At 44.6% G+C, this 273,633-nt stretch overlaps 6 protein-coding genes across 12 annotated transcripts; 2 read left to right on the top strand and 4 right to left on the bottom strand.

Annotated features, from left to right (window-relative positions):
• Nucleotides 1-13,781: 13,781 nt before the first annotated feature.
• SLC22A4 (solute carrier family 22 member 4) lies at nt 13,782-57,171 on the bottom strand (the record flags this gene model as incomplete). Of its 3 annotated transcripts, none has more annotated exons than XM_084251896.1 (10): nt 13,782-13,875; nt 16,072-16,207; nt 18,540-18,722; nt 19,799-20,013; nt 21,996-22,096; nt 25,284-25,410; nt 30,309-30,480; nt 39,229-39,383; nt 40,729-40,832; nt 56,776-57,171. In XM_084251896.1, 10 exons carry the CDS (start codon nt 57,169-57,171, stop codon nt 13,782-13,784), a joined length of 1,683 nt encoding a protein of 560 aa, XP_084108022.1. The 3 variants fall into 3 exon arrangements, with proteins under 3 accessions (XP_084108022.1, XP_084108023.1, XP_084108024.1); XM_084251897.1 differs by having other exon boundaries at nt 13,782-13,857; XM_084251898.1 differs by having other exon boundaries at nt 13,782-13,857; nt 21,996-22,090.
• A 12,169-nt stretch (nt 57,172-69,340) lies between these two features.
• On the bottom strand, nt 69,341-83,527 carry PDLIM4 (PDZ and LIM domain 4; the record flags this gene model as incomplete). 3 transcript variants are annotated; one of them, XM_084252013.1, is made up of 7 exons in its annotated part: nt 69,341-69,583; nt 69,712-69,829; nt 70,130-70,293; nt 70,477-70,658; nt 74,944-75,025; nt 78,609-78,760; nt 83,435-83,527. In XM_084252013.1, the coding sequence occupies 7 exons, from the start codon at nt 83,525-83,527 to the stop codon at nt 69,379-69,381; spliced, it is 996 nt and encodes a 331-aa protein (XP_084108139.1). In that variant the 3' UTR covers nt 69,341-69,378. The 3 variants fall into 3 exon arrangements, with proteins under 3 accessions (XP_084108139.1, XP_084108140.1, XP_084108141.1); XM_084252015.1 differs by lacking the exon at nt 69,712-69,829 and having other exon boundaries at nt 69,439-69,583; XM_084252014.1 differs by lacking the exons at nt 74,944-75,025; nt 78,609-78,760.
• A 39,563-nt stretch (nt 83,528-123,090) lies between these two features.
• On the top strand, nt 123,091-144,103 carry P4HA2 (prolyl 4-hydroxylase subunit alpha 2; the record flags this gene model as incomplete). 3 transcript variants are annotated; one of them, XM_084251729.1, is made up of 14 exons in its annotated part: nt 123,091-123,172; nt 123,867-123,963; nt 124,302-124,453; nt 127,167-127,304; nt 129,019-129,258; nt 130,465-130,658; nt 131,392-131,568; nt 134,511-134,581; nt 134,829-134,928; nt 139,044-139,097; nt 139,612-139,677; nt 141,383-141,451; nt 141,820-141,916; nt 144,033-144,103. In XM_084251729.1, 14 exons carry the CDS (start codon nt 123,091-123,093, stop codon nt 144,101-144,103), a joined length of 1,608 nt encoding a protein of 535 aa, XP_084107855.1. The 3 variants fall into 3 exon arrangements, with proteins under 3 accessions (XP_084107855.1, XP_084107856.1, XP_084107857.1); XM_084251730.1 differs by lacking the exon at nt 139,612-139,677 and adding an exon at nt 139,503-139,562; XM_084251731.1 differs by lacking the exons at nt 131,392-131,568; nt 139,612-139,677 and adding an exon at nt 139,503-139,562.
• Nucleotides 144,104-162,081: 17,978 nt separating this feature from the next.
• On the top strand, nt 162,082-249,207 carry LOC311183251 (prolyl 4-hydroxylase subunit alpha-2-like; the record flags this gene model as incomplete). Its single annotated transcript, XM_084252608.1, has 6 exons — nt 162,082-162,163; nt 169,485-169,622; nt 170,748-170,987; nt 177,132-177,319; nt 179,477-179,653; nt 249,061-249,207. 6 exons carry the CDS (start codon nt 162,082-162,084, stop codon nt 249,205-249,207), a joined length of 972 nt encoding a protein of 323 aa, XP_084108734.1.
• CSF2 (colony stimulating factor 2) lies at nt 249,189-250,542 on the bottom strand (the record flags this gene model as incomplete). The annotated part of the gene is made up of 3 exons (XM_084252607.1): nt 249,189-249,535; nt 250,249-250,290; nt 250,384-250,542. The coding sequence occupies 3 exons, from the start codon at nt 250,540-250,542 to the stop codon at nt 249,287-249,289; spliced, it is 450 nt and encodes a 149-aa protein (XP_084108733.1). The 3' UTR covers nt 249,189-249,286.
• Nucleotides 250,543-260,530: 9,988 nt separating this feature from the next.
• On the bottom strand, nt 260,531-262,555 carry IL3 (interleukin 3; the record flags this gene model as incomplete). The annotated part of the gene is made up of 5 exons (XM_084252606.1): nt 260,531-260,644; nt 260,748-260,783; nt 260,906-260,998; nt 262,257-262,301; nt 262,418-262,555. The coding sequence occupies 5 exons, from the start codon at nt 262,553-262,555 to the stop codon at nt 260,531-260,533; spliced, it is 426 nt and encodes a 141-aa protein (XP_084108732.1).
• Between the last annotated feature and the right edge of the window lie 11,078 nt (nt 262,556-273,633).

Genomic DNA, 273,633 nt, shown 5'->3' with positions numbered 1-273,633 from the left:
ACAAATAAGAGAAAATAAAACTTGTGCATAGTTGAATGCAGATTCAGGTTAGAACCCTAGATTAAATATATTCAAGAGCTGGCAGATGTGGTAGCTGGTTGATCTCAAGAATAGCAACCTAAGGGCCTCCCTGGTGGCACAGCGGGTTGAGCGCGGCGCTATGAAGCTGTCCGCAGCCTCCGCAGTGCAGGTTCGATCCTGGCCAGCAGACCTCTCCGCCGTGCCCGCTGCTCCCCTCACCAGTGTCTTTGGTCCATCTGCCTGTTCTGCTCCCTGCTCTGTCTCTGTTGAATTCTCTCACCCTCCCGCACCTCTGACTGTACCCCAGTTCTTGTATAAATAAATCTTTAAAAAGAAAACTGTTAAAAAAAAAAAAAGAATAGCAACCCGAGTAAGACCTTTGTCTCCTATTATTCATACCTTTGTGTAGGACCCTCCCACATTGTACCAGAAATGCTCTATGTGATGTGATCAGTACACTATACTTGTTAAGAGTGTAACTTCTGGATTTAGTAGAAAGATCAGTATTCAATTACTGAATCTTTCAAATCCTAGTATGTGAACTTGCGCAAGTTTTTAAAACTTTTCACCCTCATTTTCCAGGTTGATATTACTCAATTCATACCCTAGTATATATAAATTGCAAATTAAATATCAGCTACAATTATTAGCTTTATTTTTCTTAAGGACCCTAAAGAAGCACCTTAAGAACGTGTTCTCCACAGATTTGGAATATGTGTAGGTCATGTGGGCTAGAACAGACAGCACTTAATTGCCTGAGAAAGTGGAGGTTCCAAAGAAGACTTTCTCCTTTGGGAAATGAGAGCATAGTCCAGCATGCTTAGTCCAGCATATAAATTCAGCATCGGAATAGAGGATGAGTTACAGGGTCTGTCCAGCTTCTGCTATTGAACCCACCAATCGTGTAGAATTTTATGAAAAGGGGACCTTGAGTAAAATCTGAAAAAGCTGCTTTTGCCAAGTTTTCTATGAGACATTATTTGTCCTGGCCTCAGAACTTCAGAGTGTAACCTAAGAGTGAAGTAAGAGGAGACTCTCTGTTAGAGAACAATCCACACCCTGACATTTGTACAGAATACCCACATTTCCATGCAGAAGAGATCTCAGGCGTAAAAATTACAACTCCTCGTATGCCATGATCCTAACTCCCTGAGTGGGGGGCTGCTGGGACCTAGGGGCAGTTAATTGGCCATGCTCGACTTGTAATTGAAAGGGAGCGTGCTCAGGTTTCTCTTGTTTTTTGGCTCTGACTTACATGGAAGGAGATACATGTAAGAGAGACATGGAGATACATGTAAGAGAGACATGTAGAGACACTTGAAAGAAACTCATAGGTGAGAGATACATGGGAACTGTACCTGTTCTTGGCAGGACAATGGCAGCCATTATCTTGGGTTTGTGTTGGATTATGTGGTATATGTGAAAATTTGAGTCTCTCCTCTGTCCTAGCTCTCTGGGACCTGCCTAGCACCTTCCTTGTGATTCCCTGCCAGAAGGAAACTTAGACTTGTGGCAAGCTGAGGCCCAAAAGCTTGCCACAAGTCTAAGGTTCCTTCTGGCAGGGATTAACCTTCTGGCAGGGCAAAGCATTGGGGAGCAGCTGCAGGGAGTTTGGCACAGCAGTACCTCAGTTGTCAGTGGATCTACAGCACTTTTGTACTGTTCTCCAGGTGTCCATGGCAGATACTTGGCCAATATAAATAGAGACAAGAAGTCTATTTGCATGGAACCCAGCTGTGGCTATAGGTGTGACGTGGGAGGAGACTGGCATTGCACTAATAGAAAGACCAGGGAAATCATATTTGTATTCTTATATGAGCCTGCATTTTAGCCTCAGTTTATTCTGGCCTGAACAGAAAGGTGATTAACCATGAAGAATGGGCCTTAAAACATTCTGCAAACTAGAAAAATCATAGAAACAAATGTTTTGATTTCTTTTTAAGGACTTACATGTCTAGACATTTTCATTGAATGAGTATGATTTCCAATGTGAAAACCCACGATTTGGTTTTATTTATTTATTTATTTTTAAATAATAAATTTTATTTTTATATTCCCCATACAATTGTAACCCCCCCCCATTCTGACCCCAATCTCTCCACTCCCGCCCCCACCCCCCCCCAAAAGTGTCTCTGGTTCATAGTTTTTTATTGATTTTGATTTTCACTTTCTTATAGTTATTCATTTTCCTGGTCCCTTATTTAAGTTTTCTAGATTCCTGCTATGAGTGAGACCATCCAGTATTTTTCTTTTTCTTTCTGGCTTATTTCGCTGAGCATAATCCCTTCCAGCGCCATCCATGTTGCTGCAAATTGCATGTGTTTATCTTTTTTGAATGCTGAGTAATATTCCATGGTGTATATGTACCACATCTTCTTGATCCAGTCATCTATTTTTGGGCATTTGGGCTGTTTCCAAAGCTGATTTGGTTTTAAATGAGATAGTCAGCTTTTAAATTCCATATACATATTTATGCATTGCCACAAACTTGCATGGTTGTAGGAGCCTAAACTTATTTCCTTCAGGGTATACTTACATAAAATGAGGTGTGAAATATGCTTGCATTTTAAAGACTGCTTATCACATTCTAGAATAGATGGAAAAGACATTGGTGGTGACCAATGTTAGAAATACAAGTTTTCCCAAAAGACTTTTATGTATAAATGTGACATAGAAAGAAAACTGGGCTACTAATGTTAATAAGTTTACATTCATTCAGAAAATATTTGAATAGGCTGCTATGTGCCCAGTGCTGTTCTAGGTTCTGGGACTTGAGGATAGAAACACTGTGTCTGTCTATTCTCATGGCACTCACATTTTACTTGGGGGATGGTGATACTGACAATAAACTTATAAAAAATAAATACAACTTCCAAATAGTGCTAAGTTCCAAGAAGAGAGAAAAAAAGGATGGTGTGAAGGGAGACAGTAAGTGGGTGGCTACTTTTGCTCCAGTAAATGAGTGAAGACTTCAGAAACTGTGATAGCTAAGCTGAGATAAAGGGGAAGAGAAGGAACCTATCTCTGAAGATCTGGGAAGAGTGTGTACCAAGTTGAGGAGCAACAAGTGCAAGGGCTATGAGTAAAGCCATAGGGTGGCTTTATACCCCACATGGGGTGTTTGAGCAACAGAGGGAAGACTAGCGTGACTGGAACATAGAGATCAAAGCAAACAGTGACGGCATATGAGGTCAGAGATGTTGGCAGGAGGCCAGTATAGAGAATCCAGATCATTAGTGCCTTCTAGACAGTGACAAGGAGTTTGATTTTATTCTAGGTGCAATGAGAAATGGAGTATTTTTAAGCAGAGATGGGATAAGGTGTGATTTCTATCATGGAAGGAAAACTCTGGTTGCTAGGTGGAGAATTCAGTGTAGAGGACAAGAATGACAACTAGTCAACTGGCTAGCTATTTTAGTGGCATGGGCAAGGACATATGATGGCCTCAACTAGAAAAGTATGCATAGAAGAGAGAAATGGATGAATTCAGAATACATTTTGGAAGCAAAAGGTAACTTGATATGGGAATGGGGGAAGGAAATTAAGGATGACTCCCTGGATAGTTTGGTCTATGCCATGTGGTGGCTTTTGGAGCCAGTTTTCAAAATGAGGAAATTGGGTGGCTTGGGAGTTTAGGAAATTAAGAATTTTATTTTAAAGTTTTGCTTTTTTTATTGTGGTAAAATAAACATGACATAAAATATATCATATTAAGTATTTTAAGTGTGTGTTCCAGTTGCAGTAAGTACATTTACTTCAGGCAACCATCACTACCACCCATTTCTAGAATTTAGAACTCTTCATTCTGCAAAAGTGAAATTCTATACCCATTGAACAAAAACCCCCACAAATCCTCTAGCTCCTAGTAACCCATCTACTTTCTCTATGAATTTGATCCCTCTAGGTACCTCATATAAATTCAATACTATAATATTTGTCCTTTTGTCACTGGCTTATTTCATTTAGCATAAGTCCTCAAGGTTCATCTGTACTTAGTTTTATGTGTCAGAATTTTCTTCCTTTTGGAGGCTGAATAATATTCTACTACATGTTTATACCATTGTTTGTGTTTCCATTTATCTGTTGATGGACACTTGGGTTGCTTCCTCCTTATGGTTGTGAAAATGTTGCTTAATGAACACAGGTCTGTAAATATCTCTGTAAGTCTCTGCCTTCAGCCTATTCGGGTATATACCCAGAAGTAGACTTTTTTGATCATATGGTAATTCTATTTTTTTTTTTGAGGAACTGCAACACCTTCTACAGTGATTTCTATAGTGATGAAGACATTTTACATTCTTACCAACAGTGCAGAAAGTTTCCAACTTTTTCACATTCTCACCAACACTAGTTATTTTCTATTATCTTAAAAATAATATTACTAATGGATGTGAGATAATACCTCATTGTGATTTTGATTTGTATTTTTCTGATCACTAGTGATATTGAGCATCATTTCATGTGGTTATTGGCCAGTTGTGTGTGTGTGTGTGTGTGTGTGTGTATATATTTTTTTTTTTTTTGATAAGTGTCTACACAAGTCCTTTGCTCATTTTTAGATCAGGTAGATTTTTGTTGTTGAAATGTAGGAGTTTTTTATATATTCTGGATGTTAACCCTTTATCAGATAGATGACATGCAAATATTTTCTCTCATTCTGTAAGGTTACCTTTTCAACTCAGTTGATCATGCGCTTGTATATGCAGAAGTTTATATTTTGATAGTTAAACTCACCTATTTTCTTTTTTTGCCTTGCAAAGTTCTATTTCAAATATAAAATGTATTCATATTTTATACTAATATTTCATTCTAGGTTTGGAGACAGATATATAAGTCTTAAGGTCATATGAGAGGTCAGAATGAGATATAAATTAGAGAATACCACATATGGATGGTATTTAAAGCCATGGGTTTGAACGAGATCAACCAAGAAAGAAAATAAAGGAACACACACATCTCCTTGTGGGACACAGTCATCTTAGAGGAAGATCCATAGCACAATATCAGGAGGCTTTAACTGAATTAAATTTGAGTAATATAAGTTATTAATGATCTTAATGTGCTCTTCTGAGCCAGATGCCATGTGAGGGTGGAAATTAGGAAGTCCTGGGCAAATATCAATCCTCTCTGTTATTATATTACCATAATATTATTTAGTCTTCACACAACAGTTCTATGAGATAGATATTCTTAATGTCCTCATTTTACAAAGAAACTGAAGAGACGTAATTTGCCCACTTGCTATACTTAGTGCATGGCAGGTTCAAATTAGAACTCTGGTCACCCTGTCTTTACACATACACTCTTAATTATTAATGTTATATCTCATTATCATGAAAAATGAATTATAGCCCTCAACCCTTACCAACAGGCTATATTCAGTCTTCTTAGGTTTCATGTCATAACAGTCACATCTGTGTGGTAGAGAATTGTTCAGGAAAGAGGGTGCTGCCACTCTCTTCTCTTAAGCACTCTGGAACCTAACACCATGCCAGGTTCTCATAATCCCAAATAAAGAAATAGAAGGTAGATGGGGAGAGCATAACAAGACCAACAGAAGTTGTCATGTTTTTACTCCTTTCCCCCTTCAGTCTAGATGCTGCCATCTTTTGATTGCTTTAGTCGGTCTCAGTTTTCCAGTGCCTTGTCATTCTGCTCACCTGTACTGCAAAGCCCCCAATTCAATCATTTATGCAGGTATCTTCTACCCTGGTGAAAATCACACCTGTGAATTGGTGTCTCTACAAAGTGACACTTCCAGTCATTACTGGACCCTCAACCCATCTGTCACTTTGCCAGCCACATGTTCTTCCATCCCACTGACGGCCCCCCCTTCTCTCTTGTTTGTTAATTCAGCAGCTTGAATTAAGAGTAGAGAGTAAAATGGTTTGACTTATTTTGGGCTCAGATTATCCAAGATGAGTAAACAAAAGACCAGGGTAATGACATGGGTGAGTTGGGCCCAGGTGGGGGGTGGGGTGGGTGGGGGTGGAGCATGGGGTATAAACAGGAAGGGAAAGGAAAGGAGGCCAAGATTAGAACTGAAGGTGTCACTGGGCGGTCCCCAGGAAAAGGGGAGTTTCCAGCTTCCCTGCCCCACCCCAGGGAGGGTGGAGCTGAGCAGGGAGGAGAAGAAACTGGAGACAAGACTGGAGTAGGAAAGAAGCAGGATGGAGAGCAAGAAGGAGACCTGAAGGAGGCACATGGAGCAGAGAGACATGTGAAGAAACTGTGCTTGCTTCTTGGCTCTAGCCTGTTTGAAAGAGATGTGGGTGAGAGAACTGTGGGGAGGTTAACAATGTAGCTTTTCTCTTGGCTTTGATTTTGCTCTTTTCCTCCCAGACTTGCTTGACTGCTTCTGAACCTTCTCTATCAGTCCCCACTGGAAGGTATTTAAGACTTGCGGCAGGCTTTCAGGCCTTGATTTGGGCCAATCCTGTTTGGCTGGACATTTACCCACGAGGGGATGGGTAACTTTTAAAAAACTGTATTTTCTGTCTTTTCTGTATTGCACATTATTTTTATTAAAGTTCCTTTCCATTAAAGGTCTATTTGATTGCTGAGTAATATTCCATGGTGTATATGTACCACATCTTCTTGATCTAGTCATCTATTTTTGGACATTTGGGTTGTTTCCATAGCTTAGCTATTGTAACTAGTGCTACTATAAACATAGGGGTGCAGGTGCCCTTTTGAATTAATGTTTCTGTGTCCTTTGGGTAAATACCTGGGAGTGAAATTGCTGGATCATATGGAAGCTCTATCTTTAGTAGGTTGAGGAATCTCCACACAGCTCTCCATAGTGGCTGGACCATTGTGCACTTCCACCAACAGTGCAGGAGAATTCCTTTTCTCCACATCCTCGCCAACATTTGTTGTTGCTGGTTTTTTTTAATATGTGCCATTCTCACTGGTGTAAGATGGTATCTCATGGTAGTTTTGGTTTGCATTTCCCTGATGCAACTTGGATGGAGCTAGAAGGGATCATGTTCAGTGAAATAAGCCAGAAAGAAAAAGAAAAATATCAGATGGTCTCACTCATAGCAGGAATTTAGAAAACCTAAATAAAGGACCAGGAAAAAGACTAGTTATAATAAAGAAAAAATCAAAATCAACAAGCAACTATAAACCAGAGACACACTATGGGGCGAGGGGAAGAAGAGGAGGGATTAGTGTCAAAATAAGAAGGGTGGGAATTGCATGGGGAATGTAACCAAAATGAAAATGCACACATTGTGCAAAAATGAAATATGATGTAAGAATTATATAAAATAAATTAAAAATATAAATTTAAAAATTTAAAAAAGATCTATTTATTTTGTCTTGATGCAGCAGATGGCAGAACCTATTTAGAGCAGGCAGGTTTGGGGGTTCTGGGGTGCGCCTCTCCCTGCCCTGTAACAAAGGGTTAAGAGGAAAAGAAAAGGTCCAGATATGAGATAGTATTGTGACTGATGAGAGTCTCCAGGGTGTGTCCTTGGCAGGGAGGGATTGAGATACAGGTAAAGGTCAAGTACTGTTGGCTGAAGTATTCGATTACTCATCTCCTGCACACAAAAGTCATCAACACCTGGGCTGGATTCCAGAGAGCTCTCACCACTGGGATAAGCAACTGGATTGATTGTTGATAATAACATAGCAAGAACTTCAAAGCAGACATTTTATATATGTGAAAGTGAAGGAGCTGTGGTTGGAAAGGCAATGGGGAATGAGGAAAATACTGAGACTTTACCTGGCTGTGAAGTTTAGAGATTGTGGAAAAGGATCTGCCTCCCTTGAGAGACAGCACCAGGAGGGAAGTAGAGTATTCTGGAAGAAGTCAGGTCATGGACACAGAATGAGAGTCTTAGGCAATAAGGATTAAATTTGCAGCGTTGAAGAAAGATGGTCTAAAGGTTCTCAAAATCACATTTTAGGTTTCTCTGTGCCAACACAGAGACATTGGGTGATAGTTCAAAGCCTCATATTTTTTTTTATAATCCATTTGGCGGTCTGTTAAATATAATCTTGGTCTAAGGTAATTTGCCTCCGCAGATCAAGCTTGGCTTGGTCTAAATCAGGGTAGAGGTGACTACTGCTCAAGCGGAGTGAGAGGAGATAGAAAAACGCCAAGGTCTGGTTGGAAGAAAATGACTTTGACCTCAAGTTTCAACTCCACAGAGCTTAGCACTAGGTGGGGCACTGAATTAGTTGCTGAGATTACAAAGGTAGAAGATTATGTCTGGCTAGACTAAGTCCACTGAGGGCAAGAATTCTGTTTTCTTCATCTTTGCTTCCCAATATCCTGAACTTAGTGGACACTCAGTGGGAAAAATTTGTGTTTTTAGTTTTTGTTATGATTATGAAAGTAATATGTTGCTTGTGAAACATTTCTAAAGTATGGAAAACTACAGAAAAGACACTAAAACAGAAGCCAGCTGTAATTACATATTCACACACACCTATGGTTAACACCTTGACAATGAAGGTGTTCAAATCAGAAAACCTCATGGCTCTCAGAGTTGGTCTTGTTGGGATGCCCCCACTCTGAAATGCAGACTATTTTGAAATGAAGACGATGGAGTCCCTAGAGGTTAAGGACAAACTCTTACTTTTCTTCTAATCCCTTTGCCCTACACCTAAGCAACATTATGATCACTACTCCCCCTCAAAGCCTAGAAGAATTAAGTTTGGTGGGTATTCCAGAAGTAGACATATCAGTAAACATGTCTTCTCTGAGAAACACTTCTTTCCCTTTACAGTAAAGATGAGGGCATTCCCTCCATGGTGTGTAATTCCCCCTCATCTCTCTTTGGTGTCCCAGCTCCCTTATCTCATTTCCTCATTTAGGATTTAAACCCTTTAATCCCTGACTGAAAGCTGGACCTGCCTAACTCTTGTAGTCTGCCTCCTCCACACCCTTCCATGTATTAATTAAATGGACTTTTCCTTTGCTAATCTATCTGATGCTGTTTTGATTAGCCAACCAGCCCTAGAAGAATCTAGAGGAGAAGTGAATTCCCCCCCCCCCCGCATTTCAAAAACTTATTTCCCTTTAAAATTTTCATGCTTTTTAATGCCTTTCATGGTTTATTTATGCACTCATTCATCATTTGCTTAATAATGTGGCATACTAGCTGACCCTAGACCTGAGGCATACAGCGGGGGAGGGGGAAGGAGAGGGCACAAAACAGGGGTGGGAAGAGCACAGGGGACTGTGGTGATGGATCATATGGGTGCTATGGTGGTGGGAGAACTAATGGACCACACCAGAGGGGAGAAGTCAAATACTATCCAAAAATTAACAAAGATGTAAGAAAAGAAATAAATAAAACTTTAAATCTAAAGAATAATAATATTGCATACTATTTTTCAATACTTGCATTATAAGCATCTTATGTTATTAAAAATAATTCCTAGACACTGTTTTTAAAGGCTGTATTAACATTCTTTCATAAGGACACACCATCATTTATTTAACTGTTTCCATACTTATTTTTTTAAATGTGGCTAAAAAAAAAAAAACCACCGGACCTTAAAATTGACCATCTTAACCATTTTTAATTGGATAGTTCTAGAGTGTTTGCTGGTTATTTTAAGTTGCCTGTTTCATGGGTGAGAAAAGCTTTGTTGTACAAGGAGTGTAGATAATCCTACTCAAATTCCTAGAGAGGAGATGTGTGGACGTTGCATGCAGCTGAAAATAGAACAGGTGCCACCTTGAGGTTAGAGTTAACCTGAGTTTGAATATTTTTACTGTCTTTTTCATTTAAGAACTCCACAAATCAAGAACACTCATTCTTAACTAATCAATGAGGTAAGATGAACCTCCTTTCCACAACAACACCCTGACTCCCATCCTCCTTCGAATTTGAGTGCCTCGCACCCTCTTTTGTAGTGTCTGGGGTGCCAGGTAGACTGCCACGCTGGGACTCTTTCCACTTTCAGCTGGGCTCCAATATCCTGATTTGCTGATGGAGTCATGAGTTCTACTGTAGTTTCAATAGTTAAAACATTACTTCATGATTTCCTCTAGATTTAATAAGAGTGGTATCCAGTGTATTGTTGGAATTTGGATATTAGAAAATCTGTCGCGGGCAGGACCAGGGGCCCAGGCAGAAGGTTGACTCCACGTAAGGGCAGGGCCTGGAGACCACCTTCCACAGCAAGAGAAAATCGGGCTTTTCATCTCTGGCCATAGACGCACTGCAGGTCTCAAACCTGGACTAGTTTTGCCTCCGATGTCACTTCTAATTTCTTCTTTCACTTTCTGGCCTAAAATCCTTCCTCATCACTGCAGCCAGAGAACTTCCCAGGCAATTTGCTTTAACTTGAGAATTAGTATTTTTCAAATTGATGAATACATAAAAATGATGTTAACTTTGTCCAATATGATCTTATCAATATTTTTCCAATTTGCTTTAATGTTAAGATTTTTGATATGCAGGAGTTTTTAAAAATTTATGTAGCAAAATCTATTTTATTTTATCTTCAATTCTCTATCCATTAAGTAAACGCCTGTATTTTTTCCAGATTTTCATTCATTTAATTTTTTTACACTTGATTCTTTAATCTATTAAGGATCAATATGGTAGATAAATGATGCCTATGTTATATTCATGACATCAAATGCTTCAGAAAGAATCACTTAATACTAATAATTTGCCATGTATTTCATCAAATTAATGGAGTCAGAGTAAGTTTTAGAAGTTCATTGTATTGAATTTGAAATATCTGACGTTATAGTGAATGTCACCACAAATAGAGCTCAAAAGTTTAACGTTTAAGATAAAATTATTTGTTTGTGTAATAGTGGTACAAATACAAATTTTGGTAAGGCACGGTAACATAGCAACAACAATATTAAATTAGGAAACTATGGAACAGAAATGTATTTGGAATTTGTTATGTGCATGCATAATTCATAATTGTGGGTTCAAACAAGCTGCAGTACTCTATGGATAAAAATAGAAGTTGAAGGTTTTTTTTTTTTAAGGAATTTGGTATATTTTATTTTTTTCCATTTTTACCAGTTTTCTAGCTTGTCAGTTGTCTTTGTACTAGTTTTGAATAATTTATTCCTTTCTTGATAATTTGTAATGCACCTTTATCATATGGCACAATTTTATAAACATTTGGTTTTTTTTCTGGGCAATCTGTTTTATTTCCTTGATATATATTTCCTTGCGTTTTTGTATTTGGGAGGTAATATTTCCCCTGAGCACTCTTCCAAAAATTTCTCAGATGGTCATGTGTATTTGTTCTTTCAGACACCCTTTAGGATTATTTTTGAAGTTCCTAAAATATCTCACTGAAATATTAATTTTAATTGTATTAAGGTAGTACATTAATTTGGTAAGAATGGCAAGTTCATTCTACAGATTCACGAACACAGCATGTCTCCATTCAAGTCTCAATAAAATAAAATAATTTTCTTACTTGGACTTTATACTTTTCTAATTAAAAAAGAAAAAGATGAATGTGTATCACCATATAGTTTTTATATTTTCCTACTTTAAGTGGTATAAAAGATAAAATATCATGATACTGTTGAAAAAAAAATATTTCTAGGTATTTTTATGCCTATTAGGAATCGCTTTTTGTTCCCCCCAGTATATTTTCTAGCTGCTTATTTCTAATATAGGATAAAGCTTCTTGATTTAAGGACACTTCTTATGGGCCTCCACAATAATGGAGCCTCTTAAGTATAAGAATTTTCAGTTATTTCTCTTTGATTTGAAAATGGAGCATTATTTATGTGCTCATCGTAATACTGATAATTTTGTCAGCTTTCTAACAGTTTTACTTCTCATCTATATTTTATGACTATATTTACTACAACTTTCCCCCTAAAGTTGGAAAGTTGCTAAAACATATCCATAAAATTTCTGGATACTTCCGATGTTTCACTCTAACTTGCAATATAACACTGTCTGTAAGTCTGAGATTAATATTCATAAGCAAGTTCAGGAAGGTCACCAAACCTTGAAAGTAGTTTTTAAAATTCAACTATCTTCAATTTAATCTTTGATTTAATCTTCAATTTTATTGACCTACCTGGTATTGAACTTACTGAAAAGATAATCATTTGTTTACTTCTTGCCTGTTTACAAAGATTTTAAAAAACCACCTCTTACTATTACAAAATATAAAGCACCCACACAGACAGTAAGAGAAGTTGAGAGCACATCCTTACTTTTTATATTTAGTAAAAACTTTAAAATCATGTTATATTTAGGAGTTGATTAACTCCAGTGTTTATGTATCAAACATAACATTTTCACCGTTCAAGGAATTACAAGGTATTTTAACTTCAATGAGTGGTTATCAAAAGCCTGTTACATGCAAGAAAGCACTTGACTGAGCAGCACTACAATTAAAAATATAAGCAAGGTGAGCCTCCCAGAGGCTTGAAGTTTTATAGCAGGAGGATCTTGAAATAATGAGTTTGTCAAGGTGTTAGATCAAAGGTTATTTTGAAAAATATTTAGTAGTGAAAGTTTGCACTTTGTGATAATTATTTTTAGGAGGTGAGGCCATCAAGCAGCACATCAAAAAAAAAAAAAAAAAAACTAGTTGCTGCCTGTTTCTGTGAGTCCTGGTTCCCTCTGGGTGTGGGAAAGGGTCAGTAGCTTATTACTGTGCTGCTCTCAGAGAAGTGACTTTCCATGAAAACATGCTGTGTCCAGGGGTAACTTCTTGCTATGTTATTATCTCAGCATGTTAAAACACAAGACACACAGCTGACATTTATTTTCGGAACTTATTGTAATATTAACATATTAACCACGAGTGCCTTTTCTGTGCTTCTCATTCAAGGGACTGATATTCTGCAATTGCTGTCCATAAGCTGCCTACCGCATTAGAAAGGAATATATTGTTGGAAAACTGTTGGAAAAGTCTCTCCAGATTGTTGACTTGGACAGTCTTCTTATTGAGTGTTAATCCCTTTTGGCTATGAGGCTCACAAACCATCTTTACCAATATAACTGGTTTGCACAGTTTTTCTCATTCTTTGTTTACCTGAAACTATCTCTTAAGACAGTCTTAGGAAACAGAGCCTTTATCATGTGCTAAAAAGAGCATTGCAAATGTGGAACACTCAGTATGCTGTGAGGTCTGCCCCTGGACCTTAGTTTCCTTCTTAAATGCTAAGAAATACCTTAGCTTCCTTCTTAAATGCTGACAGGTCATATGAGCCAGGCTACTTGATCACTGACTGTATTTCACTTCAAAAAACTGTTAATAAATATCTGCTCATTCCTCTCAAAGGAGTGTATAAAAATTCCTGGATAGGAATACTGCATATAATTATTTCTTTACAGCTATATATGAATTTACTTCAAAAACAACTACAATTTTGAATGTGCTGGTTCACGTATACACACACACACACACACACACACACACAAACATGCACGCACTGCTGTCACCTGATAGTTGTGCTAACACAATGATATTCTTTTATCTGGATAGCAGTTGTATGTTTGGAAATGAGTGTTAATCTATATCTGGATTTACCAGTCCTTGACCAATACATTTTCAAAAAAATCTTACAAACTAATTTGTAAGGAGGACTCTCTAGAAAAGGTTTGTTTTTAAAAATGAGATTATTTGGAAGAGTTATCTGGAGTTTGTTGCATTTTAAGCATTTCTCAATAGCAAGGTCCATAATAGTGTTAATTGTTAGAGTAAGTCCATTTCATCAGGAAAGAGTTTGGTTTCTTCACAGAGTCTTACATGTCTATTTTTGCAGGTGACCAAATGGGATGGAAATTTTATCAGAATGGAGTTACTATGACTTTGGGATTTTCATCTTTCTCCATTGACTCTCTTGTTTTTTTCTCAGATCTGAACCTGAAAATAAGACAGTTGCTAAAGAAGATGACATACTCCAGAATCTCCTCCTCAAAATGGCATACTGATACTGAGAAACATTTCTCCAGTCAATGAACAAATACTTTTAACTCCCATTAGGACCCTCTGCGTCTAGATCTAGTATTTTGATTTTGACTATTTTGAGCCATTTTCTCCATTAAACATACACAAAACCCAGAACTGAAACTCTTTTGCTGTGTCACTGAAGAAAGGATAGAGTGGTAAACGTGAAGTTCTTGGCATGTTAAAGTTGATATTGAAGTGGTTATATCATTAGAAAAATCAAACTACCTACTGAGTTGTTTTTTCCTACTGACTGCTGAAAAGTTTGCCACACATATCCTGCGAGGTAGCCAAATCCATTCACAGAGAGACTTACCTTTACCATGCCCAGGCACTGAATCTTATGTAACTACCCAATAGCCATATACACTATTCCCATAGAACAGATGGAAATATTGTGACTTAGTGACAATTCAGTAACTTGCCCCAAGTTATACAGAAGATTTGGGGTTTGAAGCCAAGTAGTTTCATTCTACAAGCTAAATTTCCCCTAGCATGCCGTTTATCTTTTAAATGTTTGGCAATCTGATATCATTGAAAGACACTGGTTTTTCCTCCCTGGTTCATGATATACATTGCTAATTTCATAAATTATTGCTAATTTCATGACACAAATTGCTAATTTCCTTGCAATTTCCTAAGTTGTGGAGGTAGTAGGAGGGTCTTGTCTTTTCTTCTAATGAGGTGCCTCTTAGTGGGCCCCTAGAAAGCTTCAGATTGGGGATGGTCACCAGGAAGACCAAACCTAGGTTGGAACTTTCAGCCCCACTTCCCAGCCTCCAGAGAGGGGAGAAGATTGGAGGTGAAATTAATAATTGATCATGCTTCTTTGGTGAAGGCTTCATTAAAAAAGAAAAGAAAAGAAAAGAAAACCTAAACAACTGGGTGTGGAGAGCTTCCAAATTGGCAAACACATTCAAGTGTGGGTATGGTAGTGCTCCCCAGGTCCACAGGGACAGAGCCTTTGCACTCTGGACCTTTCTGGATCTCACCTCTTCACTAAGCGTTCATGTGTATCCTTTACAATAAATCAGTAATAGTAAGAAGGTTCTCCTGAGTTCTGTGAGTCACTCTAGCAAATCACTGAACTTTATTTGAGGAAGGGGGTTGTGAAAACAGTGAACTGTATAGCTAAGTTGGACAGAAATATGGACAACTTGGGGACCTGGTACTTGTGACTGGCATCTGAAGTGAGCACAGTCTTGACAGACTGAGCCCTGAAATCTATGGAGCCCAGTGCATTCCAGCAGTTAGTGCGACAACTGAAGTAAAATACAGGATACCTAGATGGTATCAGAATTGATTGGTGTCAGGAAGAAAAATCCTCATACAATCTCACAGCATCCCCCCAAAAAATATTGTTTTACACTGTATTTCTTTATTAATAATGCAAAACAGATTTTTTTTTCTGTGTAGCTGAAATTTCCTTACCTGTAAACTGCTGTTCATGCCCTTCACTAGTTTACCTACTGAGCTCTTGTTTTTTGCTACTGATTGCTGAAGAGTTTTTTGTGTATTAAGTGTACTAATCCTTTACCTGCATTGTATCACAACAATTTCCCCCCTGGCTTGTTGACCTTTGTCTTTATTTATAGTTTCTTTTTTTGCTGTGCCAACAATATCTAAAATTATATAACCAGAAATACCAATCTTTTCCTTTATGCCTTTTGTTTTTGAAATTGTGCTCAGAAAGACCTTATCTGAGGTTATAAAAATATTTATTTTTTCTCTGCTACATTTGTGATTTTATATCTTTAAACCTAGCTTTTTAATATTTCTGGAAAGTATATCTTGATATACTTTAAAATAGAATTCAAGTTTTTTTTCAAATTTATTTATCCAAAATGGCTGGTTAAATGTTCTAGTACCTTTTTTTTTCTGAATAACCCACCTTTCCCCCACAGTATCATATACTGAGTTATCAGTTTTCTTGGGTTTAATTCTAAGCTCTGTTTCATTGGTTTCTATTCCTATGTCATACATCACACTGTTTTCACTACCATTACTTAATAATATGCATTATTGTCTGATAGAGCAATTTTCTATTTCTTTTTCAGAACAATGCTAGCTACTCTTGAATGTTTATTCTTTCTGAGGAATTCTGGTATCATTTTTAAAAGTTCCACTTACCCTTTCACATTCTGCATCTGCTCCAAGTTTTCTGGCAGAGTCACTCCAAAACTTTCAGGGAAAAATAGAGTGATGATGCCAATCAGGACAGTGAGACTGCCCATGAGGATGTAGGGTAGGATTTTGTTGTAAGCACCTGTAAGGCATGGGGCATAAGAGCGTCAATTAGATATAGAGGTTCTACAGATGCTTTTGAGAATCACTTTTGTAAAGGTGGTAAATGATATTTGACAGCGGCTGTAAATCTGAAACATTTTTCTGAAGAAAAAAGTATACAAAATCTTGTCATTTCTTTTTTGGCAGATGTCACTGACTCTGCAGTTCCATAACCATTACCTACTTGATTTTGTATCAGCATGAGGTCTTTTGTGTCCATCAGTATTCTCCAAACTACTACTTAGTGTTGTATGACAGTTGGTCCTTTGATAGAAATATTTGCCTACCAAAGTTCTCCTCTTAAGGTGTAGGTAGTTGGAGATGGGAGCTGGGAGGACAAAGGAAAAGAGGTTGACCAGGATGTCACAGAGGCAGGTTCTGGCCATTGTGACTGGTGTGACATTTCCTTTTGTCCAAACCAGCAGGCCATCATGGGAAGCTAGGTCCGCAAAACCATGAGAATAAAAATTCTAAGTAATATGTTCAACCCAATTTAAATCAATAAATGTCAGTCATGGTGAAAGTACTATCAAACTTTGTTTTCTTTATGAAGAATTTATATGTCTGGGTTTTACAGATAACTTGAATAACCACTGCCCTCTTTTTTATCTAGGATTACTCATCTTGTCCCCCTTCTACATGCAGAGATCACAGAAGAATAATATGTCCAAGAATTTTATTTGACACAAATCACTCATCTTGAAGCTTCTGTGAGACTTCTGTTTCTATTATGGCATAGAAAGTTCTGTCTTATACACCTGTTTCTTATGTACCAGTGGTCCACCACTGGACCACATGAGCATAATATCAAAGTGCGGGGGGAACAAAGGGCAATGACACCATTCTATATCATCATTGCTTTCTTAGGTGGTGTCCAGGTCAGACATGCAGAGTGTATTTAAGGTAAGAAAACATTTCTCCTCTGTAAGGATTTAGAGTATACCTTTTCTGAGAATTCATTTATGTCTTTGTGTTTATGTGTGTGTGTAAGACAGAGAGAAAGAAGAATGAGAAGTATTTTTATATTTATGTTTGTATCTCTCACATGTAGAGTCCATAAAGAGAATTAGCTTGGAATGCCAGACCCTGTATCTATTAAACATTGAAGCTCTCCTGTGATATTATACAAGAGAGATAAATAGAAATATCAATATAAAAAATATTGCAAAACCAAAGTGAAAAGGTAAGCTAGGAAAAAAATCTACAAATGGATACAAAGGCCTAATTTCTTTCAGTTATGATGGTTTCACAAATAAGCAAAAGTTGATAAACCACTAGCAGGATGAGAACAGACATGAGCAGCCTAGTCATGGAACAATACACTAAATACAGAATGTCAATAAATATATTTAAAAAAATGTTCAACCTCATTCATAATTAAATAAAAATGAAAGCAATAAGATCCATTTTTCACACAACAAATTATCAATGATAAAATAATTGGATAATCCCCTTTGTTGGTGAGGATATAGGTAAACAGGCTGTCTAATATACATTGATAGTTACGTTATAAGTTATTGCAATGACCAAAGGTCAATTTAGCAATATCTATGAAATATTTTAATTGCTGCAGTAATTTTACTTTTGTGACTCTAACCATGAATCATAACATACATAAAAAACAAACACAAGGTAGAGAGGCAGAGGGGAATGTTCATTATAGTGTTCTTTGTAATAACAAAAGCCTGGAAATGGCCTACATGTTCATCCACTAAAATAAACTATGTATGTACAAATATCAGAACACTATGTACTAACTAAAAAGAAGATAAAAGGAGCCTTGTATAATACTGTGTAAAGATATGCTGATACGTTGCTTTTAAAAAGTTGTGTAGCAAGGGCCTCCCCTGGTGGCGCAGTGATTGAGCACTGGGTTACGAGGCTGCCCGCAGCCTCTGCAGCGCCAGTTCGATCCCCGGCCACTGGCAAGGGTCCCACAAAAAAAAAAAAAAAAAAAAAACAGTTGTGGAACGATATCTATAATTCTGTTTATGTATTTAAGAGATATATACATAAATATACACACATATATAACCTGTTATATGTATATACAGTATTATATGTGTGTATACTATGTATGTGTATATACCATATATTAAATACACACACACATATATATCAAAGCAAAATGTCTGAAGGACTATTCACCAAAATTTAGTATCAGATATTTCTAGGGTTGTGATTTCAGGAGCTGAGAGAGAAGAGGCAAACTTGTCCATTTTCTAGTACTTTCTATGCTATTTGAATTTTTCAAAATGTAAATCTATTACTTTTATATCAAATAGAGAACAAACTGATAAGATGTATCTCACCCAGGTAAACAAAGTAGGGAGCAATGATGCTGCCCACTCTGGAGGCCATGGAGGTGACCCCCACAGCCATGTTCCTGACCAGGGTTGGGTAGAGCTCTGCGGTGAAAACGTACAGCATGGAGAATGCAGAAGTGATCCCGAATTTTCCTAACATCACCAGACCAATGGACAAGAAGTTGTAATCTGGAAAAGAGATACAGTGTAAACTGAGGTGCTTTTAGAAATGATGCTTGTTGTATGGGAATATTTTATAATAGAAAGTATTTCCCAAGGAACATGTTCTCTTCAAACGTTCAATATTTGGGCCTCCCCTGGTGGTGCAGGTTGTTGAGCTCAGCATTGTGAAGCTGTCCGCAGCCTTTGCAGCACCAGTTTGATTCCGGCTGGCCAGCGAGGATCCCACATGGCACGGCAGAACTCTCCTGTCATGCCCGCTGCTCCCCTCAGCAGTGTGTTTCGTCAGTCTGCCTGTTCTGTTCCCCGCTCTGGCTCTGGTGAATTCTCTCACCCTCCCGCGCTTCTGACTATACCCAGTGTGTCCAATATTTGGACACACCAATGGAGACTGAGAGGTTCTTTTGTGCTTCATTCACTCTACTGTTACTTTAATCCAGTTACGCATTCAGTGACCTTTGTTCACTTTTACTTGTTACAATAGTTTTACAGTAAGTTGTCAGCCTGTTAATATAGTTAAGTTTAATCTTCAAAGAAAAGGACTAAGCCTATCTATCCTGTTTATTATTATAAGAAACATAAATTTCTATATATAACACTGTGGCAACATTTAAATAATAAGAGATCTTTTGACATAAGGGGGAAGTGGAAGCATAGTTCTCTGTGTGCTCTTTAATTACTTGAAGATTACAAATTCTGAGTCACTGAATTTACACTGGAACTAGCATGTGCCTGCAATGCTTGCATGTATGTACACCTCAGAGAAAAGGTTTCAAAGTACCCAGACATTGGAAATCAGGGTTGTGACTCAGAGGCAGAGGTTTAGGTTCAGGGTGAATGTTTCTACAAAGGTGGTGTCTGGGACAGTTATTCTTCCTCTTCTAGTGATTTCTGATTGTCAGAAGTTGACTGCTCTGTTTGAAGGGAGTTGTTTCAAACAGGAAATTACCTGGTAATCACTTGTGTACTGATTCATGAATGGTTTGTGATGTAAAGGATGCAGAAACAGGAAACAGTGACTGATAACTAGCCTCAGCAAGTATGGATTTTTTCTGGCAAGCTGTTAATATTGGCTAATGCCTTACCTGCAGGCACCAGTTGAATTAAGAGCAGCACCCCCCCTCCCAAGAACAGCACACCAGCTATGGTGTAACGTCTGGGCAGAGTTCGCAGGAGCAGCCAGGCAGTGAAGTAAGCTGGAACTTCAATCAAGGCGGAGAGGAAACAGTTCAAATAGGCATCTCCATGTAAATTAGGAGAGTTCAGGGAGAGCGCAAAATAACCCACTGAGGTCAGCATCCTGAAAGACAAAGGAAAAAAGACAAAAATGACAAAATGATGACCTGAATCACTCTGAAATTTCATGATAGTCAAGAAATTATTTAGATCTTGATGTCCAGCAAGTAGCCACCTTGGGCTATTTAAATATAAATAAGTTACAATTAGATAAAATTTTAAAAATTCAGTCTGTCAGTCACACTAGCCATCAATAATTGCTCAACAGCCACATGTGACCAGTGCCTACTGTGTTGGGGAACACAGATGTAGGACACTTCCATTGTTGCTGAAAGTTCCACTGGATGGCACTAGTCTAGATAAATACTCAGCAATACCTATCCTAGTCTAGTTATTTTCAAATTTCAGTATCTCCTTGAACAGTTTGCAACATCATCATTCCCTTAGAGCTATTACAGGAATGAAGAACATCACTCACATCAGTGAATGTAAAATTCAGATTTCATTCTTACCAAAACAAAGATCTAGTAGATAGTACTGTAGGATCCACTTAGAGTAAATTCCAACTGATTTAATAAAACTCACATTAGGGAAAAGAGTGAATGTCCTATGATATTTCAAAATATCACAGTGTATTGCCTATACTGTCATTCCAGTTAACTTCCACATAGTAACTTCCCTGTAAAAAAATAATTGCACTGTGTAGACTTCCCTCTGCAGAAATATGCTTATTATTAACATGCCTGAAAAGCAAAGGATATCTGAAAAATGTCCCAGGAACATTCTTGATCTTTTTATATATACTCTACCAGATTGGGCAGCACAAGGGCTAATCTGAAATTAAACAATAAATTAAACCTAATTATTCAGTTAGTGGTTTCACATTTAGTCATAAGAGCAGTATAAATATAATCAGTGACTGGCTTGGTGCCGCAGCTCAGGATGCATTCGCAGCAATAATATATACTGACATATAAGAAGTCAGGAGGTCCACAGTGAGGGAAGTCATGTGCCTAGGACACACTTGCGTAAATCAGAGGCATAAACCCTGTCATTGATTTCTTCCAATTGCAAAAAGCACAGCTCTAAAAATAGACCAGCTGCAGCCTGAACCTGCTAGTTCTGATCATCATCTTTCTTTTTGTGCTGCATTTATGAGGTAAGCATGTCCTTTCACTCACTCCATCCTCATTTTGTAGCAGATACATTATTAAATCTAGTCTACAACATCAACTCATTACCTCTAGTCCTAAATCATGTGTTGGTTTGTTGTGAGCAAATAAAAAACCTTGTAATTTTACAGCTTGTTCTATAGTCACTGTCCCATTGCTGGTACAGCTTCTGAAAGTAGAGGCCAAATTAGCATCTTAGCTGTAGGCACTAGGGACATCATAAACTTCAAGCCCTTTCCCTGTGGGCCTTTGGGAATAGCTAATTATTAAATAACTTAAAATATTAAAAAATACTAATTATTGAATAATAATACTTAATATTACAGATACTACAGACTTAAATATTATTCCCTCCGACTTATTTTTCCCAGTTTCCAGTCATTGGAGGCATTTCTAGTGCCTAACGTGCTTCTAATAAAGAAATGCCTGAAAGTTAATGGAGGTATTTCCAAATGACTTAAAATTCTATAATTTTTATTTTGCCTTGGGAAAATCCAGGCCTTGTCCTGATGTTCCCTTGAATTAAAGACAATCAGTTTTGGGCCTCCCTAGTGGCACAGGCAGTTGAGCACAGCGCTGTGAAGCTGTCCGCAGTCCCTGCAGCGTGGGTTCAATCCTGGCCAGCCGGGGAGATACCCACATGGCACGGCAGACCTCTCCTGTCTCTCCTGCTGCTCCCCTCAGCAGTGTATTTCAGTCAGTCTACCTCTTCTTTTCCCTGCTCTGTCTCTGGTGAATCCTCTCACCCTCCCGCACATCTGGCCTGTACCCCAGTTCTTGTATGCATGAATAAACAAACCTTTAAAAAAAAAAAGACAATCAGTTGTAATCCTTATGTGCTGTATGTCACATTTCCAGACCCCTTTTTACTTACCATAGCAGCACAGACATAATGGTTATTGTGGCAATATTCCGAGTCCTGAACAGGTCCAGAATGAAAACTTTCTGTTGCTTCATGGGTGTTAGCTGCTGCAGCTAAAATAATGCAAATAACCAAGAGATTAAGAGGTAGTGAGGATGTATCTTCAACCATGACAGCCTGGGAAAAACTTATACAACTACCCCTTCACCTTGAATATGCTTAGAAGTCTGGAATTTGTGGAGAATAAGGACATCTACAAAGATGATGCTTATTCTAACACTTTAAAATGTTTGTGACCCATTTTAGACAGGAGCCTTTGAAATGTATAACATTGGCTTCACTGTCTATGCAACAGCAACTACCACAGTATTTCCTTAACTCTGCTAAGGTGGCCTTAATCACACTGAGCTGTGATCCTAGAACCTGTTGAGTGGGTAGAGCCACATAGCCCCAAATTGCCTTGAGGTCTATGACTGCTTTTTATACTTTACTTATTGTTGTCTCAGCATCAGAACAGACTTATGTTAACTGAGGGCCTCAGTAAAATTACTATTTAGCCTCTGAGCCTCAGTTTACTTCTCTGTAAAATGGGTATAATAATTAGGAGCTGAGAAAATTAAATGAAATTGTTGTGTGTGTGTATACATATATATTATTAACACAGTATTTGACTCATGATAAATGCCTAATACATTTTAAGTTATTAGTATATTATTGTGCCATCGAGGAAAAGATGCTAGCTGTCAGTGGTTAGTGGCAATTTCTCACTGCTGTCAATGGGTTTCCTTTACTTTTCATTTACTGAAGTAACCCTGGCATGTGTTAGGAATCTAGGTAACCAAGCTTATCAAGATTGAAACTAGAAGATACAAGGAGCAGAGGTGGGAATTGCTTGGGATAAGGTACAAGGACTTTGTGACCGTATAGACACAAAGCATGCAAACAATGAGAGGCTGAAGAAGGGTCTGCCATGAAGGATATAAGAATGCTGGACCTCCTGCTGGGGCAGATGCTCCTTCTTTCCAACAATAATCAGACATTGCTTCACACAATGCACAGCCATCTTGCATTTTTCTCCTGTACCATTTGGAGAGTACCATTCTAGAACAAGCCCCAGCAATATACCCCTGTTAGTGCTACAAAGCAAAGCCCCTGTATAAACTAGTGGGAGCTAGAAGTTCTCCTGGAGGGCTCTGGGAGAGGTGCCATGCACAGATAGGACTGTGGGTTAGATCTATGCTATACTTGGTCCTTCCTCTGGGCCCTATGAAAGTATAGGTTGCTAGGCCATTCCAGGCCTGCCTAATCTGGATGTTTGCAGGCCCAGACACCTGGGAATCTGTATGTCTAAAGCTCCTCAGCGACTGTGATAAGGACCCAGGTTTGGAAACCTCAAGACAAGAGTGGTGTAGTTTCTGGTGGTTGTCCCTGGCCTGTGTGGGCCACCAAAATACCTTTGGACCAGGCACCATGAGTAGGTTGAGGTGCTGCATAAGGGAAGCCAGAGAAGGCCAAGATCATTTCCTAAGATGATAATCTATTTCTTTCAAGTTAATGCCACTCTCCCTAACATGAGGGGGGAGATTGCAGTTGGTAAGAGCATACACTTTGGCACTGGCAAGGCCTCGGTGAGACTTCTAGCTGTGTGGCACTGGGAAATTATTAAACTTCTCTATACCATCTCTTCCCTCTCCTGAAAAGAAAGAGGGGTGAGGAGCCTCTAGTAGTAGCTACTAGCTATGGTCAGTATGAGCTGCAAATGAGTCTATCATCTGTGCCTGGCATCTGGTGGCCTCCCATTGGCACTCAGAGCAGGCTGCATTCGGAGACACAGGGCCCTTCAAACCTCCTAAAGAGATGCTTGGGAGGAGAGCAAGGGCAGGGGAGGGTCTTGGAAAAGCACAAGCTCCCTTCTCCTCACTGGGCTTGTCCAGTTCAGGCTAATCTGTTTCATGGAGCCTGAACTTCTTTACAGAAGGAAGAAACAAAGCGTGTCGGAAGCATGTGATTCGACATTGGACTTCACTGATCTATCAGTGTATCTCTTGTATATTTTATGACGGCTTTCATCCATGTAGGTCTGACCTCTGTGAGTTCCTCTCAGACAGGCATCAGACCACGAATCCAATTAATATTGGCAAAACATGCAGCACAGCCCTGAGGCAGAAGTGTTTGACACTCCCACTGTTATTTTTGCATCCAGTTAAATTGACTAAGACTGGGAATGGAATTCTCAGTCGAAAGAACAAGGGATTAAGAGATGTTTGTCCTGGCAGACCTCTGAGAGCTTGGGTTCATGGCCACTGTGATTAAGTTGCCAGCCCTGCTGGAGAATCTGTTCCCAACAAAGATCCTTTAGGGCAGGAATGGAGAAGTCCTGGGTGAGGCCCTGGCATGCCCACACACTCCACAGGGTCCTGCTTTCTTGGGTAGCCAGGAGTGCAGACTTAAGATGGGCCACTGCAGCCACCCTTGTTTTCCTGGGGTATCCCGAGCAGTTGCAGTTCCGTATCTTTCTCCTCATCTGTATGTCCCCATCCCATCTCAGTGTCCTCTCCAGTTTGGACCTGCCTCTGCCACTCTGCTCTCCTCTGGCACAGAATGTGCCCTCCTTGGTCATTAGTATTTCCTCCTGGCTCATCTCATTTCTCTTTCATTTTATGCCCCTTTACACTCTCAGTTACATTATTACTTTCTATGCTCCTTAACTACAGGGACTGTGTCTAATCTTTCCAGTCTTTTCTGCACAGGGCATGGCTGAGGGGACTGCAAGTCCTCACTGTCAGCTGCTTCCACAGAATATTGGCTTTTCCCTGACACCACCTGTAAGTCTGCCGGTCTGTGCTCTTAGCCCTTCAGGTTCTAGACATGACATAGCAAGAATAAGGGCCTGCAGAGTTTCCTCAGCAGACTTCAGGGGGATTCAGGGTGCAGTGGGAACCCATGAGTAGAATAGTCCTCAAAAACTTTTTTCCCCACTTAATCCTGACATTCAAACATCACCAGTATGTAACTGCACCAATGGTATGTTGCAATACCAATAAAATGTTGGAGATAAACTTGCAGAAAAGGAAGGCAACTAATATTTCATCAGCATTTGCCATATGCTAAGCAATTTACACATGTTATTGCACTTCATTCTTACCCCACCCTTTAAGGCAGATTTTATCTCAGAACTTAATCATGTTCTTAAGGTTTCCTACAGTGCCTGGTATAGTAGGCACTCAAAACAGGTTGAATTAAGTTCCATAAAATCAATAATGTGTAGCTGATCTCAAGAGGAAATTCCCAAATGCTTACCTCCACAGGATCAAAAATCACCACTGGGGCAACTATGTTATTCATTTTTGCAGCTTTTTGAATAATATCTTCAGCTTCTTGAAACCTTCGCTGGGATATCAGCCATCGGGGAGATTCAGGAATAAACCTAGAATTTATGTTTAATAGTTTATAATTTTTCACAATAATAGGGTTTGATAGCATTAAGCTGCTCCCCAGTAATTTTGATTTTGTGAAATTCTAGTTTGTCTTTTAAAAGCAAGTTGGGAAGGAGACCTAAGATTTTCATTGAAATAAGAATAAATTACTTGTAGGAATGACCAAAGCCACCTCAAGTCTCCAAATTTGGATCAAATCACAAGATCAATCATCAGTTGTACTTGGGGTAACATTAACTGTGGGTGTGCTTAAGTCAAGGCAACAGGAGAAGGCCATCCAAAACTTAACAGTCACTGTGGCTCAAGGAAGAGACAGCCCACTAGACAGTAAGTCTAGTCTTTTCAGCGTGTCCATCTCTATGAGAACCCCTGGTGCCCTGGCTGGTGATGGTCACAAGCTTTTCAGGTAAAGGATGGCCAGGTATCTCTGCTCCTGGGAATCTCTGCTTCTGTAGCTGGAGGAGTCAGGGACCACACTGGCACCTTCCAGGGAGCTGTCCCATGCCTCAGCAGATTCGCAAAACAGTACCCAGCCCAGTTTTTGTTTTGTAATATCTGGAAACTTAATTTTTTAAAGTTACACAGTCTATCCACATTTATAACTGATACTCAGACATAGTTGACTTCTTTTCTAATTTTTCTTCTTTGTACTTATATTTATTTTTATTACATTCATATTTATTTATATTTCCCTGTTCTTTCCAAATTTCTTGGACTCTTTTTACCTATTCATCAGTACTTAGTTGTCCTAGAAAATAAATTACAAGAAGACACAGAGGTTTCCAATAATTAATGGGCTCCTCCAAAGACTCACTAGGAGGGACCTCAGAGCAAAACACAAACTTAACTAATGGCCAACCCCCAACTCCCTTCTCCAGCTAGTGCATATGGGTTAACAAGTGAATGCTGGATATATTTTTCAGAATATGTCCTTAGGTAGTCCCTGAAGCAATTGTGATGTTGCTTCAATGGGCCTTCAATAATTACAACTCTGCTGTCTAAGAGAACTTTCTGCAGTGTTCTGTATCTGCACTTTTCACTGCAGTAACCACTAACCACATATGGCTGGTTATTGGACTAGTGAGACCTGTGTGCCTGAGGAAATGAATTTTTAAGTTTATTCTGTTTTAATCTTAATAACTGCATGGGGCTATGGCTGCTGTATTTGTGTGGAATTAGAGGTCTTAATGCATAGACGCAGTGTACTTCATGGGCTGCTCTACTTCTGAGCAAAAAGCTTTCTCTAACCAGGTTGTGCTTAGAAATTTCCTACCTTTCTCACCACAAGCTCTTGCTATAGGGTAGTCAATGGTCTCAAGTTCCAAACATTTAGTCGGCTAGAAATTGTAAAGCTTTCTCCAAATGGCCCCTGTGGGCTCCTTCCCCACTCTCTACATACACACTCCTTTCATACCTTGGTTACAGTAAGTAAAGTGGTCATTTAATGCCAAGCCTTTCCATTTATTTATTTATTTATTTATTTATTTATTTATTTATTTATTTATTTATTTATTTATATTTTTGTGTAGAAGAACTGGAGTGTAGGCCAGAGGTTATCAGGGGTGAGAGGATTCACCAGAGACAGAGTGGGGAGCAGAACAAGCGCATTTACTGAAATGCACTGCCAAGGGGAGCAGTGGGCAAGACAGGAGAGGTCTGCTGTGCCATATGTGGGTTAGCTCCTTGCCTGGGGATCAAATTCTGGCCGTAGCCTGATCATGTGCTGAGACTCAACCCCTAGTTCACCAGGGAGGCCCTACTTTTTTTTTTTTTTAAGATTTCTTTATTTATACAAGAACTGGAGTACAGGCCAGAGGTGTGTGAGGGTGAGAGGATTCACCAGAGACAGAGTGGGGAGCAGAACAGGCAGACTGACTGAAATACACTGCTGAGGGGAGCAGCGGGCGAGATAGGGGAGTTCTGCCACACCATGTGGGTATCTCCCTGGCCAGCTGGGGATCGAACCTGCATTGCAGAGGCTGTGGACAGCTTCACAGCACTGAGCTCAACCTGTTGCATCACCGGGGAGGCCCTGGGATCTCTACTTTGCACACCCAAAAGTCGTACTAATTCAAAAGTCTCAAGTCTAGCTGATCATTTTAAAAGTTAGTGGAGTGCCACATGAGATACCCTTTAATCTCTCTGTGGATTTAATTCAAATTGAACAGAGAAGGCTGTTCAGTGCTGGGACTTGTATGTGGCAAATTGATTGAGGAGGCAACAGGCAGCACTGAGCCCCAAGCATTTCCCATGTCCTCCCAGCCCACCTGGACAGATAAGGACCCCTTCAGAAGTCTCGTCTTCAAGAACAAGATGGTCAGAGTAATGATTTTATTTTTATGGGAAAATATTTTTATGGGAACTCCAAAAAAAAGAGGGTGTGGCTGGGACCTTGTTCCATTACTCTTATTCTCTTCTCCTACGTGAAATCTTCTGGGTAATCATATTGGGTAAAGCTGCGGCCACTATTCCAAACTTTGTTATTCCCACACTAATAACTATTGTTATTAAAATTTCAGAACTAGCACGCAGCTGGTTAGTTCTGGCCTGGGGCCAGAGCCACCCTCTGGCTGAGGCAATCCTGTCCCTGGTACAGTATGCAGCAGCCAAGACATTCCTGGTCTGGTGTGTAAGCAACAGGAAAAGTAATTCTTTTTTAGTAAAGAGTGAGGCTGCTCCTGCTGGGATGGACCTTCTTTGCTGAACACTCAGGATGCTGACATATCACAGCTGTCCCTTCCTGTGTTATTGGTTCTATGGCAAAAATCCTTACTAATCTCTTCTGGTTAATCATGGCCCTTTTATTTTTATGTTTATTCTCTCTCTCAACATAAGTTTTATTATAGTATATATTTAAAGTGCTGGGGTTTTAGACCAAAATCACAACTGGAGCCAGGGAAATAGATGATCCAAATCCTTTCTCAGAAGAGACAGAAAATAATCTTTGAAAAATGTGTCTTTTTTTTTTTTGCTGACTTTGAAATGTTTATTCTTTAAAAAATTAGTTGCTTTTTATACAGCTATACAAAGTTCTTAATATTTCTTTGGCAATGGAATATAATGGAATTTTACAACTATGTAAAAAAGTTACCTTTGCCTAAGAAACAGTATTTACTGTGTGTACATAGTTAACTGACAAAGTTCTCTACCACCCAGCACCCTAATTAATTGATCAAATAAGCTACCTCAAAGGGATATTACAGGATTTCCAAAAAGAAAGAGAAAGATATAGAAACACATACATACAGACATGCACACAACCTTCCCTGGCTCAAAACAGTATCATGGCCCTATCTGTAGGCAACTTGCAATAATTGCCAAATACAATTTAGTGATAAGAAAAATCCTTTCAGTGATAAAAAATACTTACAAATCCCATTGAAGTACTGCTTCAGTTTAATTGTACATAAGAAATTACTTAACCTTCTGCTGTTCCAAATATATTTAATGCTTATTTTTAAAAATGAGCTTTCTCCACCCCCCTCCAAAAAAACCCTCTGATCATCATCCTCTTTTACAATAAATTCAGTTGGCAAGGGGATTGTGGAGAGAGGGACAGAGGGTATGATGATGGTGATGATGATGATGACGATGGTGGTGATTCTTGTTTTATAACATTGCTTTCTTCTTGTGAATTAGGAGTGTTTTTCTTGGAGGCAGGGCTGTGTAGATAATGGCCTGCGCTTATTTACTATAAACTTTCCTGACTCACATACTGGGTTCCAAAGGAAATCTCTAAGTCAAAATCATATATAACTTTTAACATACAATCTCTCAAATGCCAGGGAAGTATGAAAAAAAAAGTGCTCTCTCCCTTCATTCACATCCCACACCAAGAATTTACATTGGTAAACCAGAGCAGTCTTAGAGGTCATAGAAAGACAGTAGCTTGGCATGGTCCAACCATAGCCACCTGGTCCAGCAAGACCAAGACTTGTGGCCTGTCAGCCTATATGGGTGTTAACACTTGCAGGCAAAGGACCTCAAGGGTGTTTCCTAGACAGAGGGGCCAAAGGACAGGGCACCGTGAGGGCTAGCCTAAACTGTGAGTTCCAAAAACTGGAAGATGCTTTCATTATGGGTAAGCAGGTGGAGGTTAGGCAGTTCACTGAAACCAGTCAGGGCTGGGAGATTTGATTGTGATATCATGAAACCAAACCAAGAAAAATGAATAAAGTCTGCTATAGAGTGTGCCAGACCCCCATATGGAAGGAATTTCCTTTTCTCACACTTAAGTATGAAAAACCAAAGAAATGAGAACTCCAAAAAAAAGAGGGCGTGGCTGGGACCTTATTTCATTACTCTTATTCTCTTCTCCTAGGTGAAATATTCTGGGTAATCGTATTGGGTAAAGCTGCAGCCACTATTCCAAACTTTGTTATTCCCACACTAATGTGTCAGAATGGACCGGAGGGTTGTGGCAGGAGAGAAGAGGGTATTTCTCTAACAACTCATTAAGCAAAAGTAGTCTCTCTTCCAGCCAAAGCAGAGAAATAAGACCACCTGAGATACTAATCCACAGGTGCTAGGGAAGTTTGAAGAAATTACATTGGTGGAATCCATAAGAAGAAAGATGATTTCTAGGAGAGAAAGATGTCAAAAGGGGAGGGAGCAGAGTTAAAAATAACAAAACCCAAAGCATCATTTCCACAACAACAACCAACAACAACAGAGAAAAGCGGGGACTAGATTTCCTGAGACAAGTGGGCCAGTGGAGAATCAAATCCCTGCACACAGGCCCACCCACAAGGAGGGGGACACTGTCTGCGCCTCGAGGCCTCTGCTCCAGTGACATCACACAAGCCCACAGTAGGGTCAGCACCAGGCTCTGGGCTCCAGGCGTGCTGGCCCTGCAGCAGGGGGCTGTCTGGGACCAAGCCACACTCACCACCACAGCGGGACGCACAGCACCCCCGGCACCGTCAGCGCCAGCAGCAGCATCCGCCAGTCTCTGATGAAGTAAGCAAACAGTGGCAGCAGCATGTAGCCAACTGCAAAAAATGTGCACACTCCTAACGTGGAGAATATAATACGAACTGACTTGCCAAGAATTTCTGTTCCTGTTCAAAACAAGGGAGGAGTGTTAGCATTTTAACTCACTTTAATATTTGCTATTTATATCATTACCCGGTAGTCAGAGTTCAAACTCAACCATTTAGAAAAGGGAGAAGGCGTTGGATTCATGGCCCACAGCAGGAGAGGTCAGGGTGGAGGAAGGTGGGAAGTGATCCCAGACATACCACCTTATAGAGGGTTGCGGTTTCCTAAGGTTTTTTTTTTAATATATTTTTTAAGATTTTATTTATTTATACAAGAACTGGGTCAGAGGTGCGGGAGAGTGAGAGAATTCACCAGACACAGAGTGGGGAGCAGAACAGGCACAGGACTGAAGACACCGCTGAGGGGAGCAGCGGGGGAGACAGGAGAGGTCTGCCACCACGTGGGTTTCTCCCTGGCTGGCCAGGAATCAAATCCGCGCTGCAGAGACTGCGGACAGCTTCACAGTGTGGCACTCAACCCGCTGTGCCATTGGGGAGGCCCAGTTTTCATAAGGTTTTTTTATTTTTTTAAGATTTATTTTATTTTAGACAAGAACTGGGGCACAGGCCAGATGCGTGGGAGGGAGAGAGGATTCACCAGAGACAGAGCGGGGAACAGAACAGGCAGACTGACGAAACACACTGCTGAGGGGAGCAGCAGGAGAGACAGGAGAGGTTTGCTCGCCATGGAGGTTGCTTCCGAGGCCGGCGGAGATCTAACCAGCACTGCAGAGGCTGTGAACAGCTTCACAGCGCTGTGCTCAACCACCCTGCGCCACCAGGGAGGCCCTTTCATAAGGTTTTAAGGAAGCCATTTGGGTAAGGTCCATAAAGGAGCCATTTAAATATTTAATGTTTAAAATATTCATTAAAAGAACAAACATTTTAAAGTCCATCTCATGTCACAGAAATAACATGCCCAGCTCCAGGCAGTAATCCTTTATGAGAAAAATCACGATTCCAAAATGAGAGTCCCAGGATGAGGAGCAGAGAAGACACTTCAGGGGACAAGTCAGGGTTCTTCTGAGGGGCTATGTGGGGTCACGGTGCATGTAGCCTTTTCCACATCCTGCACTGCAAATAAACAGTGCTGGCCCATGGGGAAACAGCAGAGAGGCTGCAGATACTGAGACATATTAGGATACCCTTAGCAACCCTTGAGCCTTCAGAAATGTTAAATAGAATCCAGCTGGCTCCAGAGGTGCAATGAGCAACCCCCAGCGCCCAGGACTGACTTCACCCATAGTCACATTGTGCCCAGAGATTAGCCCCAGACAGACACAGTCCATTTAGAGCAAGAAAGCAAAAAAGGACCCATTCTGCCCTGACAGGTGGCAACCCTGGAGCTGGCCACATACCCTGGGAACACCCCAGTTTTCCCAGAACACCATAAAGGCCCAGGACTGCTCAGTGTTGAGCCTGTTATGAGAGAGGACCGGCAGGTGGCTTTTGGATCCTGCCATGCTCAGAGCCGCAGCAGATCAACAGCATCAGTTCTTCCTGAGACACGGCCTGTCCCTTGGAACTCTTGGTTTGAGATGGGCGAGTCCAAGAACAATCTCCTTCTGTAGTCACAGAGCTCCAGGCCCTTCACAGAGTCCACTCTTGGCACTCTGCTGTGGGGTGGAGATCTGGCTAATGGTAATAGCCTACCTTTGGTCTCAGTTCTGCCCACTAAGAAGTAGCCCAGAAAATACAGAGCAGCTCATTCAAGGTTATCCAGGCTTGGCATTCAAGGGAGACTTTCTCAATAGTGTTTTATATACCCTGAGCACAGATTAAGGAGTTAAGGGCTAATTCCATAGAAGCAGTAAAATTACTACCACAATCGACTTCCCTTTCACATTGCCTTTCTCACATCACTTCTTCACTCAGCATAAATGAGTGCCTCTGTGGTGCCCTCTTGAACAGCCATTTCTGAAAGCTAGGCTGATAATAGTCAGTACTGTGTGCTTCTCATATCACAGGCTGCAGACAGTAGCCCTAAACACTGGGGACATTTCTCAATCTCTAAACTCATTTCTAAAGATGAAGCCTAACTGCTCTGGGGATCATGAGTGTTATTTCCAAATCTTTTCTTACCTCATCATTGACCTTCCTACCACTCCTTGGGAAGACTCACCATGCCATGGTTTCTAAACACTGTGATTATCATGATATGGGAGAGAATAGCGGTGCTTTATTCTTAAGCAGAGATTCGGAAGTGAAGCAGCAGAGGATTTGATTATGGAAAAGAGAAAGTGCACAGGAACAAGTGAGAATCTTGTAGGATTGTGAGGCCACGAGAGGCGCCCTCATACTTCCATGGCCCTGATAAGAGAAGAGAGAGACGTTATACCACTGAATTGCTGGATAATCTCCCTCTTTAAGCTTGGGTCTCATAGCAGAACAGACTTATTCTAACCATGCAGAGCTTCCACAGGGGACAGAGTGAAGCTTGGTCAAGCTACTTCTGGGCCTTTCTGTGGACTAATATGATGGCATGAACCTGAAGCGTTGTTTGTTAGCCTGACCTCCTGCTCAGTGACTTTTAGATAATCACCTTTCCTTCAACACCATCATCAAGATCATCATCGTCATCATCATCACAGCCAGCATTATGAGTGGGCACTTTGGACCAGGCTCGAGGCTAGGTGTTCATATATTATTTCTCTGAATCTCTACGACATTTAAATAAGAACTGATATGACTATTTTACACATAATCAGACATGATGTAAAGAGTTGAAACAAACCACACATATGTAATAAGTGGGGGATTTAAGACTATTTGACTGATGGATATCTTCTAGAAAAAAAATAATCACCTAGGGACAAAACCTGGACTCTCCAGGAGACATGTGTAGGAGTTGGGGGAGGCCATACTCTCCTTTCAGAAGTGAGGCTTTTTCCCTTCCCGAGAAGTTTTTTGAATCAATTGAGGGCCAGCCAGCCTCCTCTGATAACACTAGGAGACAGACCTGATGCCTGCAGCTGCCACGAACATCCTAGCTGTCAGCGAGACAGCAACAGTGGTGACTTCTGGTTCTATTCTACCTATGGGGATGCCCATCCTGGTCTCCTCTAGCCCCAGGTTTTTTTTCTTAGGGCAAAACCCAGTTGGTCTTGGTATAGCTGAGCCTAAATTTGGAAGTGAAACTGACATTTCAATCAAAGGGGCATGTCCTTGCCAGGAGCACTTGCCTACATCCTGTCCTCTCTACCTGAATTTGAGCACTTTCCAAGAGGTAGTGACTCAGAGAGGACCAGGCTCACTTCCACATCCATCAGGGTCCTTCTGTAGTAGTCAGCCCAGGAACCACTGAATCACTGCAGATGGAGGCAGAATCTGCCCTCCTCTGACCAACAGAGGACTGCAGCAGACCCCAGCTCATAAAAACAAGACTGAGCTAAAACAAAACAAGACTGTGGTACAATTGCCAGGACATGGGGTGGAACCCAGTGCCCCTGGACTGGGAGTGCCCTCCATTAGGCATGTGCAGAGAGTGTGGGCTCCTTCACACTCATTTGCTACAACAATGGCTTTGCTAAGCCTTGCTTCATGGAGTTACTATTATGAAGACTGTGATCACGTTCCTAAAGTGCCAACATGAGACAAGTCCGAGATATGTAGGTGTTCAGGGATAGAGCATTCTTTTATCCTGCTCAGAGAGTTGAGCTATACTAGACATCAAGGGAATGGTGGGAAAGTCCAATGTCTTTCACCAAGAGACCCGATGTCATTGCTTCCCAAAAAATACACAGAATTCACTTCAAATGAACCAGATATTCTTCTGCTCAGAGCTTCCTCTCTCCCCTTTATTAACCTTCACAGATAATTCTAGTCAAAAGCAAACTTTCCTATCTCTGCATGTGCCCAAAGAAGCTAACCTTCTCTCCAGCCTCTGCCCATAATCATGTCCTCAATAACAAGTACGTTGGAGGCTGCAGCCTCACCAGACGTGAGCTCCTTAAGAACACACAGAAACAAGTGCTTACTCTTTCCTGAGTCTCCAGTTCCCCCCAACACGTTGTAGTGCCAATAAGGGGTGCCAACAAATTTTTGCATTATATATATAGATGTGTGTGTGTGTGTATTTTTTTTTACACCCTATCTCATCTCTTGAAGATTTTGAGGTATCTTTTAAGTTGAATACAAGAAAATATTGGTAACATTAGACTACCAAGAAAAGTAAAGTTATGACTTAGAGAAAAGAACTAAATCCATAGCTGATCATTTTGGAAAACAACCTGGCAGTTCCTCAAATGGTTGAGCATAAAATGACCATATAAACCAGCAATTCAAATCCTAGGTACATACCCAAGAGAACTGAAAATACAGATCCACAAAAACTTGTAGTCAAATGTTCATACTAGCATTATTCATAATTTCCCAAAGTGGAAACAACCCAGATGTCCACTGACTCATAAACAGATGAACAAAATGTGGAGGAGCCACACAACAGAAAGCTGATTCTTGCTGGAACATGGATCAACCTCAAAAACATTAAGGAAAATAGTCACAGAGACCATATATTGTCTCTGTAAATGAATCCATTTATAGGACTTGTTCAGACTAGACAGATCCATAGAGACGGAGAGTAGATGAGTGGTTTCCGGGGATTAGAGAAAGAGAGGAACAGGGGTTGTGGTGGGGATTGCTAATGGGCTGATTTCTTTTGGGAATGATGGAAATGTTTTGATGTTAGAGTTGATGGTTGTACAATTTTTTGAAAATACTAATCATCAATGAGTTAGATACTTTCAAAGAGTGAGTACGACAACATGGAAAATTATATCTCAATTTACAAGTATTTAAAAATGGTTGATAAAGGCAGCATGATAAATACAGTTAAACTTCAAATTTACCCAAGTCTCCTGATAGCCAAAGTTATAAAGGAAGATGACATCAGTTACAAACTTATCAAGATGAAGGACAAGTCAGACATCAGAAGCAGCAGAGTCTTAAATAATTAAACATGTTGTAACAAATATTGCATAGGGGGAGGATGTTAGGAGTACTGGGTAAATACTGAGTTATGGATTGGTCAAGATAAGAGGAAGCTAACTGTGTAGAAAAACTAGCTCTTGAGGGATAAAGAAGGATACTTACCGACATGTTGGCTCTGGAAGATGGAAAGGGTTTATTTCTGGGAATAGTAGATTCTGAGGGAGTACTAGCGTGTGGGTAGTGTCAGTGTCCTTGGTCCTGATGGTCACTTCCTCCTGAAGCAGCATCACTGTCTGAGCCCTCCTCTCCACCTGTATCCACTTTATGTTCCTGTGGGTTTCACTGTTCCTTCCTCACCTAGTCTTATCTCCTACAACTCTGGTGGGCTTTATACTTTTTACAAAGCAGAGCAAGAGAATCCATTTCTGCATTACTTTGAGAGTAGCTGTAATTCAGCTTCCTGAATAATGTTACAACTCTTTTTTTTTTGTATTTTTTTAAAAGATCTATTTATTCATACAAGAACTGGGGTACAGGCCAGAAGCACAAGAGGGTGGGAGGATTCACCAGAGACAGAGTAGGGAGCAGAACAGGCAGATAGACAGAAGTACACTGCTGAGGGGAGCAGCGGGCAGGACAGGAGAGGTCTGCCACGCCATGTGGGTATCTCCCTGGCCAGCCGGGAATTGAACCTGTGTTGAAGAGCTATGGACAGCTTCGCTGCGCTCAACCCGCTGCGCCACTGGAGAGGCCCTAATGTTATGACTCTTAAATCTTTATAAATGTACACCCTGATGGGGAATGTTGTTAATGGGGGAGAGTATGGCTGTATATGGGAAGTGTCTATACCTTCCTCACAATTTTGCAGTGAACAAAAGCTGCACTAAGGGGAAAAAAAGAGAAAATAGAACAAAACAAACATCTCTGGGTCTTACCAACCCTTCCCAGAAGCCAAGGGCAAAAGCGGAGGCACTGAGAGAATGCCACACCTAGATCTCAAACTTAAGTTGTTTTTTTTTTTCCCCATCAAAAACCCCTAAGTTCTACTGTTTCAGCCCTGAAACACCAGAGAGCGCTGCTGAGCTTCAGTCAAGCCAGCCTCTGTATGGTGCCCCTAGCCCCACCCCATCCCAGGAGCTGAAGAGGAAGTGGCTGCTCCACGGAGCAGGTTGGTTTTCAGTGGCACTCTTAAATGTTCAGACCAATAAAGACTGTCATACCAGGACAGAAAAGTCAGCAGTTTCCTGCAGAGCACAGTGGAGTAAAACTAGAGTCAGGGAGGCCCCCAGTTGCACCCTACAACAGGCCCAGACACAGGCTGATTAGGGAGCCAGGTGCACCCAGAGCCTTGACCACACCCACCAATCACTGGCTTGACACATCCAAGCTCTGAATGATCTTACTGACCTTCCCCTTTGTCCTCTCACTCTTCTCAGCACCGGGAGCAGGGAAGGGAGTTAAGTCCTAGTGTTAGATCAAAGTGAGCAGATCTTTCCTGCAGGAGGCCTGCAGAGGGTTCTCCCAGCCTCATCCACTTACACGGGAGAGTTTCAGTGGCTCCAGAAGCACCCGGTGCTCCTGGAAAGGCAGAGCCCAAACAGAACCTAGGGGAAGCCATGCTAGGCAAAAAGCCCACCTGACTCCCAATCCCCATGATTTTACACCTTCTTGTTTCACCATGAGTCTCTATCCTTTCATTCCAGTCCTTTTGGTTCTCCTAAAAGGGTCTGCTGGTGTCTGGCCCAAGTAGAGCCACACAATGGGTTTTCCAGGGAGAGCTGCATGTTGATGGACAGGAGGAAGATGAGTTCTGGAAGATTCAGAATCTGAGGACAGTAGGCTTTGCTGTACCCAGGAGTCTGTGTCTTTGGGACCACCAGGCATTAGGAGATCACAGATTCTGTCCTATATTCCTTCAACCTCCAGTTTCCAACACCACTGGCTTGAAGTTCTGTGTCCTCTACATGACTGACCTTCTTAAAGGAAGTCTTGTTCCAATTACAATAAAGTAAAAATCAAAATCAAGAAGCAACTATAGGGCCTCCCCGGTGGCGCAGCGGTTGAGCGCTGGGTTGCGAAGCTGCCCGCGGCCTCTGCGGCGCCGGTTCGATCCCCGGCTGCTTCCCGGCCACCGGAGGAGGGTCCCACATGGTGTGCAGACCTCTCCTGCCGCCCGCTGCTCCCGCAGTGTACTTCGGTCCTTCTGCCTGCTCTGCTCCCCGCTCTGGCTCTGGTGGATTCTCTCACCCTCCCGCGCTTCTGACTGTACCCAGTGCATGTATAAACAAAACAAACAAAGAAAGAAAGAAAGAAAGAAAGAAAACATGCCTTTATAAAAAAATAAATAAATAAATAAAAAGAAGCAACTATAAATCAGAGACACACTACACGGGGGGTGAGGAGGGAGCAGGATCAAAACAAGGGGAGTGGGAATTGTATGGAGACTATAACCAAGATGAAAATGCATACACTGTGCAAAAATGAAAAATTATGTAAAATATATATAAAATAAAAATAAAATAAAAATGCTCAAAAAAAAAAAAAGTCTTGTTCCTCTCCTTCTACTGCAGGGAGGAGAGAGGCCCCCCCTCCCCTTGGAGCTATAGAGGAGGGTGCCATCTGCTGCCACTAGGGGGCTGCAGTATGTTCTCCCCTCCTCTGTAGACATTGAGCCTGGGCCTGTGGCAAGGGGTTTTTCACAAATGATTAAAGGTATGGAATTTGAATAATTCCATCTTGGTAACCTGACAGAGTATAAACATTCTCAACAAAAAGAACAAAACATCTCCAAAACCAGTGAGTAATTTAGACTCTTAGAACTGATCAGAATGATCTTACTAGATTCAGGATTTTGAGACAAGAATCATTAGACCTATATTAAAAGGATGCTATTAATCATACGGTGACAACAGAGACAGACTGGGACCTCACTGAGCTAGCAAGAATATGTTATCACACTAGAGATTATGGGGATCTGTGTCCACTGTCCCAGAGGCGCTCATCATTTTCCCTTCTCTCACTGGTGCAGAGGGCACATTGGGGATTGTCACTCCAGGCGGAAGACCCTGATCCACCTGTGTGAATCTTGTCTCATTTCCTCCCAGGAAAAACTGGTGAGGGCTCTGGGGGTCTCTTCATAGCCTTTTGCTATACGGGTCTCACATACAGCCTCGTATTCCAGAAGCAAGATTGCAGCTAGGAGACAGGACTACTATCAGTGCAGTGAGGCTTGTCCTGCATGTAGCTGATATGCAATGGGGGTGCACTGTGACTCAGGGTGAGACTAGATGTGTCCAACGCCAGTGGACTGGCATTGAATTTCTGCCTGGCATGTGCCTCCTCCACTTGTGGACCAGCCACCCTAAACTACCTAACTACCCTAAGTCCCCCTTCACAGGTCATGCACACCTTCCAGGAACACCCTTTGCACTAGCCCAGGCAGAAATCTTGAGCTTTCATAGCTCCGATCAAAAACACCCCTAGGCAGTCTCTCACTCTAAGATCTCCCATTCTGTGCCTCTCCCAGTAGGCCTAGTGCTCCCCAAAATGTGTGTCAGTTACCTTGTGGCTGATTCCTACCAGCTCCAGTTCTTATTCACCACCACACTTCAGGGCCCAGCACAGAGATGGCTCTCTGCAAGAGCCTACTTTGTCCATGATTGACTATAGCCCCCCTCCCCAATACACATATAACCAAGTCTGATCACCTTTTAGAAGCACAGCCCATGGGTAGAGGTACTTCCTTCTCTGCTGTGTAGGAGCACTACTGTGCCTTCTCCAGTGGCCCCTTTTTTCCTGGGGTCAGAAAGAGGAGCTCTGTGAGTCAGAAGCCATTCCTACCTAGTATGAAGGCCACCACGTAGTTGGAGATCTGGCCCATGCCAACGATGACAAATAGCACGGTGAACATCTCCCAGTTGATGGAGAAAATCTGTATGAAGCTGAAGCCAGTCTGCACAGCCATGGTTGCAAAGAGGATGTTCTTTCTGCCAAACCTGTAGAGTACAGCACAGCACAAAACATGGCCCGCGCAGGTAACAGTCTCTGATACTCAGAGCATGTGGCCAGCCCTGAGTCAGGCCTCACTGCAGAGTGCATTTTTCAGGGCTGTGATACTTTTTCCCTATCACATCCTCCCCAGTTTCTCCTTGGTGAGGTCTCAGACATCCACATACCTTTTGAGATTCTAAGCTTCCTGTGGAGCCACCATATCTCAAAAGTACAGAGTATCTTATCCAAGGACTATGTGGAAATCTGCTCTTTAGGATGGGCCACAGGTAGAAGCTGCCACTGCATTTTTGGAAAGTGGTCACAGTGCAGACTGCAGATACAGCTAATAGTAGCAACGTGGGGATTCTATCAATTCAAATTCTAGTACGACAGTGGTTTTCTATCTTGACTACGCATGGAATCACCTGGAGAGCTTCCAAAATACTGAGGCCAGAACCCTGCCTCCTAAAATTCTGATTGTCTGGGATGCCACTTGGAAATTGAGATTTAAAAAAAATTCCCAGGTAAGACTAATGCACAATCAAAATGGTGAACCACTGCTCTGTGGGAAGTATATCTGCTAGCAATGTCCGTTAGTGACATTGTAGTTGACTTAAGACTTAATTTCACATTCTGATAGTGATCAATGGGTGTGAGCAGAATAGTCTCTCATGCCATTTTTCAAAATCAGGCATTTGGGTTTTGAGTCCCATCAGTCCCCCACTATAAGGGAGGGAGGGACTTACTGCTAAGAGAGAGCTCAGTCAAGGCACTGGGAAGCTCTCCCCAGTGCAACCATTTTGCACTTCCATCTTCCTGCTCTGGCCCCCACTGAACACTAAGGGGCCTATGGAGCATTCTTTCTGGAACTGTCATACGTCTCCCCCAAAATATGAGCTCTGTAGCTCCAATGCCCAACCAGGGACCTGACCCATGGCAGAGGCAGGTGCACAGTTGCAGTTGGCATGCAGGTGTCTGCTGCCCAGCCCTGCCTCTCATTGATGACTGTGGACATATCACATGTTATCTAAGAGTTCTAGAGGGGTTGTGCATGTCTTATTTTGAAGGGTTTGGAGATATAAGGGCTCTACTTTTCACTGGAGCCTCTGCTCCTCCGCACTGTTGGTGAAAACCCTAGAAGTGCTAAGCTGGGAGGACTGAAAAATGATAAGTTCAGGCAAGGGGCTGAGAGCAGGGAGACCAGAGATAGCATGGCTCCTCCTATCGCCTGACTCAGTGGCCTGAAGGGTCTCCCTTTCTCTGGAAGGAATACCCGAAGCCAGTCCAGCTCCAAGGCAGGTAGTGATTGACAAGGGGCCCTATCCCACCCCCTCCCTCTAGCATCCTTACCTGTCTGACAGCTGCCCAGACACGAAAGAGCCGAGGAGCACGCCTACGAAGAACAAGGAGGTGGTGAGGGGCGTCTTCCAATTATCCTCACACACCAGATTCCACTGCCAGGGAAGACAACATGAAACGTGAGCCCCACTTTCCAGCAGGCCAGCCCCAGCCCAGCTCCGAGGGGGTATTAGCGTGGCAGGCAGGTTCATTGCTCCTCTGTGCTAGGCGTTGTCTGTGCAAAGGACATGGACCATGCAGCCCTAGAGTTGGCTCCCGACTCTGTCATTTGCTGGGACAAGTTATCTGCATCTTCCGAAAGGGAGGGAGTTGCCTCCTGTTCTACTTCCATCACAGGGTGATATGTGGACTGAGGTGTGGCTGTGACTGGTGACCCCTCAGCTGGAACAGTATGAAGCAAAGGTGGCATTTCTACTTCGGAAGGCATCCCAACACGGAAGGAAGTTGGAGTCGCCAGGGAGAAGGGAGAAGGGCTGGGTAGGGCTGAGGTGTAAAAGGTCCAGGTATAAAAGTTTTCTCCGCCTTGTTGAAAAGAGCACGTGGTCCCATGAGATCTTGAATTTATTTTCTCAAGAATAGACAAGCCTGTGCTTCACACCCTGGACCAGGCATTGGGTCTGATCCAGGGCCTCAGGGTGCTGGGGCCCAGACTGGGGCCCAGCCACCCCTCTCCAATGCTCCTTATCTCTCCTCTACACTCCTCCAACCTCCTTCCTACCAAGTGTGGTCCCTCTCATTCCCCAGGGCCAAGGGCTCTTTTAGTCCTAACAAGTTCCTGCAGGAGGATCCATAAAATACGAATTTTAGCGAGAGTTTCAGTTCCCAGCTTTCCTCTCAAATCAGTTCAGCAAAATCTCAAGGGAAGTTGCAAAACCTTTAAAGTGTGTTAATGAGCTTTCATTTCTTTAAGAAATAAGCAGGTGCCAATAAGTGTTTTAGGGTGGTGGGTCAGAGGGTTGCTATGAGCAGCCAAGATGATCCAGCCTGGGTAAAAGACCCCCAGCTCTGGTTCATGGTGCTGCTGTTTCTCTGACAAAGCCATTCAGTCCTTAATTCTCACAACTTCCCTGAAATAGGTTTAAAATTGCATTCACGTGTTTATATCACATCTCATTCTGCAGCAGAGAGAGGTACTTAAATACATAAAGAGAAAAAGTCTAATGCTAAAAGCTAAGGGAATGGGGCAAAGAGAAAAACGAGGGCAAGAGGAGATACAAAATAATCAAGCCAGGGGAAAGACTGGCCACTGACTCTCCTGCCCTAGGACCTGTGTGCTTCCCAGGGAGGCCCTGGAGTCTGGCCCTGAGTATGTTCGAGCAATTCAGCTCCCGGAAAAATCACAATAAGCAAAATGATCAATTCATCCTACACGAGCTCAGTTTCTCTGCATCTCAAGACTGGAGAAAAATTTCTCCCGTGTCTCTCCACAAGGGGGTCACTCCGTGATGTTGAGGGTAACGTCCTTGAGAACACCCCCACCCCAGACACAATAGCAAGATTCATGAGCCTGCCTGTCACAGTGCCCATAATGCTGGCCAGAGGCTGGAGGCCCAAGCACAGCTCTGCAGAATACAAACAACGTGGGCCTGGAACTCAGTTCTCTACCCCCAGGCATAATCCAGGAATAAACCAATCTGATACCATACACAGAGTAGGGGCACTACAGTGGGGTCCCTGAAGGGTCTCAGGACAAAGGGCACAGACCCTTTAAAATTATAATCACAGATTAGTGTCCTATAGCCCATGGGCCAGAGGGGTGGACAGGACATGCCCTGGAATTAATGGCCGCCCACTTCCAAAAGCCACTGACAAAAGTGTCAGAAAAGATCTTGGGATCTTTTTCTCCAACACAGAAATAAACAATTGAGGCTTAAAACCTTATGATGTGAGCACATTTTGCAAGAGTAAATTGGGACTGTTTTGCCTGAAGTAAGTGGGCATGCTAGGTACAAATTAAGCCTCAAAGTTCAACTTTGTACCCATGGCCTGCTTTGCACATGAACTGCAAAGACCAGAAAAAATGAGCTCATTAAATACCACCCTTACATTTCATCAAGGAATGTGCCACCAGAATTGGGGGTAGAAGGCTTCCACTGCAGCCTTTAGTCAGGGGCACAGCTGAGAAAACTCACTGTGGATAGGGGTTATTAATGTGTCCATTATCAACCCTCGCCACTCCCTCTGTAATGGAGCAGAAACACTCTGCCAAAAATAATGTACCCTCCTATATGATTTTTTGATTAATTTTCCATTAAGACTTTGCCCTCGGAGAGGATACATAGGACTCAAGACAGACAGGAAAGACCAAGGAGTCAGAGGAGGAGTCAGGCATCAAAAGAGTGAAGGGAGTGGGCAGGACTGGCTACCTAATTTGTAGGCCTGGTGCAAACTGACAATGCACCACCCCTTGTTCAAAAATTATTAAAAATTTTAAGACATCAATAGCAGAGCATTCAAATCAAGTATGAGGCCCTGCGTGACTGCACAGTTTGCATGCATGAAGCCAACCCTGATAGAGGGTTGAGCCTGGGCTCATCAGGAATGCAACAGGGGAAGGTGTCCTGAGTAGGGGTGCTGAAAAGAGTAGCTCCCCATCACTCTCGTATTGGGCTCTGCAGCCATGGTCTAGGTCCCTTTTCCCTCCTGAAGTGGGGTCTAAGAACCCTGCCAGCATTGTGGAGCTGTCCCTGGCCCATCTGCCTTTAGAGACCCTGTTCATACCCAGCAAAGGAAGCAGCTGGACCTCAAGGCTGCCTATGGTTGGTTCCAGGGTGGTGGGGGGCCTCTCCTGGGAAGTCACTGTGCCTAAGGAATCTTTTTGGAAAGCTATTATAGGACAAGGATCAGCGGACAAAGATGCAACTGTGGTTTATGGGACTTGAGTCCAATAAATCAGCTGCCAAGCCAAAGAGATGCCCTTTTCTCCACAGGGCTATTTTGGGGGAGTCTAGACCCTGACTGCCTGAAGCCCCTTGCAATTTGAGGGGTTTGTCTTGGGGGCCCGAATAGCCAGGGAACTCCCTGAGGTTAACAGTGACATGGAGGGCCCAGTGGGAGGCAGTGTTTTCCTTGGGGGTAAGGACTGTCCCGTGCTCTCAGCACATGTGTGTGCACAAGTGAACACACAAACACATATTTACCTGGCTAGCTCAGAGGTGAGCAGTGAATGGCCTGGTGAGGCCACTCACTGGCCTGGCACTGCTCTGGCCAAATACGAAGCATTGTCAAAACATAACCCAACCCTTCACCCCCGGACAGGGAGTGGAATATGGAAACCAGCTGACCCAAGCCTCTGGAAGCACTGGATGTGCCCTCCCAGGTCACTGTGTCTGCTGTCTCTTCCTCAGGTTTTTAGACCGATGTTCCCTAACAGGGCAGAGTGACCTCCAAATAGCTGGGTCATCCAGCTTTCAGCTCTGCTTCAAAAAACAAAAACCCAGACGACAAGGAAATCAGGCATGGAAGGCCCCTCTCCACACAGAGGGATGTACCTCCCAGGCACAGATCAACAACAATAATAATATGAACAACTACAGTGTTTTGAGTACTCATCGTATGCCTTGTATTATCTCATAGGATCTCCAAGTTACCATATGAAATGGGTGCTCTCTTTATCCTCATTTTGCAAATGAGGAAATGACACAGAACAGCCAAGCACCAGTCCAAATTATAGTGGATTGCTAAAAGGAATTGCTTAATCATTGATTCAACTGTCCTTGAGCACTTGCTCTGGGTCAAACTCTATGTGGGACACAAAGCTGACATGGTTGCTATTTCCAGAAAGCTCAAGGTCAAGCATACTTTATGGGACAGGTCAGATGTGCACATGTGCATGCATGAGCCTAGTTGTGGGTGGGACAGGCTCTGTTCTGGCCACTGTGCCCTTGCTCTCTGGCTAGAGAGGAAAAAAGGCACCCCCCCTTCCAGATCCTCCAGATGGACAGAGTTCTAAAACCGAATCCATTTGTATCTTCCTTTTAGATAATTAACTCTTGCACAAGGCTAGGCACATGGTGGATGCTTAACAAATTATCAATGAGTAAATGCTGAACTTTCAGGAATAATGGAAATGTATGGTATCACACACTGTCCTTTGAAATCACCCTCCACCTTGAAAGCTCCAAATAGCCAAAGTTGAGCAGTTTTCGCCTTTACCAAGGCCATAAAGGGCCATAAAGATAAATGCATCCCTCAGCCCTGTGTTGAACTGAGAACTGTGGAAGGTAGTCTGAGGTTAAGCAAAGAGCACAGGCTCTCTCTTTTGTCACTTCTGGTTGTGTGACTTTGAGTCTCTCATTTACGTCCATCAGCCTGCTTTTTGATCTTCAAAGAGATGATAATATTACTCCTTCCTAAGGTCATTGTGACCACTGGACAGAAAATGTAAGTAGAATGTCTGACATGGTGTCTGACAGTTTACAGTCTTGATTAAGTGGTAATTCCCTTCCCACTAACATTTTTTTTTTTCTATTAGCCTTTGTCCTAAGTGAAACCATGACTTAGAACAAACAGTATGCATGAACAAGCAAAGCAGTTACACTTAAACCCAACTAGGCAAAAGAGATTCTTAGAAACAAGAACTTTCTATTCAATGACTAAAGACTAGAAAAGCTTTTATCCAAGGTGTAAAATCCTTTTATATATGCACTTGAATCTCAGAGATGACTGTAAGTGAAAAAATAGCAAATAGTCCATTTAAGAATGAAAAATGGATTTTTATCATGCCCTTTTAGAACTACTTTTCATCCCAAGGGGGAAAATAGGAAATGGCACTTAGTTAATAGTAAAATATGCATCCACCCCAATTTCCTCTTTACAACTTAGTTGTGACATAACTTTGGAAATTTCCTGACCATTGGTGGGGAGAAAAAGCTGGCTATTTCTTTTTGGATTCAGTGGTCTTCATCATATTCAGAGTTGTACAATCATCAGCACTATCTAATTTTAGGACATTTCATTACCCCAGAAAGAAACTCCATACCCGTTAGTAGTAGTCACTTACCATTCTCTTCTGCCAGCCCTTGACAACCACTAATATATTTTCTGCCTCTGTGGATTGACCTATTTAAACATTTAACACAAGTGCAATCATATAATATGTAGTCTTTCATGACTGAATTCTTTCACACAGCATATTTTCAAGGTGCATTCATGTGGTTATAGCAAGTAACAGTGAACTCTTCCTTTTTACAGTTGAATAATATGCCATTGTATGGATATTCCACATTTTATTTAGTTTATCAGTTGGTAGGCTTCGGGTTACTTCCACTTTTTAGCTTTTACGAAGAATGCTATATAAGATTTTGCATGGGGCCTCCCCGGTGGCGCAGCGGTTGAGCGCTGGTCTGTGAAGCTGCCCGCAGCCTCTGCAGCGCCGGTTCAATCCCTGGCCGCCAGAGGAGGGTCCCATGTGGCACGCAGACCTTTCCTGCTGCCCGCTGCTTCCCTCAGCAGTGTACTTCGTCAGTCTGCCTGATCTGCTCTCAGCTCTGGCTCTGGTGATTTCTCTCACCCTCCCATGCTTTTGACTGTACCCAGTGCTTGTATAAATAAATAAATAAATAAATAAATAAATAAATAAATAAATAAATAAATAAATAAATAAATCTTTAAAAAAAAAAAGATTTTGCATGGATGTATGTTTTCATTTCTGTTGAGTATGTATGTTGGAGTGAAACTGCTGAATCATATGATAAATCTATGTTTGACCTTTTGAGGATCTCCCAAACTGTTTTCTCAAGTGGCTCCACCATTTTACAATACCTACCACAATGAACAATTTCTCTTTATTCTTACCAACACTTGTTATTGCATATCTTTAATTTTAAGCATCCCACAGAGGATTAAAACGTATTTTGTGGTTTTGATTTGCATTTCCCTAGTGACTAATGATGCTGAAAATTCATTTTAAGTTGAAACCGTAGCTCAATTTGGGAGTGTTGCCATTTTATAGATATTAATTCTTCTGCTTCAAGAATAGGAAATGAGATATCTTTTCATTTATTTAGGTCTTCTGAAATTTCTTTGAAAGCATCTTCTGAAAGATGCTTTGTAGTTTCAGAACAGAAGTTGTGCATTAAATATATATATTTCCTCTCTTTCTGGTATTCTCATTATGAACATGTTGGTGTGTTTAATGGTGTTGCACATTTCTCTAAGGTCACATTCATTTTTCTTCATTTCTATTCTCTCTGCTTTTTAAATTGTGTAATATCTATTGCTCTATTAAGTTTGCCGATTCTTTCTTCTGCCTATTCAAATCTACTCTTAATGTCCTCTAGTGATTTTTCAAAATTTCAGATATTGCATATTTCAAGCCCAGAACTTCAGTTTGATTTTCATATACTACTTTTTAAAAAAATTCTGTTATGTTTTTATTGATGTAACATTGATTTATAATACGAGATATGATTTAGAAGTAAAGGTTCACACCTCTTCAGAGGTATGTTACCTCACCACACCCACCACCAAAATACCCATACTCCCCCACCATAGCCATAGTCCTTTACTCCACTCCCCTCTTTACTTCCTTACCCTCTGGTAGGGATAACTTCCATTCTACAATCGGATTTCTAGGGTTTGTTTTGATTTAGTTTTGCCAGCTCCTTTGTTTCTCTATATTCCACATATGAGTGAACTCATCTGGTATTTGTCTTTCTCCTCTGACTTATTTAACTTGACATGATGCCCCATTTAACTTTAATTTTTATCCCTTGACTGGTATTCTGCATTTGAGAAACCATTGTCATTATGTATTCTTTTACTTTTTGAGCATGACCTCCTTTAGTTCTTTTTTTTTTTTAATTATTTTGTTTTGCTTTCTTTTCTTTCTTTCTTTCTTTCTTTCTTTTTTTTTTTTTAAAGATTTATTTATTTATTTATTTATACAAGCACTGGGTACAGTCAGAGGCACGGGAGGGTGAGAGAATTCACCAGAGCCAGAGCGGAGAGTAGAACAGGCAGAGTGAGGAAGTACACTGCTGAGGGGAGCAGCTGGCGGCAGGAGAGGTCTGTGTGCCACGTGGGACCCTCTCCCGGCAGCCGGGGATCGAACCTGCGCTGCAGAGGCTGCGGGCAGCAACCCAGTGTTCAACCGCTGTGCCACCGGGGGAGGCCCTCCTTTAGTTCTTTGAATATGTTCATAATGACTGCTTTGAAGTCTTTGTCAAATCTGACATCTGGGCCCTTCAGGCAGTTTCTGTTCCCTGCTTTAGGATCATAGTTTTCTGTTTCCTTGCATGTCTTGCAATTTTTTGTTAAAAACTGGACATTTTAGGTAATATATTGTAAAACTCTGAGTTCTTGGGTGGGAGTTTTGTTTTGTTTGTTTGTTTAGTAACTTGGCTGACTCTCTAGTGAAGTCTGTATTTCCCCTGCAGTGTGAAGGTTCTGATATTGCTCCTCAGAAGGTACAGTCTTGGCAAGTGTTCAGTCACCCTGAACTAAATGGTTCTAGCAGGACCCCTAATTTTTTCTATTAAGTCTTCTGCCCCCCGGAGTTATCACATTCAGTTGTTAGGCTCTGCTAATTGTTGGTGGGTTGCTTTATCGTTTTCAAGAATGCTCTGGGGTGTAAATCACCCCATAGTCTTGTTCAATTAAATTCAAGTCCCTTGCAAGAGTGGGTTTTGAGGCAAATCTTGGAAATCTGTTCTGATTCCAGGAGGGCTGCTCTGAGCTGTCTTTTTTCTGGTTCTTTCTGTTAAACTAGCTACCCTGTGGGTTAGTTACTATAATGGAATCGCTAATCTCTTAATTGTTTACCACCACAATCACCATTGTTTTCAAGAGTATTCTTAGGCTTCAACTTTTGCACACTGTTTCAAATGAAGTTATTTCCTGGGGACAGCTTGAGTACTCTGTTCTTAAGGACTACCTCTCTCTTTCTGGGCAAAATCTCTGAGTTCTGCTCTAGAGCTAGAGGCAAGGAAAGCAGCCCTCAGAGAGACACTCCTACTAATGAGTTGGCTGCTTAGATGTTAGTGATAGCTTGTGTCTTTTAGCTTGCCTCTGCTGGCATAGATACTCTCCAACCTATAAGCTGGGACAAGGGCAAACAGGGACCCAATATTCTCTGTCTGTGGAACGTCGGATGAACAGCTACCTTATGAATGGAGTCTGAATGGATAATAAAATCTCTCAAACTCCTGACTTTGATCACTAGTAATTAAATCGCTGCAACTTCAAGCTCAGGGGATGAAGGGAAATAAATTTTATAATGTTCTCAGTATCTTTATTAGAAAAAGCAGCTTGTATACCACCTCTCAATAAAAAGAATATTATGACCTTACTAACTTCACCTTTTTTTTTTGGTCTAGAGTTGCCAGGTATTCCTGCAAGAGCAACATGAGGGTCAGTCTCATGCAGGGTCAACTTTGGCATCAATACCCCAAGATGCTTTAGTTACTATTTCCTTACAGGCTACCACAAGCCCTGAAGCAATCCCAACTAGCTGTCAGAGTCTACACAAAGGCTACAGAGCCATGTACATAGAAAGTCCACCCCCACCTTTATTATAATGCTTAAACCTCCACCCCCAAATGAATATTGGACTTAATGATGACTAATGAGGCATAGATGCCTGTCCCTACTTAGAAATACCTAAATTTTCCTGAAATTCAATGCTATAGCTAACCTCCTTATGAATGTTCCTATGAATATGTATAACCTCCCTGTAAAAATTAAAGCCCATTACTAGTTGGGAAGCCTGCATTTGGTCCCAAAGACCCTTTTGCTTCTGGCTCGCACAACCTAATAAACTCCTTTCTGCTTACTGTTCAGACCCGTTTTTTGTGTTTCCACTAGCATACACAAAAGATAAGGATCCTCAGGTATTTTGCATGGTTATTTAACCATAGGTGAAAAGGCCTCCGTGAAGAGTCCTGTAGTCATCAGAAGTTTGCATATGATGATGGGATTGGAGTAGAGGGTCTGAGAGAGGGAGAAAGGCCACTCAGGGATCTGATTCTTGCCCTTTCACCCCAGTATTGCATGTCCTACAGTCCTACCAGCCTCTATTCTGGGAATACGAACAAATGAAATGGGGTTTGTGCCAGCCACTGGGAGAGGGAGAGAGGGAGAGCTCTGGAAGACGCCATTGTGAATCTGCTCTCCATTGTGAACTGCTGTTCCTGGGCTGCTGATGCCCACTCTCTGTACCCTATCTGTGCCAAATGGGGATACTTGCCTATTGAGGGGGCCTTAGAGAGATGCTTAAAACTACACCAGGATTTCAGATAACTAGGCAGGCCTGTATTAGTCTTTAATATAAATCAAATTTAGCCTTCCATAAGGTAGAAATTGCTCCTTTCTGAAGCCCGAGACACTTGCAACTCCTCTGGCCAACCCTGCCAAAGCCTTGTTTTTGTCAACACACTACCCTGCCTCTTGGACTCTGTGGAAAGGTTCTGCTGCCCATCAGGAGGGACTGACCAAATTTGTTTATCCAGAAACTTGGCAGGAGTTGAGAATGAAGCAGTCTCTGGACAAAGGCACATTCTAGGATCCTGGTGGCTTTTGTCAGAGGAATATAGCTGAAGGGCAACAGATAGCTATTTGGGATAAGGCAGCTGATGGATAAACAGGGAGTCAGAGTTAAGGAAAACCCCCGGTTCTCTTTATTTGTTCTCTGTCAATATCTCTTGGAGATTTTCACTGGAAATAAAAATTTCAACGTTGCTGGCAGGACCCGGAGGTTCCCACACTTTCCCCTGTTGGAATATGCCAGGAGGTAGATCTGAGAGTGGCGTTGGTTAATATTCAGACTGTTCTGACAGCCACGTTGCCAGTTCCTACACTAGCCAGCAGTATCCCAGAGCAGCCTGCAGGCCTGCTGGAACGAAAACAATCTCCACCTGCCTGTTGTTCAGTCTTCACCTTTGTCAGAGTCCCCAGGTCCCCAAGGAGGCACATTCTGGGCAGCTGCTGTGAAGAGCCCCATGTATTGGCCAGCCAGATGTGAGGCTTAGTCTGTTTCATTGTCCCTCCCTTTGCTGCTTTCAATGCCTCTCACAAATGTCCTGTTAGCAGAGGGTAAGGCATCCATGTTCCTACCTCATCCCTTTGGGCTGTGGGTGGGTAGTCAGTGTGTTCTTCTCTGTCCATGCTCTGACCCCTGGTGTCAAGAAAGAAAGTGCAAGGCTAGGACCTCTGGAAGTTCAGGTCCTGTGTGGAGGCTCTATCATACATAAGGGCAAAGCCACCAGCAGCTTCACCTATGGACTCTTAGAGGGTGTAGCCAGCTGCAGAAGAGAAGTAGTAGCCCTGCCTCAGGCCACCGGGTGGACTGCCACAGAAAGCTGGCCCAACCAAACAAGACTCTCTGAGGGCTTCTGGGGGATGGGGCCTGGGCGAAACAGGGCCTAGTGACTGCTTAGTTTCCCAGTCCATCGATGAAAGGGTCAAGTCCACCTAATGATATTCCATGGGAAAAGACAATAGTTTTGAGGCAAAGGCTAGTCCATGTTTAGACCCTGGCCAGGAGACAGACTCACCCCTACTGTTTGCCTGATGAATTTAGGGCTCCTTAAGGGGGCCTTATGTGGCAGAAATGTAGCAGGAATGTATGAGATACAGAATCATCACTGGGCAAACATCACAGTGAGTTATTTCAGTAATGGTCCTGTGATGGATGTTAAGGTCAGTGGGTAAAAGTTTAAGGAGAGCAGGGCATGTGCTACCTCTCCCTGCACCTTCAACCCCTGGGCAGAGGCCTCTGTGCTTCCTCACACATGGGGTCTTAGCTCGCTTGGGGTCCCTAGAACTGAAGTCTACAGGGAGGTTGATGCTCATGAAGACCACTCTCACCACTGCAATAGGACTCATTCACAAGGATTCCATTATCAGAGAGCCAGACTAGGATGTTTGGGGTCCCTTCCTTCTCCAACAGAAACTTTAATGCAACCCATTGGGTCAGATCCCACCAATCCTTGCTCCTTTCCTATGCTGCTGTCCTACAGATAACTTAGCTAAGAGGTGACTTGGACTCCTCCCTACAGGAGCAGACACAAGTTTCTCCACTCCGACTCCAGAGACAGATGAAGAACCTTACCCTGGATTTTTATACTATTTATTCTTAGAGTAAAAAATGACTTGGTTTGAGCTCTCCAGCCCTCCTGAGACTATGCAAGTGCTTGCTTCTCTTTTCCTTTCTTCTTTTCTAATAAACCTGTCCTTTTAAAATGTAAAAAAAAAAAAAAAAAAAAAAAGGCACAGCAAACCTCTCCTATCTCACCCAGTGTTCTCCTCAGCAGTGTATTTCAGTAGAACCACCTGTTCTGCTCCCCACGTTGTCTCTGGTGAATTGTCTCACCCCCCACACCTCTGGCCTACACCCCAGCTCTTGTATGCATAAATATAAAAAAAAAAGGCTTGCTTCAACTAAAGCAACAAAAGAAATAAAGACAGTGTTAGATTACAACTCAAGGGATAAAATAAATATGTATGAATCTGTATTTACATAAAGCAATTATTGCATAACTACATAATTGGGAATGAAAGGGATTCCATTTGATTCATTGGAAGGAATGTAGCAGGAATGTATGAGATGCAGAATTATCACAAGGCAAACATCACAGTACTAGTGAGTTATTTCAACTATGGTCCTGTGATGGATGCTAAGGTCAGTGGGTAAAAGCTTAAGGAGAAACAGGATATTTTTACATCATTTAAGTATCTCTCCCAAGAGAGATACTAAGTACAAAGGGAAAAAATTAGTCATTTTACAATAGAGAAACTCAGCACACATTTAGTCAGCCAAGTGATCAAGAATAACATCGCCAGTTATAAGCCATATTAACATTATGTACCCTCTGGTAAGATGCCCAAGGACACAATGCTTCTGTGGTATTCCTACTAAAAAGTGCACAAACTCAATCTTATGAGAGAAATCACAGAAGCCCAAGTTGAGGGACCGTGATCAAAATCACTGATATAGACTCATAAAAAGTGTTAGGGTCTTGAAAGGTAAGGAAAGACTGAAGAATAGTTACAGCTTGGAGGAGAACTGACAATTAAATACACTGTGAAGATCTGGATTGGATCTGAAAACAGAAAAAGGATAATTAGTGCAAAGATTCGTGAATTCTAATGAGGTCTGTAGTTTAGTACAGACTCACACGTACTTATTGGGTTAATGGTATTGTAACCAATACCACTTTCCTGGCTTGGATAAATGAATCATAGTTATATAAATTGCTAACATTAGGGGAAACAAGGTAAAGAGTACTTTGAAGTACATTGAATTCTCTGTACTATTTTCACAACTTTTCTCTAAGCCAAAACTTATTTCAAAATGGTTTTACAAAAATGACTGCATTGGACAAATGAATTGAGCTTCACAAACAGCTCCCCAGGAAGGAAACTAACTTATGCATGTACAACTCAGATGTAGTCATCCAAGTCCCAATTCTGGCACCTCATTCCTGCCCCTGGCATTCTCTATAAGGCATTTCTACAGCAGAACATGCCATCCTTGGGCTTCTGACTGACTTTGGGGTCAGAGGGTTGGTTCAGGTGTCCCAGAGGGTATAGCCAGTGGGAGATCCTGCACAGAGGTGTAAGACTGTCTGAGGAAAGTCCCTGTATCTATATCATGCCAGCTGGGATTCAACATCTCTGGGTCTATGCGGGAGCCCGGACCATTCTCCCATTGACTGGTCAAGTCAGCATGGGTCCGGACCTATGACCTATTTTCTGGGTCCTCATACCTCTACCATGGCAAAAGGGACTTAGTCTCCAGCAAGTCTCATCACCCATTAAAATAACTGCATTCTGGACCTTAGGGAAACTTCCACAATGCACTGTGCTCAGCCAGAGGTGACAAGGTCCTGCTTTTACCTCTCCTTACCACCCACCTATGATGCCCATTTGCTGGTACTAAGGGATCATGGCACATGATCTCACAGAGTCCTCTTAACAACTCAGAGAAACTGGACACTCTCATGATACTTATTGTTAAAAATTGTCGTAAAATACACATAACATAAAAATCACTATCTTGTAACTTCCACGTGTATAGTTCAGTAGAGTTAAATATACTCACATTATTGTACAACCAGTCTCTTGAACTCTTCCCATCTTTCAAAATTAAACTCCGTACCCACTTCACTAACTTCCTTCTCCCCCACTTCCTGGCAACTATTATTCTACTATCCATTTCTATAAGGATGACTCCTCTTCGTATATCATATAAATGAAGCATACGGTTTTAACATTTTGTGACTATTTCACTTAGCATAATGTACTCTGTAGGGTAGAGTGTATCAGAATTCCTTCCTTTTCAAGGCTGAATAATATTTCGCCATATGTTTATACCACATTATCTTTATCCATTCATCTATTGATGGACCTTTGGCTTGCTTTCACCTTTTGGCTATTGTAAATAATGATGCTGTGAACATGGGTACAAATAATTGAGATCCTGCTTTCAATTCTTTTGGGATGTATACCCAGAATTGACATTGCTGAATCATATGGCAATTTTATTTTTGATTTTTTGATGAAACCCCATACTGTTTTTCACAGTGGATACACCCTCGTCACAGAGCACAATGATTCACTTTTCTACATCTTTGCAAATGCTTGATATTTTCTGCCTTTTAAAATATTGTATTATGCTTGTTCCACTTTATAGATAAGGAAACTAAGGCTTTGAGCAGTGAGACAACCCACTGAAGCCAGTCAGGGAGTTACGGGTGGGGTCAGAACTGACCCTCCAGCCTCCTGATTCCAGAATTCCTCCTTTGAGGAGAGCCATCCACCTTACTCATCCTGGTACTTCTCCCCTTTCCCCTCCCAATCTAATGCCTGTTTGCCATTTATTTTATTTTCATCACCCCAAAAAGGAAGCAAGGAAGGGAAAGGTTATCGAAAAAAGAAAGTCCTGGTATGTGGTGATGTATGTAGTCTGAACAAACAGGACAAAACAGAACTTGGATGCCATTAATTACCTAACCTTCATGCCCAGAAGCAAACAAAGCCAGCAAGGAACAGAAAAGACACCAATTTATCTAGCTCTCAGGGAGAGCGGCAGCCAATGGACCAGCCCCAATCTCAGGTGCTGGTGACACTTTCAGGAATCAAAGTGGGAGTGAGTTAACCCTCCCCCTAGTCCTTGATTTTTGAGGTCCAGGCTGTGGGCAGAGGGTAGGCAAAGACAAGGAGCTTTTGCCAGGTGATCAAACCTAGGGAAGCACAGCCACTTCAGCCCCAAGGTAGACATGGCACCAATGCTGGGGAATCCAGAGGTGATCTATATGCTGAGTCCACTTTTCACTGATCCTATGGATTCTATATCCATTACTCTCACCCAGCCACTACTTTTGCCAAGCTAATGACCACAGCTTCCTCATTGGTCTTCTTGCTTTTCATAGCATCCAGAGTGAGTTTTCTAAAAACACAAATCTGATCACATTAGCTGTTGCTTAAAACACTTACTATTTCCTCATTATCCTGAAAAAGTCAATACGTATAAGGCCTATTGTGTACTGAGCCTGTGGACATTTATAGCCTCACCCGTCATCCCCTGAGGTCCAGTAACTCTGATATATGGGAATTCCATCCCCAGACTCTGCCACATTCGTTGCCTGGGCAAATCCTGCTCATATTTCCCAATCAGCTCAAAATTTATCATTCCTTCTTAGAGTATTTACTAACGTTGTTATCCCTACAGAGAGGGTAATATATTTGCCCAGGTCACACAGCAAGCCAGCCAAGATTTGAATTCAGACTTCAGAACCTTATTGTGAACGAGGGTTGATGTTAACCTTCTCTGTAACAGGACCAGTGCACCCCTCTGGGCATCTAAGCTTTGAGGACAGACCCCACACCCCAGATGGCTACCTCTTAGTGCCCAGGACAAGGCCAGATATGTGTCTGATAATTGCTACACTGTGCTAAGGAAAGGAGACTAAAGACTAGCAGAGGCCATTGTCAAGTTTTTCTTGGGAAAAACATAGAGCAGAGGAGGGGCCAGGAGTTGATCCTACCTACTAGACCAAAACAGTAAAGTAGTCTGTGAGGATATTCTCCTGAGAAGACTATATGCCTAACCCAGTATCTCCTGGCCCTTAGCAGATGCAAAACAGGAAATGGAAGTGGTAAAGGATGTGCGTAGCATGACTCTGGAACCACTGAAAACCTGTCACCAAACCACTTAGGATGCTAAGGGGCTAATGACACAAGCTGGAGCCCTGGCCCACCCCAGGAACCTGTGGCCAGAAGGGTCTCAGTGAGTCTCTATGAGTATGTTGGGGTCAAGGCTATGCCACCTGTGGTTTGCTGCACCCAAGTTCTGTCCGGAAACCCTCTATTCCTTTCCTGAGAACTTGGAGCCTCAGGACAGGAGGCCAAGCCTCACTATAAGGTGAATGGCAGAGCAATTCTCCCGCTGATGCTCCCAGAAGTTTATGACCGGGCCTCCCCAGTGGCGCAGTGGTTGAGCGCTGGGTTGCGAAGCTGCCTGCAGCCTCTGTAGCGCCGGTTCGATTCCCCGACTGCTCCCCGGCCACCAGAGGAGGGTCCCACATGGTGAGCAGACCTCTCTGGCTCTGGTGAATTCTCTCACCCTCCCGCGCTTCTGACTGTACCCAGTGCTTGTATAAACAAACAAACAAACAAACAAACAAGTTTATGACCAGGGAACAGGCCAGACTGACAGACACCCTGTCCAGCAGAGGTCTGTGTCTGCATTTGGGTTCAGCAACATCTCCCACAGCCCTCCTCCTGCCCATGGCAGACGCTTAACCCAATCTACACATCTGGGCAGCATTAGGCTCTTGGGAAAGAGCTCCATCTGTTGTGAAACTCGGAAAGAAAAAGACAGTTGGTGACCACAGACCTTTCTCCATCCCCTCCCTGCTGGACAGAAATGATCAGGAATGGGCCTCTCCTGAGTCCTGCTCTCTCGGCCCTCAGACCCCTGTAAGAAGAATAACCCAGCCGGGTTTAATCGGGACCAGGGATCACGGACCCAAGGACATTCAGCGCTTGGGCCTGAGGGGCGGCCTGACACAGATGGAGGGACGCGCACACACCCACCTCGGTCACGATGGTGGTCTGATAGACGTCCTGGCTGAACTCCCAGCCATCCAGGCACCTCTCCTGCTCCAGCTGCTGCAGGTCCACGTCGCGGCCGGGTTCCAGCCCCAGCGCCGAGAAGTTGGCGACGGCCGCGAGCCGGTAGCGGCGGCAGCTGTGGGGCACCTCGCGGCCGTCCTGCAGCCGCTGCAGCGGGGCGCTGTGGTTGCGCCAGGCGCCGCTCAGGTTCGCGGACTCGGGCACCCGGCAGCGGTGCTCGGGGACCCCCGCCAGGAACACGACGGACATGCCGTTGAAGCCGTTGGGGATGATGCTGGCGCTGAGCAGGAAGAAGATGAGGCGCTGAAAGGGCCCCCACTGGCCCAGGAAGGCGGTCACCTCGTCGTAGTCCCTCATGCCTGCGCGTCCTCTCCGCAGCTGGCCACCGGGCGCGGCAGGAGCGTCCCCCCGACTGCGCGGCGCGGGCCCTGGCGCTCCCCGAGGGTGCCGCACCCTTCTCGTGGGCTCGGCGGGCCGAGCGAAATTGAGGTGCGCGTTCTGGGACTCTTCCCGGCAAACAGGTTGCTGGCCTTGGACGTTCCCTGGAGCTGAGCTGGAGGCTGCAAGGCGCGGTACAAACTCGGGACCACACCCCCATCCCGACGGGGGCGGGCAGGGAGCGCGGCCGGGCCGCTGGGGTGGGGCTCCCGGGTCGGCTCCGCCTCTTGCTCCGCCCTCCTGCCCCCAGTGACCCCGAGGTCGACCCCATGGCCCCTGGAGTTGAGGGGAGTCCTCCAGCGAGGTGAGGAAGCTCGGCTTCCGCGCCCTGGCGTCCCCGCGCCCCTGGGCCACCACGTTGGGCCCCCCGGGGAGAGCGGGCTGCAGGGAGGAGCCGAGGCTGAAGAGCGAGGCCTTGGAGCTGCTGCCCCCCGCCCTGCCCTGGGGTCTCTTTCCGCTTCCCTTCCTATCCCGAGCGTGAGCTCAGGTGGCCCGAGGCGGGGTGCGGTGTCTGCGCCCGCGAAACCCCCGCGGGCGCAGGGCTGACAGGAGGGCGCGCGCCTGCTGCCTGATCCCGCGCTCTCCCCGCCAGTCCTAGGAGGCTGGAGAGAGTCGCCGGTCAGCGGCACCCCGAGAAGCGTCTTCGCGGCAGCTAGAAGTCTCACCTTGAAAAAGGGCAGACTGGCCCAGAGCCGCGGCAAGGATGAGCAAGGTCACGCTGCGTCAGGATTAGGCTCGGACCCGGGCACGTGGGCTGGAGCTGCGGGCGGTCCCTGGGTCCGCTGGGCCCCCCAGAGAAGCCTTCTACACCGAGCCGGTGAGAGCGCGGTCGCGGAGGCGCTGCTGTCACCACTGATTTTGATCTTGTCGCTCTCCCCACGCCCCCAGGGCTCTTTATTGGGGCTGGCAGCCCGGACCTTCTTGGACTGGAAGGCCTCCAGTTTGCAGAAGGGACCGCCCTCAGTCCAGGAATAGAGGGAGGGAGGAAGAGTTGGAGGGGGCAGGAGAAAGTCAGTCTGGTGCCCAGATCTGGCAGCATACGCACATCAGGGACTGCAGTCAGCTCCAGGGCCAGGTCTAGCGTCTCTCAGCTGCTGTGTGAGCTGGTCTGGAGCTGTGGTCTGAGTCCTGGGGTTCACCAGGAAGCTGAAGGGGACACACCTTAGGGCCCATCTCTTTGCAGATTTTGTACAAGTGTTTTTGCTTCTCTGGGTCCTGGTTAAAAGGCTGAGGGACTTTCCTGCCTCCTTTTTGTAGCAGTTTTGTTGTTTCATTCTGATGTATGTCTAGTAATCCAGTGGAATTGTTAATAACACATCCCTTTATTTTAAAAAATATTGTTCTTTGCACAGTATATCTGGTACCACTATCTTCACTTGGATTTCATGCTTCCCTTCTCTCACAATAAGAAAGCAAAAGCTGTGGAGGTAATTTATTTTGAATAGTAATCTCTAGGAAAGGAGTAAAGGACTGCGGAGCATGAACAGGGAAAGAGATAATACAGGACTATGTCATTAGCTTGGTCATTGGCAATGACCAGGGTCAGTGACAGTGCTGTGCTGAGACATTTTGGAATCTGAGGCCAAAGAAAAAAATTCGTGATACCATCCTGTCTCTACTTAAGATTTTGATGTTGTGTTCATCGTGGATTTTATGTTGATTTTAATTGATACTTATAATCTAAAAATACTGTGTGGAAATATTGTTATCTTGATTATTGAATTTCTTGGCACTCCCTTAAATTTTGCACCTGGTGAGTCTATCCCAATTATGCACAGTGTGCACACAACCTGGATCTTTGGGCTCATCAGATCTGTTTGCATGAGAACTCCTGTTATCACTTGGCTTTTGTAAGCCCCCAATCTAACCCACCTTCAGTCATCAATGCCAGCTCATCCTCTATTCAACAGCTCTGGAAGATCCAGGTCTTTCCCAGGGCCAGAGTTACACTGATGAAAGGACCCTGCTATAGACTGGATTGTGTGCTCCTCTATCTCCCCACCCCCCACACAATGGATTTGTGGGGATATGTGGTTGGAAATGGGACCTTTGGGAAGCAGGTTTAGATGAGATCATCAGGGTGGGGTCTTCAGTGGGGTTAGCACCCTTATAAAAAGAATCACCAGAGAACTCATAAGAAGGTGGCCATCTGTAAGCCAGGAAGAAGACCCTCACCAGTGACTGAATCTATCAGCACCTGATTTTGGGCTTTCCACCATCCAGAATTGTGAGAAATAAATTTTCATTGTATAAGCTGCTCAGTCTATAATACTTTGTTATAGCAGCCTGAGCAACCTAAAATAGCACAGGTCCCTTGTGGGGAAAGATTGGGGAAATAATTATATGTACTTTTGGCAGTATGGGAGGTTTTTCCTTGAGGCAATTTGGACTCCTTTTCAATCAATAGGCTCCAAGCCTGTAAACTGGCCTGGATCTGGGAAGTGTTTGAGGAAATACTGTTATTCTATTGTGGCAGCTGTCATCAACCTGCTCACTAGCTCTTGATTTGAGGGGTAAGGTGGTTATTGAAGTCAAGTTACACAGGCTCATCTGCCCATTCATTTGACTCCCAGGAACACCATGGTCAAATAGCTATCACCTCTGCTGTCACCTGGGTTGAAGCACTGCGGTTGCCACTATGGCGTTAAAACTACCACTACTCTGCCTCAGCTGATTAATGTCTCCACCTGACCTCTCCTATTCTAGAATCCTACCATCCCCACTGACAGACAGGATCCTCATCTGTGAATTTTGTATTGCCTTTGTGAAGGGAGTGGCCAGTGGATTTGCCTTGAGAATGTAATCTGGTGATAGGTTCTCTGGTCTGGGGTGATAATTACAATCTAACATTCTCACCCTTCTGAACCTCCTGACTCCTCTGATACTCTGTGATGAAAGTTCTGCCAGCTCTGCCTCATTTCTCTAGGTCTAATTGTATCTAACTTTCAAAGATGGGTTTGTGTGTTCTTGCTTGGTTGTTAAGCCCCAAATGAGAAAGTGTTCCAGGTTAATAAATTCCCACATATGTTACTATACGTTACTGCAGTTTCTACCAGAACACAGGTCCTGTTTTGTTTTGTTTTTTTCCAACAGTTTTGCTATTTCCTGGTGGATCAGGGACTACAATTCCCCTCTTAGGCTGTGTTGAGACCTAACCTTGATTATTGACCTGGAGGCAGTGAGGGAAGGATAAGCATCATCTCTGGAGCCACTTGCCTCAGGAGGAGACTTGGTCTGGGTTCCAGGCAAGGAAAGGCTGCTCTCTTATAACAAGGGGGAGAGACCTGCTGCTGGCCTGGAAGATTTAGAGGAATCTAGGAATTCAAAACTCTCACTTTAATCTATCTAAATGTCCCTCATGTTCCAGCATTTGGAGACCCATCAAAACTGCATGAAGCATTTTCTGGTTGCTTTCCTAGCCTCACAATAAAATCACTTATATTCTGGGCTTGATTTCTGGCACCATCTGTTTTGTAGCGCAAGAGATGAAGTTCAATTTAAAAACTTCCATGAGGGTTTTAAGCCAGGACTCCTGGCTTTTAGGAGTGCCTCGAGTTCATAGTTGGCTGACCTGGACCAGTCACTTCCTTTTTCAAGGTCTCTACAACACTTAACAAAATCCAGCCAACTCCACAATTCTTATAATCACCATTGACTTCGTATATTCCAATCTCCATAACCAGGGATTCTCAATCTTGGCAACACTGAGAATGATTCTTTGTTGCGGAGGACTGTCCTGTATACTTTAGGATGTTCAGCCACATTTCCAGCCTCATCCCTTAATTGTGATAGAAAGTGTCACTAGACATGATACATGTCTTCTGGGGGCAGGGTGGGGGGCTGGGGTAAAATCACCTTTAGTTAAAAAACACTGACACAGGGCCTCCCCTGGTGGCACAGGCGGTTGAGCACTGCACTGTGAAGCTGTCCACAGCACTCTGCAGTGTTAGTTCGATCCCGGCAGGCCGGCGAGGGTCGGCCACATGGCGTGGCAGACCTCTCCTGTCATGCCCGCTGTTCCCCTTAGCAGTGTCTTCAGTCCATCTGCCTGTTCTGCTCCCTGCTTTCTCTTCTTCTCACCCTCCCGGGCATCTGAACTGTACCCCGATTCTTGTATAAATAAATAAATAAATATTAAAAAAAAAACACTGACACAAGCCAATGTTACCTTTCCATTTGCATTTCATTATAATCTACCATGGATAAGAGTTTTGCTAAGTGTGGCTGCTGCATGCCGGGCATTATTGTCACCCTGTCGATTAAAGGGTACACACCATAGGCTTGTTTGCAGCTGTGGAACATTGGGGGAAGATCAAAAATGTCTGTCTAGGGCTCAGAAGTAGGCAACATTAATCCACTGGTTTCTACCCCACTTTGGTTGGGTATGCCCCATTGGGTGTTAACATCCCTCCACTTCCAGATAGCACATGGCCCAGTACTGAGCAGGTCTCTATAGGTGTTTTGTGTCTCAGCATCAGAGAAGCAGCTGAGGTTGTGGCATGTTGGAGAAGCTGGTTGCCATATCAGTGGCTGGAGTAAACCATACTCCAGGACCTGAAGCCGTGAACACAAGTGTTGTATATAGTCATCCCAGTCATGTATAATGGAATACATATCTGCTCCTAGATTCCTCAGCAAGAACATGAAGGAGGCAGGACCCTGGAAACTGCATACATGAGGTTCATCTCCGGCCTCTGGAGTTAACAATGTAGGCAAGTCCATGGGCTACTGCCTCAAGCCCAGATGTTTGCTCATGCGAGCACTAAACCAATGGTAGTGGAGACCAGAAGGACAAGGCTGGAAAGGTTGGCAGAAGCTAAGTCACCCTTGATCTTAAACATTTAATTTAATCGTTAAGTAGCTGTAGGTTAAATTTTGAGGCAATAGGAGAATATTCTGATGAGAATTGTGTTTTAGAAAGATCCCTCTGGTGGCCAAGTTGAGAATGCAAGGGAGGGATCCAGGGTAGAAGCAGAGATACCAGAAGGAGACTGCTCTAGGTGTCCAAGAGGGTGGTGCTGATGGCTAAGAAACAGATGGATTCTAGAGCTGTGTCAAAGGCAGGTCTTGGAAAACTGGATATGGAGGTGAGGAAGGGGAAGGAGGCAGGGAACATAACTAATTTGGGGGATTGTGTGCATGGGTGGATGATGATGTCATTGTCTGAGATAGAAGGAAGCACAAGAGTAAAGTTGGGTTGGAGAGAAAATAATGAAGTGGGCTTAAGATGTTTTTAAGTTTGGGGCAACCCCAGGCACTTGCGTTCTCCTCTTCACCCTCTATGTCTATTTCTATATCTCTTGACAGCTCCAGAAACAGTGAGGAACTACTCAGCAGTCAAGACAGCCTACTTAGCAGAAACAAGTCAAACAGGTATGCACAGAAGAGTTTATGATCAGGTGTTGTGGGTTCGAGCCTTACCTAACCCAAAGCTTCAAGGGGCATCTTGACCCAACCCATCTTCCACCATCTCACGCCCCTTGGAAGGTGCTAAGTCTGTGTAAGAAGTTGTTGAATCTGAGCCCATTCTCTGGATTGTTCTGGGGACCATGCCAAGCAGAGACAGGTCAGCACCCATAAGTTACCTGGTCAGAATCACAAGACCATTGGTAAGGCTGGCAATATTCTCTAGTGAAGATGAATACTGCACTTGCCCTGGGTGCTCTTGCCATTGAGATTAGATAATCATCACATGACACTGGCAAACTTCTTAACCTTTGTGACTCATCCATAAAATGAGGAAATGACCTGTGTCTTTTCAGGTTTGATGTGAGGACTAAAAAAGAATAATATTGGTTCACTAAGGACTCAGAGACGAAGGCCTGGGGTACATTAGATCCTGTGCAGTTCTTAACCATCTTGTGTCACTTCCCCTGAGTCTGTGACTGTGCTCTGGCTTCCCATGAAAATGTGACTCTAAGAGTGGTCCAGAGAGCAGCTAGGTGACCTTCCATTGCTGCCTTTGTCAGTAAGAAGTCTGTACATGGTGAGATACGTTAGTGTCTGAATTAATTAGGTCTGACTGATCACTTGGGTTTCTGAACCCACATTGGTTAGGTTGACTCCAGATCCTATGGGAACAGGTGAGACCTCTGACCTCTCCTGGGATTTCTAGCATCTACCTTCAGCCAAAAATGATCCTTATAAGATAGGAGCAAAGACAAAATTTGATTTCTGGGACTCCCTGGTGGCGTAAGGGTTAAGTCTCAGTGCTATCATCATGATGGCCTGAGTTCGAGCCCCAGCCACAGAGCTAACCCACATGGCACAGCAAACCTCTCTTGTCTCAGCTGCTGTTCCCCTCAACATTGTATTTCAGTAGATCCACCTGTTCTGCTCCCCACTCTGTCTCTGATGAATCCTCTCAACCCCCACATCTTTGGCCTACACACCAGTTCTTGCATGCAAAAATAAATAAAAATAAATCTTAAAAAAAATTTGATTTCTGTGGGGATCCAAATAGAGTTTCTCACTTGAGGTAAAGGGGGCACTGCAGGACAGTCCTGGACTGTTAGCAAGATCCCTTTCTAACCCTCAATCCTTTTTTAGACATCAACTTCATTCAGAGGAGCTAAGGAATATTGTGTGGGAATGTATTGAATATAGAGTGGAAAAATGATAAACCAGGAAATTACCCAGATGCATGAAGAACAAGTCAGGTGATGACTTGGGGTTCAAGGACAAGAAGCTGTTACTTGTTGCCACAGGTAAGAATAAGCTGTCCAGGATGGAATTGTAGTTCAGATGGAGTTAATTCATCAGGTCAGGGAACAATATCCAGAGGTGGAGGAAAGGGCAGGATAACCACCCCCCACAGGGGTAGAGGGACTCTTGGGACCCATAACCCAATCTTCTAGGCATCATAGCGCAGGTGGCAACACCCCTCAACTCAGCAGTTCATTGTCTATGAACCCAGCCTCTGCTTCTTAGAGAGGCTGTGTCTTTGGTCAGGGATGGAAGGCTGGCAGGAAGCAGCATCTGGCTTTCTCTTACCCCCACCCTTTCCCTGGTTCTCAAGGAAGAATGTAGGAAAATAGGGCATTCCTCGTGGCCTATGGGTTAAGTCTCAGCGCTATCAAGTTATCACCTGCCAGTGTGGCATGAGTTCAATCCCCAGCCAGGGAACTAACCTACATGGCACAGCAGACCTCTCCTGTCTCACCCACTGCTCCCCTTAGCAGTACATTTTAGTAAATCTACTTGTTCTGCTCCCCACTCTGTCTCTGGTGAATCTTCTCACCCCCCCCCCGACACCTCTCACCTAAACCTCAGTTCTTCTAAGCAAAAAAAAAAAAAAGAAAAAAAGTAGGAAAATAAAGCATGTCACAAAGAGGACCACAGATGGACTCAGTTTTTATTTTAAGCTCCTTGGAGCTTTAAGCTCAAGGAAGGCTGCAAGAGTATGCAGGAGAGCTTAATGAAGTTGAGCTTAAGACCAGCATGTATGGACTTGGAACATGAATCAGGGCTGCAGCAGAGGTCAGCAGGGAGTGTCCTCATGGGCTTTGTGAGCTGGGGTTGGAGTTTAGACTTTGACAGCAATGGGGAGTCATGGAAGTTTTAACAGGTAGTAGTGATATAGTAGGAATTGTATTTTTAAATGCAGTACTGTTGTGTAGAGAAAGAAGTGAGGAGCCAGATAGGAGACAAGAAGGCCAGGCAGGAGAATGTGGGGCCTAGACAGGAACTGGAGCTATGAAGACAGAGGGAAGTGGGTTAGTTAGGGGTTAGTTAGCAATGAATGCAATCATGCCTATGAAATGATTTGCCTGTTTCCACCTTTGATCCTCATAGTCTCTTCTCCAGACAGCAGCCAAAGTGATCCTGGTTAAAACGTAAAAGTTCAGGTTATGTCAGTCCTCTGGCTTCTGATCTCAGAACAAAAGCCAAAGTCCTTACTGTGATTTTTAAGGTCAACATGGTCAACCTTCCCACCCCCATATCTCTCTGACCTTATCTACTACAACTCACTTACACTGCTCCAGCGCTTCTGCACTGTTCTTAGAACATGGCAGGTACATGTCTGCTCCCCCACCCCCACCCTATTCAGAGCATTTGTATTTCCTGCTCCCTCTGTCTGGAAGGCAATGACACCAGATATTCACAGAGATCTCACCAACTCAGGTCTCTGCTCATGTTGCCTTATTGTGAGGCCTTTCCAAATTCCTTACATGAAGGAATCACTTGTTTTCTACTGTGATATCCTGCTTACCTCTTTTATGACATGGCTAATAAGCTGCACTTGTTTTATATGTTTTTTTTAAATTGTTTTTCTAATGTGTAGCACAATGCCTGGAACATAGTATATTCTTATAAATAGTTGAATGAATGAATGAGTTGAGGTTGAGGATGAAGGAGAGAAGTGTTTGCCTTTGAGACTTTACCTCCCCTTAAGGACTTAGGGAATATGCCTATAGAAATCAGGGGACCTAGGTGAGGAGAAAGGTGGTGGAAAGTAGGGAGCCCCAGGGAGTGTGTGTGTGTGCATGTGTGTGTGTGTTTGTATGCACACACTTGTCCTAGGGCTCCTGTGCCTCTCCATGCCTGGCCTGGACTCTGGGCCAGGCTTTGACCAAGGAAATGACAGTTTGTGCCTGTGGCACTGGGCAGAAAGGGGTAGGGTGGAGGGCATGGGAGGTCAAGGCTTTGCTCTAGGGGAGGGGACAATTGGAGTTGGGCCTTGAGGAGTGAATAGGAGGTTGCTGCATGGAGATAGAAAAAGAAGGAATTGTGAGCTTGAGAGAACCTCTGAAGGATATGAAAAAGTAGGTTGGCACAGAGAATGATCAATTGTCTGGTGTGGCAGAGGTAGTGAGACCACTCAGTGAGCAAACTGTTGTCAGAGAAGTTTTAAATGCCAGGCTTATAACTGGTCCAACAGGTACTCCATCTCATGGGCTCTAAGCATAGGAGTAAAGCTCAGCTGCCCTGAAAAGGGCCTTGGAAATACTTTGCGGGCAGAAACTGAAGCACAGTGATCAATAGGATGGGATGCTTGGGGTGAGGGTATAGAGATGATGTTTAAGACTCTGATATAAGGGACTCTGAGGTGAAAACCCGGAAAAGAACCGGTTTGGTGACAATGATGGAAGTCCTGGACTGGGGTACTAGGAGTTGCGGACTATCAGGGTGCAGGGGGAAATTCCCCCACCCCTCTGGAGTCTTCTTGGGCTGGAAGAGCAAATGAATTAACATCAGGCCGATTAGTAGAGAAAAAGGCCAAATTTAATAACATGCAGAAGGAGAACTTACATGACTATAAACTCAAAAGTAAATGGAACAAACCAGGGGTTTATATTCTGTGCCAAGGAATGGGAGAGCAGCCTGGAGCTCGAGGAGAGAGGACAGGTTCTCACATGAAAAGGAGAGCATGACTTCCTATGAGAAAATCCTGCGACCTGTAGGTGTATCTTGCCCTGCCTTATGAGAGGTTTCTTTGACAAAAAGGTTATTTCTGGAGATGACTCTAAGTCTCAGTAAGCTTTATCCATTAAAGTTATGGTAACAGCTCCTCCAGAGGCCACCTGGCCTTGATTGACCTTAGTTCCACATAGCAAAGTGACACATATTGGAAAAAGCCTATTCTGGACATCTTGGAAAAAACCTGTCTGTTTTCAAAGAGGTGGTTCTGACAGGATCCTGGATCGGGTACCTCCTTCTTGAGAGACTCAACTGTCCCCCAACTCAAGACTGACACCCTGGGTCACAGAGACTTTGCCCCTATGTATGAATGTCTCAAGTTTTTCATGGCCCACCACATTTGGGCCCAGGCAGAGCCTCTGGGCAGAGAGTGGGCTTTGAAGCAGGGAGAAGACAGATCAGCCTGGCAGCTCTTGGCACCGCTCCTCTCAGCTCCTGTTTCACCCACCCCCTACCATGATGCCTACCTAGGCAGGGGCTTTTTTGGTTGGGACTGTCCCCCCACCAGGGTGGAGCTATTGGTTATGGGGAAGCCTGTGGTACCACGGTGGCTCAAGGAACCTCAGTTTGGGTGGGTAGTCCCCTGAGGGGGGATCATAGAGTGATTGTGCTTCCTGGGATTCAGGCCAGCACGGGAAGCTGCTGGATCTGCAGGGCGGGTGGCTCTGCTGGTGTCAGTTTGGGAGAAGAGTGTGGGCCTGTGCCAGTGGCTCTGGTACTTTTCCACACGTTTCTGTGTCTGATGGCTACCCTGGATGCTCCTCATTCCCTCTGCTCCCCGCCTTTGACCCGGTGGGACCCGGACCTGTCTGCCAGCCCAGCAGGACAGATGGGGGAGGGAAGGGCAGACTCTGCACTGCCCTGCTCTGCTAGGGTGCAGCCTTGGGGTGTGAGTTTGGTGAGTGAGTGTGGTGTGTGTGAGAGAGGCAGAGACAGACAGAGTTAGACAGACTCAGAGACAGACAGACAGGGGCAAGAGAGAAGAGAGTGTGTTTGTCCATGTGTGCTGTGGGACGGGGTCAACCAAAGGACCAGAGCCCAGAACTCCAGTACCCCTCTTCCCACCTCACATCTACGGGGTGGGGGGTCACCTACTCACTGCCCTGGCCTGTGCTTTTTGGGGAAGTAGGTGGGGGAAACAGCGGGCGGAGTCTTTGGAAAGAATTCCTAGGAACAAATTAAAGTAGGAACACAAGATCTCAAGAAGAAAGTGTGTGCGTGTGTGTGTGTGGGGGGGGGGGGAGTTTGTACAACGATAGGTACACAACAACTGAGTAAATGCAGAGTAAGCATTTACTCCCCCAAGTGAGTGTCTAGATTCAAGGCAACACCTTTCATGGTTCCAAGAGGTTTGTTTGTATTCCCAGAGCCTGCCATATTAAGTGAAAACCTCTGATAATTGGAAATGTATAAGAATAGCTTTGACATGTTTTTGAAGGCAGAACAAGGAGGACATATTGGAATATTAACGCTAAAATGGTGGTAATTAAATCAGCGTGATGCCACAGGAATAGGAAAATAGATCAGTTGAAATAGAGTCTGGTAAGAAAGATCCTCACAAAATATGAAAAGTGCCAACCTATCATGAAAGAGTTAAATAAACCGTAGAAAAATGTGTGAAGGACTTTGGGCAAGTCACACAGGAAGAATTCTTGGAGGGAGAAGACTCTGTTCCCTTAGCTGAGCTCCCACAAGCAAACAATAGATGTTTGTTGAGTGAATGCTCCTCACTGGCAACCAGAGAAATGCAAATTAAAGTAAGTACATATGGTGGTTTACTTATTACATTTGCAAAAATGAAAAAAAAATAGATAATACCCCATGTTAGCAAGAGCTTGAGTAATTAGCACTGTCATGCACGGATGGTGAAGTGTGAATTGATAGTCTTTTGTGGTTTGTGATAGCATAAAATTGAAAATAGAACAAACGTTTCACACACACACACACACACACACACACACACACACACACACTCCCTCCACGCCTCTCCTCCTCAGCTCTCCAGTTTAGCGCGCCCCCTGGTGAGAAGACCGGGAATGGGCGCTGCCAAGAATGAAAGCGCTGCAAGAGAGGCTGGGTGGAAAGCAGGGTGGAAGGCAGGCTGGAAGAAACTCAGAAGTGAAAATGTACCCAGGAGGCAATCGCCACCCACTGTGGTCTCCGTGGCTTCCACCCCATCATCGTCCCCTGCCAGTAGGTCAATCCCTCCCATGACTGCTAGGGACTCCCCTGCTGGCTTCTGCTGGAGACCGGAAGGGGTTTTCCGGTCTACACACACTCCTTCACTCCGTAGTGCTCTTCCCTCCTTATCACACAGTTCTCAGCTGACACCTTCCCTATCTACCCAGGTAAGACCCCTTGGCGAGATGTCCCCTTACAGCACCCCAGAGCTCCATTCTGTATTAATGGAATGGCCCCTTGTGATTCATGCCCACCATGCCCCAGGCTGGGGCCTCCTTCAGGACAGCTAGCACCTGTCCCCATCACCAGGGCACCCAGTGCCCAGGACATGTTGGGCAACTGAGATGTAGCACTCAGATGTAGCACTCATGGCCTGTGCTGCAGGGAGGCTGAGGAGGGCACTGACATGTCGGTGGTCCAGCAGAGGGCATTTATTAGAGACGCAGGGGGTGAACACATATTTACACGGGATACACAGGGGCATTAAACGAAGCAGAGGCAAAGACCAGACGTTAGAGGAGTGGCTCAGACGAGTTCCACCTTGGCATTGGGGTACACCGCCACCACATCGTAGCCCTCTGGCGGCTTCACCCGCGCCTTGGCATGGTTCTCACAGTAGAGCCGCTCGTCCAGAAAGAAGTAACCTCGCTGCTTGAGGTTCAGGCCGCAGTCGCTGCACATGAAGCACTCTGGGTGGTAGAGCTTGTCCCGAGCCTTGACAATGGTGCCCCTGAGGAGTGGGGGTGGGAAAGGGCAGTGTCAAGGCATGGAGAGATTCACAGCCCACCTCCTTCCAGGGCCTCCAAGAGGCTCAGGGAGACCTGGGGTTGGTTGGGGAAGGCAGGGGCTGATACTTACACGATGCCGTGACCGCAGCGTGTGCACTCAGGCAGCCCCTGGAGCCCACTCAGCGGAGCACCCAGCTTGCTGGCTGTAGGCTTGAGGTTCCTGGGGCTGCTAGGCCCAGGTCGCTCCCCTGAAAGGCAGAGCATGACTAGTCACAAAAGGGAATCACTGCACTTCTGTGGCATGTGAGTCTGGGTCCTAATTCTGGGATAACCAGGAGATGCCAGGTGGCTTGCAGCTTGCAAGGCAAGGGGGCAGGCAGAGGAGGCCAAAATCACAAGGCGCAGGTGCAATTAGGGATGTGGGGAGGCAAAGAAGAGTCAGAGGGCTGTGGATGGCTGGGAGGTAGGTAGGACTTGGCGTGGCTGGGGGTGGTTCCGGGCACTTTAGGGAGTGGGAAGGCAAGTGGGGCAAGGTGCAGGAGTCTTACCCCCCTCGCCGGCTTCTAGCATGCCTTGTAAGTAGCGGAAGGAGCCTGATTGCTTGGGCTCTGCAGCTGTGGGCTCTGCTGGCTCTCGTAGCATCCTGTACACCTCTGAGCCCAGGTCAATTCCGCAGTCTCGGCTCCGCGGGAGGCCCCTAGCTGGGTCAGCGCTGGGCAAAAGAGATGCAGGAGAGATAGGATTGCAGTACCAGCCTTCACTAAGCCAGCTCAGGGGTCCGGTGAGGTTTCATGGGTCAGAATGCAAATAGCTAAGATCCAATGTTTGAGTGTCAGGGGGAACTGAGAGGACTGAGATGGGATCTGGGTATGAATTCCAAGCATGTCTGCAATACCTGTGGGGTGGAGACACGTGCAGTCTGTTCATCTGCGCCAGCAAGGTAGCTTCACTGCTGCTGCCATTGTGCGGGACTGAGAGACGAGGTGGCTGCCCATAAGGAGAGCCCAGGCCTAGCCTGCAATCTTCAGATGCAATCCCGGTGGCTGATGACCGCCTGCTGCTTGCTGGACTACCATCCTAGGAGAGAGAGGGGGGCCTAAGACACTGGGAGCCCCTCCTTATATACCCACCCCACTATGCCGGGCCTTCTTGGATGTTGGCTGGTTACCCTTGTTCTGACACCTCTGGGCTACGGCACCCAGCCAGGGAAGGGCTGAGCCTTGGGTCTGGTTTACCCCTGCAGAAATGAGAAATGCTCACAGAAAGTCTAGACACAAAAAAACTGAGTGCTGACACTTCCCCTTGGCTCATGAGCCTCATAGTGTTTATGAGAGATGGTGTAAGGACAGGACCATGCCCAGAAGCCTTTCAAGGCCAGCAGACCATGTGACTTCTTCGCAGAGGTGCTCCTCATGCTGCCGAACCTTCCCACCTGCCAGAGCTGTGCTGTGTACTGGGTGGAAATGCAAAAAATGGAACTCCTGTCCTGCATCTAGGAAAGGTCGCTAATCATTGTGTTCCCAAGGCCCTGTGGTGGGGCAGCCTAAGGTTCAGGGTCCCATTGTGAGTTTGGCCCATTCCAGGTCTGCACTTTGTTCCTGTTTCCTTCTTCCCAGACTAAAATGGATAGCCTTCAGCATGGACAGCAAAAACAGGGTCGAGGCTGGGCCAAGGCTCCCTACCCTACTACATGAGCTAGCCTGGTACCCCTGGGTTGACAGATTTGGGAGAGGAGTGCCCTGAACATGCCTCCTCAGCCCACGAGGAGGGCAGTACCTCTGGGAGTGTGTCTCTAACTGGGCAATCGGGATACTTGTCCTTACAGAACCCAGGGCCATATTGCCCCTAGCTGGCAGCACACACAGGCATATCCACAATAATGTTAACACAGGCATGCACATTCTCACAAGTATGTTTATAGACATGAACATGCATGAAGATAGCATGCAGGCACCAGCAGTTTACCTATGTACACCTAACCACACATAGATGGTTACATGTACTGGAGCCAGTACAGATCCGGCCACCCTGGGGGTGGCCATGATGGCTTCCATGTTAAGATAAGGATGAGACAAAGTGGTCTGAGCAGCCAGGCTTCAGGGTGCTCAAGGTCCAGCCATAAAGGTGAGTCTCAGCCTCAGGCTGGGAGGTGATTATAAATGTCCCCTCTGTTGTACAGAGTGGACAGGAGTACAAGGTTCGAAGGAAAAGACTCCTTCCCTAGGGGAAAAGAACCTGACTTGGACTCAGGCAGCCTTGGGCTCAGTTGAAACTGAGGGGCTTTGCCCTGACCACCCCTGCTTTCTGCAAGCTCCGAGGCTGGGTGGGGGCTTGGGGAATGGGAAGACCAGTAAATGGGTAGGGGTCGTGGGGGTGTTCACTTCTTGAATCTCAACAAAGGAGAGGGTCTTTCACTGCCCAGGTGGGCCTCCCCTAAGAAGCAACAGTGGCGGCAGCGGCAGCAGCAGCAGCAACAGCAGCAGCAGGAAAGACCTCATCCCCACTGGGCCCAACAAAACCCCCGAGAAACCCGAGCACTCTCACACATGTGTCTGTGGGGCAGGCAGGCTAGGCTGGCCTGGCCTCTAATGGGGACCAGATGGGCTGTGAGCTGTGGGGGCAGGGCTGGGTTCTTTGCAGAGGAGGCTTCAATAGAAAGGGGAGTCGGAAGGATCTGGAGGAAGGAGCTTTGCACTTACCCCCACCCAGCAGGGCGCAGGAGTCTACTGCAGAGTCATCACAGCCACTGCCCCACCCACAGCCACCACACAGTGGCCTCTCCAGGTCTGAATTCACGGTTTAGGACACACGTGGTGACCTCAGTCTTGGTTTGAGTCCCAGCTCTATCACTCACTAACTGGGCAAGTCACCTCTATCTGAACCTTAGTCTTTTCATCTGTGTAATGGGGAACCTGATGGTCTCTGTAAGATCTTCATGGGGATGAAATGGGACAATTGCATACAAAGCACTTAGCATATTGCCTGGCACACAGAAAATGCTCATTGGGTGAATGGCTTGGGTGGGATTCTGGCTTCCCCCGTTCCCCTATTCCGGAACTTCCCTGCTCTGTGGTGGCGTATCATCTATCATGGGCTCTGCCTCTCAGAGAGCCCGCCAGCTGCTAATGTGGTTGTTGAAGCCTCAGTACGTTAGTCAGCAGAATGGTCATAACATCTGCTTGCTCATCAGCCCCTGTGTGATTTGGTCAGAATCTGAACACAGAACTTGGATTGGAGGTGAGCAGATGGCAGATGAACAGATGGCACCTCCCAGAGGCCAAACTCCAGCTGTCTGTTGGTCTGGAGAACACAGGCTGAGGGGTGCTGACCTGGATCTCAGCCCAAGGAAACCTTTCCGTATCACCATCCTTCCTCCACTCTGGGCTGGGCCAAGCACCTCCCGTGTTCCCAAGTCAGGCCTGGGAGGAAGGTCCCCTATAACTCAGCTGGCCCTGAAGCCCCACTTGGCTCTGTCCCCTGCCACTTGGATTGCCTTCCAGGGTACCCTGTGCTGATCAGGGCCAACTGTGGTTTTCTCCTCCTCTGATGACTTCAGCTGGGTCCACTCCCTCCCGCACCCCCCTGCAGGCAGAGGCTGGGAGCAGTGTAGGGACAATGGGTCCTGTGTCTGTGTTACCCAGGACACGCCATGGCCCTGCGGGGGCTGGGTAGGGGTATTTCTGTCACCACTCATGGAGCTCATGACCTTTTAAGTACAAAAGGGGGACAGCAGCTGAGGGGCTGCCCTGTTCTTTGTGGAAAATGCCTTCACCTCCAGCCCCAGCCATTGGCAGCCTAATCTTTGAGGAGGTTAGAGAGGGAAAGTGTGGCAGTAGGGAGAGCTGCTCTCATTCCCAGTCTCCCAGGCTCACTGACCCTGCACCTCACCTAGAGGTCTTAACAGGGATGAGCTTCAGATTCCAAAGCTCAAGTCTCCTAGTCTACCCAACCTTGCACTCACACATGACCAGTGGGCCTGCCTGCCCCATGTCAAGTCTGGCCAATTTGGCTATACACCTCTGGGCGTAGGGTCCATGGAACTACCAGTGCAAGCCTTGGTGACTTATAGGGGTGGCCATGAATCTCTACAGGAACTACTGGCTCCTGGAACTACCAGTGCAAGCCTTGGTGACTTATAGGGGTGGCCATGAATCTCTACAGGAACTATTGGCTCCTGGGTAGAGGAACTGGAGAGTTTTCTGAGGCCCTGAGCATCACTTCATCCGTCACTCTGCCCTCCCACCCCGGAGACCTTTCTGTTCTCTGAACTAGGTCTTTGTGTGTGCTTCCTGGCACACTTCCTCTTTTCATGCCCCTTTGCCTGCCATATTCTTCCCAGGCTTTTGGGTCTGAACTTGGATACCCCCTCCTGCAGGAAGCCCTCTCTGACCTCTTGGCTGAATCATGTGCCTACTCTGTACTGCTACTTCAGCCCCTGGCTTCCAACATCCCAGAACTGCCTTGCCCCTTCCAGAATGGGCACTTGCTGGCATGTGGTCAGCATCTCATCTCAGGGATGCCAGCAAAGGCAAGATAGGGAATACATATCATAGCCAGATAGGGATTGGAGTAGATGGTGAGGGAGAGGACATGGCAGATCCTCCTCTCTGGTCTTGGGAAGTCTCCTCTCCCTGCCCTGGTCACTTTTCCCCCATGGTGAGACAGTAGACATGAGCAAACCCTGGAGGCCATGGTCCCACATACTGGATCCTGTGGTTCTGACTCCATCATGCATAAGTCCAGTCTCTACCTCGACCAAACCCTGTGGTGCAGAGATGCTGAGCAGTCTCAGCATCCTAGAGCAGCTTGTCCCCTTCATATACCTGAGGACAGCACCCTCCTGTCATCTACATAGATACTAGAGCAGACATGTATGCAGCCTGAGGTTGGTTTCGTGCAATCTCAGGATGGCTAGGGAAAAACTAATGTTTTGGATAGGGCAAGGGAGTACCTCATGTTCTCAGTTAGCCCTGTGGCTTGAGGATGACTCAGGCCAGATGGACGCTGAAGACTAGGGGGAACCAGAAGATTACCCAATAGCCTGAATTGCCCCCCACACACCCTCAAACTGGTGACTTCTTTCTGGTTTGGCACCAAAGTGAACTCCCAGAGGGTAAATAGTAACTGAGCCAAGGCCTAGCCTAGTCCCTGCCCTCCATCTTTGTCTTAGATCCAGGACTGCCTGGAAGATAGGCAGTGCCCCCAGCAGGTGCCCCTCATGTGGGGAGTACAGGCTGTACCACGGACATGGCCCAAAGAAGTCTCTAGCTTGATACCTGAGAGCCACTGTGAAGTGAACCTGTAGACCAGGCCCAGCCTTCTGCCCTAGGCTCACTTTGAGTCAGGCAGTGTATGTACATACCTGGACATCAGGGTCGATGTGGATCCTGTGTGCCTGCGCCTTGCTGTCCTCTGGGGCATTAGGCCAGCTCCTGACCTCAGGCCTGTGGCAGGAATTTCGGATGGTCAGATATGTGTTTACCATGCCCAGGAACCAGGTCAAGAGCAAGAGGGGCTGGGCTGTGGGGGCTGAGCCACCCAGAATCAGGCCTGGTATCCTGCTGTGCTCATCCTGTCACCCCTGTGCTCTCCCTTGGTGACTAATGTAACAAGGAGACACAACTCTCCATCTGCCACTGTCGTGGGGTGGGACCATGTGTCTCTCCTCCTCCAGTGGCTCCATGTCTCTCTCTCCTCTAGTTCCTAGAGAGACTGCATCAGAAGCCCTGCCGCCTCCCCATCCTTCTATCTTCATATGGAAGCTCAGCAAAAAGAGGCCCATCTGAGAGCAGGGGGAGCCAGGCCTCACACATTGATCAGTTAGGAGTCCATCCACTGGCCCCTCTTCCATCCACTGCATCCAGCCAGGCCTGGGGTCAGGCATTCACGGGCTCTGGGGGAGGTGGAATGAAGGCTCAGAGGGGTGCACCTCCCCTCCTGTGGCTGCCGGGAGAGTCATCACCAATGTCTGCCCAGCCCAGATGGGAAACAGGCCATTAGGAAATTCCTGCTTCGCCATAGAAACCAAAAGCCAAACACCACTCGAGAGAGAGAAAAACATCATAAACCTGCCATAAGCGAAGCAGGCAGGGAGGGCCCAGAGGTTACAGGCCCGAGTCTAGTCCTGCCCCTCTGTAGCCCTGTGAGAAGGGAGGCTGACAGGGAGCATGGACCCTGGACTGGCGAGTGAATATAAAGTGAGACTGATTAGACCAAAGGCGACTAATGTTCCACTCCACCCTGGAAGGCCTCCTGGGGCTTCTTGAGGCCTTACCACTAGGCCAGCAGTTCAATCTTGCCTCTCTCCCTGACTCAGTCGAGGGCTTTATATACTCTCTCTACCTATAGCCCACACTCACTCTGTGCTTCCTCACCTTTGCCCCCTCAGGTGACCTCCCCTCCATTGCTTTTGGGATGCCTGTGGCAACAAGGCTCTGCTATTCCAGGGCAACATCATCCCCACTGGGCTCCAGCTTCAGCCCCCTCAACCAGGCTCCCAAGCGACAGTCCTAACTCACAGGTCTAACTGTGGCCTCTACCACCCAGAACTAGGCTGGGAGCCCAGGATGTCTCACATGGCTATTTGGTCCTATACTTCCCTGAAGTTCTACCCAAAAGAGAAGTACAAGTCTGTGGTCTAAGGGTCAGAGCCTTGAGGGTGACCCAAGGCATAAGATCAGTATGAAGGGATTATTCATGTGTCAGTCTCCATCCCCAGGCCTCCACCTCAGGCAGGGAAGGTGGCTCCATCTCTAAACAAAGTCTCAGCCAAAGCATGACCTGTGAAAATGCATCTGGTAGCACATACAGCAGGAACCCTATAGAGGCCCAAAATTGGAGCTGAGCCAGAAAGGTCCAGGATCTATAGAACCTGACCAGGAAGTGTGGGCTAACTTGGATAGTTGGATACCTGCTATGAATTCTAGGCATAATGAAGACTTATCATTCTATGGAGAAGTCTGGAGGATTAGGACCCTCTGTACACAGAGTGTGGCTGGGTAAGCTGGCCCAGGTGGAGCTCTGGGGGTGTGGGCACAGAGCATCTCCCTTCCGTCAGCTCACCAGCCTGATCCTCCAAACAGCCCGGTGGAGAGGAGAGATTAAAAGGGGTAGAATGGGGTCTTTAGGATCCAAGCATAGGTCCTAGCAAAGTAGGCAGGATAGATAGTGGGGTTCAGAGGCCTTGCAGGTGAAAAGAATCTCAGGAGAAGGAATGTTAGTGTAGAAGGTCAAGGTCACCCCCATATCTTGATACATTGGAATGTGCATGTGTGAGAATTGGGGGTAGGAAGCTAGAGAACAGAACCTTGGGTTTCCACCCAGTCCAAGCAGACCTGATACATCATTTCACTCCATCCCCAGATCATAAGACAGTCTCCATTTTGGAGTTGAGGAAGTTAAGGAAGATGACGCAGTTCTCAAGTGCAGATCTGAGGCTGGAACCCTCAGAGAATGTTCTCTAACCTGCTTCATGGCCAGGTGGCATTTGGGGGCCTGAAACTCCAGAGAGGAACAGGTCGATGGACCCCTGGCCCCATCAGGCCTGGCTTGGAACAAATGAGAAGGGAAGGAAGGAAGGAAGGAAGGAAGGGGACCTCCACCCTGGCCCCAGTACCCTCCTCTGACATCGCTCCCTCTGGGAACCTCCTGACTCAGTCCTCCTATAACACCCCCACCCCCACCCCACTACCACCAGGGCTGCTCTTGTTCAGCCACACAGAGTCAAAGCCGGAGGTGAGTCAGGGCCCAGGAACCCAGCCAAGTGGGGCGGCCTCAGAGGCCACTCATGGGCAGAGCAGTACTGACATTTCCATCCTACCCATATCTCAATCTTGGAGAGAGTGAATGTAATCCTATTTTATGGGGAAGGAAACCCAGGTTCACAGAGGTCATCCCACAGAGTCTGGATGAGGACCAGCTCTGTTGACCTCCCAAGCCAGGGTCTCCTCACTATGTGCCAGGTGGAGTGTACAAGGCCCTAGACTTGTAGCTGGGCCCACTCAGCACCAAGAATATATATAGTCAGGGGCCCCAACTCCAACCTGTGCCTGGGCCAGGCACAAATGGGAGCTACTTAAGGAAACTTCCCACCATGTTTAATGGCCTTACGCCAATGGATCACTCCCTGCTCTGCTGGCTCTCAGGCATGGTTAGCGGTGTGGTTTGGAGAGGCTTTGCCCATACATGGCCACAGGGGCTTGTGGAAAGTCCTTGTTAGCAGTGAAAATGGCAGAGCTGGGTAGTTTTGTCTGACTTCTCTGGATCCAGGCAGGATCAGGGGACTAGAGATCCGATGCATCTAGGACCTGACTATTGTCAGAACTGAACAAAGTCCTAGAGACCTAAGCCTTAAGCAAGGCTAGGGGATAACCCTGATGGACCTTTCATCCTAGATCCTCTGTCTAGGGCAGAGGTGTAAGTCAGAGCAGGCACAGCTGAGGCAGGGCAGCTGTATAGCTAGTGGCAGTGATCAGCAGCCACATAAAGGAGTGGAATGTTTAAAAGTGAGAGATATGTGAAGTCAAATTTTGCTTCCCGTGCCCTCACTATGTGTCTTTAAGCACCCTCTAAACTTTCTGAGCCTTGGTCATCTCATTTGTAAAGTGGGGACTACGTTAGCTTTTACATTTTTAAGTTGGTTTGAGAGTTAAGTGAGGTGTTAGACAAGAGACTGCTTTGAAATGGTCATCAAACAGGTCACTTGGATGAGGAAAGAACTGGAATCAACCCCCCAAGACTACCCCAGGTCTTAATTCAGACCTGATTTTGGACTGCCTACCCCCTACTGTAAGTACCCTAATACATTTCAGCCCTGAGTTAAAAAGGGGCTTCTTCCCTTCTTAAGTCCCCCTAGCTCCAAAAAAGGACATCCTAGAACTCCAAGGAAGCACTGCTCCTTAGGACCTGCGTGCCAGGGAGCTGAGGTAGAGTGGGGTCCAGCTCACCCAGGTTGCTGACCATCCAAAATTTATCTTCCCTTAAGCCTTCCCACTTCCATCACCCTGGCCCAGTCTGCCCTATGCATACCTGCTCACGGAGAGTGTGAGGTGATCGTGGCAGCCCTTGATGCGGTTCTGAGCCTCCAGATGTGTCATGAGCTCTGTGCTCTCCCCATTGATGGCTTGGATCAGGTCTCCGGGGCACAGGGCGGCCAGCGCAGCCTTGCTGCCAGCATGGACCTGTGGGGGACAAGCCAGATGGCTGAGCACAGTCATTATGCGGCCTTGCTTGAGACTCCTCCAAACTCAGGACCAGGCCAATGTGGCCCTGCTGCCACCGTGACCTGTGGGTGGGCAAACCAGGAGACAGGTTGTGTTTCCATGTGGCCTGGCTGTAGTCTCTGCCCCAAACATTCTCAACTCTAGCACCCGGAGGCCTGGTGGGGTTTGAGGGAGTCCCCCTCTGGGCTGGAACAAGTGGGCTGTCACCCCTGCAGTCTGCATATTTGCCAAGGACATATAAGGGACACAGGAACATGTGCTCTGCATGCATATAAAACATAGACAAGTCACAAATAACTACATCAACACTGCAACCAACCAGCCAGACAGCATAGCAGCTCCTTGACCTGACCTAAAACTCTTAATATTGTCTCCCTACCTGTTTTCTCTCATTACCATCCTCCACATTCACCTCCACACAGCTACTCTTTGACCACACCACCTGAAATGTCTAGGAAGTACACACAGGTACTGTTCTATCTCGCCTTCATGCTTCTGCAGAGGCTGTTCCCTCTACCTGGAACATCTTTTCCTTTCACCCCAGGTCCTAATACCAGCTTACTCCTCCTCATTCTTCAGGTCTCAGCACAGAGGCCACTTCTCCTGGGAATTTTTCCTCCAGGCTCTTAGAGCACCCTCTCCATTATCACCCCTGCTCCCCTAGCATTGTGGTTACTTCATTCTGGGTCTGTGGCATCACCTCCCCAGGCAAGTCCAGGGTCATTACTTCCAGTGGCCAAACTACACTTTTAGGTCACAATTTTGCCTCCATTTCCTCTATAGGACAGGCACCCAGGCCACCCCAGAGCTACTATTGACACCCGAGGGTCAAGTGACATCCACATCTGGAGCCTCTTACAGTGCTGGTTAGGGTTAGATAGGTTCTCAGAGAGGTGTGAGCAAGCAGGCCAGAGGATTTCAGAAAACAGGGCACCTGTCATCCTGTCCCTGTCCTGGCACCCACGGGAAATAGACTTCAGGTACCCTTCTTCTTACGCAGCCTCTCTAGCGGTGCACAATTGCGACTCAAGAGCAGCCAGTAACCCTGTTCCTACTGGTGGTGGTGGAAGCTCCTGAAAGCCAGCCGGGCTCAGGCTCAGCCTAACCAGTTCCAAGTTGTAGTAGACAAAGCTAAGAAGCCGACAGATCCTTGGCTGGAGGCCTGGTATGGGCACTACCTAAGCTGACCTGCCCTGAAATAAGCTACACCAAGGAATGTTCCTTTGGAGCATGATACCCTCAGCCAACCAGCCCTCCACTAACATTCACTCATAGGGTCTGGACACCTGCATTGTCCTGTTTTCCCAGGCGAGGCACCCCCTAGTTACCATGCCATCCTGTCCCCAAGGCCTTGCTCAGGTCCCCTCTCCTTCATGCTACCTGCTCTGTGACAGGGCCTGGGCTCAGCCTAGCTCATGGCAAGCTCTCCACCACAGAGTAAGACAGTGGCTGTTGGCATTCCTATTTACAAAGGAAGAAAGAGAGGCTTGTGGAAAGGGGCACCTTGTACCATTTGCCACATTGGAGAGGAGCCTTATTCCTCAGGGGGGGCGGCTAGTTGCAGGATGACTCAGTCCGCACAAGGGGTGCATTCAGGGCCCTGTGGGGGAAGGAAGTTCTAGAAAGCAGGGGTGGCTGGGACTCTGCCAGCTCCTCCAACTCGGGGAATTCTGGTCAGAGAGGGCACAGGGCCAGGAAAGCGTGACTCTCCAACCGCCTTTATATGCATTGTCTCATTAATCCTCAAGGCAGGTCCATTTCCGAGATGAGGAAACCGAGGTCCAGAGATGCTGAATTGATAAATGGCACAATTCGGACTTCAGCCCAGGCCAACTGGTTTCAAGTACTATGCTCTTAACAACTGTGTTTTTCTGCAAAAAGGGAGTGAGGGGAGAGAGAGTCTTTCAGGTCGAAGGATCAGCAGGTACAATGGCCCATCTGGGGGAGAGAGTGAAAGGAGGTTCTTATGGCCAAAGCATCATTAGTGATGAGAGAGTGAAAGAGATAAGCCAGAGAGGAAGTGAGGGCCAGGCCTTTCCGGCCACACAGGCCCAGGTAAGAAACCGGTGTTTCTTCTGGGTGCTTGGGAACCATGGAGAGAAGCAGGGAAATCACAGGACAGAGCTGAATTCAGGCCGATCCCTCTGGCTCAAGTACAGGATAAACAGACTGAAGGGAGGCAGAGGGGAGTGGCGAGGTCAGCTGGGTGGCTCAGGCAGGAACCAGCCCCACACCTGTAGCAGCTACACTCCCAGCCTTTGCTCCAAGCCGCCCAGCCTAGGCTCTGGGCGGGGTGAGGGGTGAGGGGGAACAACTCCAAGCCACAGTCAGAATCGGGTTCCCCGACATCCTGCACGGCAAATCAGAATCAGACAGGCCTAGACTCCTGATCCTGCCCTGCTTCTTTGGATACATTACCTTAGCTTCTCTGAGCCTCAGTGTCTCCATCTATAATGTGAGGTCAGAGGGAGTCCTTACTTGTAAGGCCTGTCATGAGGACTAACTGAGAATCAGGGCGCAAAGCTCCTACAGGGCCCAGGACATAATAGTGCTCACTCCAGGCACCAATTGCCGGAGGCTGGTACCAACATCCATTTGGGAGGGGCCTGGCATGATGTAGATACTCAGCAAGACCAGCCATCACTATAGTTTGTACTGGCCAGTGTTCTTGGGTTTTTTTCTGAGGCTTTGTGAGCTGAGGTTGCAAGGCACCAGCCCTACCAGGTAGCCAGCCTCCTCCCTGTCTGAGTGTGATTGTCCTCACTGGGTGGAGGCCACCCTGGAAGCTTGGGAGGGGTAGGTCTTAAGCCCCCTTATTGAAGACACTCCCACCCTATTATCAATGTCTGTAGGCCTGCCCCTGAGGTACCTGCTGGGCAAGTTGTGGCCTGTGCCTCCCAAGCCTTGTAAATCTCCCCGGATCCCACCCAAACCCAGGCTCAGCCATCCTGGCTCCTGGGGCCTGGTTGCTGCCGCGTGACTTTGGGGGACAAGGGGGGGGGTCTTCCTGGCAAATGCTCTCCCTGCCTGCCTGCTTCCCAGGGGCCTGCATCCAAACAAGGCTGCGGCGGCAGTGGCCGCTGCTGCTGCTGCCTGCCGCTGCTGCTGTGACGTGTGGAGGCCTTTCCTCGGCAGGCAGGCGGCCGCGTGGACAACAGATGTCTCTGCTCTCTGCCGCCTGCGGCCGTCAGCCGCCGCCACTGAGCCTGTCAGCGGCCTCACGCCCAGGGTGCCTGGCCCACCGGCCAGCCCAGCGCCCCCAGCAGCCCGCCTCAGAGGACACACAAGCAAGACACACACAGGCAGACACAGGCACTCACACACGCATGTACCCAGCAAGACTCTCTCAAGGAAGTGGGAGATGAAAGGCCCCTCCTCATTCTGCCCCAGGGACCTGGAGGCCATGGGGTAAGGGCGGATGAGGGAAGCCTCCCAAGACAGCTGGGCCTGCCTGTCACCCTGGCCCCCAGAAATGAAGTCTGTGATTCCACACTCCACTGGGAGCCCACCCCCTCTGAAGAACTGGGAAGAAGTCTCTAAAAGCTTCAGCTTGGTGCAGCCCCCATTGTGAGAGTTGGTAGTAGGGGGTGGCGGGGGTGGGGGGTTGGGTTCTCAGTTATCTGACAGACTCCCCACAAGCAGAGTAGCCTGGGTAGGGGCAAAGAATGGTCTCAGATGGCCACAGGTCCTCTCTGTTCCCTCCAGACTGGGAGTCCTTTAAGGGCACTCCTTTTCTCCGTTCTCTCCTTTTCTGCCCCGTGGGCTCAGACCCCTAAGGGTAGGATCTGAGTTCCCGCTACTATGGGACCCCAGGCTGGGGCAGGATTCTGTCTCCCCCAGACCAGGCACCCCCTCTGACAGGGCCTGAGTCCTCTGTTCCTCTATCCTTCTCAGATTAGCCACTCCACCAGGGTTGTGACCCTTCCTTGTCTTTCTCTGTCCTAAGGGCAGTGCCTGAGAAAATGGGATGTTGAGAACCTTGAGAAAATGTGCCAGGGTCATCCGAGCTTCTGGTCTCATATTGTCTGGTGGCGAAGGGTCTTACAACTTGAGAGCCAAGTCTCTCCTACCCCTGGAAACCAAAAGTTCCCCTGGGTCACTTCCCCTTTGACTGAGTTCATGACAAGGGACTGACCAAAACCCAGAATGTGGAAGTGGGTGGATCTTTCTCTTTGGGGATTCAGTGAGGACCCCAGACCTCCCTGAGGTCACCCAGCTCTCCCTGGGACCCTTGATAGGAAAAGGAGATTTTTCTCAGTCATTTTGTCCCACAGCTTCAGGCTGGTTTCAGGCACTTCTGGGTCTCTCTAAATACGTTCAGACCCCTGGCCCATGTCTGTGGCTCCTCCCTGACCTGTAGTGACTCCCCCAAAGTGAGGCCAGCAGGGCTGCTGCTGTGTGAACTCCTGGGGGATCCTCCACACGACAAGGCAGGCAGGCCCAGCAGAAGGGAGGAATGATTTGGGGGCGGCACTGCCCTGGCTGGAAGTCTCCTCTACAGCTTTCGGGTCACCCCAGGCCAACCCTTGCCCTTCCAGCCTTGGGGACGTCGAGGATAGCGCCCGGGGAGGACCGCGAGGACCGGGTCTCAGATCCAGGACCTCCCCGCCGCCCCGCGGCTGCCGGACTCACCCGAGAGATGGTGAGGGGCGCGCTGAAGTCTCGGCCGCCCACCAGGCGGAAGCCCCAGGGCGAAGGGCCGCGCAGGGTCACGGAGTGGGGCATCGCGGGTCGGGGCCGCCGCCGAGCCGGAGCCGGACACTGAGGAGCCTCCGCCGAAGCCGCCGCCGCCGCCTGGACGCCGCGCCCCGCCCCCGGCCCGCCCGCCCCCGAGCCCCCTCCGCCCAGCCCCCGCCCCGCTCCCCGCGCGCCCGGATTGGCCCCGCGGCCCGCCCGACCCTCCCACTTAGGGGGGCTCTGAGGACCGCCCCTCAGCCCCGGCTGCCCGTAGCCCGGCGCCCCCTCAGGATTCTGAGCCCCCCAGAGTGGGGCCGCCCCGACGTCCTGGCTCCTGTCCGGGCCTCCGCTCCGGGGCCGTGAACCTGCGCCCGGGCCCAGAAGCGCAGGCACAGGCCCTTTGAAGTCGCTTCTGCGGGGCGGTGCCCAGGCCTGGGGAGGGGTGGTGGGGAACAGCCCAGATGGGGGATGGGGCAGGTCCGTGCTCAGAAACCTCTTCTAGGGCCTGGCAGGCAAACCTGCGGCCCCACCCCTTGCCAATGAGTTCTCTGAATGCTCACGCTGATGGAAAGCTCAGGGACAGAGCTCCAGCTCATCTGCCCAGGGACACAGACCCAGTATGACAGCAGGCAGTGCCAAGTAAGGGGGTGGGAACAGACAGGTACTCAGCTTAGTCTGGGTAGGCCAGGAAGACTGCCTGGAAGAGGTGATCCCTGTCTAGAATCTAGACGCAAAGTGTTTTGTCTGGTCATTCCTGGTGTCTAAGTCTCCCCAGGACACTTGGGCTTTCTCTGCTGCCTTCTTCTCCCAAGCCATCTCCCTGTCTGCACAGCTCCCTTCCTTCCTCCATTGCAAGGAGGTTTGTTTGCCCAAGCTTCCCGGAGAATTAGCTGTAAGGGTGACTGGGGTAGTGGCTGTGCCATGGAGGTGAGTGAAGCCCCCCCCAGAGGAGTGGAATTTCAGTAGCCCTTTATCTCACGCCCTTCCTGGTTTTCTCTCCACTCTCAATCATTGTCCTCAAAGGATGCCCTTGAACGGCTTCTGCAGGTGCCATGGTTTGGCCCCGGCCCTGCCTACCGCCCTCCGGCTCTCCTCTAGTATCTAGCTACATCACGCAGCACTGTTTGCATCTCCAGACCCTGAGGAGCCAACATTCTTAACAACCCTGTGTGCCCTCTTGGTCAAGTTCTGGTCAGGGCCCTGCCCTCAGGAGGCTCGCAGGCCAAGGGGTAAGCTCTGTCCTTGGGGTCTCTAACAGCCCAAGGTGGGGGGCATCTTAAGCAGCACAAACCTAGGGTGGTCCAAGGAAGGAAGGTGCCTTCAGGGTGGCACATGGATGCCTCTCTCAGAGGTGGGTGCTGCTATTTAGCTGGCAGAGAGATATGAAGGGTGTTTGTCTGGTGATGTGTCTGGAAGTAGAGGGAGTGTCCAAATCCACAGAGCACCAGCCACTAGGCTTTCTATACTGTGAGGCCAAGGAGATTTCTGCTCAACCTTACAGACACTATGGGCTCAACATGAACAATGTGGAAAGGGTAGCAGGAGAATTGCTGTAGGTGGTCTTAGGTCAGAAGCTCCCCAAGTCTTGGACCCTATTGAGTGATATGGAGAGTGAGAGTAACTATCACCGTCACCGGCTGTCCAAGTGTTAAGTACCCAGCTCAAATGATGGTCAGACTCCTCATCTCACTCCCAGAGCCAGAGTGAATGCAAGAGGTGCACAGCTTTGCTGGGGGGAGGGGAGCCTCAGAAGTCCGGAAGTTCCAGCCCAGACCATCTCATAGTGGATTTCTGAAGTTACTCCTCAGACATTGTGTCCTTACTCCAACTTAAGGAAGGGACTGCCAGACCTCTTCTCCCCAGTCCTGAAATGCCCCCATTGCCTTCCTATTTACTTTTTGGGGGGGAGCATAGCCCCCCCTTCCAGAAGCGGATCTCCTGAATATGATTTTCCTAGACCTTCAGCCTCTGGGCAGTGTACCCGTCTATGAAGGCTTCTTTCACAGGCCTGAAGATGAGGGTAGGATGGGGAGTGACATCTAGGATCTGGTACTTAAGATTTTCCATTTCTTTGTACAGTTTTGGGGCAGTTTGAAGTGATGTGGGGCATTTGGGGTCCATGTCCATCTTCCCCACAGTGGGCCCTGATGACATCCTTGACCTGAGAGGACATCAGCGCATGACAGCACCGACCCCCCACCCCCAACAGGACACAGGCCTGGACTGCCCAATGCCCCTGGAGGCTGTGGGCTCACTGCTGAGGTGCCCTGGGTCAGACAAGCTGCTTCTACCCCATCCCCAATACTTCTTCCATGAAACCCTCAGAATTTTCTTTTCCTGGGGAATTTCTGTGGTGCTGAATCCCTTTTATGCCTGAGTCTGGTTACCCTCCCCAAGGTGGGGATGGTGGTGGCTGTGTCATGCCTCGCCCTGCCCTAGTTGCCTCAACTTGTTCACCGCAGACCCCCCAGGCATCTGTGCTGCTGGCTACCACCAGATCGCTCGCTTTGGGCACTCTCCATCATGCGACAAATATGTATTGCATGCTTTCCATATGCCAAGGCCTGTGCCCTGTCCAGGGCTGGGGTTGAGACATCCTTGGGAGCAGGGACTGTGTATATCTTATTTCTGTTTCCCCAACACCCAGCAGAGAACCTGGCACACAGAAGTGTTCGAAAACATTTGCCATTAACAATGTTATCACTGATATGGGAATTATTATGTTAGCTCACCCTTCCACCACCGCCCAGAGAGAGGCAGGGAGAGCATGAGAGGGCCTAAGAGGGTGAAGATTCTGCTCTGCTGCCTTAGAGAGAGACCCTTTGGGAGAGACCCAAGCAGCTCAGGGCGCTATGCCCAGGGCACTCTCTGTGTGTGATTGGATCTGTCCAAGGTCAGAAGAGACCACCACAGTGCTTTTTCCTCAATGGGCTGGCAGGGTCCAGCAAGAGCTGATGCCCTTGGGAGATGCCCTTGGGACTGAGCTTAGGGGGAGGAGTGGAAGGGCTGAGACCAGAACAATCTCTACTAAGGGTGAAGCCAACCCAGGGAACTGCCCAGAAGTGGAAGCAGCCCTGGGTGGGGTGGAGAGAAGCTGATGAAACAGTCCTTGACCATATCTTCTAGACAGATGATAGAGGCTTGGCCAGAGACTTCAGACTCTTCCCTGGCCCAGTGGCATCTACTGCATTCAAACTGAGATCCTTGGGACCAATACATCCCTCCTTAAAGGCACAGCTCCTTCCCCCCTCCCTTGGCAGTAGCCTGAATGTCAAGGGGATCTGAATATTTAATGGGTCAAACCTTCTTGGGGTGCCTAGTCCATGGTGCTGGTTACTCCAGGGACCCTGGAGAACAGCCTAAAAATAACCTAAAAAGCCCATTTTTTGGTGTGACCTCTCTCACCAGCTGCAGGTCCTTTGGAATCTGATCATCTAGGGTCTGATTTCCTAGAGGCCTGCCAGTCAAGGCTAGCAGCCTGAAAGCCTGTAGGATGGAGAAATCAACACTTTATGGCAGGACTACTTAGGGAAGAGCCTCCCGTAGACCTAAGACCCGGTCCTACAGTGATAGGGAGCCAAGGTGGGCCTTCAGCTGGTTTGAGGGGCTCTGAAAGGGGTAGACACAGCCAGGAACATGATTCAGGAAGGTCTTTGGGGGCATGGTGTGATAACACACATTTGTAGAAGTGAGAACATACACAGTGTTATAAACCAATATTACCTGAATAAGCATAGTTAAAAACAAACCAAAACATAAGAAGGTTTCGGGTGTATCCTTGGATGACGGGATTCAGTCAAAGATAATGAAAGTGGCCCTAAGCTGTGTTGGGTGCTGCAGAACACAGAGGAGAGGGTGTGTTTGTGACTAAGGGACTTTCCCAGCTCAAGTTCTATGCCTTTCAGCCCCTCAACAAACATTTATTGAGTGTCTAACTTAGACACACAGCACTGGATCAACTAGACTTGGAGGTGTGGTGGGGACTCCCCAAGCTGCCACACCTCCTCTGGGGGCTGAAAGGCTAGAGGCTCTAGAAGGAACCAGTCTCTGAGGCTCCAAAACAGAGACAAAGCTGATTTGGACAATTGGAGCCTAGTTACTGGCCCTGAGCCAGACTCCAGGGCAGAAACAAAGGCAGAACCAATTCTTTTCCGCAAACAGCTTTGGGGAGGGTGAATGACCACTCCAAGCTCATATAGTTTCTATTCAGTATATGAGGTCTAGACCCTGGTCTAGACCCTGCATTAGTGTTTTGATGCATCTCAGTCATACCTGCCATCCCCAGCAGCTCCACTGCCAGACCTGCTTTGTCTGTGTTTTCACAGAGATAACCCACTTGCTCTGGGCCCCAACAAAGGGGCTGCCAGGCAGCAGGGCGGGGGCAGGCTTACCCAGCTGTGGCAGGAAGGCCCTGGCCCTGAGGCCTGGGAGTGGAGGGTGTTGGGAGGACTGGCATCTCACCAGAGTGGGGAGGTAGCAGGCAGGTGGGAGAACCAGAGGCAGCTTAGCCCAGCCCAAGAAGGGAAGTGACAGAACAGGCTGTCAGTGTGGCAGTGGGGCCCATGTGTTATGAAACTGGGACCTCGGGAAGGCAGCTTACAAAAGCACCATGATCTCACCCCTGCCTCTAGGATACCCTACTCTCACCCCTCCTTACCCCCTACCACCACCCTCCTTTTCTCCCTCTAGCCAGTGGTGCAGGCAACCTGCATTAGAATTCCCAGCCTCCCCCATCAAATGCCTCTATCCTATCTGTAGCCCCCAAACAGAAGCCCAACCCAGAGATTCTCAGGTTTCCAACTTCCCCTGATAATGGGAGGCTTTTATCCCCCTTCACGCTGTTCCCTGTATGGAGAAGGTGCCTCCCTCCCAAACCAACTCCTCCAGGCAGAGCAGTGGAAGGGCTGGGGAGCAACTGGCATCCCTTGCTAGGATACAAACAGGGGTGCAAGACCTTCCCTTCTCACCCTGGAGAAACAGATGTGGCTCTCAGGGGCTGGTCAGGCTCTGACAAAAGCACAGGAAAGACAGAGAGAACCAGCTTGGGGTGTCGCATAGGAATCCAGCTCGTTGGTCTCCTCAGACACACATGGCCACTTGCCACTCCTCTGCCAGCTCACAGCCGAGACTCCTGGCACACTCAGCCCTGGCCCAGCACACACAAGAACAGACATACACTCAGCAGTGTCCTGGCCAGGACACTCTTGTCTCCTGGTTGAGGACACTTTTATTCTGCGAACACTTGAGCTGACCTCCAGGCCACTCAGGGGGTTAGGGAGGTCCAGGCCAGTTCCATAATTTTGGGCTTCCAATGAAAGAAAAATGAAAGAAAAGTGAAAGCAGTGTTTTACAAAAGATGGCAGATGCTATTTATGCCTTGTTCTTTTAGTCAAAAAATACTTGTGAGTGTTTTCTATGTGTCAGACACGGTTTCAGGCTCAAATGTTGAATAATACAATGTTTGTAAAACACATACAAAATGTATAGCCTCATTTGGAGATAACCTCAAAGATTTCAATTCCAGTCTGCCTGACCCTTGTCCTCGGGATAGACCGCTACCATACCTGACCCCTCCCCATGATTTTCTTGCTGGTACAGATTAGGCTCCTGTTCCTTGCTCCTGAGGGACCATGGGAGCCACATGAGGTTGGCAGTGGCAGTGAAGTCTTCCTCAGGTGTCCAGCTAACTTAGGCTATCTCCAGGCTCTCATCTCAGCCCCCATTCCTCCCTTCTCACTGGCTGGCCATCTCCTCTGAAGCAACCGTGATTTTTGTCTTGGTGAATAACCCTGCCCTGAGCTGCCCAGCACTGCCAGTGATGCCTATGGTGCCTCTGTGGCTGAATCACAGACTGGCGGGCACCGTTCAGGCTGACCTCACCTCCGGGCCTGGCCCTGGGACACTCCAGCTGTGGCCACCTGGTGTGAGCCTGGCTGCCTGTGTTGCTGGGAAGGGGGGCAAAGCCGTGCCACCAGAGTGCAGCAACTGCCAGCTGGCCCAGGGGTCTGGGAATCCAGGTGCAGGGGGCCATGGGGATTAGAGCAGGAAGAGACAGATCCCAGCCCGAGAGGGTAAAGTGGGCCAAGCCGCTCCAGGCTTACAGGGAGAATGGGCTGGAGCAGGGCCCATGAGTCAGCCTCATGGCCTGGGTGGCTATTTTCTTGGCTCCCAAGAATCTGCAAAATCCTTTCCCACTTACTTCCCCTCTCAAGTGTACGTCCATTGCTTTGCAGACCTAGGTTAAGCACTTGGGCATGGGAGGCAGAGCCCTCCATGGTGGGGGCTCAATTCCTCATACTCGTATCTTTCATATCCACCCACAATGGCAAGGACATATGACTTGAACCCCCATCAAGAGGATGCCTGATTAGATTGTTTGCTGCCTATGAGATTGTGATCTTAGTGGAAAGGTAGATGTGCCTAATGAGGAGTGGGGGCTGTGCTGCTCCCACAGCTAGACTTGTTCCAAGAGGATATATGAGGATCCTCCCTGGTGGCACAAAGGGTTAAACATCAGCACTATGTCGCAAACCTCTCCTGCCTCGCCCTGTTGCTCCCTTCAGCAGTGTGTTTCAGTCAGTTTGCCAGATCTGCTCCCCACTCTGCCTTTGGTGAATCTTCTCACCTCCTGCACCGTTGGCCTGTGCCCCAGTTCTTGTATGCATAAATAAATAAATCTTTAAAAAAATAAGAGGATGCATGAAAACAGCAAGGTACTAAGTTAGACAAGAACTGTCTCAACTTAGGGAAGAGGAAGGAACAATGCTGGGTGTGGACTAGAGACACCCTGAGCATTAGAACTCTGTGACCAGCAGGCCCTGAGAAGTAACAGTGTTTAGGATTAAAACAAACTGACCACAAAGCACTGTGACATTGGGCATTCAAGCATGAGGCACTGTTGGTGCCGAGGAGGAGTACAAACATTCTCCATCAGAGAACAGTGGCCTTCCAGAGCCAGAGGGAGATGGAATTTGTGTGATCCATGTGAAGATTTATTTACTGTCCTAACACCACAACAGCCTCCGCAAAGAAAATGTTCACCCAGTTAAGGGGATAGCAAATTGGCTTCTACTGTATGTTAAATAGTTACACCCCGGGAATTTTTCTAAAACTGATTAAAAATTATAAAATTGATTTATTAAAAGATTAATGGTAAAAGAGAGCCATGAGATCATTTCAAAGTCATTTGATAAAATTCATCAGCTATTCATAGTAAAAAGTTGGAAAATCATGAAGATAAGGAAACATTCTTAAGATTTTAAAAACATATATTGGAAATCAAAAGCCAATATTAAATATAACACTCTAAAATTCCCATTAATGTTAGGATCCAAACTATGTCCCTTTCACTATTATTGTTCGGTAGTGCTCTGGAGGTCTTAATGTTAAAAGAAGAATGCATAAGTGAAAGAAATAATATGTAATATAAAGAGTCAATTGTTCATTACTGGCAGATGGTATGATTGTCTCTCCATAAAATCCAAGAGAATCAACTGAAATGCAATTTTGACTAGTAGGAAGAGCCAGTCAAATGGCACAGAATTAGATAATTCATATATGTATAAAGATTTTAATGGCTTTTAAAAGTGTCAAGTCATAACTAAAAAGAAAATGTAATGGAAGCAACTTACCATTTACAATAGTTATGACATATGAGAAATATTTAGATTCAGGGCACTTGGAAAGCATATTAACTTTGCTCTAAGATAGATACAGGAGAAGGCGTGATAAATACAGGTATATATCATATTCCTGGAAAATTTTGGGAACCAATCCTGTGATTTGAGAGTTGGAACTTCCAGTCTCAGCCCCTGACCTCTGGTGGGGAAGAAGACTTAGAGATTGAGTTCCACTGGCAATCATCAATGAGCTAATCAATCCTGTTATGTAATGACATCTTCATTGAATTTCAAAAGGAGAGATACTGAGGAGCCTTGAGATTGGTGAACCTTTAGACACTTGGAGAATGGCCCAACAGGAAATTCTGTGCCTTTTCCCACACCTTGTTCTCTAAGTCTCTTCCACCTGGCTGCTGATTCATATCCTTTGGTATCCTTTGTAATAAACTGGTGATCTAGCAAGTAAATGCATTTCATAAGTTCTGTGTGCCATACTAGCAAATTAACTAAATCTGAGCAGGGTATTCTGGGCACCTCTGGTTCACGGCTAGTTAGTCAGAAGCACGATAATAATCTGGGCTTGTAATGGGCATCTGAAGTCTGAGGAAGGGGTCACAGGGACCTCTGATAGGCCCTCTGTCACAGGGCCTGGGCTTACAGCCAGCCTCTGAAGTGCAGGACAGCCCTAAGAGCCTGCACCCTTTACCTACAGAATGTGATGCTCTCTCTGTGTAAGGCGGAGTTGAGTTGAGTTGAGATCTCAGATACACACCATGTAGGTGTCCAAGATTTCTTGTTGGTATAGGGAGGCCTCCACACCCCCATTGGAAACTGGTCTTAGAACACCAACAATGTACTACATATATACTACACAATAAAACGAACAATAAAATGAATTCCAAGTTGATCCACAGTATATGTTGCAATTTTTCCAACAGGATGTTTTCATAAACTAGTCCTATACTTTAAAAAAGGAATGGTAGAAATGATACATAAATATTTTTATAATTTTGGGCTAAGAAAAATCTTTTTCATCAAAATAAATACATCAAACATGTTTTCCTCTTACATATAAATAAAACTAGAGAGAGAAATATACTGCATTGTTAATAGTTATTTCTGGTGATAGCATATTTTGGGGCATTCATATTTTCTAGTTTATATATTTCTACAGTGTTCTAATTTCATAGAAATAAATTTGTATTGTGCATCTTATCTTGCTTAATTAATGATGGGGACACATTCTGAGAACTGTGCCATTAGGTGATATCACCCTATATCTGGTGTTATCCTGTAAACATATACTTCTGGGCCTCCCCGGTGGCGCAGCGGGTTGAACACAGCACTGTGAGGCTGTCCGCAGCCTCTGCATTGCAGGTTCGATTCCTGGCTGGCCAGGGAGAGTCCCACATGGCGCAACAGACCTCTCCTGCTCACTCACTGCTCCCCTCAGCAGTGTATTTCAGTCCGTCTGCCTGTTCTGTTCCCCACTCTATCTTTGGTGAATCCTCTTACCCTCTCACACCTCTGGCTTGTACCCCAGCTCTTGTGTAAAAATAAATCTTTAAAAAAAAAACCAAAACATATACTTCTGCATTTCACTAGGATAGCAATTCCAAGAGGGCATCTTGGAAGAGAAGCTGGGTCACCCACTATTCTTACCATGCCTGTAGTACACTGTGTCCTTCTTGATATGATTGAGGACTATGGGGTTCTCATTGTACCAGATCACAAAAGGTTTTAATTATTGGCTGCAACATTACCCCCAAGCAAAACTGTTATCCTGTACTTAAAATCCTTGAAACCTGGCATTGACTTGGCCTCCTTATCCATAAAAGTCTTTTTTATTATCCTCTCCAGAATAGGGAGGTTTCACCCTCGTTGAAGATTTACTCTGGCAAGTAATTTTTCTTGTAATCAACTTTTTTAGAATTTCCAAATTTTTTTAAAAGATTTATTTATTTATGCATACAAGATCTGGGGTACAGGCCAGAGATGCGGGAGGATGAGAGGATTCACCAGAGATAGAGTGGGGAGCAGAACAAGCACACTGACCAAAAACAGTGCTGAGGGGAGTAGCGGGCAAGAAAGGAGATGTCTGCCACACCATGTGAGATGCTCTCTGGCTGGCCGGGGATGGAACTCATGCTGCAGAGGCTGCAGATTGCTTTATAGCATGATGCTTAACCCCTTGCACCACCAGGGAAGCCCTGATTTCCAAAATTCTTTTAGCTGCCTTTAAATCAGCACTCACAGACTCACCGCTCACTTTTCACACTATGCCGTGAACCATTTAAACCGTAAAGAGCAAGCAGTAAATTCAACACCATGGTCATGTCCAGACTTTTCTCCCAATGTCACAGACAAAGCTTTGCTTTAGTCATGATCGCCATGTGTTGAGAGGAATACACTTCCTTGTCTAGTTCAATCCAGGTCATTAGATGCTTCTCTGTATCTGATATTTTTGTTGGTCTTGTTGCTTTCAATGAAGCTGATGCTTTAACAGGGCCCATCACTTTACTTTAGTTCTTCACCATCTTAACTGTGGTGGATGGTGAGCAATAACTGGGGAGCAATAACCATCACTGATTTTCCACTTCCCTAGTCCCTAATCACGTGTAACTTGGTTTCCAGGTCAGTCACTCCAAGTTGCAACACTAGCAGTGGATTTTGTACACTTAGGTCCATGATGTGCAAAACAACATGAGATTAAATCAAGCACAAGGGGAAATGATGCTGTTAAGAGACAGTGACAAGCACTCCATGTCAGGATGGCTGTGACATCAGGGTGGTTACAGCACTAGGCAGAAGGAACACTGGGGCCTTCGTCTATGCGCTTTACCATTGACCAAAATGATACGCCGCGTGACTACATGTATAACTAGGAATGAAGATAATGTAAAGGAAAATAAAAACAAGAACAGACTAAAAACAGACATGTCATGTAAGTATCTTAGAGTAATGTGCTTCTGTTTACCCCTACCTGCCCTGGCTAGTGTCCTCAGGCACTTTGTTTGTATGTATGTTAGAGTTATTACTTTGTTTAAGAAGTCAGCTGTCTTTTAAATAATTTAGGTAACAAAACAACATAATTAACATTACAAAAATGTTCCCTTTATTTAAAAAAAGAGGGGGAGGAGGCAAAACCTCTTCGTCTTTTGCCCCAAACCTCCCACTTGGATAATGTCATCTTTTTTTTTTTTAATTTTTAATTTTTTTCTAAACAGTATTTTCTTCCCCTTACCCCCTCAGGTTGAATCCCCATAGAATTTCCTTCCCCAAGGCATCTGTGCACCATCACCACAGTCCCCTGTGCTCCTCCCTCCCTCCCTCTGATCCCTCTTCCTCCTCCTCCCCTGCAGTATGTCTCTGATTTATAATTGTCTGTTTTTGCTTTGCTGTGTTTTGCACTGTTATTATTTTGGATAATGTCATCTTATCAGTGATGGGACAGGTGCTGTTATGTCCCCAATATATAGAGGAGTCCTCTGAGACTTGGAGGACATATTTGTCCAAAGTGTCTCTGTCTCTGTTGCTTTCTCTGTCTCTCTGTCTCTGTCTCTGTCTCTCTGACACACACACACACACACACACACACACACACACACACACACGGAGCTGAGCATGGATTCCAGATCTGTTACTCCAGGCTTGTCCTGCTTCCAGCATGTACTGGAGATGTCTTTCCCTTCAAGTTGATGATTGGATCGTCATATAGCTTGGTGGTTTTTTATTTAACTAAAAGAAAAAGTCACAAAGCAGCTCCGTTATTGAACAGTAGTCCCACAGCGGGTTGAGCACCGCGCTGTGAAGCTGTCTGTAGCGTCTGCAGTGCAGGTTCGATCCAGACTGGCGGGAGAGAATCCCACATAGTGCAGCAGACCTCTCCCGTCTCGACCTCTGCTCCCCTCAGCAGTGTATTTCTGTTGTCTGCCTGTTCTGCTCCCTGCTCTGTCTCTGGTGAATCCTCTCACCCCCCCCATGTCTCTGGCCTGTACCCCAGCTCTTGTATAAAAATAAATAAATCTTTAAAAAAAAAAAAGAAAGAAAAGTAGTCCCAGTGTGCGGTTAGAAAACTATCACACTATCTGAAGTTTTTGTGCTGTAGTTCAGACCTGCAAGTCATCATCCTTAATTTGTTCACTGACCTAGTATACAATTTTTAAGCTATTTATCTGTGGAAAATTGAATTCATTAGGGGCTTTGTGGATTTCTCCATTATTTCTCTATCCTGAGGATTTTTAGATGTGCTCATGTATATTTTCCTGTGGTGAATCCTTCTATACCACATCCTTGTCCGAGGTAAAATGTACTTAAATCTTTCTTGAATTGAAGTCCTTTTCCTTTTAATCTTTTTAAAAATTTTTTAACGATTTGCCATAATTTGCATAACAAGAAAAGTTTTTTTTTTTATTTACTTCTTGTATTTATGGACACTTTTTGTTCCTTTGTTTAAAATTGAATTTCCTGGGCCTCCTCTGGTGGCGGAGCAGTTGAGCACTGGGCTGCAAAGCTGCCTGCAGCCTCTGCAGCGCCCGTTCGATCCCCCACTGCTGGCAAGGGTGCCACATGGCGCAGACCTCTCCTGCCACGCCCCTGCTGCTCCACTCAGCAATGTTTCCTCAGTTTGCCTGTTCTGTTCCTGGCTCTGTCTCTGGTGAATTTGCTCACCCTCCAGCACTTCTGACTGTACCCAGTGCTTGTATAAATAAATCTTTAAACAAAATACCTTTAAAAAATAAATAAAATAAAATTGAATTTCCCTCAAGTATGATTTCGCTTCAACCTTAAGAACTTCCCTTAACATTTCCAGTAAGGCAGGCCTACTGATGATGAATTCTTTTAGCTTTCTTTTTAAATCCAAAAATAGTCTTCTCTTTTACAAGATAATTTCTCTGGATCTAGATTCGTAGTTGGATATTTTTTCTCAGAGCACATTTGATATTTAATATTATCACCCCATGTTTTCTGGATTGTTTTATTTGTGACAAGAGGTTAATGGCAATTCTTATCATGTTCCTGTTAATGTTGTGTCTGTGTTCTTTCATTGCTTTTTGAATGTTCTCTTTGCTTTTAAGATATTTGACTATGATGTGCTTGGATGTGATTTTGCTTGTATTATCTGCTTTGGGTTTTATAATCCTAAGTTTCTTGGGCTGATGAGTTAATTTTTAAAGCCAGATTTAGGATTTCAGTCATTTTTTTTTAGGATTTAGGATTTCAGTCTATTTTTTTAAAGATTTATTTATTTATGCATACAAGAACTGGGGTACAGGCCAGAGGTGTGGGGGGTGAGAGGATTCACCAGAGATAGAGCGGGGAATAGAACAGGCAGATTGACCAAAACACACTGCTGAGGGGAGCAGCGAGTGAATCAGGAGAGGTCTGCTTTGCCATGTGGGTTTCTCCCTGGCCATCCCGGGGATTGAACTCGTGCTGCAGAGGCTGTGGATTGCTTCACAGTGTGGTGCTTAACCCCCTGAGCCACCAGGGAGGCCCTATTTTTTTTAATCTGCCCCAATTGCTTTCTTCTTTCTCTGTTTGGGCCTGCAATTTTTATGTTTTAGATTGCTAGACGTTGTCTCACGATCTCTTCAGTGTGTTCTGTTCACTTTTTTCCAGTTCTTTTTATTTTTATGTTTCTATGAAGATAGTTTCTATTGATTTAACTTCACATTCACTGAACTTTTCTTCTGCAGTGTCCAGTCCACTCTTAATCCTACCTAGTAAAATGATCATTTTGTATATTATATCTTTTATTCTAGAATTTCCACTTCGTTCCTTTTAATAGTTTCCATTTCTCTGCTGAAATGGCTCATCTGTTCATTTATTATGCCCATCTTGGCATTTAAAATTCATGAACATATGTATAATAGATGTCTGCATCTGCTAATTCCAACATCTGTGTTACCTCTGGATCTGTTTCTAGTCAGTATTTTCCCCTGGTTATGGAATATATTTCTTGCTTTTCTTAGTGTCTGATATTATGTGATTGTGTGTTGAGAATTGTGGATGATACATTGTTGAGAGTCTGGATCATGCTGTCTCCTTCACAGAGTGTTAAAGTTGTTTTGCTGGGCAGTAAATTTACTAGAGAGTTAATTTGACCCTGTTGAGGCTTGGCTTTAGGCTTTTGTTAGGTCTAGGCCAGCACATACTGTACAACCAGAGCAGTCCTAGAACTAAGGAATGGACTTTTTAAAATTATATTTCTAATTTTTTTAAAGATTTATTTATTTATTTTATACAAGAACCAGGGTACAGGCCGGTGAGAGGATTGTGCAGGAGGTGAGAGGATTCATGTGCAGGAGATGAGAGGATTCACCAGAGACAGAGTGGAGAACAGAACAGGCAGACTGATGAAATACACTGCTGAGGGGAGCAGCGGGCATGACAGGAGAGGTCTGCCGTGCCATGTGGGATCCTCGCTAGCCAGCCGGGATCGAACCGGTGCTGCAAAGGCTGCGGACAGCTTCACAATGCTGCGCTCAACAACCTGCACCACCAGGGGAGGCCCTGGACTTTCTAAGATTTTAATTGAAATGTTCCCACCGTGTCTGGCCGGAACAAGTCTCAGTGTTGTGTGACTTCTGGAATCCCCATTTGGTTCACAGACTCAGAATTTTATCCACCAGTATCCTGGATTCTTGCCCTGCACAAAGCCTCAAGAGGACCCCCCATCCAGATTTCTAGGTCTCTTTGATCCCCTGCCATACAAATTCGGCCACCTCAGCATCCTCAATCTCTGATCTCTGTTTCTTCACCCAGTGAGATCATGGCTCTGTTTAGACTGCCATCATTTGGAAAGTGCCCCAGGCAAAGAACTTTAGTGAATATGGAATTTACCTTGTATGTTTTCCTTCTCTCAAGGATGAAGACTATTTGATGTCCAATGCCTGTAATCACTTGCTATAAATGTTTTATTTAGTTTGTTTACAGTGGAGAAGCAAGTTTATTACCAATTACTCAACCATGGTTAGAAGCCAATAAAAGTTAAGAAATGAAAGGAAAGGAAAATATGGAACCCTAATTAAGGATGTGGATCTTATGCCACAAGTATCTAAGACTCTAAGCTTTTTTTTTTTTTTAAGATTTATTTATTTATACAAGAACCAGGGTACAGGCCAGATGTGTGGGAAGGTGAGAGGATTCACCAGAGACAGAGTGGGGAACAGAACAGGCAGACTGACTGAAATACACTGCTGAGGGGAGCAGCAGGTAAGGCAGGAGAGGTTTGCCGTGCCATGTGGGTATCTCACCGGCCAGCCGGGATTGAACCTGCGCTGCAGAGGCTGTGGACAGCTTCAAAGCGTGGCTCTCAACCACCTGCAACCACCTGCAACCACCTGCAACCACCTGCAACCACCTGCAACCACCAGGGGAGGCCCTAAGATTCTAAGCTTTAGCTGAAAGCATCTGGGCCAATGAGGCCCATCCCTTTCAGTTCTTTTTAATCTGGCCTTAGAGTTGGACTGAATAAAACTTCCAGTTCTGGTCATGTTGATAAATTGTGTCCGCCTAATCCTCCAGCCAAAAAGAACCATAAACATTGGACAGAATGTTTAAAACAACTATACAAAGACATTGGGGAGCAACCACTTCAGGTAAGAACTCAAGGATTATGATACTTGAGAAAAGAGAATACCATGTAGTAAGTTCTGCATTTATTCTGGTTTTTCCCCTGGGGTCATTTCTCACATTGTTGCAAGGGGGAAATAAGGACTAAGCAGAAAGCTTTGGTTTTGCTATAATAAACTGAGGATACAGGGTTCAGAGTTCAGGGCTGCCAAAGAAGCTGCAATTTGAAGGTGGGGAATCTAGGAAGGAGGAAAAATAGAGGACAATGATTGCACACAATTTCCCAAGAATATATTTGCTTACTTCTAAACAGCAGCATGGAGACTAAACAACTAAGCAGAGGTTTTGACAGCTTCAAAGTGCTGGGGATACAAGTTGGAATTCAAGTTCTGCTGAGGTGGAAAGACCTTTGTAAACATCCAAGTTTTCAGCTAAGTCCCAGAAAAAAAATTACACCATACAAGAGAAAACCACATTCTAGGACAAGAGCTATGCCACAGGGCCCCAAAAAAGAAAAAGACAGAAAAAGAAAAGAAAGTTAACCATAACCACACGAGGCCAAAATAAAACATAAAACCAAGGTGTAAGGAGAATCTATCAGTGTATGGAGTCAGGTAACATTACCCTGCTGGCCAGATGACAACTTTATTCTCTTTTTCTGGATAAAGAAACATCATCCAGAACCTTTACTTTTTTAATTTTTCATCGGAATGTGTTTCAGAAATAGAGACTTACAAGGCACATTGAAGAAGCAGGACCAAATGACTGAAATAGATCCACAACTGTCTTTAGAAATGAGGGACTTCAAATTCTTACAATTAAAATATTCAAAAAGGGCCTCCCTGGTGGCGCAGCGGGTTGAGCACAGCACTGTAAAGCTGTCTGCAGCCTCTGCAGCATAGGTTTGATTCCCAGCCAGCCAGGGAGATACCCACACAGCGGGGCAGACCTCTTCTATCTCACCCTCTCTCCCCTCAGCAGTGTTTTCGGGTCATCTGCCTGTTCTGCTCCCCACTCTATCTCTGGTGAATCCTCTCACCCTCCCACACCTCTGGCCTGTACCCCAGTTCTTGTATAAATAAATACATTTTTAAAAAAGTATTCAAGAAAACAGAGGAAAAGTCACATTAGGTGAAAAGCTGGGGAGCATAAAAAATAGAATTGCAGTATATAAAAAAGAACAAAATAGAAAACTATGATATCTGATATTAAACCTAAATGAGCAATATGTTCTTGTCTCCCAGCCACTGCTGTGGCTGATTACTCAGGGAGACACACCCCATCCTCTTGCTTAACCATTCAGTCAGTGAACAGTCCCTTCTGCAGCCTCCCTCAGCCTCTGGGATTCACTGTTAGTTTTCTCATCTGTGACCCTGCTGCTGACCTCATTCCCTCCAAAAAACTGAGCTCCCCTCCCTCCCCCATGAGCTCTGTGGGGGCAGAGCTTTGTCAGGTTCACTGCTTGGTCTGTGCCTCTGGACACTCAGGGTTGGCACAAAGCAGTGTCACTAGATGTTTATTGACTGACTGGACATGAGCCAAAGGGGGTGTGGAGGGCTCCTGAGGCCTCTGACTGAGTGACCTCATGGAAGCTTTTCTAGAGCAGATGGACCTTCTGCCCCCAACATGGCTAGGGCAGCAGCCACAGTCCTGAGGTTACCCAGGCCACCGAGTCAGGCCCTCTGGTGTAAGCTGTAAGCTCTTCCCCGAAGTCAGCCTCCTCCCTCAGGTCCATTTTTTTCTTGACACTCCTTAATGGTTGAGCCCTGTCAGATTCACAAGCAGGGGATCCTGTTGATGTCATCCATACAGGTCACCAGTTGGGGGTAAAGATCTGGGGGAAGAAGAGAGGGGAGAGAGGGCCTAGATGGGCAAGGAGAAGCCACACAACACAGAGGATGTCTGTCAGTGTTACAGGGAGAATGCACCATAAACTAGCTGGCCAATTCCAAAAGCAGCTCAGAGTATCAGAGAAACCCACATGAATCCTGCTCCTGCTCCTCTGGCCACTCTCCTCAAGGCTCATCCCAACAGGAATCAAGATATTCTAGGTATGTCCAGAGTCTGTTAATGGCTTCCTCTGTCGTCTTGTCTAACTTCACTGCACTGTTGTTTTGTTTTAGGCCTGCTGGCTCCTACAATTTGAGGCTTCCCCCCAGGCTGCCTGCTAGGGAACTTAACTGGCTGTGAAGGGCCCTGGTCACCCATGAACTGAGTAAGGGACTTGAGGCTCTCCCAGCATCCTGCCTGCCTTCCCCACCACTACAGGTCCCAGCACTGGAGTCATTCCCAATGGTCTGGAAAGCATCACCATCTTCAGTTGCCTGTGTTTATGCATCTCTGCAGAGAGTCGTGTTAACCTAGGGAGGTTGGAGGGGGAGTGTGCAGGATGAGCAAGGCTGGGACTATGCCTCTGACTGGTGTCCCATGATGGGCTCCATGCGCCCTCTGGCGGTCATTCTCATATTTGCAGCTGCAACTCTGGCCAGATGGGGACAGCATCCCAGAGGATTCTGACTTCCCATGTCTTTGCCCTGGTCTATGGGGTGCAAAGAAAATTCCAGATCTTGATGAAGGCAGGGGTCATCCTGGCCCACAGTTGCTGAGTGACAGTTGGAATGAGACATCACTGCTAGTCCCCAAGAGTGCAGAGCAAGATAGTGTCTGATGGAGCTGCCAGTTTGAGAAAACCATCTCTCCACTTTTACCCCTGGATTACTTACCCTTTAATCAGGGAAATGCCTGTTAAAACCTGCTCCCTTTGAGGGCTTTTGTGTCTGTAGATGATGGAGGTGGCCATCTTCCTGATGCCAAGTTTCAGTTGGCTGGTTCAGGGTCAGAGATAAAAGTCAGATTCAGGTTCAAAGTTAATATCAAGTTCCAAGTTGAGTGAAAATTAAAGGCAGAACCAGAATACAGAACATAGACCCTCCTTCTCTTAGTTTGAGAAACCACATCTCACACGCTGGTGCATGCAGGTACATCCCTGTGTGCACATATGTGTGAGCACCTGAGTCTAGTGGGTAAAGATCCCCCTCCCCCCACCTACAGCCGTGGCCAAGTCATTCTGTCTTTAAGGCTCTAGAGGCACAGGGACCATCAAGCTTATCACAGATTCACACAAAAGTTTGAGACGAGGAAAACTGTAGAAAACTACCAAAAAAAAAAAATACAAATACTAAATGCCATTGAGTGTAACATTATGTCATGGAAACCAGGCAACAGCAGCTCAGCTTAATTCTTACTGGGTAAGTATAAAGTGTACTTTGTGGGATGTGGGTGGGTTGATGTGGCCATATTTGATGTGGTCTGAGGGCCTCCGTATCCCTCCTTCCCTGTAGTGGGTCAGAGTCCTGTACAGTGTCCTACAGGACCAGAGAACAGGGCTCACCCACAAATTGGGATCATAATAGTGTCTACTCATGAGGCTTAGGGAGCATTCGAGCCACAACCAGTGCTTATCCAGGCAGGACTATTGGCGGCAGGAGGGAGCCCACAGAAGGGAGTCCACAGGAGGGGTTGGGGTACTTGAAGTGGTATGAGCAGACCTCAGCCACATGAGTGACTCGGGCTCCTGTGATTACCTGGAGGTAGATTGAGGTTAAGGCCAGCCACTGCTGGCCCAGATGGTGATTTTGTACAAATTAGCATTCAATTCACTTTATTTCCATCTACTGGAAAATTGTATTTAATATGCAAATCTGGAATGTCTGTGATGGGAATGAAGCCGAGGGTTGTAGGGTACACAATTAGCTCTACTTCTCTGGGCTGGAGCCACTCGCGGAAAGCCAGCTGACTCCCAGCTCACTCTTTTTTTTTTTTTTTTTTTAAAGATTTATTTATTTATTTATTTATACAAGCACTGGGTACAGTCAGAAGCGCGGGAGGGTGAGAGAATTCACCAGAGCCAGAGCAGGATGCAGAACAGGCAGAAGGACCGAAGTACACTGCTGAGGGGAGCAGCGGGCGGCAGGAGACGTCTGCGCGCCATGTGGGACCCTCGCCCCGGCAGCCGGAGATCGAACCTGCGCTGCAGAGGCTGCAGGCAGCTTCGCAACCCAGCGCTCAACCGCTGCACCACCAGGGAGGCCCATCCATCTCACTCTTAAAGTATATGTACATGGTCCTAAAATACTGTAAAGATTGTATGCTTACAACATTTTGGATTGCTGTTTTTCCAACTTTATCATGGTGTGAAAGCAATACACATACAATAGAAATCAAGGTTCGAGTCTCCCTGGTGATGCTGGGCAGGAACAGCAAGTCCCAGCTCCCAGCCAGCACTTTAGATTTAGATTTTTGACTTATGAGTTTGACTTATGATGATCAGGATGTAACCCCATTTTAAGCAGAAGAAGATCTGTAAGGTGCCTTACAAGCATATGTCACAATAGCACAATGAAGGGTATTCGTTTAAAAATAGAAGGGGGCCTCCCTGTTGGCACAGGCAGTTGAGCGCAGCGCTGTGAAGCTGTCCACAGCCTCTGCAGTGCAGGTTCTATCCAAGGCAGCTGGGGAGATACACACATGGCGCAGCAGACCTCTCCTGATTCTCCCGCTGCTCCCCTCAGCAGTGTATTTCCATCGATCTGCCTGTTCCAGTCCCCACTCTGTCTCTGGTGAATCCTCTCACCCTCCTGCACATCTGGCCTGTACCCCAGTTCTTGTATGCATGAATAAATAAATCTTAAAAAAAAATAAAAATAGAAGGAAGCAAAGAACAGGGAGAGGAAGGGTGGAGTTAGTGAGTTAGTGTGGAGACCGTCATTAAATGGGAGGTTACCTTAGAGTAAAGGGAGCCTGGTCTTGGAGGAAACCAGACGCTATGATTAGGATTCCATGTCAGCCTGAAATCCGGAAGGGTGTTCTCTGGGTGGATCTGGTAGATTTGCTGTGTAAGTTCTCAACTGCAGCATTTTTGCTGCAAACATTTTCATTGCCTAACTAATTGGCTGTAATGCAATTCTGCCATAAAAGATAAAATAACTGATTGGCAGTTTGGTTTGACCGTTTGGTTTCAACTGATGCAGTAGCCTCATTTTTATATTACATACTTCTTAGTTCTCATGAATGTCTATACAGTAATGAGTAGATGTGGTGGTCCTAAAATAGTGGATGATTGCAGCTATGCCTATGTCGACTTGATAAAAATATGGTGATAAAACTTACTGGAAGTGTGAGATCAGAAAGCGTGAAGCCAGATTGCATGCTATACTAGACAAAGATAACATAACAGTTTGCAGATCCTTGGGTGAGCACAGTCATCTTTCTGAGCCATCAAAACCAAACATTTACCAAGCCAGCAAATATAAAAGAAGTGGTTAGTAATTCACCACTCTCGGAGAGTGATATCACTCTTCAGCTCATTTAGACCTGATAATTTGTCCTCTAATGCTGTCTTTACCAAATTTATGGTGCAGTATTAGATGTCAAATGCTGAGCAAGGATCAAGCTCTTTCTACTGGCCACCAAAGAAATGGTTACTTGACTGCCATTGAGTATATAGTTTGCTGTTTGTCACTGAGCTTATATTGTCGGGAGAAACTCCCACTGTTGTTTGTTGTTGACATTTTGTCACATGTCTCTTAAAAGATGTCCTGAAGTTCAAAGGAAGAATGTGGGACCAGCCCTGTGTCTCCGGGCCTCTTTCTCTTCTGATGTGGTATGTTTCAAAGTAGGAAACCGATTCTAGGGGAAGATCATTGTCTTTAGCTAGCAAGATAAAGCCATCGATGTCACTAACTGGAAGACACTTGGTACTAAATTCTCAAACAGCTTTTTTATCTTTTATGGCAAAATTGTCTTATGGCCAATTAGTTACTGAGTGAAAATACCTGTGGCAAAGAACTTCAGGTCAAACTACCTAGAACTGTTCACTGGGGTTAGCTAACTTGCTCCCCATTCTTGTGTGGTCTGGGGCCTGTTACTGATTTTCTTTTGCAGAGTCTGTTCTGGAGCAACAGGGTTGAGGGAGCAACACCCTTGCTCTGGGTGAGAAGTAGGGCCTCATGCAGGAGAGGGAGTTCAGAATAGAGCAGAGCATTCAAGAAATATTTGCTGAATAAATGAATGAGTGAATGAACATAGTCCTCCCTATTTTTCTTCTCTGTTAATTCTTAAATCTATCCACTTTTCTCTGAATTGCCATTCCCAGCCCCGATCACCATCGGCTGTCTTCTAGACTACAGGCTCTGATCCTCTCCCCTCCCCACTCCCCTCCAGGCTCTGATCCTCAAATTCCTAAAAAATAAGATTCAGTTTTTCCCTGGTCTCCAGCCTGAAGTGGCTGCTCCTTGCCTTCAGCATCTCATTCAAATCCTTGTGTGTGTGTGTGTGTATGTGTCCTATGGCATCTCAGGTGACCTGGCCCTGGCAGTTCTGCAACATCACCTCTTACTTCTCCCCTACCCTGGGCTCTGCTGACTTTCTGACATTTGGCGAGGCCTGAAAAAGTAATAAAAACTACTAAACTTTCAGCCTTTTTAATGCTAAGTCAGATGCCCAATAGCTACCAATAGGTAGGGCAAGCTGGGTAGGGCAAGCTCACCCCATCCTCACCTATTCCCTAATACCTATCCACAACTAATTTTGGCTTCAGACTGGGAGAGCAGGGGTGGCAGGGAGGGGGTCATGTAATAATCATTTTTATTTTTTTTTTTATTTTTTTATTTTTATTTTTTTTTTTTAATAGAGGCATGTTTTATTTATTTATTTGTTTGTGTATACATGCACGGGGTACAGTCAGAAGCGTGGGAGGGTGAGAGAATTCACCAGAGCCAGAGCGGGGAGCAGAGCAGGCAGAAGGACCGAAGTACACTGCTGAGGGGAGCAGCGGGCGGCAGGAGAGGTCTGCGCGCCATGTGGGACCCTCCTCCAGTGGCCGGGGAGCAGCCGGGGATCGAACCGGCGCCGCAGAGGCCGCCGGCAGCTTCGCAACCCAGCGCTCAACCGCTGCGCCACCAGGGAGGCCCGTAATAATCATTTTTAAAAGTGTGCTTGGAACTGTATGCATCAGGATGTATGAGCACCATACCTGCCTAACTCCTGACCCTCTAGGCATTTGTGTGAGTCCAGAAGCTTTTTGTCTAAGATGGAAGTGGGGAGGGTATGATGAGAGGGAAAGTGGAAGCCTTAGCCAGCTGTCTGTAGTATGAGTGCCTGTCCTCAACCTGCTGAGTAATTACGGCTCCCAAAGGCCCTGGTGCCTAGCTCCACCCTGTAATGATAGCCCAGCTTGTGCTGGCCCTGCTGTCTTGGTCTGTAGGGGGAGGCAGTTGGGAGGGGAGTGGTAGCCATACTATGGGGTCTGCATCATCTTTTCCATGTACCAAATGGGCTTAGGGATTTGGAGGAGGGGTACTCTATAGACACCAACTTGACCCTGCTGAGGGCTGGCCTTGCTGACTCCTGGGAATTCTGCCAGGTTCTCTTTCCTTTCCTCTGGGTCCTGCAGCAGGCGGTAAGGTAAGCCCATCTGGGAGGCCCTATTGCCGGAACACTACAGCCACCAGTAGGTGGCTCCACTCAAGCAGTGCCTCCTGCCCTGGGTCTCTGGCTTGGAATCAAGAAGCAGGTCAATAGGGACACACCCAGTCTTTCCTCAGTTCCTAAAGGGAGGAAGCTGGAGGGGAGTCTTGGCCTTGGAGCCCAGCAGGCTATATGTTGAATGCACTGAAGGGCACAGATGTGTGTCAACAGGTGCAGTGCCCTCTTCGGGGCTCTAAAGAATCCCACGGAGGGACCAGGTGCTCATAAACCCTGGCTGACTCTCCAGTGCTGCAGTGGTTGCCAGGGTTTGCAAGAGTGGACCTGGGAGGGCTCAACACCAACCAGTGGAGCTGGTCCCCTCACCTTCCCCAGGGTAGGGAGGGAAGGTGAGTTGGGGAGGCTGGGTAGGGCAAGCTGAGGAGCTCCCTGTTTATGGGATAGGGCTGTCCCTACTGTCCCCTAGAAGGTATCCAGTTACCTGTTCACCCAGCACAGACATTTTTGCTATCCCTTCTGGAGAGACACCAGGTCTTTTTCTTGGGATGGGGGTTGTGGGCAGACAAGTCTATCCTATGTTGAGGAGTCATTGGCCAGGGATGTGACTTAGGCTCAGCATGGGGGTGCGGCCTCATTTGGCAATGTTACTAGCCTTGCTGGGGTTAAAGGTGGCTGGCAGCCATACTTAGAGACCTGTGGAGGGTCACTAAGCCTGAGACTAGGCCGTTAGCACCTCCTACCAGAAGCTTTCACCAGCTGGAAAGCATTGACTTTTCCCTCCAGGGACAAGGTTGCTGTGTGGTCTCCTGTTCACTTGCCAGTTTCCGCCTCCTAGACAGAGCATCTTTCACATTCATGGTCCATGAATTCCCAGCCAGAACCCAGAAAATGTTGGTGGAGTGAATGCAGGAATGAACACCATGGAGTCATGACCAGAAGGGAGGTGTGGCTTAGTCCGCACAGTGGATTTTGGGGAAAGGAATGTGACATGGCTGTGCCAGATGGTTGTTGATTTATTAAGTGACACACAATGCATGTGCTCAGTGAGGTCTGTTGCAGGCCACAATAGGGGGGCATGTCTATTCACTCTTATATTTTTGTTCCCCACTTCCTGTGCAGATTCTGGAGGCAGGACTCTATGCTAGAGCAGGACAGAGGCAGCCCCATCCCCATGAAGGCAAAGTGGTGAAGAAGCAGACATGAATGAGTCACACATGTTGCATGTATGAAATTCATCCAGTAGCAACTGCGAGTCTGAGGCAGGGACCTGACACAGGCTGAGCCCAGGGGAGGCTGAAGGAGGGAAAGGTGTGTCCCTGGCAAAAAGAAAGACATAGTAAAAGGCCAGGGAACTGAAAAATGCCCAAGGTGGCCAGAGTAGTAAGTTTGAGGCTGCACATGATAAAAGAGGCTGTCAGGGCTGGATTAATGAGACTGGTAACCTTGGTGAGATTTGTGTCTATTCCTGGGGCATTGGCACACTTTTGAGGGGTTCTGTAGATGGATATGCCACAATCAGAATCACACTTTTTTACACTTATATGTATTTTTTAATTTTACATTTTTCTTTTCCAAAATTATGTTCATTATGACTATACTGGTTTACAAAACTATGTTTTAGGGTTATAGGTTCACACTTCTACACATGTATGCTATCACACCACTCCCACCATCAAAGCCCAAATAATCCTCTACCATAGACCATTGAGGCCCCACCCTCTTTTTTTTCCCACTACTTCCCTTTTGATAGTCTTAGTTCTACAGCCAGATTTCAAGTATTTGTTTTGATTGGGTGTGTTCCTTTTCTTTGTTTTTTTTTTTTTATTACATATATGAGTGACATAGCCATATACTTGTGTTTCTCCTTTTGCCTAATTTGGCTTAGCATAATCTCCTTCAGTTCCATCCATGTTGTTGCAAATGGCAAGATTTCACCTTTTATTTTTTTATAGTATTCCATTGTGTATATATACATGCCACATCTTCCTAATCCCCTTCTCTGTTACTGGACACTTAGGTTGTTTCTGTAACTTGCTATTGTACATAGTGCTGCAGTGAACACAGGTGGATATAACCCTTCAAATTAGCATTTTAGTATACCACCAGCAGCTACCTAGGCGAGGGATTACTGGATTATATGGTAGATTCATTTTTAATGTTTTGAAAAATCTTGATACTGTTTTCCATAAGGGCTGTATCAGTCTATTAACAATGTACAGTCTTCTTTTTTCTCCATACCTTTGCCAACACTTACTGTTTCTGGTCTTTTTTATATGAGCCATTCTCACAGGTATGAGATTTTATCTCATTGTGGTTTTGATTTGCATTTCCCAGTGATGAGTGATAATAAGCATTTTTTCATGTGCCTGTTGGCCATTCATCTATTTTCTTTGGAGAAGTGTCTGTTTAGCTCTTCTACCAATTTCTTGATTGGGTTATTTGTTTTCTTATTGAGTTGTATCAGTTATTTGTAGATTTTGGACATAGCTCCTCGTATGCTGTGCAAATATTTTCCCCCTTTTGTTATGGTGTTTTTATTTGTTTTAATTATAGTTTCTTTTATTATATAGAAGCTTTTTAACTTGAAATAGTCCTATTCATTTAGCTTTGCTTTTGTATCCCTTTCTGTTTTAGTTGAGTCCCCAAAACAGGCATCACATTGTTAAAATATTACTCTTATCTGTGGACTGGAGGAAAGATAAAGGGAGTTGAATGGAAGCTGTAGGCCAGATATATTGTCCAGGTGACTGATGATGTCCTAAATTTGGGCTGTGACAGCAGGAATGGAGAAAAGTAATGGATTGAAAGAGATGTACCAGGTAAGTTCTACTATGGGACCCTGTGGTGGGAAGAAAATTAAAGTAAGTTTCTTGAGATATGGGAAACATTAGAGCAGAAGTAGTTTGAGTGGTATGGGGTACAGAAAATGAGTTGACCTCTTAAGTGACTACAAAGGAAAGGTTATGTGGGTCTGGAGTGGTCCTGGGCTGCAGATATAGAATTGGGAGTCCTGCATTTACATGCGCCCAATAGCCTCTGGGGGTGGGTGGGGGTGGGATTAGATAACATCAGGTAGCGAGTGATCCTAAAATGATATGTCAGTGTCCTAATTCCTGGGCTCTCTGAATGTGATCTTATTTGGAAAAAGGGGATTTGCAAATATAATTAAGGATTATCAATGAGGTCATCCTGAGTATACTTGAATGAGCCCTAAATCCAATGACAAGTATCTTTGGAAGAGGTGGAAGAGAAGATGAGTACGTAGAAGACCATATGAAGACAGAGACAGAGGTTGGAGTGATGTAGCCACAAGCCAAGGAGCACCAGGAGCCACCAAGAACTGCAAAAGGCAAGGAAAGAACCTCCCCTAGAGCCTCCGGAAGGCACACGACTTGATTTTGAACATTTGGCCTTCATAACTGTGAGGGAACAAACTTCTGTAGTTTTAACATACCCAGTTTGTGGTAATTTGTTATGGTGACCCTAAGAAATGATTATATCAAGACCCAAGGATGGAGACTGAAGTGCCTTATGCTGAGGGCTGGGTAGGGAAAGTGAGGCCACAGAGGAGAGGTGAGATATGGCATCTTCTAGATGGGCAAGTAGGACAGGAATGCATGCATGCATGAGTGAGTGAGTGGATCAATGAATGGTGCCTCTGAAAAAGCAGGGCTGGGGAGACAAAGGAGACTTGATCCTTAGTAAGCCCTGTCCCCTCTCAGAGCCTCAGATTCTTAGGAGGGAATCTGACCAGTCATGGCGGCCTGAATTCCAGGACTCTGAGGCCAGGTGGAGGACTTACTTTGGCTACTGTGGAGCAAGGTATTAAGGAGACACACATCCCTTCATGTAGTTTCACCAAATTTTTATTGAGCCTAGTTCTTTGGTAGAGTTTGGGGATATGATGGTGGATAAAAACCACTTAGTTTACATACAACGGAAGCTCCCAGGCCAGTGGGGCACAGACCTATGCAGGCCATAACAGTGACTTGTTCTGGGTTTTGTGTGTAGTGTGTGTGTGTGTGTGTGTGTGTGTGATTAACCACTGATTCAACTGTATCATCTGTTGATGTACAAATATTGTCTGTATCAACTGCTTGTAATCTGTCACAAAGAACTCATAGGAAGGTTTGACCTGGTTAGGGAAGGGAGGAAAATCCCCCTGAGAGGCTTTGGAAACATTTAAATGGGGAGAAGGAAAAAAATCTTTCTAGACAGAAATAACAAAGGTCTAGGAATGGGGTTTGGGGAGAATCACCAGTTAGAGGGACAGGAAGAAGACCATGGTGGCAAGAGAAATTAGCAAAGCCCGACCCATGTTGGTTCTTATAGACCACTTGTTAGGATTTTTCCTAAGAATAATATAGTTTACTAAGGTAAGAGTGATGTGTTTAGATCTGCCTTTTGAGAAGACCACTGTGGTTCAGTGTGGAGTGTGAGATGGGAGAGAACAAGATGGCGGGGTGGGGGGGGCAGTCAGCTAGGAAACTGTCTCATTTGCATTCAACTGAAAGAGGAATGAGAAAAATGGATGGATTCGAGAGCTAGTTAGGTGACTGAATTGAAGGGATGGGGGATATGGATGGAGAGGGTCTAGGGGTGAGGCAGAGAGAGGAGCTAAGTGTGACTCCTGCTTAGGTAACTGATGGGAGGTAGCTCCTTCAGTGAATTCAGGGCTATGGGACCTGTAGGGTGGGGGGTGTGAGAGAGCACCAAGTAAGGACTGGACACATTGCAGTTGAGGTGCCTGGGGAGATGTAGACTGAGTTTGTAGTTCACGAGTCAGAGCAAGGATAGAGAAACCTGACTTATTTGTGCACAGGCAGACATCACAGAAAGAGGAAAGTACAGCACCTAGGATGAACTTTGAGGAACCCCCAACCTATGCTGAGTTATGGAGAAGGGAACGGGGGGATGCACTGGGGTTCAGGATAGGGTGAAGAGAAACCTGGGTAGAGGTGGCCAGAGAAGATAGTGGAAATGAAGGGAATTATTCCAGGGAAGCAGTGGTCAAATGGTGCTGGGGTGTCAATGCTGCTGGGGGCTTCAGCAGATGGGGACAGAAGAATGACTATTCAATGTAGAGACAATGTAGAGAGTTTAGTGAGGCCTAGTTTGATGTTGTGAGGGGTCCAGAAGGCCCACTCTAGGGGTCGGAGGGGTGGCAGGGAGGTGCAGACAGGTGTTTCAAGGAATGTTGCTGTGGTTGAGGATAGTGACCTTGCAGTAGTTGGTGGGGTCCATTGAGATGTCTTTTTTTTTTTTTTTAAGATTTTGTTTTTATTTATTTATTTATACAAGAACCAGGGTACAGTCCAGATGAGTGGGAGGGTGAGAGGATTCACCAGAGACAGCGGGGAACAGAACAGGCAGACAGACGAGATACACTGCTGAGGGGAGCAGCGTGCTCCACAAGAGAGGTTTGCTGCGCCATGTGGGGCCCTCAACGGGGCCGGCGGGGATCGAACCTGCGCAGCAGAGGCTGCTGACAGCTTTACAACGCGGCGCGCTCAACCGCCTGCGCCACCAGGGGAGGCCCGAGATTTTATTTTCATAGTAGACGCTTGAACATAATTATAGGTCAAGGGAAGGATCTGTGGAGAGGGTGAAGGTTGAACATTCAGAAGAGGGAAAGCATGATCCACAGGGCAAGCTCCTGAGAGTAGGGGGGTGAAGGGACCTGGGCAAACAGAGGAGACTCCTGTGGCATAACAGGCTGTAGCAGATGCAGAAGGGTTGTTTGTTTTTAGTTGAGCTTTGGTGGGTGGTTGATGCAGGCCATAACAGTGACTTGTTCTGGGTTTTGTGTATAGTGTGTGTGTGTGTGTGTGTGTGTGTGCGTGCGTGTGCGCGCGCGCGCACTCCCCAGGTCTGGGCTGCCAGCCTGTACAGTGTGCTGCACAGAATATCCGCACAGCGCCTGGGCAGAGGCTGAACACCTCCCACTCTGGGCTAGCTCCCTGATGAGATTCTCAGATTCTGTTTCCCCTCATCTATGACCAGGAAGGTTCATAGAACAGGCGTGGGAAACTGCTCTCCTGCCAGGGCCTCTGTCAGCTCAGGCTGAGGTCGGCTGCATCCCTGCCTTGCGCCTTCCCATCCTTGCTGAATGAGATGTCCACTGTTCAGGGCCGGAGTTGTACAGGAAACATGGGCTGGCCTAATGTGCCAGGCAGGCACTGTGACCTCACCTCCAACACAGTCCCTCCCCCCTCCAACCCGGTCCCCTCCCCCCCAACCCCACTCAATATTTGAAGGGTTCCCTTCTCATTAACCCAGCACCCACAGATCACCAGGAGTGCCTGCCTCGGAAGCTGAGGGCAGTCTGAACCCTTCTGGGAGTTTGACCCTGGCGGTGGACTCCTTGTTCCTCCCCTTCTCTGACACCCCAGCTCCTGGTCCCGGGGGACCCCAGCCTCCTGTAACCTGACGGTGGTGGTCCTGGGGAGCGAGCAGGGTGCCCTGCAGGACTGCCGAAGAAACGGGCTAGAGCTGAGGTCAGAGGAGCTCGCCTGCCTCCAGGCACGCTCCCCCGCTCCCCGCCCCAGCACGCGCGCCGGCTCGTGGGGTCCGCCCTTTTCCAGCGGCGCGGGCGGGCGGAGCCCCACAGGTGGGAGCGGGCCGGGGGGTGGCGCGCGGGCCGCGTACGTGCGGCGGCCGGCGGGCGGCATGAAGGGCGCGGGCGGGCGGCCCCGCGTGGCCAGAGACCCGCTCCCGGGGCCCCGCGCTCCGGCGACCGGGCCCTCCCCGCGGGGGTCGCGGGCGGTGGGGAGCCCCGCGCCGGGGCGCACGGGACGCGGAGGCCCGCGCGGGCGCCGGGGCGGGGGGTGGGGACGTGGCGGCGGCTCAAGGGGGCGGAGCTCGCGCGGGGGGCGGGCCCGGGGGGGAGGCGGCGCGGGCGGGCGGGGCGCCGCCGCGGGAGGTTCTGGAAGCGCCGGGGGCAGCGCGTCCAGGTGAGCGCCCCGCGGGGTCCGCCCCGGGCTCGGGCGCGCGCGGGGAGAGCGGGGCGCAGCCTGCCGTCCGCGCGGGGCTGGGGAATCGGCGCCCGGGGTCGCGCCGTCGGCCGCTCGCGCCGGGTCCTGGTCCCCACCCGCGCGCGCCGCGCGGCTGCTGCCCGGTCCGGTTCCTGCCCCGCCGCGGCGGCCCCTCCCGGGCCGGGCGGGGAGGTCAGCGGCGGCCGCCCGGGCGGGGAAGTGGCCGCCGGGTCCTGTCAGGCTCCCCGACGAGGGGCGGCCTGACTGACCCTCGGGGCAGCCGGAGGTCAGAGGCGCGGGCGGAGGGAGGGAACCGGGTCCGGCCAGGCCCTGCCCCGAGGGGCGGCGCTGCGTTCGTGATGTCCGGCACTTTCTTCCCTCGGAAAGGCGAGGAGTCTTTGGCCTTGGGCGGGCAGGGTCCAGCTTGGTGCCCATGAGAGGGGTTGTTGGATAACAAAGTTTCTTTTCCCTTCTGACACCCTTGCTGTAGCTGCCACCCTTTTCCTCAGCAGCTGTGGAGATCTAATTGGTGCTAATTGGTCGACTGATGCGAGGCACAGTCTCTTCTGTGTGTCAGTAATTGAGGAGCCCCTAGTGCCCTGGGGCTGACAGACTGAAGACTGGAGAAAGTCCAGGCCCAGAGCTGTGTGGTGAGTGCTGTACTGGGAGGGAGGATGGGGTGTGTTGGGAAGGAGGACCTGGGTGTGGTAGAGCACAGAATGCCCCAAGCCAGAGGGCTTCCTGGAGGAGGTGACCCATGAGCTGGCCAGGTTAGATGAAACCTGAAGTAAAGGTAACCACCCAGCTGAAGCCTGTGTGGATTGGAGCAGACCTGGACACCAGTGGAGGCAGGTGATGGGAGTAGAGACACTTTCGGGGATAACTGCCCCTGTACTCTGTCCACCAGAAGTTCCAGTGAGAGGACGGTGTCTGGTATTGTCCCTTGTGTGTGGAGGGTGCCCAGTGAACCTTTGCAGTAGGAAGAGGATCAGGGCATTTCCTGCTTCAGGACTGCATAGTTGGGCCCTGTTTGTATTCTAATCTGACACCTTTGAGATGGTGTTGGAGAATGTTAATGAGACTTAGACTGGTGTCTTTGTAGCGTAACACCTCAGGCATGTGCTTCTTGATGTAGACTATGCTAAGCCTCACAACCTCACCTGTTTGCAGGAGGTCCTGGCTCTGAGAACAAGGAGACATTGGTTTGCTGAGTAGAGCATTCTTAAAAGTCTCAGATTTTGCAGAGGATCCACTGTCCACCTAAGAATTTATGGAATGTTTTTGCAAGCTTCTGCTGCTTCTCACTTCATGTCACAGGTTCCATGATTTAGTTCTCTATTAAATAAGCCAAAATCTCCTTTGGCTTGTGTTCAAATGGAAATGTCCAAGATGCAGCCATTCACTGTTTCCTGGCCTCAGCACTCAGTTGTTCTGTTCACTTCTCCCCATTTCTGAGATGTCTTGGCTTTGAATCCTTCAAGAGCTATGTTTTTAGATAGTCAAGTGTGTCCACTCTGGCTCAGCCAAGGAAGCCACGTAGCAAGGATGGAGTGAGTTGGCTGGGGGCCTCATCTCAAGATGTTGTCATCCAGCACCACTCTAGTTTCTGAGAGCTCAGCAGGCCAGTGTGGTGATGATGTGACACCATCTGTGGCTTGTGATAGGCTCATCAACTGTGTTTCAGGCTCTGAAGTAGGGTGCCCAGGAGAGTGCTTACTTTGTCACTGGTTTAGTCTGGCCACAGCTGATCTCTTTTCATTCCTTGAGTATCTCATGTGCCTGGTTTCTTAGAGTATGCCCGGGGCTGGAATGAGGGAGGAGGGAGAAGAAGGTGACAGCCGCACTGCCCTTGTGGGTAGCACATAATCTCTCTGAGATTGCTGTTTCATGCTGGCAGCTGGCCACGCGCCAGAGGAGGCACTGAAAGTGTGAATGCTCATCAGAGGGAGAGACTGTATGGGTGCAGCCCTGAGGAATGAGTAGAGTGAGAGAATATGGGGTCTACTTATTTCCCAAGAAAGCCTTTGATTCTGGAGTCTACTCATTTCCCTAGAAAACCTTTTGACTCTGCCCTCCCACATCATAGGGAGGGTCTGAGATTGGATGCAAGACCTTGGCCGATTTGTGGCCACGCTGGCTGATAATGTGCATTGGGCTGACGGGCGTGTCCCTGGCTCCTGGGATCTGTCAAGAGTTTAATTTTATGCAGATGGAGGTTGGCAGGAAATACTGTGATGCAGGCACGTGCAAGCCCAGACAGAATGCTGGAGGAGAGTTGAACTTTGAAAAAGCTGCTTATCTAGGCATTTTGGATTTTTTGAAGTACCCCAGGGTGAGGGCTGGTGATCTCTGAGATTTCTGCTGGGAATGTGGAGTGAGGGATATTCTCAGGAGCAGAGGGGAATGAAAAGCCTGGATTTGACTTTTTGGAGCTCTAGAAGAGAATTTTTGTTCCAGTGGTGTCCTTGCAGAGCAGGAGATAAAGTGCTTAGGCAGTGAATTCTCTAGCTCAGATGAGATCTGTCTCAACCTAATTGTTAGGGGGAAAGGATGTCCTGAGCAAACTCCACACAGGCTTGTGGACTCCACCCCCACTCCAGTGCTCTCAATAAGGTCAGAGACATTGGGAACTACAGATCCCATGATCACCAAAGGGAAGGTTGCGAGGACCTGAGGGCGAAGTTAAACAACTATGTTCTCTGTTTGAGTATTTAACTGGCCATGTGGCTCAGCGTGCACATTCTTTTTTTTTTTTTTTTCCCAGAAAGAGATTTTTTTTTTTTTTTTTAAAGATTTATTTTTATTTATTTATACAAGCACTGGGTACAGTCAGAAGCGCGGGAGGCTAAGAGAATTCACCAGAGCCAGAGCGGGGAGCAGAGCAGGCAGAAGGACCGAAGTACACAGCTGAGGGGAGCAGCGGGCGGCAGGAGAGGTCTGCGTGCCATGTGGGACCCTCACAGGTGGCCGGGGAGCAGCCGGGGATCAAACCGCAGATCCGGCACTGCAGAGGCTGCGGGCAGCTTTGCAACCCAGTGCTCAACCGCTGCACCACTGGGGAGGCCCCAGCGTGCTCGTTCTTCCGTCAGCTGGGGGGTCATTGGGATTCCAGGTCAGCGGAAGGGGTAGGATGCATTTACAAACTTATCTCCCTCTTTTTCTCCCTGAGTTATTCATTCTCCATTTCCCCTTCCCTTGTAAATAAACTTTTTATCAACATTTTGTGTGTGTGCAGTTTAGCATTCATAAGGCCCCTTTAAGCACGTGGGTGAGGACCCACAGTCAGGCAATTCCTTTTATATCAGGGTTGCTCTGTAACATCACAGACCAGCATCTGCTCTAGACCTTTCAGGAAGTGCTTGCAAGAGTATAGCCAGCTCTGTACCTAGCACTCTTCGGGGATAAAGGTGTGGTGGAGATCCTGACACCTGGTACTTATTAGTACTCTGAATAAGAAGGTCAGAGACGCAGATATACATGAGACACTAGAGTACTGGTCCAGACCTGTGCCTTTTGCCCGAGAATTTTCCTTGGTGAGCTTTAGAGCTAATGATGATCCCCTGATGATCAGTGTGCTATGTTGTGCAAAACTCTAGTCTTGGGCCTCCGCGGTGGCCTAGGGGAGGCCTCTCCTGTCTCTCCTGCTGTTCCCCTCAGCAGTGTATTTCAGTCAATCTGCCTGTTCTGCTCCCTACTCTGTATGTGATGAATCCTCTCAACCCCCTGCACCTCTGGCCTACACCCCAGATCTACTACAACAACAAAAAAGACTCTTAAAAAAAAAAAAAAAGATTCTGGTCTATTCTGAATTAATGTCTCATCTCTTCTGGAGATTACCAAATATTTGCTTTGTTTTCATCTTCACTGTCCCCTAGACTGGGTTTTCTTCCTCCCCAGGGATCACTTGGGTAGCTGGCCCCTTCAGGTACACCGATGTTCCTTCAGCACCCTAGGTGCTTATGATTTATAAATTGCAGCTTGCACAGGGCTTCCCACTGATATCCCTCATCTCACTATCACCATTATTTCGATGGATAAGTCAAGACTTAGAAAACCTGCAACTTGTCTAATGGTCACAAAGCTAGGAAGTGGTAGCAGGGCTGAGGTTTAATTCTGGGGCTGTCTCATCCCAGGGTGGGTGCCTACCCACTGACTGTTCTTCCTTGCCCTGAACTGAGCTGGTCGCACATCTGTGAGGGCCATTGCTGTGATGTTTGGGGCTGGAGTGGCTCTCACCTGAATGCAGGCACCATGATCCTGACTTCTGGGCCCATGTTGCTGCCCTCCCCCTGGTGGGATCTAGCCAGGGATGTCCGTGAAGCTGTTGTGTGAGTTTTTGTCTCAGTGTGGCCACCCCATTTGGGAATCCATTGTGCTGTAAGACTATAGATATTACTGTAGGAGTGAATGGTGGCCACATCAAGTGGAAAATATGTTTTGGTTGAGTCTTGGTTCTGCCATTGATCTGCTGTGGCAAGTTAGGTGTAGTAAGCTCTCAGCCTCAGTTATCTTATATATCTGTATATGAAATAGAGGTGATTATGTAGCTTACAAGGTTTTGGTGAGGATTAGGTGGTAGCAATGAAAGATTTTTGGAAACATCAATGGTGGTTATCTTAGCCTAGTTCCCAAAAACCAGAGCCTGAGGCACAGCTTAAGTGAGTAATGCTTTATTGGAAGGGGCAACTGCAGGGCAGCAAGGATGAAGGAAAAGAAAAGTGAGGTAGAGGATAGGAAACACATACAAGTCGTGTTTTAACAAGCTGGCCAATCTGCACACAGATGTACTAGTTGTTCAGCCATATGGGGCACCCCTGGGCAAGCGCTACAGAACTGCCATGCCATGTTCCTAGTCGGGAAGCCTGGAGAGGGAGCCTGACTGCTGACCTCCGCTTATCTTCTGTTGTTCACTGGTCAGAGTTGCTTCATGAGGAGCTAAGTCCCCTTGTTTCTGCCTCTTGGTTGCATGACCAGCACCCCTCCATAGCCACTTGGGAGGCCAGTGTGGCACATCACTGGAGTTTGGAAGTAGTGGGAGGAGCCAGAGATTTGGGACCTGTATAGCCTCCTCTGTTGCATATGAGGCAGAAAGAGCAGCTCAATGCTCAAGGGACAGAGAGGCTGAGAAACTATGACATGGTATGGCCAGGGCATCCACTAGTGATGTGTGGATGTTGTCCTTGTATAGTTCCCTCTTTTTTTCCCTTTTATGAAGATACTGTAACAGTGTGATATCCAGGGAACAGGGTGGTTTCAGGTTCCCTGTCCCACCCTAAGGAAGGGTAGAGCTGAATAGGTAAGCTAGAGAGGAGCTACGAGAAGCAGAGATGGAGGGGGAAGAAGACTGGAGGAGGCACACGATACAGAAAGACATGTGAAGAAGCCACTGTTGCAGGGAAGACTCAGGGTGTAGGCTGGAGGCTCTGGAATGAAAGAATTCACCAGAGACAGAGTAGAGAACAGAAAAGGTGGATTTATGGAAATGCAGTGCTAAGAGAAACAGCGGGCAAGACAGGAGAGGTCTGCTGTGCCTCATGGAGTTCTCTCTTACGAGTTCATCTCCCCTAGACTGCCCAGTCTCTCCCAAGACCGTGACTGAAAACCACCCTGTCTCTTGCCTGTTTTTGCTGCTTTATTGCTTACGTATTGAAGCAGGAGACTGGTTTTGATGGTACTCAAGTGGGAAGTATAAATCAGCATGTTCATGTGCTGAGGACTGAGAAAACATTAGAATAGAAATAGGTAAACATTTAGGCTGCATTAGATTCTCAGTGAAGGAGCATATTTTTCATGTGAGGTAGTCGCTGAAGATATGAAAGCTGGAGTCATGAATTGGTACTGGAGAGGGTGATAGGGTCAGGTCACACTGAGTCAAAAAGGCCCTGAGGGTTAAGGAGTTTGAACTGTATCCTGAGGGCAGTGGAGAGCCTTTGATAGTTCTTAGGAAGAGAGCAAAGAGGAGCTTCAGTAAGCCATGTTCTCTACTCTGTAAAACAGAGGGGGAAGGGAGGTCACATCACATGGCAGATCAGCTTAGGCAGGGGCAGGAGAGAATTAGGGTGGTTTAGACCAGGTTGAGGACTGAGATATGACCTCAGGTAAGGAGAATAGGGTGCCTTCTATCCCGGGGGTATCCATGACAGCAGTTGTGGACCTGAATGGACGTTCATGTGCTTAGGTGGCAAGGCCTCCTGGAGCCTCTGCACAGCTCTTGTCAGTTGAGCTCTCGGCTCTGCCATCCCAGCATTGGCCACACCACCAGAAAGCAGAGTCACTGCTGGAGGTGCCCTGTTCAGGCAGGGTTTGCCCCTTCAGAGAAGACACTTGGTCTCTTATTCAATGCCAAGCAGGACCTGTTCTCAGTAAACCCATGTTCTATCGCTAGGCTGTTAAATACATTGTTAAAACTCAAGCTGTTGGATTTGGGCTGCAGCTGGGAGCTTGGCAGAGGTTCTTGCCTGATGAAATAAGGGGAGAAACTTAGGACACTGCTGGTTTGCAGCTGGAAACATCTTTTCGTGGCCATTTGGCCAGGTTGTAAATGTCCTTTCCAAAGAGCAGGCTTGTTGGGGCCTCTGATTGTATGTCTTGGAATTGGCCTGTGCTTAGAAACAGTGGTGATCACCTAGTGGGTGAATCACAGACATAGGGGTTTGGCAGGCTTTGGAGGACCTCCCCCAGGGGCCCAAACTTGGGCTATCTTTTTTTTTTTTTTTAAAGATTTATTTGTTTATTCAAGCACTGGATACAGTCAGAAGCATGGGAGGGTGAGAGAATTCACCAGAGCCAGAGTGGGGAGCAGAACAGGCAGAAGGACCAAGGTACACTGGTAAGGGAAGCAGCGGGCATGGCAGGAAAGGTCTGTTGCACCATGTGAGACCCTCGCCAGCGGCTGGGGATCGAACCGGCGCTGCAGAGGATGCAGGCAGCTTTGCAGCCCAGCGCTCAACCTCTGCGCCACCGGGGAGGCCCTGGGCTATCATTTGAGAGGGGCCTACTTTGTTTTTTCTTTTCATTTTAAATGTGTTATAAATTATTTTAAAATTTTCCTGTAGAATTGCATGTAGAAAAAGTAGGACATACAAATAAACATGTAGAGAAAAATAAAATTGCCATGCTATAGCTCTCTTCTTGCATATATACATATATGTTATAGATATAAATTTTTCCTTGCAAAAATAGAATCATAGAGAACATTGTTTGAGAATCCTCCTTTTTCACTTAGCATTACACTTTGATCTTCTCTTTGTTAATATATATACGTTACTCTTAAATAATGCATAGCAAGCAATCCATTATATGAAAGAAACAAAATCTTCTCTTGTAGTTTCCTAATTTGAACAAGTCTATGATGAAATATTACTTATTGCGTGCCTGATAATGGGCCGGACATTGTTGTAAACTTTGGAATGCAGCTCAGATAAAGCATAATTGGTTTTGTACTTGGGCTTGATGTCCCTTTGTCAGAAAAGGAGGTTTGACTCCACCCGTTTCTGGGCCTATTCAGCATGGATTTCTGAGGGTTCCTGGGAGGGCTTTTGGCAGCCCTGGACACTTTGGGGAGGTACACACACTCTTACCTGCTCTTTTCTAAGCAAATGATTAGAGGTATGAGATAGGATGAGGTAGGGGCCATAGGGTAGGTGTGGATAGTAGGTCTTTCCACGTTGTGGGTCCCAGTTTTTTCTGGATGCTGCCTCCTTCCAACCTGATGGTGATCAGATGACTTGCTGTACAAAGCCTAGGATCAGGAAATGGGAGGAGTCCTGGGCTCCCCTGTCTGAGGCGGCAGTGTTGATTGTGGTTGTTAGAGGGCTGCTCCGGGGTGCCTAGCAGTGTTGTCATCCACCTCCTCTACTAGAGGAGAGTTTTGCAACTATTGGTAAGCCCCCTCCCAGAACTCCACCTGTAATTCTTTGGGGCTCTGCCTCCAGACTCGGATTCATGGATAGGCTCAGTATAAGCCAGATAGCACATTCCAGAGAAATGACAGCTGGTTTTCATGTAATGAAGGAACCTGGTTGCTTTTTCCTGAGAGCTGTAAGGCACCAGCCATGCACAGTATCACGGCGGCTTTTCCTTTTCCTGAATTTGTTATCTGATCTCTGAAGAGGTGTGCCATTGAAACTGGTAACATAGCTGGGAGAAGCTTTGGGACCTCGCATTTCTGACCATGCCTAGTCTGGTCTCCCAACCATTCCATCCTGATGGGCAGTCAATGGCTCCAGCAGCATCCACGGATACAACCTTCTGGCCCTGCATTTTTACTGTCCCTTCCTACATGCACATACAGAAGGTGCTCTCCTGGGCTAGTCAAACTTCTTGAGGTACAAGTAACAGAAACTCCACTCTCTGTGAATGTATAAGCAAGAAGCAGGGCTCCAGGCCTTCTGGAATCCTGGACTGGAGATGTAGTATTGTTAGACCTGGGAGCAACCTGTGTCCAGAACACCTGGCCTCCACCTCAGGGCCACTGTGGGCCTTCTCAGGGACTTGCTTTTCCTCTGCTGTCCTAATCTATGATGGGTTCCTTAGCCCCATACTCCCTACCTACCAGCCGGTTCTGGGCTCTGCCAGACATTTGGCTGGGGCATGAACAAATGGGACTATGTCATTTAATGTCCCCTTTTCCTGATATAGGATATAGCCTGATAGGAGGGGGTTGGCGATGGGTTTTCCTGAGCCTAGCCTGGAACCACAATGGATTGGCGTTTCTTCTGAAAGGTGAGGTGAGGAGTGGTGCAAGTGACTGTGTCTCATGAACCATGGCAGGTAAAACATTGGTGAGCTGGCATTTGTCAGCTCAGACCTAGAATTCTGCCAGATAAATCTTACAGTTTTGCGGGGGGTATTTGTATTTTCTTTATTTCCTTTGTTTCCTCTTAGTAAATTTCCAATGGGGCTTGACCGAAGTAGAGTAGGAAGAGGAGGGACTGACAGAGCTGGGGCTCAGATAGGTGCTAGTCCTCCATTGTGCTTGTGCTGAGTGGGGAGACCGATGTCTGAGCTGTTGTGTACTCAGGTCCTCAGCCAGTGGGGCTTACCCCAGGCTGTGCCTGCTGTCTTCAGAGCTGATACTGGTATTTCTAGGCTAATGAGGAGACAGCAGTTGGCCTCTTACCCATGTCAGCAACCCAGTCTAGCCCAGCCCAAGTTTTTGGCTCTGCGTGGCTGATTCCTTTTTGTGTCCCAAGTGCCGAGCATTGGGTCTGGCATATGTGAGTCTTTAGTAAATATTTGTGAATGGTGTCCTGCCAGTGAGGACTGTGTCTGCTGAGAAACCTCACTACAGGAAGAGCAGTGTCTGCCCAGAGTACCCATTCTCCTGCCTGCTCTCACTGTGGCCAGCTGTGGACTGGCAGGGGGCAGTTTTATTCCTCTTCGGCACAATCGTCTGAAGTATACCTCATTTTGGCAGTGGTTACCCTGGAGCATATTGTGTCTAGTTCTCTTTCTAAAATTGTCATTCCAACACTGTGGCCCTTGTAGTGGGCAGGGACTGTGCTTTAGGTCTGGGGCCCCAGCCCCTGTAGCCCCAGCACTGGCACATGTGTTGGAAAGAAAGACTGAAACAGACAAGCTGTCTGTAAAACAAGAAGGGGTGGGCCAGATTTTTGGACTAATTCTAGAACCTCTGATTCTACTAGTCCCTTGTGCACTTCAGCCTTTCCGTGTGGCCGGTAGTCACTAGTAAAGAGGACAGCATCTCTCCCAATTACAAGTGGCCTCCAGAGCAGAAACAGAACTGAACACATATCACTGTTCCACACCAAGGTCTCTACACTGGTGATTCTGAATATCTTTCTTAGCTTCTGTGTGCCAGATTAGCATTTTCCTGTTTTAATGCGTGTGTAGCTGTGCACATGCATATGTGTCTCCTCTCCTAAATTGCTTTTTCCCTCTGTTAATCCAGTGACCAACCCTGAGTGGCCTGCAGTCACTGCTCCCTGTGACCATGAAACTTCAGGTGTCTACGTTGCTGATGGCCTGGTTTGGTGTCCTGGGCTGTGTGCAGGCTGAATTCTTCACCTCTATTGGTATGTGCCAGCATGACTGTTTCTACCTGACTATCCTTGGCCCAGGTGCCAGGGATGTCATTGCCTGAGGCTCATTCTCATTCAGGGTAGATGTCTTCATCCACGGTTCTGACTAGTTCTGAGGAGAGTGGAACTTGCAGAGTTGCCATTTCTCCCTCTGAGGCTCTGATGACTTGCTTCTGATAGCCAGCTATCTCAACTGTACCCCCCCTCTACCCCAATCCTCCCTGGGAAGTACAGGCTACTTCCAGGCTGTCTAACCTTTTTACCTGTCTTTCCACTGCACCAAAGAGTAGTTCTGAGCAGAGATTACTCTGTGGCCAGTGAACACCTGTTCCTGTCTTTCTGACCTGAAATCTCAGAGCATATTTTCATGTGATAAAGTCTCCAGGATTTCCATGCCCCAGTGACATGCCCCAGCTGGATGGCAGTAGGAGAAGATTTGGAGTTTCTTCCTTAAAGTATCCCTGGTACACTTATCTCAGCATCTTGGAACCTTTGTTTCTCTTTTCCTGAAGCAGGGGACGGGACCATGTAAGTTCCTACCACCCTTCTTTATCTTCTGGTCCCCATAATACAACTCTGAGAGACATGCCCTTAGCACAGGGGACTCCATGCTGGTGTTTGATGCCTCAAGGAAGTGGGCTCTCGACCTTATTCATTTCTCACTGGCTCTTTCTTCTTTCCCTTGCAGGGCACATGACAGACCTGATTTATGCAGAGAAGGACCTGGTGCAGTCCCTGAAGGAGTACATCCTTGTGGAGGAAGCCAAGCTTGCCAAGATTAAGAGGTATCTAGTGTTCTAAGTTTCTATGCCTGCCTTGAGTCATCCCTCCTACTCCTCAACAGTCCATTCAGGATACCCATCGTGGAAGTCCTTGAGAGGGTGATTTGAGGATGACATGGAATCGGCTTCATTCTAGCCCTTCACAGTGGCTAAATATGTGGGCTAAGGACACATGGCTTCCCAGCTCCTTATCCAGATTAAGGGGCTGGTATGTAGTGAGTTACTATATTTTTTCTTTTGCCTTTTGATGAAAAGGACCCTCAGTCTAACCAGAGAAATTACCGCAAAATTACCCGTGGTGTAGGTTACAGGTTAGTCTCCCTTTTCCTCTGATACCACAGCTGGGCCAACAAAATGGAAGATCTGACCAGTAAGTCAGCTGCTGATCCTGAGGGCTACCTGGCCCACCCCGTGAATGCCTACAAACTGGTGAAGCGACTGAACACAGACTGGCTGGCACTGGAGGACCTTGTCCTACAGAACTCGGCCGCAGGTGAGCGGTGGTGAGCAGGTGTTGGATGAGTTGGTATGCTTGTGCCTGCACTTCTGGGCTACATGATTATATTGTCTTGATTCTGGGTGTTGGTGGGCATGTGCAATTTGTGAACACAGGCCCATGGCTCTCTGCCTTTTCTGTGGGAACCTGGCAGTTGGCTGTCCCTATTTCTTAATACGTTAATAACCATCAGTTCTTGTCTTTTCCTAGTGTTTTCACTTCCCCTTTTTTTGTAGTGATTTCTTTTTCTAATTCTATTTTAGTAATACATGTTTTTATGAAAAAGGTGGTAAACATAAATAATCACAAATGAAAATTATAATTTTTTTTAAAGATTATTCCTTTTACACAAGAACCGGGGTACAGGCCAGATGTGAGGGAGGGTGAGAGGATTCACCAGAGACAGAGTAGCGAACAGAACAGGCAGACTGACTGAAATACACTGCTGAGGGGAGCAGCGGGTGAGACAGGAGAGGTCTGCCACGCCATGTGGGACCCTCGCCGGCTGGCCGGGATCGAACCAGCGCTGCAGAGGCTACGGACAGCTTCATAGCGCTGCGCTCAACCACCTGCACCACCAGGGGAGGCCCCCAAAATTATAATTTTTAATCAACAGCCTAGAGGTAAACCCAACCAAAAATCCCAATCTTTCCTCCACACATGAATTGAAATTTTAAAATGTTAGAAATATATATATATATATATATATATGCATGCCAGGCAATACAATCTGTCATTTGCTTTGACAGATCAAATGAATTAACAAAAGTTGGTTTTGGGTGGTGGGCCCAGGGCACACAGGGCACATGGGCTTCTTCCTAATTGATTCCCATTCATATCACTTACAAATAAAACATAACCGGGTGACAGATTTGTGATTGTATGTTAGCATATACAGTTTTCCTGAAGTTTTTGGCTTTTCTGCATGACTAGTACATGTTCTTCTGTGACATGGTTTTAATGGCCACCTAGTAATCTTTCATGCTGAGGTGTTGTAAGACCGGTCAAGTCATAAGATATGGGATTGTTCCCCAAATTAATAGTAATCTTGTACATAGATCTTTGTGCCCACCCCTTAGAATCAACTCCTAGAAATGGTATTAGCACGTCAGATTATGAACTTTTATAAAGCATTCATTCTGGTAGTACTTTCTAACACTTTCCTCTCAACTGGAGATGGTGGGGTGGGCCTGACTCCCAGCCTCACCAATCAGCCCCCTGGAGTTTGTTGATTAACTTCAGACTAGTTGTCTCTCTAGCTGAGACATTTCAGCCCCTGTGGCCAGACTGGGCTGGGCTTGGCTGGAGGCAGGGTGGCCTCTGGGGAGGGATTGGTGAGCTCAGCCAGGCTGGAGCTGTGCCCAGTGAGCTCACTGCCTCCAGAAGCCATGACTGCCTTTCCCAGGCCCCTCCACCCCGCCTCCTCCAGCCTCAGCCTGGAGCTCAGAATCAATTGTTTTGACTGCACTGTGGGGGACTTAGCCTGCCCAAACCCCACCCCCACCAGCAATATCTGGCTTCTTTGGAAAACCTTGTAATTACCTGAAGGAGACAGGACAGGCTCACAGAGCAGTAGGTTATTTTCACCTCTGACTTAGGATTCTTGACCCTGAAATGAAGGGGACACACAGATATTGTAGCTTTTTCTAGGAGTTATATTTTCTTACCCCTGAATTTTAAGGTCTTCAGAGCCCCTGACAATGCAGCCATGAGGAAGACAGGGTTGCAGCTTCTTGGTCCCTGGGTCCCAAGGCATGATGAGGAGTGGTGTTTAATCCTGTGGCCCTGAGTAGGTAGCTGGGGGTATTGCTGCTCTGCGGAAGAGGCTAGGAAGATGTGATCTTAGAGTTTGCCCTAATACTCAACTCACAGGCAGAATTGAAACCCCTGAATCAACATGGGAGGGCCTGACCCCCACCTGTAGTGCTGAGATTGTAGGAGATGCATATTTTGCTTGATAGTCAGGGCTTGGAGTCCTAGAACAGCCTCCTTGGGCTACTTCTGTGGCCTCTGGGGACTCTTGCAACTCTAGACTGTGATCTTGAACACCACAGTCAGGATGTTCGCAGCAGGTCTGAATGGAAGGAGTTCCCTAGAGAATATAGTGAGGCCCATTGTGATCTCTCAGGGGACCATGCTGGGCTCCTACAGTCCCACTCAGTGCTTGCCCTGGCTAGATGCTACTGACTATCCCTAACCCAGAGGGTGGGGACAGCACCAAATGCCTACAGGCCATTTGGGCTCCCTGAGTTCACTGCCTCTGTCCTTGGGATCCTCAACCTGAGTTGCAGGCTGGTTCAAGGTTGTCCATGATTCATTTTCTATTTTGTGGGTCAGCAAGTCTTCCCTGAGACTGCCCCTGCACCCCTCTAAATTAGCCTTCTTGTCCTCTGTACCTTCCAGGTCTGATTGAGTGCTTTGAAGCCAAGACTGCCAGACTCCCACATGTTAACCAATGTGAGGAGCCATTTCTATTCAGTTTTCAGTGAGCAGCATAAAAGCTTTTGGTGCAGTAAGGAGTAAACAAGGACAGGCTTGAATGGACTAGAGCCATCAGAGAGGGCATCCTGGTGGAAGGGGAAATGCCTTCAAGGGAGGAGGCAGGGATATTGTACTAGTCAGAGACCCTTCAGGGGTGTCTCTGGTCCCAGGTGGAATTCTGTCCCTGGATTGAGGGTAACCTTGTGTCTTGTTCTCACTCCTTTGGAAGATTTTATGGCCAACCTCTCACTGCAGCGGCAATTTTTCCCAACGGATGAGGATGAAACAGGTGCTGCCAAGGCCCTGATGAGGCTTCAGGACACATACAAGCTGGACCCAGACACAATTTCCAAAGGGGAACTTCCAGGTAACTAATTGCTCCAGGCTTTTTACCTGTCCAATGTGTGTCTCTACAGAGTTGGAACCACTGCCAACCCATGGTCTCTACCCTCAGGTGCACCCTCACCTCTGGCAGGGATCCTCTCAGTTTTCCTGTTGGTACCAATCTCCCCTTCTCATGACAGCCACCTCCTCTCAGTCCCTGTCCCCATCCATGTATTTTACAAGTCCACTTGCTCCTATATCTCAGAGGAGCGGCTACTAGGAAGAACTCCCTTGGCCTCGGCCCCCAGGGCTTCCACTCCTATCCTCTGCTTTCTTCTTTTTTTTAAAGATTTATTTTTATTTATGCATACAAGAACTGAGGTATAGGCCTGAGGGGTGGGTGTGGGGGTGGGGAGGAGAGGATTCACCAGAGACAGAGCGGGGAGCAGAACAGGCAGATCTACTGAAATACACTATGAGGGGAGCAGTGGGCGAAGGAGGAGAGGTCTGCTGCACCATGTGGGTAGCTCCCTGGCCGGCTTTCAACTCATACAGCAGTGCCTAGTGATAGCTTGATAGTACTGAGACTTTAACTTTAACCCCTGCACCACCAGGGAAGCCTCTCTGCTTTCTTCTTACTCAAGACTGACCTCTGGTCTTACTGCCCTGTGTCCTGTGTGCCCCCAGTTAGGGTCTCTTCTCTGTCCTTGTGCATTTTGTGTATCAGCCGCTGGGCTCTGGGCTCGTCCCCTTGAGAGAACTCTATTCTTGCATCTCTTACAGATTGCCCACCTCCTATAGGGTCCAAAGTCCTTTTCAATTTCTGTAACTGATTGATTTCTTCTCCCTCCTGTTTAGGCTATCTTTAGTCATTTACACTCTTTTCCTACTTCTACTTTCTGCTTGGTTCCCATGTCTTCCCAAACACAAAGTCTCTTTCCCCACTGCCCACCAGCTCTGCCTCTGGGAGGTCATTGGTGGCCACTTGTCATATTGGTTGCTCCCTTTTTTTTGATATTCCACTGTCCCTTGAATTCTAGAACACTGATTTTGGCTGCTTCTCAGATCATATGTTCTCTCACTGACTTTTCAGCAAAAGACCTATCTATGGGCCCCGGACCTGCTGAGTGGATGCTCACCAGGGTTCCTGCCACCTAACGGCCAGAAGTGGCACTGCAGTCTTGGCTCTGGCCTCTCTTAGTGTCTATCACTGCTCCAGCTCCTCTTTCTTTTACCTCTTAGTTCCTTCACAGCGTTAGTGACTGTCTGTCCTTTTCGTATAGGTGTTCTTGGGGGTCTGGCCTAAGCCACTTTCTCTACTATTTCCACAGACTCTTCCTGGAAATGATTATCTTCATCCTCGCCTTAGGCTGCCACCTAAGCAGTTTTTTATATTCATCAAATTTTTCTCCCCTTCAGACTCATATTGTTGGCTGCCCAGCAGACATCTCCTATGTGGCTCACAGGACCTTCGTATGCTCCTGAACACTAATTCTTGGAGGGCTTTCTGGGGTCCTCCAAAACAAGGCCCCTTTCCCAGTTGGGAGGAAAGTCTAAGACTAGAAGATTGGCTGTGAACCCAGCCTGCTTGTGCCCACCTTGCCAGTGGCCCTTTGAGGTGTGTGGTCTGAAGACCTGGTGGGACTCTGCTAGAATGGTGCCCCTCTTCCACTGCCCAGGCTCTCCTCGTTGTGGGAATTCTCTCTCCCCAATCCAGAGGCTCTTTGGAACCTGATGGTTTCCCTTTCCTGCTGCAGGAGCCAAATACCAGGCAGTGCTGAGTGTGGACGACTGCTTTGGGATGGGCCGCTTGGCCTACAATGAAGGGGATTATTACCACACAGTGTTGTGGATGGAGCAGGTGCTGAAGCAGCTCGATGCTGGAGAGGAGGCCACTACAACCAAGGCCCAGGTGCTAGACTACCTGAGTTATGCTGTCTTCCAGTTGGGCGACTTTTACCGTGCCCTGGAGCTCACCCGCCGCCTGCTCTCTCTTGGTAAGGTTCTAGGGGATAGGTTGATGTGGATAGGGAACTGGCAGAAGTCCCACTCTCCTGGGACTGAGCCACTGACCTGTCCGCTAGTCAGTGACTAATGCCTTACTGTGTTCAGGCCCAGTTCACCTGCCAATTAGCTTATTACCCACTTTAGTTCTGGTCTTAGCTCTTGCCCAGCTGCTGATGGTTATACTCAGAACTGTGTCGTCTGTGGCCCTCCACACTCCCTTCCAAAATATGAACTGAAACTGCAGTGCCTTCACTGCATCAGGAGTACTTCTGGAGACAAGCTGTACTTTGGAGTTGCTCCAGTGACAGTGACCTCACCTGTTTAGACACCTGAGGTCTAAGGCATGGGACATTGCTGTTTTAAGTATTTTGTGCTGTTGAGCTAAAAGAGATCAAGAGCACTAGGTCTTTAAAGTCCATCAGCTCCACCCCTTAACTGACATCATACATTGTAGGTATTTCACAGATAGGCAGACTTTCTTGTGCTGCTGCTTTTCATGGGTCCTAAGTCTGATGTTAGGTAGCATATGAGTGTCCTGCAAGATTGATGTAGGATGACAACTCTGTAGATTCTGACACATTTGTAAGTGACTTGGGTGGGTAGTCGGGACATCTGGATTCCTTCTATCTATATAACCTTAACTTAAATCTCTCACATCTTTGGGCCTCAGTTTCCGTATCTGAGAAAGGACACAGTAATCCTGCCTGCTGGCTCCTTCATGTTGTGAGACCCACAGATGAAGCTGTGACAGTGTCATGTGGCTATTCTATGAGCCAGTATTTCAACCTGCCTTCAAACTGTGGCCAGCATGTCCAGGGTTCTCAGTAATAGATGTATTCTAGGGGTCAGGTGTAACCAGCACACATGTAACCAGCCAAGTCAGGAAAGAGAGGCAGGACTCTGCCTCTCTGAACCTATATCCTTGGGCCCTCCTGGGAGACCTGGGGGTGGGTAGAGCCACCTTGACTGGCTAAGCATCTCCCCTCTGCTGTTCCTTTCTTATCTCTGATCAAAGCAGAGAGAGCCTCTTTTGGTTTTTCTGCTCTGCCCAGCGAACCTTGGGTTGGTGCTATGGATGGCGACATGCTGCGTGCAAATGAGCTGCTGGGAGAGAAACCGCTTACAGGATAATTTCTCTAAATGACCTAACAGATGTTTGTGGTTTCCTTTTTCTTCTTATTCTTTGCTTATTCTAGACCCGAGCCATGAACGAGCTGGAGGGAATCTGCGGTACTTCGAACGGTTGTTGGAGGAAGAAAGAGAGAAAAACTTATCAAATCAGACAGAAGCTGAGCTAGCAACCCAGGAAGGCATCTACGAGAGGCCACTGGACTACCTGCCTGAGAGGGATGTCTATGAGAGCCTCTGTCGTGGGGAGGGGGTCAAACTGGTGAGACACATGGGTGGGTCAGGGCCTAGGTGTAGACATCGACTTCAACTTTGAACAGGCAGATTTGGGGAGAATGTTTCCATCTCTGTACGTTGTTCTGTCATCATCATTCCCAGTTCCTTTGGAGCCTGTTGAGGCTGATGTCTAGGTGTTTTCTGAGGTATAGGTCAGGAAACTATCTCCCTTGATGCCCCAGGGAAAGTTTCTGACCTTGAAGTTATTACTGAGCGCCCCTCCCCACCCCAACATGCCCATCCTGCCTGACTCTTTTGTGAAGAAAACCATGGGAATGTGCCTCTGGCCCCGAGGGCAGTGTGGTCTCTGTAGCAAACAGGTGGCAGTTGCTAGAGCTTGATATTGGTCCCACTGACCTTGGAAAGCACTGGAACCCCAGTGCTCCTCAAGGAAACTCAGGTGTGAGGCACACTGTCCGCCTTTTCTGTGACCCTACTTTTCTCCCCTAGCTCCACCTGGATGGCTTCTCCCTGTTCTAGCCCTTTAGACCTTTGAAATGGATGAGGGACTACCCTCTATCACTGGATTTGTGGGTGTGAGATATTCTTGGGAGAAAAGAACCATTGTGTGATTTGTGGGGTGTCATTTCATGCCAGTCCAGGCAAGAAGCTTTTGTTTTTTTCTGTAGTGTGGTGGGAGGAAGCAGCTGCTGGACATGGGGTATGAGACAAGGGTTAGGAATCAGTCAGTTCAGGGCCTGTTGTTCTCTGTTCCCCAGACACCCCGGAGGCAGAAGAGACTTTTCTGTAGATATCACCATGGCAACAGGACACCACAGCTGCTCATTGCCCCCTTTAAAGAGGAGGACGAGTGGGACACACCACACATCGTCAGGTACTACGATGTCATGTCTGATGAGGAAATTGAGAGGATCAAGGAGATTGCAAAACCCAAAGTAAGTGTCTTCTGCAGGTCCCTCTTGGGTTACTCTTCCCCGGTACCATGGGGCAACTGGTTTGCTCACCCAGCTGGCCTTGCTGGAGTTTATGTGAGGTACTACAGGCTCATTTTGACCTTGTGAGTTCATGGTCCAGAAGGGAGAGAAATAAGAGAACCAACTTCAACAGTCAAGGTCACAGCCGGTTATTGAACTTACTTATTCCTCTTTTGTTTTTTAGCCGATTTTTTGGGGTTGTCTAGATAGTATTTTCACTTACAAATTAGAAAACTTATTTTCCTGTTACTTGTAGTTTGTTTTTATTGTCTTATTTATTGTCTTATTGAACTGATCAAAACTTCTAAAGCATTATTAAAATAGACATTCTTGGATGTGGCATTTCACTACAAGTGTTGGTTTTATATTACATTTCTTCATGTTATAAAATTATCCTTCTATTTCTCGTTCATGAGAGATTAACTACTTGCTGCCATATCCTCACCCTTCTCCTCTCACTGGTGATTAGGAGAGAGGATTTAGCTTGATACTCTATTGCTCTGCCCCTAATGGAATTGTAATAGCAGGAGGCCCAACAGAGACATCTAAAGTAAGTTCCTGGGGCCTTCCTGGTGGCACAAGGGGTTAAGACGCAACCTATGAAGCTGTCCACAGCCACTGCGGCACGAGTTCGATCACCGGCCAGGGAGGTACCCACGTGGCGCAGCAGACTTCTCCTGACTTGCCCGCTGCTCCCCTCAGCAGTGTATTTCAGTCAATCTGCCTGTTCTGTTCCCCACTCTGTCTGTGGTGAATCTTCTCACCCCACCCCCCACCGCCTCTGGCCTGTACCCTAGTTCTTGTATGCATAAATAAATAAATCTTTAAAAAATAATAAAGTAGGTTCCTATCCTGACACCTAGACATAATCTTAAAATGACTGTGACTCATTCTCTAGGTCATGTAGGAATTAGAGTCAGTTGTTTGTATCATTAATGTGGCTGAAGGAGGGTCTCGTCAGTGTGTGCGGAGAATGGGAACAAGAATCCCTACCCGCTTCCACGTCCTGGGTTGGCTCTGTAGTCCTCTAGGGAAAAAATTATTTTCCTAGTTGCCAGAATAGAGGAACAGTCTCCTGGGAGATTCCTCATGTGTCCCTCTGGCCTAGGCACTGAAACATTTCTGTGTACGTGTGCGTTTATGTAGGAGGGTATATCCATGTGTGTGGCAGGGGCAGTGAGGGTGGAGAGTGTCAAGAAAACTTCTTTGAACTGAAGCCATGTGAAGAGCCAAACATGCTCACCATCACAAGCTGACCTTTCCTTTCCGGAGCCTGTGAGGGACAGATGCTATTCTGGCTTTGAAGTAGGGCCCGTGAGCTTAACTTGGACTCTGAGGAATGCCTGGCAGCTGCCTGTGTGTCCCCCGCCTGTTTTCAAAATAACCCTGTCTGTCCGCAGGAGCACAGCACAGCTGCCCAGAGACTCAGTGTGGGCTTCAGGCCAGCATGAGGCCCTAGTATTTGGAGGAGGTCTAGCTGCAGCTGCCCTTGTCATCAGAGAGGGACCAGCATGAATGGAAGCTCAGGAAGGGCCTGCAGGTAGCTCAGGGGAGCCTCTTTGCCGGGCGCAGGGCTGTTTTATGAGCACATGCTGCAGCGGCAGTGTCCAGCTAGGTTAATTTTACCTCCTCACCAGACTTCTCTTCTATCCGTGCCTCTCTGCTCCTTCTGCCATCACCTGCCCAGGCCACCTGGCACCCTGGCTTCTGCCCTAGGCTCCTCACTGGCCTCCTTGTTCCCACTCTGGACCTTCTTTAGTCAGCTCCATGAGGTGTCCACATTGATTCTTTTTTATATTCAGATTGTGAGTGTCCCTCCCCTGCATAAATCCTTTGCTTCCCTGTTCCTGTAGTTTTCCCCCACTTGGATAATTCCTGCTAACCTTCAAGTCCCAGATAGGTGGTACCCTCCTCCAGGAAACCACACTTGACCCTTTAGACTGAGTTCCCACAGACATTAAACTTACCCCTCTCAGCTCTTACTGAGATCTGATTTTCTGCCTTCCCCACTGACTGAATTATATGAAAGCAGTGGGGCCATGTCTTGGTCCCCCAGCATAGTTCCAGGCACATAGTAGGTAGTCCCTAAATATTTATTGAAATTAGGTGAAGTGTGGTCCCGGTGGGGCTCTCTGGGTCTGTGGTCTCACCCGTGCTAGATACTAGGATGCTGGGTGCTAGTTCTGTCTGGGCAGCAGGTCCTTCCTGGGAGTACCTCTGTGTTTGTCTGTGGAGTCGGGTTGTGTGTGTATATGAAGTGTGTTGGGGAAGTGGGGGCGCGTGGCCTCCAGATAGCAGTTCACTTATTTCAGCTTATAGAGTCCTTACCTGATTCTTTCATCTGACCTTATGAGGCTCCTAAGGGAGGGAAAACTGTGTCTCCTTTCGTGGTTTCTTGCAGAGTGGGAATTCAGTGTGAGTTGGTACATCAGGAGGTGTTTTTTAGTAGTAGGTTCTTAGTAGAGAAGGCTGCTGAGTTTCAAAAGGTAGTGGACTTGACAAACTTGAGAAGAGCCTGCAAGGTTCAGCCTGGATATGGTGGAAGCAGCCAAGTGCAGTCTGTGCTCAGATGGGTTTATTGTCATGTGGTGAGAAAGAGACTGTCCAGCAGATGGGTGGATGGGCAAAGCTGGTAATGGCATAATTCTGCAGCAGCATGGATCTGCGTGGGAGCTGGAGTAGCCAGTGGCCTGCAGGGCATCAGCCAGCTTCTGATAGAAGTGCAGGAATGTGGAGGCTTCAGACTCATGTCCTAGCCTGGCTTTCAGGATCATGGAGACTTGACTGGCAGCAGTGCCTGAAAAGCTTCCCCCACTGCTTGGACTGGCAGATCTGGTCCCAGTCTCTTCAGGAAAACACTCCAATCCAAGAAGGATAAGTCTGTTCTTCTCTTTGCCTTTCAGCTTGCACGAGCCACTGTTCGCGATCCCAAGACAGGTGTTCTTACAGTTGCCAGCTACAGGGTTTCTAAAAGGTTAGCAAAGGTGATGGTGGTGGTGGTGGTGTGGCAGTGGTATAGTGGCTGCTCAAGTCCCACCTCCTGGACCTCACAGTCCTTATTCAAGGGAGGATGGCTTGACCTCGCTCTTCCCTCTAGCACTTCTCCCACCTGGATAATTCACCTGGTGCTGCTTGTTAAGTGTTGGCTTTGGGGAGAGAGTACAAGACTTCATCTAAGCCTGCTTTCCTAACCTCCCTCTTTTCCCCTTATTTTGATCCAGCTCCTGGTTGGAGGAGGAGGATGATCCAGTTGTAGCTCGAGTGAATCTTCGGATGCAGCATATCACAGGACTATCAGTAAAGACTGCAGAATTATTGCAGGTATGATTGGTCCATGGGGCCCTGTGATTGGGCCGGGATGCATATTTCTGGCTAGGTGGTTTCCTAAGATGCCTGAGGCCAACCCTACGAAGAGGTGGCCAGTAAACTGAATGTGACTGAATGGTGCAGTGAATATGGAGTGACTTCCCATTTGGAAACCAGAATTAAGCCTGCTTGCCCACATTCAACAATTCGCATTCAACAAATGGCGATTGAGTGTCTTCTGTGTGCCCAAGTGTCATGCAAGAACTAGGGATCTGTGGTGGGTATGGCAGGCCAATTTCTGTCTTCTTAACCATAGAAGCTAAAGTCCTGAGTTATTCCAGGGATACCTCTAAGAAAGATGTAAGTATCTTCAGAGGTCATGGTTCTGAGTCACAATCAAATGTACTTGTAGATAAAGTGTTCTGTGATACGTTGGTAGGAGAAGCGAGAAGACTGGACTGGTTGTTGGTGAAGGGGAATGCTCTTTTCAAAGTGGAACACTGGTTTCTTGCCTTTATTTCAGAGGTAAGATTGTCAGGACACCTGGCAATCCCTTCGTGAAAAGTTTTGGATAAAGCTCCTAATAATGTAACCTCTCATCTATTGAGTTGTAATCAGCACTGGTTTTCCTCCTTCTGAACATTGGAACTTCTGGATTCTGTACTAAAGTGAAGACCTGAGACACTGTCAGTTTTCTAGAGTCTTCTGGATCTTTCTTTGTGACCAGCTTTTATGTTTTTAAGGATTATACCCTTCACCTTTAGGTTTGGCGTTTGGGCCTGATCTACCATAGATCTCATCAGAATATTGAACTGAACATCACTTGGAAAAGAACTTTTGCCTGGACACATGCAAGCAAATAGCATCTCCCTCTCCTCTTCCCCATGACCATATTAGCATCCATGGCCATATTAGCATTCTCTCCCCAATTTTAAAGATGATTTATGAATTATGGGTTTTGTGAAATTCACTACATTTTAAAAAATATGCTGACTATATTACAAATAGATTTTTGAAAATTTCATATAGTCTTCAGTTCAAACCAACTTAGTGTTCTCTAATTTTTAAGTAAGTTCTGTAAACAAGCACATCAATATAGAACTTCAGTCACAAGTCCCATTCCCCTGTAATGTGTGAGAATACCATCATTTCAAAAGCTCTAGGTATATCGCTATTGGCTCTATGATTCATACCTTCCTGGAACAGGTTTTTTCTTTTTTTTAAAGACATCAAAACTGGTGTTAGGATTCCTATGACCCCAATTGAGGACAGTAGTCTGCTTGACTAGCTGATTGTATATCCTGGTCAAGAGGCTGAGAAGACTGCGTGGTACCTGTGCCCCTGTTGCACAGTGGCACCCTTGACACGCTGGCTTACACACACCTTCAGAAAACATCAGTGTTGTCCTTGGACTGGCTTTTCTACCACAAGTCTAGCTTCATCTTACCTGGCTCTAGTCATATTGTAGTTCAATTGATGGTAGGGATCTGAAGGCCAGAATTCTCAGAGGGGGTGTTCTTATAGTCAAGGCTCTTCTGGAAGATCCAGGCCACAGCTTCCAAAGGATGAGACATCATTTCTGTTTACTTCCTTCCTCTTTGCCAGTCTGCAGTATTGAAAGCTTTGATCCCGCAGGGTCTGGGGGACAGGAACCTCGGTTTCCTCACTGGTCTCTAGGTGTATTCTACATGGTTGGCTTGCAGTGCAGTAAATTCCTAGGTACCAGCATAGCCTTCACACTAGGTTCTCTATGGGAATGCTGCAGGCTTCTGGAAAGGAACAGGTTTTCCTACACCTGTTGACCTTCTTCCAGCTATAGTTGATGTGTTTGCCATAGACCACTTAGAAGGAAAAGGGTGATTGAGGTTTTCTAGTGAATTGGTTGAGGGCCTGTTTGGTAGAGGAAGAGATGCTACACTGTCAGATTCTTTACAGTTGGAGACGCTTGTGACTTGATGTCTTAACCTTACCAGAAAAGTGATTTCTAACAATTTTTGGGAGTCTTCACTCTGACCTCTATCACAAATAACCATTTACTTCACATGGTTGATGCTTTTTTGGTAACAAATGCAGAGATTCAAATGAATACTTCCTCACAGAGGACAGTTTTGATGTACATTTCTAGTTAATAAAGGTGTGAGTCTGAGGACTGGAATTTGCCAAAGTGTGAATTTGAATGCTGCAAATGCAGAAGTTCCCATGCTACTTGCAGTGTTGAGGGAAAGTATTAAGTAATTTTGGTGCAGAAGCTTCAGCACCATGATCAAATGTGATTCCCCAAAACTGTTAAAACATGAGTCGGCTATGGCAGCACAGCTTCTTTTGCTAACTAGGGTATGAAAGTGTAAGCACTCCATCCAACCGGGGCGGTGTGTGTGTATGGGGCAGGGGTATTGAAAACACAGCTGTCCTTTGTAGCTCCAGCAACAGCAGCAATTGAATGTTCCTGCATTGGCATATTAATCAGTCATGTTTAAAATTTTCCTTAAGTTCTCAAGTAGAGTAGAGCCAAAGAAAAACATTTGTAATGCCACTTAAGCTGTCTAGTACTTCCCTCCTTGGATGTACCTCCAGCCTTTAGGGCCATCTCCCCAACCAGGCCTCCCTGTGCTTTTTTTTTTTTTTTTTAATATTGCTATGAACTTTATATTTTTTCCTATTATAATGGTCTATTTTATTTTATTTATTTATACAAGCACTGGGTATAGTCAGAGGCACAGGAGGGTAAGAGAATTCACTAGAGCCAGAGTGGGGAACAGAACAGGCAGACCGACAAAATACACTGCTGAGGGGAGCAGCGGGCGGCAGTAGAGGTCTGCATGCCATGTGGGACCCTTGCTGGTGGCCAGGGATCAAACCGGCGCTGCAGAGGCTGCGGGCATCTTCACAGCCCAGCGCTCAACCGCTGTGCCACCAGGGGAGGCCCCTCCCTGTGCTTTTGATGGGGCTTCGAAGGGTTCTTGGCACAGGAATCCTGATGACCAAATCAGTTGAGACAGCATATTTTCATCCACTAATTTTTCATATCAACATTTTTATTTTTATTTTTATGGACACTGAAAATCATGCTTTCCAAATTCTGTACTTTATCACATTTGACTGTTTTTTGCTCCAGTGGGAGAATTTCCTCTCTTGTAAAGTCCACCTTCCCTTTCTGTCCCTCATGTCTATAGCTCTTCTTTATTGCCCATTTATAGCATCTCTCATCTGACTGTTGGAAAGAATGTACCAGAACAAAACAAACAACACAAAACAAAAAAACACCAGCTTTCTGAGAATGAATAGCCGAACCCAAAGTTGTTTAGGGTTGTAGCCCAGTGTTCCCACATGGACATTGGTGGTACTGCTTGATGCAAGCCTCCTTAACAGATCTACTTCATCTTCAACTTTGTCTTTCATTCTGTCTACTGAAACTAAAATCGTCATTGTGATGCAGGACTTACGTTGTGCAAGTAAAACTGATCATAAAGGCATCTACAGTTTCTAATCCAATAATGTTGCATGGTAGCTGCAAAAGTCCCACTGGTGATGAAGTAAAGCAGCAGTTCTTAGCCACTCTGCAGCCCGCTGCCCACATCCTGCTGCTGAACCTGGCAGCAGAAGTGTCCCCTGCAGCAGGTCACTGACAATGGAGGATATGTGTACCCTTCTCAACCTGACCACAAACAGCTCCTGGGGCCTGGTGTCAGGAGCAGTGCCAGACACTGAGTAACTTCTAAATGGGTGTAAAAAGAAAAAAAATACCAATCTGGGGTTTGTTCTTGACTTTCCTTTGAATTATCTTCTCATCATCTCCTAAACAAATGGCCCAGAGCAGAGCCTGCCTCACAAAGGGCTCCCTGTGCTGCTGAGTGTCCCTGAAGGGCTGGAACATGTCCATGGTGGCATGGTGGCCATCTGCAGGTTGCCCGTCTTTCTGTTTATGCTGTGACTACTCTGGGACATAGCTGTGCATATATTTTCATCATTTGCTCTGTCCATGGTTATTCCTCACCTTATAGTGTCTGTTCTTGGGGGTTCTGGTGGTGTGGGTATCCAGGTTCCTGTGGAGATGATACCCTTTGGGAGCTGTGCTGCTTCAGGGCTGTTTATGCTGCTGACAAAATCCAATTCTTTTTTTTTCCCACCAGGTTGCTAATTATGGAATGGGAGGACAATATGAGCCACACTTTGACTTTTCCAGGGTAAGAACCAAATCATGGGTGTTTTTAAAGGGCCCTGTTTCAGCTGATTTGAGAAGACTGGAGCTTCTAAGAGCACTTCAGTCTCCATATGAGGCTCACCCTTTCTTACTATGGCCTCCTGTTACTGGAGCCTAAATCTGGAACCATGGGCCCTGGGAGCCCAAAGCAGCCTGGCTTTTGCCCCTGTCATATCATTCTCTGATATCTAAAAAGCAGAGGACCTTACTAGGTCTTTGTGAAAGCTATTCCTGTCCCTTTCCCCCCATGCCCTGACCAGGGTTTCCTTTGCAACCCTGGCTTATGATCCAGTTATATGGAACATTCTCCTCAACCTTTTGACCCCAATCTGTGGGAGGTGGGTGAAATCAGTTTGCAAACTTGGGTGAAAGTTGTTGTTTGTTGCAGCGACCTTTTGACAGCGGCCTCAAAACGGAGGGGAATAGGTTAGCGACGTTTCTTAACTATGTAAGTATCGGGTCCAGGCCCGGCTGTTCATTCTCACTTAATTTTATAGAACCATGAGCGAGATGCTTTCAAGCGTTTAGGGACGGGGAATCGTGTGGCCACATTCTTAAACTACGTGAGTATGATGTGTGTAGCATGTGGCCCTAAGGGACCCTGGGTCCAAAGTGCTTTCTTATACCCACTCCTGTAAGGGCTGACACACCAGCTGTTGCTCACTGACTGGAGCTCTCACCCTCGGCACACATTTTGACTGGAGTGGAGTTGGCTTTTGTTCCCGTGTGTGTGCCCCTTCCTGCCCCACCCCCCAACTTTTGTGTCCTTGGATCCTTTTTGATGGGCCCAGTGCTAGTCTGGACATGTGGGATGAATGCTCAGGAGGGTTCTCTCCTTGGCAGCAAGGTGATGAGGGAGCTGTGAGATGCTCTTTAATGAAAAGCTGCCTTTGTTTCCCCAAAGCTCAGTGCCTTCCACCTGCTGCATGTGCTCCAGCCACTGGCCTTTGGGTTTATCCCTCACATGAGCAATTGTCTCTGCTCTGTGAGAGAACCTACTCTAAAGAGGGATAGAAGCCATCAAGTAGCTGAGAGAAGCCTGTGTCCATTTTTTCATTTTGTGTCTTATTTCAGTTTTTATTATGTGGTAATTTTGTCCTGGGGAGGCAAGAAGATGCTGGTGAAAAGGAACTGTGTGGTCTCTCTTGGGTGCAGATGGTTTAATAGGGGAGACCTCTTTTAAACATAGGAAAGGTAATTTGTTACCATAGTAATGAGTACTTTTCAAGAAGTAGCTCAGGGTTGGTGTTCAGAGGTTTCCCTTGGTTAGTAATGTGTCAATGAAGACTTGAAAGTTAACTGGAAATGAGTTGGTAGATGATGGTTTCTGGCAGAGGAGAGAGTGTGGAAACCTGGAGGTGGGAAGGAGCTTGGGATGTTGGAAAAATAGAAAACTTGTGTGAGTCAGAGGAAGCTTAGGAGTTGAAAGTGACTGGAATGAGAGGTGGTGCGACTGGCAGGGCCTTCGGGTTCTAGAATGGAGTTTGGATTTAATCCCTAGCACTATGGGAAGGCATAGAGGGTTTCATTTATTCATTTACCATATGTCTGTTGAGTGTCCTTAAGCTGTCTGGTATGTGTCCTGTGGAAATACTCATTAGCTCCAAGTTTTATTACATTAGTAAAAAAACAAAACAAAACAAAAACTAATAGTAAGACAGCCAGTTGAGAGCCAGCTCTCGTGTTTTGGTCATGAGTTGAGACATACTATGTGGGCCTGAGTGCAGACTCACTAACGCTCACCCCATTTAGCCTGAAGCCTCACTGTAGAGGAAAGCAGGGCTACATGACACCCTACCTGCCCACCCAGGTAGAGGCTGAACTGGCAAGATGAGGGTCTGACTAGAGTAACAAGTTACTGGAGCTAGAGAAACAGAACCCACACACGGTGTTGGAAGCAGCAGGGAGCTTCCATCCGAGCAGTTCAGGGGACACAGTGGCATAGACAAGGCCCAGACTGGACAGGACAGGGTGAAGGTGTCCAAATACAGACTCAAATTGTTCCTATCTGAGGACAGCTGGGATGTGGGTCTCCTGCAGGCGCTCAGCTTTCTGCCTCTGATGAGCCACACAATTAAATTAGTGCTTAGGGAAGGTGAGGGTGTAGGAAGAGCCTTTCTTGGCTGAAGGACGGGCCTTGGAGCAGATCTTCCATGCAGTCTCACTTATGCTCAGGAGAGGGTAAGATCTGCACAACTTGTCAGTTCTTGTAGATCAGTTTTGAGGGCCTTGGCTAGATGGGCCAACCTCTATGCCTTGTATTCCCAGATGAGTGATGTAGAAGCTGGTGGTGCTACTGTCTTTCCTGATCTGGGTGCTGCAATTTGGCCTAAAAAGGTAAGTTCTGGTTCTCATGGGTCAAAGGTTAAGGTGGGGCTCAGACCTTATCCATGTCCACCATTCCCATTCCTCTTAGTATGTGAGGAGCCTTAGCCTCTTTTTGCTTGAACTCTGACCTTGTGGTCCCAGCTTCCATCTGGAGGTGATGGGATGGTGAGGGAAGTTGCTGGTTTCCAAACATCCACTCCACTGTGAAGATGGGTATGTTTTGGGGAACTTCTCTATCACTGGAGTCCCAAAACACTGTACCCTATACATGGGAAAGTGAAGGTATTTCTGCTCAGGGAGGATTCTTTGGTGCTTGGGGTTAAGTCCTGGAGCCCAGTTTCTGAGATATTGTTTGACAGGCTGTCTCTTTTTTCCAGGGCACAGCCGTGTTCTGGTACAACCTCTTGAGGAGTGGGGAGGGCGACTACCGAACGAGACACGCTGCCTGCCCTGTGCTTGTGGGCTGCAAGTGGGGTGAGTGGCTTAAAGTGTGGTCTTAGCCAAAGTCTGGGCTTTGATGGTTGACCTTAGACTCTGAATTGGAAACAACTGCTGCCCCAGTTTTCACAAAGTTGAGACCGTCCGTCCCTTCAGCTAGTCATGTGTCAAAACAGCTTGTTGGGTACACACTCAGAAATGCCCAGAGAACTGAGGAAGCCCTGAAGACTAGCTGTATCAGCATTGTAGGTCCAGGATGGCTCCCCAGAGGAAGGGACTCTGGCAAAGGTTCTGAAGGGCTTTGGGGGATAACTGGATTCAGCGAGGAAAAGGAGAGCCCCAGACAAGCATGTCCCACATAAAACAAGGCACAGGGTAAAAGCAGCGTCATAAGTGTGAAGACTGGCTCTCTTGTCACTTAGATAAGAGGAGACATGTTGCATGGGCCAAGAGATGGAGGGTTAAGGCTAGAACCAAACCACAGAGGCTGAAGGTTGAGCCTTTTCTGGTATGCCATGGAGAGGCTTGGACCAGGATGTAGTAGGCAGTGATCACAAAGGGATGAGTTTATAATCCTCCTGAACTTTGGGGGATATAGTGAAAGGTTCATTGAAGATAAAGCAAATAAAAAAAAAAAAAACAACAACAATGAGGCAGTTGTTGACATTGGAAAAGCAAAATGCGTACAAAAAATGTCAGTATAATCTGTGATCCTACTCAGGTGCAAATATCTTTTATGTCATATAATGTAAACACTGAATATTAAACTAAAACTTGTGATTTAACCATATTGGGAACTTAGGAGATTTGAAATAGGTATGTGTTTTAGGGATGGTATAAAAGAATTCCAAACTCGACAGGCAAATCGTACTATAGACATGTTATTCAGAAATATGAGGTAGAATATTAGCAGAAACAACTAAAGTTGAAAATCCTCTGGAAGTGGTGATTAGCATTGATATGAGCATAGATTAGCATAGATATGAGATTATTACCTCATAAGCCTTGTAGAATAATTAGATTTTTTTCAACTCAGTATATTCCTTTAAAAATTGTGGTAAATTATATTTTTAAAGTACTGTGACTTTAGTAGTGCATTAAAAACAATTTTTATTTTTATTTATTTATTAAGATTTATTTATTTATTTATTTATTTATTTATTTATTTATTTATTTATACAAGCACTGGGTACAGCATGGGAGGGTGAGAGAATTCACCAGAGCCAGAGGGGAGAGCAGAACAGGCAGACTGACGAAGTACACTGCTGAGGGGAGCAGTGGGTGGCAGGAGAGGTCTACGCGCCATGTGGGACCCTCGTATGGTGGCTGGGGATCGAACCAGTGCTGGAGAGGCTGCGGGCAGCTTCGCAACCCAGTGCTCAACCACTGCGCCACCAGGGAGGCCCAAAAACAAATTTTTAATTCATTATAAAGGAGTCTTTATTAAGGAAAGAATTCATGGCTCATGTATATATCACAGAGCTTTAGATGACAATGCTAGCACCCCTCCCTTCAGAGGAATAGTGAATCAGCACTGTAGGTCCAGAATGGCTCCCTAGAGGAGTGGACTCTGGCAAGAGTTCTGAAGGGCTATGGGAGATAGCCACAGCAGACAGATGGATTTGCTGCCCACGGCTCTAAGGTTGACACCCAGGTCCTCGAGAACCAGACAGGCTTCCTCATGCTCATCTTTGATCCCTGAGGTCCCACCCATCACATATCAGTAATATCATGCTGCGTGGGCTCCTAGACACACACAGGGTGGTTCTTGTTATCTCTCTCATCCAGTTCCCACTTCCTGGACTCCTGTGGTATGGGAACCATCATGGTCTATCAATTTTTTTCCCCTGGAAAACTACTCAGATTCTTATCCTACCTCAGGGGCTTGACCTCTCCCTCCCCTCACATGGTTAGACATGTTGCCTGTTTCCAGGCAACACACACACATGTATCTTGTGTCACTGGTGACTTTTGTAGTTAATCTGTTTGCACATCTGTCTTCCTCATCATCTATTGAGCAATTTTCCACTGAGACCATGTCTCGTTGTGTCTGATTCCTGGGGCCCAGAAAAAAAAGTCATCATGAAGGAATCATTCATTTTGCTGCTAAACTATCCAACAGAATTATAACATAATTTATTTCTGTTCACAGTCTCCAATAAGTGGTTCCATGAACGAGGACAGGAATTCTTGAGGCCGTGTGGATCAACGGAAGTTGACTGACATTCTTTTTCTGCCCTTCCATGTCCTGGCCCCACAGCCCATGTCATCTTCCAGTTCAACAAGACAGACGCCTTTGTATGTTCCAGCCCATCAGGCAGGTCTTTGCAAGAGTGAATGTTTGTCTGGAACAGAGGGAGAGTGCATTAGAGTGGGTCTTAGGCAACCTGGGTACCAGCCTCTTTGATCAGTTTGTGCCCGTTGCAGCAACTGCAGCAGTCAGACTGCTTAGCACCTACCAGGTGCCTTTGTACCTCAAATATTTTAGGTGTGAGAGATGTTTCAGTGAACCAAAGTTCTGAAAATTTGTTTACATGTTTGTTTTTATGGCATTTCTATCAATGTGGCTTTAACCAAAAAATAAAATGTCCCTGCTAGAAGCCTTAAAGAGCCTTATTTGGATGTATTTTTTGAGACTGGGGAGCTTTTACCAGATTCACCGTTTCCTGTGCATCTCCTCTATGCAGGCAGTCTGGATAATCCATACTTTAGTGACAAAATCCTGACCATGGATCTAGACCTGGTTTCAACACTTAATCTCTAGTAAGCTTCAGTGCCCTTTTTGGAAAGTAAGGAAAACAGACTATTTTTGCCTCCCAGAGGACACAGAGAGCATGTATATTCATGATTGTGATGGGGTTATAATTTGAAATTTCTTAAATTTAGAGATATATACAATAAAGTGTTTGTGATACATAGATATATGGTTTAAAGAATATAAAGATGAGCACAGCACCCATGTCACTACCGCCAAAGTTAGAGATGATTCTCAAATCTGAATCTTAGAAGCCCTTTGTGAGCCCCCTCGTAAGTCATATCTTCTTCCCTGCCACTAGCACCTTGTCCAGTGATTTTTGGTGGTCATATCTTTGCGCTTTTTTTTTTTTGTAGCCTTACTACCCATGTCTATATCCCTAAATAAATAGTTTTGTTTGATTTTGAAGTTTTTATAAATGGAAACAATAGTATTTTTTGGGTGTTTGGCTTCCTTTTGTTTAAGTTTCTTCCCTGTCTTGGGAATTTTGACTATATAATGAACATAAGCTCTTTGTTGATAATATATTTTGCAAATACCTTCTTTTTTGCAGTTTGTCTTTTCACATTTAGTTCTTTCGATGAACAGAGGTTATTTTTGTCAAGATTTTCCTTTTTTGGTTTATGCTTTTTTTATGTCTCATTCAAGAAATTCTTCTATGTTCCAACATCATGAACATATATTCCCTATTCTTTTCTAAAAACACTGTCATTAATATTTGTGGGCTTTATTTTTGTATAGGGTATGAAAGCAAAGGGTCTACTTAAATTTTTTTTGCATGTTTTGTTAGGGTAGAGCAAGTTTATATTATTAATAACCCCTAAATAAATAAACCAAATAATAAATAAACCCTAAATTTCAGTGGCTAAAAAGCAAACACTGAATCTAGTGGTAATGCTGCCTATCTACTGTCATCAATATTCCTATAGTGCTTTCCATTTCCCAAAGGAAAACAAGCAGTGAACGAATCTGGGAAGTACAGTTAACAGAGTAACAACTCCAGTATGACAACAGAGTGTAGGCAGATGAACTTAGAGCTGAGAAACAACAGAAAGCTTACTGCACACTGGGTGGGTTTTTTTTGTTTTTTAAAGATTTTATTTATTTTTATACAAGAACCAGGGTACAGGCCAGATGCGCGGGAAGGTGAGAGGATTCACCAGAGACAGAGCGGGGAAGAGAACAGGCAGACTGACGAAATACACTGCTGAGGGGACCAGTGGGCAAGACAGGAGAGGTCTGCTTCGCCAGTTGGGATTCTCTCCGGCTGGCTGGGATCAAACCCACGCTGCAGAGGCTGTGGACAGCTACACAGAGGGGCGCTCAACTGCCTGTGCCACCAGGGAGGCCCACATTGGGTGGGTTTTAAAATTTTTTCTGCTTGAGATTCTAGGGACTTCTTGAATATAGTATTATCTTTAATCATTTTTGGAAAATTATTAAATCAATTTACCTTTCACCGTTTCCTGTGTTCCTTCTGAAACCGATTAAATGTTAGTTAGATTATATTGAACTAGTCTCATATTTTTGCCTGTCTTTCTTTCATTTTAATAACCATGCTATGTTTTTGTAATTACAGGTGTCTTTAGTTTTCTAATTCTCTTTCCTATTAATGGCATCTAGTGGTTTTTCTTTAGGTACTTTTAAAGATATAGTTCTATTATTTCCTGGATTACACCATTCCTGTTGAAAAGCTATCTTGTTATTTTTTTGTTCATTTAAAAGTAATTTTCCTCCCACCCCCTCCCTTCTGTGTGGTATTTGTTGTTGTTTTTGGTTTTTAGTAGTTTTATTGTGATATACCTATTGTGGGTTTCTTTTGTTATTTTCTGGCTTGGGGTTTACAGAGATTCTTGACTTTGTGGGTTGATGCCTTTGATCAGCTTTGCTATTTCTCAGACATTATTCAAATTTTGTTTCTGTTCCATTTCCTGTCTCTCCTCTCTTTCTGGGACTCCAAAAATCCACGTTAGAGTGCTTCACTGTGTTTCATGTCTCCTGTCCTGTTTTCCTGTTATGCTTCATTTTTTTCTTGATCTATCTTCCAATTCATTGATCTCTTCTGCTAAACCCATCTACTGAGTTCTTAATTTCAATTCTTTTGTTTTTCAGTTCTAGAGTATCTATTCACTTGTTTTTAATAGAATCTCATTCTCTGGAGGGAATTTATCTTTTGTTTTCCCCAGGTTTTTCACAGATGAGTGGATCAGTTATTTGGAACTTCTTGTCAAATACAGGATGAGGGGCCTCCCCAGTGGCACAGCGGTTGAGCGCTGGGTTGCGAAGCTGCCTGCAGCCTCTGCAGCCGGTTCGATCCCCGGCTGCTCCCCGGCCACCGGAGGAGGGTCCCACATGGTGCACAGACCTCTCCTGCCGCCCGCTGCTCCCCTCAGCAGTGTACTTCGGTCCTTCTGCCTGCTCTGCTCCCCGCTCTGGCTCTGGTGAATTCTCTCACCCTCCCACGCTTCTGACTGTACCCAGTGCATGTATAAAACAACCAAACAAACAAATAATAAATAAATAAGACATGCCTCTAGAAAAATTTAAAAAAAAAAATACAGGATGAAACTACAGTATAATTTTTGTCTTTCAGTGCTCTTGAAACTGCCAAGGGCTCTGCTGGTTTTTATGCCTTTTCATAGTTGCCCATTGGTTGGAGTCTTTATTTGGATCCTTAGTCTCTTATCCCAATGCTTAGAATCAGTAAATGACCTAAGGATAAAGAGGCTAGACTCCCAACCTGAGATTCATCCTTCTTCAGGATCTTGATGTCGAAGTTCCTTCTGTTTCACCAGTTTGTTGACACCTTCAAGATGTTTAAGAGTTATTATCCAGCTTTCATTGTTGTTTTTGACATGAAAGTTGGTCTATCATAACTACTCCATCTTGGCTGGAAATGAAAGTCTCCTGTTCCCTTGATTTTTAATTTTTTTTTAATGTGAAATAAAAGATGAATACAGAAAACCTTGTCTGGTACCTTGTATTACAACTGTTTTATATTTATCTTGAACTTTTCCTGTATTAAGCTTGAATCAGCCATGTTGCCTGTTTGTCAATACCAGCCCTAAAACAAACACAGGATACCTTTAGCTATTGCACTGTTTTCAGTAACCTTCATTAGCATGTTCTTATTAACATGTTCACTGTGGCACCAAAGAGTTGAGTATTTTATTAATAGCATGTACTTGATAGTGTGCTAGGGATATTATAGTCTGTTATTTAAAACTCACAACGCCTGACCAAGCTAAAGGCTGAAAAAATTAGGCAGTGTACCTGAAGTTACATGAGGTCATATTGCTAGTTAGTGAAAGGCCTGGGACTCATAACCCTGCTCTGACAAATTCCCAAAGCCTTTTTGCTAAAGATTAATTTATATTTTCATCCATTTAATAGTTATTAAGTATCTAATGAGGAAGCAACGGTAAATAAAATACTGACTTTACCTTTAAAGAATTCATAGTAATAGAAGCAATTCTTAAATAAATGTGTAAAATGTAAGATATCTCATTATAGAGAACCCAGTGCTCAAAGTACAGGAGCGTGAAGATGGAATTTAACTAGGGAAGCTGGTACTAACAGGAAACATTAGATCTGGATCTTGGAGCATAAGTAGAAATTTGCTTTCTCTGCTATCCCAGTTTAAAATACATGTTCCTTAAAAAATAAGGAACAGAAGACTTTAGCATAAATAATTCTTCCCCACTATACTGCTCTCTTCTCCTATTCTCCCTTGTAGAGGGACCTGTTTCAGTTGTGTTTATTTTTAATTTTTTTGAGTATAAACCATATAAAGTACTGCCTCTTGATTTTTCACTAGAAATTAGAGGAAAGATTATCTAGCTGTATTCACTATCCTTTATTACACCTCTCCCTCCCTTTGCCACTTTTAAATATATTATTCACAGTCCTCTCTGGTTTGCCTTTTGTTCCAGTATGTCTAATGTAGTATTTCTGACATTTTAGTATCTGAAATGAAAGTTAAACTAGTGTTTGGCCAAATGATTGGTAATCGTCTAGCACACTGACATGCCCTCTTTCCCAATTTCTGTCATTTATACTTTAGATACTCTTAGTATTTGGGATAAGTTGATTCTAAAAGTTGAAAAATACTATGCTTTTTAAATGAACTTTCAGTTATTACACTGTTGATGTAGCTCATAAAAAGGAATATGCTTTATTTGTCTAATAAAATTCAAATTAAATTTACAATGTATATTAGTTTGCTAGGGCAGTCATAACAAAATGTCACAGACTGGGTGGCTTAAACAACAGAGATTTATTTTCTCACAGTTTTGGAGGCTGTAAGTCTGAGAGCAAAGTGTCAGGAAGTTGTTTTCTTTTTAAGCTCCCCTCAGCTGCTATCTCAAGTGTCCTCATATGGTCACCGTTGATACGTGTGTTGTCAATGTCCTAATCTCTTATAAGGACACCATTGTAATGGATTACGACCCATCCATATAACCTCATTTTACCTTCGTTACCTCTTCTTAGAAGGCCCTATTTACAATTTTAGTCTCATCCCAAGCTACTTGGAGTTAGGACTTCAGCAAGAGTTTTGGGGGAGGGTCCTCCCTGGTTGCTCAGGGGTTAAAATCTCAGCGCTATCAAGCTGTTGCCAGCAACTGCTGCATGAGTTCAATCCCCAGCCAGGGAGCTGACCCACATGGCACAGCAGACCTCTCCTGTCTCACCCACTGCTCTACTCAGCAGTGTATTTCAGTGGATCTGCCTGTTCTGCTCCTCACTCTGTCTCTGGTGAATCCTCTCACCCTCACACCTCTGGCCTACACCCCAGTTCTTGTATGCATAAATAAATCTTTTTTAAAAAAGCATTTTAGGGGCCTCCCCTGGTGGCACAGATGACTGAGCGTAGCACTGAAGCCTCTGCAGCACAGGTTCAATTCCCGGCCGGCAAGAATCCCACATGGCACAGCAGATCTCTCCTGTCTCGCCCACTGCTCCCCTTAGCAGAGTATTTCAGTCAGTCTGCCTGTTCTGTTCCCCGCTTTGTCTCTGGTGAATCCTCTCACCCTCCCGTGCACCTGGCCTGTACCCTGGTTCTTGTATGCATGGATAAATAAATCTAAAAAAATAATTTAAAAAAAATTACAAAAAGCTTTTTAGGGGAACACATTGCTAAGGAAGTCATGTTAGATCTGAAACACTACTGGGAATAAAAGAAGAAAAACACTTTCCTTTATACTTTGTACACCAGGGGTAGCCCATCACAAGTGTGTCAGATAAGTATATTTGCATTCAGAATATCAGTAGAAGGGGCCTCCCCAGTGGTGCAGCAGGTTGAGTGCAGCACGGTGAAGCTATCTGCAGCCTCTGCAGTGTGGGTTCAATTCCCAACCTGCTAGAGAGAAACCCACATGGCACGGAAAACCTCTCCTGTCACACCCGCTGCTCCCCTCAGCAGTGTGTTTCGGTCCGACTGCCTGTTCTGCTCCCTGCTCTGTCTCTGGTGAATCCTCTCACCCTCCCGTGCCTCTGGCCTGTATCCCAGTTCTTATGTAAAAATAAATAAATCCGGGCCTCCCTGGTGGCACAAAGGGTTAAGCACCACACTATGAAGCAATCCATGGCCTCTGCAGCATGAGTTCGAACCCCAGCCGGCCAGGGAGAAACACCCACATGATGCAGCAGACCTCTCCTGACTCGCCGGCTGCTCCCCTCAACAGTGTACTTTGGTCAATCTGCCTGTTCTGTTCCCCACCCTGTCTCTGGTGAATCCTCTCACCTCCCCCGCATCTCTGGCCTGTACTCCAGCTCTTGTATGCACAAATAAATAAATCTTAAAAAAAAATGTCTACAACATTTAAAAAAAATAAATCTTAAATATCAGTAGAAGAAAGTTTTACCTTATTAAGAAAGAAAGGAACATGGGCTATCTTAGGAAATTATGACTAAATTGGAAAAAGATGATACTAGTATAAGTCTTTGATGCCTGGGTTTTGATAAATATACAAGGCTGTACCAGCCTTTTCCCCTTGACCCCTATGATTATGCCAAATTTGTGCCTTACCTAAATAATATTCAAAAAGACTGCTTTCAATGAATTTAAATCTAACCTTTTTAGAATTATAGAAAAGGATGTATGTGTTTTTTGTGAATTCAATGAGCAGATAGAATATTATGCTTGTTTTGAAATTCATATTAAAAACATGAGTTCTTAGTCATGAAGATCAAAAGTAATCAAGGTACTGCACATAAAGATGTTTGTCAAATACTGAAAGAAGTAACATCAAATAACAAAATACAATATGATGAAATAGAAAGCATCTTAGGACAAACAAATTACAATTTTTTTATGTACCTTACCTGTACGGGAGGATATTATAAATTAAATATAATATTATATTATTAACTAAGAAAAATATAAAGGTTTACAATTTTTTAAAAATCTGGACTAAACACAAAGCTATGTGCTTAACAGAAGGCCTATCCATTTGCTTATAACAAAAGAGAGTAAGAAACTCTGAAAGTAGGCTTGAGTAATCTAAAACTTTAGCAAGTATGAATATACTTTCTAAATATGAAAATGAAAATAAACTGGAATTGTACAAATCATCAGGTGAGTATCTATCATAGGAAAATTCTATCAAATACAAATTAAAGCAGTTAAAAATATCCTGGAAATCAAGAAAACTGTGTCTTCAGATATTTTCAATTTTCACCTGGAGAGAAAAGTTCTTTTCTTTAAAAAGGAGTCTCTTAGGGCCTCCCTGGTGGTGTAAAAGGTAGAGCACAGCACTGTGAAGCTGTCCCTCAGCAGGAGTTTGATCCGCCGCCAGGGAGCTGCCCAGTGGTGCAGCAGACCTTTCCTGGCTCGCCCCCTCCTCCCTTCAGCAGTGTACTTGGGTCTATCTGCCTGTTCTGTCCCCTGCTCTGTCTCTGGTGAATCCTCTCACCTCTTGCACCTCTGGCCTGTACCCCAGTTCTTGTAATCATAAATGAATAAATCTTAAAAAAAAAAAAGCAGTCTCTTAAATAGCCTCATGATTTAAATCGTGCTAAAATTTCCTCTGTAGTAGTTTTAGGCAGCATACAATATCAACAATTTGTAATGTAAAATCAACTTGAGTCCTGTTATAAATTGTTACTTCAATAAAATATTTCACAAACCAGCATTGTTTGAATTCTCTAAAACTGATTTAAAATTTTCTTACTGCATTCTAACTCAAATTTGGAAGTGTTCGGGTAATTCTTATGAAACAATACTAGACATCCTAGCATGCTAAAATAGTTTCAGTAAACCGAATTAAAAATCATTTAATATCATTTGGTCAAAAGAAGTAGATTTTGAAATTTTTACTGAGGAGTTTGCTTCCATTAAAGCCAAGAGGATAAAGTTTATTATAAATTAAATTTTTAATAAAAATATTTAAACTTAATGTGAATTTGAATATACCAGTTTTTCAACTATATTTTGGGAATATTAACCATTAAAAGTCACATTTCTTTTTTGTCCCATGTGGCCTGGTATAGCACTATTCTAAAGTTTCCAAAGTTGGCATCTGAACTCCAACACTAGGTTTGCCCAATTTAATAACAGCACACCCAGCTTAACTTCAGATAAACAATGCATAATCTTGCATGGCATATACTTAAATTAAAAAATTATTGATTATGAGAAATTCACATTTAATTGGGCATCCTGTATTATTATCTGACATCTCTAAACAATTATCTTCCACTTTTGAGAAAGCTGCCTGCCTCACGGCCCAGTTTTACTGTTCTACCAATGTCTTCTTTTTACTCTGGCTACAGGCTATGCATTGGTGACAGGGGTCACATGGGGAGTGTCACGTGGCTTCCCTGTGAGCACATTGGCACTTACCAGGTCAGGGAGGGATACCAGTCCTCACCTTCACCAAGGGCTGGTGGCTGAGGATGGCCAAGGAGAGCACATTCCTGCTATCAATCGCCCTTCCCACTAAGGAGGGTGCTTCACTCCAGCTGCCTCAGGACCTTTGCACTCAATGGTCCATCAGTATGGAATGTTCTTCCCCTGGGTAATCACAGTATCTATTCCCATTCTTTTCAAGGCTGATCAAATATCACCTAATACGACAGGCCTTTCATGACTACTGTGATCTGTGCCCTCATTCACCTCCTTATCCTGCATTTTCTATATAGCAAGGACTGCCACCCATTGAATGACATATTTACTTGTGTATCTTACGCAACTGGTATAGAGACTCTTTGAGGGAAGATGCTGTTTTTCCCACTTCTCTAGCTCTGGTGCCTGAAGCGTTGGCCAGACAACAAAACGTTCCTCAAGAGTGACGGAAGAGAGGCATTCAGGAGGGAGATCAAGAACTGGGCAGGGAGATTTGCGGGCAGTCTCGTGAAGGGGTGGGGCTTGAGGTCGGCCACGTGAAGGGGCGGGGCTTGAGGGTGGTCTCGTGAAGGGGCGGGGCTTGAGGGTGGTCTCGTGAAGGGGCGGGGCTTGTGGGAAGCCACAGGAAGGGGCGGGCTTGTCGTAGGCGTCTCCGGAAGGGGTGGAGCCTGCTGTTGACAGACTCGGGTAAGGGTGGGGCTTGCTTCAGGCGGGGCGGGGCCTGAGTTTTCTGGAAAAATCTTGGCCTGTGGCAGGAGTTTCCGGAGGTGAGAGTGGCCTCGCGGGTGTTTCCGCCAGACCTTGTGGTCGTTTGTATGCTTAAGGGTTTCTGCCTGGCCCCTCCTTTCAGGTTTGTCCTCACAACCAACTTTGGGGCGGCTTCGCGGGCCCTGGGGGGCTCCGTCCCTGTGAGGGGAGCGTGTTTTCCCAGGGCGGGGGGCGGGGGGCGGGGGGCGGGGGGGGGGGAGGGGAGTCAGAGGCTCTGGGAGGAGAGAATTCGCCCTGAAGGGGGGTGTGGGGGCGTTGCCTAATGATTTCTTGGACATCATTTCCAAGACTGAGACTACTTAGAAGAGATTTTTTTTTAAATTTTTGTGAGGACTTTTTATTATAAACTCGGGGCGGGGATTTTTTTTTTTTTCCCTAAAGCGTTAGGAATTTAAGAGTGAATTAAATGATAGAAATAGATCATGGGTATTTGCCAAGCCCCAAGTTTTGTGTTTTAAAGGCATTTTGTGACTTTCTGAAAGTGCTTTTATAATGTGGAGGATTGGAATGCCCCCAGAGGCCTGTCTCTCTTTGAAAAGTATTGGCTGTCCTGCTAGTGGCCAAGCTCTGTAGACACTTTTGACTTTTTTCCTCTTTAATCGAGCACTTCATGGTTCTTGGCACTTTTCTTTCTCAGTCTTATTTGGTCTGCTTTTTCCCTTGCACATGTCCCCTGGTGTAGTTCCTGTTTCCTTTTTCACAAATCATACTGTAGGTGAGACACGCCTACTGCTTTCACACCATTTGTATGCTCATGACTAATTAAGCCATCTTTAGGCACTCAAATCTTTCTGTTGAGTGCTATGTTGTACTATATAGATCCTTACAGCCAACTTGCTAGTGCACATATCTTCCTTGACTTCACATCTAAGCTTAAATAGGATTTCCCAAATTATTCATAATGACCATAAATAGGGCCTAAGGTAGGAAAAAATATACAGTTACAGGGACATTAATCTTTGGGGTGACAGACTCTTGAGAATCTTCTGAAAAATCAAGACCTTTCACCCTAAAAATATGCACACTAATGTTTGCCAATAGTTTGAGAGCTTGCCAGGCCTGCTTCAGTTCAAGAACTCAATTCTTTTTTTTTTTTTAAGATTTTATTTATTTATTTATACAAGCACTAGGTACAGTCAGAAGCGTGGGAGGGTGAGAGAATTCACCAGAGCCAGAGCGGGGAGCAGAGCAGGCAGACGGACGATGTACACTGCTGAGGGGAGCAGCGGGTGGCAAGAGAGGTCTGCGCACCCTGTGGGACCCTCGACCTGTGGCTGGGGATGGAACTGGTGCTGCAGAAGCTGTGGGGCAGCTTCCAACGCTCAACCACTGAGCCACCAGGGCGGCCCAAGAACTCAAGTCTTAGGACTTCACAAAATGATAAAGCTAAAATGAAAATGTGTCTTTTCGTAGAAAAAGGTCACATTTAGAATCCTACAGTGAGAATCATTGTATTACAGCCTCTGTGGTGCATTACTGCATATTAATCCATAAGTCTGATTTGTGGGCTTTTGGTTTTTAGAAGAAGCATTAAAAAAAGAAAAATATAGAACCCAAGGAAGAGCATTTCTGATTAGCTTTGTATGTTTTGTATGTTTTACAGCCCATATGGGATCTACCTTAGCCTGGTCAGAGACCCCTGTTAGTAATGCTTACTATGTAGCCTGCTCCCCATCCTTTTGATGACCAGGGTATCACTGAGGTTCTGAGCCCCATTGCCTTGTAGGAGCCCTGATTGGGCAGGCAAGAATCAGAGGTGTGTGAGATGTCAGGGATTTTCTTGTATCAACAGCAGAATCTTCCATCTTCAATAATTTGTAAGACCACTGATTTCCTAGTTCTGGAGTTACTCCCACAGTGGTCTTAAAGTGGTACTTTGAGATTAACTCCACTCTTTCCTGAATTATAGCCATTTCAACTCTTTTGTTCTTGTGCCGGTAGGTTGCTTACTATTTTTTTTTTTTTATTATAGAGATGATGTCTAAGTAGACATAAGCTGCTTTTTCTTTACACCATTCTCTTGATCCAACTGTCTTCTGGTTTTTCTTTTATCTCTCTTGATTGCAACTTCTTACCTCTCCTCTGACCCTCTGTTCTCTGTTCTCATTTATGGCTCACAGTTTCTTTCTAGCCATTTTGTTTTCCCTGAAGGTTCATGACTTCCGAACGCTACTTATTTGTTGACAACTCTTGAATCTTAATGATAATGATAACATTTGTCACTTTCCAGCTAGCAGCTCCAGCTCTACTTAGATGGCCCACAAGTTCTTCTATCTTAATATATGCCAAACCAAGTTCATTATACTTTACTTAAATGTTTTTTTTTCCTGTTTCACCTATCTTTGTGAAAGGTAAAAATAACTGATTGTATGTGTACCTACTGTGGGCTGACTACCCCTCTGTGAACAGATGGACTGGTTTTATAGCAGGGAAAAAGCTTTCTTTTGGTAGACTAGTTGAGCAGAATCTGGGTGGACATGACAAAAATCAGCCTTCTAACCCATTAAATGAATGGAAGAGGGGAAGATTGGGGGACTGGTCAGGGAAGTAGGTGTGGAGTTTTCATCTAGAAGGCATCAGGATTGTTGCTTCTTCATGGGTCACATGTTCTTTGGGGAGGAGGAGGAGGCTTGGAGAGCTCATGGTCATAAGGTTAATTTTGGTCGGGCGTCAAGCATGCCATCTTAAGACAGTCAATGTATGGTCAGTCTAACCCTCCCTTAGCCAGTCCCCACTGGTTATGCTGATTGATTCTATGATAACAATCAGGCTGTGTTGTAAAACCTAAGGAGGGGAGACAGTCCTCATAATCTGTGTTTTATGGAACAACTTCTGGCTACTTTAACAGGTTCTGGTATTTTTGGTAAATAATGTCTGGCTATCATTTCATGAACACTTCTCCTGGCCACAAACTCAGGTGTCATCCTAGGTTTCAACTTTACTCTCTACTGCCTTTAATAATTTTTCCTTTGAACTATCTCACATTTTTTCCCCACTGTACCAAGAAATTGGTAATTTTTTGTTTTTCTTTTCTTTTTTTTTTTAATAGAGGCATGTTTTATTTATTTGTTTGTTTGTTTGTTTGTTTTGTTTATATTATACATGCACTGGGTACAGTCAGAAGCGCCGGAGGGTGAGAGAATTCACCAGAGCCAGAGCGGGGAGCAGAGCAGGCAGAAGGACCGAAGTACACTGCTGAGGGGAGCAGCGGGCGGCAGGAGAGGTCTGCGTGCCATGTGGGACCCTCCTCCGGTGGCCGGGGAGCAGCCAGGGATCGAACCAGCGCCGCAGAGGCTGCGGGCAGCTTCGCAACCCAGTGCTCAACTGCTACGCCACCGGGGAGGCCCCCTTTTCTGTTTTTCTTTTAATAGTTACAGCAACCTTGGAGTTTAGGTATCAAGTTCCCACTTGACCTATGAAAAAATAGGCTTACTTTTTAAATGGTAGCATAAAGGTTATGTACATGTTTTCTCTAAACACTTTAGAGGAAACAGAATTAGAACAAAATGTTACAATGATCCCTTCCCCCCATTTTCTTCCTATCTTGAGCAGTGGTTCTCAACTGGGGGTGATTTCTCCCCCAGGGAATATTTGGCAGAGTATAATAATAGTTTAGATAGATAGATAAATGATAGAATTTGTAAACAGAATGACTGTGGAAATGATTTTGGTTTTTTTGAATTGGCCAGCTCCAGGGATAGAGTTATAAGATTGAAAAGTTCTGAATGAATTTATAGTATCACTCTCAAAAACTTTGGGATAAATGGGACATATCTTAATAAAAGCCATATATGACAGATCCACATGTAACATCATTCTGAATGGTGAAAAACTGAAAGCTTTTCCACTAAGATGGACTGACAAGGATGTCCACTCTCACCACTACTATTCAACATGGTATTGGAAGTTCTAGCTACAGCAGTTAGGCAAGAGAATGATATAAAAAGAATCTAAATTGGGAAAGAAATAAAGCTGTCACTATTTGCAGACAACATGAAAATATACAGAGAATCCTAAAGACTCTGCAGTATATGAGTTCAGCGAAGTGACAGGTTATAAAATCAATACACAAAAATCTATCGCCTTCCTGTATGCAAACAATGAGCTACAAAAAGTAGTCAAGGCACACAGACCTCTCCTGCTGCCCGCTGCTCCCCTCAGCAGTGTACTTCAGTATTTCTGCCTGTTCTGCTCCCCACTCTGGCTCTGGTGAATTCTCTTACCCTCCCGCGCTTCTGGCTGTACCCAGTGCTTATATAAATAAATATATAAATCTTTTTTAAAAAAAGTAGTCAAGAAAGCAACCTCATTTACAATTGTATCAAAATTAAATAACTAGGAGTAAACCTAAAGGAGAAGAAATAAAACTATAAGACGTTTAAAAAAATAGAAGAAAGCACAAAGGAATAGAAAGATATGCCCTGCTCATGGATTGGAAGAATCAACTTTGTTAAAATGGCCATCCTACCTTAAAAAAAAATACAGATTAAATAAAATCCCAATTAAAATTTCAATGGCATTCTTCAAGGAAATGGAACAAACATTACTGAAATTCATACAAAACCACAGAATAACCCAGAATAGCCAAAGCAGTCCTAATGAAAAAGAGGAATAATGGCAACATCACACTTCCAGACTTCAAACTATACTATGAAACCTTAATAACTAAAACAGCATGGTCTGGAACAAAAACAGACATACAGATCAATGGAAAATAATGGAGAACCCAGAAATAAATACACACAGTTAATCTATCACAGAGGAGCCAAGAAAATACACTGGAACATGAAATCTTCAATTAATAGTGTGAAAATTGGAAAATTGATGTGAAACTAGACCACTCTCACACCACACATAAAAATCAACTCAAAATGGATTAAAAAAAAAACTTGGATATAAGTCTTGATACCATTAAATACATAGAAGAAAACATAGGGGGCCTCCCTGGTGGCGCAAGGGGTTAAGTACCGCACTATGAAGCAATCCACAGCCTCTGCAGCATGAGTTCGATCCCCAGCCTGCCAGGGAGCAACCCACATGGCGAGGCAGACCTTTCCTGTCTCGCCTGCTGCTCCCCTCAGCAGTGTATTTCAGTCAGTCTGCCTATTCTGTTCCCCACTCTGTCTCTGGTGAATCCTCTCACCCCAACACCTCTGGCCTGTACCCCAGCTCTTGTATGCATAAATAAATCTTTAAAAAATTTAAAAAAAACATGAGAACACTTCATGACATAAACTTTTGTGGATACATCTCCAGCAGCAAGGAAAACAAGCAATTATAAACAACTGTACATCAAACTAAAAAGCTTCTATACAGGGAAAGAAGCCATAACTAAAACAGAGACACCCTACTGAAATAGAAAACATTTGCAATCCATATACATCTGACAAGAAACTGATATTTAAGATCTATAAAGAACTCATGCCACTCAACAACTACAACAAAAAAACCCAGGTAACCCAGTCAAAAAAATGGGCAGAAGCACTAAAGAGACAGTTCTACAAAGAAGACATACAGATGACCAACCTCAAGAAATTAAAATTTTATTTATTCATGTTATTAAAACTGGGGTTTTATTTAATCATCATTGCTTATTGCTTATCATGCAAATCAAAACCACAATGAGATACTACCTCACACCTGGAAAGTGTGATGTGGCTCACATCAAAAAGACTATACACAACAAGTGATGGAGAGGATATGGAGAAAAAGGAACCTTCTTACACTGTTGATTGGAATGTTGACTCATCTAGACCCTATGGAAAACTCTGGAATTCCAGGAATTCTCCTAGGTATTTACCAGTACAAAATCACTAATTCAAAGGGATATACACAATGTTATGTTCATTGTAGCCCTATTTATAATAGCCAGGTTATGAAAGTAACCTAAATACCCATTGACATAGCAGTGGATTTAGAATATGTATATAGGGCCTCCCCGGTGGCGCAGAGGTTCAGCACTGTGTTGCTAAACTCTCTGTCGCCTCTGCAGTGCTGGTTCGATCCCCAGCCACTGGCGAGGGTCCCACATGGCACGCAGACCTCTCCTGCCACCCGCTGCTCCCCTCAGCAGTGTATTTCATTACTCTACCTGTTCTGTTCCCGCTCTGGCTCTGGTGAGTTCTCTCACCTTTCCATGCTTCTGACTGTACCCAGTGCTTGTATAAATAAATAAATAAATCTTAAAAAAAAGAATATGTATATACATGGAATGGTATACTCCCCAGCTATAAAAAAAATGAACTCTTGCCCTTTGCAACAACATGCATGGAACTGAAGGGGTTATGCTAAGTGAAATAAGTCAGAATGAGATAGACAAATACCAGATGATTTCACTCATGCGTGGAATGTATAGAAGGAAACCCCACAAAGGAACTACCAAAACAAACCCTGGAAATATGACTGCAGAAGGATACTAGAAGATGAGGGAGGGGCATTAAACAAAAGGGGAGAGTGCTGAAACAGTAGGGGCTGTTGTAGCATACTCCACCCCCACGAAATACAGGAAGAATTTCAAGAAGAAAGTCTGATCAGGGATAGTGGCTTTCTCTTTGAGATGATGTCTATAAGACCCATGTGGTCTAGTTATTTGCTTAAGGCTATAGAATTCCTATTTTCTGTCTGATTGGTGTGTCCATTGGTGAGAGTGTTGTGTTGAACCCCCCTATTTCAAATGTGTTTTTCAGTGTTTATTTTCAGAGTTAGTTGCCTAATATATATATTGATGAGTATTATGTCTTCCTGATGTAATGTTCCCTTAATCATTATGTAATGTCCACCCCTATCTTTTGTTACCCTTTTTTTAACTGGAAATCTATTTCATTTGATATAAATATGAATCCCTGCCTTCCTTTTGGGTCCAGTTTGTTTCTGGATTGTTTTCCAACCCTTTACATTGAGTCTCTTTTTAATCTCTGGAGCTCAGGTGTAAGTCATAGAGATAGCAACAATTTGGATTCTGTTTCCTGATCCAACCATATACTCTACGTGTTTGGTGAGTCAGTCCATTTACATTTACAGTGATTACTGATATGTGAAAATCTTGCTTCCATTTTGACCTTAATTTTGTGATACTCTTTCCTTGTTCAGTTGTTTGTTTTTTTTTTTTTTGGTCCATATTCTTCTCTTTGGTTTAGATACAAGAGCTCCTTTCAATATTTCTTGTGGGGTGGGGGACTTGTTTTTGTAAACTCCTTCAGTCTGTCTGAGAAAACCTTTTTTTATCCTTCATACCTGAGAGAGAAGCCTTGCAGGATGAGTATACTTGGCTGGCAGTTTTTTTTTCCTTTAAGTTATTCCATCTCTCTGTACCCATAGTGTTTCTTCAGAGAAGTTTGAGGTTAACCTTCTTGGGGTTCTTTCATAGGTTTATTGCTTCTTCCCCCTAACCAATTTCAATATTCTTTCTTTGCCTTGAAACTCTTGTAAGTTTCACTAGTATATATCTCGGTTTGTTTAGGTACCCTTGTGGTCTTTTAATTTTTTTTTTTTAATTTTTACAACATTGTTCATTTTTGTACAATGTTTGATTTCTCCTCTCAGGTGTTGTCCCATAAAATTACCACCACCAAGATAGCCATGAACCATCACCATAGACTTGCGCTCTTCTCGCCTGTTTTGATCCATTTCCCTCCCCCTCCCCTGATGAATGTCTCTAATTTATAGTTTGACTGCTAGCTTTGTCTTTTTCCCCCCCCCCAATCCCTTGTATGGTTTTACTATGGTCCTCTTATAAGTGAAACCATCTAATATTTTTTTCTTTCTGACTTATTTCACTAAGCATAATCCCTTCCAGCTCCATCCAAGTTGCTGCGAATGGCATAAGTTTATCTTTTTTGATTGCTGAGTAGTATTCCATTGTGTATATATATGCCACATCTTTTTGATCCAGTTATCTGTTTTTGGGCATTTAGGTTGTTTCCACATGTAATCTGTTGTAAATAGTGCTGTAATGAACATAGGCATTATGAACATAGGAGTGCAAGTATCCTTTTGAATTAATGCTTTTGTGTACTTTGGGTAGATTTCTAGAAGTGGAATTGCTTGGTCATATGGTAGATCCATTTTTAGTAATTTGAGGGTCCTCCACACAGCTTTCAATAGTGGTTGGAACAGTTTGCATTCCTAGGTATCCTGGTAGTCTGTTAGCTTCATGGATTGGTATACTTAGTTCCTCTCCAGATTTGAGAAAATTTCCTGTATTATTTTTTTAAAGTAAATTCTTTGTTCCTTTCACTTTCTCCCTCTTTCCCCTTTTCATTCCAATTATTACTTTTATATTACCTATATATGTATATATATATATTATAATACCTATATATTACTTATCATTGTGGAGGTGGGTAGTTCTCAAAGTATTTCTTTTTTTTTTTTTAAAGATTTTCTTTATTTTTGCGTAAAAGAACTGGGGTATAGAGCAGAGATGTGGGGGGTGAGAGGATTCACCGAGACAGAGTGGGGAGCAGAACAGGTGGATTTACTAAAGTGCACTTCTATGGGGAGTGGTGGGCGAAACAGGAGAGGTCTGCTGCGCCATATATGGGTTACCTCCTTGACTAGGGTTTGAACTCAGGCTATAGTGGTGATAACGCTGAGACTTAACCCCTAGGCCACCAGGGAGCCCCTATTTCTTTATTTTTTCATAAAAAATATGCCATAGGTAGGTTTCTTTAAGCTTTTACAGTATAAGTCAATTATTGTTTTGTGTCATGTGTTTCTACACATGTGCTTGCAGTTACATTATTCTATTCATATTAGTCATTCTATGTTCTAACAATGGTGTGGTCTAATGAATGTTACTAAATTGCCTTTCAGATGCCGACTTCTGGAACCATGAAGTTTCAAATGTCCATGCTAGTGGTGACCTGGTTCAGTTTCCTGGGCTTCACATGGGCTGAGATCTACACATCTGTTGGTATGGGCCAGAGCACAGAGTTTTCTCTGCAAATGATTCTTAGTTCTGTTCGTCAGTTGTGGACCACTTGTTCTCTATCAGGGTGGAATAGCCTCACCCACATGTTTTAGGGGAAAGTGAGAAAGGAGTTTCCAGACATTAATACTTTTCCTTTTTGGTGGCTATTAACACACTGACCCAAAGGCTTTTTCTGGTTAACAGGTGTTTGTGGTATGTATCTTTTTTTGTGAAGTATAGATATTCTCAGGACCTTTAGGAATGTTCAGATAGTTCTTGTGAAATGTCTATGATTAGATCTGAAAGTCCTGTTTGTTCTTTTCTTTACCAGAATCTTAAAAATTAATTCCTGTGTGTTGAAGTGGTTTGCCCCTACTCTTTTCCATGGTCTATGTGACAAGATTACCCTTAGGGTAAAAGAATGAGACAAAGCTTTCTCCCTGATAATAGAGTTCACTTTATGGGTTCTGAACATACCTGTGGGTATTTCTGTCTGTCTCTTCTTGAATCTGGAGACTAGAAACATGACCATTAGCTCCCCTTAAGCTCCAACATCCAGTTATCCAGAAAGAGTTGACTGGAAGGGATCTTTCTTTCATTGAAACTTTTGTGCTAATGAAGCAAACTGGGATGTCATTTTTCTAACTCTGACCCTTTTTTCTGTTCCCTCGTAGGGCATATGGCTAGTTTGATTTCTTTGGAAAGACAACTGCTACAATCTCTGAAAGAATATATCCTTTTAAATGAAGCCAGACTTTCTATGATGAAAAGGTAAAGGTAATCTGTTATTCCCACAGTCTGCCTAAGATCTTTCCTTCCTCTCCAAATACAGAAATTAGTATAATTTTGGCCTTTTACTTTTGCTTAGCAGAAGTAATTACAATTTTTTTCGAAGACTTGTACACTTGAAAAGAAATATATTTTCTAAAAGTTAAAAATAGTTCTTGAAACCGAAATTCACCGAATGAATTATACACCATGTGCTGGTTATTAAGCTAACTACGAGACATCTTGAATCCAAACTTACCCTTTTATGTTCTTTGTGATGCTGGAGATAGTATTTGGCAAACTACCTTTCTACTTTATCATTTGACTTCCTGTTAGATTCTGTCAACTGAAGAGCATAGAAGTAGACTAAAATGAAACAGGAAAAAGAAATGACCTTAGCTCTTCCTGTTTTGATTGCTGTTCCTGTGAGTGGCAGTTTATCAATAGTTCTAAACTTCAGCATTGGTAATTGTTCCCCTTTTCCTGTTTTTTTTTTTTTTCCCCTTCAGTGCCCTAGAAGTGAACTTACTCTTCCTTCAGAGATAGCAGTACCGTCAATTCAGTGCTCTTTCCTTAAAGGCTTTAGTTCTAAATCCTTGGTGCTCCCCTTTTCACCTCCAGAAACAGTTGGAAAACATAATTCCCTTCAGAGGCCTGGGTCCTAGTACCTCAGAGTCCCTAGGTTTAAAGTTCTGTGTATAATACTTACACTTTTCCCTTTATTCCCTTGGTTGGAGCTGCTTTCTGCAGTTATTACATTGTGTTATTTTACTGTTTCTTTTTTGGACATTTCATTCCATGTAGTGAATTCTCTTTGATTTCATAGTGTGGTCTCACAACAGATACACAGACTATTATACATGGCTAAAAATACAAATAGTTTCCTGGAAAATTCCTGGAGAATTCTACCAAAGTACAATTTGGACAGATAAAGGGAGAAAATAAGAATGAGGTTAACATGTCATAAGGAATTCCCCTTTCAACAAAACTGAACAAGGTTGTTTTGGGCAAACATTCCCTTTGAGAGTTGTGAACTACTGGCCAGATTGTTGAAGGCATACCCCAGTACACAGGTAGAGACCCTTGGCAAAGACTAGGAAACCTGTTGGTTCAAGGCATCTAAGGAAATCTCTATTTGATCATTAGCTTACCAGTGAACTACCTGAGTAGAGACTTCAGTAGCCACATGAAACAAAGAATATAGATTTTAGAGATTTAGTCCATCTAAGTCACTAAATAAACAGACATCATGTCATAATCGTCATCATCGTTATCAATAATAGATCACGAGAATAAGACATGGGGAATGTGTCAGACTTTCACATTTTATTTAAATATCTAGTGTTGACAGATAAAGACCTGCAATGCACTAGAAAGTAAGTTTCTACACAAGAAACAAATAGTCAAAATCTAGACTTACTAACCAAAAACCTTAGATCAGTTATTTTATTTTCAAAGAACTGAACACAACTATGTCTAAAGAATTAAATTATAAGAATGTAGTTTCTCCAAGTAGAAAAATCAATTAAAATGAGTGTAGGTGAAAGTTATAGTAGTAGATAGGTAAAAATTCACTAAAGGGGTTCGGTATCAGATTTATTGACAGAAGTAATCAGTGAACTTGAAGATAGGTAAATTGAGATTATGCAGGCTGAGGACAGAAAGAAAAAAAGACTGGAGAAAAGTGAAGAGAGCCTCATATACCAGTAGAAAATCACCAATTATACCACTTTCACACAAGGGACATCTCAGAGACAGCAAAGAGAAAAGGGCAGTAAAAACATTTGAATAGTCTAATCCAAAAATGTCCAAAGTTCTGTGAAAAATATTAATCTACATATCCATTAATGTATGAAAAAAGGGCCTCCCTGGTGGCGCAAGGGGTTAAGACACAACCTATGAAGCTATCTGCAGTCTCTGAAGCATGATTTTGATTCCTGGCCGGCCAGGGAGCAACCCACATGGCACAGCAGACCGCTCCTGTCTCACCCGATGCTCCACTCAGCAGTGTATTTCAGTCAATCTGCCTGTTCTGTTCCCCACTCTGTCTCTGGTGAATCCTCTCACCTCCCACACCTCTGGCCTACACCCCAGCTCTTGTATGCATAAATAAATAAATCTTAAAAAAATCTATGAAAAAAGAAAAAGTAGGATAAGGAAAACTGGAGATGCTGGGAATATTCTCAGATTCAATGAATAATTTTAGCTTTATTTTACAAAAACAAATATAAAAGCCAAGTTACAGAAAGGTTGATAAAAGCATTGTAAAATATACACCAGGCAATTCATAAAGCAAGCCAGTATGACAGTATCACAAAATTACCTTTAAGGCAAGTAATGACATTAGGGACATTAAAGTTGTTTGGACATTATAATATAGCATACAAATAAAGTACAAAAAGCATGTTTACACACACAAGTAATGGGAAAAATTGATAAAGTCATAATCGTGATATATTTTAATATATACATGGTCGATGATAGAGTAAATCAAAATATGTTAAAGACAATTTGAGTAACCTAGTTAATAAACTTGATATAATAAATACGTACAAAACCCTGAATGCTCATTTTAAATGATTAAAAGCATTGATTTGGGGGGTTATACCTTCCTAGGCTGATATCTTGACTTATTATTTACATGTTGTGTGACTTTGGGAAGTCATACGACAAGTTTTAAAAACTAGTTTTATTTTTATAGCTGGGGAGAAGGATGTTCATGTTTGATTTATGCAATAGTCGGGAAGATTAATGAAGATAATGTTTTTAATTCCATAAATTAGGTAGTGGTACATAGTAAAGTCACAGTATTTGAGAGTTACTTTTTAAGTTTGTTAAAATAAAATTTCTTAAGTTTGATTTAATTTTTATCTTTTGATTCCCTACTCTCCATCAAATTCCACAGCTGGGCTGACAAAAGAGATGGCTTGGACCTTATAATCCCAGAAGACAAGGAAGACTTGGGGAAATTAGTGGATGTGTACAAGGTGCTAAAGCATCTAAATAAGGATTGGTCAGTAGTGGAGAGCTTTGTCCTTGAGGAACCATCCATTGGTGAGCTGGACTGTGTGCATGTGCGTGCATTCACATTCATATATGTGGGTGTTGATATGTTTATACATGATGATTCTCTGTATTTCTGAATCTCTTTCTGAGATTGAGACAGCACTTGAGAATGGGTTCCTTGAAACTATTAGATCTCGGGCCTCCCCGGTGGCGCAGTGGTTGAGCGCTGGGTTGCGAAGCTGCCCGCAGCCTCCGCGCCGCCAGTTCGATCCCCAGCTGCTCCCCGGCCACCGGAGGAGGGTCCCACGTGGCGCGCAGACCTCTCCTGCCGCCCGCTGCTCCCCTCAGCAGTGTACTTCGGTCCTTCTGCCTGCTCTGCTCCCCGCTCTGGCTCTGGTGGATTCTCTCACCCTCCCGCGCTTCAGACTGTACCCAGTGCATGTATAAACAAAACAAACAAACAAATAAATAAATAAACATGCCTCTATAAAAAAAAAAAAAAAAAGAAACTATTAGATCTCACAATTAAAACTATGAAGAACTGGGGAATTTTTCAGAGACAGGTATTTTATTTATTTTCACTTCTTTAATGTTTTTGGGTCTGTTAAGCGTTCTCTTTCTTCTTGTCAAATTTTGTCATTTTTTTCCCTAGATTTTAAAATGTATTGGCCTATATTTGTTATTTATTCCTTTATCATATTAAATATCCTTTGTATTACTAATCATTTTCATTCTTCACTATTAGAGGATTTATTTTTTTCTTAACCATTTTGATATTTTAAAAAAGATTTTTTAAAGAATTAGCTTTTGTTTTATTTTTCTCTATTCTTCATTGTGGTAAAATATGCATAACAATTTTTTATTGTAAACATTTATAATTGTACGACTCAGTGTCATTAAATACATTCATGAGATAATGCTATGCCTATCACCATTATCTATCTCAATACCTTTTTAAAAATCATCTTCAACATAAAGTATGTGGCCGTTAAACAATAATTCTCCTTTAACCCCTGGTAACTGCTATTTTGCTTTCTATCTCTGTGATTTCTAGGTTTTCTAGGTACCTTGTGTGAATGGAATCATATACCATTTGACCTGTATCTGACTTATTTCAATGTTTTCAAGATCTGTGTCATGTTGTAGCATATATAAAAACTGCATTCCTTTTTGTGCCTGAATAGTATTCTATTATGTGTATGTTCCACATTTTATTTATTGATTCATCTGTTGATAGTCACTTGGGCTATTTCACCTTTTGGTTATTGTGAATAATGCTACTATGAATATGGTACACAGATACCTGTTCAAATCCCTGGTTTCAGTTTCTTTGGATATATATCTAGAAGTTGAATTGCTTGATCTTATAGTAGTTACATGTTTGACTTTCTTGAGGAAGTGGCAAACTGTTTTTCACAGTTACTTTTCTATTTTATTTTCCCTCCATCAATGCATAAAGGTTCCAGTATCTCCACATCCTTGCCAACACATCCTATTTTCTATTTTTGAATTATAACCATACTTGTAGTTGTGGAGTGCTATCTCATTGTGGCTTTATTTGCATTTCCTCAATGACTAATGATGTAAATCACCATTTCATGGGTTTATTGGGCATGTTTGTGTGTTTAAACCATTTCTATGAATTTATCTTCTTTGAAGAAATGTCTTTAAGTCCCTTGCACCTTTTTTAACTGGTTTTTTGTTTTGTTTTGTTGTTGAGTTTTAGGAGTTCTTTATATAGTCTTGAATATTAATCCTTATCAGATATATGGTTTTCATTTTTTTCTTAATCAATAGATTGTCTCTTCATCTTTTGTCTTTTTATCCTTTGATTCACAAACTCTTAATTTTAGTGAAGTTGGAGGATTTTTTTTTTTTTAATGCTGCCTATCCTTTGGTCAGATTCATGAAATGAAGATTTTCCCCATGTTTTCTTCTAAGAGTCTTACTGTTTTTATTTCTGAAGTTAAGTTCTTTGACTAAACTTAGTGGGTTAGACATTATGAATTTTGAATTAATTTATATGTGATGTAAAGTAAGTACCTAATTTCATTCTTTTGCATATGAATATTTGGTTTTCCTTGTACCATTCATTGTAAAGACTGTCCTTGAATGATTGTGGTGCTTTTGTTGAAAAATTAGTTGACCATATGAAGATTTATTTTTTGTGCATTCTATTCTATTCCATTGTGTATGTGTGTGTCCTTTGGCCAGTTACATTCTGTTTTTTAATTTTGGTAAAATACATGTAACATGAAATTTACCATCTTAACTATTTTTAAGTGTATAATTCAGTGGTGTTAAGTATTCACAGGTGTACAGCCAATCTCCAGGAATCTTTTTATGTTGCAAAATTAAGAGTCTGTAGTCATTAAATAACAACTCTCTTCCTTTCGTCCTTGGAAACCCCTATTCTGCTTTGAGTCTCAAAGCATTTGACTATTCTAGGTACCTCATATATCTGGAATCATACAATATTAGTATTTTTTGACTTAACAGATGTTCTCAAAATTTATCCACGTTGTAGCAAACTTTCAAATGTACTCCCAGAGTTCCAATCATTTAAGACAATTTCTGGCAGTACAGTTATTATTTAGGTGGAAAGACAGAATCCTGGCTCTTCCTACACCTCTGTATTATCTGATGTCACTCTGAACTCTGCATTTTGCTTACTTTGTACTTTTACCTTTCTGTTCTTCAGACTGGGCAATCTCTTTTGATCTGCCTTCAAGGTCAGTGATTATGTATGTATGTAGGTATTTATATCTGCTGATAATCCCCGCTAGTGAATTTTACATTACAGTTCTTGTATTTTACAATGACAGATTTCTATTTGTTTTTTTTCCCTCATACTTTCACTCTATATTGTTACTCTCTTTTTTGGTGAGACATCAATCTTATTCTTCCCTTTAATTTTTTAGACATAATTGCCTTTAATTCTTTGGAAATATTTATAATAGTTTTTTTTTTCAGGTGTTTCTCTTCTATATCACTTAGTTACAGTAAATGCATCAAAAAAGGGTGAATAATGCTTCCACCATCTTAATTTTTGCATTTTTACTTTGAGGAGGAGGATTGTTTATAATAGTTTATTTAAGTTTTATTTAATAAATTCAATTATGGGCTTCCAGTCTTCTTTTATGGACTTCCAGCTTTTCTGTATAGAGCTACACTTTTCTATTTTTTTTTTGCATGCCTTGTATTTTTGGAATCTAAAAATTGGACACAAGTAATATAACATGGTAATTCTGGAAATCAAATTTTCCCCTACCAAGGTTTGTGGTGGTATTGGTGATGTGTTTCATGGTATAATTCTGTACTGTATTTATTCTTTGTCTTGTGTGGCCACTTAAGTCATAGTTTTAAGGAGTGTTTGCCCCAGTCCTTCCATTTCCACTATTTCTAGATGATTTCAGTTTTATGCAAAGTAGATTGCATTGGGGTCATATTGCATGCTCTTATCTGTACTTTACTTGATTTCTAGCCTCTTAATTTTATGTGTTCTTTTTTACCTCTCTCCTTTGCTTTTTGCCTCTGTGGAATGTGAAAGAGTTTGCTGCTAGGCTCACATCTATGCGTAGGTTTTTCCCTACAGAGGAGGATGAAATTGGGGCTGCTAAAGCCCTGCTGCTCCTTCAGCGTACATACAAACTGGATCTGAAAGCTCTTTCTCAGGGTATCCTACCAGGTAAGCAATGTTCATGGGTTTTATTTGTGAATAGTTGCTTTAAAGTTGTTCTTTTTGCCTTTTGAACTTGCTAGTTTTTCCTGTAGGACTTGAGAAATATAGAAAAAAAAGCGACTTTAGCTCTATTATCTTTTAGAATATCAGTCTTGTGGTTGTGATGTATTCTGGGTATTCTGAACCTTTCATGGGGATCTGGAAGAGGAAAACCAGGAAGACTTTACGTTTCGGGAAATAGAGATCTGACTTTAGAAATGATGAGAGAAATTGAACAGTAATCTCTTGTGAGTGCCTGTGGTATATTAGGCAGATTACTTTTAGTATCCTGCTTCATCAGGTATAGCCTTTATTAGTGTTTCCTTTATCATCTTAGATCATAACCTGTCCTTATCTCCTGTACTTACTCTCTTCACCCCACAGTACCCCTTTAAAAATGTTTTTTTGGGGGGGGCCTCCCTGGTTGCACGGCGGTTGAGCGCTGGGTTGCGAAGCTGCCCACAGCCTCTGCAGCACTAGTTTGATCCCCAGCTGCTCCCTGGCCACTGGAGGAGGGTCCCACATGGCGTGCAGACCTCTCCTGCCACCCGCTGCTCCCCTCAGCAATGTACTTCGGTCCTTCTGCTTGCTCTGCTCCCCGCTCTGGCTCTGGTGAATTCTCTCACCCTCCTGCGCTTCTGACTATACCCAGTGCTTGTATAAATAAATTTAAAAAAAGGAAAAAAATGTTTTTTTTAATGTGAAACACTTCATGAATTTTCATGGCATTCTTACACAGGGGCCATGCTAATCTTCTTTGTAGCATTCCTGCTTTACTATATATGCTCCTGAAGTGAGCACCACCCATCCCTTTTAAACAAATTATATCCCCATCAATCCACTGGTTTGTGGGAGCTTACCTCAGTACCTTCTGTTGGGGGTAAACCCTTTACCTTAACCAAACATAGATATAAAGATAACATGATTATTTTATGAAACATGTATCTAGAGATTAAATATGAAAGGAAATAGCTGAAAATAATTGTTGAATTTTTGGTAAGGGAATGGAATAGGGTGAATCTTTTCTTTATTGATCCTACCGATCACCCTTATGTCCTTTATTAAGAATAACACTGTTCTTATTGCTTCTAGGAACCAAGTATCGCGCTCTCATGAGTGTTAGTGATTGCTTCAGACTGGGCCAGACCGCCTACAATATCAGTGACTTTCATCACTCAATGCTTTGGATGAAACAGGCACTGAGGCAATTGAATACAGGGGAGCAAAGCCCTATCTCTAAGGTCCAGGTCCTGGATTATCTCATTAATGTCAGCTTCCAGCTTGGGGACCTGTACAGGTCTGTGGACTTCACCCATCAACTGCTTTCTCTTGGTAATACTCAGATACTCATACTCAAAGTGATATAGAGCAAGTGATTTGTTCTGTCTTGGCTTGACCCTTTATTTTTTTTTAATTTTATTTTTATATTCCCCATACAATTACAACCCCCTTATTTTGACCCCAAACCCTCCTTCCCCCCCCCACCATAGTGTGTCTCTGGTTCATAGTTGTTTGTTGATTTTAATTTTTTTCTTTCTTATAGTTATTCTTTTTCCTGGTCCATTATTTAGGTTTTATAGATTCCTGCTATGAGTGAGACCATCCGGTATTTTTCTTTTCCTTTCTGGCTTATTTCACTGAGCATGATCCCTTTCAGCTCCATCCATGTTGTTGCAAATTGCATGTGTTTATCTTTTAGATTGCTGAGTAATATTCCATTGTGTATATGTACCACATTTTCTTGATCCAGTCATCTATTTTTGGGCATTTGTGTTGTTACCAAAGCTTAGCTATTGTAAATAGTGCTGCTATAAACATAGGGGTACAGGTGCTCTTTGGAATTAATGTTTCTGTGTCCTTTGGGTAAATACCTAGGAGTGGAATTGCTGGATCATATGGAAGCTCTATCTTTAGTAGGTTGAGGAATCTCCACACAGCTTTCCATGGTGGTTGGACCAGTTTGCACTCCTACCAGCAGTGCAGGAGAGTTCTCTTTTTCTCTACATCCTCTTGGCTTGACCCTTTATCTCAGGGTCAAAGTCATCCCAAAATGGCCCTTGCTCTGACTTTGGGTGGAGTATTCCACAGAACTTTTGTGACTCGGTTGTATTAGCATGGGTTACAGTATGTCTGGTCAAACAAATATATTCCCAAATCTTAATGACCCAACAGGATACATTTAGTTTTCATTCATGCAAAGTCCTATGCTGGTTGGGTGACTCTCCTCTAAATGTTGATTTAAGATATAGATTTCTTTCATTCTAGGAAGACTCTGCTATTTTGGAGTCTTTTCATCCTTGTACTTAAGAAATTTCATGATACATGTTAGAGTCCAGGCATGTAATAGCATCTGTCCCTGCTCTCCACATTCTGTTGCCCAGAACTATCGAGGCACTACTCTAAAATCAAGGAAGGTGGGCCTCCCAGGTGGCGCAGCGGTTGAGCGCTGGGTTGCGAAGCTGCCCGCGGCCTCTGCGGCGCCGGTTCGATCCCCGGCTGCTCCCCGGCCACCTGAGGAGGGTCCCGCATGGCGCGCAGACCTCTCCTGCTGCCCGCTGCTCCCCTCAGCAGTGTACTTCGGTCCTTCTGCCTGTTCTGCTCCCCGCTCGCTCTGGCTCTGGTGAATTCTCTCACCCTCCCGCGCTTCTGACTGTACCCAGTGCTTGTATAAACAAACAAAGAAACAAACAAATAAATAAATAAAACATGCCTCTATAAAAAAAAAAAAAAAATAAAATCAAGGAAGGTTGTGAGATGTAGAGTTTTTCTGTACCCAGAAAAATGAAATAGGAGTGATGAACAAATAGTATTTCACCTAGTAGTGGACATTTACTAAAGAGGTACATATACAGTGAAAATTCTAACTATGTGTTTTGGTATAGTATTTTTTTTTTTACTTTTTTTTTTTTAAGATTTATTTATTTATGCAGACAAGAGCTGTGGTATAGGCCAGAGGTGCAGGGGGTGAGAGGATTCACCAGAGACAGAGTGGGGAACAGAACAGGCAGATTGACTGAAGTACACTGCTGAGGGGAGCAGCAGGTGAGTCAGGAGAGGTTTGCCTCGCCATGTGGGTTGCTCCCTGGCTGGCTGGGGAATCGAACTTGTGCTGAGGCTGCAGACAGCTTCATAGGTTGCGTCTTAATCACTTATGCCACCAGGAAGGCCCTGTTTTGGTATAGTATTAATCATTTAATGCATCGTCTTACTGAAGAAATGATTGCGGTACAGCCCACTTGTTCTTTGGTTCCTAAGCAAACTTAGATGTAATGATAACTTAATTATTTTCTTATGTATGTATTTAGTGATAAAATAGGAAAGTAAAAAACTGAAGACGGCGGCTACTTTTAGGACCTGGGAATAGAGAGGAAGGAGTTGAAGTAGGTGATTACAATTCTTTTAATAAGCTTTTAAGAACTATTTGAATTTAAAATGTAGGCATTGACCTCAAACTATTAAGCAGAGAATCCTTTCACCATCAAAATGGTTTTATTCATATACAACAAAAAATAATTTGAAAAGTACGGTCTCATCGCAAAACATGCACATACTTCACCAGAACAAAAAGAGAAATATAAATAAATTCTTCTGTGGATTTTAGAGGGGTGTTATAAATGAAGAGTTCATTGAGGAAACTGGGAATTTAAAGTATAGTGGCATTTGTTGTGTTATGGCATTCTCTGTTCAGCTGGGCTGTTGCTCGGCTGGGACAACAAAGCAGTATCACTTTAGATGCAAGGTTTGTTTAACTGTTTACTGTTCACTGAGTGCATGTGTAAACTCTTCTAGCCTCCAGACCTCATTTAAATATGGGTTCTGCATATTACCTTTCACATGAATTTGTATGTCTTTTATAAGATAAATTATAGGAAGAATAAACCCCATTGGTATATTGGAGAGGTGACTGTGAAATCATGACATTTAAATTGATAAAGGGGATATCAAAAAGAGAGTGAGAGGCCATTAGGAAGTTAGAATTTATGCATATCCACTAACTCTTAACCTCTTGGTGATGTTACTGAACTCATGGGGTTCTTCACTTTATTTGCATCAGCCAATTGACCAGACCTGTTGGGGATACTAGTGGTAAAGAGAATTTTATTATTCTTATCAAGCAAAGAGATGTGTTAGTCACTCTCAAAGCACCATCTTTCCTTCCTTCCTAAAGGGAATGAGGCTCTTTATGTGACTGTTGGTATTTGAACAGGGCAGGGGCAAGGTGGAATGTCCAGATTCTTGACTAGACTGGTACGTTGTTGTTTAATGACCAGATTATGCCTCTAATAGATTGTATATTCAGAAAATGGTAGCTAAGTGTTCCCTTGAGTAGGAATTTTGCTATGTAAATGTTAAGGAACCTAAGGTAATTTTTGGTTGTGGAACTGAAACAGTGCCACAGCACAGTGCAATATGGGCCAAAGGACAGTGCCACGGTAGGGAACAGGTCACTGTCTATGTCACCTGTGCACTCAATTGCAAGACCACTCAGGGTTCAACTACAACAGAGTTTATTTATAAAAGAGAGAGAAGTGGGAGAGAAGTTGGGAGGAAGGAAAGAGAGGCAGCACCAGAGATAGTAGCAATGATTTGAAGGCCACGAAGGTCTTGAAGTTCTCAGCAGAGGTGGCAGCACAGATGTCAGCAACAGCAATCCACAGACTGGGCCCAGGCAGCAGTGAACACTGGACCAGGCAACAGCATCAGCCAGTGGTGCCAAACATGTCATTGGCAGGGACCAGTGTTAATTGCTCTCAGAGATGCGAGACATAAAGCCAATAGCAACCAGCTCTTAGGGACATCTAACACAGGACCACTGGTGTCATTCGACATGCAGCGCCAGAGGTAGCTGGAAGTCAGACCTGTGAAGCCTTGGTGCCAAAAGAAAGGGTTCAGTGTTACAGCTTCCAGATGAATCTGATGTTCCTCCAAGTACCTCTTCAAATCCTCTTCAAGTTTTCTTCCAAGCTCCCTCACTGGCTTAAATCCTCTCCAGGGTGCTCACCTTTTGCACCTGATTGGTCCTTTTAATTGAGTGGCATCCATGGGATCTCCAAACAGCAATGGGAAGCTTACCATCCTATATATGCATAATTGTTAAAAGGGGTAGGGTAAAGTCAGGGGGTAGGTCTGCTGTTATTTGCATAACTGCCAAAGAGGGAAGGCGGCAACTCCAATACCAGCTGTTTGATTGGTGCTATTTAAGCTCCACTCAGACTGGTTCTTTCTTTAGTATATCCTAGGGCCTGCCCAGACTGGTCCTGCACTGAGGTCAGGACAGGCTCCTGGGCTGGAGGGTTCCAGTAATTTAAGGGTCTAATAATTTAGGGAGTCTTGCTTAAAGGGTCCTACTTCAGGGACCTCTCTGCACATGTTGCTTTAGGGCTTAGCCAGTTTGGACAGAATTAGACAGCTCTAAACAGCCTTAAGGGTTTTCCCTGGTAATACAAGTCTGTTTTGTCACCTTTTTATCTTTTGAATTTATAGCTGCACATATCACCACCATCCTAATACCTGAAACTGGGAAGTTTGGAATATCTAGATTGCTGCAAACTTTAACAGAAAAGACTGATAAATACTATCAGAATTTCTGCTTCAAAAAGGACAATCTTTCACCTACACAGGCATGCAGACATACCTCCCTTTTGCCTGTTTTCCCATTTTTTATTAGTTTACGTATAAACGGCAGCTCTATTTTAGTTTTGTATTTTTCTTCCTGCATTGGAACACTTACTGGCTTTGCAGAGTGTAAGATTACCATTATCTGAAATAAAAGCCTTGTTTTCACTTACAAATGAAATGCTGACTTATGGTTGAATTATTTGTACCAATATAAAGCCGTCTTTAAGTAACAGGGCTCACAACTGAGGCATTCTCTTTTCTGATAAATCTACTCTAACATCCCTCTCTTCCTGTGTACTAGTATATCTTCTATTTGTTCCATAGTAGTCTGTGATTCCCTCTACCATATGTTTACTGTGCTTTATTTTGTTTGTATCACCTTTATGAAATTGTTCCCCCCCCCAAGCAAAGACTTACTTTTACTTTTTTTTATTTTTTTCAACTCCTAGTGTAATACTAAACACTTAGTTTGATCTGTGTTTACTGAATGTGATGTATAGTAGACATATATATTTGGTCTTCATTTGTTATATTAATGAGGTGAGTTTTGAAAAACCTCTAGATACCTAAGGATGAGGACTAGTTGCCAGGGGCACTAACCACGTTAATCACTTGGTTTAGGTTTTAGGACTTTCAGTCCCATGCCCCTGACCTTCAGTGAAACACACCTCCCAAGGCCAATGACTTAATCATTGCAAATTTGTATTGAAGCCTCCTTAAAAACCGAAAGGGTGAGATTTGGAGAGCTTCAGAGTGGGTGAATCTGTGGATGTGCTGGGAGAGTTGTATGCCCAGACAACGTGGAAGCTCTGCACTCCCTCCCACATGCTTTGTCCTGTGCATCTCTTCCATCTGGCTGTTCCTAAATTATATCCTTGTATGATGAGTTGTTAATTTTCAATAAAGTAAGATGTTTCATAAGTTCTGTGAGCCACTCTAGCAAATTAATTGAATGCAAGTTCGAACTTCCAGTCTGTAGCCAATACATCAGAAACATTGATTGCCATGCCTAAAGCAGTGTGGGGGAAAGGACTAAACCCTTTATATCACTAAACTCTTAAAGCTGCAGAATCTGGGGTTATCTCTAGGTAGATAATATTAAAATTGAGTTAAATTATAGGAATTACTTGGTGGTGTTGGAAAATCCACAAACTGGAAAGAGTCAGAACTGTAATGAATAATTGAAATTATTGTAGGAAGGAAGTGTTAACTAAAGAAATAGTTAATTCTTTAATCATTTAATTCTTTAATTAGCTAACTATGTTTCTTCTCTGTGACTCTGAGGGTTAGCCCTAGAACATATGAATAGAGTACACAGATACAGGGTTCTGTATGAAGAGAAAAGACATAATTGCCAAAAAGTGGAAGGAGCTCCTTGATAGGTGGTACATTCCCTTTTTAGAGGAAGATGTTGCATAAAAGGCAACCAATAAATAGAAGTATTATAGAGCCAGCTCATTGTTACTAAATTTAGCAAATGTTGTATCTGTCAAAAAGTGAGATATATTCTTTTTCCCAGAATATCTTGTGGTATTATGGGGATGGCATTGGTAGATTAGACATACAAACAGATAAAGTCAGAGGATTTTGCAGTGATATGATAGAGTTTCAAAGTGCAGTAGGAGCTTGGTGAAAGATACTCCAGAACTGGATTCATAATCACTTCACATGACCAAAGGGCCACCTCTAATTTGATTGTGTTATGTTTTCTTTTGAAATGAACAGTTAAACCTCATCAACACCTCTTTTATAAGTTTGGAAAGATTTCACATTCTTAGACTTTGCTGCCCTGACTTAGATTAGGAAAATTTTTCTTATGTTGACAATACTGATTGTTGTTTGCTTTTCTTTGTTCAGACTACTCTCATGAACAAGCCCGATTGAATCTGCCATACTTTGTAAAATTATTGGAGAAAGAAAAAGCAGGAAAGCTTGGAAATGGGGAATCAGAGACCAAACAGGAGTCACTGAGCAGTGGTCAGCAGAAACATCTAAAAGAGCAGGAAGTCTATGAGAGCCTGTGCCGAGGAGAGGGTGTCAAACTTGTAAGATGGGAATGAGGGTCCGCGGGGTTGAAAGAATTGCTTATGGACTTAGGAGATTTTAAGTTCACTTGGCAATGTGAATACTTGAAGCTCTGAGCTTTGGAGAGCCAGATTTGAGAAAACATGCTAGTTTTGAACCTGTTCTTTGAATGCACCATTGGGTCTTTCTCAGTGTTACAGTTATAGTAAACGTTTATTTAAATTGATGACTAATTATGTATTAGACATTAAGATAATTACATATTATTTACTCAACAATTTTGTATTATATTTCTATGGAAAAGAATTAAGAGTTTTTTTTTCAGTCCTTCAAATCTTTTTTGTGACCTACTTTATAAAACTTGAAAAATAGTTTGTTACTGTCTTTGGAAAAATACTTTTTGCGTATATTTTGGCATAGCTAGCATTAATGTTTTGCACCCACTATCTTTTTGGATCAGTGATAGTGATATGTGTGTAAAATGAATATATGACCCTGCCCTGCTCTAGAAGAATGTAGTATAAAAAAGGGAAATTAAAAACATGCCATAATTTTTTTTATTTTATATATTTTTTACATCATTTTTCATTTTTGTGCAATGTATGCATTTTCATCATGGTTATAGTCCCCATACAATTCCCACCCCCTCTTGTTTTCATCCTTTTCCCCCCACATCCCCCCCCCCGCCCTCATAGAGTGTTTCTGGTTTATAGTTGCTTGTTGATTTTGATTTTTACTTTATTATAATTAGTATTTTTCCTAGTCTCTTATTTAGGTTTTCTAGATTCCTGCTGTGAGTGAGACCATTCAGTATTTTTCTTTCTTTTTCTGGCTTATTTCGCTGAGCATAATCCCTTCCAGTTCCATCCATGTTGCTGCAAATTGAATGAGCTTATCTTTTTTGATTGCTGAGTAATGCTCCATTGTGTATATGTACCACATCTTCTTGATCCAGTCATCTATTTTTGGGCATTTGGGTTGTTTCCATAGCTTAGCTATTGTAAATAGTGCTGCTATAAACATAAGGGTGCAGGTGCCCTTTTGAATTAATGTAAAAATATGTCATAATTTAATAGTGATATGTATAAGGTTTGGTGGTAATATGAAGATATTATAAACTCTACTTTAGGACAAGGAAGAATGAAGTTTCTTAAAGAAAGAACTCTTACACTAGATTACCATGTGACAGTGTATTAAGAGAAACTTTAGGCTAAGTCTGCATAGTGTGCAAAATGTATAGTAAGAAAAATTATACTGTGTTTTGAGAACAGCAAGCATTTTTTTATGTTAGTGAAATACAAAATTTGAGAAAAGAAACTACTGTGTATCAGATTTAATATATGCAGCCTTATATCATGGAAGGCTAGGTAAATTATGATATAGACCGGGACTTTACTTTCTTAGGCAGTGACATGCATAGGGACCACTGAGGGATGATAAAATGTAGATTCTGATTCAGCAATGTTGGGGTAGAGCCCAAGATTCTGTTTCTAACAATCTCCCAGCCAGTGCTAGTGGAAATGGCACATTATAAGTAGAAAGGCTACAGAGAACAGAAACTACTTAATTGTTCAATTAGGAAGTGATGCAGTCACTCCTGGACATTATAGGAAGCTGGATGGAAGGAAAAGGATCATGTAAGATGAATTGTCACTGTTATGCATGTCCAGAGCAAGGGTGGCCTCCCTCTAGGGCTTGTGCATGAGAGGAGGGATGTTTCTGAGAGAGTGGAAGACATTGACTTATTTATATGCCCTTTATGCTGACCAAGATATGGCATTTTGTATTCTTTCTTTTTCTTTTTCTTTTTTTTTAAGATTTATTTATTCATGCATATAAGAACCAGGGTTCAGGCCAGATGCACAGGAGGGTGAGAGGATTCACCAGAGACAGAGTGGGGAACAGAACAGGCAGACTGATGAAATATGCTGCTGAGGGGAGCAGCAGACGAGACAGGAGAGGTCTGCTGCACCATGTGGGATTCTCGCCAGCTGGCCGGGATTGAACTGGTGCTGCAGAGGCTGTGGACAGCTTCACAGCGCTGTGCTCAACCTCCTGTGCCACCAGGGGAGGCCCCATTTTGTATTCTTTCTGAAGGAAAAAGTAAATGGACCTAAAAAATGAGGCCAGTTTCTGTACCCAGACTTAGATCAGGGCTTGTGCTTTCTGCTCCCCAGACACCACAGAAGCAGAAGAGGCTTTTTTGTAGATACCACCATGGCAACAAGATGCCACAGTTGCTCATTGCCCCATTCAAAGAGGAGGACGAGTGGGACACCCCACACATTGTCAGGTACCATGATGTCATGTCAGATGAGGAAATCAAGAGGATCAAAGAGATTGCGAAACCCAAAGTAAGTTTCTCAGTTGATCCTGACCACGTTTCCCTCTGCCACCTGCTGGGATCTACCTTGCTGTTATTATTTTGGAGAAACTTAATGGAAATGCAGTTTTCTTAATTTAAAAAAAGAATTATTTTAGAGCAGTTTCATTTTTACAATAAAATTGATAAGACGGTACAGTGATTTCCCATAAATCCCCTTCCCTCACATATAACAGTCTTCCCTACACTCAGTATCACTTACCAGAATGGTACTATTTTGCCAAGGATGAACCTATGTTGACACATCTTAATCACTCAATTTCCCTAGTTTACATTAGAGTATGTTTGTGCTGTACATTCAGTGGGATTAGACATATGTATAATGACATTTATTCATCATTATAATTTCATACCGAACATTTCAACTGATCTGAAAACCCTCTGAGTTCTGCCTATTCATTCCTCCCCACCTGGCATCCACTCATCATTTTATTGTCTCCATTGTTTTGTCTTTTCCAGAATGTCAAATAGTTGGAATCACACAGCTTGTAGCCTTCTCAGAAGGTTGACTTCTTTCACTTGCTAATAGGCAGTTTCTGCTTAGAAATATGCTGCTAATCTTACAGGGATTCCCTTGTACATTACTAGTTATTTTCTCTTGCTGCTCTTAAGGTTTTCTCATTGTCTTTAATTTTTGGCAGTTTAATTATAATGTGCCTTGGTGTGGACCTCTTTGGGTTCATTGTATTGGAACTCTCCAGGTTTCCTGGAAGTAGATATCCATTTCTTCCCCATGTTAGGGAATTTTCAGTCATTATTTTTCCCAGTAAGTTTTCTGTCCTTTTCTTTCTGTCTCATCCCTGGGGCCCTAGTAATGTGAAAGTTGATCCACCTGATTGTCTCTCAAATTGTCTTGTGTCTCTCATTTTTTTTTCTTTTTACTGTTTGGATAAATTCCACTTTATTTTTTTTTTTTAAGATTGACTTTTTTATGCATACAAAAGCTGGGGTTTAAGCCAGACGTGTGGGGGGGTGAGAGGATTCACCAGAGACAGAGTGGAGTACAGAACAGGCAGATCGACCAAAGCACACTGCTGAGGGGAGCAGCGGGTGAGACAGGAGAGGTCTACTCCTCTATGTGGGTTGCGCCCTAGCCGGCCAGGGATTGAACTCATGGTGCAGAGGCTGCCAATAGCTTCACAGGTTGCATCTTAACCCCTTGTGCCACCAGGGAGGCCCAAAATGAGGATTATTTTAATAGGGAAAGGAGTAAAAAGAATATCATGTAGGTAACTATTCTGCCTCATCTGGTCAATGCCTAAGTGAGAATTGGCATGCCTAAGTGAGGGATACTTATGAATTTAATATATTATTATCCAAAGTTTTTTGTATGCTTGAAGTAGCTCAGAATAAATTCTTTTAAAAAATGGGGCCTCCCTGGTGGCACAAGAGTTTGAGTGCAGCGCTGTGAAGCTATCTGAAGCCTCTGCAGTACTTGTTCGATACCGGCAGTCTGGGGAGATACCCACATGGCGCAGCAGACCTCTCCTGTCTCGCCCGCTGCTCCTCTCAGCAGTAGTATTTCAGTCAGTCTGCCTGTTCTGTTCCCTGCTCTGTCTCTGGTGAATCTTCTTACCCTCCCGCACATTTAGCCTGAATCCCAGTTCTTGTATGCATGAATAAATAAATTGTTAAAAGAAATGAATGAGTTAATGATAGTTCTATATCCATGATTTCTGGATATAAGTTGATAGTTAGGGATATAAACTGAGACTATACTCATTCTCAGTTTCTATTCCCTAGTTGAGAAGATCCAGAATCTTTGCTAGTACTTCAGATTTTGTGGAATCAGATGAAATCAGGGTCAGCCAAAGGTAATCTGGGGATGGAGTGGTTTGGCATCCTACTTATATATGTGAGAGTTCTCAGACATGGCTGTTTACTTTGTGTCTCTCTATTTGTTTACTGTTTGTCTCTTATACTATCCATAGGTAATATAAGACTGTGCATATCTCCATGTATGATTGTGTGTGTATGTGATGTGTGTTTGTTTATAATCCCTAGGCATGATTTTGTCCTAGCCTGAATACACTCCTTTTGATTATGATTTGACTTAAATTTTAGTTTGGCTTAAAATATGGTTTGACTTAAAAATTTGGGAAGTCTTATTATATTACCAAAAAGTCACAGTACTAAAATCTTGAAGACTTGAGTACAATCCCAGCTCTGCCGCTTATTGCTTTATAAACTTGTGCAGTTCACTTTTTTAGTATTGTCTCAATCAGATGAAAGATTGAAAGGGATGAGTACCAAGGGCTCCCTGAATGCTGATGTGGGATTTTGAATGTTCTTATATGGCATTTCTGAGCCAGAAATGACAGTTGTGACACACTGTCCAGATGTGAGAAGAATTATTTCTGAACCCCTCTAAACTTTTCCCTCATTTTCTGTCCTATTCTTACTCACCTTGATTCCCTTTTTCCTTCCACCACATTTCCCCCCATCCAGTGTATTTCTGGAAGAAGAGGAAGATCCCCTGATTGGCCAAGTGAATCGAAGGATTCAGATAATCACTGGGCTGTCAGATAAAACAGCAGAATTGCTCCAGGTATGCGATATCTGAGTCAGCCTGCAGGGGCTCTGTTTCCCTTTCTTGCTCTTTACCATCTGACAAGTGAGCCATTGTCTCTCTACCCTGAAACTTTCCACTACCCAGCCTTGGAACACTGACTTTGTAATATTGTGGACCTCACTTCTTTACCTCTTCCCACAGAAACCCACCCAGTCTGATTGTTGGCTGCCAACAATCAGCTTCTTTCTTCTTTCTCTGTGTCCACAAATAGCTAGACATTTAAGAGCATTTAAGAGCATGGACTGAGGGACCAGAAGGCCTGGGCATAAATGCAAATTTCACTAAGTTCCACATTCTGCTTGATCTTGGTTTCTTTGTTTAGATGCTGGTGTTAAATAAATTGTTGATTGTGTCACTTTTAGGGAGCAGACCTGGGAAGGCAGGTTTTATGGGCTGGCCTGCAGGCTATCCACCTAGATAAACCTGTCTGTTTTTGTTTTGTTTTATTTTGTTTTTGTTACTTCTAGGTTGCTGATTATGGTATTGGAGGATTCTTTAGACCTCATTTGGATTATTTTTTGGTAAGAGCAAAATATTACCCATTTGGGCTATGTTTTAGGTGGCAGGATAAGGTCAGGGCTGACGTGAGAGGTTTGACAGAAATTTAGAGGCTCGAAATTCTTAGAGATGAATCTTTGGGGACTTTTGAAATCAGAAGACAAGATAACTTTTACCTTCTTCTCCTAATGTGATCTTGTCTCCACCTGGCACCTGGAATAGGGACGAATTCCTGGGCTGGAATATGCTGGAAGAAGAATCACATAGAGTCCTTTGCTCACACCTACAATCCCACTTTCCTGGCTTACTCTGACTCAGGCAGACCTCACTGTCTGCTGATAGGAGGAACACTTTAATCTGTTGCTCTGAGCTCTAATATGTAGTCTGACATAAGCCCCTGGTGTGCCTGAGCCAAAAATAGACTGAAGAGAGACATTTTGTGCTTTGGGAAAGATAAGCTGAATTAGCAAACTAAATAACAAATGTTCCTTTAGTACCTGTGATATTCTGGTTATTCTGCTGAGAACTAGGGGTAGAAAGACAAAGAAAACTCTATCATTTCCCATAAAGAGTCCTTGTTATTGTTGTTATTTTTGGTTTTGTTTTTTCTCTGAAATATATAGAGGAACAGCTAATTTAACCCTTTGCACTCAGCTGTCCCCTCTCAGGGGACATTGGTAGCCAATGTTCAGAATGGTTCGGAGTGCAAAGGGTTAAAAAAAATTGAGTAAGTGCTGTAAAGGAGGTAATATATACAGTGTTCCTGGTACCCAGTAAACGGGTGTGCAAACTGAACATTCAGAGAAGTCTTCTGTTCTTAAGAGCTAGGTCTGAGCTCAGATTCTTTTTTTTTTTTTTTTAAGATTTTATTTATTTATTTATACACGCACTGGTTACAGTCAGAAGCGTGGGAGGGTGAGAGAATTCACCAGAGTCAGAGCAGAGAGCAGAGCAGGCAGACTGATGAAGTACACTGCTGAGGGGAGCAGCGGGCAGCAGGAGAAGTCTGCATGCCATGTAGGACCCTCGCCGTTGGCTGGGGATCGAACTGGTACTGCAGAGGCTGCGGGCAGCTTTGCAACCCAGCGCTCAACCACTGCGTTACCGGGGAGTCCCTCAGATTATTTCTTTAAACCTGTACCTTCATAAGAAGATGTCCTGGGCTAAAAAAGGGAAGAATGATGGTATTACACTCCCACACTTCAAACTACACTACAAAGCTATAATAGTTCTGGAACAAAACACACAGACCAGTGGAATCAAATTGAGAGCCCAGAAATAAAACCACATATATATGGTCAGCTAATCTACGACAAAAGAGCAAAGAATACATACTAGGACAAGGATAGTCTCTTCAATAGATGGTGCTGGGAAAACTGGACCACTACGTGCAGAAAAATAAATTAGACTACTACCTCACATCATACACAAAAAACTCAATGGATAAAAGATTTGAATGTAAGACCTGAAACCATAAAATATATAGAGGAAAACATAGGCAATATACTCCATGACATGCATCTCAGAAACATCTTTGAGGATCATCTCCAGAAGCAAGGAAAACAAAGGGGAAGATAAACACTGCATGGTTTCCATTCTCACCTCCCTATTAGCTTGTATATCCGTCCCAAAAGGGTGGTGTGTCCTTCATTTCATCATGATGGCTCTCATTTTTACATTATATCCTTAGTTGTAACAGATAGAAAAGCAGTCATTTATCATGCTTCATAACTTGTTAAGCCTAAGACCTGCATATTTACTTTCACTTAATACCACAGGGACCTGGGATCAAATCTTTGGATATTGACGGCATAGGGGATCGTGTGGCCACATTCTTGAGCTACGTAAGTGTGATCAATACTGAATTGCCCTATGAGCCCATTAGTCATGGACTGGAAGGGCCCCTACTAAATCAAAATACTGAGACTTGGGATATAGAAATTTGCATGTGTAGAAACACCCCAGAAAGTTCTAATCAACCTGTTATAGGAGCTGCTGTCACTGAGGAATTAGAAGTGGAGAAAGAGGGAAAGCATAGAGGAGAAAAATCTCCTGGGGGACTTTTACATTTTATACAGCACTACTCATTCTATTACTTCTTCAGTTTCAGTCCACTGAGGAGTAAAAAATACCTAGAATCATTTGTTTTCCCAATCAGCTATGATATCCTCCACTGGACAAAGACTAGTTTTTTAATTCTTAAAATAATAATTTTATTTTAAAGTGAATTTTAAAAATAAGCAATGAGGGGAAAAAATTCTGAGTCTTGAGACATATACCAGGTATTTTTTACTGCCTTTCTTTTTCTACCCATAAGTGTATCAAATAATGCTCTGTTATCACACTATTTTAAGATTTCTTATCTCTAAAGGTGTAATAGATTTAGACTTCTACTTTTGTGAGGGACAGTCCCAGAGAATATTGCTTATAACTAGTAACTACTTCAAAGGGAAAATACTTCTTACTCATTTTTATTCATTCCCCTTGAAAAGAAATGCATGGCATTATTGAAATTGTCATACTCTTTTACTCAAGGTGAAATTGATACAGTATGAAAATTCTTTACAGTTCTTTAATAATAGCATCACTGATGAGCAGAAAAGAAAAAGAACTCTATTTTTTCAAGGATTTATTTATTTATGCATACAAGAGCTGGGGTACAGGCCAGAGGTGCAAGAGGGTGAGAGGATTCTCCAGAGACAGAGTGGGGAACAGAACAGGCAGACTGACTAAAATACACTGCTCAGGGGAGCAGCGGGTGAGGCAGGAGAGGTTTGCTTCATCATGTGGGTTGCTCCCTGGCCAGCCAGGAATTGAACTCGTGCTACAAAGGGTGCAGATTGCTTCATAGTGTGGTACTTAACCCCTTGCACCACCAGGGAGGCCCAAGAACTCAGTTTAGACAAGGAGTTTTCTTTTTTTTTTTAAGTTGAGGTAGCACTGGTTTATGATGTTTGTGTTTTAGAGGTATAGGATCTCCCCCTTCAGCTGTTGTTGTTGTACATACCCACTACCAAAGCATCCACAGTCCCCCACCATAGTTCACTGTGCTCCCTCCCCTCTCCAAGGCATGTTTTCTTCATTCTTTTTCTTTCTGTTCTTCAGACTTTGTAATCTCAAATCACCTATCCTCATGTTGCTGGGCCTTTTTTTAAATTTGTTCAAATCTGTTGTTGAGATGATCTAGTTAATTTTTTTCACTTTAGTCATTGAGCTTAACTCTAAGATTTGAAAGTATTCAGTAAAACTGTTTAGTACTTTTTAAAATATAGTTTATATATTTGTATTGATATTCTGTATTTGGTGAGATATTACTATCATACCTTTAATTCTGTAGGCATAACTTTCTTTAGTTCCTTGAGCATGTTTAAAGTAACTGATTTAAAGTCTTTCCCCAGTCCTCAGAGACAGTTTCTGTTGGCGTTTTTCCTCCCTGAGTATGGACCATCTTTTCATGATCTGTATGTATGGTGATTTTTTTTTTTTAACCAAGTATTTTATGTTAGGTAATGTTGCTGCTCTGCAAATCACATTCCTCCTACCCCCCAGGTTTGTTGTTGATTTCTTGTTTGGTGACTTTTCTGAACTAAATTTTAAAATTCTGTATTCTTTGTTTTATCTAGAGGCTCCTTTTCTTACCTTTTAAAAAATTATAGTAAAATAATATACAGTAAAGTTTACCATCTTAACCATTTTTTTTTCTCAGTTTAGTAGTTTTAAGTACATTTACATTGTTGCGCTGTTGTTTGTCTTTTCCAGCTTCTTGAGACTGTCTACATGGTTTGCTTGACTTATGGTCCCTTTCTCCATCTCTAAAGCTAGCTCTTTAGTATCCTCAAATATCTCTGACTCTGAAAGCCTGTCTTCCTCTTCATTTGAAGAACCATTGTGATTATGTTAGGTCCACTTGGATAATGTAGGGTAATCTCCTTTTCTTAAAGTCATCTTATTACTTAAAATTCTTATCTTCTCTTTGCCATGTAATATGACATATCCATAAATTCCAATGATTAGGACATGGATATCTTTATGGGACTTTAATTTTCCTACTACACCCCTCTGCCTCTCAATCACCTAGGAGCTATAACAGCCAAAGAATTCGTTTCCACTGTTATCCCATCCCAGGTCACCTTTAGTGAAAATTTGAAAATTTATCACACTGGGGACTTTCATTATTCCGCTTAGCACTTGTGATGGAGTCTTCCATGCCAGGCACCAGGCACATGAACCCATGATATAATAATATTTTAGAACCTATGTCTTAGGGCCACTCAGGGTACCACCTTTTTTTAGTGTGATTTGCCTAAATACTGACTCTGAATTAAAGGTTTGCATTCAGGAATAGCATTATAATGCATTTAGGGGAAATGAGGTTGGGCAGTGCAATAAAGTGAACTAGTTTCAACACAGACCTCAGTCAGTGCTATGGAGGGCTCTTAAACTTGGAAGGCTCTTTACTATTTCCTTAAATTGAGGCAAGATGCCTAAATGATTGTTCTCTAGGATCTGCAGTCTGTCTCCAGGGAGGCTGGATAACTCTAGGTAAGGCAGTTCTTTTCAAATGTGACCACTGTCTTGTGAGGGAGATACCTGTGAGCCATCAGCAACTAACAGAAACTTTAGGGATGAACGTCTCAGTCCTGAAATAACCATCTAGATGGCTCACCACACTGCTTAACTTTGCCCTGGGCTGTTTGTTTGAAAGGAGTAAGAGAAAAGGAGTAGTAGATTTCCAGGGGTTAATAATATACTATTTCTTTACAAGTGGCCCTGTCAAGGCAGAGTGGAGAACTCTTCCTAGGGCAGTTGCAGACAAAGTCTGGTCCAGTGACTGTTGGTGTGGTCTCCTGCTAGCAAACCTCAGGGAAGGGAAAAGTGGGCCAAGTAGTGTCTATAGAACCTTTCACATGGGTTCCAAGGAAGAGGTAGTTGGAAAAAAGCTAGGGACCTATCCTTGGGGCCTGCAGAGACAAGTTGTAGAGCAGAGATTCTAGCTTAAGTAAGGGAAAACAGCGGGACTTAAGCACCTGGGGGACAGATAATATTGCAACCTACAGATATTGTGCAATTCCGAAAATGGAAGGTTATGGGGAATCAGGGGGATCAGTCCAGACAGAGTTTCCTTAAGGGGATACATTAACTGACTGAGAAGTGAGTAATGAATTCTGGCTTAAATATCCTCCACTTGGACTCTGCCACTGACTGCTTTAGTGGTCAGACTCCTATAGATTTTTCTGCCCTCACTGTTTTCCTTTAGGGATCTCAGGATCCTATCCAGGTATATGGCTACTGTGACTGGGGTTAACCCTTCTGACAGAAGGAGTTTGTCAGGGGAAAAGTAAAGTTGAGCACCATGGTATGTTCCTGAAAGGTCCAGATATAAGTCAGGGAAGATAATGTGCCTATTTTGTCTGTCACTATGTCCCAGAGTCGGGATCTGTGTTATGGTATAGGAGGTACTTACGAATCCTGTGGAATGAAGGATGAGCAGCTATGCCAGGTTGAGGAGTTTGAGAGGTAGAGGACTCAGGGCTAGGAGAAGGAACCACAGGGAAAGTCTTAACATAAACCAACTTGTTTTATGAAACAGCTCCCCCTTCTTGGAAGAAAAGGGCCTTAGAATAAACAACCAGAAATAACTTGCGAGGCTTAATCTTCATTGAGTCCTGAGATGTGATGAGGAAAAAAACCAGTTTGATATACACCATCCCCACCCTGAGTCAAGCAGGATACAGAGTCTGGGAGCCTCAGAGAAGAAGGACCAACCACTGTGTTTTGTTTTCCTAGATGAGTGATGTAGAAGCTGGTGGTGCCACAGTTTTCCCAAAACTGGGGGCTGTGTTTTCTCCCAAGAAGGTAAGTTCTGTTATTTGTAGATCACTGGTTGCTTTAAGACTCAGGCTTTTCCCATGTCCCTGCTCCATACTGTGGCCTGCTTGACTGTGACTGTGATGGCCTCAGGAATTTCTACCTAGACTCAGATCTTACTTTTGGAGAGCCCTTATTTTTGGAGAAAGAGCAAGAGCTGCAAGGACTGGTGAGTTACCAGACACTCTCCATATAGCAAGGGATAGATGCTGCCTGGGGAATGTCCCTGGAGACCCAAAATTCTGTCATTTTTGTAGGAAGTAAGAGCACTTTCTTTCAGGTTGGAGTTTCAAGAGCATGTCATGGTCAGGTCCTAGAGATCACGTAGACTTGGGGTGATGTGTATATATGTAGCTGAAGACTTTCACTGAATAAAAAGAAATCCCCTGTTCATCATGCATGGAATATCTTGGAGTTTAAATATTATCCCCCAGAGACCCTCTGATTTGTTTCCTCAAAACCAGTTCTAGGATGTGTTCTGAGATATTGTCTCTCTCCAGGGGACAGCCTTGTTCTGGTATAATCTTCTGTGAAGTGGAAAAGGCAACCCCTTAACAATACATGCTGCCTGCCCTGTTCTTGCGGGCTGCAAGTGGGGTGAGTAATCTGAGATCTGGGGTTAGCCATGTTGGCCTCAGACTGGGATTTGGTGGTCTGAATTTTCTGGGAGTAAACTGTCACCAATTTCCTGTATAAAGACAAGAGAGTTGCCTTAAATAGAATTTTTCTGTACTGGGCCTCCCTGGTGGCGCAGCGGTTGAGCGCTGGGTTGCGAAGCTGCCCGCTGCCTCTGCAGTGCCGGTTCGATCCCCGGCTGCTCCCCGGACACTGGGGGAGGGTCCCGCATGGCGCGCAGACCTCTCCTGCCGCCCGCTGCTCCCCTCAGCAGTGTACTTCGGTCCTTCTGCCTGCTCTGCTCCCCGCTCTGGCTCTGGTGAATTCTCTCACCCTCCCGCGCTTCTGACTGTACCCAGTACTTGTATAAATCAATCAATCAATCAATCTTGTATAAATAAATAAATCTTTAAAAAAAAAAAAAAGAATTTTTCTGTACTAGTTTACGAACTTCTTTTAGTTATCTAGCTCTCTATCCTCTTAGCTGGTTAAGTATACTAAGACAACTGATTGAGTGCTCCTTGAGCACCCTAAGAGTGCTATGAGAGCCTTGTAGAGGCTTCTTCAATATGGATGTCAAGAGGAATCAACTCTGGCAAGGGTTCTGAGGGGCCATTAGGGAGAACTGGAATCAGAGAGGGAGTGGGGTGTCCCATGCAAGCAAGGCCAAGGCCCATATAAAACAAGGCACAGGCTAAAACCAGCATCGAAAGTGTGGGAACTAGATGCATTGTCACTAGGATAATGAGAGACATGTGACACAGGGGTCAAGAGATGAGGCTTGAGGCTAGGACCAAACCACAGAGGCTGAAGGTTGAGCCTGGAAACAGCTATGCTTTGCTGTGAGGAGGCTTGCATCAGGATGTGGTAGGCAGTGATCACAAAGAGATGAGTTTGGGAATAGTGATCAGTTCATAGAAGATAAAGCAAATGAAATGAGACAGTTGTTGACCTCAGGGAAAAGAAAAGGTTGTACAAGAAAGGAAATAAAAATATAATCTACTGGCTGGCTCAGGTATGAGCAATATTTGCATGACATAATGTAATGTCATAATGTAATGACATAATTTAAATGTATTAATTTAAACTTATGACTTAACTATATTAGAGGATAAAAGAGGGACATATGTAGTTTAGGAGTGGTTAAAAAAATTCCGAATCTTTGTCCTCCATGATAGCCCATCAATATATAAGACCTAAAATTGAAAGTCAAGAAATAGCATTATTAAATATGTTACTTAGAAAATGTGGCTATCAGAAGAAACAATTAAAGGAGTTGAAAGTTCTGTGGAAGTGGACTTTCCAGCGGAAATTGGGAGTAATTAGGTAGGAGATTACTGTTTATCATAATAAGCCATATAGAATAATTAGATTTTTTCAACGGAGTATATTATTTCTTTTTTTTTAAAAAAAGATTTATTTTATTTATACCAGAGCTGGGGTACAGGCCAGAGTTGCGGGAGGGTGAGGAATCACCAGAAACAGGGGGGGTGCAGAACAGGCAGACGGACCAAAAACACTGCTGAGGGGAGCAGTGGGAGAGACAGGAGAGGTCTGCCTCACCATGTGGAATTCTCCCTGGACAGCCGGGAATCGAACTGGTGCTGGAGAGGCTGCGGACAGCTTCTTAGCGCTGTGCTCAACCTGCTGCGCCACCAGGGAGGCCCTGAGTATGTTATTTCTTTCAAAAATTGTGGTAAATTGTATTTTAAAAATAGTATGACTTAAGTAGTGTATTAGAATGAGTTTTTTTATTTATTTAAAGATTTATTTATTTTAGTTATACAAGCACTGGGTACAGAAGCACGGGAGGGTGAGAGAAATCACCAGAGACACAGCAGGGAGGAGAACAGGCAGATCAATGAAGTACACTGCTGAGGGGAGCAGCGGGCATGGCAGGAGAGGTCTGCGTGCCATGTGGGACCCTCGCCTGTGGCCGGGGATCGAACCGGCACTGCAGAGACTGCGGGCAGCTTCGCAGCCCAGCGCTCAACCACTGCGCCACCAGGGAGGCCCAAAGTTATTTTTGTATTCATTATGAAAGAGTCTTTGTTAAGAAGTCTTTGTTAAGAGTCTTTGTTAAGACATGTACATGTCACAGAACTTTAGATGGGAGAGCTAGCATCAGCTCTGCCACTCTGTTACCAATACCTCTGAGGTTGATGCCTAGATCCTGCAAAACCTGACAGGCTTCCTCATGCTCATCTTCTATCCCTCAGATCCCCACCCATAAAATCCCAGTAATACCAAGTTTCTTGGGCTCCTAGACACACAGTAGTGTGGTTCCTGTCTTGATATCTCTCTTACTCTGTTTCTACTTTCTGGACCCCTATTAATTAGGAGCCATCATGGTCTATCCATCTTACCAAAATAACTTCTACTTAACTTCTTGTTCTAGCTCTGGGTTCCCCTTTTTCTCTTACCTGAAATATTTAACTCTGCTCCCACTGTAACCTGTAGATTCCTGTTCTTGTGTCACTGTCAGAATAATGTATAATTATTGTTGCCATATCTGTCTTCTTCATGGCTCATGAGCACCTGAGAATGTATCTTACTCATGACTGATTACCAAGTCCAGCACGAGACTGGGTTGAAGGGGTAATTGATTTTGGCCGCTGATTGAACTAACACCATCGTAACACACTTTTCCCCTGTTCAAAGTTTCTAATAGGTGGTTCCATGAGCGAGGACAAGAATTCTTAAGGCCATGTGGATCAACAGAAGTTGACTGATGTCTTTTTCTGCTCTTTCTCTTCCTGGCTCAAAGCTCACATCTTTAAGTACACTGTGGCAGACACCTTTCTGTGTTCCAGCCCCTGTCAGGCAAAAATTTGGAGAGGTATTTGTCTGGAGCAGAGGGGGCAGCCAGGGTAGGTTCTGGGTAAACTGGCTTCTCTTCTGGTTAGTCTTTGCCATCTCTGTAACCAAAAGTTAGGGTCAAAGTGGCTGTAACAAAGTCAACCTTTGTAGTGCCTAGTGGTAATTTTATAACATATTTTAGTGAATCCAGGTTCTTATACATTATTTACACATTTATTTTATAGTATTTCCAATGATTATACATTACCCAAAAAATAAATTATCTCTGCAAAACACTTAAAGTCTTATTTTGGGTGCGTTTTTAATAGTGGAGATATTACCAGGTTCAGCATTTCTTAAGTATCATCTTAAGAACAAATTCAAGAGTTTAAGTAGTGAATACCTTAGTGGAAAGAGTCCTGGTTTGAGTTCTTGACTCAGATTCAGTATTCTCTGTGTTGACCAATCTTTTGTATTCCTGCTGCAAAGTGGAAGAGATGTTTTGTCCTTGCCTCACAGGGAATTAGGAGAACTGTGATACTGTTACAATTTACAGTGATGCTTATTTTTTAATTGTGAGATGTATTCAGAGAAGTATGCAAAAATCATACAGTTGGAAGAACAATAAGGTAAGTGGCCATGTAACCACCATCCAAATTATATCTTCTGTACCTTAAAAGCTCCTTGTGGGAGACTTCTGCTGGAAACAGTAGATGTTATTTTCTCTTTCCCTCTTGCTAAGTACAGGTAACATCTCTAGATTTAAAATATAAGAATGCTCTGAAAGGTGGAGAAAAGGCAGACCAACTAAGAATCTTGGGACACAAAGAATCATGCAGCAGTACATTCCCTTGGTTTTCTTTTTGCCTCATCTACCTAAGACATGGTGCTGAAAAAGTTGGCAACCTGGGAATGCCAACAGATAAAATCAAAAAATGCCCAAAGAAAACCTTGCATCCTCTAGCCAGACACAGTCCAGCAAAGTAGAAAACTTTCTAGCTAATTAATAAATTTTCTTCTAGCTTTAGCTGTACTCTCCAAGTTTTATATTATTTCTCAGTCCAATGTATTTTTTTTAAAGATTTATTTGTTTATACAAGCATTGGGTACAGTCAGAAGCACGGGAGGGTGAGAGAATTCACCAGAGCCAGAGTGGGAAGCGGAACAGGCAGACTGACGAAGTACACTGCTGAGGAGAGCAGCGGGCATGGCAGGAGAGGTCTGCATGCCATGTGGGACCCTCGCCAGCAGCCGGGGATTGAACTGGCGCTGCAGAGGCTGAGGGCAGGTTCACAGCCCCGCACTCAGCCACTATGCCACGGGGGAGGCCCAGTCCAATGTATTTTTATTTTCTATATGATTTGTTCTTTAACTCATAGATTATTTAGAAGCATATTTCTTAATTTGCAAATGTGCAGAGATTAAAATCTGTTACTAATTTCTGATTTAATTATATTGTAGTCAGAAAATGTAATCAGTTTTTTTTAGTCCCATAAAATTTTGTGAAATTCGTTCAATGATCCAACAGTCATTTAGTTTAATATTCAAATAATGTACTATATTATTTAGCACTGGGAGTAGTATTATATATATATATATCAATTAGATCATATTTGTACACCATATTGTTCAAATAGTCCATCTCCTTATATTTTTTCAGTGAGTTATTAAGACAGATTAAGCAAGATTCATTAAGCTCTCCCACTATGATTGTTACCATCTCTAGTTATTCTTTATTTCTGTTAATTTTTATTTTATTTTTTTTAAATAAGTTTCTGATTTTTTTTTAACTTTTTAAAAAAGATTTATTTATTTGTTTATTTATTTATTCATACAAGCACTGGCTATAGTCAGAAGCACGGGAAGGTGAGAGAATTCACCTGAGCCAGAGCAGGGAATAGAACAGGCAGACTGATGAAATACACTGCTGAGGGGAGCAGCGGGCACAGCAGGAGAGGTCTGTCACAACATGTGGGACCCTTGCCAGTGGCCAGGGATTGAACTGGCGCTGCAGAGGCTGCGGGCAGCTTCGCAGTCCAGCACTCAACCACTGCGCCACCTGGGGAGGCCCTGTTAATTTTTATTTTATATATCATTTTGAAGTTATGGTGTTAGGGGCATAGAAATTTAGAATTGATAAATTTTCCATGATATAACTTTTATCATGATTCATTTATCATTTTTATCTTTAGTAGTGTTATTCTTAAAATTTATATATTTTTTTCTATTGTTTCATCAGATTTCTTTGGTGTTTGCATGATAGATCATTTTACGTTCTTACACTTATGTTTTTTGTCTTTTATATGTCTTTTGTTAACACACAATATATAGTTGGACATTTTAATGCAGTCCTTTTTTGCATTTAACTCTCTTTCAATTAATTAAATTATTCATGTATTTGAGTTTTAATCTATTTTCTTAAGTTCCTTCTGTTTTATCCTACCTGTTCATATCCCTTTTTCCTCCTTGCCTTTTTTAAAATTACATTTTTATTATTCCATCTTCTCATTCTATTAATTGGAAGTTATAAACTTGCTGATCTTTAAGTAGTGAGTTTACGAAGTATGACATGCATGGTTGACTTACCATCTTCTAATGTTACTTGGCACCTTTACCTTTTCCTCAGTAATTGATAGTGCAAGGATCTTAGAATGTTTTCAGTTTATGTATATTCCTTTCTTAATGTTCTGCCATTGTTACCTTACTTGTTTAGGTTTTGAGATAATTTTAGATATATAGAAGAGTTGCAAAAATAGTATATTCTCTGGCCTCCCCTGGTGGTGCAGGTGGTTGAGCGCCGCGCTGTGAAGCTGTCCACAGCCTCTGCAGCGCCGGTTCGATCCCAGCTGGCAGGCAAGGGTCCCACATGGGGCAACAGACCTCTCCTGTTGCGCCCGCTGCTCCCCTCAGTAGTGTACTTTGTCAGTCTGCCTGTTCTGTTCCCCACTCTGTCTCTGGTGAATCCTCTCACTCTCCCACACATCTGGCCTGTACTCTGGTTCTTGTGTAAATGAATAAATAAATCCTTTTAAAAAATAGCATATTCTCATATATAGCTTGCTCTATGAGGCAACTATTGAAATAAAGACTGTAGTGAATACTACTGATAAAAGTGAAGAATTTTTTCAGGTTTTTTTAATTTAAAATTTTTTTAAAGATTTATTTATGCATGTAAGAACTTGGGCACAGGCCAGAGGTGTGGGGATGATTCACCAGAGACAGAGTGGGGAACAGAACAGGCAGATTAACTGAAATACACTGCTGAGGGGAGGACTGGGTGAGCCAGGAGTGGTCTGCTGTGCCATGTGGGTCACTTCCCTGGCCGGGGATCGAACTCGTGCTGCAGTGGTTGCAGATAGCTTCGTGGTGCTGTGTCTTAACCCCTTGCACCACCAGGGAGGCCCACATTGGCTTACATTATTGTTGGGATTTTAGAAATACAGGATTGCCAGTGTTGTGCACCTTCCATCAAACCACATACAGCCCCAGCACCATAGTCCATAGTGCTCCCTTCCCTCTTTGTTTTCATTCTGCTCTCCCCCACCCTCTCCTACTCTGGATGCTTCAGTTCTATAGTCAGCTTTCAAAGACTAGTTTTTAAGCTTGTCTTTATCAGACATTTAGTTTGGATTCTCTCTATTCCACATCTAAATGATGCCATCTGGTATTTACGTTTCTCCTTCTAACTTTTCACTTAGCATTATTTCTTCAAGCACCCATCCATGTTGCCACAAATGGCATGAGTTTATCTTTTCTGATCACTGCAAAGTAGTCTATTGTGTATATATACCACCACCTCTTGACTCACTCATTTGTTTTTGGAAACTTAGGTTTTTTCCATAGTTTGGCTATTGTAAATAGTGCTGTAGTAAATGTGGGAGTGCAAGGTTTCTTTCGAATTAATATTTTTAAATTTTCAGGTAGATGCCTAGGAGTGGAATTACTGTATCATATGGCAAATTCATTTTTTAGTTTTTTGAGACACCTCTATACTGCTTTCTATAGGTCCTGATCCAGTCTACATTCCTATCAACAGTGTTGGAGGTTTCCCTTTTCTCCACATCCTCTCCAGCATTTGTTGTTTCTGGCCTTTTCAATATGAGTGATTCTCACAGGTGTGAGGTGGTATCTCATAGTGGTCTTGATATGCATTTCCCTCATAAGAAGTGATGATGAATATTTTTCCATGTGCCTGTTTGCCATCTGTATGTCTTCTTCGGAGAATGACTGGTTAGCTCTTCTGCTCATTTTTTTTTTTTGATGGCTTGTTTTCTTTTTGTTGAGTTGTATGAATTCTTTGTAGGTCTTGTTTATCAGTCCCTTGTCAGGTACATGATGTTCAGATATTTTCTTCCATTCAGCAGGTGATGGTTTGCTTTTTTTTTTTTTTTTCTTTGCAGGCACTTTTCAAATTAACGTAGTCCCAGTTTTTATGTTCTCTTTTTTTTTCCCCCTGGTTTTTGGAGACATATCACTAAAGGCATTGCTGAAGCTTATCTTGAAGTCTTTTTACCTATGTTTACTTCTGTATTTTATGGTATTGAGTCTTACATTCAAGTCTTTTATCCATTTTGAATTGATTTTTCTGTATGGTGTGAGATAGTGGTCTAATTTCATTCTTTTGCATGTAGTTTCCCACTTTTTGCAACACCATCTACATCCTGAATCTCAATTGTTTTCTTATTCAGAGCTTCAATTGCTGTCTTCTGTTTCATGGTTTTATTTCTAAGGACACTCATCTCTTTTTCTGGGGTTTCTCAGTGTCCTTACCATCTTTGAATTTCTTTATCATGGAAAGTTTTAAACTTTGCATCTGAAAAGAAGAACATATTTTCCATGTCTTTGAAGTTGGGGTCTGGAGGTTTGTTCTGTGTGTATTATCCCCCGAAGTCTCATGTGACTGTTTGTTGTGTTTTTCCTCTTCCCCATTATTTGCTTTTATCTTCTGCTGGGCAGGACTCTTTGTCCCTCGCTGGTCTGAGGGCTTACTGGTAGGGGCAGGTGGCTGGCAGGACGTCTTGGTGCCTGGGCAGCCTCTAGCTCCTTCCCCATTGGTTTTCTGGGATCTCAAGTGGAAGACAAGAGGAGTGATGGGATCTCATGGAGCTCATGGGACATTGCAGGGCTTGAGGTGGGTCCAGCTCCTCCCCCAGTAGAGATCTGGGGTCTTACAGGGGTGGCTGGGCGGCTGGTAAGGTGTCACAGACTCAGGGAGCTAAAGATGAGAACGTCATGAATTCTCCAAAGGTTTCTAAATTCTTATAACCGAGTCCTTATAAGAAAAGGAACATAGCACAGAAAAGAAGGCCATATAAAGGTGGAGGCAGAGATTGGAGTGATGCAGCTAAGGAAGCCAACAGATGCCTGGTGCCACAAGAAACTGAAAGAGGGAAGGAAGTATTCTCCCTAACAGCTTTTGGAGAGAGTGCAGTCTTCTGACACTTTAATTTTTAGACTTTTGGCCTCCAGGATTGTGAGAGAATATATTTCTGTTCTATTAAGCTGCCCAGTTTGTTGTAATTTGTTATGACAGCCATTGGAAACAAATGCATTTGGAAATACCACATTTTATTTATCCATTCATGAGTTGAAGGACATTGGGAGTGAACCCTTTTTTTTTTTTTTAAGATTTATTTATTTAGGGCCTCCCCTGGTGGCGCAGCGGTTGAGGGCTGGGCTGCGGTTGACGGCTGGGCTGCGAAGCTGCCTGCAGCCTCTGCAACACCGGTTCGATCCCCGGCCGCCGGCGAGGGTCCCACATGGCGCGCAGACCTCTCCTGCCGCCCGCTGCTCCCCTCAGCAGTGTACTTCTGTCCTTCTGCCTGCGCTGCTCCCCGCTCTGGCTCTGGTGAATTCTCTCACCCTCCCGCGCTTCTGACTGTACCCAGTGCTTGTATAAATAAATAAATAAATTTTAAAAAAAAAGAAAAAAAAGATTTATTTATTTATGCATACAAGAACTGAGGTGTAAGCCAGAGGTGTGGGGTGTGAGAGAATTTACCAGACAGAATGGAGAACAGAACAGGCGGACATACTGAAATACATTGCTGGGGGGAGCAGCTGGCGAGGCAGGAGAGGTCTGCGGCGCCATGTGAGTTGCTCCCTGGCCAGCTGGGGATCGAACTCGGGGATCAAACTTGCGCTGCAATGGCTGGCAATAGATTGATAGCACTGTCTTTGAACCCTGTGCCACCAGGGAGGTCTGGTGATCTCATTTTTTTGACTATTATGAATAGTGCTAATATGAATATTCATATACAAGTTTTTATTTAAAAACCTATTTTTAATTCTATGAGTGGGATTGTTGAGTCCTATGGTAATTCTATGTTTAACTTACTGAGGAACACTAAGCTTTTTCACACCAACCATCCCATTTTACATTCCAGTTTCTCCATTTTCTTACCAACACATTCTTTTCCTTTGATTTAAAAAATTATAGCTTTTTTAATGGCTAAGTGATCTCATTGTGGTTTTGATTTATATTTTAATAATGAATACTATGTTGAGTACCTTCTAGTGTGTTCACTGACCATTTATACATCCTTAGAGAAATGTCTATTTAAGTCCTATGCCTATTTTTTTTTAATTTTTTTTTAAAAAGATTTATTTATTTATTTATACAAGCGCTGGGTATAGTCAGAAGCGCGGGAGGGTGAGAGAATTCACCAGAGCCAGAGCAGGGAGCAGAACAGGCAGACCAACGAAATACACTGCTGAGGGAAGCAGTGGGCGGCAGGAGAGGTCTGTCACGCCATGTGGGACCCTCACCCGGCGGCCAGAGATCGAACCAGTGCTGCAGAGGCTGCGGGCAGCTTTGCAACCCAGCACTCAACCGCTGTGCCACCAGGGAAGCCCTATCTTTTTTTTTCTTGCACAGAAGTACTGGGGTGTAGGCCAGATATACAGGGGATGAGAGGATTCACCAGAGACAGAATGGGGAGCAAAACAGGCAGATTGACTGAAATATACTGCTAAGGGAGCAGCAAGTGAGAGAGGAGAGGTCTGTTGTGCCATATTGGGTTACCTCCTGGCAGGGAATAGAACTCAGGCCAGAGCAGTGATAGCACTGAGACGTAACCCCTAGGCCACCAGGGAGGCCCCGAAGTTAAATTTATTAATGTCAGAGTGGCCTTTAGTGATAGCCCTTTTTTCACTCCTGATATAGATAATTTTCTTCTTTTTAATATCAGTCTGATTAGAAGTTTTGACTTTTTCCAAGAATAAACTTTCAGTTTAATGAATTTTCTCTGTTGTTTCTTATTCTAGTTTCTGCCCTTAACATTATTTCCTTCATTCTGCACTCTTTGCATCTAATTTGTTCTTATTTTTCTATATCCTTAGAGTAGGTTAGATTGTTGACTGGAAACCTATCTTCTAATGTAAGCTCAATATTACAAATTTCTTTGTAAGCACTGCTTTGGCTATGTCATGTATACACACAAAGACAGAGTTTTCCCTAATGCTAACAAGTAGCGCAGTCGTGGTTTATTTTCCAAAAATAAGAAATTAACATTGATATATTACTATCAGCTTACTGTATGATAATACTACCTATGTTACTATCACCTTGCCAGTTACATTTCCATAATACCTTACTAATATTTTTGCTTTAGACAAGTCAGTTATCTTTTAGATGATTAAAGATATTTTTAAAATCTTTTATGTTTATCTTCAGTTATCTTCTCTAGAATATTTATTTGTTTATGTAGATCCACATTTTTATAGGGCAGTTTTAAGGATAATGAATGATCTGCTTTGGTTTTTCTGATAAGATACTTAGAACATCTGATTTCTATTCTAGCATGCAAAGAACTTAGAAGTTCTAACAAGAAGCTTCCTAACAAGAAGTGAAAAGCCTGAATAAACTTAAAAATCAGAAGTTCTTACATAATCTCCCAGAGAAGTAAGGTCACAGGAAATGTCTCTGTATCACAGAGAGATAGATGGATAAACAGAAAAAAAAAATCATATGTTACTGGACCAGAAACCTATGTCCATGGGAATGAATGCAGGGGTAGAAAAACCTGAACTGAGATTAACAAATTGTTTCTGCTTTCAGATTTCCCAGTGCACTTGCACCTCAGGGGGCTTTTCTCAATGCATTCTTTCCTCTCTTCAAAAGTAATCTCTGTTGCCTGGCACACATACTTGCTAGCCTAGTGGTGGGGACCAGTGAGGATCTTCTATTGTCCTGGTCTAGCCTCAATCTTATATAGGTTATAAACTTATGTTGTCCTATTGTGTGGGGAGGGAAGGTTTGGAAGGAAATGCTGTGGCCCCAGATCTTTAGAAGTGTTCTACCACTGTGGAAGAGGGATAATAACTCTTGAAAAAGGCCCACCAAAAATGCGAGTCGAGTCATAGAAAGGATGTCAGGATCACCAAGAAGGCCCAAAGGGTAGGAGATCAGTCTTCTGTAAGCACCCAACTAAAGTATGTGGAAAAGAGCATGTGAGAGGTGTGAATTTCCCTTCTGTGTTCCATTCCCAGAAGTTCCATTCTCTCACATAGCCCTTACTTTGTCTTAACAGTTTGTTTAAAATTTATGCAAATTCTTACCTTCTTCAGTGGTAGCCACTGCTTCTTCCTTTAATGCTCTGCCATAGGTGAAACCCTGCTCATGATCTGTCTCTCATTGGCGGCACCTGTTTTTCCTTTGATTTTAACTATGTCTGATAACCTTGGATTTCTGATGGGTTTAGGAAAAGTTACAATTATATAGTTTTGTAATTTTGTTGTTATTGTAAGGGTGTGAGCAATTCTCTCTTCACCTTGCTACATCCTGGAGTTTTTGTGTCTTAAGAAATTTTTTTCTCTAATCCATCACATATATATTAATATATAGTATGGTAATTGACATATACTGTTAGTTATTAGCAGTTTTTATTTTTCTTTGACCTATAGGTTTTTTAAAAAGATTTATATATTTATGCATATAAGAGCTGGCTTACAGGCCGGAGGTGTAGGGGTAAAAGGATTCACCAGAGACAGAAGGGGGAACAGAAAAGGCAGATTGACTGAAATACACTGCTGAGGGGAGCAGCGGGTGAGAAGAGAGGTCCGCTGTGCCACGTGGCTCAGCTCCCTGGCTAGATCTAAATTGTGCTGCAGTGGGTGTTGATAGCTTCATAGTCCTGCAGCTTAATCCCTTGCACCACCAGGGAAGCCCCTACAGTTATTTTTAATGACTTTTTAAAATCTTTCAAGGTGCTAGAGATTTTTATTTAGCCTTTTGCTGTTTTTGTTGATATAACATATCGTCAAAGAATGCTTCTGCTTTGGGAATATATTGAGGTTGTTTTATGACCAGAATACATATTCAGTAGTTAATGGGATGGGTGTTTCATGTCTCTGTTGAATCAAGTATATTAATAATTAATAATAGTAAAATTCTCTATATGCTTATTATCTGTTTGATCTGTTTAAGATGAAAAGAAGTATGTCAAAGGTATCCATTATGCTAACAATTCTACCAACTTTTCTTGAATACCTTTCTTCCTGGTTGTTTTTATAACCTGTTTTTCAACCCAGAATATTTACATACTCATTTAGTAATAGCATAGTAAAATAACTCTATATTTCATTTAGTCCTTTTTTTCCTATTGCTACATCTAATTTCTCTTTGTTTCATATATCTTTGCCATCTCTTTATTTTTAATTTATCTATTTGTCCATATATCCCACTACAGAAACTTAAATCCATGTTTACTGTTATTCCTTGGTGATTGAACTAGGTGATTTATTCTAGGTGATTGAACTAGGTTCTTATTTAGTTTTCTTGTTTGTTTTTACCTTGCTTCAATCCATTCTTCACTCAGCAGCCAGGGTGATTATAATCCATCTAAAAGTGCTGGTTTTAGATGGTTTTCCAGAAGCCATGGTATCCTAACACAATTTTTACATTGATTTATATAATTTGCCTCAAGCCTACTTCTCCCTTCTCCAATCTCATATCATTTCCCTTGCTTGCTGTGCTTTAGCCATATTGTCCTTACTACTTTTCCTGAACCGTGCCATGCATTCACCTCAGAGCCTTTGCTGTAGTTATCTCTGCCTAGAAGGCTTCTTCTCATGACTTGTGCCTTCTTTTTATTGAGGTTGCCCCCTTAGAGAATTATTTCCTGACTACCCAACCTGAAGTAGTTATTCTATCACTAAGTCACTCCATTATGTTGTTTTATTTTTTTCTTTAAAGAGTTTACTAATATTTAAAATATCCTTGGTTATTTGTATACTCAGGAGGGCAGATACCTTGTATGAAGCATTCCTGCTATATTCCTGATATCTGGAACCCTACAAATTTCAGGGAAATTCTCTTCAGCTGTTTCCTTGACCTTAGGTCTTCACCTTATCCATTCTCTCCTAAAACTTCCTTTTTACTTCCTTTCCTGTGTCTGGAGTTTTCTCCCAGTTACCATACTTCATTCCTTTTTATTTTTTCCCTTCTATTTGTCAGAATTTTTTTCAGTTTTCCTAATTCAGTGATTCAGTTTTCTACAGTACAGATTGTTCTCTTCACTGTTGGAATTTTGGAATTTTATTTTTAGTTTTGGAATTTTATTTTTTAATTGGTTAATAAATTTTACTGAAATAAATATCTAAGCCATAGACATAAATTCTATTTGTAGTTAAATCCAGTTTCATAATATGCCATTAACTTTATGGTTTTACATAGATCAGAAAACAGTTTTTCTTTCTTTATATATATTTACAATCAGCAATTCTTACTTTTAAATTTCTTTCTCATATCATCATTAATTTTTGGACAGTGTTTGATTTCCCCCTTCAGGTGTTGTCCCTATAATTCTCCCACTACCAAAGTACCTGTGATCCATCTCCACTTACCCTCCCCTGTCTTGACCCCTCTCCTTTCTCCTCCCATGCTGTATGCCTCAGATCTATGCTCAGCCTTGCAAGTTTTGTCTTTTTTTAAAAATTACTTTGTTAGGTTCCCTATATTCCTCCTATAAGTGATACCATCTGATATTTTTCTTTTTCCTTCTGCTTATTTCACTGAGCATAATCCCTTTCAGCACTATCCATGTTGCTGCAAATGGCATGAGTTTACTTTTTTGATCACTGAGTAGTATTCCATCATGCATATATAACACATCTCAATATATTAATTTATTTTGGGCCATTTGGGTTGTTTCCATATCTTAACTATTGTAAATAGTACTACAATAAATATCGGAGTGCAGGTTTCCTTTCGAAATTGTGTTTTTGTGTTCTTTGGGTAGATTCCTAGGACTGGAATCACTGGGTCATATGGTGGATCCATTTTTAGTGTTTTAAGGAACCTCCACCCAGCTTTTCATAGTGGGTAGACCAGTTTACAGTCCCACCTACAGGGCAAGAGAGTTCCTTTTTCTCCACATCTTCATCAGCATTTGTTGTTGGGTTTTTTTGTTGTTGTTGTTTTTTTTTTTTTAATAAGAGCCATTCTCACCCATGTGAGGTGGTATCTCATCTGTAGTTTGGTTTTGAACATTTTTTCATAATTTTGTTTGCCATTTGCATTTCCTCTTGGGAGAAGTATCTTTTTAGCTCTTCTGCCCATCTTTTCTTTGAAGATTTATTTATTTATTTACACAAGAACCAGGGTACAGGCCAGATGCGTGGGAGGGTGAGAAGATTCACCAGAGACAGAGTGGGGAACAGAACAGGCAGACGGATGAAATACACTGCTGAGGGGAGCAGCGGGCGAAACAGAGGTCTGCCGTGCCATGTGGGACCCTTGCCAGCAGGCCGGGATCGAAGCAATGCTGCAGAGGCTGTGGACAGCTTCACAGCACTGCACTCAACTGCCTGCACCACCAAGGGAGGCCCTCTTCTGCCCTTTTTTTTTTTTTAAAGATTTATTTATTTGTTTGTTTGTTTGTTTGTTTGTTTATTTATACATACAAGCACTGGGTACAGTCAGAAGTGCGGGAGGGTGAGAGAATTCACCAGAGCCAGAGGGGAGAGCAGAGCAGGCAGAATGACGAACTACACTGCTGAGGGGAGCAGTGGGCGGCAGGAGAGGTCTGCGCACCATGTGGGACCCTCACCAGGCAGCCGGGGATTGAACCATCGCTGCAAAGGCCGCGGGCAGCTTTGCAACCATGGAGGCTCTCTTCTGCCCATCTTTTGACTGAGTTGTTTGTTTTTTGTTGAGTTGTGTAAGCTCCTTATAGATCTTTGACTATCAGTACCTTATCAGTTGTATGAAGAACAGATATTTTCTTCCTTCAGTAGGGTGTCTCTTTGTTTTGGTTATTGTCTCTTTTACTGTACAGAAGCTTTTTAGTTTGATGTATTCCCAGGTATTTATCTTCCCCTTTGTTTACCTTGCTTCTGTATATGAATCCTCAAAGATGTTTTTGAGGTATATGTCATGAATCTTTTGGCTATGTTTTCTTCTATGCATTTTGTGGTTTCAGGTCTTATATTCAAGTCTTTTATCCCTTTTGAGTTAATTTTCTCATGAATGTGTGAGATTGCAATCTAGTTTCATTCTTTTGCATGTAGGAGTCCAGTTTTCCCAGCACCATTTATTGAAGAGGCTTTGCTTGTTCCACTGTGTATTTTTTGCTCCTTTGTTATAGATTAGTTGACTGTATATGTGTGGTTTTATTTCTGGGCTTTCAATTTTATTCCATTGGTCTGTGTGTTCATTTTTGTTCTAATATCATGGTATTTTTATTACTTTAGCTTTATAGTATATTTTGAAGCCCATGCATGCAATACCTCCATTCTTCCCCTTTTTAGTCCAGAGAACTTTAACTGTTCGAGGTTTTTTGTGATTCCATATGAATTTCAGCAATATTTATTCCATTTCTTTGAAGAATGCTATTGAAATTTTAATTGAGTTGCATTGAATCTACAAATTGCTTTTTACAGGATGGCCATTTTGATAATGTTGATTTTTCTGATCCAAGAGCAGGGAATGTTTTTCTGTTTCTTTGCATGCTCTATTTCTTTTAACAATGTTTTATAATTTTCTTGCATAGATCTTTCATCTCCTTTTTTAAGTAATTTGGGATAGTGTATAACTGTAAATGAGAAGGTTTTCTTAATCTTTTCCTTTTCAGATTGATTATTTGCATATAGGAAAACTACTGTTTTTTGTGTTTTGGTTTTGTAACCTGCTACTTTACTGAATCAGTTTATTGTTTTTTGTTTTAGTTTTTTTTTTTTTTTGATGTTGCTAAATTTCTTTTTTTTTTTCTTTAAGATTTATTTATTTATAAAAGAACCGGGGTACAGGCCAGATGCGTGGGAGGGTGAGAGGATTCACCAGAGACAGAGCGGGGAACAGAACAGGCAGACTGACGACGTACACTGCTGAGGGGAGCAGCGGGCGAGACAGGAGAGTTCTGCCGCACCATGTGGGCCCCTCGCCAGCTGGCCGGGATGGAACTGGCGTTGCAGAGGCTGCAGACAGCTTCACAGCGCTGCGTTCAACTGCCTGCACCACCAGGGGAGACCCTCAGTTTATTGTTTTAATTAGCTTTTCTGTGGATTTTTTAAGGGTTCTGTATCATCTGCAAATAATTGTAGCTTTACTTGTTTCCCAATTTGGATTCCTTTTTTGTCTTTCTCTTGCCTAATTGCTCTAGCTAGGACTTCCGATATTATATTGAAAACAGCGGTGAGAATGGATTTCCTGGTCTTGTTCCATGTAGTATTGTAAAGGATTTCAGTTTTTCACCATTGAGAATGATGTTAGGTGTGGGTTTGTCATATATGGCTTTTATGTTGTTAAGATAAGTTTATTTTATTCCAAGTTTTTCAATGCCTTTCATAATAAATGGATGTTGAATTCTATGAAATGCTTTATCAAATGATATGATAATCTGGTTTTTATTTTTCTTTTTGTTGATGTGGTGAATTATGTTAATTGATTTTCACATTTTGAACCATCCTTGTGTCCCTGGAATAAATCTTACTTGGTCATGGTGCATAATCCTTTGAAGCATTGTTGGATTCTTTTTTTTTTTTTTTAATAGAGGCATGTTTTATTTATTTATTTATTTGTTTGTTTGTTTATACAAGCACTGGGTACAGTCAGAAGCACGGGAGGGTGAGAGAATTCACCAGAGCCAGAGCGGGGAGCAGAGCAGGCAGAAGGACCGAAGCACACTGCTGAGGGGAGCAGCGGGCGGCAGGAGAGGTCTGTGCGCCATGTGGGACCCTCCTCCGGTGGCCGGGGAGCATCCGGGGATCGAACCGGCGCCGCAGAGGCCGCGGGCAGCTTCACAACCCAGCGCTCAACCTCTGCGACACCAGGGAGGCCCGCACCCATGTTCTTTAGGCAGGTTGATCTGTAGGTTTCTTATTTTGTGTTGTCTTTGTTTGGTTTTGGTGTTAGTGTGATGTTGACTTTGTAAAATGTACTTGGTAATATATTCCTTCTTTCTCAATTTTTGAAAGAATTTTTGTAGGATAAAAAGATAAACAATGTTTGAAAGTAAAAGGTTGGAAAACAATCCTACAAGCAAATGGACCAAAAAAAGAAAGCAGTAACAGCTCTACTTATGTCAGATAAAATAAACTTTAAACTAACAAAGGTGAAAAAAGACATAGATGGTCTCTACATTATGATTAAGGGGACAATACATCAAGAAGACATAACACTCATCAACATATACTCACCAAATGAAGAAGCACCAAAAGGTGTCAGACAATTATTATCATCTCTGAAAACATACATCAAAGAAAATACATATGTAATAGGAGACTTCAACACCCCACTCTCACCAATGGACAGAGCAACCAGACAAAAAATAAACACTGACACTGGCGCGCAGACCTCTCCTGCCGCCCGCTGCTCCCCTCAGCAGTGTACTTCGGTCCTTCTGCCTGCTCTGCTCCCCGCTCTGGCTCTGGTGAATTCTCTCACCCTCCCACGCTTCTGACTATACCCAGTGCATGTATAAACAAAACAAACAAACAAATAAATAAATAAAGCATGCCGCTATAAAAAAAATAAAAAAAATAAATAAATAAACACTGACACTAGAGCTCTAAATAAGGACCTAGACCTCATGGGCTTAACAGACATTAATAGGCCACTGTAGACATCTATAGGCACCAAAAAATGTCACTTGTCACCATTTTAAGCTGGAAGTCTATTTTATCTAATATAGGTATGACTGCCCCGTCTTCTTTTTGTACCATTTGCTTAACAGAATTGTTTTCCAACCTTCTACTTTCAATCTATGATTATCCTTTGGAACTTAGGTGTGTTTCCCTGAGGCAGCAGAAGGTTGGATTCTGTTTTCTTATCTAACGTGCTACTCTATATCTTGTTATTGGTGAGTTTAGTCCATTAGTGTTTAGGATGATTATTGATTTGTGGAAGTGTGTTGCTGCCATTTTGTTCATTGTTTTGTGGTTCTATTCAATACTTTGTTCAATTTTTTTATGTTCATTCTTCTGTTGGTTTAGATACTAAGTCTCTTTGTAACGTATCTTGGAGTGAGGGTTTAGTAGTAGAAACTCCTAAAGATTTTGCTTGTCTGAGAAAGTCTTTATTTTTTTTTTTTTTCAGATAGGATAGGGAGTTTTGCAGGATAAAGTATTCTTGGCTGGCATTTTTGTCTCGGAGTTTTTTGACTATGTCACTCCATTCTGCTCTTGTCCATGTTGCTTTTTGGAGCAGTTCAATGTTATCCTAATTGGTTTTCCTTTATAGGTTATCTGTTTCTTCTCCCTTGTCAGTTTCATTACTTTTTCCTTGTATTGGACTCTTAGAAGCTTTACTGCTATGTGTCTTCCTGTAGTTTTCCTTTCGTTATGATATTTCAATGTCCTTCTAGCTTCTCGTATTTCTATTTTCATTCCTTTGTTCAAAGTTTGGGAAGTTTTCTTCAACTATTTCCTTGAAGAGCTTTTACACTCCCTTTATCTCTATTCTTCTTGTATTCCTATGACTCATATTTCCTTTCCTCATGGTGCCAGCTGATCCTTGAACTGTTTTTTCATTATTTTTCATTTGTATCTCTCTTTCCTTTTCTTTCTTTGTTCTTTTCATATCTCTGTATTCAAAAATTTGTTCTATTTTATTTGTTCTTCCATATTGTTTATTCTATTTCCATGGCCTTTTCCATTGGTATGAGAGGGACAGAATGTAAGATGTCTTCTCTTGTATTTTTCTCCCTTATCCTCTCTGTCTTTGTTTCTTCCCTCCCCGCAACCTGAGTCAGTATCCTGAGATTTGCTAGAGTGGTTTCTGATTCCTACCATCCACAATGCAGTGATAAGGTCAACACCACACACCTTACTTGATAGTAGCTATTGTATTCTGTACCCTGACAAATATGCCAGATATAGCCGCGGTATTAGTTTTTCAAGGGGAAATTTTGCATCCTGAACTCTTATTAGGGGCATACAAGATGGATGTTTTGTTCTTTTCATATGGCTTATGAAAATTGGTCTGAAGAAAATAAATAATGAGTGGAAGGAAAATTATATTGTCTCTCCATGCGTTGGAGCTGGATAGGGAGGAAGGAGTATTGGATTCACTGATTGTATGATCTTCTAAGATTTTTTTTTTTAAAGATTTATTTATTTATTTATACAAGCACTGGGTACAGTCAGAAATGTGGGAGGGTGAGAGAATTCACCAGAGCCAGAGCCGGGAACAGAACAGGCAGACTGACGAAATACGCTGCTGAGGGGAGCAGCAGGTGTGGCAGGAGAGGTCTGCGCACCATGTGGGACCCTTGCCAGCTGCCAGGGATCGAACCGGCGCTGCAGAGGCTGTGGGCAGCTTCACAGCCCAGTGCTCAACCGTTGCACCACGGGGGAGGCCCTGATCTTCTAAGACTTTTTGCATTGTCTGACGAACCACGTATAAAGCACAGGAGATTTTCAGGTAGTATAATGGTTAGAAAGTTGAGGCATCTCTCAATCTATCACTCTGCCTCCTGAGTCACTGCCTACGGAAGACAAGGAAGTCCAGTCTTAGCATTGTGTTCTATGTTCCCAACCCAGTACTTCCTTTTGCCACTTGCCCAAATGGGCTTCTCATTCATGAGAAGATAGCATCCAGATAGCATCACAATAGATAACATCACCAGAGGCTCCCCAGGCACCATGACATCCTGCCAGCCACCTGCCCTACCAGTAAGCTCTCAGACCAGTGAGGGAGGAGGAACCCTGCCCAGCAGAATATCTGTTTATCATCATGATTATATTAATTACCATTCTGAATCTGCTATATCGGTTTCATATCACTCCATTTCAGTAATACATTCCATTCCCTTGGACTTTCCTGACAACATCACTCATACAAAGTTTTTGTGTATGCAGCAGGACTTAAGAATATTTGAGGTGTCAAAGGTGTTTTGTGTAGCCATGTGCTCCTACCTTTATCCATCATGAGGTTTTTAGTCTTACCTGTCAGTAGTGTTTTCTGCTGCCAACCTCCATTGTCCATCTTCTACCTTTTGGTAAATTCTGCCCCAAACAAAAAGGACAGATTCAATCTAGAAATGTGCTTGCTGTCCTATGCAATAGCCAGTAGGACACATACAGCTATTTAATTAAATATGAATAATTAATTGAAAATACTTAAAATTCTCGATTGCCTTAACCATATTTCAGTATTTAACCATTTTTCAAGTACTACATGTGACTTGCAGCTCATTCATTGGGCTGTGAAGATATTTAACATCCTCATCATCACAGAAAATTATGTTGGATAACACTGATCTAGAATAATACCGCCAAATTCCAGCAAGACTGTCCAGGTGGATAGGTGGGTATAGGTGCTCCAAGGCAAGTTCAAGTTTTTCATTACCACTATGTGAAGCAGATATACCTCTTTATTACTCCAATTATGCATCTGGTAACTGTAAGATTAGACATGTACACAATCACCCATTCTTACAGGCTGGTATTGTAAACTCAGAAGGAAGAAGAGAAGCATTTTCCAAATTACTCCATTAATTTTCCTTACTCACTATAATGTTAATACTTCATGTTATTATGTAAATCTTGTCTACTCTTTAAAATTGTGCCCATCTATGCCGATCATAAAGAAGAAATAAGCCCATCTCTAAGGGATGCAGAAGAAGCTCCTCTTATCTCTTCCTTCTAAGAGTATTCACCTTCTCCCCAGTCTCTGAGGAAACTTTAGAAGTAGACCCAGGGAGTCACAGCATTGGGAAGGCCTCAGATGTAGTCTTTCTTATTTTCACACCTTAACCATAAAGGAAGCCCTTCTTTTTCCTGGGATGGAGCATTGTAGTTCCCACAGCTATTCTATGAAATCATTATAGAGTGGGTGGAAGAGGGTGAGGGTAATGCTTTGGCATGAACTTTTTTGGTAACCTTAGGAGTGGATCTATAAAAACCAGAGGGTTTTTTTTCCTTTACCACACCACCCCCAGGATTCCATTTCCTGCATATATGGCATCAGCACCTCTAGCCATGGGCCCAGGCCTTTGGACCTTGCCTCGGGAGGCCTTTGCCCTCTGCTTTGAGTTCCATTTATATCTTTCCAGTGGAAACAATGACTTTACCTGCCCTTGCTTGGTTGGCAGGCTCTTTCTTCTCTTACTTGGTTGACTGCTATGGGAATTTGTCTTTACCCACAAGGGTAAAAGTCATTTTGCTCCATGTTGGAGAAACAGGTCGGTAATGGTTTTATCTGCCAATACTACCCATGTATGTGAATAGAACCTCTGCTCCCAGTGAAGACCCCTGCTTCTGTCTCTAGCCCTTTCCTACTTCTGTTTGACTTTTACTCTCCTCATTTTCTGACCCTGATGTTGTCCCAGATCTTTATTTCTCCCTCACTCTACCCCAGATTCAAGGTGCATGGATAAGTACAAAATTTGGTCAAAGAACCTTGGGAACAGATGTTTCTGAGAGGCAAGGTAAGGACATGGGGAAAAGTGCACAAATTCTATGAATGCTGGTGCCTGCCTGCCAGACTTGACTCCACAGTGTTCTCACCTTTCTGTTTTAGAACTTCTTTCAACAGAGGAGCTCTTATCACCTGGCCCCCTGGCTGTTTTGTGCCTTGTGCCTGTCCCACATGCCAAATTTGTGGTAAGTCAGCTATGCTGTGGTAATGAGTTGGCTCATGTCCCCACCTATAGGGGGGACCAGATTGATCTATGAGCATGGCAGTGAGGCTGAGATAGAGACAACAGGAAAACATCTCAAATCAAGTCACTCTTTGGCCACAGGGCTCCCTGCAGAGGGAGCAGTTCCCTGTAGCCTTTGCTTAGCTGACTCCTGATGATTTAATAAAAATTAATTTTGTTTTTATTATTTTTTAAAGATTTATTTATTTATACAAGAATTGGGGTACAGGCCAGATATGCGGGAGGGTGAGAGGATTCACCAGAGACAGAGTGGGGAACACAACAGGCAGATTGAAATACACTGCTGAGGGGAGCAACGGATGAGACAGGAGAAGTCTGCCGCACCATGTGGGTATCTCCCCAGCTGGCTGGGATTGAACCCAGCCACAGGGCAGCACTCAATGCCTGCACCACCAGGGAAGCCCTAATTTTGTTTTTTTAATTATCTAAATGATGCATGAATATATTATCTTCTTGTGACATATTAATATTAAATTTCTTTGAATAAGACAAAGTTATTTAACCTTATGATTGCAAAATTGTTATGTGAAAGTGGCTCTTTGACTGTCACACTGGATCCCAGTCCACTCCTCTCATTCCCAGAAGTTAAGGTTCTCACCTAAGTGTATATCCTTCCAGATCCTTATTTACATATTTATTTACTGACCCTAGATAACTGTAGAAAACAGAAAGGAGTGTTTTATAGCTTTCAGCTATTCTTTGTCCCCCTTCCTTCCTAAGTGATGTACTGCATTTATTACTGTGCATTTATCAGTCATTGAAATCTCATAGAGATCTCTCCATATTGCTTCTGAGATATATGAATTTTTTTAAAGATTTATTTATTTTTTATACAAGAGCTGGGGTACAGGCCAGAGGTGCAGGAGGGTGAGAGGATTCACCAGAGACAGAGCGGGGAGCAGAACAGGCAGAGGGACCAAAATACACTGCTGAGGGGAGCAGCGGGCGCAACAGGAGAGGTCTGCCATGCCATGTGGGTTTCTCCCTGGCCAGCTGGGAATTGAACCCGAGCTGCAGAAGCTGCAGACAACTTCACAGCACTGCGCTCAATCCACTGTGCCACCAGGGAGGCCCAATATATGAATTTTTGAGTAGCTGCACAATATTCTCTAGCATGAACACACCTCAGTTTATTTCTTGTCTCTGGTTTATATTTTATGTATCTTCCAATTTTCACTATTACTAAATAAGATGCAAGAATGTTCTTATATATGCCTTATTAAAGCACTTGAGCAAGGGGCAGGCGGTTGAGTGCAGCGCTGTGAAGCTGTCCTCAGCCTCTGCAGTACCCGTTAGACACCCCCTCCCCCCAGCCTCGGAGCAACCCACATGGCGAGCAGACCTCTCCTGTCTCACCCGCTGCTCCCCTCAGCAGTGTATTTCGTCAATCTGCCTGTCCTGTTCTCCGCTCTGTCTCTGGTGAATCCTCTCACCGTCCTGTGCATTTGGACTGTATCCCGGCTCTTGTATAAATAAAATAAATTAAAAAAAAAAAAGATTTCTTAAAAAAAAAAAGCACTTGAGCAAGTATCTTTCTTAGGTGAATATAACAAAAAAATTACAGAATCATAGGGTATAAATATTTACATATTTTTTGGAGAAAAGTTAGGCCCCACTAACAGACACTAACATTACACACCCACTTACATCCTGTTGAGATCATTGTTTTTGTATGTCAAATGTTGCATACAGAATTTTCTGTTACATTTCTCAAGTTCTTTAGTTATGCCAAACATCCTTTTATCATATCATTGGGCATTTTGTTTCTTTTCTATAAATTACTTGTTCATATCCCTTTTTTATTGTTAAGATTTTGCTTCTTTACTTTTAGACACCCCTTGTATATTCTGGGCATTAATTCTTTGTCTATCACAAGTGTTAACAAATATATTTTCTCTGTATCTCATTTGTCTTACTTGGTGCCAAAGTGTTTTTGTTTTGATGGAGTAAAATTACCAATTTTTAATTTTTTAATTTTATTTATTTATTTGTTTAGAAAAAGAAAAAGTTTATTGAGGAGAAAAGAAACAGAAATAAAGTGGGACTCCCGGTCCATGGAACCAGGCCAGGAAGGGGCAAGGAAGCCCTATCAATTTTTTAAATGACTCAATTTTTTACATTTTATTTTATTTTTTTTTTATTTTTTTTTAAATATTTATTTATTTATACAAGCACTGGGTACAGTCAGAAGCGCGGGAGGATGAGAGAATTCACCAGAGCCAGAGCGGGGAGCAGAGCAGGCAGAGGGACCGAGGTACACTGCTGAGGGGAGCAGCGGGCGGCAGGAGAGGTCTGCGCGCCAAGTGGGACCCTCCTCAGGTGGCCGGGGAGCAGCCGGGGATCGAACCAGTGCTGCAGAGGCCGCGGGCAGCTTCGCAACCCAGCGCTCAACCGCTGCGCCACCGGGGAGGCCCTACATTTTATTTTAAAAGGTTTCTTTTCCCCCAAGGTAATAAAAATTATATCCTATATATTTTCTACTATGTTTATTTTTTTTAAAAATTTTAATGAAGAAACATGGTTTTATGACACTGTATGGATGGCATTATGATTTGATTGCTCTATATACTATATACATTATGATCACCATCAAATGTTTAGTTTTTCTGTTAATACCATATGGTTGAGTCCCTTTACCCAGTTTTTCCATTCCCTTCCTTTTCCCTGTGGTAACCACCATTTTCCTCTTCTAATCGTTGGTTTCTGTTTGTTTTTTTTTTTTATTTGTTTGTTTTAATATTTAAAGGTTAACAAAAGGTTTATTTACAAGGGAAGGGGAATGAGGAAATGTACAACTCAGGGAGAAAAGAGGGAGATAAATTCTTAAATATGTACTACTCATTCCACCAACCTGGAATCCCAAATGACCCACCAAGACCAAACCTGCCTGGCCAAGAGCACGAGCTAAGTGTGCCGGACCCCACTAACATGGCTGGTTTTTATTTACAAACAGAGAAAATGGCTGCTTAACTCCGCCCTTAGGTTCTCGCCTCTTCCCTTTGGGGATCCTGGGATTTGTATTTTCTGGTGTCTTGATGGAGTGGGGGTGGTATCCACAAAGCCTGTATGGAATTAGTTTCACTTTCTGCCATCATTTCCATGGTGTTGAAGATCAAATGTATGGATGCTGGGGTATAGTCTCAGATGAAAATTTTTCTCAGGGTTCCCATTGGAAAGCAAACCAGTGTCTCCAGGTCTTGTCCATTATGGAAAGCAAAAGTCCTCCATTCCTGGGAAATAGTTTATCAGTCCAAGCCAAAAAACAAAAAACAAATAAAAAAATAACTGGAGGCATTAGCCAAAACAAAACAGCAAAGATACCAAATCACAGGAAAAATATTAAAATTGATTCAACTTATACAACAACAGGTTCTCTCAACCTTGATCCCAAATTGTTTCAACAGTGTAGCAAAAGTTTGCAGTCCAAATCTACTTTTAAACCATATTACCTATTTTTGCATAAAATCACAGGGCAGAATAACTAAGCAGCAATTTTAACTGCTTTGTTGGAATATTTAATAAAGAATCAGAGCGAACTCTTGACATACGGTCCACATAGGATTCAAGAACAAAGTTGGTCTCATCTGACTCTACCTGGGCTTCCATTTCTCGAGGGTACCAGGGCTTTTTCTTTTTCTGGTTGTCCAGTCCTGCCATGGAGGCAGCTTCCCCACCTCCCTTGTAGGTCTCTGGAGCCTATGAACAAAGCAATAGGTTCTCTTCTTCTTGGTCCAGCTCTGTGTCAACTTCCTGGAAGATTCCACTCAAAGCCAATGAAACTCATGTCCATTTGTTTTAGTTTAAGCAGACAAAATCCCTATAGAAGTTATGCAAAAATAGACTCTGAGATAAGTAGTAAAAAAATTACTACCACTATTTTCATGTTGTGTTGATATCAAGGGGAGAGAAAATGTGAACACAAGTTAGCTTTGCTGGAAAAAAACAACATTGGTTTCACTTATAGCAGGAATATAGGGGAACACAACAAGACATTAGTGTAAAAAAATAATAACAGTACAAAACACAACAAAGCAAAAACGGACAATTATAAATCACAGACATGCTGCAGGGGAGGAGGAGAGAGAGGGATGAGAGGGAGGGAGGGAGGAGCACAGGGGACTGAGTTGATGGTGCACGGGTGCATTGGTGAAGGGAACTATGGGGACTACACCTGAGGGGGTTGGGAGAACCACATATTGTTTAAAAATGAACAGTGATGTAAAAAAATTTTTTAAAAAATCTAAAAAGATGAAAAAAAGGAAAAAAATAAAGTCAAGCTAGACAAAAAAAAAAAAGGAAAAGGAAAAAAATTGAAGGTTATGTTTTGATTGTCAACATTGTAATACTGAACTAAGCTGGTGCCTTCATGGAGATTGAATGTTGTTGTTTCTGCTGTTTTCTGATATTTATGGCAAAGCTTCCCAGAAATCAAGTAAAAATTTGGTTGTCTGTCATTTGGTTGATAGAAGGAAATTTTGTGGAACCTCAGTAGAGCTCCTGAGACATTCCACAAGATTTCTCCCTTTCCTCTTGGGAAAGGCATTGGATGAATATGTCCTAGTCCTATGTCCTAAAACTAGAAGGGAAACATTGTCACTTGGGAAAATGGGTAACACTTTGACATGTACAGAAATGTTCACATTGGTTTTCTAAAATGTGTATATAACCCCTCAATACCTGATACATATGTAAATTGTCAATGGTGATTGTTGCCTTGCTGTGTTATATGGTACCGAAATTGTTTCTGGAGAAAATAGGGAGTAAAGGCCTCAACAGATTCCTATTGATGGAACTGTTGAGAGTAAAAATTTCCTACAAAGAACTGAATAGACCTGGAAATACACCTGATTTTTACTAAGTTTTCTTTGATATAATATTGGTAATTTTTTTTTTTTTTGCGTTTTGTTCTGAATCCACAAAGTTTTCTTGTATTGAGTGACCAGGATCTGTTTTGTTTTAAATGCTTGTTTGTTTTGTTTCTTTGGCTTCATCATGTGAGTGAAGTCATACATTTTCCATCTGACTTATTTCATTTATCATAATACCCTTTAGGTCCAACCATGTTGTCACAAATTACAAAATTTCACATTTTTTTTAGAGCCAAGGTAGTAGTCCCTCAGCTATATATACTATATCTTCTATAGCCATTCATTCATTGATGAGAATTTAAGTTGTTTACGTATCTTGGCTATTGAAAATAATTCTGCACACTTTTCACAGTGGCTAAAATATGGAAATAACCCACTTACCTGACAATAGATGAATGAGTAAAGAAGATGTGGTATGTATACATAATGGAATACCACTCAGCCATAAAAATGATAAAATCTTGCTATTTGCAATAGTTTGGATGTTTCTTAAGGTAATTATGCTAAGTGAAATAAGTTAGAAAGAGAGAAATACCATGATTTCACTCATTTGTGGAATATAAAGGAAAAAAACAAAACAAAACAAAAAATAAGCCCTTAGACTCTGACAAGAGAATAGTTATTACCAGAGAGGAAAATAGGGGAGGAAATAGGTAGAGGGAGCTCATTGTCTGGTGATAGATGGTGATTGGACATTTGCTGGTGGATGTGGTGAGAAAATGTAATCTTGGAACTTATATAGTATAGTAAACTAATGCTACCTTAAAAAAACAAAGAATATTTTCAAGCTACATTGAAAAAAAGGAAAGGGAGGGAGGGAGAGAAAGGAGGAAAAAGAAAATGAGAAAGAGAGGGGAAGGAGGGAGGGAAGAAGGGAGAGATGAAAAGAAGAAAGGAAGGAAGGAAGTCCTGCTGCAGTGAACATAGGGGTACGTATGTCTCTTTGATTTGTGTTTTCATGTTTTTTTGGTTGAATCCTAGTGTAATAACTGGACCATATGGCATTTCCATTCTTAATTTTTTTTTAGGAATCTCCAGATTGTTTTCTGTGTGGTTTAACCAGTTTACATCCCCACTAATGATGCCTAAGTGTTGCTGTTTCTCCACACCCTGAAACACTTATTGTTCCTTGTCGTTTTGATATAATCTGTTCTCACAGATATGATATCTCATTGTGGTCTTGATTTTAATTTCCTTAAGAAGTGATAATGGGGCCTCCCTGGCGGTGCAAGGGGTTAATACACAACCCTTGAAGCTGCCCACAGCCTCTGCAGCACAAGTTCAATCCCCAGCTGGCCAGGGAGCAACCCACATGGCGCAGCAGACCTCTCCTGACTCACCCACTGCTCCCCTCAGCAGTGTATATCCGCCAGTCTGCCTGTTCTGTTCCCCACTCTGTCTCTAGTGAATTCTCTCACCCCCCACATCTCTGGCCTGTAACCCAGCTCTTGTATGCAAAAACAAACAAATCTTTTTTAAAAAAATAAGTGATAATGAACACATATTATGTGACTTTTGGCCATCTGCATGTCGTCTTTGAGAAGTTTCTGTTTGGATCCTCTGCCCATATGTTGATCAGATTGTTTTTTTGTTGTTGAATTGTATGAGTTCTTTATATATTTTTTGTATTACCTCTTGTGTGAGTTGTAAATATCTTCTCCCATTCAGTTATTGTTGTAGCTGTTGTTTTTTGTTTTTTGTTTTTTTTTGTTTGTTTGTTTTATGGTAGTTTCTCTCACTATGCTAACACTTTGTAGTTGATGTAGTCATGGTGGCTTATTTAGCTTTTGTTTCCCTTGCTATTGGAGTTAAATCCCCAAAGATGTCTCTAAGGCCAGTATCAATGAACTTAATGCCTTTGTTTTATTTTATATATATTTAATGGTTTCAGATATTACATTCAAGTCTTGATTCCATTTTAAATTAATCTTTGTGTATGGTGTAAGTTTCAGTTTTTTAGGTGTGGCTATCTATTTTTCCCAACATTTATTTGAAGAGATTTTTCTTTCTCCATTGTATGCTCTTCACTCCTGTGTCATAAATTAACTCTTTATATATGTATGGATTTATTTCTAGGCTCTCAGTTCTTCTCAGTCGATCTGTGTGTCTGCTTTTATTCAAATTATTACAGCTTTGTAGTGTATTTTAAAGACAGGGCACATGAGACCTCTATTTTTGTTTTATGTTCATTCTTTATATTCAAGGCTTTAATATATATGAATTTATTTTTGTGAATGGTGAGATTAGGGATCTAGCTTTATTTTTCCTCTTAAGAAATAATCATCTCCCCAGTACTTATTCTTGTCTTACCTTGATAACACTATTCTGAATTTCCCAGTTGTGTGGTTTATGTGGATCAGTCTTACCGTCATCTCGTAAAGTGTATACTACTTTGCTTACGTCAGTGAATGCGTTCCACCCCCCTAGGTCATGAGTGGTTCAGGTGGTGAATGACCCTTTGGGGGCCACAATGAATGAATTAACATTTGATGGGAGCTTCTGAGTAGGAGGCTTTCTTTTTAGTACTGACTGTTTCAGTTGCCACTGATCATCATCTTCTTCCCTCAAGGAAAAGCTAGCTATAGGATGAGCCAGTACAGAGAGCAAAAGACACCAGGTTATTGCTGACATCTTTGATCTGCTGGATCAGTCCTTTTCTGAAATCCAATGTACCTCTGGGCATTTCCTTTACATGAGCCAGTAGATTTTCTCTATTGTTTAAGCCAATTTGAGTTGTTCTTTTTTTACTTAAAACTAAAAGTATGTCAAGTTAGTTTAATAACAATTATTTCAATACTATTTATTTTCAGATTCATCTGTTTCACCACTTATGGTAGATTCAGGCCCATTCTTTGAAAGGTCCAAGTAAACATGAGCAGAAAATTCTTAAGACTCTACCGTTAGGTAAGGTTAGATTGCCTAAAATACTTGTGACAAGAATTATGAAGACCTAGAATATGCATATAAGTCTGTGTGATGTGGCTTACTGAAGAGCAGAGTCATCGCATTTGGTGGTATTAGCTGTTCCTGTTGCTAACATGGCTAGGATTGTAAAATGCAGTGACTGCTTTTCTGGGCTCTTATGACTTGGTAGACATATTCTATGAAGGCTGCAATCCCATTAAACTTGGGGAATGTCTTGTGAGAAAACAAGAAGGTTAATGAGAAACCACAACTCCCTCATGTCATGAATATCCTTTGTGCTCCTAATTATTAACTGTCAAGAATAAACCAAATTAAAGGCAATTTTGAACGGAATCAATCAGCATTATCATCCACCAAGTCTAGATCCCTAAATCTGAACTTTTCCCATTCTATAAATCCTGTAAATATGTGGGATTATTTCTGGACTGTTCTCTGGCTCATTAATTTACTTGTTTGTTTTTTATAAACCAGTACTGCACTGTTTAAACGCAGTTCCCCTATAACACACTCTATCATATAGGGAAAATCTTCCACCCTAGTTTTTTAAAATGATCTCAAATACTCTTTCACATGAATTTTAGTATCTATCAGGATCTATGAGAAGTTTTGTAGGGATTTTGATTTTGGTGGAATTGAGATAGTAGTTGAGATAGACTAATTGGAAGAGAATTGAATTTTGTGGTCTTTGAAAAAGCTGCTGATTTTTTGGTAGTTAATCACGTATCTGATCACATTACTCAACTCCTGGGTTTTCTGTGTAGAGCCTCGCATCATCACAGAGTAATATAATATAATGATGAAGAACACGCTATGAAGTCAGACTACCTGGATTTAAATTCTGGTTCTGCCATTTACTAACTCAGTATCTCAACTTCCTTATTATTTAGTTTCCTCATCTGTAAAAATGGGTGTGATAGTTATGCCTACCTCATAAAGTGGTTGTTAGGATTGAACAGCTAACATAAATCATTAAATATACAGCAAGTGGTAACAAATTCCTTATTTATATTTAAATAGTCATTTTTTTTTAATCCTTATAACTTTTTCTTAATGCTCTGCCTAGGACTTAGTAGCATAGATAACAGCTGTTATTGTCTTATTCCTTCCTTTAATGTTTTCGCCTAATGTTTTGCTATTAAAATACATTTGCTATAATTTTTTGGTATATTCTTTGATCTTATGAAGGATGCTCCCATGGCATTACTACTATAAATAGTTGGCTAAAATAACAAACAATGGCAAAGCACTAAGCATTAGACTAACCATGCCCAGAGCCTTTTAGGCATAAAGTAGTTGGAGCCACAAGGAAAGTGGAGGCTGCAGGTGCTCCAAGCAGCCAGCCACCTGCCCTCCTCTGTAGGTGACTCCAGGCTTAGAGGGGCACAGTGGTGATGTGCTTAGATTGTGCATGTGGTTGTCTCTCTCCAGTAATGGTGAAGGCTTTGACCTCCTTGGACAGGCATGTACGCAGGGATGTGTGTGTGTGTTTATGTGCACACGTGCTTGTGTATGGGTGCTCAAACTAGTCTGGTCACTGTAGCATCAGCCATATGGGGTCCTTGTTTAGCCACTCTTTCTGCAGGAAGGGGTGAGGGACTCCTGGAAGTGGTGTCTCTTTTGGATTATTATAGTTTTCTTTGTGTACCACTCTACATTATCTGCCCCCACCCCCTAGAGGCAGGCAGGGTGATGACTGAAGCATCAGACCTGTGGTTTCCGTAACAGGAAGTGATTTAGATGCTGAAAACTAATTTTAGATGAGCTGATATGGGGTTTTCAAAGAATACTTTAGGGGTGGTTTTAGACTCAAGGCTCATCCCCCTTTTCCTCTCATCTACAAGGAACTGGCAGTTTCCCACTGTCTTTGTCACTGTCTAGCTGTGTGAACTCATGCACAGCTGGGTAGTGTACTTGGGTAGAAAGCCAGGATTGATTTTCCCTGGATTCCAGGCTGCCTGAGTCATTGTTTTTAGCCCTGAGCCCCAGGCAGACTCTTGTGACTCAGCACAGGCTGACTGTAGATCAGGCTGACCTAGTACCTCTTATCCCTCGTGAGGACAGATTGGAGACGCTGAGAGTACTGTCAGGACAGGGCTGTCCACCCTTACTTGGACTGAGCCCTGGGCTAGAGGTGATTTGAAGCTTCTGGGGCAAGGGGATTATCCTCTTGGATTGCAAGCATTGTAATGGGGTATCTCCCTCCCAAACCTCTTAGAATGGAGGGCACTCAGACCTAGGATGATTACACTAGAGATGCCATTAGTGCTTTCAACACTGGAATTTGGGACCCCTGCTGGTAGCAGAAGACACAGAAAAGCAGAATAATAGGCAGAGAACTCTCAGAGAGAGTGAAATCCCACTGGTTGGCACCCCAGAGTCAAATGGTTTCTGTTTTTGCCAAGCTTTGAGCCCAGAAAACAGTAGTCTGGGGATCCCTGAGCACCTGTACTAAGGTCTACAAAACCCATTTTCATCTGCTGTTCCATTCCCCAGGGCTTCCACAGAACCCCTGAAATGGAGAATGCTACCCTAATCTCAAAGAAGCAGCCAGACTTCACTACACTAAGGGAAATGGCCCAGGGCTACATGTAATGCAGGTTGCATCAGAACTAAGTCAGGTACTAACCTTTCATCATATTGCCAACAGGAGGCCCAACATTCCAGGGAAGAGCTCTGCACGTGTGATACAAGCAGTAGTCAGTGTTAGCCTCTGCCATAAGCATGGACTTCTGGAAGACTGGGAGAAGTGTAATTGAAGTCTTTGCCAGTGCCTATTCTACTCTTTGCCTTCTTGTTTTGGGGTGTAGTGGAGTCTGGGAGATAAGATCAGGTCTCTAGGTATTGGTTGGTTTGCAAGAGGAATCACCTCCACTCTGGAGAGACTGTAAACATACATTCCTAGGGGCAAACAATAGTCAACCTTCTCTTTGGCCTCTGCAGCAATCAGTCTTCTGAAGAGGACTAAGCAGCGCAGGACTGATGGTTCAGGCTGGCATCAGACCCAGAAAGGAGAAGCACATGCTCACAAAGTTCCAGTGTTTGCAGCCTAATGGCATAGAGTTGTAAACTAAGCTCTGCTTTGAGAGTTCCATAGAAGGTGTCTTTGACCTATTTTCAAGGGCTGTGGTGGCAGGAGGAATTTTTGGTCACATCATAAAGGGTTTTGTGGCCACCTGTGATAGACCCAGCTCAGGAAGTTGTAATTTTCCACGATTAGGTTATTAGTCATCAATGTGATCCCTGCCTCCAGCCCTGGTCCCTGTGCTCCTTCAGCTGACAGAAGTGCCACTTCAGTGTGGCAGCCTGCCTCCTTAGGTTAGATTTCAGCAGCTGGCTAAAGCCCTGGGGGCCCTGAACACTGAAGTTGGGCCCTCAGTATGTTTGCCTTGTTAGCGGAACTTCACAGTCCCATTCCAGGATTTACCCTGCTTTTTAAGTTCTTTAAGCCCCAGATTTTTTTCATGCAAAAAATCCCTCAAGGTCTCAATGAAGTGATGTAGGTGGAGGAAATCTGTTACATGGAAGGCCTGTGTGCTCTGTGATATGGGTAACTCTGAGGGCCCAGTCTGTGACCTTTCTGGGGCATTTCCATTTTCAGAATAGAGAAAGTCTTAAACCAAAGGAATACATTAATGGAAGTATTTTATAAAGTGCTTTCAGGGAAAGTGCTTGCCCTTTTGAAAAATGGAACTGTGTGGCAGTCATACTTGGTCCCCCCAGCTTCATTTAGGGGGAGAAAATTAGGTGTAGCCTATCCCTTCTTCCAAACTTCTGGGTTGTCTCATCACAGCTCCTGGACTCAACCAGAAACTTCTGAGAAGCATTCCTGTGCTTGGTTGGTGGACCACCACTGAGATGAAGAGAACTGCCCCTTGAGCCTTATGAACAAAGCCATGAGGACAGTTATGAACCTTGGTTTCCAGCTGGTGATATTTTCCTAAATGGGAAGGGCCAAATTGGGTGTCCTCTCTGGCCTCTTTCCCAAGCCTGCAACTGCCTCTGGCTTGGACTCTCTGTTGATTCCTCGTTCAGGGCATGCTTGTGTTGAACACAAACACAAGAGGCAAGAGTTGTTGCCATTGAGGCGCGCAGGATGGGATGGGGTTGGAGGAACTAGGCTTTTCTTACTCTAATTTCTATCGGAAACAGTCTTGATGTAGCCACAGGGGTGTGTGCATTTATTTGAAAGTAAACTCTTGTTTTCTGAAGTCCTGAAGGCTACTTTGATTCTGGAAGAACCAAGAATTAGCCCAAAGTTTGTGGTGTTTCAGAGCCTCCAAAGATCGTTTTTATGTCTGTAAAGTGCTGTAACCTACCAACTTGACCAACCCAGGTCTCAGGTGCTGATGTGAGTCAGAGAATGGGACTAAGAAATACTTTAGCCTCCAAGTTTTGGACAGTCTTCTCAAAGAATTCAGGAAGAGTATGGCTTGCCCCATGTGGGGAAGTGGGAGTGGCAAATGGGAAGACACTACATCCAGGGTAGGTTTAGAGGGAAGCTTGTCAGGTGAATGTGGTTCATGTACAAACTGTAAATAAGAAACCTGGAGGAGGGGGCCTCCCCGGTGGCGCAGCAGGTTGAGCGCAGCGCTGTGAAGCTGTCCGCAGCCTCTGCAGTGTGGGTTCAATTCCCGGCCGGCCGGGGAGATTCCCACATGGCGGGCAGACCTCTCCTGCCTCGCCCGCTGCTCCCCTCAGCAGTGCTTTTGGTCTTTCTGCCTGTTCTGGTCCCCATTCTGTCTCTGGTGAATCCTCTCACCCTCCCGCACCTCTGGCCTGTACCCCAGCTCTTGTATAAATTTAAAAAAAAAAAAAAAACTTAAAAAAAAAAGAAAGAAGAAACCAGGAGAACTAGTGTGAACGAGATGACCACTCTGCCCTCAGAGAAACAGAAGTCTGAGTTCATAGGGAAATGACTTTTAAATATTCCAGGTGGGCAAGTCCCAGACATCATTGTATGCTTCTTTGACAGACATCCTTATCAATATATTTCTCATTTCCACACCTTAAACATTAACAGTGCTGACCACAACTGAGGACTTTGGGAATGACTCAGGATCACTGCTTAGGCTGGCCATTGTGGATTGAAACCATCTCAGTGCAGGTGCAACTGGAGAAGGGACCAGCCCTAAATGGGCACCACCCTCTAAAAGAGTCTCTAGACTGTTTTTGAGGCACAAATCAATTTTCTTTGAATCCTTTTCCTCATTCTTTCTGAAATTCATTTGGTAGATAGAGCCGGATGTTTGAAGCACAAAAGAACCAACTCCATTTCTTGACTGTCACCTACTAGCTGCAGACCTCATTGCTCCTATTCATTTATTCATTCAGCATATTTTGCTTGAGCATATATGTGTGTAACAGTTTCTAGTTTAGCTACTTGGGAGTCATCGGTGGAGGAAACAAAAGAATTATTCCTGCCTTCATAAATATGTATCTTATTAGGGGAAGCACAAAATAAATACAAGTCTGATAACACATTAGAGGGGAATAATTGCTTAAGAAAAAAAAATAAGAGCAAGGGAAGGAGGAATTGAGGTGCTGGGAATGGGGTAGAAGGGACTGCAGTCTTATGTAGGGCAGGGCAGATCTCTTTGAGAACACGACATCTAAAGGAGTTAGCTTGTTCCAGGCAAAGGGAAAAGTCAGTAGAAAGATGCTGACTGTGGTGTGTTGAAGGAACAGCAAAGGGGTGGCAGGACCGGAGCAACATGACTGAAGTGGTGAGGGCCACAGAGGAAGAACTCAGAGAGGTGATGGAAAGATGAAGGGGAAGATGACGTTGGGCCTTAAGATCGTGGGAACTTTGGCTTTCGCTCTGGTAAAACACAGAACCACTGGAGAGTTGAATAGAGTAGCATGACCTGACCTAGATTGTAACAGGATCACTCTAGCTGCTGAGTTGTGAGTTCACTGTAGAGCACGGTACAGGTAGAAGTAGGAAAATTAGCTAGGATCCACTGAGGTATTTTCTAGGCAGAAGATAACCAGGGCTTAAACCATCATGGGTTCAATGGACGTAGGAAAAATGTTGGATTCTGGATATATTTTGAAAAGAAAGACATCAGGATTTGCTGGTGGGATTAATTATGGGATATGAGAAAGAGAAAATAGAGTTAAGGATAATTTTAAGGGTTTTTCTCTGAGCAGGTGGGAAGGACTTGACAAGATCTGAACTAAAGAAGGCTAGGAATGGGGTAGATTTGGAGGGGAAGATCAAGAGTTCATTTTTTTTAAAGTTTTATTTTTATTTATTTACACATACAAGAACTGGGTGTAGGCCAGAGGTGTGGGGGAGGAGGGAGTTGAGAGGATTCACCAGAGACAGAGTAGGGATCAAGATAGGCATATATCTACAGAAACACTGCTGAGGGGAGCAGTGGGTGAGTCAGGAGAGATCTGCTGTGCCATGTGGGTTAGTTCCCCGGCCAGGGATCTAACTCGTGCCACAGTGGCTGGTGATAACTTGATAGCTCTGAGACTTTAACTCCTGTGCCACCAGGGAGGCCCAAGAGTTCATTATTGAATATATAAAATGGGACAATAAACACACATAGGGCTTTAGTGAGGGTTAAATAAAATAGTGTTTGCATGGATAGCTCTCCATAAATGCCACTTTCCCTTTTTTTTTCTTATGCAGCAATTGGGACGCTTCCAAGCCAGTTTGACAGATTGCCTTTCTACAGATATATAATGAGCCAATCAGATGCCAAAACCACTCAGGTGGTTTTCTCACTCTTAAACTTTCACTGTCAGTATCAGGGTCTTTCGATTTGTCAGTTTCTTGGTGATGTTAACACATGGATATGATGATGAATTTCCGCATTAGTGGAACCTCAGGCCCAGGCAGCCCCTCATCTCTAGTCTCTCTTTCCATGTTTCTCTTGCCCTGTAGGTGTCAGATGAGCAAGAGGTGAGACCTTATAACAGTGATTAAGATATATGGAAGGAAAAGAATTTCTCCAAAAGCTACACTTCTAATTTAAAAAGGTAGCTGACTTAACATTAGGTCACAGCTTTCTTTTAGCTCTTTGACTCATTTGGTTCTGAATAAATTTGCTGGCATGTAGCATATTACAAATGCTGAATGAATAAAAAAATGGTTATGACATCCACATTAAGAAGCATTTCCATAAAGAGAATGAATGTAGGAATGGAGATTCTCAGGATGGAGAAAGACAAGTGTCCAAAGGATGCTAACCAAAGTGCCAACTGTGGATATGGAAAGTTCTTTATATGTTTGTGTTTTTAACAATGAACTTATTTATAAGATAGTAGATAAATTTTTAACAAGTGTCTGAAATGTTAGGTGATATTTGTGTGGTTACCCATGTGATAGTTTTCTCAGGGGTAACATTGCTTCATCTGAGTCACAGCCTGACACTGCTGTAATAGTGATGTGCGAGAACAGTCAAGTATATGTGAGGTGACAACAGCTTAGGAAAACAGATAACCTTCTTCAGAAGTGCTCAAACTTCCCTCTTCTGCTGAGGTTGGTGACTGCCCAGACACAAATCTTTGCTCACTGTCACTCAATGGGTCACAGATACCTGCTTACTCTAAGAAAGAGCCTTTGCCCCAGGCAGAGATGGATGAACTCAAGTTTTTATGCATGTATATGCTGGCTGATGGCATGGGGGCTCCAGCTAAATACAGGACTTCTCTGACAGCTTCAAGAAGAACAAAATCTTTGTATCTAGAATTTGTACTTGAGGCACCTCTGGGGTGGTATATATGAGAACAGAAATTGTGTTTAAGTTCTGAAAATTAAGTTTGTGGACTCTTGTACTGTGGGTATTAGTATCCCAAATACATAGACTTTATTGACTGTAAAATAGTTCAAGATACAGGCTAAGTTCTCACATGGTCTCTCAAGAAAACCATCAAAATGTACAGATGTAGTATTTGAGTACCTGTCTTTGAGCCTTGGGGTCCTCAAATTGGAAGCCCTAATACTGTCTTGATCCAGCATTGTTTTCCTGGGCTCATCCTTAGAGCCCAGAGTAGCTCAGTTACCTAAATGACACCGTTCTCATACTCTCTTGATTCTTAAGGTTCCATTGCAGGGTGCCAAATCAGGTCAGGTAGGGAAATATCACTGAATGGGTCACAGGTATCTACCCTGCTCCCTAAGCCACTGAGGTGTGCTGATGGGAGTGACTTTGGTGGACAACTTTGCTTCAACACTGAATGCCCCCATAGGGCTGCTGCCTCATCCATTATAGTGACATTTATGTTGGCAACTGTCCTTGCTTCTGTTTATGTCCCCTTCATCCTGATGCCCCATGTCTCTTTTGGATTCTCTGGGGCTTGGGTGGTGAGTGCAGATGAGAGCTCTCTTCAGTACCGAGCAGGGTATGAGTAGATGGTAAGCGCTGAGCCTCTGCTGGCCACTTGCTATTCCTTCTCCTGGCAGTTGTCTTTTCCTGACTCTGCATTGCTAACCTCTGTCTAATACTCCTCTCTGCTTTCCCATGCCAGGCACTCAGAACTGCTCCCTGTGGGGAGAAAAGCAGCTTAGGTGCCTGGTGACCTACATGTTACAGTTTCAGTGGGCATTAGCCTGTTGGGTATCAGCCAAGATCATGGCTAGGTCAAGTTACTGTGTGGCAAATAGTTGCTGGGCCACCCATCAAACTTCTATCAGTTTAAGGTAGTGAAGCATCAGACAGAAGAGTATTTGCTGCATCTAAAGTCCAAATCTTCATATGACCAGAATCAGGGTACCCTGAGAGTGAGAAGAGAGCCTGTCTGAATCCTGGCTCATGAATTCCCCTTCCTTCTAGTAATTCTGCCTCTGTCTAAGGGCATCTGGTAGCGTCTCCAAGAGCCCAGGCCAGCTGAGGAGCAGAGAAAAGTTGAGGCAAGGAGCATCTACCTGCCAGAACCTTGAGACTGTGCCCTCCTCTTCCCCCTGTGCTTTATCCTCAGTCCCCTATTCCCTATGATCCATTTCCTGACCACTTCTCCTTTTCCTTGCCTGACTACCCAGCTCAGGTCATCGTCTTGTCAGGGTAATTATAAGCCCCCTACTGACATTTTGATTAGCACAGTAGTCTGAGTGAGTCTTTAAAAATGAAAATCCGGGCCTCCCTGGTGGTGCAGGCAGTTGAGCACAGCGCTGTGAAGCTGTCCGCAGCCTCTGCAGTGCCGGTTCAATCCCCACTGGCCTCGGAGCAACCCACATGGCGAGCAGACCTCTCCTGTCTTGCCCACTGCTCCCCTCAGCAGTGTATTTCATCAGTCTGTCTGTTCTGTTCCCCACTCTGTCTCTAGTGAATCCTCTCACCCTCCCGCGTATCTGGCCTGTACTCCGGCTCTTGCATAAATAAATAAATCTTTTTTTAAAAAAAAAGAAAATCCATCTCCTTGTTAATCAGATCTCAGCTAATGTCACCTCTTCAGAAAGGCTCCCACTGACCCCTCTAATATCATCATACCATCATGTTTTATTTGCTCCGTTGCTCTTATCTCTGACATTATCTGAGAAATTCTGCTTTACTGTCTGTCTTCTCCACTAGAATTTAAGCACCAAGAGAATAGATAATTTGTCTTATTCCACTAGTTCTCAATCTTCAGGACAGTGCCTAATGCATATTAAGTAGGTTCTCAGTAAGTATTCATTTATTGAATGAATCTCTTCATCCTCCAGAAGAGTTCACATTCCAACCACTGGTTGTTTGGCAATCCTTAGAGTGACCTGGGAGCTGAGTGGAGAAGAGATATCCTCTCCTTGGTGATTAGCAAGGTGTGAATCTGCCATGACCCCAAGAGATGGGGTAAGAGCATCTTGGCAGGTAGCCAACCAGTAGGCTGCAGGTCTCTTTAAAAGCAGCAGGAAGTCAGGCTCTGAAGATAAGAACTGTGACTATAAGTGTGATAAATGTGGGAAGAGGGCCAGAGGGCAGAAAGTTGGGGGTGGCCAGGCAGCCCCTGTGCTGCTCCCTGGGGATGCCCAGATCTCTGTGGCTGGCCAACCAGCACCACATGCTTCCTGTGGGGAGCAAGGAGAGGAGATCCCCTGTGAAGGCCCTGGAGTTGGGGCTGCCCCAATTGCTTCATCCTTGTCTTCACAAAGATGGCTGAGAGACAAGACTGCTGTCCCTCATATCACCGTTCATGGACACCTGGGGGGTCTGCCCAGGTAGGGCATTATATATACGTGCACTCTTGTCCTCTGCTCCTCTGTGTTTTATTTTTTTTTTAATTTTTTTAAAAGATTTATTTATGCATACAAGAGCTGGGGTACAGACCAGAGGTGTTGGGGGGGGGGGTGAGAGGATTCACCAGAGACAGAGTGGGGAACAGAACAGGCAGACTGACCAAAGTACAGTGCTGAGGGGGGCAGCGGGGTGAGTCAGGAGAGGACTGCTGCGCCATGTGGGTTGCTCCCTGGCTGGCCCGGAATCACCTTGTGCTGCATTGGCTGCGGGTAGCTTCATAGGTTACGTCTTAACCCTTGCACCACTAGGGAGGCCCTCCTCTGTGTTTTAGTTTTTACATTTGTAAATGCTTCCACCATACTAGTGGTGGTGAAGAGTCTAGGATATCTGGTGGGAACTGGGGGATGAAAGCTCAAGGAGGAATGAGGCTTCAGAAAGTTAACATATGAGGTATGAGAGGCAACCCGGGGCTGGTGGAATGGCCAGGTAAGACCCCTGTTGGCCACTCCAAACTCTCCATGCCATCATTCTTTTTGTTTTTAGGGTCCCGAAGCAGCCATGGGACTTAGAGTCCTCAAGGACTAGGTAGCATCCTAATGCTACAAAACAAATATCTGGCATCTCTCTCAGTATCTTGTCTTCACTGGTTCATTGCTGATGGCAGGGACTGGAAGAGCACCTAACGTGGAGCCTCAGGAACAAGAATTCAAGGGTCATATCTGTATTCTCTGGCTATGTGACTCTGGACAAGTTAATTCTTGCTTGAAGCTTTGGTTATGCCCTCTGAGAAGTAGAAGGTCATGGTCTCTCTTTCTCTCTCTCTCTCTCACACACACATGATTGTGACTAGCATGAAAGAAATGGTATAAGTCCTTCCAGTGACTATGGGATTCAGCTCCCTACTGTTACGAGGGTCTTCTTCTGGGGTAGACAAAGTAGGGGATCTGTGGATACAAACTAAGGAAGCCAGAAAACCACTGTCCTGACTCAGTGTCTTGCCCCACCCTGGCCTGTGGCCCACATTCTGAAGGCCTTAGTCAAGACCTGGGGTTTCCCTTTAGATCCCATGGGACAAGAAATATAGCTCTGTGGAAAACCCTCTAAACAACTAGAGATAGCCCTGCCTCAGAAGAGCTTAGAGCTGCCAGAATAGATGGGTGGACCAGTTATGCCTGCCTCCTGGGGAAACCCAGGCATGAGTTGGCACCTGGACCTGAATTCAGTTCCTGTCCATCCTGCTCGAGTGAGACTCTGAGGGAAGCTCTGGAGGGAGGTTGAAGTGACCAGCTGAAGTGACCAGCAGGTCAGGGACTGCTCCTCTCTGAAACATGCAGGACATCCTACTTTTCCAAAGGACCCCAGCCCCAGTACCTGAATTATTCAGTCGTCTTTCACTCATATTACTTCCTGTTCGATGTTTCCCTCTCACCCTAAGTCCCTGTCAAAAATGCCACCTCAAAAATCTGCTCTCCATAGGATTAGGGATAGTTCCTAACTTCTGGGTCTTCCCTGACTCCATGATGCCACTACTCATTACTGTCTCCCTCCTCTGTGACCAGTTACTGGCCATATCTACAACTGCCTCCTCCTAGTTTTGCAAGTTCCTTAGGGCTTGGTCCTGTCTTTTGTTGGCTTTTCTAGATGTCTCAAACTTATGATATAAAGACCAAGTCATGGCCTACACACTCAAACCAGAGTCCCTGCCTTTTCTTAATGTGCTGCCCCATGAATAATAGACTTTATTCCCTAGGCATGCTTCTGCATGTCCTTCCTTGGGGAGGTATTCCACTATTATGGAATGACCCTAACTGTGAGCTGCTGGACCCAGAATTCTCCCATCTGATTTTAGCTTCCACCCTGATATCATCCCCTGCCTACCATGCCTCTCACTAGGCCTCCTATCATGGATGAGGACTTTCTCTAAGGCATTCCCATCGCAGGTTGTTCTCCCTGACTCCTTTACTACTTGCAAATGATTTCTACTCCCTTCATATACTGCCCCGGGACTTCTTGTCCAAAGTAAACACCTCTAGTGATTGGCAAATGTGAGATGTACTTCCCTTCCCTAGCTGGGAAAACACTGAAGGACCATCCCAGGAGAGCTGGACTCAGCTGGAACTTTTATTGAAATTGCATGGCAGCTCAGCCTCCCTCTACCTAAGTTTCCAACCTCCCATTTTCAAAGGTGTCAGTCCCACAAACTCTCCTTTATAAAGGTCTTGTATGCTAATTTCTGACTTAGAGTCTGCTTCCAATGGCACCTACTGTATGGTATTTGATTCTAGGAATGACCAAAAGGATTGCTAAAATGGAATTTGGAGCTGAATGCCCATCATCTGGCTGCCGTTGAGGACCTTTCTTATCACAGGTGGCAAGTTAGGCAGAGACAAACTCTGGCACAAAATAATAATGCAGTTGTTAAAACTTTCGTTGCCATTGGAAAAAAATATACTAGTGGGGGCGATTTATCTGGTATTTGAGAAATATAGAGGAATGAGATTCTCCAAGGACAGAGGAATTGGTTAAGTATTGCTAAGCTTGAATCATTCTGGGGCAAAAAAATAAAAGATGAAAAGTTTATAGAGTAATTAGTGAGCGATTAAAGCTAAGTTTGAAGCCCTAGGCATCCTTGGTGCATATAAATAGCACTCATCTCTTACAATAAAACAGAAAAACAAACAAACCTGAGAACCAGGCCCACGCCTTACCTATTAAAGTATTTAAGCTTTAAAGAAGGATGAATTCTATTTTTTTTTTTTTAATTTGGGCATTACTTCTTTTTTTTTTTCTCTTTTTTTTTTTAATAAATTTTATTGTTATATTCCCCATACAATTGCAGCCCCCCCATTCTGACCCCAATCCCTCCCCTCCCGCCCCCGCCCCCCTAAAAGTGTCTCTGGTTCATAGTTTTTTGTTGATTTTGATTTTCACTTTCTTATATTCATTTTCCTGGTCCCTTATTTAAGTTTTCTAGATTCCCGCTATGAGTGAGACCATCCGGTATTTTTCTTTTTCTTTTTGGCTTATTTCGCTGAGCATGATCCCTTCCAGCGCCATCCATGTTGCTGCAAATTGCATGTGTTTATCTTTTTTGAATGCTGAGTAATATTCCATGGTATATATGTACCACATCTTCTTGATCCAGTCATCTATTTTTGGGCATTTGGGTTGTTTCCAAAGCTTAGCTATTGTAAACAGTGCTGCTATAAACATAGGGGTGCAGGTGTTCTTTGGAATTGATGTTTCTGTGTCCTTTGGGTAAATACCTAGGAGTGGAATTGCTGGATCCTATGGAAGCTCTATGTTTAGTAGGTCCAGAAATCTCCACACAGCTTTCCACAGTGGTTGGACCAGTTTGCACTCCCACCAACAGTGCAGAAGAGTTCCTTTTTCTCCACACCCTCGCCAACATTTGTTGTTGCTAGTTTTTTTAATATGTGCCATTCTCACTGGTGTAAGATGGTATCTCATGGTAGTTTTGATTTGCATTTCCCTGATGACAAGTGATGTTGAACATTTTTTCATATGCCTGTTGGCCATTTGCATTTCCTCTTCAGAGAAGTTTCTTTTAAGCTCTTCTGCCCATTTTTTGACTGGATTATTTTCTTTGTTGTTGTTGAGTCTCATCAGCTCTTTGCAGATTTTTGTGATCAGTCCTTTATCATTAGTGTTGGGTGCAAAAATGTTCTCCCAGTCGGTGGGGTTTCTCTTTGTTTTTGTTATTGTCTCTTTTGCTGTGCAAAAGCTCTTTAATTTGATGTAGTCCCAGCTGTTTATCTTTGCCTTCACTATCACTGCTTTGGGTGATGTGTCTGTAAAGATGTCTTTGATGTGCAAATCACGTAGTGTTTTGCCTATATTTCAAGAAGGATGAATTCTAAATCAAGACAGATTTCCTGTGCCAAGATGAGAGTTCAGGGTAGGGAAGAATGAGACCCTGGCACTTGCAATGGGGACATCAATAGCACCTGAAAACCTTGAATCCTCAGATTTCTCCTGAAACCTCTGAGCCCACTCATCCCTATTAATAGTTAGGGGCTGTAACTCTTGCCTCACTAGAGATGATGCAGAGGCCTCTGTTCTGCAATACACATTCTCTCATCTTCTCAGGATCTGCTCCCATCTCCATTCTTGACCATTAGGCCAATAACCAGGATTAAGTCACAACATTAAGTGGCCAGCGATGTGCTGGAACCTGCTAAGGGAGAAAAGGTTCTATACCTTTCCTGCTAGGAAAGGTAGCACCTAGCAGGAACTTTGGAGGACTAGATTGTGTATCAAGTGGGTGATACAGACACTTGGGTAAAAGAGTTTACGAATATAGGCTCACTCCCCAAGGATATGGTATTTTAAACTGTGGCAAGGACCCCAGGAGATGGTGCAAATATAACATTAGGACCATGGAAAAATAAGTGAGACAGATATGGCAGAATTGTTATGGTAGCTATGGAGGAAGTGGGTGTGCAAGAGTGGCTATACTAAGCAAGATCAATAAACCCACCCAAAGAGGTCAGTAGATACCAAAACAATAAGGAATGTGCTGAAAAGAAAGGTACCAGCATCACTAAGACTGACAGAAGATATTACAGAACTGAGCTTACTGATAACAATTCTGCTTGTTTGCACAATCACATCAATCTAGGATGAGACAGTCACTTCAGTCAAAGGTTCCTGGCCATGTTTCTGGATTTGTACCAGTTTTTTAACTCAAGACACATTGACTGAAGAAGCCAGATTCCTGGAAGGAAGGATCTGTAATATTACAGCAATTTTGCATGATAAACATTTCCCTAACCCTTGCCCATGGGGGACTTGCAGCCATTTAGTTGAATAACTATAGATACTGGGAAAAGGAGACTACCCAACTTTCCAAGAACTGTTGTACGCCAGATTTGAGCTGAAATTGTTATATGGAAATTGTTACCTTGCTCAAAACAGACCCTGCAGGTGCATAGATTCATTCAGTGATATGATTGGGTAAATGCACTTGTTTAGCATAACCTCCTACATTGGCCTCCTTCATGGCCAATGTGGAAACAACTATTGTGTAGTGAGGACAGCCATTCCAACCGAAATAAAACATCAAAAATATTATCATATTCCAGAGATAATTGCAGAAATTTGTGCCACCATTAAAGGCCTGAAGAAATTCCATTGTATCATCATTTAATTCAACAATAAAATCTAGATATATCCTAAGAGATGGCAATGGGCTACCACCAATTCAACAGGTAGTAACCACTGTTTGTGGTAACAAGTTGCAGCCACTGTGTCTGCAAGATGTGGTACCTACACTATAGTAGATTAACATGGTTTCAGACACACAGTTTATGGACACTGATCTGGTGAATCCATTCTTTTTTTTTTTAAGATTTAATTTATTTATACAAGCACTGGGTACAGTCAGAAGCACGGAAGGGTGAGAGAATTCACCAGAGACAGAGTGGGAAGCAGAACAGGCAGACTAACGAAGTACACTGCTGAGGGGAGCAGCAGGCACGGCAGGAAAAGTCTGTTGCACCATGTGGGACCCTCGCCTGTGGCCAGGGATCGACCGGTGCTGCAGAGGCTGCGGGCAGCTTCGCAGCCCAGCACTCAACCGCTGCGCCACCAGGGGAGGCCCATGGTGAATCCATTCTTTCCCATCACTATCAGAAATAGTTTGCACTCACTTGTAACAAGCAACAATATAAATTTCTTAAGCTATGTTATCTCTCCCTCCTTCTGTCATAACATAGTCCCAAAAAATCTGGGCTATCTAGTATCCTGCAGAACTCTATCAGTAACATTATGCCAATCAGACAAGATGATCAAGAAGTGACTAATACATTGGTGACTATGACAAGACACATACTCTCCAGAAGATAAGCCCTGTGAAGATTCAGATCCTGCTACATCTATAAAGCTTTCAGAGGATCCAGTGGTCTGAAGAATGCCAGGAAATTTCCTTGATGTATAGGACAAATTACTGTGTCTTATACTTCCCATCATGAAGAAGGAAGTATGCTGTTTGGTAGGGTATAAATGTAACCTGTTGCACTCTTCAGAATATAACTATGACCCATATACCTGGCAATAACACAAAAACCTGCCACCTTAAAGTAGGACCCATGGCAGAAAAGGACTGTAACATTTGTAGGCTGTAGTACAAGTAGCATTACCATTTGGGTCATATGAATTGTGATTTGAAAGGTATCAGTAGTGGGAATATTTGTTATATCCCTTGGATTCTGGAAGAAGCCATATCATCTACATAAATTACATCTTATGAAAAAAAATTGTTCTTCTGAGCCCTGGTGGGGCTGTAGGACCTGATGAAGTGACTAGTGATCTAGAACTAACTATGACAAATTAGTTTTTGTCAGGTCTTCTAAGCCATCAGGTAAAACAGGCCTAGTGGAGACTCATCAGAAGCTGAAAGTCATAAAAAAAAAAAAGATGGAACTCATACATTTGTAATCAAGTATGATAATGATTGGTGGCACAAATAAACTGCACAAACATATAACCTGAACCCCATGTTTCTCACCTCCATGGCAACACACTGTCTCCTGCAACTCACACAGGTGCCTACACAAGCAATCCCTTAGAACCAGCTGATGGGAGAGGTAAAAACACAAACTTGGTTCACAAATAGATCAGATCAGTATGTGGGTCAAATAAAAAATGGCAGCTATACTATAGCTCAACTCAGGGATGATTGTGAAAAACAATAGTGAAGAAAAAGCCAATGAACTAGAGATTCAGGTGGTTCACCTGCCTTTGTGTAGAGAGGTAGTCTTACTCATGGGCAGTAGCAAATGACTTGACTGGATGGTCAGGGACTTGTAATGAGAAAGACTTAGAAACCTAGAACAAGGAATCATAGGATACAGGCATGCGATAGATAAATGTTAGTAGCCTGAAGTATGAAGAACTTCATTTGGCATATTAATGATCATCAGGAAGCACAGCGCAGTGGAAAAGGTATGAAAACATGGTAGACATAGTGACTCTTATAGTTGATAATATCCAGCTTCTGTCATTGCATCCCAGTGCTGGCTCAGGAATAGAGACTATGCATAAACCCAATACTATGGGCTCTCTCTTGCCACAGTCAAATGTCTAACTTGACAGTAACAGAGTCCAAGCCCTCTTATAGCCTGGAAGGGCATGTGGTTTATTTTGACAAAATTTAATATACAGTCCAGGTATATCTTTCCTATTTGTAGCACCTCAGTCCAACGCTTTCAGAGTTTTTGATCTTGGGGCTTTCAGAGTAGGAGATTCCCAGTATGTGAATACTGGGAATACTTGTGCCTCCTGAGACCACAAGTATACCTCTGTGATCCTGCATGGGAGAAACCTGTCCCTGGATGATGGAGCTGGCTTTCAGATGGAGTGCCTGATGGAGTGTTGGGCAATAGCTAGTAGACATAGTTAATTGATGCACAGGCTTGGGACTTTGCAAGGATAATGAGCTGTCCTCCAGGACTTAGTTCTCACTCTATGGAGCTACTAATAGCACTCCTGATTTGAGGAAATATGCCCTTGATTCCTAAAAATAGTACCTCATCATGTCCACCACACTCTACCCCCTAGAGCTGTTTGGATCCACTTCTACATATAAACACTTGGAACAGGTTCTTGGAGCATCAACTCCAGGATTCCAGTGCTAAGCTGTTAACATGTTTTAATAACTAGCTCTCCAAAACAGAGACAAACCGTACACTGTAACATTTGTAAATTCTCATGGTGTAAATACTCCCACCATGGTTCAAGCTTCTAAAAACTGGCAAAAATTTAGCAATAGGCTATCACAGGCCATTTTGGGCTCCAGCACACCAGTAATCCTTCTCTTCCAGGAAGGTTAGTGAGATGAACTACAGTCTCTGCTAATACAGTTAATTGCAGGACCACAACTCTTTTCTATTTTTATCTAACTCCAGATTTCCCCTTACCTTCAGCAAATATGTTTATTCTGGTGACTTCCCTCGTGGTGACCCTCATCCCTGAGGGGTCTGATTCATGTTCTAATTCCATTGTAACCTGGGGTTGCTGCACAAAAAAGTCTGGACTCACTGTGGTTCCTAAAAGACCTTTTCCAGGGAAAGCTGGCACACCAAGCTGAGTAGGTAGCCCTAGGAGAGACATGGGGGAAGCTTTCCCTGCCCCTCAGTGTTGATGAAGAGAGGCAGGGACAGGTTTGATTCTTCTCTCTAGTTCCAGGAACAGTGAGGGCCATAATCTGTTCCTTTCTTGAGGCTCTTAAGGTAGGGGGGGATTTTTACCTGGAAAGAGTCCTTCAAAGCCTCTGATCACAGTACAGTGGGGACAAACTCCAAGAGCTGCGGAGGCTGAGCTCAGGACAGAATTGCCACCTTTCATCCTGACCACAGGCAACCACTGTGTCTTTGTATGTACCAACCAGGGCTTAAATTCTGTTTGTCTGCATCTGTGTGTGTCAATCTGTCACCATCACTATCTCCTATTGGTCTCCCACCAGTCTCTTCCAAGCTCTCCCTAAATCTGCCAGTGCCAGGAATTCTCCCAATGTCTACCCACCTGTTACTGCTAGGAGTCTTGAGTTATGTTTGTTAGCTGTCATTCTCATGGCCTGCTCTATGTGTCTGCCTGTGACTCCTGGACCTCTGAAATGGCTGACTATGGGAAGGTGCTCTTTCCTACCCTGGGGATTCACAGCAACTTAGGAAGCCCCTGCCTAGGACAGACAGTACCTAGTGTTCTTGTTTTGTCATGGAGCCTGAGACTGTTTCTCTGTCTGTGAACCCCATGGGCATGAAGTCTTTGGTGTGACCCAAAGCTTTTGCAGCTTCCTCTGATTTCTGCCTGGTTTCCAACACTGGCTGGTGTGCATTTCCAAGGGATGGACTGGTGGGAGGGGGTATTAGGTTCTCTCTGAGTCACAATGCTTCTGTTAATCCAGGTTGGGTGCTGACCTACCCCTAGCCCTGGGGAGGGCTAGAGCCTCTGTTTCAGTTAGGGACCTGAAGAGACCCTCAGCCACTGCCCCAGACACACCCTGGTGAGAGAAGTGGCCTGAGGGCAATGGAGGTCAATCTAGGAGAGTTTTCTGGGGCGTAGAGAGTACAGAGGAACTTATTGACCAGAAGTTGTGGTTCCAGTAGTAGTTGTTCTTTCTCTGTCCTCCACTCCCCACAAATGAACTAACCCCGCCTTTATCCAGCCCAACTGGCGGAAGAGGCCTGAGCCAAAGCTCCACTGGAAGAATTTGGGACTGCCCCAGGCACTAGCAGGAGGAAGTGACACATTGCCCAAGAGCTGGGCTTCCCTTCCTTCTCCTGCTTCCTTTGAGATGGTTCCCAAATCTGTTAAGTGGGAAAGGGAGCAGGAGCCACACTGGTATGGGTTCCTGCTCGCTCAGCTCCTGGGTGACATAAGGTCACTCTTTTGTCTCATCTTTCAGATGCTATTGTCAATGAGGATAATCATCACTAGCCTCCTGGCTGTAGATTGAGAACCTTCTTATAGACTAGTGCAGTTCTTTGCCCCCACAGAGAATTTTCCTAAACTTTGGAAAGTTTATGGTGCCTTTCCAGCTTGACTTCCTTAAAACCTATGTGCATTTTTTTTTTTTCAAATCGTAAGTGAAAAGACTCACTTGCATGAGACCCTGGAATATAGCTACCACTGGTACCTATGCTAAGGGAGTCTTCCCTAGACCTCGGGTATAAAGCAGTAGTTAAGAGCAGAGACTCCCACATTCCCCTGAGGGAGAGATGACTGTCCTTCTGAAACCCAGGAGATGGGCAGACAAGTGCCAGAATGTTATGAAGGATGCTTCAGTAGCGAACATGTCTACTTCCCACTGGTCTCTCCCATTTTAGGAAGGGAGCGGGTGCTGTTAGAGATATCAGCTAAATGACTGGGATACATTCCAGGTACAGGGGCTGGGAGATGGTAGGAGAGTGATGACTGGTTCTTCTTCCTGTAGCCCAGGACAGATATGAGAGAATAAGGCTGTGAACAGTGTGTCTGGGGGATTCTGGAGGGGCCATGGAGGCTGAGTCCCAGGGAAGGCTTTTAGGCCAGATCAAAGGACTTGAAATTCACACTGAGCCAGTAGACAGCCCATATGGGACACAGCCATACTAATCCCCTAAAATGTGAGCATCTTGTGGGTTGGGTTCCCTCCAGAGCCTGGCACAGTTTCCATTACTTCTTAGGCATTTAGTAAATATTTGTTGTATGAATTAATGGGTGTATGGATTCATCAGGCTTTTGTGGGGAGAGAAGCTAGAGGGGTCTGTTTAGAGACAAGTGCTTATGGGGCATTGAAGTGGTCATCTGCATGGGAGAGGTGAGCTGGACTGGGGAAATGCTGTAGGATAGATGAAAGTGGGCAGATTTGAAGGGGGCTAGGAAAGGGAAAGCACTAGCACATGGTGGGGGAGGGACTAAGGAACTGAGACCCCAAGAGAAGCCAGTGGCCAGTTTCCTGGGTGCCTCCCAAAGGCTTTGGGGCCAGATACTTGTGGCCAAGGGCTGCACTCTAAAAGCCTGGCAAATAGCATCCACGTCTGTGTCAGACTGGGCTCTTCTTGAGCTAACTCCCTCAAAGAGGAGATTGTGGAAGTGGAAGCAGCCATTCCACAGTTGTGGGAACATAAGAAACTGGCAAGTGATAAGGTGGCTAATATCTGTTCTTACAATGAGCTGACTTCACTGCTGCCTGCCCAAGCCAAGCTCCCCAAGGGCAGTCCCCCTAGCCCTGTGAGCAAGGTTTGGATTCGACACAGCTTAGTCAGATTTGGATTTTATTTCCTAATAATTGACTGTCAGAATGTGAATAGTTGGACAATGTAGAAAATAATTTCTAATAATAATATTTGGGAAGCAGCTTCAGATCATGTAAGAGAAAGGAAAGAGCCAATGTCTGATGGACAAGGCAAGAAAAAACAGTATTGCTTACAACACACTTTCCCATGGAAAATGTTTGGCATGACCTACTAAGGCTAAAATATGTATATCCCATGATTCATTGATTCCACCCCACTCCCAGCATTTCCAACAGAAATGTTTACATGTGCTCTCCACAACATGACTGCAAGGAAGTTCACAGTAGCTTTATTGATTTTAGCCAGAACATCAAAACAGCCTGTATATCCATCAGCAGTAGAATGGGAAAATAGATTGTGGGACACAACCAGGTAGTACACAGACCCTGTTGAACAGACCATAACTACATGCTGCAACTAGAAAGAATTTCACAGACACATGTTGGATGAACGCAGTTGAACAAAGGCGAGCACAGTCTCATTCCACTAAAATGGTGTTTGAGAATGGGCAAAGTGAATTTATGATGATAGAAGTTGAAATGGTGGCTATACTTAGAGGGGTGGAGACTAAGAGGGAGTGAGCCAGGAAGTCTTTGGTGGTGCTGGGAAAAGTTCTGTATCTTGCTCTGGGTGTTGGTTATATCAGTATAAAGATACACAAAATCGTACTGAACTGTGCACTTAAGCATTGTACACTTCACTGTACAATAAGTCAATAAAAAGAAAATAATTCCTCCAGTAGAACCACTGAATCTTGAAGAATTCTGACCTTTCCCCATGTGTGACAACCTAGGTGGTGTGTTTGAGGGCAGAACATGGGGAGTTTGTGCTGATCTTCCCTTGAAGTTGAGAAAAAGAAAAAAGGAGAAAGGTTTTCAATTAATCATCTTTCAGGTTGAAAGAGCAGGTCTGGGCCAGAGATAAAATCGGTGGCAAAAACATGAAACTATTTACTGCTCTTATCTCAAACCACAGTGAAAAATAACTTAGATAGCTGTGTCTTTCCTGGCAGCCATAGCTCAGGGTCTCTTCACAGGAGAGAAATTGGTCAGCCATTTCCGAAGACAAGGTCTGTGCCCTGTAACCCATTTGATTGCCCAGAAAGGGGGCTTCTGTGGGGCCAGGCCTGAGAATTCTGTCTAAGTCACCTCCTGTGTGGGCCTGTGAAAGTCCCAGACCTCTCTGGACCTGTAGAGTAGGGACCTTCCAGCACAAACAGTAGGTGAGATAGACTTTCCTCATCCCCTGCTTCTGTCTTGGGGACTGGCCTTACTCTGACCTGCTCTGCAGACCTGGATGCCATGAGTTTTGCCCTCCCTTCTCCTGAGAACAGGACCAGCGACAGCCTGCTCTCAGCAGAGACAGCCTTTCCCAGCTCTGGTCTAGGCCTCAGGGGGTGCAGGACACTGCATTTTCCTTGTGCGTCTGTTCCTCCTTGTGTAAAAAAAAGAGACCATCTGGGGCTTGGGTCTCCCTGTCCTTGCCAGATCCCCACTTCACAGATAAGAAAACTGAGGGCCAGGAGAGACCTACATGTCAGATTTCTAATTTGTGAAGCACATATAATAAGGTTGGAGAGTCCAGAACAAGAGCTACTGACTCAAGAAATACCAGCTATGTGCCTTCAACACAAACCAACGGCTTGCTCAGAAATACAGGTTGGGGCACAGTGTGTGCCTGGTCCATGCATCCCCTGCCCTCTACTTCTATTCATACAGAACCTGAATCCCCAAACATGTACATATGCAGGTAGCCAGAAAGCATGAGGCTCAAGAGCATGGCACACCCTGTCTACCTGGGGCCTTGTAGCATGAGCCAGATGTGTTGCCCCCATCTTTGACTCCACTAACAGGACAGGTGTGAGATTAGTTAGGATGCCTGAACAGAACCCTACAGGCTACAGGCCCACCTGAGAGCTGTCCTGCCTGCCAGGGAAGAGAAAATAGGCTTCTTCTGTCCATGCTATCTAAGGAGGAAGGTACCAGGGATCTTGGCCCCCATTATAAACTCATGACCAGCCCTTGGTTATAGAACTGATCTGGGATTAGTCAGTGAATGTAATTCAAGCCACCACTGAGGACCTCATTTATCTGAGGACACTGAAGAGGCAAGTTTTCTGTAAGCAAAGAGACAACATGATGCCCACTGATCCTGGCATTAATTCAGCCTTTCTCCACAGATCTGGTCATGACCACATTAACAGCTGTCACAGGCTAGAAAACCAAAGATGAAAGCTTAACTTTCATTCACCATCAAGTCATCATCTTAATACCCCTGCAACACATGCCCATGGCTCATACAAGGTATTCAAGCTTCTTATTGTTATGAATCTTAAACAGGTACCTTGCCTTGTTAACTTCACAGCAGTCATGTCATGGACTGAATGATTGGTCATTTCTGTGGATGAAGTGTCCCTTCTGTGTGATCCCCCTGAATGTGAATGCTCAAAGGACATGACCTTGCCAAGTGACTGCCAAGAAGACTATTTGAGCTTTCAAGGCCTAGCGTAGGAGAGTGCTGCATTGCTACTTAGTGCATTTCTTATATTCCTCGTTTCAACCTCCAAACTACTGATTTCTGAGGAGGAATGGCACCCCTAGGAGGCAGAATACCAAGAGAAGGTGATAGACAGTTGGGTCCCTGGGGAGGCCCCTGTGAGGCGGGTAACTATTCTATTATCCTAGAAAGTTTTAGTGTGTGAATGAGCCTATTTCGTCAGGCCACCCAGCTGCTCTACTTCCAGATCTAGGATGGGCCTAACAAAATTAAGAGTGTTTCCTCAAGTTGTTGGTGTGCCTGCCCATGGTTCAGTCCCAGGGAGGGATGTAATATGAACCTATTTCCTGGTAAAGGGGTTGTCCAGGACCAGTCCCAGCCAGTTGGTAGCCAGGACCATACTTCTTGTGCCCAGGTATCCAGCCCAGAGCGGCAGCCTTCCATTGTACTGGCTTTTCCTTAGATCCTCAGGTAGCAGTGCCTGTAGGCTGCCAGAGAACTATAGTTTCAGGCCTGCCTGGGTCTCATGAGCAGTACTCACATGCCCTGCCACTTGGTTCCACCCTAATTGGAGGGAAACTTAGGCCATATGGAAAACCCAAGTGCCCCTCATTGCAGGGAGTCTTCATGAATGACTGTTTGGTGGCCTTTGCCAGGGCTGTCAGCAGGGGAGGAGGGCTGTTACTCCATGTGGAATATCCACCTTCCCAGTTGTATCCTTCCTAACTTCTGTTTACAGAATCTGTCAACCTGACTCCCTAGAGTTAATCTGGGGGGCCCCAAACCTTGTCAAAGACCCTTAGCTAAAACCTTGATCTGGCCTAGGGGCTGGAGTGTATTTGCCTTTGTGGACTCTGTGGCTGAGAGACCTAGCTACCTGTCCAGGGTCACATGGCAAGATAGAGCAACTTCATGTATAACCTGCTATCCTGAACATGGCAATGGGATGATAGAATGTATATACAAGCCTCCAACCATTCACTGCTAGGTACCTCAAGCTAGGATGAGGCTGAATCAATGAAGTGGTAAGTCTGAGTCTTCCTGACAGCATGTCTCCTGCCCCATCTTGCCATGTATCCTGCAGTCCATTCCTCTCACAGAGGAGTGGCCTTATGAACTGCTGGCACCCACATGGTGCACCTGAGGGATGGGAACTCACAGCCCCTGAGGACTACACTGTGGGTCTTCTTAGGGCTGAGACTGCCTTTGGCCTCTGACCCTGTACTAAACCCCACACCCAAACCTGAGTCCCAAGACCATCCTGAGATAATTCGACAACTTCATCCAGTCACACCTGCTGACCTCCAGCCTGATGCAGCCCCTCAAGAAGGAGATGAGCAGGGAGTGACCTGGGACTCCTAAGGCAGGGGGGTGAGCATGGGCAGGCTGTGTTGGGCCTGTGCACTGAGAATGTGTAGACATTATGGACTCTGCATGTCTGACCTGGGCTAAGCTGTGGTTGCGGCTTGATACCTAATTAGATTTCAGAACAGCAGATCTTTATCTTTCCTAGTTTGATATAAACGTTCATGTTCTGACTGGTTCGGATTGTAGGAATCTGTTTGGATTGTGTATTAACCCCAGTCACCTTGGTTAGGGTTAGGGTGAGAATTAAGGGTAGGTGATCAAAGCTTGGGGAGCCCTTCAGGACTTAAATGACTTATGGACTCACCACAGGCAAGGTTCCATATTCTGGGGATGTGAGGGTGTTGGTAGATAGAGAAGGCTGTTAATCCAAGGAGACTCTGAAGGGGTTTGTGAGGGACTTTGCAGGCTGTATGTGGGGCTGCACTTCATTTTTTTTTTAAGGTTTTATTTTTGTGTAGAAGAACTGGGTTGCAGGCCAGAGGTACGGGAAGGGGAAGGGATTGTGTGTGAGAGGAATTTCCAGAGACTGAGTGGAGAGAAGAACAGACAGATTTACTGAAATACACTGCTAAGGGGAGCAGCGGGGGAGACAAGAGAGGTCTGCTGCATTATATGTGGGTCAGCAACCTGGCTGGGAATCGAACTCAGGCCATCGTGGTGGGCCTTCATGGTGGTAGCACTGAGACTTAACCTCTAGGCCACCAGGGAGGCCCCAAGGGGCTGTACTTACAGTAAGATGGCTCTTTGCTGATCTGAAAGAAGCCAGATATTTAGAGGTGTCCTTGGTTCCTGTGAGTCCCCAGATACCCCACTGTGAGTAGTCCAAAAGCCCCTTTCCCCTGAGCCATTTACTAGGACTGACACTTCTGTGGCATCACAGTGGGCCCTAGGGTGGAGATGGGGAGATGAATCAGAGCTCCCCAGGAGCTGTGGTGAAGAGCAGCAGAGGGAGGTGCCTTGAAGAGCAGTGGAGGGAGGGGCCTTGAGTCTTGGCCCTTGGATCTCAGGGTGAATGCATACTGACTCAGGTGGAGAGAGGGTCTGCGAAGGGATCTGATTCAGTTTTGAGGGACACAGGGAGATGGGAGATAGTAACAAACTACACAGACTTTGATGGAGCCCCTACTGTGTGTCCACTGGCTCTGGAAGTGTCACAGAGGGAAAGATGAGGTAGGGTTCCTACTCACCCTCTTGTGCCGGAGGCACCTCTTGAGAAAATCCCGGCCCCCCAGGACACAGGTCACAAACCCCATGCCCCTGCCTCTTCTAGTCTATCAAGGCCCCTGAAAGACAGGACTCTCTCTCACCACTCTCAGTCACCAGCTTTTCCACATCCTGCCTTTATTGAAGCAACAGGTGCTGATGTGTCAGTTACAGAAATGTTTCCTCAGACACCATGTCCCAGCCCCCATCCCAACCTCATCCCCACCATTACCCACCCTCAGCTTCATCTGCCAACCTCGGGCTAGCAAACTCCCACCCACCCCAGCCGAAAATTATTTCTGAGGTTCCTCCAATGCCATGTCCTGTAGTTCTAACCACATGCACCAGGCTTCAGTGAGGGGACAGGGTCCCAGAGGCTGCCCTTGATCGTTTTACATGATATCCATCCTTCTATGGACATGACAACATCCCGTAAGGCTTTCTTGAACTGTGAGAAATCACTTGTTTCAGTAATACATTTCTTGGGTGGTCCTGTTGGCTAAATAAGAAATGCTCTTAGAAAAAATGAAAGTCAACTATTCTTCCAGCCACGGGGGTCCTGTAAGTCCCCATCCCCTAGGAAGTAACTTGGGCAGGTCTTCCCCGTCTGTCTTAGAGAAGGTACTGGGAGCTATGTGTGGTAGTGGAGCCCAGGTTTGGAGGACCACCCATAGCGTTGTGGGGAGCCAGCAGGCTGTGAGCAGATGCCTTGCTGCCCAGGGTAGAGACATGAAGACAAGCAAGATGGGAGCGCCCAGGGGATAGTGCAATTGGGGATCAAACAGGGAGGGCCAGTTTGGTCATTTCCCCCAATCCTCTGGCCATCCCTGCATCATGGGTTCCCAGCGGGGCTTATTAGCCCAGAAGGAGCCACTCGGGCAGGGCAAAACAGAGCCAGATTCAACTGGCCACCTGACCAGGTTTGGCACCAAGTGGTTCTTCTCTCTCGCCAAACTGAGTCCATGACCAGCCTGCTTTGACTGGTATTAGACCTGCTCCACACTGACCCCTGTGCATAGGGACTTGGCAGAGGTCACAGAAACCTCCAGAATGATCCCTAAATCCCAAATGCACAATGCCCCAGCCTCTGTCAGTGAGTGGATGTCTCAGGTCAGAATACAGTTCCTGAAGCCTCACATGAGGCCTTAAGAAGCCCTTTGCTACTCTGCACTCTGGCTGTGGTAGCAAAGAAATTATATCTGGAGTTCCCCTAAATGCAAAAAGCAACTTACTGTAAGCTTTGAGCAGATTTGGGTGAGTTTTTTCATGCCCTTATAAACCTTTTGTATGTGAACATCTTGCTGGTTAGAGTCCTTAAGTTTCTTCAGAAGTTCCTCCAGGTCGCAGATGAAATCCTTTGTAAACTCTCCATAGCAGGGTTCCTGCAACAAATTTGGGGACACTTGGATGGTGGTGGTGTACTTAGGAACACCAGCTGACCCCCAGCCTCATCCATCCCTGGTCACCCTGGACAGATGGTACCCTTGACCCCAATTTAAGGCCTTGCCTTATTCGCTCACAGGAGACCCATGGGTCTTGCCACCTATGCAGTGGGTGTCTGGTCTCTCCCTGGGCGAGAATGCTCTGGGACAGTGGTCAGGGTATCCAACAAGGCTCAGGGTGGGCCCAGCTACTGGTTTATCATTTGGGATAGGGACTCCATCCCCAAATTCCCTGCTGTCTCCCCAGATTTCTCACTCTAACACCCCTGTTCTTATCTCTGCCCTGGGTCCTAACTAGGGTGATCCTTTTAAAATGTTGTCACAAAAGTCCATGGGGTGACTCCTCCTTACCTCACTGGCATTCTGAGGCCTTTTGAAGGAACCCTGGAAGCAGAAGAAGTTGGTCAGAAACACAAGGCACCAGTGAGAGCAAAGGAATGTTTGATGAAGAGTCAGACTTACATTGTACTTAATGTTGTCAGCTGAAAGTTCTTTCTGAATCTCAGCACAGATTTCCTTGTAATTGTCACTGGGAGATTCGCTGGTGATCTTCATAGGGACACAGTGGCTTTCCAAGACCCAGAGTACACAAGCCAGGAGCAGGAACAGGTGCATGGTACTTTGAAGGTGGCTCCAAAATGACCCGAGCTCTATGGAGAGGGGTACCTATATATGTGAGTCTAAGGAAATGCTAAATCTCTTATCAGTTATCACTGGCTTATGAGGAAAACAGAGAGGACCTTATCACTAGGCAAGATGTGCTTTTGATGCATTTTCTATGACCGCAGCCCACTTCATGGATTCTTGTCTTTGCTGAAATTCAGGCTTTGTCTAAGATTTTTCTTCTTAATCACATCTGGAGTCATGATCTTTCTGCTTGGGTATGAGAGACAGGTCTTTGGCCAGGACTGGCATAGTCTGCAGTTACTAGCTAGAGCAGAGAGAGCAGGTGGGGTGGAGGAAGAACCAGGCAGGGGCATGAAAATAGTTCCCCTAGGCCCACCTGTGAAGGAGAAGGTTGGCCGCACTGCCCATCTGACACATGGGAACACACATTCTTCCTCACAGTCCCCAGGAGGGACACGAGAATAGGTCTTCGGCTCTGCCGGCAAAGCAAGGGGACAGAGGAGAGCTGCTGTTTCCTTGGTCTAAATGCCATGGATTTTAAGAAAATGTGCCTGAATGGTTGGAAAACAGAAAAGCACCACAGTAACAGTCATGTTTCAACAAATTATGAACTTCTATTCTGACTCTCAAAGATTAAGATAACCCATTTTGGGGGAAATTTCATAAAAATGCTGAACTCTGACCCCTGTGGTTTGGTTATTTTGCCCTGAACAGCTAATCTACTGGCTCACCTTAGAATAGTTGAAGCCTAATTAAGCCTGAGGGGCAGGATGTGACCAACAGGGTCCAGGCCTCTGAAGGACACAGTAATTTTCCCTGACACTAGTTTGGCTAGTGATTAGCCAAGCCCCAGGAAAGGTGATGCCCCTTCTCTAGACAACATTCCTGCTGGGCAGGTCCTTGGTTTCTAAGTGAACCTGGAAACCTCCCTCTGAGGTGGGAGCCCTTGAGCATCAGGGAAGTACATGAGGGTTTGCAGAATGCTGTACTCCGACTGGCTCTTACTTCCTACCCCTGTTCTGGCAACACTGCCTCTCAAGCAGTGCTGACCTTCTAGTGGCCCCTGCTCACCCCCACATTCCAGTTTCCTCCCCTCCCTGCCCAGTAGGGAGGAGAGCAGCATCAGCATTTACTTGTGATTGAAAATAAACTGGAAAATGGCACAAATAACAGATTTTTAATAATTTATTATTATGGTGAAGCATCTTGAATAAATATGGAGTATGAGCTTAAATAAATAAATATATAAATAAATAAATATTAAAATACATAAATATATAAATAAATATTACTGATCCCTAGAGGAGTATAAAACACGCCCCATGCCCCAACCACACCCAAATTGGGGTCATCATGATCCAGAGCAGATCTATGGGCCCAGCCTTTGGTCCCTCCGAGGTCAAGATCCTGAGTTTTGTTTGGCTCTGTGTGGTAGGAGGACAGTGATCTGTGAGGTAAGCTTCTAGGGCTGGCCCCTGACTGGACCAGGTGCTTCACTTCTGGACTGAGTCCCAGCAGTCTAAGGAGATGTCTTCCAGAAAATTCTTCAGGTTCTCTTTGAAACTTTTGAAGGTGACAAACTTGGTGCCACAGGACCTTGCCTTCAACAAAAAAAGAAAAAAAAGAAAAGAAAGAATAAGAAAACTTTAGTCCAGGAATAGGTCACATAGGGGAAGCACAGGGTGTTTGTGTGCTGCCTCTTAAAACTCAGAAGCCAGAAAGCTTGTCTGTGGCCCACCTTCTGACCTGGGTCGAGTGCCATGTTGCCACCCATGTCTCACCCATGGGGTGCCCAGCTTGCCAGCAGCAGGCAGGGCCAGGGATTGACAGAGTGCCAGCCTAAGGCTGGTTTGCTGGAAAGGTGAGCCACTGCCTCATTGTTCCCAGGCCAGGCCAGAGCAGCTGGGCTGAGGCCAGTTTCAGGAGCTCAGAGGAGCAGAAGTCAAGGGCACAGACTTTGCTCCCTTCCTGCAGGAAGAGTGTTTTGGGTTTTTGCCCTTTCCGGGATGTACCCCTCCTTGCTCCCATGCAGTCCTGGGGGAAAGTCCTGTTGGGAGGTGGCACTTGGGCACTGGAACTTCCTCTGCCTCAGGCAGGCCCTGGGTTTCTTTGGGTTTGCCTCACCTCTGACCTCATTAACCATAACAACAACAATAAGAAGAGTAGTAGCAGCCCCTAGGGGGCGCTGTGGGCTCCCAAATTCCTTGCATCATCTCCTGGAGATAAAGATGGGCGGGGCTGCTCCCTTTAAGGAGGGACTAATCATTACAAATCTGTTGAGTCAAAACCCCTTTGGGACTTGCACAGTTTCTCCTTACCCAGTACTTCACCCTCCCCAAGTAAGACCTTTCCACTTGGGGCCCTGATGCAGCTACCTGGTGTGGGGTGGGGGCGCACGATGGGTTGTAGTGGCTGGCCATCATTTCCAAGAGGCCCTTGAGATTAAGGAGGCTGCCCCGTAGGCCGTTCTTGTACAGGTCCAAGCGTCTCTTCAGGCATGTCGGCGCCTGTGGAAAATGTTCATTGTTTGGTGAGCAGCGGCCAAGCTCCCACCATCGGGCATAGGCTAGCCTCTCCATCATGCTTTCTTGTCCCCTTTCCCATTCCCCAAGAGGAGAGCCCGCGAGGGACACAGCATGATTTCTGACCAGTCTCAGGGTCCATGCATATACTTTGCCTTGTTGCTGCTGTTCACCACAAGCACAAGTCTGACTCCTCCTCACCACTCAGCTCAAGTCACCCTCAGCCAGCACAACCACATTCCCTTGGCCTGGCATCTCAAGAGGGTCCCAGCCCCCAGCAAAGGAGGTCAGTCATCCTCCACCACTATGAGCAGAGCAGGGAGGGCTTTGTGAGATCTCTGTGAGCAAGGCTTGTTCCTGAAACCCCTCTGTGCCCCTCTAGCCAGCATGCTGTCTATATGGGTCTTGGTCTCAGGGCAGTGAGTGCCCAAGCCCATACCCCCTGTCTCATGAAGTAACCCTTGTTTCCCCACCTGTTCCCTGCTGATCCCTGACCCCTTGAATGCTAGGTCTGCCCGTGGCTCTTAAAGCTAATAAAGGCACCCATGTGACTGCCCAAAGAGCAAAACCAGTGGCCCCCTGATTGCAGGGGGCAGTTAACTGGAGGGAAAGTGGGCAATTCAGTGGGAGTCCATCTAAAATGGGCCCTCCCCTGGGAAGAGGTCACTTGGAAGGTGTGTTAGAGAAAAACAACTTACCTGGGGGTCAAACCTTTTAGAGACGACTTCTATCAGTTCAGTCTGTAGAAAAGGAAAACATGTTATCAAACTGACAGGGCTGTTCCTGGCCAGCAAAGTTGGTCCAGGTGCGACTTGCACTCCCTCCCCACTCACCGAGTTAGTATCAGAGTCATTATTCTGATTTAAGAGTTGCAGGGCCTCCTTGATGGCATAAACATTCTGCGAGGGCTGAGTGACAGTGTTGGATAGGCCGGTGGGTGCGGAGATGCTGCAGACCACAGTGCCCAGGAAAAGCAAGTTCTGCAGCCACATCCTCCTGGGGACTTTAGCCTTTCTCTCTGAGTACTGGGCTCACTGGTAAAAGAGCTCTTATATACACAGTTAGAGGAAATGATTAATGGTGACCACAAAACGCCAGGAGGCGGGGGAACTACCTGAACTGTGGAATCTCCTGCCCCTTATCAGCTACACATGGGGATGGTGTGCCTTTTCCTTAGGTGGTCAGGCAAAGGGGAAGGCTTCATTAATGATACTTTCCAAGAACTAGCAGCCCACCCGCCCACCTCCTTAAGTCCTCTCCAGCCCTCCCTGGGCAGTCTGACCAGCAGAGACCACTCCCTTCCTTTAAGAGGCCCCCAGGGCACAGCTTGGACTTCCTGGCCTGAAGTGGCCGGGGGGGTGGGGCCTGTGAGATGCTGGAAGGGGCTTCTTTTTCCCAGGGTTTCCCAAACTGTCTGTTACCCTGAGAGGCCTTTGGGTTGACTGTGCCCACCCTCGTGCCCATTCTAACCCCAGCCTTGCCCTGCTATTTCTAGGGCCCTCTTCTCCTTCCACAGTGAAAGATTGGAATGTGAAGAGGACTCTCAAATGCCTGTCCCACTCTCCACCTAGGCGGAGTCCAGCCACATGGCATAATCCTGTGACTGCTTACCTCACCTCTAACCAAAGACCCAGAGTGGTTGGCGAGCTCTGCCCAGCCAGAGATGTCTGTCCCGCAGCCCCTGTGAGCAGAGGGTATGACAACTCTGTGTATGCCAGCAAGACTGCAAAGCATCCTCCACATCAAGAGCCCTTCTGACAGCAATAGTCCAGGTTTACACAGCCATATCCAACCACCAAGCTTCAGAGGTGGGTTAGCGCTTTAGGCAATGGTGGGTCAGGGCCCTGAATTCAAATTCTGCTTCTAGCACCATTTGCTGAGTCACTCTTCCCTCTGAGCTGTGTGAGCTTTGTTCCCCCGGGCACAGCAAACTTCCCATCTCAGGTGGGCTTTGTACTCCTACCTAAAACCTTCAGCAGGTCCCAGGAGCTTCAAGGGGCAGCTGCCGGCTCATGGCTGCATCCACACCAGGCACCAGGGACAATAGCTTCTCAAACAAGGTCTTCCAGGCTTAATTTCCCACATGGCCCCTGCCTCAGCCCACCTCCAGCTCCAGGGGCTTTTCTGTAGAACAGGAACTGCTTGTGGAAAAGCCACATGTTCTTTGAGGGGCTGAGAAGTGTTTGATTTTCACAATAGAGTTTAGAGAGGACAGCACGAGTTTGTGTTTGCACAAGGGAACCAGCTCAAGCTGCCCTATGCCGTGAGTTTCATGATTGCCGGCGTGTGGGTCCACATATATCTGTTCTGAGCATCTGTGTGCCAGTGTAGCTGGATGTGTCTTCTCACAGGGAGGGGAGGGAGAGCAAATGTTTTACATGAGGTGTCTCCATGTGAGCCCCTATGCTCCTCTGGTATGGGAAAAGGTCACTTCTCCCATACAATGTTTGGGATGTTTCTGGGAGCAAGAGACTGATTCAGTCTACACTGATGGAGTTGGACACAGCAAGGACATTCTGCTGGGATCAAGTGGACAAGGGCTCTTAAAGGCTTTTAAGAGCAGGTGCAATTCATGGTATGAGGACTGTGACTTAAGCAGGCAAGTTTCACTGTGCGACAGGAAGGTTGCTGTCCCTGCACAGGGAAACCAAGCCAGGCCTTAATCTTCTAGACCCCATTGGGATCCCTGCCAGAATCTGGGTGCCATGGTGAAGCCAGGCTGATGAAAGATTCCTAGGTGGCTGGGCTGGGGGTGAGAATGGAACAGGCCATTCTCTACATATTCCATGAGGCCTCTGGAGCAGGAGCAGGAGGGCTGGTCAAAGACACCTGATACAGAGACCACACAGAATAGAGGTCTTTCAGACAGTGCCCTGAAGGCTGAGTGGTAGGGGTTGGAGGCCGCAGGTAGCAGCTCAGCTATTGGCCAGGGAAGCATAAGGGCTGATGTGGCTCCTTTGAGTTAGAAAGTCACTTTCCTGGATTTAAGTTGTCGCAGCTCAGTCAACAGACTTCCCACTCTGCGCTGGTAAAATCAACTGGGCAAGTCAGATGTTGGGAATGAGGAGGTGCAGAGGGGACGATAGGAGAGGAGGAGAGTGGTTTGGACAGAGAGGCAGAGGTGCGGTAGCAGGTATGGTAAGAAGGAGACCAACTCCAGAGAAATTTAGGAGGTGGACTAGACAGGACTTCGCTTTGTAATGGACTCATTCATTCAGTATTTACTGAGCACCGACAAGGTTTCCAGTTTAGCAGAGAGTGTTGGGTACAAAGATGATGAAAAACAGCTAAGTTAGTTTGTTTATGGACTTCTTGGCCCCATAGTTGGAGGTTAACCTACTCACCCTGCTCCCTAAAATGTGCTTTTGAATGTCAGAGGAGTTAGAACCAATGTCCAAGTATCTAAGGTAGGGATCCAGGGGATGAATAAGTAGGTCTGCAGGGTCTACAGTTCATTGGTTCCTGATTGTCCATGTCCACATGATTTCTAAGGCCGTGCATATCATTCAGAAAGAAGGACAGAGGGCCTCCCCAGTGGCACAGTGTGTTGAGCGCAGTGCTGTGAAGCTGTCCACAGCCTCTGTGGTGCCGGTTCGATTCTTAGCCGGCCAGGGAGATTCCCACATGGCATGGCAGACCTCTCCTGTCTCGCCCACTGCTCCCCTCAGCGGTGTGTTTCGATCCTTCTGCCTGTTCTGCTCCCTGTTCTGTCTCTGGTGGATTCTCTCACCCTTCTGCGCCTCTGGTCTGTACCCCAGTGCACGTATAAATAAATAAATCTTAAAAAAAAAAAAGGACTGGGAGCCATAAGAGCTGTGTATAAAGGGCCAGGGTCATGCTAGCTGGGCAAGAGCCCGGGCAGTGACCAAGGGCCCTGGGAGAGCGGGAAAGGAGCCCCAGGGAGAGAGGTCCCTGCCTGTAGCGTGTGGCCTATGGGCACCAAAGTCAGCTTGTAAATGACAGAGCCCTGTGGATTTGGTGGTGAGGTTCATGGTAACCACACATCTCTTTGCTGAGAAGATGACATCAAGGGTGAGGCCATGACACAGGCAGGCATTCCTAGATTGCATCCAGTGGAAAGAGGCAGAAATGGCATTGAGCTGCACCAGGGCCCTGACTCAGGGGTCCCTGTGGAACTGTGGGAGGGCAGGGGTGAAGACCATGATGAGCAACATGACTCCTTTTTGGCTTCCTTCTCACAAAACCAGGAGAAAACCCTTTGAAAGGGGTTTCTTATACGTGTCCGTCCCACAGGTTCTGGGGGAAACTGTTGCTTGTGGCTACCCTGTCCTTATCACAGTGGAAATTATCACCAGGGGAAGGAAATGGCCCTCTAGATGTCTCACATCCCGTGGGAACTCTGCTTCTCAGATGACCTCACCTTCCCTGGGCCTGCCACCACTGGGGTGGGGTTCCTAGTCCTCGTTGAAGACTTGAGGCCCAGGAGCCCAGAGACTTGTTCGTCTACACAATCAGTGTTGATAGAGATGGAGTTTGTGCTCATATCTGTTCCTGGTCCCCTTGATAGTCTACTATTTCCAGGACCAGAGAACCAGGAATGCTGGTCACCTGGCTAGGCCAATGGAGGGATGACTCCCTCAGGTAGCTGTAAAGGTTATCAGCAGGGAAGCTAGAGTGGCCTGTCATTGGCCCAGGAAAGCCCTTGGGGCTGAAGGCAGAATTTCCCCAACAGAGCCTGCTATCTAGGTATCTGTGTTCTCAACTTGGACTCTCCTCTCCTGTCTTTAGGTAGGTAGCCTAAGAAAGTCCCTCTTCCTTGAGCCTCAGCTTTGCCATCTGCACCAAGGATTTAATTATCTCTGCCTCACAGAGGAAACTGTCCCAGAAGGCTTTGTAGGGGAATTCTTTCAGGGAGGAAGCAGTGCTTCAAACTTTCCCCTCATCCTCACCAATTTGGATGGTTTCTGAGCCCAAACTGAGGAGAAGACTACCTCTGAAAATTTCAGCAAGGCTCCTTGTCCAACCCTAACCTCAGGGAGCATCTTTTTGCATAGATGTGGTGAGGTGGGGAGCCCAACCTGTACTCAGATCCAGAACTCATGGGCCCTGCATCACTCTTTGGAGACTCTAGTGCAGGGGCAACACTGAGAGAAGCTCAGTCTTCCAAGAGGGGGGGGTCCTGGTCACTTCAGGCCATACCAGACACTTGAAGCAACATTGCTGGCCTTTGTGTTTGTAGTTCCCATCTACATTCCTAGCTGTGCACCTTAAAAAGGTCCTGTTCTGGTCCAGCATACCAGTGTCCCCAAGTCCCTGACACTGGTGAGTCTTGACTGGCCTGCAAAGATCTGAGGGTGACTGACCCCCAACCATGTGTGGATTCTGTACCTATCCAGGCAGACTTTCAGAAGGGTGTCCACCATGTGTGGTGACCTTGTGGCCGCCTGCACTCAGCACTCGCATGCAGTGGACTTATGGGAGGGAGACAGGGAAGATGAGGCCCAGACTCATAGGTACAATAATAAAGGGTACTGAGCAAACAGGAAGGGGCAGTAATGAAATGAGAGTGATATAGTTAAGAGAAAGCCTTAAAGGGACTGGGATGTTTGGATTTGGGGACAGAGGTGAGTGAGGTCTGGCACAGCCATCAAGGTAGACTGTGGGGCCATTTGCTGTGATGGGGGAGACCCAAAGTGCAGAGGTTTGGGGAGTCAGTCCAGACTGGGCTAGAAAGGGCAAGTTTGAGAGGCCAGGGCACCTCCAGGAAGGCTCAGTTGTGGCACATGGGTCATAGAAGTCTGGAAGTGGTCAGGGCCCAAGACATTTGGAAATCACTGATAAGGAGAGTTCCTAGCATTAGAGGGGTACACCGAGCCAGCGAGGCAGTGTTGTGCTCAGGGATGCCAATGAGACTGCCTTTTTCACTTCGTTCCTTGGTTCTTGGGGCAACTGCTCAGGCCAATGAGTCATGGTGGACACAGTCACCACATGCATCACACCTACGCACCGGTGTCCTCCCCTTCCTCAGCTTTCAGCCCACCCAGTGTACTCCCTGCAGGGCTGGAGATTCATCCCCCACTGATGACTCTGTCCCCAGCTACAGTGTCATCAGAGACCCAGAGGAGCCTCTCCTTTTATCTGCCTCCCTGGAAAAGAGCCATTGGGAGCTGCATTAAAAGTTAAAAGTCCTGAGGTTTCCCTCACTTTTTGTTTTAAAGACTTGTTTATTTATGCATACAAGAACTGGGGTACCGGCCAGAAGTGTGGGAGGTGAGAGGATTCACCAGAGACAGAGCGGGGAACAGAACAGGCAGATAGACCGTCTGGGGACCTGCCTCTGTGTGGACCTAGGCTAGAATCAAGGTTGCAGATATACTTTACGTTCAGGGCATGACAGGTAGTTCTGGAATGAGTTTCCTTTAGGGCTTTTCCGAAGTGCCAGGGCTCTCTCAGACTTTCCCTGAGGACCTGTTTGGGCAGGCATGTTTCTTGCTTCCCAGTTCTTCAGTTCTGAATGGACCTGACCTTGAGCCTCCCCCTCTGCTCCCTGTTTGGCACCACTACCTCTGTGCAAAGCCTCCTTTCAGCATCTCCTCTAGGCCCCTCAGCCCCTCACAGGGGTGAGAGTCCCCCTGCCACCTCACAGGCTGAGGACCTAGCAGAAGTAGTGGTAAAGGTGACAGTGAATGGGAGGGAGCAGTGGGGTAGGGAGAAGATGGAGACCTCTCCTCCCAGCCCTAGGGTCCCAGCTCTCCTTCAACGGACACTCCCTAGGACCACATCCCCATCACGGTAGTGCCAGGTGCCCTGTGTAGCCTCTTGGGGGCGAAGCAGCCTCCTTTGTGTTGGATGCAGCCTTGCCTTCAAGCTTGGCCTCTTCTCCCTGCATGACCTCAGGCTATGACTCCCACCTCTGAGTACCATTTGGCTCATCCCCACAAAGGGGTGGAGGCCCACTTTGTGGTTTTTTGTGGCGTGCTGTTTTATGGAGGGCTGCTTTTTAGACTGACTAGATATCTTCCCTTCTACTCTCAGCCTCCTGATCTGTGAGGGATGGGAAAGGGGTCTGGAGCAGTCTCCAGAAATTTCTCATGTCCTGGTGAAGGGGGTAGATTTAGGCTTCCCTGATGCGGGGGTTTCCCTGTGGCCCAATACCTCCCCATGCCTAGTAGTACCGGGAGGCAGACTCCACAGGGCAACTTGAATATTTGAGGCAGGCTGACTGGTTAGTTAATCACCTGGATTTTCCTGGAAAGAAGCAATTGAAAAACTAGAACAGGTGACTGACCTCCCCAGTCCTTCCCCTATTCTGACGAGGAGGTGATTCCAGCTGCCAGGCTTCTAGGGTCATGCTTTGTGAGAATAAGCTGCCCTTGACTCTGACCCTCAGCCCAAGGAAAAGATGGCAGGAAGCCCTTCGATGAGGATTCCATGGATCCCAGGGCAGCATAAAGGACTCATGGAAGGGAAAGTGCGGTGGAGCGGGTCACAGCATGAGCCACGGCCCAAGGTGGGAAGTTTACCCCGGGGTCTTTATGGAGCTGCGTGGAAGGGAGAAACTGTCAGCCAAGAGAAGAGAAGACTGAGCTGGTGGTTTCTCTCTCAGAGCTCCCTTGGGGCATGGATGTGGGGGTCACATGGACAGGAGTACAGAAGACCAGACTCTGGATCTCAGACTCTGGATCTGAGCCCCAGCATGTGGTTTGCTGGGGAAGAGGACGGACTGATGGGCATGTAGAGGACTTTGTTGACAAATGTGGGAGTGGTTGGGTGAATGGAGGCTATGCTGATCGGACCTGGGCTGGAACCAGGAGGTATCTCTGGAGGCCTGAGTCAGTCAAGGGGGATGCCCCTCATGAGACGTTGGCCAGAATCAGAAGGCTCCTGTGCCCCAGTTGGCATGGGCCAAAGCACTGTGGCTTCCGGATTGTGAGACTATGGACTCAGGCTCTCTTAGTTTCTCTGTGCCTCAGTTTCTCCAGATATAATTATCATTGAGAGGATTCCCCAGTTTAGGACAGCAGCAACTGCCTGATCCGTCGCTCCCACCCTGAGCCTGAACTGAGGTTTGGAAGAGGAAAGTTGAGTTCCCAACACCCAGTGAGAGCTCACTGGACCCTCCAAACTGACATACACACCTCTGCCCTCCCCTCCTCCCACCATGAGCCTAAGTTCCTCTTTTCTCCACCATCTCTTTCCCTCTATTCTGGTTGCTTCCTCATGGCATTAAACACTATCTGATGTGGTCCTATAATATCCCTCCTCTTCCATATTCCCTCTACTTCTCAGGCCATGGTTGTCTAGTCTTACTGTCTCCACAGTAGCCAGGCTGAACTGGGCATTCCTGGGACCAGAGAGAGAGGAATGGGAGGAGGGGATCAGGCTAAGGCACAGAAGTACCTCAGGCCCAGATGGCGGTAACCAAGGAAGCTAAACTGTTAGACCTCCATGTCCTTGCTCCCCAGTGCCATCACCCTGATGTCCCTCCCTGCACTGATTTCTGATTTCTGCCTGAGGATTTCCTGATCGATCCTCAGGCTCTGCTTCTGTCGCCTGCTGTTAGAAGCATATCTGACAAGATCCACACTTGTCCATCACCACTCTATAGAATAAGCCCCGCCACCTGTGCAGGGTGGTGTAAGACCCAAAGTTGTGACCTAGTGTCTCCTCAACCCCCTGCCTCAGCCAGGGGAAGCTTTGGTTTGCTGAACTCATCAAATGTAGGTTTGATGCCAGGCTGGGAGGAGCAGACAACCTTCCTGAAGTAGGAGGATTCACATCATGGGGTGAGATTGGTGATGCTTCCTGAGTTGTCTATTTTGGCACTTGCTTTCCTGGCAATTTGTTTTGACTCTGTTTTTCTGTATTTCCATGTACTTCAGTAAACAGCATACATGTTCTCTCATAATTCCCTCCCAATGGAAAGCTATAATATATATATATATATATTTTAAAGATTCATTTATTTATGCATCAAGAACCGGGATACAGCCAGAAGTGCAGGGGGTGAGAGGATTCACCAGAGACAGAGCAGGGAACAGAACAGGTGGGTTGACTGAAATAGGCTGCTGAAGGGAGCAGCAGGTGAGACAGGAGAGGTCTTCTGCACCATATGGGCTGCTCCCCGGCCGGCTGGGGTTCGAAAGTGTGCTGCAGAGGCTGTGGAGAGCTTCACAGTGCAGTGCCCAACCCCTTGCACCACTAGGGAGGCCCCTGTAGTATTATTTTTAAGACTTATTTATGCATACAAGAGTTGGGGTACAGTCCAGAAATGGGGGGGTGAAAGAATTCACCAGAGACACAGTGGGGAACAGAACAGGCAGACTGAATGAAATACACTTCTGAGGGGAGCAGTGGGAGAGTCAGGAGAGGTCTACTGCGCCATGTGGGTTGCTCCCTGGCCAGCTGGGCATCAAACTCGTGCTGCAGAGGCTGCGGATTGCTTCATAGTGCAATGCTTAACCCCTTGCGCCGCCAAGAAGGCCCTCCTCTAATATTTTTAAGTTAAAAATTTTTTTTCTGGTTGAGGTAATCTTCTGTGAGACACCTTAGATTTGAGTAGTAGGCCTACAGAGGGTGACAATGTGGCGTTGCTGCCCCCTGGTGGCAACTGAACTTATAGACCTGGCACTAAGGACTGGGCAGGATAGGAAAAAAGACATAAAACTGACAAAACCTGTAGGGGGGATATGAGCACCCACATGCCTCTCATGAGTTAGAGAGTTATGAACCCTCTCCCTCTAGGTAACTCTAACATGGCCTAGAAATGCCCCCAACCTGACTTGGAGCTGACTTGATTCTGGGCCCCAGTCCAGGGTTTTGCTTGGATGGTTGTGCTGGGAAGGATACAGGCAGGGAGGAAGTATTAAAGTTAGTCTCTAGGGCCTCCCCTGGTGGCACGGTGGTTGAGCGCTGGGCTGAGAAGCTGCCGGCAGCCTCTGCAGGTTTGATCCCCTGCCACTGGCGAGGGTCCCACATGGCGCGCAGACCTCTCCTGCCGCCTGCTGCTCCCCTCAGCAGTGTACTTCGGTCCTTCTGCCTGCTCTGCTCCCCGCTCTGGCTCTGGTGAATTCTCTCATCCTCCCGCGCTTCTGACTGTACCAACAGTGCTTGTATAAATAAATAAATCTTTTAAAAAATTAAAATATTAAAAAATTAAAAATAAATAAAAAAATAAAAAAATAAAGTTAAGTCTCTAAAGTAGGAACTCATCATACCGAGTCAGGATCAGGCCTGCAAGGCTGAGGTGACCATGTGGTTAAAGGTTGAGAGGTGTGTGTTTGAGGTGGCTGGTAGCTATGGCAATAAGGAAATAGAAGTAATAGGTAAAAGCAGACTTTTTTTTTCTATCCTGAGTATATAAACAAGGCCCAGAAGACTGACAACTGGAAAGTTGGTGTTAGACTAATCTAGTCACATTTGCATTTTCTAAAATTCAGTCTGATTCCCCAATAGACCACAGATTGCCAGAGTGTGGGTTCTGGGGCCCATCTGGTGGCAGGGAGGTCTGCAGTGGGAAGGATAAAAGAGGGCTGTTAATTCATTAGGCAGGAGACTTAAGATGTGAGTCAAAGTGAGATACTGGTGACAAAACATTTTTCAGAGACTAGTTTATTTTCACAGATGTGTAGAATCCAGCGTAAAACCTGAGGTACAAGAGAACATGTTCTTGAGGACCCTTCCTGAGTTTTTTCAGAAGGAGCAGGTCATGGGTCCTCTTTTAAAATAAATACACTTCACACTTCACAAGGTAATAAATAAATAATAAACAAATAAATAAATACATACATATATAAATACATAGGATAAAGATGAGAACATAATCACAAAATAGGACCTGCACATCGTAAAAATTAGATAATTAGCAATATGCCTGCCTCCCCAGGAGAATTGAAATTGTTCCAGTCCTGGATGGTGTGAGAGATGTCTCAGAGTCTTCAGATGTTCTTCTGTTTCTGGCTTCCCAAGGCCTTGAGGTGAGAAGGCCCAGAGAAGGAACTGGAGGTCACCCTGAGGATTCTAGGGCTCTGTGTTATTTGTAGTTTTGTTCAGAAAATTTAAAAGACAATCCAGATAATAAGTCAGTTTGTTCTTAAAATCATTCCAGTTATCCTTAATGACAATGGGGTTTTCCTGCAAAGAAACCAGGAAGAAGACATTAGACAAGACCAAGTCAGGAGTGATGGCAGGCGGTGGGGGCAGGTTAGCACCGCAGGGGCATCTGGGGGCAACTTACCGTGGAGGTGGAGTTGGGAAGGCGTGGCCAGAAAACCTGTGGGAAGAGCCCAAAGCAGACAGTTAGAGACTCCACTGAAAACGGAGCTGGCTCTGCTACACATCTTTCCAGAGGCAGGGTTGACAGGGTTCTCAGAAACCCTCAACGAGTTCACACACCTGAAGATTCTTCTTGATTTTCAATCCAGGCTCGGAGAAGTTTTCAGCAGCTTTCAGGAATACATCCAGGTTTGGCTTCAGAAGGTCTTTGTGCTAGGGGAGCAAAGACTATGCATAAGCATACAAGGTTGGGGAGTGTCCTTCCCATGGCCAGACTGAAGTTATCTTCAATTTTCCATGTTAACTTTCAGGGACATGCTTGGACAACCCCCTACTAGTTCCTCTTGCCCCAGGTGAGTCCCTGGGCTGCCCAAGGCACACAGGCCTAGAGATGAATGCATTCTCTGGGTACGGCCTCCTCTTTCCAGGGCACATCTAAGCTCCATAAAGGGCCTGCGTGGATCTTTCAACACTAAGAGGAAGAAAAACATCTCCTAAAAGACCCTCTCCAAAAAAGCAGAGGGCTGGCCAAGGGGAATAATGACATTAAGAGGCCAGATATCAGAGTTAATGCCTTACTCAATTAAGGGCTTCTAAAATCAGGAAGAAAATCACAGAGATCCCAGCATTGATATGAATGCAGCACATGAACTGTGAGTGTTCAAAACAGGAATGTGCAAATGCCCCATACAGTCAGGGGCAATCCGGTCTCTTGCTTGACCCAAGAAATGCCATAAAGGCAGGGTGAGACAAACACTAAAGCCAACTGGAACTGGCAAAAATCACTGTGATTTTTTTGGGGTCCATCAGGGTGGAAGCCTAAGTCAATTGTTTTTAAGATTTATTCATGCATACAAGAACCAGGGTACAGACCAGATGCACGGGAGGGTGAGAGGATTCACCAGAGACAGAGTGGAACAGAACAGGCAGACTGATGAAATACACTGCTGAGGGGAGCAGCAGGCGAAACAGGAGAGAGGTCTGCCGCACCATGAAGGATTCTTGCTGGCCAGCAGGGATCAAACCAGCACTGCAGAGGCTGCAGACAGCTTCATAGAGCTGTGTTCAACCACCTGTGCCACCAGGGGAGTCCCCTAAGTCAATTTTTTAAGAAAAGGAAGGAAGCAGATATATTCCTGGGGGAAATTTTAGTCAGCCAGTCCACTGGCTGCACCACTGAAAACTGGCTTGCAGACCTTTGGTATGGTTAACCTAGAGCTGCGGAATGATTTTCATATTATAGCCCTTGCTGGGGAAATGTACCAGGCACCTGTCAATCACTAGACACTACCCTGGGAACTATGCACACACACCATTTAATTCTCACAAACAACCTATGAGACAACTGCTGTAAACCCTGTTCAGAGATGCAAAAGCTGAGGGTTGCTGAGGTACAGTGATATGTCTGCGGCTGCACAGGTAGGAGGAGGATCAGGACCCAGGTGTGCCCAAGTGTGGGGTGAGCTCTTACCTGCAGAGTATATTTGTCACTTGTGTTCAAGGATTCCTGTGGAGGCTGAGAGAGAGAGAGAGAGAGAGAGAGAGAGAGAGAGAGAGATCCATTAGTCCTGTTGGCCTGAGGTCCCCACTCATCCTGCCTTGCCCGGTGCTAAGTGTCTCCCAGCTACTCACTTGTAAAGGTAAGGCTCTTTCTAGGGTGATGATAATTTCCATGATGGTCCCTGAGTAAGATGTGGGCATCCCTAGCGCCTGAGGCACTTGGAGTCCAAGCAGGAGGAGGAAAAGGTTAAGGATGGGGAGGCTGCTCATGTTTGGGATGGCAGGACACGTTCTCCCTTCTTCTGATCTGTTGTGGCGTTCTGAGATGTCCAAGACAGGCTCCTGTCTTTTATATGCAGCGGTTTACTCACCCCATGGGTCGGAGGGGGGGCGGAGTAGGGGAAAAGGCGTCGGAAGAATCTTTTTTATCTCATATGGAACCTCCATAGAAAACCACAGACTTATTCATCACTTTCTAGTACTAGAGAGCAGCGAAACCTGGAAAATAATTACTCAACAGATATCTTTTCATCTTTCCAAGGAGGATACGAGATGGGCTGGCCACTGGGCAGAGTGGAGACAGTTGAGAAGGACCCTTTGACAAGTGAGGAACCACCTGACTCTGAGCTCCCTTGAACCTCCTGCCCAGTGGCCCTTGGCCATGTCATCCCTGGTGCCCATGTTGCCTGGCACAACCTTGTCCTTCCTGTGTGGTGGGGCAGACAGTGTCTGGCAACCTATCAAACAACCACCATCAGTTTGGGTTCATACTATGAAGCACATGCTTGACATCCCCGCCCAACACTGAGTTACCATCATGGAACCTTCCAGTGGTTGGCCTCATGGGCTTTGGGCAGCTTCTCCATCCTTTCTGTTCCTGGTGGATGTCAGATGGTGCTCAGGCATGAGATGCCCACTTTCATATTGGCCTGACTGTAGCACAGCCTGACTGTGCCCGGTGTTGTGGGACCGTAGCTGCTGATGGAGCCTGGCACATCTTCTGTGAGCACAGAGGAGCTGGATTCGGGAACCTCAGGATAGGGCCCTTGAGGAAGCTGTCTTTAGGAGACAGGGCAAGGAACTTGGCCTATGGAGGCCTAGGAGGTAGATTGGCCATGTCTGATGGGGGATGAGAAGGGAAGCGAGGAGAGCAACATTCTGGTTTCAGGCTGGACCTTTGGTGATCATAGCTGGTTGTGAAAGGAGAAAGTTGGTTGATGCTGGTCTGGATTCCATTCTTGGCTGGAGTATGGATTTGGCAGATTCAGGCTCAGTGGGAAGTATTTTCAGAGCACTGAGGAGAGCAGGGACTGACCATGGGGAAGTTCATGAAGGGTTAGAGAAGCAGCAGCCAGAGGAAACAAGGGAACCGGAAGGGTGGGAGGTACAGAGTGCAGTCTCCCAAGCAAGAGGTAGTCTCCCTGCCCCATGGGTTGTGTCAGGCCCTAACACAGACCCAGGGTTGGGGGCCAGACGGGGAGGTTAGTAAAGGGATGAGTGTGATGGGGACATGGGCAAGAGTTGAGATAACTAGCCTGAATTAGGGGCAAGAAAGAGTCAGGATGGAAAAGCCAGGAGTCAAGAGTGTGGTGTGATATGGTCAGGTGGGGAGATGAAGGATAGGAGGTGAAGCTCAGGCAGGCGGATTCAGTATTTGGGCTTCTGAGCAGGAGAAGATCTGGTGAAGACATGTGCCAGGAGGTGGCTACAGATAAGGCAGGTGAAAAGACTATGGCAGTGAGGTAAGAATAATGCCCATCTGAATGCATGCAACTCCTAGGTCAGTCCTGAGCCAGGAGGAACCCCAGCATCTGGATACACTCCAACCTCAAAGAGCAAGCGGGGTGTCTCAGGCACTGGCAAAGTGAGGTGACACATGGTGAGCCTTAGGGCTAGGTACCCAAATGGCATGATTCATTCCACAAGCCCTTAAGTACTTGCTGTGTTCAGGCGCTGGGAATAAAACAGATGCCATCTGCTCTGTAAGACATGACTTTGTACAAGACTTTGTACCTCTGACCCATGACTTCAGCAATACCAGAGAAATTGTTAGAAGGGCACACCCTCACACCTCACCCCACACTTTTCTGAATGGAAAATCACATTTTGAATGTTCTTACACCATTCACATGACATTTAAAAAGTTCTGATTTGAAGTACTCAGCTTCAGCAGGGTGTGAGTTTGGACCCCAGTGTCATCTTCTGTATAACATTTTGGAGGAGGGGAGATTTGTATACAAAAACCCGTGATTTCTTACAGAGAAAAACCTCAATTTTTCTTAAATGTAAATGGATTTTTGAGGGAATTTTATTTTTTTAAAGATTGATTTATTTATGCATACAAAAGCTGGGATACAGGCCAGAGGAGGTGTGGGGGATTCACCAGAGACAGAGTGGGGAACAGAACAGGCAGACTGACTGAAATACACTGCTGAGGGGAGCAGCAGGTAAGTCAGGGGAAGTGTGCTGCACCATGTAACTGGTTTCCTGGCCCGGTGATCGAACTCATGCTGCGGAGGATGCAGACAGCTTCATAGGTTGCATCTTAACCCTTTGCACCACCAGGGAGGCCCTGAGGGAATTTTAAAGGTCAGTGGATTTTTGAACTATGAAGACTGAACATTCTGGGAGATGTTTCTTTAGAAGTTCTAACTTTGCATTGCATTGTAGAAAAGAAAAATCCTGAGTACTGTTATAAATCTTGATATTTATAGCATTTGCCTCTGGCTTTAGAAAGAACGAGAAAGTCCATTAAAGGAGAAAGTGGCTTAAGCTTGTGCTCATAACCCTGAAGCAGCCTCTCTCTGGCCTCAGGTCCCAGGAAACGCGGTCAAGCAACATGGGGACAATGTCTGGCAACAGTCAAGACAATGGGGTGGCCAGTGAGGTGGTAGCGGCTAGGTTCTGAGGACCATGAAAAGTGGGGAGACAGGACTACGTTGATTCTGGTGGAGACTGGGAGAACTAGATAAGAGGTTGCAACTCCAATAACTACCCTCCACTCAGTGGTACTTAGTAAATAGCTGGCAGGGGTTCTTGGTAGATCATTTAATTCTCACAGTGGGCCAATGAGGTATTATTATTATCCCTATTTGTGAGGAACATGAGGCTTAGAGAGGCTGAGTTGAAGCTAGGAAGTATCATTCCCAAAACTGAATACAGGCTGATCTCCGACCCCAAAGAGTGAGCACCCACCCCAACAGCACTGGAAAATAATAGATTTGGAGGTAGTGCACTGTGGTGGAAAGGGGGAGGGTAGGTAGAGGATAGATGTGGCCACTGGGATTATTGACCAAGAGGTCACTTGGGCCTCTAGAGGAGCAATTTCAGTATGTGGTGGGGCAGAAGCTGATGGCCATGGGCTAAGGATAAGTAAGGTGAGACAGACAGGATAGAAGACTTTGAAGAAGTTCTATACTGAAGGAAAGAGAGAAATGGAGGTATCTGAGGAATCAAGGAATCATAAAAGGGTGTTTCCAGCAGAGAAGCTTTAGTATTTCTGCTGGAGAGAGCTGGGACTGAGGGTCTGCATAAGAAGGGCTCCTAACATCACGTACCACATGCCCACCTGAGCAGAGAGATCAGGGACTGCCCACCTGGGTGGGCTCAATCCACGCCAAGCTGGTGGTCAGATGGCACAATGGCCCAGGCAGCCCCTGAGGGTTTGCAGAGGTGCTGTTAGAGTCATAGAAGACATAGAAGTTTGGATGTCTGTGAGCGGACTGCCTGAGAATGGCATGGAGGGGGTGGCAGTCTAGAATGAGAGGGCAAGGAAATTGGGAGAATCTAGGTACTCCTTGAATCAGAGTGTATCCTGGACAGCCCTTGAGGGAAGGGGCCACAATAGGCAGGGAAAGGAGAAACAAAGCCAGGAGGCAGGAAGTGGTGCTTCACCTAGAGAGGCCCATCATATGCAACCCAACATCTATTCCTATGTTTGGAACAGAAAGTCATAATCTACAAAGCAATTAGAATTCAGAAGGGGCTGCCCAACTGCCACTGTGGAAACAAGGGGGAGACCTCCATGGAGCTGCTGTGACCTCTCAGGGGAATCAGGCCTCCCCTGGAAGCTTCCTTTGAGGTTTGTCTTGACTCTAAAGGAGTGGTTTCAGGTGAAACTACAGAAATTCCTCTTGCCTTCCCGGAAGGCCACAGTCCCACCTGGTCCTTTGGGACAGGTGTGGGCCTCCCCGTAAAAAAGTGATTCCACCCCAGGCAGTTATTTGCGTCACTCAGCCCAGGGAAAGCCTCCTCCGCAGTGTGAGCTGATTGCAATCAGTAAGGGAAATGAGCTGAGGGTGCTCAGCCCTGGGTGGCTCAGCTCTGGTGGCCCTTCTAGGCCTGGGCCAGAAGAGCCAGCCCTGCACTGCTGCCTGGAGTCTGTAGAAAAGAGAGCCCATCCTGAGGAATTCCTTCAGGCCTGGATTCACTCAGACTGGGATACAGTGTGAGGTCTGGGTTCTTGGGGCCCATTCAACCTGCGGTGCATGCCTGATCCTTCACATCCCTTACCTCCACAGGCTACTGGAATTTTCTCGGATTGCCACCACCAACAGGGACCCAGGCCTCAGTCATCATGATGAACTCCCTTGCCATTCCTCCCATAGCATCATGTGTCAGATTTAGTCTGCCCATGACCTCAGTGGTACTTCTGCAGGTAGCCCTGGCCGCGCCACATGGTTTTGTCAATGCAACCAGCAGCTCTGGGCTCCTGGTTGACCAAGCAGTCCCATTAGTTTTCATGAACCCGTTTGAGTAGAGAGCTCAGGAAAAAGTCACCTGGGTGGGTCCAGATGAAGAGGCCTGGCCTCCTGTCATACCCAGTTCTGTATTCCTTCCCTCAGCTTTCCATCCCATCCTTTAGCTCCCTGGCTGGGGATGGAACTCATGCTGCAGTGGCTGCGGATAGATTCATAGTGCTGACACTTAACCCTTTGCGCCACCAGAGAGGCCCTTTCCATCCCATCGTGCAGGGATGCAGCCTCCTTGGGGCCCACCTCATTCCCAGACACAGTCTAAGAGAGAGGAAAGAGACTCACAGTTGAGAATGATAAGCCTTGTGACGGGGAAAGCCTAGATATGGGCAGTCATGCCCAGCCTGGACAATTGGGAGGGCTGGAGGAAGAGACAGAGAAGACCTGAAGGATGATCTGGAGGCAGGCAAGTTTCAGAGGAAGCATTCCCAAGCAGAGTTGGGTTTGGGGATGCAGAGGTTCTGTCTCCGGATCTCAAGCCTAATGGCCACTGCTCTGCTGTTGGGTCACTGTGGAGGGTCATATCATTCTTGTTATTAATAAGTATGTGGGCATTAAGCACCCATCATTCTCCCGGAACACAAAAATTTGGGACATACATTCCAATTGCCATCTTCATATTTATCTCAGTAAGAAACAGAGGCCAGGGGAGGGATGGCCTAGAGCGCCCTTAGCTGCATACTCCCCATTCTCAAAAAGCTGTCCCTGAACTGTGAGGCATCCATGTTAGAGGCTAGTAACAGAGTGTTCAGGCTCTTTAGAAATGCTCTTCACAGTGGTTCCACCTTCAAACAGCTTATTGGCCACATAGATTGTGTTGCCAGGCTCTCTAACAGAGGGGGAGCCCAGTAAGGGGGGGTGGCAGAGGGACAGAGCTCTCTAGGAGACTGCAGGACCAGATCTAGCTGGATGCAGGCACAGACAGGTCCAGGGGAGCTCAGACCCAGGCTGCTCTCTCACCTGTACCCATTCTGTGCAGTAACGCTTACTCTTCTTGGTAAGGTAAGGCAAAACCATTTGAGAATGTTTTTTCAAGTTTTACTGATCTTGACTTCCAGAAAATGATGAATAAATTGTTGTGTTTGTCATAGAATTCCATGTCAGAAAAGGATATCAACCATCTGGGGCTCCTTCGCAAACCCCACCATCACTCCATTTCTCACTTTGCCTTATCAGAGAAGAGGCAAACCAGGCCACTTCAGACTTCCACGAAGTCAGGAAGGATGACAGTAGCTTCCAGTAGCTCAAGATGTGGAGATCCCGCTGCCTTCCACTTCTCCTCATCCTCCTTTCCCTTAGCCAGTCAAACTCCTGGCCTTCAGGGATCCGTGGAAGCCAGCTTCAGGCCTGCTGCTACTGGTACATCATCTCTGAAATCCAGAATGACCTGGCCAACACCTCTGTGAGTGGCTGGGGCCACACTGGGCATAGGGCGGGGACAGCGGGGCTCAACCTCAGGCCAGCAGCTCTCACAGGCTATCTCCCTTCCCTCTGCAGGAATCCGTAGACTTGAATCAGTGGCACGTGCTGAAGGTAAAGGCTCAGCCCTGAGGGCCGCCTGCACAACCTGCCATCCCAGCTGGTGACTGGTCGCTGTCCTGGACTTAGGTGCATTTTGGCCAGGGTCACCTGGATGGTCCCACCTGAGTCTTAACCCTATAACTGACCCTTTAACTACAGATACTTCCTTCAGCCTATTTGCTTCGTGTGGGAATTGTGTAGTAGCTATTTTTCTCCATGAGTGGGAATTCTGAAGTTTTATGTTGGCAAAGCTGATCTCCTTCCCTTTGGGTTCTTCTCTGGCAATTGATTCATGAAGTTTCCCATTCACCCAGGCCCCTTCCCCTGTCTGCATGGAGCCAGGAGGTGGGGTGGGCCCTGCTTTGGCTGGGCTTGCCTGGAGTGTGCAGGGGACCACTTTCAGGGCCATACCCTTGGGACTGCTGGGTTCTGGGGCAGGACATAGCTGGTGAGGCAGAGTGCTAGGGGAGATGATGGAGGATGCTGATGAAGAACTGTCTAGAAAGGAGTAGGAAAGATAACAAGGCTAGGAGGACAACCCTTCCTCAACCCTACTGCACACAATCTATATCTCTGCAGAACAAAACCCTTCTGACGTCTCATCTGGCTGCCTTCCTGAATTCCTCAGAGAACTTGGTCAATATCTAACTCATCTTCAACCATCAGCAAAAATCTGAAGACACTGGAGGTATGTGGCTGCCAGTGGGCTGTCCTTAGCCTACTCCAGGTCCGAGTGCATGGCCTTGCCTTATACTTTCCCAAACAGGAACAGCATTTTTCACCCCCACTCCCTAGTTCCTCTGCCCTCCCTTGCCACTAAGCCCACCAGAGTTCAGGTCAGGGCTACCACCCAGCACCTCTAATCGATGGCCTCACACTTCTAGTGAGACCCTAATTGCCTACCTGGTTTCCTGGATGGCTGATTGGCCTCTCTTGTCTCTCGGCCATAGGGACTCCTGCAAACCTTGCCCATACCCCCAGCCACATCCCAGGTAAGCTGTCACCTGGGCTGGTATATCCACTCTCCAGACTGAGCATGCCACCTGCCATGCCCTTGCCACCTTTCTTGTACCTTTCCCAAAGTTCTGATTTTTTTGAAGGGAGAAGAACACATTCAAGCTAAAGATTTTAATGAATTCTCAAGGAGGTTGAGTATCTTCCTGGAAAACCTAGCTGATGCCCTGAAGTCCATACTGAACTGCCCTCCTAATATTGCAGCTAATGTTCCACTTCGTCATAGATCTCGACTACTGATGTCTGGTTTCTGAATGGGGCTCCTCAAGTATGGTCTCAGTATTACTAATGACCATGTTTATTTTTGTAGCAGCTTATTTATTATGCATCCTATTGTGGAGTTACTTATTTTAATAATGGGGTTCTTCTCAGCCTCTGAGCTGAGCTCAGAGCAGGTGTGGAGCCATTTTCATTTGTATCTCAGGTTTTAGAAGGGTTCCTGCTCCTCTGGGAAAAATAAATGTTTTATAAATGGTAACTTTGTAAAAGAAAAAAATAGTCATTTTTTGCCCAGTGTTGCATATCTAGAGAGTTTCTTCATCAAACTTGGGTCTGGGTTACAATTTCCACACTCAGAAGTTAATTTCTTTAATGTGTCCCCTCACGATTTTGTCTGAGTATCTCTAAGGTCAATCCCAAGTGGGCAGACCCTCCTCCTCTCTGTCTTGGTAACCACCATAAGCCCCTTCCCCTTGCTTATGCCTGCCCTCTGTCCCGTGTGCCTCCTAGTACTTTCCTTCCCTGTCCGCTTCTCATCATTCCAATGGGCACCGACATCCTGACCCAGACACTATTACCTAAATTCTCACCACAGCAACCAGGCCAAGCCTCTTCCATCCTATTTCCATGGCTATGACGGCAGTCTTTGTGGACACTTCTGCTTACGTCACTCCTGTTATAGTCCCTTCAGTGACTTATGATTAGTCCACTTGTCTTAAGCCCCAGGAGAAACAGTTCCACTTTCTTCCTGAGAAAATCCCTAGTGAGGATCCACAGGACTCCTTCCAGTCCAGGGAACAAGTGGTTCTTGTAATCACAGGCCCAGGATAGTAGGATCCTGGTTTCCCAAAGATCCCTCATTCCTATTCTTTCTTGCCCCTCTGTCTCCTGAGAGCTGTACCCATGGGTCTGCAGGAGAAGAAGGATGTAGCCCACACAACATGGTATGAAATATGTTCTGTTTTTTTAATATTCTAAAGTCCTTCCATTGGACTCAATATAAAACAAATCTAATGCCAGACACTAAGCAAGTGAAGTCTGTCTTTATTCCTAGTGAGCAGTGAACTGGAGGCCATTTTCTTATTCTAAACTACTGCCTCTAGATTAAATAACAGTTTGATGGGATTTTGAGTAGATTTTACCTATTGCTTTGGAAAAAGATAACCAACATCCACCCTTGTGCCTTTCTGAGCCATTAGGACAGAAAGCCCCGGAGCCTTCTGCCCTCCCACATTTGGTGGAGACAAAATGTAGGCACAACACAGAGATATTGCAAGTTCAGTTTTAGACCACCACGATAAAACAAACATCACAATCAATTTAATTATATAATTTTTTTGGTTTCCCAATGCATGTAAGAGATACATGTAACTTATCTTAAATCTGCAGGAGTTTAAGATTGAAACATATCCTTGACTATTAAGTGTTAATTTTTTCCACTTACTCCCTTGTGTCCTGGGTCTTACAGATTTGCAATAGGCTTTTTCTATTTGGAAATCTTTTCAGATTTCACTACTGACTCACAGTCTTGTCATTCCAGTGAAGGTGTTCAGTATTTCATGAGGCTGGACTCAATTTAGGAGACTCATGACTTGGAATGACCATACTTCATTTCTATCCAGATACCTGTATAAACAAGGCCATGCAGTCATCAGCACCAGGTAGGAAGTGGATTTGGAGTCTATGGTGTCCCTCTGGCCTTGGGTAGTAGTAACTGTACTGGTCTCCCTAGTGGTTGTTTTCCTAACTAATATTGTCCTAGCAATCTATATTTACGTGCCAGTGTTCATAGCAGCTATCTCACTCCATTTGGGCTACTGTAGCAAAATACCTAAACACTTCTCTCTCCATGAATTTGATTACATGAGGTACCTCATGTTTGTGGAGTGAAATATTTGTCCTTTAGTCACTGGCGTATTTAACTTAACACAAGTCGTCGAAGTTCATCCAACTTGTAGCACCTATCAGACTGTCTTTCTTGTAATAAACAACAGAAATTTATTTCTCATAATTCTGGAGTCTAGGAAGTTCAAGAAGCTGACAGATTCAGTGGCTGATTAGAGGACTTAACCTGGTTCATAGGCCACAGCCTTTTCACTGTAAAGTCACATGGAAGAAGAAGCAAGGGAGTTTTCTGGGAGACTCTTTAATTTTTTTTTCATTTTTGTATAGAAGAACTAGGGTGTAGGCCAGAGGTGTGGGGGTAAGAGGATTCACCAGAGACAGACTGGGGAGCAGAACAGGTGGACTGACTAAAATACACTGCTGAGGGGAGAAGTGGGCAAGACATGCTGCACCATATGGGTTAGCTCCCTGGCAGGGGATTGAACTCAGGCCATGGCAGTGATAGCACTGAGACTTAACCCTTAGGCCACCAGGAAGGCCCTCTCTCTCTCTGGGAGACTCTTTAATAAAGGCATTAATCCCATTCATGAAGGGTCTGCCCTTATGACCTAATCACCTCTCAGAGGTCTACCTCCAAATCACACTGAGAATTAGATTCCAACGTGTGAAATCAATAATACGAATTTAAAAGGACAGAAACCTTCCATCTGTAGCAGCAGAAGCAGCATTATTCATAACCAAAACATGGAAACAATGTTAAGTGTCATCAATAGATGAATGGATAAACCAAATGTGGAAAATAATTCAGCCTTAAAAAAGACAGTCTGGGCCTCACTGGTGGTGTAGGTGGTTGAGCGCAGTGCTCTGAAGCTGTCCGCAGCCTCTGCAGTGCTGGTTCAATCCCCGCCTGCCTCGGAACAACCCACATGGTGAGCAGACCTCTCCTGTCTCGCCCGCTGCTCCCCTCAGCAGTGTATGTCGTCAGTCTGTCTGTTCTGTTCCCCGCTCTGTCTCTGGTGAAAACTCTCACCCTCCTGTGCATCTGGACTGTACCCCGGTTCTTGTATAAATGAAAATAAATCTTTAAAAAAAAAAAAAGACAGTCTGACACATGCTACAGGTTGGATGAACCTAGACAACTTCGTGCTAAGTGAAAGAAGCCTGTGACTAAAGGACAAATATTTCACTCCACATACATGAGGTACCTCAAGTAATCAAACTCATGGAGACAGAAAGTAGAATGGTGGTTGCTAAGAGCTGTCAGGAGCGGGGAATGGTGTTAGTGTTTAATGGGTACCGTTTCAGTTTGGGAAGATGACAGAGTTCTGGAGATGGATGCTGGTGATGGTTGCACAACCACGTGAATGTGCTGTATGTCACCGAACTGTAGACACACAAGTGGAAAAATTGTAAATTTTATGTTTATTTTATTGTAATTTTTTAAAAAGTCTAGCCTGGATGTTTTCTCAGTAAAGCCTTGGATTCTTCCAGAGGTTTCTTATCACCCAGATTTCTCAGTGCAGTGACTGGTCCTTCGGGCACCAATCTCAGGGTCTTCTCTACCCTCATCCCTGGTCCTTCTTCACCCTGTAGCCCTTGGCCCCTTGCTGATCTGGTGAATGCTTCTTTGAGACAGTTCACAGTCACTCCTCTGGGTGACCCTCCCAGCAACTCACTGTCCCAGAGGAAGGTGCCTGTTCTCCTTTATGTGACCCCCCCCCAACTCCCATTCTGATGTACCTGCAGTTCTCTGTTTATGAGAGCACACATTCCTAGTCCAGAGGTTTCCATGGTGAAGCTACATTAGCTTCCTCCTTGTGCCCTCAGAGGCCTGGGTCAGGAATAGTGCACTAGCCTGAGAGTCTGGGAGAATAGATATTCTGGATTCAGGTATGAGGCAGTCCAGGTAGCAAGCAGGTAGAAGCCTCACATGAAGATAACTCTAGTGACTGGCAACCTATTGTTCACTGCAGGGTCTGGTCCAGCCCCAGGCTC

Source organism: Talpa europaea (genome assembly GCF_964194135.1).
Source record: "Talpa europaea genome assembly, chromosome: 13".
NCBI classification, from domain to species: Eukaryota; Metazoa; Chordata; class Mammalia; order Eulipotyphla; family Talpidae; genus Talpa; species Talpa europaea.
The sequence above is the reverse complement of the archived record's forward strand: the minus strand, read 5'-3'. Positions and strand labels throughout refer to the sequence as shown.